The sequence below is a fragment of the Mobula birostris genome, chromosome 9 (genome assembly GCF_030028105.1).
Source record: "Mobula birostris isolate sMobBir1 chromosome 9, sMobBir1.hap1, whole genome shotgun sequence".
In the NCBI taxonomy this organism is placed as follows: domain Eukaryota; kingdom Metazoa; phylum Chordata; class Chondrichthyes; order Myliobatiformes; family Myliobatidae; genus Mobula; species Mobula birostris.
The window spans coordinates 54,796,729-55,062,399 of record NC_092378.1 but is presented as its reverse complement, the minus strand read 5'-3'; the positions used below and the strand labels follow the sequence as shown (position 1 = coordinate 55,062,399).

At 41.3% G+C, this 265,671-nt stretch overlaps 2 protein-coding genes across 5 annotated transcripts in view; one reads left to right on the top strand and one right to left on the bottom strand.

The window, feature by feature from the left end:
* The window catches only part of yaf2 (YY1 associated factor 2), a 144,991-nt gene extending 115,708 nt beyond the window's left edge, over positions 1 to 29,283 (top strand). For all 3 annotated transcript variants that reach the window (XM_072268104.1, XM_072268105.1, XM_072268106.1), the window contains exons 3-4: positions 20,631 to 20,783; positions 28,901 to 29,283. In XM_072268104.1, the coding sequence (XP_072124205.1) occupies positions 20,631 to 20,783; positions 28,901 to 29,144 (397 nt within the window). In that variant the 3' untranslated portion in view covers positions 29,145 to 29,283. The remainder of the gene's footprint in view (positions 1 to 20,630; positions 20,784 to 28,900) is intronic.
* Positions 29,284 to 73,929: 44,646 nt separating this feature from the next.
* kdm5a (lysine demethylase 5A) lies at positions 73,930 to 246,760 on the bottom strand. Of its 2 annotated transcripts, XM_072268102.1 has the most exons (28): positions 246,296 to 246,760; positions 233,101 to 233,178; positions 230,010 to 230,132; positions 216,751 to 216,921; positions 215,632 to 215,688; positions 207,785 to 207,896; positions 198,134 to 198,237; positions 194,012 to 194,170; positions 186,716 to 186,835; positions 181,621 to 181,779; positions 166,267 to 166,448; positions 164,301 to 164,463; positions 162,938 to 163,057; positions 160,745 to 160,939; positions 152,874 to 153,055; positions 151,528 to 151,652; positions 146,364 to 146,514; positions 134,526 to 134,640; positions 118,687 to 119,042; positions 115,950 to 116,088; positions 112,787 to 112,966; positions 106,967 to 107,119; positions 104,739 to 105,290; positions 102,591 to 102,734; positions 95,311 to 95,473; positions 88,151 to 88,371; positions 86,462 to 86,857; positions 73,930 to 75,393 (listed from the first exon to the last, which is right to left on the bottom strand). In XM_072268102.1, the coding sequence occupies exons 1-28, from the start codon at positions 246,440 to 246,442 to the stop codon at positions 75,193 to 75,195; spliced, it is 4,968 nt and encodes a 1,655-aa protein (XP_072124203.1). In that variant the 5' UTR covers positions 246,443 to 246,760; the 3' UTR covers positions 73,930 to 75,192. The 2 variants fall into 2 exon arrangements, with proteins under 2 accessions (XP_072124203.1, XP_072124204.1); XM_072268103.1 differs by lacking the exons at positions 198,134 to 198,237; positions 207,785 to 207,896; positions 215,632 to 215,688; ... (2 more) ...; positions 233,101 to 233,178; positions 246,296 to 246,760 and adding an exon at positions 185,269 to 185,302 and having other exon boundaries at positions 194,012 to 194,122.
* Between the last annotated feature and the right edge of the window lie 18,911 nt (positions 246,761 to 265,671).

Here is a 265,671-nt window from a genome sequence, read left to right as displayed (position 1 = left end):
CAGACTCAGTGAAGATGGGCTGGGTTTGGGAGATTGAGAATTTTTGTGCTGAGAGAGGTCCTTTTTCTCTTTGAATCAGTAGGTCTTCCTTGGTTGCAGTGGATGACTATGACTAGTTCTACACCTTGTCATGCCCCTTACTCTCACAAGGAATTACAGAACCACCTTCCCAGCCTTGGATCTCACTGTTGCTCTGGTTCGCTAGAGCTGACACGCTAGGAAAGGCATGTCCCTATCTCACCTGGGTACGAGGCCCACTGACTACCCTCTCCTGGTTTAGCCCACCTGTCAATGTGGCATTCCGAACCACTCCCGACATACCTTGCCCTCCACACACTCACTGTATGGTTTCTGCAGAGGTCCCTCCCTCTGAGACTCCCTTGTTCATTTATTCCTCCACTCTTGCAAGTGACTGAAATGCTACACCTGCCCATTCACTCTTCTCTCACCTCCATTCAGGGCCCCAAACAGTCCTTCCAGGTGAGGCAACACTTCACCTGCGAACCTGTTGTGAGGGCCGTCTACTGTATCTGGTGCTCCCGATGCAGCCTCCGATGTAAATTGGAGGACTGCTTTTTCGAGCACCTTTGCTTCATGTGTAAGAGTGGAATTTCCTGCTGGCCAACCGTTTTAATTCCTTTCCTCATTCTCATTCCAACATGCTGGCCCATGACCCGCTGTTTTGCCACCCTCAGGGTGGAGGAGCAACACCACATGTTCCGTCTGCATAGCCTCCAACCTGATGGCAGGAATATTGATCTCCCCTTCTGGTAAAAAATATTTTCCCTCCCCCTTCCTACTTCTATTCCCACTCTGGTCTCTTACCACTTCTTCTCACCCACCTATCACCTCCCCCTAGTGCCTTTCTTCCATTTCTCCCACGGTCCACGCTCCTCTCCTATCAGGTTCCTTCCTCCCCAGCGCTTTGCCTTCTCCACCCACTTGGCTTCACCTATCACCTTCGCGCTATCCTCCTCCCCCTCCCCACCATTTTATTCTGGCGCCTTCCCCCTTTCAAGTTCTGAAGAAGGTTCTTGGCCCATAACATTGACTGTTTACTCTTTTCCATAGATGCTGCTTGAACTGAGATTCTCCAGCATTTTGTGTGTGTTGCTCTGGATTTCCAGCATCTGCAGAATTTCTTGAGTGTACAAATAGAATTGCGTCATTATTGTTGTCAAACGCTTTACAAAGAGGTATGTTTGAATGGGAGTGGTCATCATCATGGCTTGTCACACCAGACAGCAGCCGCTCTAGTGTTGTTTGGTTGATGTTGAGCAAGTCAGTGTCAGCTAAATCAGGTGAGAGTGGACAGTTGCGCAGAACGTGTTCAATGTTCTGCACCCTTTCGCCACACTCACAGGATTCGCTGGTCTTTAAACCCCACTTCACCAAATTGTCTCCCGTCCTACAAACTCCCGCTCTCGCTCTGTTGAGAGTGCACCACTCTGCCTGTCAAGCAGTGCCCTGTCTGGCAACATTTCTGTGGGGTCTTGCACTGTATTGTTTGGTGGGATTCTGGCTTCTGTTTGTTGCCAGAGGTCAATCCTGTATGTTTGGGGGGATGTTCCATGCAGTAGTTCCTCTACTGTAGCAAGGTTTTTCTTCGATCTTAGGCGGTTGGAAACTGGCACATGATGATGTAGTGGGTGCTGTGGATCCGAGTTCTGTTTACCTTTTTCAATTTTTGTTGTGTTCTTCGGATCTCTGGGGGAGCAATGCCTGCAAGTCTGTAAATGATGTTAGTGGGTGTGGGGCGCAGTGTGCCCGTGATTATTCGGCAGGGCTCGTTAAGCAACGGGTCTATTTTCTTCGCATGGGCTGATCTGCCCCACTCAGGTGCACAGTATTCTGCAAGTGCCTAGCAGAGTGCTAGGGCAGTTGTTCTAAGTGTGTGAGCATTAGTTCCCCATTTCGTGCCTGCTAATTTTTTCAAGAGAGAATTGCAAGAGCCAACTTTCCCTCAAAGTTTTTGGATGTGGGTGGCAAATGAGAGCGTCCTGTCCAGTGTCACACCCAGGTAAATTGGAGTTGGATGGTGTTCGAGCTCCTTCCCACACCAGAAGATCTTGAGTTTCCGAGCTGCTTCTCGATTCCTCAGGTGGAATGCACACACTTGAATTTTTGATGGATTTGGGTCCAGAGACCATTTTTCATAATACTGCTTCATTGCTTCGAGGACTGCTGTAAGCCGTACTTCAGCTTCTTGGAAGGAATTGGCTTGTGTTGCTATGCATAGGTCGGCTGCATAGATAAACCTGCGTGTGTTAGGAAAGGTTGGTTGGTCGTTTGTGTAAACATTAAATAGAGGTGCCAGGACTGATCGCTGTGGTAGTCTGTTCTTTTGTGGATGCCACCTACTCTTAATTCCATTCATTTCTACATAAAATCTGCGATTTTCTAGGAGGCTTCTTATTACTTTGACTGTGGTTTCATTCTTTTAACATTTTAGATAATTTCAGTAGAAGGCCTCTGTGATTCACAGTGTCGTATGCTGCTGTTAAGTCAACAAATACTGCCCCTGTAATTTATCGCATTTCAAAGCCATCCTCAATATACTGGGTTAAGGTCAGGACTTGACTGCAGCAAGAGCGGCTGGCCTGAACCCAGCTTGGTCTGGTGTTAGAAGATCTTCGACTAAGGGGGATATTCTTTTCAGTATGAGTCTCCCATAGAGTTTATAGAGGGTACAGAGCAAGGAAATCAGTCTGTAGTTTTTAGGAATGTTGGGGTCTTTATTGAGTTTTCGGAGAGCAACAACTTTGCTCTTCTCCACTTTTTAGATACCTTTAATGATCTCAGGCAACAGTTAAAAAGGGACAGAAGCCAGTGGAGTGCTTTAAGTCCAGGATGTTTCAGGAATTCATTAAGAATCCCATCTATGCCAGCAGCTTTGTTGGATGTTAGCTGTGATACTTCATCCTTCAATTCTCCTAGGGTGAGAGGTGGGAAGTTGTTATTCCCGTTTGAGAGAGCTGACTCCATCTCCTGATGTTGCTTTTTCTTTTGCCTCCGTTCTGTGTTATTTGGTCGACCATTTAGTACCAGTTGGTGGGCAACCTGATTGGGTGTTATGGCAGCAATTCTCTGTGGTGGTCTATTGTCTGAGCTGAGTTTCCGAACAGTTGCCCATGTCTTCTTACTGTTCTTGGTCATGTCTGTGTTTTCTATCAGTTCCTGCCAACGCTGTTGTCTCTTGGCTCAGTAGGGACAGAACTGACTCTCCCATTTCAATTGTGTCTTGACCAAATGGGTCTTGGTCGTATAAGTTGACATAGTCATCATAAGTTTGCTTGATATCACTAGTCAATTCCTGAATATATTTTGTTCTGCAGCCTCTAGGTATGTTCTGCTGTGCTACTTTCCAGATTAGTCGGACAAATTCATCATAATGATCAGGTTCTGGTGGTATGGTATCGATAAGTTGATCAAGGGATTCTGCAAAAGCTGTCCAATTTGCTTTTCTCAGGTTAAATCTTGGTAGGTACTTTGATGGTACAGGTCTCAGAACTGGAAGGGATTCTACCTAGACTGGACGGTGTTGGGATTTGGGTGTATGTTGAACGACTGTTCGTGTGAAGAGGTTGGAGCTTGCCGAGGTAACAAAGGCAAGGTCTGGGTTGTATCCTTTTCTCCATCTGGCACTTGTGAAGGTAGGAGTGTCCTTTGACTCGTATAGTAGCTCAAGGCTGTTGTTTAGAACCCATGATACAACTTCTTCTCCATTTGTATTGTCATCTTCATATCCCCAGTTGGTGTTATTGCTATTAAAGTCACCAATAATGAGGTAAATTTTGTCCTGGAGATCTAGGTTAGGTGACCACATGAATGGTTCATTAGAGGGTTTGTAACCGAGATGATATTTAGTTTTGTTTCAACTTTCAGAAGTTCCATTGAGCCAGCTTGGATATTCATTACTATAGATGTATCTTTAACAAAGATTGCACTTCCATAAGTTTGGCTAAGGGTGTCAATAGCCCAGTGCATTCCTGGCACATAGGGCTGGTTGTTCAGCCTATGAGTTTCTTGTATGCTCAAGATGTCCGGTTTTAAGTTTGCCAGGATTTCTGCTTTACTGTGGCTGAAGCCTTTGATGTTGTGGCTAACGGTTTTCATGATTTCCAGTGGGCTGAGGTTTTATCCTTTTACCACCCACTGGACCACTCAGTCTGGCGCGTAATGTCAGGATTGGTCTCCTTTCGGATTAGCAGGGTCATGGCGTGAATGTTCCTGACTCGACCCCATGGGAGTGGTGGATTGGCATCAGGAACCTGAAGAACTGGTGGTAGTGGGCAATGTCTGCAAGCATCTGTAGAGCCTGAGGGCAGAGGGAGTCTCTGTTGTTAGAGGAATTGTTTTAAAAAGAGACAAGAAAAGACATTATTTTTAGTAGTTCACAACCCGCAGGACATTGTTTACAGTTTCAGAGTTTACTTTAAATGTGCAGTGAGGGAGGCAACCAGAAGTGATACAAGGTGATGCTGGTATCTTTGGAACACTCTTCTGGGGCCAGTACGGAGGCAGATTCAGGGGGAGTGGGGTAGGCAAGTGGCTGAAAGGAAAGAGCAGGGGGTCAGGACACACTGTATTGTTCCCAATCTGGCGGCACAGTGATGTAGAACTGGGGGCGTGGTAGCATAGCGATTACCACAACGCTTTACTAGACGAGCTGTAAGTCCGGGGTTCGGTTCTCCCCGTTGTTTATACGCTCTCCCCGTGACTGCACAGGCTTCGTCCAGGTGCTCCAGTTCCTCCCCCATTTCAGTGACGGATGGTTCAGGTTAGTGGGATGCGGGCATGCTGTGTTGGTACCGGAAGCATGCTGCGGTTTGTGGGCTGCGCAGCACAACCCTCGCTGATTTGATTTAATGTAAACCATGCATTTCACTGTGTGCTTCGATTCCCAAGTGACAAATAAAGCTAATCTCTTGCACAGACCAGACAGCGAAATCCTGTAACCATTCTGTGAACCACTCATGAAGGTAATGTGGGGCATGCACTGACCGATATTCGTGCAGAGAGCTGGCCTGAACAAATCCCTTTCAGTGATATTGGCAGAGGAGTCAACATCAGTATTTAATGGCCAGCAATAATCCATAACAGTTATTATTCAAAATACTGTGAAAAATCAAACTCCTAATATCTGGGGCAGTGTGAATTTATGCAGCAGAAGAGATGGGCATGAATAATACATGACACACAGCGGTACGTGAGCGACTTAAAAGCAAGTTATCGTTGAAATCCATATATTTAACTGCAAATGTGGGGCTGTATTGTCCGTTGCTGTTGGCTGTCATTTTTAGTCGAGCAAGTGGTCACTTGGCACAGGCATTTAATCTTCAGAAATGGATAATTCGGTGAGTTTACTTATTGCCTAATGAAACAGAAAGGGCTGGAAACACACAACACGCCAGGCAGCATCTGCGGAGGTAGAAGGAGTGGACACTTCAGTTCAAAGATGCTTTGACTGGCTCACATAAAGAGCATGTTATGCCCTGATACATTCACTGTTCTTCTCTTTCCACAGATATTGCCTGACCTGCCAAGTGCATCCAGCACTTTCTGTTTACTGTCAGATTTGCAGCTTCTGCAGTTCACTGACATATTATATATTGCACTGTTAAGGCGCAAATGTTAACATGGGTGACCTAATTATGAGTTCAGAGCTAAGGTAACTCGGAGGAAAAGCAAAAGATATTCTGTGCCACTTTACCTTAAAAACTCTGAATCTGTTGAGGGCATTCCGCTGTCACTTTGATAAAAGGTTATGCATTTTACTTTCAAAACTACACCAGTCTTGGGGTGAACAGGGCAGCTGGTCTGTACAAGTGGCAGTCAGTTCCCCAGTGTTCAAACAATAGTGCTGTAGGGACAGAATTGTCTGTAGGGGTTTATCAGGATTTTACATCGGACATCTATGATTTAAGAATGTCTTCAGCGGAGGAAGGGTTTCTTAACCCAGGCAAAGTTGCGATTTTTTTTTTGTTTTGTGGCAACAGTACAATGTAAGGCATAAAAAATTATTATAAATTACAGTAATACACACAAACTGCTGGAGGAACTCAGCAAGCCAGGCAGCATCTATGGAAAAGAGTAAACAGTCAACATTTCCCCCCTTGTCAGGACTGCTTAAGTCCTCCAGCAGAGTGTGTGTGTGTGTGTGTGTGTGTGTGTTACTTTGATTTCCCGTACCTGCGCATTTTCTCCTGACTATAAATTACAATAATGAATAGTGCTAAAGAGGAACGGTGAGGTAGTGTTCACGGATTCATGGGCCATTAAGAAATCTGATGGCAGAGGGAAAGAAGCTGTTCCTAAAGCATTGTCTTCAGGCTTCTGTACCTCCTCCCAGACGGTGGTAATGAGAAGAGGGCATGTCCTGGGGGGGTGAGGGTCCTCAGTGATGGATGCTGTTTTGTTGTGACACTGCTTTCTGACGATGTCCTTGATGACAGGAGGCCTGTGCCTGTGATGGATCAGTAAGTACGTATGCAGAAATAGTGAGAAACAGGATACAATTGCTGACACACACAGGGGATTCTCTGCAAAATACTGCTGAATTTCACAAGTCTGCCTGCAAACGTACAAGCACTGTGGTGGAGGGCTAGACTATACTTAACATTCTCCTCCATACGTCCTTTAGATACTGGAAAACCCAGGCATTCTCTGCAGACATTGTATGTAAATATGATCTCCTGCACTTTCTTCCAGGGATCACTGAAAATACTAACACAATCCTATGCTTTCTTTTATATGCAGTGATAACATCTTGTGGTTTCTCCATGCTCACTTACTGAAGGCTGGATAAACTAACCAAGGCAATAAAATACTTTAAGATACAGCAGTAAATAAAAATATTAGTACTTCTCCAGCCCCTGGGATCATACTCCAGACGCTGGTTTCAGTTGCATAAGTCAATGATGATTACATTTTTATAGCTCAGCAAATTTCCCAGGGTTTTGATGCTTTAGGTAGAGAATGCAATCAAAGTTGCAGCCCATTTTTGCAGAGTTGAACTGGAACTTAACAAAGAATTGAAGAATTCTTGCTGCGTTGAGGCTTGCAGCAGCTGATTGGAGGTGCTGTATGTCTGGAGAAGAGTTTGTGGCTCCCTTCTACATCCTCCCAGACAGTCGCAATGTAGGATGGAAGTGGGTCCTTTGGCTCTCCAAGTTCATGTTGGCTTCAACCACCCGTTTACAACAAACCTAATTTAATCTCATTTTTAAAATTTTCACCGCAACTCTTAGATTCTGCCACTCACCTGCGCACATTATCAGTACCGCATCAAGTTTATTATCACTGATGTGTAGTGAACTTTGTTGTTTTGTGGCACACAAAGCAATCACTACATTACATAAATAGCGCAAAAGAGGTACACAAACCTTGGGTCACACTCCATCAGGTTCAGGAACAGTTATTAGCCTTCAACCATCAGGCTCCTGAACCAACACGGATAACTTCACTCAACTCAACTCTGGACTGATTCTATGACCTATAGGCTCACTCACAAGCACTCTTTGCAACTTGTGTTCTCAGTATAATTTTTAATTAAATACTTTGCCTTCCTTTTGCAGATTGCTTGTTTGTCAGTCCTTGTCTGTTTTCGTATAATTTTTCAGAAAAGTTCTATTGAATTTCTTTTTTCCCTGTAACTGAATCTCAAGGTAACGTACATACTTTGATAAATCTGCTTTGAAACTTGAACTGTGTGTTCATGTGTTCAGAAATCTGATGACAGAGGGGAAGAAGCTGTTTCTGAATCGTTGAGCGTGCGTCTTTGGGCTTTGTATCTCCTCCCTGATGGTAGTAATGAGTAGGAGGCATGTTCTGGGGGATGAGGGTTTCCTAATGATGCACTCTGTCTGCCTTTTGAAGATGTTCTCAATGGTGGGAAAGGTTGCGCCCGTGATTGAGCTGGCTGAGTCTGGGGGCAATTTACAGTGGTCAATTAACCCTTTGCTCTTTTGGGATGTGGGAGAAAACTGGAGCACCAGGAGGAAACACGCATGGTGTCAGGGAGAGCGTGCAAACTCCACACAGACATGGTGAGGATTGGACTGGGGCCTCTGGCAGTGCGAGGCGGCTGCGCTTCAGCTCTGCCACTGTGCTGTCCTTTACTTCCTTTTCCCTCTCTTACTCCGTCATCACTCTCGCCTGTCACCCTAGTAACTGGGCTGAGAGGAAGCTATGAACTTTCTCTTTCTTCAAACCCTCCTTCCATCTATTGTTGCTCCTCCTCCGCACTGCTTTCCGAGGAAAGGATTTACCATGCCTGCACCCGTCATCACAGATTACAGCTTGGGGGCAGAAACTCAGTTGATAAACTGGTGGTTGCTGCATCCATCCCTGGTTTTTAGATTGTTGTTGTTCGTCCATCGTTGACATCGATGAGGACCTCGACACCATTATGGTGGTGTCGAGACTAGCGCTGTGATTTGGATTTAAGTGAGGGAGAGTTGCGCAGCTTCATCCTCACTCTCTCTTCCCAATTCCCCTCAGGATCCAGTGGCAAGACAGAGTCTAGACGGCTGGAGATGGGACTAGGCGCAGTGGATGACCAGGACGTCTTCTGTGTCTTGTCCTGCTCTACACGTTCCACGACGCTTGCAGAGACCGCCTTCTTGACCGTTGGACCTTCCATTGGTCTGTCCGCTCAATCCGCCGGAGTCTGTCTTCACATGCTGGGATAGACAACTCCCGATCTCACCGAGGGTTTGAGACCTGTCGGCTACCCTCACCTGGTTTAGCCGGCTTGTCGAAGCTGTTGCCCGGGGTGTGGCCGCTGTCACATGCAAACAGCTACGGGGAGCCACAGGTGAGAGCTGAGTGGCAGGTGGGGACCAAAGGTGGACTAACCGCCCTGAAAAGGACGCGACATGCTCCCCCACCAGAGGTGCTACCCCTCCCTGACACCCCATATACCCCTTAGATTTTTTAGATTAGATTATGAGGACACTCAGCCCTCATTTATTGTCATTTAGAAATGCATGCATTCAGAAATGATACAATGTTCCTCCAGAGTGATATTACAAAAAAAAACAGGACAAACCAAAGGCTAACACTGACAAGACCACATAATTATAACATATAGTTACAACAGTGCAAAGCAATACATAATTTGATAAAGAGCAGACCATGGGAACAGTAAAAAAAAGGTCTCAAAGTTCCGGTCGACTCCCGATAGTCCCAATAGCAGGTGGCAGAAGGGAGAAACTCTCCCAGCCATAAACCTGCAGGTGCCGACAACTGCCGATGCATTGGAAGCACCCGACCACAGCCGACTCTGAATCCATCCGAAAACTCCGAGCCTCTGACCAGCCCTCTGACCCCGAGCACCATCTCTGCTGAGCGCTTTGACTCTGCCCCGGCTACCGAGCAACAAGCAAAGCTGAGGATTCGGGGCCTTCCCCTCTGGAGATTCTGAATCACACAGTAGCAGCAGCAGCGAAGAAGGCATTTCAGAAGTTTCTCCAGATGTTCCTCCGTGTTCTCACGTCTGTCTCCATCAAATCAGGATTGTGCACGGTCCCCTACTTGACAAATAACAGATGTTCATCACCGGAGTGGCCGCTGTGCGCTGCGTCGCGCCATCTTCTCCTCCCCCTGCTATCAGAATGTCCAGCGGTCTGGAGGACAGCTTCTAACTGGAACTCGAGTCCATGCTGTACCGTACATCAGAGACACTAGTCCTGAGTGTGCTGGGTCACTGACACAAACAGCTTTAAAGACTACTCAGTCAGGTTCACAGAACAAACCATCACCCCCTGTCAAATTGGCACGGTAGTGTAGTGGTTAGCACAAGGCTTTACAGTACCAACGACCTGGGCTCATTTCCCACTGCTGCCTGTACATTTCCCCCTGTGACCACGTGGGTTTCCTCCGGGTGCTCCGGTTTCCTCCCACAGTCCAAAGGTGTACTGGTTGGTAGGTTAATTGGTCATTGTAAGTTGTCCCGTGATCAGGCTAGGGTTAAACTGAGGCGTTGCTAGGCGACGCAGCGCAAAGGCTGGAAGGGCCTATTTTGCACTGTCTCTCAAGAAAACATAAAATGCGGTTTCCTTGGGTATTGATTTAAAATAATTGGTTTATCTTGATTAGCCAACGATACAAACCCTATTTACATTGCTTGAATAAGAAGTGAAATCATCCTTTTGCAGAGAACATGAGACTTTGCTTCTCCTAACAAAATCGAAACCAGGTTAATTATTGCTGACATGTGGCATGAAATTTGTTGTTTTGTGGCAGCAGTACAGTGCAAGAAGTAAAAATTACTTTAAGTTATGACAGATTAATAAATAGTGCCAAAGAGGAATAGTGAGTTAGTGTTCATGGGCTGATGGACTATTCAGAAATCTAATGACAGAGGGGAAGAAGCCTTTCCTAAAAAGAATAACTGAGTGTGGGTCTTCTCCCTGATGGTAGTAATGAGAAGAGAGCTTGTCTTGGATGGTTCTCAGTGATGGACGCTGCCTTCTAAAGGCCTCACCTGTTGAAGATGTCCTCGATGGCAGGGAGCATTGTGTCTATGATGGGACTGGCTGAGCTTACAACCCTCTGCGTCCTCCTTCAATCCTGCACCTTGGCGCCTCCACGCCAGACAGTGACACAACCAGTCAGAATGCTCTCCACCGTATGTCTGTCGAAATTTGCGAGACTCTCTGGTGTCATACCAAATCTCCTGAGTCTCCTAATGAAGTATAATCACTGGCATGACTTCGTGGTGATTGCATCAAAATGTTGCGCCCAGGATAGAAGTTTCGAGATGTTGACATTCAGGAACTTGAAGCTGCTCAGCCTTTCCACTGCCAATCCCTTGACGAGGACTGGTGTGAGTTCCCTCGACTTCCCCTCCCTGAAGTCCACCATCAATTCCTTGGTCTCACTGACATTGAGTGCAGGGTTGTTGCTGCGACACCGCTCCCGTACGCCGCCGCCGCCGCCTCCTTATCTGCGATTCTGACAACAGCAGTGGTGTCATCGGTGAATTCATAGATGGCGTTTGAGCTGTGCCCAGCCGTACAGTCATGAGTGTGGATAGACCAGAGGTGTTAGGCCTCTGAGAAAAGCAGAGGTGATACATTTCGATCTTGGTGAAGTCACTCAGCATCTCTACATGGAATGAGGTAGATGGCAGGCACGTAGCATGCCATAAGATTCCATGCACTGCAGTGCAGTGGTGACCAGATCATGTGTCAGTGGTGCTGGGGGGAGAGTGAGCATTTTCTTGAAGTTGTAGTGGGGTCTTTCTTGCCGACCTGAGAGAGACCAGGCTTCAGGGTAACATCGCGCACAGGCGGCAGCCCCGATGAGGGAAATGCTACCCTCGGTTAGATGCTGCAGTCGCAGGAATCTAGCTTCAGCTGGTTTAGAGACACAATGCCATCCGAACTGTAAATGATGTGGAATGAATCAACAGAACCCTTTGGAAGATCGGCGCGGCTACCGGATTAGTGATCCGGGTACGAGCATAGCTTTAAGGGTTGCACACGCACACACAAAGTGCTGGAGGAACTCAGTAGATCAGACAACAGCAATAAACAGTTGATATTTCATGCCGAGACCCTTCACCAGGACTGGAAAGGAAAGAGACAGAAGCCAGAGTAAGTTGGTGGGTGAGAGGAAGGAGTACAAGTTTGCAAGTGTAGGTGAGACCAGTTGAGGTTTCACCTATCGATATCATTCTCAATATGATTATTGATTTCTCTAACTCAGGTTGGAGAAGCAACACCTCATCTGGGCAGCCCCCAAGCTGACAGCATGAACATAGATTTCTCCAACTTCTGGTAATTTCTCCCACTCCCTCTTCTCTATTTTTCCATTCCCTTTTCTGGTTTCCCCCCTCATCCTTCTTCACCTGCCCATCATCTCCCTCTGGTTCCCCACCTCCTTCCCTTTCTCCTTCAGTTCACTCTCCTCCCCTATTCCATCCTTCTTCTTTAGGCCTTTACCTTTTCACCGTATCCCCTCCCAGCTTCTCACTTCATCACCTCTTCCTCACTCCCTCCTCCCCCACCCACCTTCCCCCTCACCTGATCTCACCTTTTACCTGTCAGCTTGTACTCCTTCCCCTCCCCCACCTCCTTATTCTCCTTCCTTTCTCAGTCCTGAAGAAGAGTCTTGGCTGAAATGTCAAATGTTTATTCCCCTCTTGCCTCAACTGCTGAGTTCCTCCATTGTGCGTGTGGCTCTGGATTTTCTGCATCTCCTGCTTTCGTAGATCTTGGGGTTGACATTTTAATGAGCTGGAAATGTGATCTTGCAGTTTCCCAGAGAGCTGCTTGTTGTTTGGTCTCTCACAAACCTGAAATCCTCACTATGTCACCTGTGGCGTGGCGGATTACAGTGGAAAGGAGTGAATGAATTGGACTTCTGTTTTCACATGTTTAGGGATAATATATCGGTTGAATGCCTCTGACATAATGGCTTTCCAATTTCAGTATTATGCTGCCGTTTTCATCATTAGACTTTTGAATATCAGCTACAGACTGAAATTCACAGAATGAAATGACTGTAACACCTCCCAAGCACCATCCAGTACTTGGTCATAGACAACTGCAGCAGAGAAACAGGCCCATCAGTTCCCCTAGTCCATGTCAAATTATTATTCTGCGTCGACCCACCTATCATCACCTGGACCATAGCCCTCCATACGTCTCCCATCCAAGTACTTATCCAAACTTCCTTTAAATGTTGAAATTTAACCCACACCCATCGCTTCTGCTGGCAGCTCGCTCTACATTCGCACCACCCTCTGAGTGAAGAAGTTTCCCTCAAGTTCTCCTTAAACATTTCACCTTTCATCCTAAATGCATGACCTCTAGTTCTAGTCTCGCCCAGCCCGAGGGGGAAAGCCCGCATGCATCCTCCGATCTATACCTCATAATTTTGTATGCCTCTATCAAATCAAATCTCCCCTCAGTCTCCTACACTCCATGGAATAAAGCCCTAACCTATTTAACCTTCCCCTATAACTCAGGTCCTCAAGTCCTAACAACATTTCAATCATCTTTCCTGCAGGTGGGGAACCAAAACTACAATACTACAATTTTTTTTTCTCCAAACATACTTTATTCAGAAATATTGCAAAATAAAGTTATTTACATAAAAAAAAATTGTTGACTCTGAGTCCTTATTCAATAAATGAAGTTATTTACAATAAAATTATGCATTGACTCTCAGTCCATATACAAATGGAGGATGTTTACAATAAATCGTTTACTCTCAACCCTTAGTCAAGAAGTAAGACTTATTTACAATAAAATTATTAACAATAAAAAACAGGCGTTGGCTCTAATTCCTTTTCCAAAGTTACAATTCCAGCCACTGCTGGGGCACCATGTTGATTCATCTGTCCACACCACTGATGAGGGTTAGTCTCCTCCCCACCCAACCCCTCCCACTCCCACGGGTGATGAACCTTAAACTGTGGTCCTTCCCCACCGGGCCTCCGCAGTGGCCGCACCAAGCTTGAGTGCATCCCTCAGCACATACTCCTGCAGGCGAGAATGAGCTAGTCAGCAGCATTTAGTCGCAGACATCTCCATGTGCTGGTAGACCACTAAGTTTCGGGCAGACCAAAGAGCGTCTTTCACCGAGTTGATGATCAAATTAGGCCTCACCAACGTATTGTACAACTTCAACATCTGCAGTCTCCTGCGTTGCTCTCGGTGAGGCTATTGTTTAGCAGGCAGCAGCATCATTGTCACCATTATGTGCCATGCCATATGACATCATCATCATGTGCCATATCGTATGACATAGGTGATCATGGTCCCGTAACCATGATTATTCTTGGCAAATTTTTCTACAGAAGTAGTTTGCCATTGCTTTCTTCTGGGCTGAGTCTTTACAATATGGGCCATTATAAATACTCTTTGGAGATTGCCTGGTGTCAGTGGTTGCATAACCAGGACTTGTGATCTGCACGAGCTGTTCATACGTTCGTCCACCACCTGCTTCCATGCTTCACGTGACCCTGATGAGGGCGGGGGGGGGGGGTGACTAAGCAGGTACTACACCTTGCCCTACAGGCTAGCAGAAGGAAAGAGTGTCTTACACCTCCTTTGGTAGAGACGTATCTCCACCTCGCCACCCAGTTTAATGAGCACAGTGGATAAATATGAAAGAGTTGTCTGTGGTTGTGTGGAAGGCAGGAGATTAAGTGTCAAAAAAAGCAAATGAGTCAAATAGCACTCTTAATGGGTTAAGTTATTGGGGTGTTTATCTGTGGCTATCAAAATTTATTATTTTAGTCATAATAGATCTTCAAACTGCTGGAATTTAAAGGCTGGAAAAAGAGTCTCAGTAATTTCTCCATGCAGCTTTTGGTCGTTTTCTTTCTCTTTTAAATTCCACCTGGAAAATCTTAAATACCACTGGGAGAGAAGCATAATTCCAAACACAAGAGGTGATTTGTTTTGGATGGAAAATTAGCGAAACTGTGCTGGAGCTGTGGGTGTAGAGAAGGAGGCAGCAACCCAGAGAGAAACAGGATGTTTAGTTTCTTACCTGTGCTCTACCTTCTCTGAGGACCGTCACTTACCATGATGGAGTTGCTGTGATCCCGAGAGTGATGCTGCCCAGCGTTTAGCCGTCTGGCGCTTAGCTCCTGGTAGGGTCTCTCACGGTGGTGAGGTTAAGGGGGAGGCTCTGGAAAAAAGAGCAATCCAACCAAGACCTCGACAGTGGGAGCTGACGGGAGATGGTGACACATCACAACAGCAGTGAAAGTGGAGGAAGGCTGCAGCAGAGAAGGGCCGTCCTGTCATCTTGTGTTCCGTGCCACTGGACCCTGACCCCGATCTGTCAATACCCGTGTGGTCACCACACGAGCATCAGCCTCCCCACGTTAAACAAAGTTGTGTACAAGCATTCTCCTTCAAGGGAATTCATCCTAACTTTCCGGATTAAGTCTTGTGGCGAAGTGGGCAGGATTTTGCGTTTTGAACGCCCCCCAGAATATGTGGATCCCCAATCGGCCTCTCCGGCCAGCTGAGGTCTCACCAGTAGACAACCCTGAGGAGAACAACTTACTCAACTCAAGTGATCGCACTCCTGTGACTGTACACTAATGTAGTGGCAGTAAGGTTTACAGCAATGTTAACGGGCTTGGCAATTCAGTAGCCCTGCCACAACGGGATTATGTAGCATTTGCAGAATGTTTGACTGACTGGGCTTGTGTAGCACAGAGGTCATCTCCACACCCGCCCATCAAGGCCTGTCATCTTTCCTTCTGCAACACGCACTAAATGCTGGAGGCACTCAGTTAAGTCAGGCAGCCTTTATGGAGGGGAATGTTTTGAACCAAATCCCTTCAACGGGACTGGGTAGGAAGGGGCCAGAAACCAGAATAAGTAGGTTGGGGGGAGAGGAAGGAGTACAGGCTGGCAGGTGATAGTTGAGACCAGGTGAGCAAGAAGATGGGCTCCTGGGGAGGTGAAGAAAGAAGCTGGCAGGTGATAGTTGAGACCAGGTGAGTGGGAAGATGGGTTGCTGGGGAGGTGAAGAGAGAAGCTGGCAGGTGATGGAAACAAAAGGCTGAAGAAAGAGAATATGATGGGAGAAAAGAGTGGATGTAGGAGGAGGGGTATCAGAGGGAGGTGATGGGCAGATGAGAAGGGGAGAGAGTGGAGCCTGAATGGGGAATGATAAAAGAGAGGAAGGGCGAGGGGATAGAAATTACTAGAAGTTGGAGAAATTGATGTTTATGCCATTAAGTTGGAGGTGTTGCTCCTTCAATCTAAACTGTTTAACCCTCTCCATAGATGCTGCCTGACCTGCTGGGTTCCTCCAGAATTTTGTGAGTTCCCAGCATCTGCAGAATCTCTGGTGTTTGTGTCTCCTTCTTCTCCTTTTCCCGACCTTCCTGATTCTACCTGGATGCACTTTCAGATTCAGATTTATTTATCACATCCAGTGAAATGTGCTGTTCACAATAAAAACCAGCCCCAACAATGTGATGGGCACAGCCCACAAGTGCCGCCACATATTCTGGCACCAACGCAGATCGCCCACGATGCTCGGCACCAACGCAGATTGCCCACGATGCTCGGCACCACACAGATCGCCCACGATGCTCGGCACCAACGCAGGTCGCCCACGATGCTTGGCACCACGCAGATCGCCCACGATGCTCGGCACCATCGCAGATCGCCCACGATGCTCGGCACCACACAGATCGCCCACGATGCTCGGCACCAACGCAGGTCGCCCACGATGCTCGGCACCAACGCAGGTCGCCCACGATGCTCGGCACCACGCAGATCGCCCACGATGCTCGGCACCATCGCAGATCGCCCACGATGCTCGGCACCACACAGATTGCCCACGATGCTCGGCACCAACGCAGGTCGCCCACGATGCTCGGCACCAACGCAGGTCGCCCACGATGCTGGGCACAACACAGATCGCCCACGATGCTCGGCACAACACAGGTCACCCACGATGCTGGGCACCAACACAGATCGCCCACGATGCTGGGCACAACGCAGATCGCCCACGATGCTGGGCACAACACAGATCGCCCACGATGCTGGGCACAACGCAGATCGCCCACGATGCTGGGCAAAACGCAGGTCGCCCACGATGCTGGGCACCAACACAGATCGTCCACGATGCTGGGCACCAACACAGATCGTCCACGATGCTGGGCACAACGCAGATCTCCCACGATGCTGGGCACAACGCAGGTCGCCCACGATGCTGGGCACAACGCAGATCGCCCACGATGCTGGGCACAACACAGGTCGCCCACGATGCTGGGCACAACACAGGTCGTCCACAATGCTGGGCACAACACAGATCGCCCACGATGCTCGGCACCATCGCAGATCACCCACGATGCTCGGCACAACACAGATCACCCACGATGCTCGGCACAACAACACCCAGCACAACCAGGGACAAAACAACTACAGCTAAAGAATCCTTGTTCCTCCCTCCCCACTAACCACCCAGATGCATGGTCCTCTAACCCCAGGATCCAGCCTCCAGCGGAGTTGTGGGTTCACAGGCACGTTGCTGATTTATTCCTTGGTCCAGCAGACCAGAATCTCCTGTGCTTTCCTGGAATTTACGGCATGTAGTACGGTAAATCTTGGTTAAAATCCGGCTGCTCCACGTCATCTGTTGGATGCTTTATTGTTAATACTCCCGCACAACTTTTGAATTCATTTCTAAAAGAGATGTTACGTTACACAGTGATATTTCAGTGACCCCAGTAATTTGAAAAGGGGGCACCAGGTGAGTTTGGAGAGAGCGTGGGGACTGGGATTATTGGAGTGAAAACTGTGGGTGAGCCAGATGCCAAACCATGGAAGATTTCTGAATGGTTGGGGACTAGATGATCAGAGTCTTTCAGTACCCATCTCCCCCAGAAATGGGTATTTTTTTCTTTATCGAACCCCTTTGCAAGTTTAAAGACTTTCATTAGTCACTCCGTTCTCTTCCGGGTAAATAAAAATGATAAACGTCCCTGTCAGTGCTAAGTGCAATCCTCCTGCCATCTTTCCTGCATCTCCATCTTGCTTCCACAATGTGCAGTGCTCTGAGCTTTACCAAGTGTTGTTGTGTTTAAGTTCTCTCCCCAGAGTGTTCAGTCTGCTATTTTTACAGCCCTGTTAAACCTGTACCCACCGGGCTTGCTGAGGAATCCATCCACCTTTCCTTCCCTCCGCGAGGACGCGGCCTCCTTTCTGTCCACCTGGCACTTGCCTTTATTACCGTCCATTTGTCAAAGGCATCACAGACTTTGCTAATATCTCGCAAGAATGCAGGAGCACTAGGTTAGTAATGCAATAATGTAGCAGCCTTCATGATGCATTTGTACAGGGGGATTGGGGCTGTTATGTGTTTGCATTCATTACTATAGTGCTGGTGTTGTTAATGTTGTTTCTTGGTAAATTTGGAGAGGGTTCAGAGGAGGTTAACGAGAACAATTCCAGGAATGAAAGGCTTATCGTATAAGAGGCGATTGATGGCTCTGAGTCTTCACTCACGGGAATTTAGAAGAATGAGGGGTAACCTCACGGAAACCTATTGAAAGGCCTCCATAGAGTGGATGTGGAGAGAACGTTTCCAACGGTAGGGGAGTCGAGGATCAGAGGGCACGCCTTTGGAATAGAGGGACGTCCATTTAGAGTGGAGATGAGGAGGAATTTCTTTTACCAGAGGGTGGTGAATCTATGGAACTTGTTGCTACAAGTGCCAGGTCATAGGGTGTATTCAAGGCAGAGGCTGATGAGTTCTTGAGAGTCAGGGTATGAAAGGTTACAGGAAGAAGGCGAGAGAATGGGGCTGAGAGGGAAATGGATCAGCCACGGTGAAATGGCGGAACAGACTCGGTGGACTGACTGGCATAATTCTGCTCCTATGTCTAATGGTCTTATGGCAACACTGCACAGACCAGCGGTGTACCTTTGTGTGGGTACTGAGAGGTAATGCTTGTTAAAAGCTGCAGAGGGCTGTAAACTCAGGCAGCTCCATCATTGGCACTGACCTCCCCACCATAAAGACGTCCTGTGGTCGGATGCTTCCAGGATGCTGCCTCAGAAAGGTGGCATCCATCACTGGGACCTTCGCCACCCAGGACATGCCCTCTTCTCATTACGACCATCGGAGAGGAGAAACAGCAGCCTGAAGACCCACACTGAATGTCTTAGGAACAGCTTCTTCCTCTCCGCCATCAGATAGACACTAACAGTGAACCCATGAACAAAGGAGGGAGGAGAAGATGGCGGCGCGACGCAGCGTGCGCGGCCGTTCCGAATGAATATCACATGTGTAACTAGGGGGCCGTGCACAATCCGGATTTGATGGAGACAGCCGTGAGAAGCACGGAGGAACACCTGAAGTAACTTCTGAAATGCCTGCTTCGCTGCCGCTGCTACAGTGCGATCAAGAATCTCCGGAGGGAAGGCCCCAAATCCTCGGCTTTGCCTACTGCCTGTTGCCGGGGCCGGGGTTGAAGCACTCGGCAGAGATGGTGCTCGGTGCTCAGTGTCGGAGAGCTGGTCAGAGACACGGAGTCGGACTGTGGTCGGATGCTTCCAGGATGCTGCATCGGCAAGTTTGCGTCGTTAGAGGTTCACCGTCTGCGTGAGATGATGGGACTTTCAAGAGACTTTGAAACTTTTTACCGTGCCCATGGTCTGTTCTTATCAAATTATAGTATTGCTTTGCGCTGTTGTAACTATATGTTATAATTATCTGGTTTTTGTCAGTTTTTCAGTCGGTTTGTCATGTGTTTTCGTGATATCATTCTGGAAAAACCATATCATTTCTTAATGCATGCATTACTAGATGACAATAAAAGAGGACTGAGTGTCCTCGTAATCTAATACCTCTATTTTTTCACTCTTTTTGCGCTGCTTATTTAATTTTTTAATCTATTTCTTATTGTAATTTATAGTATCTATGAAGTACAGCACTGTACCGCTGCTGCAAAACAGCAAATTTCATGATACCACTCAGTGGCCTGAGCACGTGCTCGTTAATGCAAATATCCGATCAGCCAATCATGTGGCAGCAACGCAATGCGCAAAAGCACGCAGACGTGGTCAAGAGGTTCAGTTGTTCAAACCAAACATCAGAATGGTGAAAAAAATGTTATCTAAGTGACTGACTGTGGAATGATTGTTGGTGCTGGGTGGGTTGTTTTGAGTATTGACCTCCCGGAACTTCCATGCACAACAGCTTCTAGAGTGTACAGGGAATGGTGCGACAAACACAAAAGTCCAGTTCTGTGGGCGGAATCATCTTGTTAATGAGAGACGGCAGAGGAGATTGGCCAGACTGATTCAAGCTGACACGAGGGTAACAGCAACTCAAATAACTACATGTTACAACGGTGGTGTGCAGAAGAGTAGCTCTGAATGCAGAACACATCAGGCATTGAAGTGGGTGGGCTACAGCAGCAGAAGACAACCAGCACGTACTCAGTGCCCACTTTATTAAGTACTTGAGGTACCGAATAAAGTGGTCACTGAGTGTTTGTCGGTGATAATAAAGTTGATTCTGATTGCCAGGGTCAGAATCGTGGTGCTCCTGATAACCAGGGGTTAATGGCATGCAGATCAGACCTATGAATTAGAAGCAGCTATTAATAATACCTGTATGTCTATCTGTCTCTTGCTGCTATTATTAATGCCTATATGTCTATTTGTATTTTTGTACCTGTTTGTGTGCTGACTTGTCTGTACATTTCTTTCATGCAAAGAGGGTAAAATTAAATGATGAGATGTTTTGTTGTGGAGTCAGCCCTGATTCATTTTGTTTTTGCAGGCACCAGCACTCGGGCTTGTTGGCGGGGAATTGGGAAAGTGAGGGGTGGGTAGGTGCTGCAAGAGTTGGAACAAGAACAGGTTGGAGACAGATGGCGGGGATGAGTGTTGTTGGGTGAGTGGGATCACAGTGTCCACAGGGAGCAGGGAAGCAGCGAATGGGACAGAGGCAGAGATGTGGGGCAGGGGGATGTTGCTGCCAATTGCCACAAACCTTTGGCCACATCTTGTGTTAAATTATCCTGTGCTTCAGGTCTTAGATATCCAGTTACAGTGTTGCAGAAACAGGTGATCTATTAACACTGACTGCTGGCTATATAATTGTGTAATATCCTGTGTTGACTGTAGGAAGCCTCGCCCAGTGTCTCAGTTGGTTGCCCAGCAAGTAACCCAACAATTTGCATCGCCCACGCAACCAAAGAAAGAGAAAAAGGACAAGGGAGAGAAGGAGAAAACGGAGAAAGAAGTTGTCAGTAAAAAGAAAAGTCACAAGAAAATAAGGTAAAGCTTTCAGATCAATATTGAGCCGGAAACAGGTATTCTTCACTTTAATGAAAGTGGAGTCTCGTTGCACATATGTTAACCATGAGTAATTCTTGTGCTATAGGGCAAGACTCACACAGCACACAAACAGGTCCTTTGTCCCATGTCCACACTGAAATTTCTGGCCATGTACACCACTTCCTAGCTGGCTGCATTGGGTCCGTGTCCTTCTATGCCTCTTAAACCAGGGGTCCCCAACCTTTTTTTGCACTGCAGACCGGTTTAATATTGACAATATTCTTGCAGACTGGCCGATGGGGGGGGGGGGGGGGGGGGGAGTGCGGGGTGGGTGTTAATCACGACCAGAATATAGGTGATAAGTCATTTATAAGTGGTTAATACACTCAATTTCATTTCTAAAGGGGTTCATCAAACAAATTTAATATTAAACACAGCGCATATTTTCCTCGCATGAATATAGTGATAAGTCAATTATAACAATGGTTCCCCTCCGGGCTGTGAAGAGTGCAGCGGTGCAGCGGTACAGCGGTGGCCAGAACGCACCCAGCACATCTTTAAGAAAAAAGCCGAAATAAACAAGCTAATTAATTAGATGCTGCCTGGCACGTAAATGTCAGCCCAGATCGGAGGCAACACAATCAGCAATTGCCTCCGATCTGGGCCGACATTCACATGACGGGCAGCATCTAATCAATTAGCTTGTTTATTTCGGCTTTTTTCTTAAAGATGTGCTGGGTGCGTTCCGGCCACCGCTACATTTTTCGCAGCCCGGAGGTTGGGGACCACTGAGTTATAAGTCACTTATTAGTCAATAGCATCATAACATTTTAAGTAACGTTTGGATATTAAACACACAGCGCATATTTTCCCCGTATGAACATATAAAATCATTGCAACACACCAATATGGCTGAATCAGTGGGAGCCCTGGGCTTGTTTCCCTGCAACAAGACGGTGCCATCGAGGGGTGATGGGAGACAGCGATACTCGAAGGGGGTTCCTTATGTCCAGTCTATTCCACAATTTAGTTTTCGTTGCATTCATTGCAGAAAACTCTGCTTCACAGAAATATGTTGGAAATGGAAGCAACGTTTTCAGTGCTTTCGTGGCTATCTCAGGATATTCAGCCTTGACTTTGATCCAGAATGCTGGCAGAGATGTTATGTCAAACATACTTTTCAGCCCGCCATCATTTGCAAGCTCGAGGAGTTGATCTTTTTCCCGCACTGACATGGATGATTCACCGAGGACATTCACAAATGGGTCACGGACCCATTCCTTTGCACATCCTGGGTCATTTGCGTCTTGGGTCACTGATGACCTCGCGTGCGTTCAAGCTCAACAGTGGGCGTGACAGGGAATGAGGAAAGGTGCAGCTGACTCATATCGCCAAATCATATCGTTTCCTCACTGCCTGGTAGCACATGCTTTGCGGCCCGGTGGTTGGGGACCGCTGTCTTAAACCATATCTGATAACACCACCTCATCAGACAGTGAGTTCCAGGTGCTGTCTCACTCTGTGGAGGTGGGGGCAAGATTTCCCCTGCGATCCCCTTCCCATTGTCTTCCTCTCACCCTTGAACCTACACCCTTGTTTTTGATATCCCAGCCATGAGAGAGAGATTTTGACTATCTGTCTGGGCCTCACGTGCTCTCACAATCCCTTCAGCCTCCTTCACTCCAGAGAGAACAAGCCCAGCCCATCCCATCTTTCCTTTCAAGAGTTAAGTTTATTTCTCGCGTATACGTCAAAAGGGTGTGCTGGGGGCAGAGTCGCAAATTCAGCCTACACATTCTGATGCCAACATAGCATTCTGCAGACCTGCACATAACACAGTAAGTTCAAATTCAACTTTATTGTCATCTGACTGTACATATACACAACCAAATGAAACATCGTTCCTCTGAACCACAGTGCACCCACAGAACATGTATCACACACAGCACATAAAACAAAATGTTACCACAAATAAGTCACGAAAATGTCATTTGAAGTGTATGTGTTGCACAGCACAGATGAACAATAAACAGTACAGTGCGGTAAAAACAGGGCACTGTCCTGCTGATGAGACCTGGGTGGTGGCAGGGTTCATTAGTTCAGAGCCTGATGGAAGAAGCTGTTGCCCAGTCTGGCAATCCTGATGCTCCTGTACCCCATTCCTGATGGTAGTGGGTCAAAGAGATTGTGAGATGGGTGGTAGAGATCCTCTACAATGCTTTGGGCCCTTCATCTGCAACGCTCCTGGTAAACGTCACAAATGGGGGAGGGAGACCCTGGTGATCCTCTTGGTGGTTTTCACTGTCCCCTGTCGGGTCTCGCAGTCCGATGCCTTGCAGCTTCCGTACCACAGCATGATGTAGCCCGACAGGACGCTCCCGATGGGGCTCCTGGAGAAAGGTGTTAGAAAGGGTGCGGGGAGTCTTGCACACCTCAGTCTCCTCAGAAAGTGCAGTTGCTGTGCTATTCCACCTGCTTGATTAATAAGGTGGTGTTGTGGGTCCAGATTAGATCATCTGTTATGTGCACACCAAGGAACTTTGTGCTCTTCACTCTGTCCACGGCAGAGCCATTAATGTGCAATGGAGAGCAGTCAACCTCTGCCTTCCTGAAGATCACACACTGATCTTGTCTACGTTCAGACTCTGGTTTTTGACCTCACACCATTTGACAAGCCTCTCTACCTCCTCTCTGTATACCAACTCATCATTGTCGCTGATGAAGCCAACCATGATGATCATCTACTTCAGCCAGTTGCAGGGAAATCATACATTGAGCCAAACACCACAATGAATGGTCAAAGATTTCACCCAGTGAACAGGTTTACGTATCTTGGCAGCACACCATCCCAGAACATTGTCATTTATGATGAAGTAAATGCCAGGATCGCCAAAGCAAGTGTGGCCTTTGACAGACTTTATAGCAACACCTGCAACAGAAGAAGCAAAAAGTCTAGAGGTGAACCTGAAGCTATATAAGGCCATATAACTTCCCACTCTGTTTTACACCTGCGAAACATGGACTGTGAACCAGTGGCATGCGAAGTAAATAAACCATTTCCACAAAGTCTGCCTCAGAAAACTCCTCAACATGAAGTGGCAAGGCAGAATCCCTGGCACCAAGGTACTTAGCAAGACGGGCCAGCGCACTGTCTACACCATCTGGCCACGTAACTCGGTGCCAGACCATCAGCTGCCTAGGAGACTGCTTTACGGTGAACTACAAAAAGGAAAGCATTCCCGTGGAGGCCAATGAAAGAGCTGTAAAGACACCCTGGAAGCCTTTGGCATCATCTCAGACACATGGGAATATATCGCCCAGAATCGGGTTGAGTAACGCTCCTCCCTCCATAAGGGTACAGTGACACATGAGGCAGAAAGGACAATTGCAGCAGAGAAACATGGGCTGGCCAGGAAAGCCCGAGCCAGCGACCCCAGCCCAATGTGACTGCCGTCTCTTGTCCACGTTTTGAGGGTGAATTGGCCTCTCAGGCCACAGACCAGTCAAGCCTCTGGAAATCACAGATGGCTGGAGTGGTTCTCATCATTGTCTGATGGACAAACAAACGAACAATGATGTTGCTTGAGCTGGTCTGATAGTGCGGTTGTGAGTCAGCAGCATGAATAGAAGCGGGCTGAGAACACAGCCCTGGGGAGATGGGGGGGTGGGGGGAGGCAGTGATGGAGCCTGAGATGTTGCAGCCAACTGGGACTGACTGGGGTCTTTCTGTCCAAGTCCAAGACCCAGCTACGGAGAGGGATGTTGAGTCCCAGTGAGTTTACCCACCATCCTCTGAGGGATCATTGTGTTAAACACCAAGCTGAAGTTGATAAATAACAATTTGGCAAATGAGGCATTATTTTCTAGGCGGGACAGGACCGGGTGGATGGCCAAGGCTATGACATCATCAGTGCACTGGTTTGAGCAGTGGGTGAGCTGGAAGGTGGAATTTTATATGATCCATTACCAGCTGCTCAAAGCACTTCATGATTGTTGAAGTCAGTGCCACTGGCTGTTAAATGTTCAGAGCCGGTGGTGTTCCTGTCACTCTCTTGGGCACTGGAATGATATTGGCTGCCTTGAAGCCCTGCAGTTGCAAAGAGACATTAAAGATGTCCCCCTAAGACCTCTGTTAGCTGATCCATATTGTCCTTCAGCACCTGACCAGGTACATTGTCCAGCCCTGCAGCTTTGCTAGGATCCTCCTCGCTTCAGCTGTGGTCTGTTCCTCAGAGGGAGCAGGGGTTTTCCACGATGTTATGTCATTCTGTGCATCAGATCATGCATAGGCGGCATTCAGCCCATCAGGAAGGGAGTTGTCGCAGGGGAGATTTGGAGTGTGTTATGGTTTGTATACCCTGCTACGTATGGTGCATGTCTCTGGGTTTTCTGTGAGTACTCGCGCTTTGCCTTTCTGATGGCACGTGAAAGCAGGGCTCTTGCTGGCCGTAGTGTCATCCTCTGTATTCTGCCATGATTTCTGGTTTCTGTAGTGTTTAATCACGGTTTCAAAGGTACTTTTAATGTCAGAGGAATGTATACAATATACATCTGAAATGCTTTTTCTTCACAGCCGTCCACCAAAACAGAGGGGTGCCCCAAAGAATGAGTGACAGTTAAATGTTAGAACCCTACAGCTCCCCCCTCCCATGCGTAAGCAGCAGCAAAGCAACGATCCCTCCCCACCAGCAAAAAAAAGCATCGACACCCCCACCGAGCACTCAATTGTGCAGCAAAGCAACAGCGAAGACACAGATTTGCAGTACCCAAAGATTACTCGTTCACCTGGTATTCAGCATACCACAGGCTCTCTTCCTCCCTAATAAGGGAAAAAAGGTGTCTCCATTTCACAGCGAGAGGGGATACATAACAAACAACTCGCTCGTTTACGACGTTAAAAGACCATTGCGTTGCTTTTTCCAAGCTGTGTGCCCGAAGATCTCTGGTCTCTGGGCACACAGCTCAGATCTTCCATCTCCCATGACAGACCGATCTCCTGCCCAGACACCGACCTCCGATTCCTGCCCCCGCACCCCCGTCTCCAGAGCCACGAGGTCTTTGGAACTCCAAAGGTGAGCTAAGCTCTTAGGCCACATCCTTAGCATGTCGAATAACGGCCAGTCTTGAAATCCCGACAGCGGGTCTCATTCCCGCAAAGAACTGAAGTTAGTGTGTGACTCCAGGTCAGGGTCTTTAAAAGAACCCTGAAAGGGAAAAATAAAGATATCAAAGATGGAAATAGAGCTGTTTCCAAAGATGCGAGCAAAGTAGTCGCCGTTTAGCACCATCTTAACTAAGCTTTGCCCTCTTCTTTAACGCCTTCAGTACATTTTCCTGTGTAGCCAGTCACCGATCCCTCATGTTCATCAGTGTTGACGTGACAATCATAGGAAGTCACCTCCCTGAACATGGTCCAGTTGGTTTTTTTTCACAAACCAGTCTTGCCACGCTGCGGTGGCACCTTCTGGCCAGGTCCTGATCTTCTTTTAAGCTGGTTTGACTCGTTTAACCAGTGGTCTGTATGCAGAGATTAGCAAAATGGATGTGTGGTCTGAGGTGAGGATGGGGGCAGCCTTGTAGGCTCCACAAATGTTGTATGGACCAGCTCTAATATATTCTTTCCTGTGGTTGCGAAGTTAACGTGCTGGTAGGAAAAAGAGTAAAACTAGCCCCATTCCTTCCTCTCACCCACACAAATACACACCCCTTTAACACTAGGATAGGCTTCCAGTTTCCAGCGAATTCGAACTCGGGCCTGCAGACACTGACCTTCGACCTTCCCCGCAGATGACAGAGATTCGTGGACTCAGCTCCGGCCAACGGGACTTGACTTCCTGACTTCCAATTCTGAAAGTCCTCCAATCCTGGCAACATCCTGGTGAAACTCCTCTTAAAAAGAGCTGAGTGCTAAGGGGAAGGTTTCTCACAGTCCCAGTGATCCCGTAAAGCCACACTTCCTGAGCCCCTGCCGCCATCGAGCTTTGCGTTGTTCTGGAATTGTTCTGTGTCTCCAGAATCACGGCCTTTTGTCAACCTCTTTAATCCAGATGCAGGTTTTTTAAAAAAATGTTCCTCCTCGAGATGTCAGACCCATTGGTAAAGTCAACATATATTTTCCATCCCAAACTGTGCTTGTAAGTGTTGGTGAGCGGCCTTCCTAAACTGTTTGTGTGAGTGAAGACTGTGACATCCCAGTAATGAAAGGGTTAATGCATGAAGAGTGTTTGATGGCTTTGGGCCTGTACTTGCTGGAGTTTAGAAGAACAAGGGGGGATCTCTTTGAAGCCTATTGAATATTGAAAAGACTAGATAGAGTGGATGTTTCAAGTAGTGGGGGACTACTAGGCCCAGAGAACACAGCTTCAGAATAGAAGGACGTCCCTTTAGAACAGAGATGAGGAGGAATTTCCTTAGCCAGAGGAGTGGTAGATCTGTGGAATTCAATGCCACAAATGCTTTGGAAGCTAGGTCACTGGATATACTAAAATGGAGGTCGATAGGTTCTTGATTAGTGAGGGAGAAGACAGGAGAATGGGGTTGAGAGGGATAATATTTCAGCCATGATGGAATGGCAGATTGGACTCGATGGGCTGAATAGCCTGTCGGCTCCTATGTCTTATGCTCTTATGGAGCAGTACAGTATAGTTGTGACCCTTCAGTACAGACCTATTAACCTGCACTATCAATCTCACCCCACCCTCCCACGTAGCTCAACATTTTTCTTTCATCCATGTGCCTATCTGAACATTTCTTAAATATCCCCAGTGTATCAGCATCTCCCCCCAGCCCTGGTAGGGTGTTCCATTTTTGGTTCCTGCTCTTGTAGTTTCATGTCATTCATTCAGTTTTTTGGTCATTTGGACAAGTTGAAATGGATGAAAAGGGCTTAGACGGATATGAGTGGAACAGAAACAAATGGGGCCAGCTTGGAAGGAAATCTCGGTGAGTTTGGGCAAGTGGCCTCTTTCCAAGCCGCATTCAAAGCTGTTGTCCCAAAATGCAGGATTTCACAATGGTCATGTCTAGGAATGCCAGGGCAGATGGTTAGGCTTTTATCAGAAATGAAATAAATCATTGCCAATCTAACTTCTGAAGCCAGATCTCGTCTGGACTTGTGGGAGCAGAGTGCTACAGTGTGTCAGGAGTTGAGGATCTCGATGAACACTGTGATCATCAGTGAAATTCCAATTTCTCAGAGGTACCTCATCCGCATCTGAAGCAGGATGTTTTTGCTTGGACTATTTCAGTTTGACATTGGGAGTGGCCTGAGGGCTTGAGCATAAACTGCCCAACAGCAGGGATAGGCTGGGTCCTGGGTGGTGAAAGAGCAGTGGGTCTCTAATGATGTGGTGTGTGTTGAGTTTCTGTGAGCCTCATCGTGGGAGCTGCACTGACTGTGTGCAAGGACAGGGATGACATACAGAAGGGAAGTGGAGTTAGTTAACAGATGCATGGGCAATGTCATCTCCTAGTCCAGCCAGTTTGAGTTGCTGAGATGGGGGAGTTGAATGATGTTCCATCTTCTCCTGACTCAGGTTCTTCAGAGAGATTAGAACATTACAATAGGAAATTCCAAGTAAATTTATTGTCAAAGTGCATGTATGTTACCATGTTCTGTCTTGAGATTCATTTTCTCGAAAGCATTTAGAAGGAAATAAAGAAATAGAATAGAATTTACAAAAAAAAAACTATACGTAGATACTGACAAACAACCAATGTGTAAAAGAAGAGAAACTGTGCAAATAAAAATGATCCTTAGAGCTCTCCCCACCCCCCACCCCCAGTATTGGGAACATCTTCCAAAGGTGGTATCCATCATTAATTACCCTCACCACCCGAGACATGCCCTCTTCTCATTCCTACCATCAGCGAGGAGGCTGAAGTCCCACAGTTAACATTTTAGGACTAACTTCTTCCCCTCTGACATCAGAGTTTTGCATTTTTTTTATTGCAACCTGTGGTAATTTGTTATGCCTGCACTGTACTGCTGCCACAAAACAACAAATCTGACGACTTGTGTTAGGTACAATGAACGTGATTCTGACCCACGAGAGGTTGCAGGAGTGTGGGCTGTCTGTTTCTCCCCGTTTCACTTTGCCTCTGCTCCCCTTCCCTAGGCCAAGGTTAAAAAACGTGGACCGGAGCAGTGCACAGCATTTGGAAGTGACTGTGGGCGATCTGACCGTCATTATCACGGACTTTAAGGAGAAAGTGAGGTCGGCGCCGGCGGCCACCGCGACCTCCAGCTCCACGGCCGAGCAGCACAGCCTGAGCAGTTCAAGCTCTGACAACACAGAGAAAGGCTTGTCCCGGTCATCGTCGCCCAGGGGTGACGGATCAGTCAATGGTGAATCCCACTAAAGCACCCGCTGACCTGCTCTTCACCACTCCTGCGCTCAATGGTTCAGTGGACAGCATCTCTACCAGTTCAGTCCTGGGCACTCAGCGTTTCAGTGGGCAAGTCGGCCTGCCTTCAGTTCAGTTTTCAGTGCTTTTTTTTTTAAATAATTCCGCAACCAATCTGGAACTCCTGCACTGTGGCATGTTTTTGAGTGTAATTTTCTATACCTTAGATTGGGCTGCCTATGTGATGTGCTTAAGGACTGAATTCTGAAATACTTGGCTTCTGGCATTCAGAAGCCAATTGACAGTCGACTGTTTCAGCAACTAAACAATGTCTGGAAATGGTTTGCCTGGTTAAGTGCACCTGCTTGTACTTGGTGTGAGCAAATGGGAAAAACATTCTCGAAAACATTTCTATAAATTCTTGCCAACATCTTGCTTTCCAACACTTGTTATTTGGATGGGGGAGAAATCACTTAGCCATTAAAAACCACGGCATTATAAACGCCCTCTGTCATTCATTGCAGTAACTTACAGTTTCACGATGTAGTGCTGGGCTAATTGACCAGGGTTGACTGAGGTTACAGTCCATGCTACTTAAGGGCAGCCACTCAGTTAAAGAATCGAGTTGCTGCCACATTTAAGAGGGCTGTCACTTTGACGCCATGTCCAACTGGGGAGGGGCACAGGTGCGTAACATACGTCACCATGTGCTTCACACAGTTCCTCTCAGCTGGGTGCTCGCTGCCTCACACAGAAGGCAAAGCAAAACAAGAAAAATGCTAATAATTAGATGCTTAGTATGTCTAAAAGTAGTTTTATGAAATGTGTGGGAATAGTTTATGATGATGTTGCCAGTTCTGAAAACTTCAATTAAAGTGTTTTGCTGATGTTTTGAATTTGCGACAGTATTTATACGTATTGTTGTAATAAAAAAATATGCAAGATTACATTCTAGCTTGGGAGCTCGATTACTTCTGCCTTCTGTGGGAACTGCTACTGCCAAAACCAAGGCTCTCTGAGAGCTCTGTGTTGAAACACTCATAAAGGTGGCTGAAAGATTAACTAAAATTTGTTGGATTTGCTCTCTGAAGCTTAATTAGTACTGTTTTTCAACCCAGACCTTTTGTGCATCTCTCCTTATAGAAACGATACAAGGAAAATACCTCACAGTGATCAGAAAAATGAAAATGTTGCAGCAGATAAAAATTTAACTAATTCTTAAGTTTAATCTTAAATTGCATCTCTTTCCAGTAGGCAACTGCCTTTGTTTGAAAAATAAAATTAAATAATAAGAGTTAGTGGGTGATAGAGAAAGGAAGGCCAAGCAGATGATGTGTGATGTCAGACACCTGTCCAATCTGAGAGGCAATGAGTGGCGTAGATTGTATTTTCAGGTGTAGGTCTTTGATACGGATATCAAATTATAGATTGTTTTACATGATGAGATTTTTATATCCTTTCAGGAAAAACTCGGTGTTCATGCTGATATGTGTAGTGTTTGGTATATATTTGATTTTATCGGAAAAGCAACTCACAATTAAAAGATATTTGAATTATACAAGGCCAGTATCTGTTTTTAAAAGTGGAGAATGATGATAATCAGAAAGAATTGAAATACTTTTAACCTCGACAATTAAAGCACTTGTTGCTTACGGTAAGCAGAATGTCAACAGATTGTCACTCCTTTCCCCTGCTCCCCCACCTCTCTTTCCCCTCCCCATACCTATCACCCCTCCTCATCCCTGTCACCCCTCTCCCTCCCCCTCCCCCTCCCCCTCCCCCTCCCCACACCCCTCCCCCATCTCTCTCTCTTGTTCTCGCTCTCTTGTGTTCTCTCTCTCGTTCTTTCTCTGTCTCGTTCTCGCTCGTTCTCTCTCTCTCTCTCTCTCATTCCCTCTCTCATGCTCTCATTGTTGAAGCTCTTTATTCACAGAACAGTACCATTCATTCCATTGAGCTCAAACTGTGTATGACCAACCCAGCGAGCCCCAATAAAGCCCATCTCCCCAGAGCCCTGCAAGTCTCCTTTCAGACACCACAGATGTTACTTCAAGGAGTAATGCAGGTAAGTAACAATGGCCATTTCACTTTTATAATAAAAACTGAATCTGCTGGAAACACTCGACAAGAGTTAACATTCTCCGGAACTGTGCTGCTGGGCTGGAAGCCGTCGTATAGCAGCTTTGGCTGTCTGTGAGAAACCTATCTGTTCCAATGGGATACACTTTGTGAAGCTGGTTGCACCTCCAGTTCCCAGGAGATTCCGAAGTACGTACATAGTAGTTATACAATTCTGTAACTCTGACCGAGTCACCTTCTGGACAGCCACTCTCGAAGTATTGCTGGGTAGCTACCTTTTATTTAACTCAATTTTGCCTCACAGTTTGTGTCAGGACCTGCTTCTTGTTGCACTGGCAACGTAATGGATCCTGTCTGCACTTTGCCAATCACTGCCCACCTTTGCACCGAGCAGAGCCATGAACCGATCATAATTGGTCATGAATGGGACTGTGCCTGGTGAAGATCCACTGTCGTTCTCACATTCTCCATCCTCAGATGATCTGGGGCAGAAGCTGATTCCATTCTTCCATGTGCCTTTGCAGTCTGAGCATTTCAACCAGTGCTTTCTCTTCCCACCTGTCCCTTGCACATTCACTGAACAACCTTGTGAAACTCAAAGTCGTGATTGCTGCTGACCCCATATATCTTGGCAAAGGGGCCGTCCTTCACTTGGACTAGGCTGGATGAGTGCTGATGCCAAAGTAATTTCTGTTATCGAAGTGTATATGTATGTCACCATATACAACCCTCAGATTCTTTTTCTTGTGGGCACACTCAGCAAATCTACAGAATGGTAATGATAATAAGATCAATGAAAGATCAACCAGAGATCGGCAGATATAAATAGATAGCAGTAAGTAACGAGAACATGAAATAACAAGATAGAGAGTTCTTAACAACAGATCATTGGTTGTAGGAACATTTCAGTAGATGGGCAGGTGAGCATAGATATCCCTTTTTGATCAAAAGACTGGATGGTAACTCTTCTTGAACCTGGTGGTGTGAAGACTGAGGGTCTTGTACTTTCTCCTGCTGGCAGCAGTGAGAAGAGAGCATGTCCCGGGTACTGAGAGTCTCTGCTTTCCCACCACAGCTTTTCATGCTCTATGTTGGGAGGGCTTCACCCATGGTGTACTGTCCAAATCCACTACCCTTTGTAGGATTTTCCATTCACAGGCATTGGTGCTTTCATATCAGGCTGTGATGCAGCCAGTCAATACGCTCTCCACTACACATCTGTAGAGGTTTGCCTTCATTGCAAAGATTTGTCTACACCTTGGCATCAGTTCTTCTGCATTGCGACCCTAATCCATCTGTTTCTTGGTAACCTCCTGTTACTCCACCCTCTGTACACTTGGGTTCAGCTAAAGCTCCCCTGCCTTTTGCTTGTGTCAGCGTCAGTCCTCAGTCCTTCTCTCTCCCTGCCTGAATTTAAAAGGGAAAACTCTGTCATCTTCTCTTCCTGAAGGCATGTTGTAGATGAAGCCAGTACCTGGGGCATTCCTCCTGCACTTTCTGCCCAGTGCAGCATCTATAGACTTCAGCTGTCTGTGCTGGCTGAGTACTTGTGTCTAATGTTCCTTCCTCTTCAATCTTTATGACCCAGGCTTTTTACTCTCCATCCACTTACATCCTTGGCCCTTTGTTAAACACTGCGGAGCAATTATCTGTTAAAGTTACTGCGAAATTGCATTCCTGAACTTGGTGAATTTCAAGAACGGTTACAACCCCACAACCATCAGGCTCTTGAACATAAAGGGGATAACGACACTCACTTCCAAGAGAAAATCTGCAGACGCTGGAAATCCAAGCAACACACACACAAAGTGCTGGAGGAACTCAGCAGGCCAGGCACCATCTATGAAAAAGAGTAAACAGTCAACTTTTCAGGACGAGACACTTCAGCAGGACTGGAGAAAAGAAAGATTAGTCAGAGTTAGAAGGGAAGGGAGGAAGAAACACAGGTGATAGGTGAAACTAGGAGGGGGAGGGGTGAAGGAAAAAGCTGTGAAGTTGATTGGTGAAAGAGATACAGGGTGGAGAAGGGGGATCCAATAGGAAAGGACAGAAGGCTGTGGAAGAAAGAAAAAGGGAGGTGAAAAAGTAGAGGGAGGTGACCTTTTGGCGCAGGCGTGACCTGTACAAAAAGGACGGGTTACACTTGAATCCTAGGGGAACCAATATCCTGGCAGGGAGATTAGCAAGGGCTACTGAGGTGACTTTAAACTAGAATGATGTGGGGGTGGGAATCAAATTAAAGAGGCTAGGCGAGAGGAGGTTAGTTCACAACAGGGGGATGGGAACGAGTGCAGAGAGACAGAGGGGTGTAAAGTGTGGGTAGAAGCAAAAAGTAGTAAGGAGAAAAGTAAAAGTGGCAGGTGGACAAATCCAGGGCAAGCATTAAAAAGGGCCACTTTTCAACATAATTGTATAAGGGCTAAGAGAGTTGTAGAAGAGTGTCTGAAGGCTTTGTGTGTCAATGCAAGGAGCATTCGTAACAAGGTGGATGAATTGAAAGTGCAGATTGTTATTAATGATTATGATATAGTTGGGATCACAGAGACATGGCTCCAGGGTGACCAAGGATGGAAGCTCAACGTTCAGGGATATTCAATATTCAGGAGGGATAGACATGAAAGAAAAGGAGGTGGGGTGGCATTGCTGGTTAAAGAAGAGATTAACGCAATAGAAAGGAAGGACATAAGCTGGGAAGATGTGGAATCGATATGGGTAGAGCTGCGTAACACTAAGGGGCAGAAAACGCTGGTGGGAGTTGTGTACAGGCCACCTAACAGTAGTAGTGAGGTCGGCGATGGTATTAAACAGGAAATTAGAAATGTGTGCAATAAAGGAACAGCAGTTATAATGGGTGACTTCAATCTACATGTAGATTGGGTGAACCAAATTGGTAAAGGTGCTGAGGAAGAGGATTTCTTGGAATGTATGCGGGATGGTTTTTTGAACCAACATGTCGAGGAACCAACTAGAGAGCAGGCTATTCTGGACTGGGTTTTGAGCAATGAGGAAGGGTTAATTAGCAATCTTGTCGTGAGAGGCCCCTTGGGTAAGAGTGACCATAATATGGTGGAATTCTTCATTAAGATGGAGAGTGACATAGTTAATTCAGAAACAAAGGTTCTGAACTTAAAGAGGGGTAACTTTGAAGGTATGAGACATGAATTAGCTAAGATAGACTGGCAAATGACACTTAAAGGATTGATGGTGGATATGCAATGGCAAGCATTTAAAGATCGCATGGATGAACTACAACAATTGTTCATCCCAGTTTGGCAAAAGAATAAATCAAGGAAGGTAGTGCACCCGTGGCTGACAAGAGAAATTAGGGATAGTATCAATTCCAAAGAAGAAGCATACAAATTAGCCAGAAAAAGTGGCTCACCTGAGGACTGGGAGAAATTCAGAGTTCAGCAGAGGAGGACAAAGGGCTTAATTAGGAAGGGGAAAAAAGATTATGAGAGAAAACTGGCAGGGAACATAAAAACTGACTGTAAAAGCTTTTATAGATATGTAAAAAGGAAAAGACTGGTAAAGACAAATGTAGGTCCCCTACAGACAGAAACAGGTGAATTGATTATGGGGAGCAAGGACATGGCAGACCAATTGAATAATTACTTTGGTTCTGTCTTCACTAAGGAGGACATAAATAATCTTCCAGAAATAGTAGGTGACAGGGGGTCCAGTGAGATGGAGGAACTGAGCGAAATACATGTTAGTAGGGAAGTGGTGTTAGGTAAATTGAAGGGATTGAAGGCAGATAAATCTCCAGGGCCAGATGGTCTGCATCCCAGAGTGCTTAAGGAAGTAGCCCAAGAAATAGTGGATGCATTCGTGATAATTTTTCAAAACTTGTTAGATTCTGGACTAGTTCCTGAGGATTGGAGGGTGGCTAATGTAACCCCACTTTTTAAAAAAGGAGGGAGAGAGAAACCGGGGAATTATAGACCGGTTAGCCTAACGTCGGTTGTGGGGAAACTGCTGGAGTCAGTTATCAAAGATGCGATAACAACACATTTGGAAAGCGGTGAAATCATCGGACAAAGTCAGCATGGATTTGTGAAAGGAAAATCATGTCTGACGAATCTCATAGAATTTTTTGAGGATGTAACTAGTAGAGTGGATAGGGGAGAACCAGTGGATGTGGTATATTTGGATTTTCAAAAGGCTTTTGACAAGGTCCCACACAGGAGATTAGTGTGCAAACTTAAAGCACATGGTATTGGGGGTAAGGTATTGATGTGGATAGAGAATTGGTTAGCAGACAGGAAGCAAAGAGTGGGAATAAACGGGACCTTTTCAGAATGGCAGGCGGTGACCAGTGGGGTACCACAAGGCTCAGTGCTGGGACCCCAGTTGTTTACAATATATATTAATGACTTGGATGAGGGAATTAAATGCAGCATCTCCAAGTTTGCGGATGACACGAAGCTGGGTGGCAGTGTTAGCTGTGAGGAGGATGCTAAGAGGATGCAGAGTGACTTGGATAGGTTGGGTGAGTGGGCAAATTCATGGCAGATGCAATTTAATGTGGATAAATGTGAAGTTATTCACTTTGGTGGCAAAAATAGGAAAACATTATTATCTGAATGGTGGCCGATTAGGAAAAGGGGAGGTGCAACGAGACCTGGGTGTCATTATTCACCAGTCATTGAAAGTGGGCATGCAGGTACAGCAGGCGGTGAAAAAGGCGAATGGTATGTTGGCACTTATAGCGAGAGGATTCGAGTACAGGAGCAGGGAAGTACTACTGCAGTTGTACAGGGCCTTGGTGAGACCACACCTGGAGTATTGTGTGCAGTTTTGGTCCCCTAATCTGAGGAAAGACATCCTTACCATAGAGGGAGTACAAAGAAGGTTCACCAGATTGATTCCTGGGATGGCAGGACTTTCATATGAAGAAAGACTGGATGAACTGGGCTTGTACTCGTTGGAATTTAGAAGATTGAGGGGGGATCTGATTGAAACGTATAAAATCCTAAAGGGATTGGACAGGCTAGATGCAGGAAGATTGTTCCCGATGTTGGGGAAGTCCAGAACGAGGGGTCACAGTTTGAGGATAAAGGGGAAACCTTTTAGGACCGAGATGAGGAAAAACTTCTTCACACAGAGAGTGGTGAATCTGTGGAATTCTCTGCCACAGGAAACAGTTGAGGCCAGTTCGTTGGCTATATTTAAGAGGGAGTTAGATATGGCCCTTGTGGCTACAGGGAGCAGGGGGTATGAAGGGAAGGCTGGGGCGGGGTTCTGAGTTGGATGATCAGCTATGATCATAATAAATGGCGGTGCAGGCTCGAAGGGCCAAATGGCCTACTCCTGCACCTATTTTCTATGTTTCTATGTTTCTATGTGGTGGGCTGGCAAGGAGATGAGGTGAGAGGGGGAAAGGGGAATAGGTAATTGACAAGGAAGGAGGGTGGGCATTACTGGAAGTTTGAGAAATCGATGTTGCTCCTTCAACTTGAGTGTTGCCTCATCACGACAGTGGAGAAGGCCATGGATTGACATATGGGAATGGGAAGTGGAATTAAACTGAGTCGCCACTGGGAGATCCCGCTTTTCTGGTGTACAGAGTGTAGGTGCTCGGTGAAGCAGTCTCCCAATCTACATCGTATCTCACCAGTATACAAGGGGCCACTCTGGGAGCACTGGATACAATAGGTGACCCCAACAGACTCACAGGTGTCGCCTCACCTAGAAGGACTGTTTAGGGCCCTGAATAGTAGTGGGGAAGGAAGTGTAGGAGCAGGTGTAGCACTTGTTCTGCTTGCAAAGGTAAGTGCCAAGAGGGAGGTCGGTGGGGAAGGACGAATGGACAAGGGAGTCATGTAGGGAGCAATCCCTGTGGAAAGCAGGAAGTGGGGTGGGGAGGAAAGATGTGCTTAGGTGGTGAAATCCTGCTGGAGATGGGGGGAATTATGGAGGGGTGGTAGGTGGGGACAAGAGGACCCTATCCCTAATGGGAGGGCAGGAGGATGGGGTGAGGGCTGACATGCACAAGATGGAAGAGATGTGGTTAAGGGCAGGGTTGATGGTGGAGGAAGGGAAGCCCCTTACTTTGAAGAAGGACAACATCTCCTTCATTCTGGAATGAAAAGCCTCCTCTTGCAAGCAGATGCAGCAGAGATGGAGGAGTTGAGAGAAGGGGATGGCAATTCTGCAAGTAACAGGCTTGGGAAGAGGTATAATCCAGGTAGCTGTGAGAGTCAGTGGGTTTGTAATAGACATCAGTAGATAAGCTCTCTCCAGAGATAGAGCTAGGGAGATCAAGAGAGTGGAGGGAGGTATCAGACAGAAATGGACCAGGTAAATTGAGGGCAAGGTGGAAGTTGGAGGCAAAGTTGATGAAATCAACTAACTAGGCATAGGTGAAGGAAGCAGCACCAATGCAGTCATGGATGTAGCGTAGGAAAACTGGGGAAGTGACATCAGTGTAGGCTTGGAACGTAGACTGTACCACATAGCCAACAAAAAGGCAGGCATAGCTGGGACCCATGCAAGTGCTTGTGGCTACACCTTTTATTTGAAGGAAGCGAGAGGAGCCAAAGGAGAAATTATTGAGAGTAAGGACAAGTTCTTCTAGGCGGAGGAGCATGGTGGTGGAGTGGAACTGCTTGGGTCTAGTGTCCAGTAAAAAAACAGGGAGCATTGAGGCCTTCCTGGTGGGGGATGGAGGTGTATAGGGACTGGACATCCATAGTGAAAATAAAATGCTTGGGGCCAGGGAACTTGAAATCATTGAAAAGATCCAGAGCATGGGAAGGGTCATGGATGTAGGTAGGAAGTTAGAGATCCGGGGGGGATAAAACTGAGTTGAGGTATGCAGGTGTGTAGTCAGGCAGGAACAAGCTGAAACAATGGGTCAACCTGGACAGACAGGTTTGTGGATCTTGGTTTGGAGGTAGCAATGGGAGGTGTGGGGTATGGGAACAATGAGATTGGTGGCAGTGGATGAGAGATCCCCAGATCTGATATGGTCAGCCGTGGTGTGGGAGACAATAACCTGGTACTCCTCAGTTGGATCCTGTTCGAGAAGTAAATAAGAAGAGGTGTCTGAGAGTTGTCGCTGGGCCTCAGTAAGGTGGAGGTCAGTCCTCCAGACTCCTGCTGCAGGTTTGATGGTACAGTATTCACTTGCCCATCCACTCCCACAACCAACTTTAAGGGCTCATTATCTCATGTTCTTGTTCTTCATTTATGTTTGCATTTGCACAGTTTGTCTTCTGCATTCTGGTTGATCTTTCTTCGATCCTGTTATGGTTACTATTCTACAGATTTGCTGAGTATGCCCACCAGGAAACAAATCTCAGAGTTGTATATGGTGACATGTATGTACTCCGATAATAAAACTTACTTTAAACTTTTTTGAATGAGCAGATCCCACTCTACCTCCTCGTCCTAACAGGCACTGGCGATCCATTCTTTGGCACTAAACCAAGTTTAGTTCTGTTTCATTTTAGACAACAGGAAGCCCACTGGTAATCAGAGTATAAATCCAATAACACTTTCAAAAAGATTTGAACAGAATTTGATGTGAATAAAGAATTAAACCTCTTTCTGCAAAAGGGATCACCACAATGAAGAATGTTACTTTTTGATGCATAAAAGTGTTCTCAGTTTAACTTGTGGATGTGGTTCTGATAGCTGGACTTTGCTGTGGTGTTGGTCTATTGGGAGTCTACTTTCACACAGGAGCAATACTTTTAAGTGGAGTCACAGAGTGGGAGCAGGGCAGAGGCAGAGGCAGAAACCGGGTACTCAAAGGCCAGCACTGGAGGGGAGAGGTAATAAAGGAGCAAGAACGCAAGAGTCCAGAGCAAAGTGTCACAGCTGGTAAAGACACTGCCTCACACCTCCATTTGATCCTGTGTGGAGTTCGGTTATTCTCCCCCATGATCATATGGGTTCCCCCCACCCTCCCAAAGGGGTGTAGGTTGTTAGATCAAGTGGTCACCATAGCTACCTGTGGTGTAGGTGAGCAGAAGGATCTGGGTGGAGTTGATGAGAATGGAAGGGTGAATACAATGTGATCAGTGTAATAGCGTGCCTGACACGTGATTCAACAGAGCAGGCAGCCTGCTTCTGAGCTGTGGGACAGATTTGAGGAAGGCCATCACCTTCATCAAAGAGGGAGCCAAGCCTTTTGTAACCAAACAACCAAAGCCCAATCTGCTGCTAACGGCCACATCCTGGGAGATGAGGGTCGATGTGGGAAGGAGGTTGCAGTTCCGGGATGTGGTGCACACAATCCTACGCCCGGACATTGTACTGTCGTCAACTGAAGACAAGAAAATAGTTCTGGTTGAGCTGACTGTGCCGTGGAAGGAGGGATGGGAAGAGGGCCACAAGAGAAAGGCCTTGAAGTACCAGCCTTTAGTGCAGGAGTACAAAGACAAGGGACGGCAGGCATGGTTTTTCCCTGTGGTCTCAGCTGCAGAGGTTTCCCAGCCAAATCAGCATGGCAGTTGTTGTCAGGACTGGACAAAAGGAGCAAAAACCAAGCAGCTCGTAGGATGGGGCAAGAGGCAGGATGAGCCTCTTGTTGGATTTGGAGTAGGCGAGAGGAGGGGAGCTAGAAGCCAGGAGCAGATGGGCAGTGATTTGGCCACCACTGCCGGCCCACCAGCTGGAGAGTGTCATGGTTAAGGGTCGAAACACTCGGTGAAGGTTGGAAACTACTTGATGACATCTGCTCCTGGCTGAAGGCTACGGTTACCTTATAAGGTAACTGGAGAATGCACCCTAACAGGTGTATGTAACAAGCAAAAGGGAAGAGAGTGAGGGGGACTTAAACATTGGACAACCAGGGATTAATTTTAGGAGTACAGAACACATGGAAGTTGTGGTCTAGAATGGGAGTGTGGGTGAAGGTTAGCAGGAAGCAAGGAGAGTCCTCAAGATAAAGAACTAAATATTTATTTTTAAGTTGTGGATTTGATGTCCTGCACAAGGCAGGTTTGTGTTAGAACAAGTTGGGAGAACTCTAAACTCAGGACACACCAAACCCCCGCCCTTCAATCTTCTGCTAGGTGCCATCGACAAGTAAGGCCATGACAGGTGAGTCAGTATTGACAGGTGAGGCAATTTTAGATTGGACAATAAACTTGTATTCTTTTGCAGAATTCATAATGTGATGTAGGGAAGGAGAGGGAGAGAAAAATGAGGTAGAGGAAATGTGGAATGGAATGAATTCCAGGGAAAACTAAATGGAGATGATCCAAATTGAAATATGAATGAAAAAGGCAACGATTAACTCCTCCACTTGCATTTGTTAAGACATAGAAGTAGAATTAGGGCATTTGGCCCATTGAGTCTGCTCCAGTATCAGTCTCGACCCCATCTTCCTGCCTGCTCTTCATAACTGTTGACGCCCTTACTAATCAAGAACTATCAGCTTCTGCTTTAAATATGCCCAGTGACTTGGTCTCCACAGCCACTTATGGCTATGAATTCCACAGATTCACCACCCTCTGGCTAAAGAAACTACTCCACAACTCTGTTCTAAAGACGTTCTTCTAACCTGAGGCTGTGCGCTCTGGTCTTAGACTCCTCCACTACAGGAACATCCTCCCCACACGCACTCTGTCTAGGCCTTACAATTCCTGGTTGCTTCATTTGCTCTGTATTTCTCTCTCACTCTCTGGTGTAACCTGTCTCTCTGTCCATTTCTCTCCCTCCAACTGCAGTGTAACTTTTCCACTCCATGCTTCACTTTGTCTCTTCCCCCTCTCTCAGCCCCTTTCAAAGATCAAAGTAAATTTATTAACAAAGTACATACATGTCACCATATTCAACCTTGAGATTCATTTTCTTGCAGGCATTCACAGTGAATACAAGAAACACAATAGAATCAATACAAGATGACACTCAACAGGACAAACAATGGCCAATATGCAAAAATATACAACAAACTGTGCAAATACAAAAAGAAAGAGGGGAGGGGGGGTAAAAAAAAACATGATAATAAATATCAAGAACACAAGATGAAGAGTCCTTGAAGGTGAGTCCAGAGATTGTGGGAACATTTTAGTGATGGGGGCAAGTGAAGTTCTCCTTACTGTTCAAGAGTCTGTACCACCTTCCTGATGGTAGCAGCAAGAAGAGAGCGTGGTCTAGGTGGTGAGGGTCAGGTCCCTGATGATGGATGCTGCTTTCTTGCAACAATGCTCCATATAGATATCCTTAATGGTGGGGGGGACTTTACCTGTGATGGACTGGGCCGTTTCCACTCCCTTTTTGTAGGCTTTCTCTATATTAAGCCTCAGTGTACATGGTATATCATGATTTTCTCTTTACTTACGTATACAGTCCCTATTACAAGTATTCACCTCCCTTGGAAGTTTTCATGTTTTATTGCTTTACAACATTGAATCACAGTGGATTCAATTCACTTTTTTTTGATACTGATCAACAGAAAAAGACTATCATGTCAAAGTGAAAACAGAGCTCTACAAATAGATCTAAATTAATTATGAATATAAAACTAATTGGCCTAATCTCAAATAATAATGAGGCAGCCTACAGTGAAGAAGTCATCACCCTGACACAGTGGTGTCAAGAAAACAACCTCTCCCTCAATGTCGCAAAAACAAAGGAGCTGGTTGTGAACTACAGGAGGAACGGGGACAGGCTAACCCCTATTGATATCAATGAACCTGGGGTTGAGAGGGTAAACAGCTTTAAATTCCTAGGCATAAACATCACCAAGGATCTCACGTGGTCTGTACATACCAGCTGTGTGGTGAAAAAGGTACAAGAGTGCCTCTTACCCCTCAGACAGTTGAAGAAATTTGGTATGGGCCCCCCAAATCCCAAGAACTTTCTACAGGGGCATAAGTGAGAGCATCCTGACTGGCTGCATCACTGCCTGGTACGGGAACTGTACTTCCCTCAGTCACAGGACTCTGCAGAGAGTGGTGCGGACAGCCCTGCGCATCTGTAGATGTGAACTTCCCACTATTCAGGACATTTACAAAGACAGGTGTGTAAAAAAAAAAGGCCCAAAGGATCATTGGGGACCTGAGTCACCCCAACCACAATCTATTCCAGCTGCTACCATCCGGGAAACGGTACCGCAGCATAAAAGCCAGGACCAACAGGCTCCAGGACAGCTTCTTCCACCAGGCCATCAGACTGATTAATTAATGCTGACACAAGTGTAGTTCTATGTTATTACTGTTGTACATACTATTTATTATAAATTGCACATTTACATGGAGATGTAACGGAAAGATTTTTACTCCATGTATATGAAAGATGTGAATAATGAAGTCAATTCAATTAAATAATTGGTTGCATAAGTATTCACCCACTTTAATATGACACAGCAAGTCATCACTGGTGCTGCCAATTGGTTTTAGAAGTCACATAATAATTAGTTGAATGGAGATCACCTGTGTGCAGTCAAGGTGTTTCAATTGATTGTAGTAAAAATACACCTGTATCTGGAAGGTCCAGCTGCTGGTGAGTCAGTATCCTGGCAAAAACTACATCATGACGACAAAAGAACCATTCTGGGAAAAGGTTATTGAAAAGCACAAGTCAGGAGTACAAGAAAATTCCCAAGTGACTGAATATCCCTTGGAGTTCAGTTAAGTCAATCCTCAAGAAGTGGAAAGAATATAGCACAGCTGTAAATCTGCCTAGAGCAGGCCATCCTCAAAAACTGAGTGACAGTGCAAGAAGGGGACAAGTGAGGGAGGCCACCAACTCTGCAGGAATTACAAGCTTCAGTGGCTGAGACGGCAGAGTGCCAAAGAGAAAGCCTCTGTTTGAAAAAAAAATCACATGAAATCTCAGCTAGCGTTTGCCAGGAGGCATGAGGGAGGCTCTGAAGGCAGCTAGAAGGCATATTGGTCTGAAGAAACCAAAATTGAGCTTTTTGGCCATCAGAGGAAACTCTATGTTTGGTGTAGGTCAAACACAGCACACCACCCCTACCATGAAGCATGGTGGTGGCTGTATCATGCTGTGGGGGTCATCACAGCAGCAGGCCCTGGAAGGCTTGTGAAGGTAGCGGATAACATCAATGCAGCAAAATACAGGGAAATCCTGATACATTCTGCAGGAGAACTGCAAGTTGGGAAAAGATTTGTTTTCCAGCAAGATAATGCCCCCTAGCATAAAGTCAACGCTACACAGGAATAACTTACAAAGAACAAATTTAATGTCCTGGAGTGGCCAAGTCAGAGTCCTGACCTCAATCCAATTGAGCATTTGTGGCTGGACTTGAAAAGGGCTGTTCACTCACGATCCCCATGCAATCTAACAAAGCTTGAGCAGTTTTGTAAAGAAATGGGAAAAATTGCAGTGTCCAGATGTGCAAAGCTGGTAGCCATCCAGGCTCAACAAGAAGCTCAGAGACCTTGGCCTTGACCCTGCCTTGTGCAGCTGGATCCTGGGCTTCTCGTCAGATCGCCGGCAGGTTGTAAGAGTGGGCTCCCTCACTTCCAACCCTCTGTCTCTCAATACAGGAGCCCCTCAGGGCTGTGTACTGAGTCTCTTCCTTTACTCCCTGTATACCCATGACTGTGTCACCGCCCACAGCTCCAATCTGCTAATTAAATTTGCCAACACTACATTGATTGGCCTTATCTCAAACAATAACGAGGTGGCCTACAGGGAAGAAGTCATCTCTCAGACACAGTGGTGTCAAGAAAACAACCTCTCCCTCAATATCGCAAAAACAAAGGAACTGGTTGTGGATTACAGGAGGAATGGAGATGGGCTAACCCCTATTGACATCAATGGATCTGGGGTTGAGAGGGTAAACAGCTTCAAGTTCCTCAGCATAAACATCACCAAGGACCTCACGTGGTCTGTGCACACCAGCACCTCTTTCACCTCAGACGGTCGAGGAAGTTTGGTATGGGCCCCCAAATCCTAAGAACTTTATATAGGGGTACAATTGAGAGCATCCTGACTGGCTGTATCACTGCCTGGTGTGGGAACTGTACTTCCCTCAGTCACAGGACTCTGCAGAGAGTGGTGTGGACAGCCCAGCGCATCTGTTGTTGTGAACTTCCCATGATTCAGGACATTTACAAAGACAGGTGTGTAGAAAGGGCCCAAAGGATCATTGGGGACCTGAGTCATCTCAACCACAATCTATTCCAGCTGCTACCATCTGGAAAACAGTACCGCAGCATAAAAGCCTGGACCAACAGGCTCCAGGACAGCTTCTTCCACCAGGCCATCAGACTGATGAATTCACACTGACTTGAGTGTACTCTATATTACATTGACTGTTCTATTTATTATAAATGATGATAAATTACTATGATTGCACATTGCACATTTAGACAGAGATGTAACGTAAAGATTTTTACTCATCGTGTACGTGAGGGGTGTAAGAAATAAAGTCAATTCAATTCAAGGCTGTAATTGCTGCCAAAGGTGCATCTACTAAATACTGACTTAAAAGGGGGTGAGTAATTATGCAACAATTATTTTGTGTTTAATAACTGTAATAAATTTAGATCAATTTGTAGAAACTTCATTTCACTTTGAGAGTCTTTTCTATTGATCAGTGTCAAAAAGTCGAATTAAATCCAGAGATTAATTATTGTAAAATGATAAAATATGAGAACTTCCAAGGGGGTTGAATATTTTCTATAGGCACTGTATTTGTATTCACTCTCTGTAGCTGAGCACATTTCTTGCTTATTTTATGTATTTTCCTCCTTTTAGCACTATTTCCTCATTATTGCAATATCTTACTCTCTCTAAACCTGTGTACATCCCTGTTAGTGTCTGTTTAATTTCTTCTGTCTGTATCTCCCGCTCTCACAAGCTGGGTACTTGGTTCAGTGTTTGTTTTCCAGATCTTTTGCCCGGTGAATATTTCTAATTTCCATGGCCTCTGTATCTCAATGCACATAAAGTGGCCACTCAGTGTATGTTCACAGTCTACTGCTGCCTTAGCCCATCCACCTCAAGGTTCAATGTGCTCTGCATTCAAGGATGTTCTTCTGCACAGCACTTGTTATAACACGTGGTTGTTTGAGTCACTGTCGCCTTCCTGTCAGCTTGAACCAGTGTAGCCATTTTCCTCTGATCTCTCACATTAACAAGGCATTTCCACCCAAAGACCAGCTGGCACTGGATGTTTATTTTGTTTTTCACACCATTTTCTGTAAACTCCAGAGACCCTTGTGCCTGAAAATTTCCCTGACTGGCACCCAAGTCACTAAGATCACATTTCTTTGCCATTTTAATATTTGGTCTGAATGGACTTCCTGAACACAAGACCAGAAGAAATAGAGGCAGTAGGCCAGAGCTCTGCCATTTCTGATCCATTTCCCTCTCAACCCCCTTCTCCTACCTTCTCCCCATAAACCTTTCATTTCCTCAATAATTCAGAACCGATAAACCCCCACCTTAAGTACGCCCAGTGACCTTGCCTCCACACAGCCGCCTGTGGGAATGAGTTCCACAGATTCACCATCCTCTGGCAAAAGACATTCCACCTCATCTCCGTGCTAAATAGGCATCCTTCTATTGTGATGTTGTGCTGTCTGGTCCTAGATTCTCCCACCATAGCAAACATCCTCTCCACATCCACTCGATCTAGGCTTTTCAGTATTTGATAGGTTTCAATGAGATCACCCCTCCCATTCTTAGAAACTCCAGCAAGTAAAGGCTCAGAATCATCAATCGCTCCTCATACAATAAGCCATTCATTCCCAGAAATGTTCTGATGAATCTCCTCCGAACCCTCTCCCATTCAGTAAATCCTTTCTTAAATAAGGGGCCCAAAACTGCTCTCAATACTCCAAGTGAGGCCTCATCACTGCCTTGTACAGCTTCAGCATTGTGACCTTGTTTTTATATTCTAGTCCTCATGAAATAAATGTTAACATTGCATTTGCCTTCCTCACCACCATCTCAATCTGCAAATTAAGCTTTAGGGAGTCCTGTACGAGGACTCACCAGTCTCTTTACACCTCAGATTTTTTAATTTTCTCTCTATTTAGGAAACAGTCTACACTTGTATTTCTTCCCAACAATGTATTCGATTTGCCACATCTTTGCCCATTCTCCTAATCCAAGTCCTTCTGTAGCCTCCACCTCAAAACTATCTGCCCCTGCACCCATCTTCGTATAATGCACAAAGCCAACAATTCAGTCATCCAAATCATTGATATTCAATATAAAAAGTAGTCCCGACACTGACCCCTGCAGAACACCACTAATTACTGGCAGACAATCAGGAAAGGCTCCCTTTATCACTGCCGTTTGCTTCCTGCCAGTAAGCCAATCTGCTATCTATGCTAGTACTCGTATCTCTCCTGTAATACCAAGGGCCCATGGCTTGTTGAGCACCTTGTCAAAGGCCTTCTGAAAATCCAAGTACACAACACCACTGATTCTCCTTTTTCTATCCTGCTTGTTACTTCCTCAAAGAGTTCCAACAGATTTGTCAGGCAAGATTTTCCTTGGAGACTATGCTGACTTTGAGCTATTTTATCACGTGCCTCCAAGTACCCCGAAAACACTTCCCAACATCTCCCCGACCACTGAGGTCAGACTAACAGACATAGAATTCACTTCCTTCTGCCTCCCTTTCTTCTTGAAGAGTGGAGACATTTGCAATTACAGATGGGGATGAGGGGCCGAAAAGGACTGAGAACACTTGCTGACTCATGGAAAAGACCAGAGCCAAGGCGTGTGGTCATGAAGGTGCAAGGAAGAGTGACGCATCGAAGTGAATGGGGAGACGGCCACCGGGATGACGACAGCCAGCAGATGGATTGGTACATTTGGACCCGGCTTGGTGGTCACTCTTCATGAAAGGACCGCTCTCCTTGTATGCAAACAAAAAATGTTTCTGATATTCTGAGATTTTTGTTATTATTGGACTGTACTTTATATTAGTTTCCTTCAGTTTTTTGGTGTTTTCTTCCTTGTGGTCTATTGCAGTTTTAATGCTATTGTCACTTTTCTTTTCCATGAGTGAGAGGTTCAGGGATTATTATCGTTGCAGTCCTCTTCTAACCCATTCTCTTCTGAGCTACAATGCCAGAGACCCAGTCGCTGTGGCTCACCCAGATCATCAATCCTCTCAACAGTATCCAAAATGGTGCATTTATTATTGACTGGAACAGCCATAGGGGTACTTTACATTGGCTGCCCATTTCCCATCCCTCTCCTAACAGTCACCCATTTACCTGCCTCCTGCAACTTAGGGGTCACTACCTCCCTGTAGCTCCTGTCGTCTTCAGTTTCCTGTATGATCTGAAGGCCATCAAGATGCAGCCCAATTCCTTAACACATTCTCTGAGGAGCTGCAGCTCAGATGTGGTTATCGGGGAGGCTGCAGGTGTTCCAGAATTCCCACATCTCAAACAAAGAACACAACACAACCCCTGGAGCCACTCTCACTGCTGAACTATACACTAACAGATGAAGAATGAAAAAGAAGAAACTCACCAGATACTTACCTCGCTGAAGTCTGAGCCAAAGCCTCATCATTCTAATCCCAGACCACTGAAACAGTGATTCCTCTTGTCCCAGTCTTATTTTTATTTGCCTTTGCTAATGAATCATGACTGTGCAGCCGAAAGAAATCCAAAATCCCACGAAACCTTTTTTTTTAAATCTCTCTCCCTACATGGATGGGAGAAGTCTGGAGGGTAATGGACTGGGTGCAGGTCAATGAGACTAGCAGAATACAGTTTTGGCACAGACTAGAAGGGTCAAATGGCCTGTTTTCTGTGCTGTAGTGTTCTATGGTTCTGATGTATGCAAGGCCTTCACCAGTGATATCAACTGCAGATGTATACCTTTATGCATTGAGTTGCTGCCACAAGTTTGGTTGATTAGATATTTGTATGAACAAGGGGTACAGCTGTACCTAATATAATGGCCACAGACTGTATAACATTATTGTCCTCAGTCTTTCCTTTGCCTGTATTAGACTTATCTTGTCATTTCTATGTTTTTCTCTCAATAGTTCTGTCTCTCTCCACTCTCTCTACCTTTTACATAATGTGATTCTCTTTATTATGGTGCTATAATATTCTGTGCCTCATTGAAATACAGAGTAATGCAAGCAGAGGGGGAACAGGTGTTTATTAACATCCCACTGTGTATCACTGCCTCCCTACCCAAGTACTTCCTTGTACAGAGGCAGTATTTATCCTTCAGTATTTCTGTCTTACTCAGTTTTGTTTTTCCCTCTCACTATTGTAGCTATGTTTTCACAGAACCAACAAGTCCCATCTCCCCACAGTGCTACAAATCCTTCTGAAAATGCAAAATTGAATCTGCTTCCACACACAACCACTTGATGTGGGTGTATCTTTTTCATAGCATCAGATGTCCAATTTGCTTTTCTCAGGTTAAATCTTGGTAGGTACTTTGATGGTACAGGTCTCAGAACTGGAAGGGATTCTACCTAGACTGGACGATGTTGGGATTTGGGTGTATGTTGGAGGACTGTGCATATGAAGAGGTTGGAGCTTGCCGAGGTAACAAAGGCAAGGTCTGGGTTGTATCCTTTTCTCCATCTGGCACTTGTGAAAGTAGGGGTGTCCTTTGGCTCATATAGTAGCTCAAGGCTGTTGTTTAGAGCCCATGATACAACAACTTCTCCATTTGCATCGTCAACTTCGTATTCCCAGTTGGTGCTATGGCTATTAAAGTCACCAATAATGAGGTACATTTTGTCCTGGAGATCTAGGTTAGGTGGCCACATGAATGGGTTATTAGGGGGTTTGTAGACCAAGATGATATTTATGTGTTTTGTTTCAACTTTCAGAAGTTTTGTGCCAGCTTGGATGTTTGCTGTGCTCATTACTATAGATTTGTGTTTGACAGACGGAAGTGGTGCACTCTCAACAGAGCGAGAGCGGGAGTTTGTAGGACGGGAGACAATTTGGTGAAGTGGGGTTTAAAGACCAGCAAATCCTGTGAGTGTGGCGAAAGGGTGCAGAAGATTGAACATGTTTTGCGCAACTGCCCACTCTCGCCTGATTTAGCTGACACTGACTTGCTCAACATCAACCAGACAACACTAGAGTGGCTGGCTGTCTGGTGTGACAAGCTATGAGTGAATAGCATCAGAGAGCACAGAAATGGCATTTGGTCCATCTAGTTCATGCCAAACCATTATTCTATTCAGTACAATTGACCTGCACATGGACCATACCCCTCCCATCTATGTACTTATCTGAACTTCCCCTGGCAGTCTCACCGCCCTCCAAGTGAAGTTCTCCTTAAATGTTTTACTTTTCACCCAAAACCTCCAGTTCTAGTCTCAGTGGAAAAATCCTGCTTGTGTTTAGCTTTTCTATACCCTTTATAAAACAAAAAAGTATATAAAATTATAACAGCAAATCATAACTAGTTAAAAGAAAAAGAGCCAGGAGATAACATGCATGTTTAGTTTTTACTTTAATCGAGGCGCACACATATGGCAGTGGCGTAATGACACATGCCCATGCACGTACTTCTACGTATAACCCATAATGAATTATTTAAATAACAAAGAATGCTTAAACAATACACTTAGAATATTACTCAAATATATGCACACAGTATACTATATAATACTGCTATAAAGACATCCAGAGCAGAATAAATTTTAAAGTGTCCCATTCAGGTCTAAAGATTTAATTACTTGTGGAGGATTTCTTATTCTCGTCAAGAAATACAGTTTTCTTGGCAGTTGAGACTTACAGCTGCGAATCAATCTCAGGTTCTGGGGACTCATTGATGGTTGTAGAGATGACTCTGGAACTGCAGGAAGTGGTTCTGACAGCTCTGGACACCTTTCTTCTGGACATGGCATCCCAAACAGTGCACGCCAAACTTCACTGGATAACGTGGATCATAATGTGCGAGTACAGTGCTGGATGTCACCATTTCCTGTTCCTTTACGAAAGCCACCTCTCACCGCCTTGTCCATTGCCACTTCTTCCTGATTTGTAGTAGTGAGTTCAAGGGGTGGCGCACAGTAGCCAGGTTGGCAGGATCCTGTTGTAGTCATTGACAGATCCTATAAAGGACCACAAATGTGACACATTCTCTGACCTTGGGGCATCCGCCACTGCTCAAATTTTCTCAGGACACTTGTGTAATTCTTGTGTGTCAATAGCGTGACCACAGTAAGTGATGCATGTTTTTAAGACTTCGCACTTATTGCACCACGTTGAGCTCATAATCTTCTAATTTTTTTAGCACTCTCTTCAGATTCTGGAGATATTCCTTATAATCCTTACAATGACAATGATGTCACCCAGTTAACACTAAGTGCCTGGGCAGCCTTGCAGCTCCTGTTCCATTGCTTTCTTCCAGATTACAAGTGAAGATGCTACTACAAAAAAAAGCCTATTATAATGATAAAACCCTTTGAGTGTTTCTGGTGAGAAACACTTTGGACTCTTTTTTTCCATCTCCGTCTGTAGGTAGCCTCAGCTAAGGCCACTTTGCTGAAGTGTTTTATAGAACATAGACCATAGAATAGTACAGCACATTACAGGCCCTTCGGCCCACAATGTTGTGCCAACCTTCAAACCCTGCCTCCCATATAACCCCCCACCTTAAATTCCTCCATATACCTGTCTAGTAGTCTCTTAAACTTCACTAGTGTATCTGCCTCCACCACTGACTCAGGCAGTACATTCCACACACCAACCACTCTCTGAGTAAAAAAACCTTCCTCTAATATCCCCCTTGAACTTCCCACCCCTTACCTTAAAGCCATGTCCTCTTGTATTGAGCAGTGGTGCCCTGGGGAAGAGGTGCTGGCTATCCACTCTATCTATTCCTCTTATTATCTTGTACACCTCTATCATGTCTCCTCTCAACCTCCTTCTCTCCAGAGAGTAAAGCCCTAGCTCCCTTAATCTCTGATCATAATGCATACTCTCTAAACCAGGCAGCATCCTGGTAAATCTCCTCTGTACCCTTTCCAATGCTTCCACATCCTTCCTATAGTGAGGCAACCAGAACTGGACACAATACTCCAAGTGTGGCCTAACCAGAGTTTTATAGAGCTGCATCATTACATCGCGACTCTTAAACTCTATCCCTCGATTTATGAAAGCTAACACCCCATAAGCTTTCTTAACTACCCTATCCACCTGTGAGGCAATTTTCAGAGATCTGTGGACACGTACCCCGAGATCCCTCTGCTCCTCCACACTACCAAGTATCCTGCCATTTACTTTGTACCCTGCCTTGGATTTTGTCCTTCCAAAGTGTACCACCTCACACTTCTCCGGGTTGAACTCCATTTGCCACTTCTCAACCCACTTCTGCATCCTATCAATGTCTCTCTGCAATCTTCAACAATCCTCTACACTATCTACAACACCACCAACCTTTGTGTCGTCTGCAAACTTGCCAACCCCCACATCTAGGTCATTAATAAAAATCACGAAAAGTAGAGGTCCCAGAACAGATCCTTGTGGGACACCACTAGTCACAATCCTCCAATCTGAATGCACTCCCTCCACCACCACCCTCTGTCTTTTGCGGGCAAGCCAATCCTGAATCCATCTGACCAAACTTCCCTGGATCCCATGCCTTCTGACTTTCTGAATAAGCCTACGGTGTGGACCTTGTCAAATGCCTTACTAAAATCCATGTAGATCACATCCACTGTACTACCCTCATCTATATGCCTGGTCACCTCCTCAAAGAACTCTATCAGGCTTGTTAGACACGATTTGCCCTTCACAAAACCATGCTGACTGTCCCTGATCAGACCATGATTCTCTAAATGCCCATAGATCCTATCTCTAAGAATCTTTTCCAACAGCTTTCCCGCCACAGACGTAAGGCTCACTGGTCTAAAATTACCCGGACTATCCCTACTACCTTTTTTGAACAAGAGGACAACATTCGCCTCCCTCCAATCCTCCGGTACCATGCCCATGGACAACGAGGACATAAACGAGGCCAGAGGCTCAGCAATCTCTTCCCTTACCTCATGGTGCAGCCTGGGGAATATTCCGTCAGGCCCCAGGGACTTATCTGTCCTAATGTATTTTAACAACTCCAAAACCTGCTCTCCCTTAATATTAACATGCTCCAGAACATCAACCTCACTCATATTGTCCTCACCATCATCAAGTTCCCTCTCATTGGTGAATACCGAAGAGAAGTATTCATTGAGGACCTCGCTCACTTCCACAGCCTCCAGGTACATCTTCCCACCTTTATCTCTAATCGGTCCTACCTTCACTCCTGTCATCCGTTTCTTCTTCACATAATTGAAGAATACCTTGGGGTTTTCCTTTACCCTACTCGCCAAGGCCTTCTCATACCCCTTTCTTGCTCTTCTCAGCCCCTTCTTAAGCTCCTTTCTTGCTTCCCTATATTCCTCAATAGACCTATCTGATCCTTGCTTCCTAAACCTCATGTATGCTGCCTTCTTCCACCTGACTAGATTTTCCACCTCACTTGTCACCCGTGGTTCCTTTACCCTACCATTCTTTATCTTCCTCACCGGGACAAATTTATCCCTAACATCCTGCAAGAGATCTCTAAACATCGACCACATGTCCGTAGTACATTTCCCTGCAGAAACATCCCAATTCACACCCGCAAGTTCTAGCCTTATAGCCTCATAATTTTCCCTTCCCCAATTAAAAATTTTCCAGTCCTCTCTGATTCTATCCTTTTCCATGATAATGCTAAAGGCCAGGGAGCAGTGGTCACTGTCCCCCAGATGCTCACCCACTGAGAGATCTGTGACCTGACCCAGTTCATTACCTAGTACTAGACCTAGTATGGTATTCCCCCGGTCGGCTTGTCCACGTACTGTGACAGGAATCCGTCCTGGACACACTTAAAATTTTCCTCTAATCTGGGCAGCAGGTATTGATATGCTTTCAGTATTGATTTGATGGTAACCTTAAAATCACCACAGATCCTGACAGACCCAGTCCTCTTGGCTACTGGGACCACTGTTATTGCCCACTCAGCCTTGGAAAGAATTCCTACAGCCTCTATGTAACCTAACTCACTGGATACTTTATCACGGATAGTATAAGGAACTGGACAGGCTTTGCAAAACATTGTGGCATTTTGGTTTACCACCAGTTCATCCTTGATAAATTTTACAATGCCATCCCTTAACATTGTGGTCGGGTGCTTCCAGGAAGCTGCATCAGCAAGTTTGCAACGCTGGAAGCTCATGGCAGGGAGAGTTTCTTCCTTCTACTGTCTGCGTGAGATGTTAGGGCTATCAGGACTTTGAGACTTTTTTTTTTACCGTCCCCATGGTTTGCTCTTATCAAATTACGGTATTGCTTTACACTGTTGTAACTATATGTTATAATTACGTGTTTTTTGTCAGTTTTAGTCTTGGTCTGTCTTGTGTTTCTGTGATATCATACCAGAGGAACATTGTATCATTTTTAATGCATGCATTACTAAATGACAATAAACGAGGACTGAGTGCCCTCATAATCTAATCTAATTCACTCACAATAGACTTTTGCAAGAGATGTGGCATGCAAATTGTGGATGGATTAGCCAATCACATCCACACAATGCTAGCCCTCCTGTTTTTACTACATACAACCCCTATGTGGCTTGTTGGTTGTTGTATTTCTCTGATATTAATTTCATCATGTCGCAACAGTACCACAATTTGCTCAGCAGGCAGGTTTCTATTTGGGTGTTGCAATTTTGCTCACGCTCAGTTTCATTCCTGACTGCAACTCAATTACATCTGTCTACCGTTTACATTGATACAGCTATTTCAACTGTTCTTTCATATGTAAATTATACTTCGGATAAGACTTGTTTTTGAATGCTTTCTTTTAAGATTCCACAATCCAAATGATCTCCCAGTACATTATTAAGCATATCACTGAACTGACAATACTCAATCTCTTCAATTCAGTCTCGGGAGCTGAAATGGATTCCCCTTCCTTTTGAGTTTGCTTATGAAACTTAAGTCATTCTGCAGTCAACAATAATATTGGTTCTAAATGTTCCTACATTACTTTCATAATATCAGTTAGTGTCGTTGGAGTAGTCAAACTTCTAAGTAAACTGCTTTTCCACCCAATGCACTCAACAAAACCGCCACTTGTTTCTCATTGGCTATTTCATTTGCTTCAAAATACAGTTTAATTTGCTCAGTATACATATTCCAGTTGTCTCTTGTGCAATCAAATGTATCTAACTACTGATGTAGCTAGCCATTTCTGCGTTTTTTAATTTATGATTATCACTCAGTACTTACTGCACTTCAACAGATAGGTGGTTGTCTCAGGTTTGTTTAAAACTTCTTCGTCACCACTGTTATGTTTTGTACCTCCAAAACATCAAAACTAATTAAAAGAAAAACACGGAGCTGGGAAATAACTCGGGTACATTTAGCTTTGTTTTTACTTTAAGCAAGGTACACACATGTGACATGGTGGCACTTTGACGTATGCTATGCACATACTTTTACATATAACCTGTAATGAATTATATGAACATAAAATGCTTAAACAATATATTTGTTCTTGAAGGTGGATCTTGGGCAAAATGTCAACTATTCATTTCCATAGATGCTGACTCACCTGCTGAGTTTTCCAGCATTTTGTCTATTGCAATATATTTACAATATTACTCAAATATTACTGATACATTAAATACACAACACCTCTCTCCGATCTCCCCTCATTCTCCTACGCTCTAGGGAAGAAAGCTCTAACCTGTTCAACTTTTCCCTATAACTCAGGTCCTCAAGTCCTAACAACATCCTTTAAATTTCCTCTGTACTCTTTCAGTTTTATTGATCTCTTTCCTAAAGGCAGGTGACCAGAACTGCACATAATACTCCAAATTTGGCCTCATCAACACCTTTTTCAACTTCAATGTCCCAACTTCTTTTCCTTTAATCACTCTGTTTGCTAAAGAATATTCTTCACTCCTTTGCAAATGCCCTTTAAGTTTGATTCTCTCTCTCTCTGCCTATTTCTTAATACATCCTTTATTTTGCCTCCCAGTGAAATTCATAGAGAAATCTGCAATCTGCATGTTTTTGTCTGACTCATTCACAATCTCTGGCATTCTATGCATCACTATCTTACTTCTCTTACTTCACCAGTGACTTAATCATTTTACAATATTTCATTGTTTCTTGGTACTCCACATTTTGAACTTCTTTTCTGAATTTCAGGGCAGACAGGTATGTGTGACCCACTATGTGAGAAAGGTGGGAGAGAGATTAAAGATCAATATAAATTAATTATCCGAGTACAGTGGTGCTAGAAAGTTGGTGAACCCATTCGAATTATCTAATTCTACATAAATGTGACCTAAAATGTGATCAGATCTTCACACAAGTCCTAAAACTAGATAAAGAGAACCCAATTCAACAAATAACACAAAACATTATACTTTTCCCACTTCTTAAACAAGAGAAAATTTGTAGACACAGTGGTACAATTGAGAGCATCCTGACTGGCTGCATCACTGCCTGGTATGGGAACTGTACTTCCCTCAACCGCAGGACTCTGCAGAGAGTGGTGCGGACAGCCCAGCGCATCTGTAGATGTGAAATTCCCACTATTCAGGACATCTATAGAGAACGGTGTGTAAAAAGGGCCCGAAGGATCATTAGGGACCCGAGTCACCCCAACCACAAACTGTTCCAGCTGCTACCATCCAGGAAACAGTAAAAGATTTTTACTTATGTATAGGAAGGATGCAAGTAAAAAGTCAATTCAATTCAAATCAAAGCAATACACACAAAATGCTGGAGGAACTCAACAGGTCAGGCAGCATCTATGGAAAAGTGTAGAGTCAGCATTTCAGGCTGAGACCCTTCAGCAGGACTGGGGAAAAAGAGTAGATTTAAAGGGGTGGTGGGGGGGGAAGAGGAAGAAACACAAGGTGAGAGGTAAAACTGAGAGGAGGAGGGGTGAAGTAAAGAGCTGGGAAGTTGGTGAAAGAGATTACAGGGCTGGAGAAAGGGTAATCTAGTAGGAGAGGACAGAAGGCCATTTGGAGAAAGAAAAAGGGCGGAGGAGCACAAGATGAAGCAGGATCTCCTGGTGGGCGAAAAGCAGATAAGGTGAGAGGGGGAAAAGGAGATGGGGAATGGTGAAAGGGGGTGGCATTGCCAGAAGTTTGAGAAATCAATGTTCATGCCATCATGTTGGAGGCTAACCAGAAGGAATACAAGATGTTCCTCCAACCTGAGTGCGGCCTCATAGTGACAGATGATATATCGTAATGAGATTGGGAAGTGGAATTAAAATGGGTGGCCACTGGGAGATCCCACTCCTTCTGGCGGATGGAGTGTAGGTGCTCGGCAAAGTGGTCTACATGGAACAGCCTGTGTTCCAAACCCTCACTGGTGGCCGTCCTCCACTTTAACTATACTACATCGGTGACTGCATTGGCACTGCCCCCTGCACCCATGCAGAGCTCGTAGACTTCAACTTTGCATCCAACTTCGCCTCCAACTTCCACCCTACCCTCAAATTTACCTGGTCCATTTCCGATACTTCCCTCCCCTTTCTCAATCTCTCTGTCTCTATCTCTGGAGACAGTCTATCTACTGAAGTCTATTACAAACCCATGGACTCTCACAGCTACCTGGACTATACCTCTTCCTACCCTGTTACTTTTAAAAACGCCACCCCCTTCTCTCAATTCCTCCGTCTCCTCTGCATCTGCTCTGAGGGGGAGGCTTTTCATTCTAGAACAAAGGAGACGCCCTCCTCCTTCAAAGAAAGAGGTTTCTGTTCCTCCACCATATCCCTTCCATTTTATGCACATCTACCCTCACCGAATCCTCCTTCCACCCTACTAGGGATAGGGTTCCTCTTGTCCTCTAACTTACCACCCCACCAGTCTCCGTGTCGAGCACATAATTCTCCGTAACTTCTGCCATCTCCAACGGGATCCCACAACCAAGCATGTCTCTCCCTCTCCCCCCCCCCCCCCGTTCTACTTTCTGCAGGAATCACTCCCTACATGATCTGCATATCCAGTTATCCCTCTTAACTTATCTCCCTCCTGGCACTTATCCTCGCAAGTGAAACAAGTGCTACACCTGCCCCTACACCACCTCCCTCACTACCAGTCAGGGCCCCAAACAGCCCTTCTAAGTGAGGTGAGACTTCACCTGTTAATCTGTTGGGATGATATTTTGTGTCTGGTGTGGTCTCCTGTATAATGTATCAGCGAGACCCGATATAGATTGGGAGACTGCTTCGCCGAGCACCTATGCTCCGTACACCAGATGAAGCAGGATCTCCTGGTGGCCACCTATTTTAATTCCATTTCCCATTCTGATATGTCAATCCATGGCATCTGCTACTATCACAATGAGGCCACACTCAGGCTGGAGGAACAACACCTTGTATTCCATCTGGGTTGCTTCTAACCTGATGGCGTGAATGATTTCGCAAACTTCTGGTAATGATCCCCGATTCCCTCTCTTACCTTATCTCCTTGCTGATCCAACACCTCCCTCTGATGCTTCTCCCCCTTTTCCTTCTTCCATGGCCTTCTGTCCGCTCCTATTGGATTCCTCCTTCTCCAGCCCTGTATCTCTTTCGCCAATCAACTTCACAGCTCAACTTCTCTCCTCCCTCTCCTGGTTTCACCTATCACCTTGTGTTTATCCTTCCCTTTCTCCCTCCCACCTTTTATACCTACTCATCTTTTTTTCTCCAGTCCTGCTAAAGGGTCTCGGCCCAAAGTGTCGACTGTACTCTTTTCCATAGACGTTGCTTGGCCTGTTGGGTTCCTCCAGCATTTGTGTGTTGCATACTTTTTAATTTGTTTATTGAGAAAAATGATCCAACGTTACATGCATTTGTTGGAAAAAGTGTGTGAACTTTTGCATTCAGTAACTGGTGTGAACCCCTTATACTGCAATAACTTCAACCAAACATTTCTGGTAACCGTTGATCAGTCTTGCACATTGGCTTGGAGTAATTTTGGACCACTCCTCCTTACAAAACTTCTTCAACTCTGGGATGTTGGTGGGCTTCCTTGCATGAACTGCTTACTCAGGTCCTTCCTCAACATTTCTATAGGATTAAGGTCAGGACTTTGACTTGGCTATTCCAGAATGTGAGGTTTCTTCTGCTTTAACCATTGTTTGGTAGACTGACTTGTGTGCTTAGAGTTGTTGCCTTGCTGCATGACCCACTTTCTCTTGAGCTTCAGTTCACAGACAAATACCCTGACAATATCCTGTAGAATTTGGAGAATTCATAGTTATTCAATAATGGCAAGCTGTCCTGGTTTCAAGGCAGCAAAGCAGGCCCAAACTATGACACTGCTACCATCATGTTTTACAGATGGGATGAAGTTCTTATGCTGGAATGCAGCGTCTTCTCTTTGCCAAACAATGCTTCCCACTTAAGCAGGAAAAAGCTATACTGGACTTATCTGTCTACAGAACATTCTTCCAACAGCCTTCTGGCTTATCCACATGGTCTTTAGCAAACTTGAGATTGACAGTAAAGTTATTCTTGAAGAGTAGTGGCTTTCTCCTTGCAATCCCACCATGCACACCAGTGTTGTTCAGTGTTTGCCTGATAGTAGGCTCATGAACACTGACATTAGCCAATGCAAGAGAGGCTTGTAGCTCCTTAGATGTTACCATGAGGTTCCTTGTGATCTCCTGGAATATTACACACCTTGCTCTTGGAGTGATTTTTGTTGGTCTACCAGTCCTGGGGAGAGTAACAATGGTGTTGAATTTCCTCCATTTGTACACCATCTGCCTGTCTCTGGATTGGTGGATTTGTATCCTTTTCTAGCCCTGTGAGCATCAACAACTTTCTTTCTGAGGTTCTCAGAAATCTCCTTTGATCGAGGCACGGAACACATCCAAAACCCTGTGTGGTGAAGATCAGACTTTGACGGTGAAGATCCAGGTTTACGTTCTTTAACTAGGGCAGGGCCTCCCACAGATACCTGATGAATTTCCCCTTTAAACTGATAGTCCTGGAGTTCACATACTTTTTCCAACAAATACATGTAATATTGGATCATTTTTCTGAAATTAATGAAGTATAATGTTTTTCTGTTATTTATTTAATTGGGTTCTCTTTATCTAGTTTTAGGACTTGTGTGAAGATCTGATCACATTTTAGGTCACATTTATGCAGAAACGGAGGAAATTCTAAAGGGTTCACAATCTTTCTAGCACCACTGTACATATATTGTGACAGATTCATTTTCTTACACACATTCACAGTAAAACAAAGAAATACAATATGAAAATGAAGAACATTCCAAGATTTCAGCCTAACAATATTTTGAAGGAAGGTGCTTATATCAGAACATCTTGAAAAGAAATAATAGGATTGATAATTGATGAAAGGTATATTGGACTTGACAAATTGACTGGATGCTGAAGATGGAACTAGAAGAACAGCTGTGGTGAGCCAAATAAGGATTTTGATAGACTTTTGATAAAGTTCCATATAGGAGGTTGGACAACAGGATGGAACAATTTGGAATCGTGGGTAATGTGCTGTGTTGGGTAGAGAATTAATAACTAGATGGAAAATGCCAATCCTCCTTATACAATTATAATTGTTCAATGGTTTTTTTTTGTTGCAAGTCGTGCCCTGACCAGCACACCACAGCAAATTCCTAATACATGTAAGTGTATACAGCAAATAAAGTTGATCCTTGGGTAAATTCAAAGCCACTGGTTGCAGGACTCAATGCTTGTTCTGATGTATAGCAGTGCTTTGGCTGAGGGGATTAAAGGTTTCATTTCCAAGTCTGCTGCTGATACTAGAGGTGGGATGGAAAGTAGGAGGATATTGAGGGATTTCAAGGAGATGGGGACAAGCAGACTGGGTGAAAAGGCCAGATAGAATATAACGTGGTAAAATGTGAAGTCAGCCATTTTGGTGAATATGTCAGAAGTGTGACATATTATTTAATGAGAGTTGGTAGTGGATTGATGTTCAAAGCCACTGAGGAAGATAAATGGTATATTAGCCTTTGAAAGATTTTGATTACAGTACAGGTTGATATTGCTAATGGCCTTGGCAAGGCTGCAACTGAAGTACAGATCCTTCACAAGTGATGGCAGGTTTCCATCCCTGTGAACTGTTCCTAACCCAACAATGTGACCATGATTCCATGATTCAAGTTCCTAAACAGCAGTCAGGAAATCCATCCCAGTGGTCTCCCAAAAGCTTGTTTGTATCTATGGGCTGTAGGTAAGATGGTTGTCTATAGTTTTTATCTCTTCATCTACAGGACACACACCATAGAGGAAATCCAGCAGAGATCCACTGGCCCTGATGGTGGATGTGCTAGATGAAGAAGGAGTGAGTGAGTAACTAACTAAAGATCAAAGTCCAGAGATTTGCGAGTCCAGAGGTAGAAGCCTAAAGGCTGAAGATCAAAGTTAGCAAGTCCAGAGGCAATAGCCCGAAGGAGGCACGAGGACCAGTGACCCACACCCTCTCCCCACCCAGCTCAACAGGGGTGGAGGTCCATGTGAGTCAAGAAATCAAGGCATGAAGCTCAAACCCATGATCAGCAAATCCCAGGGGTCAGTGAAGTCAAGAGGGCACAGTCAGATTGTAACCCAGAGCTCAGCAAGTTTGCAGATAAAGCCTGAAGGTTGAAGATCAAAGTCTGGAGGTAGAGACAAAGCCCCAGGATTGCATTGTCCAGAGGCTGAGAGGCCTAATGTCTGCGAATCTGAGTATCCGGGACCCAAGATGGGACTTGGGAAAGAATTTGGTGGGAGGGGAGGAAAGGGGCTTGTGTTGCTGCTGCTGCCGGTGCTGTTCTGTGGAATATTGTAAACATGCTGCATTTATGAAACAGGAAGCAAGGTGGCTATTTGGCCTTTCACCTCTGTGCGCCAGTCAAACAAGCTATGCACAATTAACCCAGAGCCATTGATGGCTACAGTTCTTCCAAACATTCACATACGTTTGTTTAAAAAAAGATCAGGAGAGAGAGATCCAGACCCTGACTGTCTTGAGGTGAACAAGTTTCTGCCCTCTAATCTTTCTACCACTGACTTGAAATTGAATCCTTTTGGATTTTAACCATTCACAAGGGGACTGTTTTGTACACCTCAAATTAGAAAACTTTAACAAATGTACAACATATTGCATTACATTCATATGTAGGATCCTAGGGACAACTTGCAATCTTATACCCAACTATGCATCAACAAGTTTTGTATGACAGTTCAGAGCACAGCACAAGGTGGTACGGTATTCAAGTTCACAACCTTAACATCTGATACCAGGTACCAGCTCCAAACTTGTACCTTAGTTTGATCCAAGTTTTGACTTGGCTACAGATTAGAAAGTTTATTGACACAGGAACTGTGCCATTTACCAACATCAGATCTATAGTTCTTTCATCAGCAGCCACATACTTGTTGAAATGTGATGAAAGCACTGCTCTTTCAGGCTGCTGCAAGAGGTTATAGCACTATTAAGGGTCACTGAACGTTATGTAGATGTCTAATTTTTCCTTAACAGAAGGTAACAATATGGTTGCACTGGAGTTTGCAAATTGGAACAAGATGACTATGAATGTTGCCTAGTTTGCTCAGATTCTAGATCTGAAAGTATTCAGGAACAAAATTGGTCCTGTTAGATTTTGTAAACACTCTAAATTTAGCAAGTGTGATGAGACATTGACTTGGAGATTTACAGCCCAAATTCAGCAGACGAGATGCAGGATGCTTAGAGCACAAGTTCATTAGACACAGACAAGCAGCACAAGCCCTGCAGGCAGAGTGATATACAGAGGGGTAATTTATGTTAAGCTCCATAAATGAGGTAAAACTTTATCAAGGAAATATGGTTTGATAGGCCAGGAGAAGCAGTGAGAATGATTGGCAGATGGACACAGAAATTGGGAGACAGATGGTAGGATACCAACACCATCAGTTCAGCAGATTTGTGAGACATACACATACCTCTGAACAGCAGTGTGGCCTTTTCACAAAGACTTACTTGCATTCAGCAGTCACACAGACTGTTCTGGAAAGCAAGTTTTACATAGTGAGTTAACCAAATGCAACCAGACACACGGAAATGGAGATTTACACTCGTGCTCTGCAGGCACATACTGAGACATGTATAGAAATATTTACATCAGCAGGTGCATTGAAACCTTTACCGGGAAAATTTATAGCATGAGGTCAGCCGATGCAGGGAGAGGAAGACATGAGGACAATGCAGGCAGAGACAAAAGGCGGGGATAGTTACCACTTGTATTCAGCAGCCCTAGTGGAATGTGGACAGAGATTTACAACATGTGATCCAGTGACAAGGTAATTTCACCTGTGTATTTACAGAAATGGAGTTCAGCAGACACCATTAAACGTGGACAAGATGACGTACAGCTTCAGCAGTTGCAGGAACAGGACTATTGAGCACGCATTCGGCAGAGAGGAAGAGACATGGATCGCCCTAAACTAAGACCACAGCCCAGACATGCAGCTTGTGGTCTTCACACTCCTGCATCCCTCCCTCTGGCAGGCTCTGAATAGACCTCAGCCAGCAAAATGCTCTGATACTCTTGGTCCAATAGAAGCATCTAAAAGGTTTTCACATTGTGAGGACACAGCACAGGCTATCGGGCTCAGGGGGCACAAAGCACTAGGCTCAGAGAAGACTGAATCTGAAGCCATCATATGAAGAGCACACACATGACATGACCATCAAGTTAAATTGACAGCAATCACCAAGCCCAATGAGCTCAGAGAATCATAGAAAATGCAGAGGGCAGAGGCTGCCATTCAGGCCACTGTGGCCGTGGTGATGAGGTTTTCCAGCCTAACCCCACCTTACAGCACTGGATCCACAGCTCTAGAGGTACACATCTGAACTGGTTTCAATGTGGCCTGGTGTCTGCCTCCTATTCCCTTTCTGGCAGGTTCCTGATCCCACTCTCCACCACTCTGAAAATGTTTTCCTCTCCACCCCCCAATCTATGGATAACAAAAGACCCCGAGAGAAAGAGGCCAAAACCTAACTCTGTGACTCCATGCTTGCCAAAAGAAATACGTTATTCCTCTTTCAGCCCATCAGTTTTATTCATTTAGATCTAAGTCCCTTCTGATCATCTATTCTAAAGAAAACACTAGCTTATCCAATCTTCCTTGAAGTTTCTAGACCTAATTTACATGGCCTATTGCATTATGCTACCTACATTGAAGTCCAATGGATACATTACAGAAAGACAAAGGACTGACTGCAGAGTCTGTGGAACCTGCTTGTTCAGTGTTCTAGTCATAGAAACACCGAACGGTTAATTTTTGCCTTGTGCCATTGAGCCAATTTGGACCAAGTCTGCCATTTCCCCTTAGGCTTTTAACCAGTTAATTGTCTTGTTAAAATCCATGGATGACACCAAACACGTAGCCCTCAATTATTAGACCATGAGAAGCAGGATTAGAACATTTGGTCCACCCAGTCTGCTCCATCATGGCTAATTTATTACCTCTCTCAATACAAGACCAAAGCACTCAAATCTGGCAAATGTAACCTTCCCATAACAATTACATGTTTAATATCCTTGATTAGCCAGCTCTTTCTAAGCAAGTTTCTGCTGTCCCATGGATTCCAGTTCTCAAATTCTCTAAATACAGAATTCGCACAAAGTTAACAGGAATAATGTTCTCGTTGCAGTTTAAATGAATGAGTATGAAATATGGTTAGGATATTAATCTGCAATGGGATGGCACAGTGTCATAGCACTATGACAGTGCCAGTGTCCCAGGTTCAATTCATGCCACCCGCTGTAAGTTTGTACATTCTCCCTGTGACAGCATGGGTTTCCTCCGAATGCGCTTTCCTCCCAGGTTTCAGAAGACTTGCTCATTAGTATGTTTATTGGTCACAGGGGTGTTATTGAGCAGCATGGGCTTATTGGGCCAGAAGTCTTGCAAGAGGTGATCTGACTCAGATATAAGATTGAGGAGTTTGACAGGGTGGATGTGGAGAGGATGTTTCCTCACGTGGGAGAATCTAAAACAAGGGATTTCTGTTGAAAAATGAAGAAGCAACAGTCCTCTCAGAGGGTTATGAATGTTTGGAACTCAAAAGTTAGTGTAAGCACAGACATTAAATGGATGCCTGATAATGCATGCGTTACTAAATGACAATAAACGAGGACTGCGTGTCCTCATAATCTAAATCTAAACCTAATCAAGGGATGGGGGGGTGGGGGGATGTCAAGATTACAGTGAGGTAGGAGCGATACAGCATTAGGGTTATAATCAGATGTTCTCCCAGCTGGTTACCAGGGGTTAAGGGGTTTATCCTTTTGAAAAAAGAAAAATCCCAGGAGTTGAATGAAAAGTATTTTATGACTTGCTGCAGCTTTGGATCTTGTGCAGTAGCATTCCCCCCTCCCCCACATACTAGATGGTGATGCAGCCTGTCAGAATGCTGTCCATGGTACATCTGTAGAAGTTTGAGTGTTTTAGGTGACAAAGCAAATCTCTTCAAACACCTAACAAAAAAATAAATTTTAATGGCAGAGGGGAAGAAACTGTTGCAAAACACTGAGTCTCTCTCTTCAGGCTCCAATTGCATTAAGGAGGAGAGAGGATGTCCTGGGTGATGGGGGTCATGAATGATGGATACCACCTTTATGAGGCATCGCCTTTTGAGGGTTTCCTGGATGCTGAGGAGATTAATGCGCATGGTGCAACCGGCTGAGTTAACAACTTTCTGCAGCTTTTCCCGATCCTGTGCCGACACCCCTCCATACTAGACGGTGATGCAACTGCATAGAATGCTCTCAAGTGTATATCTGCAGAAATTTGCAAGCATCTTTGGTGACATATCAACTCTTCTCAGACTCCTGATGAAATAAAGCCATCATGCCTTCTTTGTAATTGCATCAATATGTTGTGCCCAGGATAGATTCTGAGATATTTACAACCAGGAACTTGTAACTGCTCACTCTTTCCACTTCTGATTCCTTGATGAGGACTGGTGTGTGTTACCTTGACTTACCCTTCCTGAAGTCCACAATCAATTCCTTGGTCTTACTGGTATTGAGTGCAAGGTTATTGCTGCGACACTACTCAATCTGATGATCTACTTCCTCACTCGCACCTCCTCATAACCATCTGAAGTTCTGCCAATAGTTGTGTCGTCAGCAAATTTACAGATGGCATTTGAGCTGTGCCTAGCACCACAGTCATGGATGTAGAAAGAGTAGAGCCGTGGGCGAAGCACACATCCTTCAGGTGTGCCGGTGTTCATGGGGAGCGGACTAGATCAACTTCACTCCTACACTCATCAGTCAATCACTATACTCTTGAAATTTAGATACATATTAAAAACTGCTGGACACCACCTATGCACATTTTCTGGCTATTGTTTTTTCTGCCTTTCAATCTCAATTTTTTCTTGCCACTTTCAGCTGGAGAAAGACCATTCCCTGAAATACACCAGCTGCCGCTCAAGCTCCAACACTAGAGAGACTGAGCTCCTCCAGCTGATGACTTGTCCCAGCCGAGGGCATGGGAATCCTTCTGAACTACCCATATTCCATATGCCTGAGCTGTGGAATAGTTTATACTGAACTGCTGAAATGCTCAAAGTGCAGACACTACGCACTCCACTCTACAGTTGTACTTAGCAAAAGCACAGAGGTTTATCTTTCCTGGTACCACCATTCGCAGTGGGCAAGTTTCAGTTAATCAGTTGTACTAGTTACTGAACTAACTGTGCAACAACCAACTTCTCAAAAACCAGTGGGTGAAAACTAAAAGCTAAGAAAATCTAACACCAGGAATAAACAAGCCCCTCCCTCAAGCAAGTCCCTGAGCTCAATACTAGACCCCAGACTCAGAGCAGCCAGTGTGGACTGCCAGGCCTGGAGAGTGCTACCCAAGCGTACTAAATTCAAAGCACAAGTTGCAAGAATATCACACAATGAGCAATTTGCTTGCTATCAAGTTAAAAGACGACAAAATATTAAAGTAATCATGCTGTCAAGTAATCATGCTGTCAAGTTCAACAAACATAACAAGCACAGGCAAGGATGGGAACAGACAGCCTGGTACCACAGTATCTGGTATCCAATGCACAATTTTATCAGACAGCATGTAACACAGCTAACAACATCCAATTAGAAGCACATAAAACCAAAACTGTTAAATTTGTGGAGTGAGCATCACAGGCTGCCCAGTTCATACTGACAAGTCCATATAACAGACAAATTCTGAGAACATGAGAAGTAATTAGATGATCACATTTGGTGAATTACAGCACAGTCAGGGAAGGTACAACATGGGGCACCAAGATCAAAGGGCGGAATTGTGCACTATATCAAGTGACGGGAATGCAGAAAAGATCACGCTCACAAACTCATTGTATACGGCAGTTGATAATTTCAAGCAATGAACAATACAGTCACTCATGTTCAGAGCATGCACGGAACAGCAGTCATCATCTACACAGAACACATGGTCTGGGTCATCAGGCTCACATTGCATCATTTTGTGGCTGTCAAGACAAGAGAGGAAAAACTGAAAACTGTCCAGTTCAGAGAACACATAACGCAGCTCATGAAGTTCACAGACTGCAAAATTCTGTGGCAACTGAGCTAAGATAACATACAAATGTGGCCGTCACGTAGCAGATGTGCATAATCGCTGTTCGATATCATAGCACATGGTGTGCAGCCTCTGTGCCTTGGCAATTAAAGTGCTCAGAGACCTCAAATGTTGAGTGAGATTCTGCCTCTAACATCACCTCAGGCAGAGTATTCCAGACTGCAACACACCTTGCCCCTCAGATAGCCTCTAACCCCTCACTTTATGGGGAGAGATGGAGAAGTCAGGAGAATCTGGTTGGAAGGGTTAATAAAGTAACCACGATGGAACGGCAGAGCAGAGTCGATGGCCCAAATGGCCTAATTCTGCTATTGTCTTATGGTATTATGGTCATAACCATCCAGTCTTACATGTCTGCGTTATGGGAAAAGGTTTCTCAGTGATCACCTGACAGATTCAAAATTTGACAGAAAAATTGGTCCAGGCTGTTTGGATAACTTTAGGGTTAGGGTCTGAGCCTAATACTGAGGCTCAGAAATTACTTGGCACTGAGATCTGGTGTCAGAGAACCCACTGCACCAAGGCCATCTGCCAGAGCACAGGAATAACAACTTCAAGACCACCTCGTTCAGATTATAAACTGCACTGAGGCTTCCCTGTTCAAAAACTGCAGTGACCACTGATGACATCAAGCTCAGGAAATGCACAGTGCTGAAGCTATACAGTTCAGGGAAAGCAATGATTATCAAGTTCAAAGAATGTTCTGATGAATTCCAACTTCAAAGGCTGTTCTGCGTTCAGCTCAACAATTCAGACTAATCACAGTACCATGATGGTCAAAAATGCATTGAGTACATGGCACTGACACCATACACTTTAAAAGGTGCATAATTCTTACATTATCTAATTCAGATACCTGGTACACAGGGTGCCAGGTTCTGAGAATACCTTGGGCTGAAACAATTCAGTTCAGAGAATACACATGCACGAAGGCAGCAAAAGCTGAATCACAGATCACACACTGCTCTCTGTCAAAAGAGAACATCAAGGTTCCATGATTTAGATAGCATGCTGTGGCCGGCAAACAAGACTACAGAGACTTTTCAATTTAGAGATCACATGGTGCTAACTTTGCCTTGGCTTGTTAGGGATTTAAGGTTCATAAAGTCAGCAGTCACAGCGCAGACCAGAGTCAATAAGAGGGCCCAAACTGCATTGGAGGTTTTATTCTCCAAAACACCAGTGGGGGGGGGGGCAGGGGGAAGAACCTCAACTTTCATATCAACTCAAAGGCTAAGTAACAAAAATCTCCATCAAACCCCAGTTAAAAGTCTTGTGAAATCTTTGTTTAGGTCAACTACTAAAGAGTGAATTTAGAAGGTTTTCCTCAGGGGGTAACAAATTTTTTAGAATTCTATACCCAAGACAGCTATATATTCCAATTCATTAAATATCTCCAAGGCTGGGAATGGTATTTGAACCATAAGGTTATGGGAATCAGGGTGGAAAATGCTAAGGCTGAGATGATATCATTAAAATCTTACTGAAAAGTGGAGCACACCCAAGAGCCAGATGGTCCACTCTTACTTCTGTATTATGTGTTCACATAGTTAAGTGTTTCATGAAAAGCTCATGGAAGATCAAGTTAGAAACAAAGAAAACCTACAGCACAATACAGGCCCTTTGATCCACAGTGCTGTGCCAAACATGTACTTACTTTAGAAATTACCTACGGTTACCCATAGCCCTCCATTTTTCTAAGCTCCATGTACCTATCCAAGAGTCTCTTAAAAGACCCTATTGTATCCGCCTCCACCACTGCCGCCGGCAGTCCATTCCACGCACTCACCACTCTCTGCGTAAAAAACTTACCCGACATCTCCTCTGTACCTATTTCCAAACACCTTAAAACTGTGCCCTCTCATACTAGCCACTTCAGCCCTGGGAAAAACCTTCTGGCTATCCACACAATCAATGCCTCTCATCATTTTATACACCTCTGTCAGGTCACCTCTCGTCCTCCGTCGCTCCAAGGAGAAAAGGCCAAGTTCACTCAACCTATTCTCATAAGGCATGTTCCCCAAACCTGGTAACATCCTTGTAAATCTCCTCTGCACCCTTTCTATGGTTTCCACATCCTTCCTGTAGTGAAGTGGTGTCTGACCAGGGTCCTATATAGGTGTAACATTACCTCTCTGCTCTTAAACTCAATCCCACGGTTGATGAAGGTCATTACACTGTATGCCTTCTCAACCACACAGTCAACCTGCGCAGCTGCTTTGAGTGTCCTATGGACTCAGACCCCAAGATCCCTCTGATCCTCCACACTGCCAAGAGTCTTCCCATTAATACTATATTCTGCCATTATATTTGACGTACCAAAATGAACCACCTCACATTTATCTGGATTGAACTCCACCTGCCATTTCTCAGCCTAGCTTTGCATCCTATCGATGTCCCGCTGTAACCTCCGACAGCCCTCCACACCATCCACAACACCCCCAAATTTTCTGTCATCAGCAAATTTACCAACCCATCACTCCACTTCCTCATCCAGATCATTTATAAAAATGACTGTTGGCTGTTAATTCGTTTTTTTAAAAAGTTGCCTGTTAATTTGTTTAACCATTGTTTCACCACATATCAGGTACAAGGGTGTACTTTGGTAGACAGAAGTTAACCCTGATCTGCCAATCTAACACTCCCTCAATGATACGACTTGGATGAGGTTGAAACCTGAATGTATGCTTTACTCAGCTGTGGTATCTCTGGTCCAAAATAAAGTTGTTACAAACATTCGAAATAAATACTTCATCACAGATCCAATAAATTTGGAGATTCAACCCACCCAGGAAGGAAAATCAGTCAAATCCAAACTGACACTGGTTTATGACATTAAATGTGATCTCACATGTGCATTCTGTTTAGAGATACTGTTGGGGAGAATATATGCAACTCATTTATCTGAAACAGACTTTAAGTAGTTCAGAAGTGAAAGATTAAAGAATATCCCTTGTGTATTTGGACATGTTTAAACAGATTACATGCAAAAGTTCAGAATACTATTTTAGACAATAGATGCAGGAGTAGGCCATTCGGCCCTTCAAGCTAGCACCGCCATTCACTGTGATCATGGCTGATCATCCATGATCAGTATCCAGTTCCTGCCTTATATCCCCATAACCTTTGATTCCGCTATCTTTAAGAGCTCTATCCATCTCTTTCTTGAAAGCATCCAGAGACTTGGCCTCCACTGCCTTCTGGGGCAGAGCATTCCATATATCCACCACTCTCTGGGTGAAAAAGTTTTTCCTCAACTCCGTTCTAAATGGCCTATCCCTTATTCTTAAACTGTGGCCTCTGGTTCTGGACTCACCCATCAGCGGGAACATGCTTCCTGCCTCCAGCGTGTCCAATCCCTTAATGATCTTATATGTTTCAATAAGATCCCCTCTCAGCCTTCTAAATTCCAGAGTATACAAGCCCAGTTGCTCCAATCTTTCAACATATGATAGTCCCGCCATCCCGGAAATTAACCTTGTGAACTTACGCTGCACTCCCTCAATAGCAAGAATGTCCTTCCTCAAATTTGGAGACCAAAACTGCATACAGTATTCCAGGTGTGCTCTCACCAGGGCCCTGTACAACTGCAAAAGGACCTCTTTGCTCTTATACTCAATTCCCCTTGTTATGAAGGCCAGCATGGCATTAGCTTTCTTCACTGCCTGCTGTACAAGAACACCTAGATCTCGTTGTACTTCCCCTTTTCCTAACTTGACTCCATTTAGATAATAATCTGCCTTCATACCACAAAAGTGGATAACCTCACATTTATCCACATTAAACTGCATCTGCCCACTCACCCAGCCTGTCCAAGTCACCCTGCATTCTCATGACATCCTCCTCACATTTCACACTGCCACCCAGCTTTGTTTCATCTGCAAATTTGCTAATGTTACTTTTAATTCCCTCATCTAAATCATTTATATTGTAAGCAGCTGCGGTCCCAGCAACTGAACCCTGCGGTACCTCACTAGTCACCGCCTGCCGTTCCGAAAGGGAGCCGTTAATCGCTACTCTTTGTTTTCTGTCAGCCAGCTAATTTTCAATCCATGTCAGTACTCTGCCCCCAATACCATGTGCCCTAATTTTGCCCACTAATCTCCTATGTGGGACTTTATCAAAGGCTTTCTGGAAGTCCAGGTACACTACATCCCACTGGCTCTCCCTTGTCCATTTTCATAGTTACATCCTCAAAAAATTCCAGAAGATTAGTCAAGCACGATTTCCCCTTCGTAAATCCATGCTGACTCGGACCGATCCTGTTACTGCTATCCAGATGTGTCGTAATTTCATCTTTTATAATTGACTCCAGCATCTTTCCCACCACCGACGTCAGGTTAACCGGTCTATAATTGTCTGTTTTCTCTCTTCCTCCCTTCTTGGAGAGGGACAACATTAGCCACCCTCCAATCCACAGGAACTGATCCTGAATATATAGAACATTGGAAAATGATTACCAATGCCTCCACGATTTCTAAAGCCACCTCCTTAAGTATCCTGGGATGCAGACCATTAGGTCCCGGGGACTTATCAGCCTTCAGACCCAACACCATTTCCTGCCTAATATAAATTTCCTTCAGTTCGTCCATTACCTTAGGTCCTTTGGCCACTATTACATCTGGGAGATTGTTTGTTTCTTCCCTAGTGAAGACAGATCCAAAGTACCTGTTCAACTCGTCTGCCATTTCCTTGTTCCCCATAATAAATTCACCCGTTTCTGTCTTCAAGGGCCCAATTTTGGTCTTAACTATTTTTTTTTTTCCTTTTCACATACCTAAAAAGGCTTTTACTATCCTCCTTTATATTCTTGGCTAGTTTACCTTCGTACCTCATTTTTTCCTCCATGTTTTTAGTTACCTTCTGTTGCTCTTTAAAAGTTTCCCAATCCTCCGGCTTCCCACTCGTCTTTGCTGTGTTATACTTCTTCTCTTTTATTTTTATACTGTCCATTACTTCCCTTGTCAGCCACGGCCTCCCCTTAAGATCTTCCTTCCTCTTTGGAATGAACTGATCTTGCACCTTCTGCATTATTCCCAGAAACACTTGCCATTGCTGTTCCACTGTCATCCCTGCGAGAGAGGCAAGGGAGATGAGGCTGAGTACAGGGCTACGGTAGGAAACTTTGTCACATGGCGTGAGTAGAATTATCTGCAGCTTAATGTGAAAAAGACTAGGAGCTGGTGGTAGACCTGAGGAGAGCTAAGGTACCGGTGACCCCTGTTTCCATCCAGGAGGTCAGTGTGGACATGGTGGAGGATTACAAATACCTGGGGATACGAATTGACAATAAACTGGACTGGTCAAAGAACACTGAGGCTGTCTACAAGACGGGTCAGAGCCGTGTCTATTTCCTGAGGAGACTGAGGTCCTTTAACATCTGCCGGACGATGCTGAGGATGTTCTATGAGTCTGTGGTGGCCAGTGCTATCATATTTGCTGTTGTGTGCTGGGGCAGCAGGCTGAGGGTAGCAGACACCAACAGAATCAAAAAACTCATTAGTAAGGCCAGTGATGTTGTGGGGATGGAACTGGACTCCCTCACGGTGGTGTCTGAAAAGAGGATGCTGTCTAAGTTGCATGCCATCTTGGACAATGTCTCGCATCCACTAAATAATGTACTGGTTGGGCACAGGAGTACATTCAGCCAGAGACTCATTCCACCGAGATGCAACACAGAGCGTCACAGGAAGTCATTCCTGCCTGTGGCCATCATACTTTACAACTCCTCCCTTGGAGTGTCAGACACCCTGAGCCAATAGGCTGGTCCTGAACTTATTTCATAGCATAATTTACTATTTAACTATTTATGGTTTTATTACTATTATTTATGGTGCAACTGTAACGAAAACCAATTTCCCCTGGGATAAATAAAGTATGACTATGACTATGTATTGTTCCATTGAACTTTGGCCAGCTCATCCCTCATAGCACCATAGTTCCCTTTGTTCAACTGTAATACTGACACTTCTGAGTTTCCCTTCTCCCTCTCAAATTGTAGATTAAAAATTATCATATTATGGTCACTACCTCCTAATGGCTCCTTTACCTCGAGGTCCCTGATCAAATCCGGTTCATTGCACAACACTAAATCTAGAATTGCGTTTTCTCTGGTAGGTTCCAGCACAAGCTGTTCTAAGAATCCATCTCGGAGGGACTCCACAAACTCCATTTCTTGGGGTCCAGTACCAACCTGATTCCTCCAGTCTACCTGCATGTTGAAATCCCCCATAACACATTACCTTTGCGACATGCCAATTTTAACTCTTGATTCAACCGACACCCTACATCCAGACTACTGTTTGGGGGCCTGTAGATAACTCCCATTAGGGTCTTTCTACCCTTAGAATTTCTCAGTTCTATCCATACTGACTCTACGTCTCCTGATTCTATGTCCCCCCCTCGCAAGGAACTGAATATCATTCGTCACCAACAGAACCATCCCACCCCCACTGCCCATCAGTCTGTCCTTTCGATAGGACGTATATCCTTGAATATTCATTTCCCAGGCCCTGTCCACTTGAAGCCATGTCTCTGTTATTCCCACAACATCATACTTACCAATTTCCAACTGTGCCTCAAGCTCATCCACTTTATTTCTTATACTCCGTGCATCCATATACAATACTTTTAATTCATTACTCCCCTCACCTCCCATATCAATTCCTATTTCACTTGGCCATACTGTACAATCCCTTCTTGAGCTTTCTGCTCTGTTGATTCTGCTGTCTTTCTTAACTTTTCTTATTCTCACTTTCCCTTTATCTCCCTTATATTTCCAGTTCGTCCCCCCCCACAACTATTTAGTTTAAACACACCCGTGTTGCAGAGGCAAACCTGCCTGTCAGAATGTTGGTGCCCCGCTTATTAAGGTGCAACCCGTCCCTTTTGTACAATTCATCCTTACCGCGAAACATACCCCAGTGGTCCAAGAATGTAAATCCTTGCTTCCTGCACCAGTTCCTCAGCCACACATTCAGATCCATTATCTCCCTGTTCTTGCCCACTCCAGCACGAGGAACTGGAAGCAAACCAGAGATAACCACCCTGCTTTTCAGCCTTCTTCTGAGTTCTCTGAAGTCACGCTGTAGAATTTTGACAGAAACTGAACTGAATTGAATGAGCAGCAACTTAACCATAAGAGTTTCAAGTTATTTTTTGATTTTTACTTCAACAGAAGATAATGTTGTTCTGCTTCCCATGCTTCATGATAAGCAAATAAATGGAGTTGGATATGTTAAATGGGAATGAAGGAGATAAGATGTCAACCAGTATTGTCACAAGCACTCAGTCTAGCATTAAACTGGAACTTGTTAGGTGTACAAAAGCATAAGTCTCCCTTTAATTTGAATAAATGGAGACAAAAAACACATGGAAGAAAATTCTACATTCAAAAGGTTAAACCTCTCAGCAACAATATGGAGGCATCTGGTCAACGTGTTCAAGTATGATGTACATTCTGTTCTTCCCATTTTCAGAAAACAACTTCATAACTAAACATGGAACCGCACCAGTTTTATAGTTGCTGTATTAGTTTTAAATTGCAACAAGTGATTAATCCTCAGACTTGGATAGAGGTTATATCCTGCTACACATTACATCAGCAGAAAAACTGATATTCTCCACCCTGCCAAATAAATTCATATGGAAAAATTGATAAATAAAAACAGGGCAACATTGACACAAAGTTTTACAGCTTAGTATTTTACAGCAAAACAAGCATAAATACTTAAAATCACTGAAATTAGGAAGAATGTGTTTGTCCTCTTTAGTTTAGCTGGGTCAGAAGGCATAATTGGTGCATGTATGCCATTAACTGTGATCTCACCTGTGAACTACTTCGAGGTATTGTTGGTCCCTTGTTCAACAAGGGCTCTCTGTACGTATAATATCTACTTGGTTACCCAATACAAAGCCCAAGATGTACAGAAGAGACATTTACAGTCATTAAGAGCTGCCAACACTAAACTGCGAGACGTCCTACACTTTTAAATAAAGGGCCTGCTTTAAAGCTCAAAGTATGAAAAATTCAAAGTCCAAATATAATTAAAAATAGTTAACAAAGGAGGACTTGAAACTAATTAAATTCTTGTCTTCTTGCTTGAGCTGGAGATGAACTTGTGCATGCCTGATGGGGATGTATTATAGAAGTCTCTGTGGCTCCCCCCACTATTTCAACTCCCCTCTTCTTGCAACTACTCCTCCCCTCATTTCACTCCCTCAGATCCCCCAAATCCAAACAGGCATTTTCCAAGCACTATGTAGTGTACAAGATGTTTCTGACTGCAGTTTTACCACCCCAATCTTAACCACATGTTCTGTTTCCCTCATTAAAAAGGCAGGCTGCGAGGGATTTCTGTTCATGTCAGTTCTGACTGGAGTCTTGTTTCAATCTGAAAGCTTGGAAGTCCTTCCTGTAAAAGGCATGGACTAGCTGCTGTCCTTTGAATCTTCCAAGAACGACGTGCCTGTATACGTTCCAGCCAGCTCAGCTGTTCTGATGCCAGGAGGCACTTGCCTGGCACATGTGGTACAGATGTAATCCTCGTTCTCTGCCATCTCGGATGAGACACCCACACAGACCTGATGGAACCATTCGTCACAGCCTCCATCGCACTGCACCCAGTCAACCTGCAGCACACAAAGACCCAAGAAATGTTACTGTGAAAGCTCGAAGTTTCTGTCACACAATCCGCAAGTGGTGCTGCCAATTAACTTCAACAGGAGCAAAGCCATTAAGGGGTAATTAATTCAGGCAGATGGTTCAAAAATTCTGGACAGGATTGAGACTGATAAAAGCAACTTGCCCACAACAGATAAAACCTATTGCAACAAAAGAGACATTTACAATGCCTAGTACAAATCAGTTTAAAAATAATACAACAGATCTACTACCAAGTGAAAACATTTAATTTACTTGTCACTTTATTAACTGACTGCATTTTAAAAGTGGATGAGAGCTGATTTATGATGTACTTTTAGTGCAGAGGGGGAATAGCAGCAGCCCACTACCTAAATTGGTCTCAAATAAATCAAGTGAATTAATTCAACAAACATGACATTCATTTTATTAAACAATGAGATAAAAATTCATTTATTTGTTTTGGGTTTTAGATACTATTACAAGTCTCAATTATGTCTTTAAAAGCTCGGGAAAAGTTGTGGAATGTGCTAATGTCCTCAGGCTACCTTGTGTAGTATACAGAATAGCAGGCATTCCTGAAAGACCCAGCACTCTCGCATTGCCTTAAAGGCAGAAGCACAGGAAAGCACCTGGACTCAGTGGATGGAGTGGCACTTACTTCACAGCAGCACCTATCATTCGAGAGGACATGAAGCACCCAAAGCTGGGATATTTCTGATCAAGGCAGCCACAGAAACAAGGGTTACCTACCTTGTATTTCAAAAATAAGGGGCAGCTTTCTGAGCAAACCATTTCCCACTTAGTTGTTGAGAAAAAAAATACTAGCTGTACTTTTCTGTATGTGACAGAGAGAAATTCTTGGTGCTGCTCATTTTGGTACAAAGCAGTGAAGAAATTTTGCGAGGTAAGGGACAGACTATTTTCCGTTTGAATATGGGACATTCCTTGGACATTGAATCGTAGGCCAATGTGATGAAGATTCTCCAGGACTAAACTGGGTGTACTTGGTCAGAGCCGTCTCTATTTCCTGAGGAGATTAAGGTCCTTTAACGTCTGCCGGACGATGCTGAGTCTGTGGTGGCCAGTGCGATCATGTTTGCTGTTGTGTGCTGGGGCAGCAGGCTGAGGGTAGCAGACACCAACAGAATCAAAAAACTCATTAGTAAGGCCAGTGATGTTGTGGGGATGGAACTGGACTCTCTCACGGTGGTGTCTGAAAAGAGGATGCTGTCCAAGTTGCATGCCATCTTGGACATTGTTGCCCATCCACTACATAATGCACTGGATGGGCACAGGAGTACATTCAGCCAGAGACTCATTCCACCAAGATGCAACACAGAGCATCATAGGAGGTCATTCCTGCCTGTGGCCATCAAACTTTACAACTCCTCCCTTGGAGGGTCAGACATCCTGAGCCAATAGGCTGGTCCTGGACTTATTTCCTGGCATAATTTACATATTACTATTTAACTGTTTATGGTTTTATTACTATTTAATTATTTATGGTGCAACTGTAACAAAAACCAATTTCCCCCGGGGATCAATAAAGTATGACTATGACAATAAGATTTCAGCCATGTCGCTACAAGGATATAAATTGTTGTCTTTGGATGCCTGCTCTTTGCGGAAGCTACAATGCAGTCAGGTGTCATTTTGGGTCAGCAGCCTGTTGAGTTTTTGCAGCATTTTCTGTTCATATTCACAATTTTCTTTGATTTTATTTGTTGGTATTTACTGCCCATTCTTATGCAGAGATGGTGGTGAACTGCCTTCCTGTTGGGAAGAGAGTTTCGGGATTTTGACTCTGTGACAATGAAGTACCACTGCTACATTTCCAAGCCTAAATGGTGTATGAGTAGGAGGGATGTCTGGTGGAGAAGTAATGAAGTAGAAAATAGAATAAATATACCAAAGACAAAAAAAAGGCCACTAAGTACAAGTCAAACAAAATTGGCAGAAGTAGATCAGGGCTAGTTTCTTGGAATGCATACGGATATTTGGTATTCATAATAAAATAGGGTTAATTAGTAACCTTGCAGCAAGAAATTCTGTGGGAAAAATTTGACCATGTGCTTGTGCAAAGCTAGAACATCAAGCAGACTGAAAAGTGTTAAGTGTGCAGACTGGCTGAGGTATACTAGGAAACTAAAAAGGCATGATACCAGGGAATCATTTAAAGGGATAAAAATTCTCAATAAATAAATTACCCAGTGACAAGTAAAAACTCACTGAAAAGGAGTTAACAGAACTGATGAATCAACAGAAGCAGGCTTCAAAGTTTGCCTGAAACAGTGAAGTTGAGGACTAGGAGGAAGCAAATAGAATGCAAGTAAACCAACAAGTACAAGATCAGATGTGAGCCATTCCATGCAGATAGGAGAGATTAATAAGGATATCTTCCGAGTCAGAAATAAGATAAATCATAGTGGGGAATACAGAAATGGCAGAGACACTGAACAAATATTCAGTGCTTTTCTTCACAATAGGAGACAAATAACAAATTATGGAGGATTAAAGATTGGCAAGGAATACGTACTGGGAAGAATTAGATGGAACTAAAATCTGATATTCCCAGTACTCTATGGTCTAAATCCTACAGATTTAGAATAAAAGATGAAAGGAATAAGAGAAGTATTCCAGCTTTTAGAACTGGTGGGCAGCAAATTCATCCTACTATTCAAACATAATGAAGCATGCAACTAAAGGCCTGCATTATTAAATGGAAAAATGTCAGAAACTACAATAAGGTCTTGGTAGTAGGACAGTTGGGGGGGGGGGGGGGGGAGACACAATATGGCCTTATTACAGAGAAGAGAAACATTGCTGCAATAAAGTATCAAAGCTATCAAGGACTACCAAATCTTGTCAGACACTTCCTTATAGGTCATCTGTTGACTCCCAGCATAAGGGGCTAGAGGTCCCCATCTAAGGACTGTCCTGAAGTCCAAATTAATTGGCACCTGAGAAGCTTTGGTTTATCAACCAAGAACTAGGGATGGATTGAAGAAAATAATCAGTAAATCTAGGAGCTAGTTAACCTCAAACACAGAACATTCCTGAATTGGAAGCTCCATCACATCTCTAAGAAAAACTTTATTAGGCACCAAAAGCTGAGATCCAGCAAAAAAGTCACTATTTAAAGAATAGACTTTGGTGCAAGTAGCACAAGAGACTCAGCAATGCTGGCAGTAAGTGATATCAGCCCTCCCTGCTGTCAAGATCATGTACTGTTCATACAGCCAGGTCCCTACCCTACTGAGGGGCAAGAATAGAAGTAAACTTAAGGCCAGAGGCAATAAACTCCCTTGGAAGGAACAGTTCATTGAAGTTCTCAGCTGTAACTGTCCTTAATGTGCACATGGTTCCATGAAATGCCATCAATCTGGTCCAGCCTCACCACCACTCCTGACTGACCAATCAAAAAGGACACATGCCAACAAAAAAACAAGCCCTCGAGAGTCTATGCTATCCCTTCTGAAGTTCAATGTCAAGGAGCTATGCTTAAAAAGAAAAATCACCAACATCTGGAAGAGGAGGACATGCTAGGAGACCTAAAATATTACAGATACATCATATCTTCAAAGTGGCCTTTTAACCCCACTGAAGTCTAACTGGGAAAAACTGAAGAGCAAATTATAACAGGGAAAACTGAAGATGTTGACAATCTAAAATAAATCAGAAAAGCAGGAGCCATTCAGTAGGACAAGCAGCATCCATAGAAAAAAGTGGAGTTAATGATTAAAGCCAAAGATCATTTATCAGAATTGGAAGAGAAAACAAGTTAGCATCAAATTCCAGGGATGTTGGGTATAGTGGTTAGAACAAAGGGAATATCTCCGACAGGGTGGAACAGGGCTGTTCTGGAGATAAACTGCCATCTAGGTCAATAGGGACAGGTAGGGAGGGAGAACCTGGTTGTTTTGGGGATAAAAGCTATGATGGCACAGAATGAGAATACAAAAGAAATGCAAGGGCTGTGAAATACAAGGCTATGGGATATGCTCAGCAGGTCAGGTTATGCTAATAGAGATAAACTGATCTGATAAATATGACCTGACCAGCTATGAACAGACAGAGAAGGCAAGCTGCCAGAAGCTGCAGAGCTTGATATTGAATCCAGAATGCTACATGTCCAGACTTATTAGAAGGTTCTGTTCCTCAAGTTTACTTTGGGCACAAACACGAGAGAGTGGGAATGGATGAAGAATTAAAATGCCAGGCAACAGAGAAGCCCAGGGATGTCTCTGCAAATTGAACACAACGGCTCTGCAAGGGAGTTATATCTAATCTGTATTCAGTCTCATCAAAGAGACCACATTGTGAGCACAGAATGCAGTACACTAGATTGGGTTGTAATTCCTGAGATTATGCAGTTACCCTCATGGCAATTGAGAACAGTCAATATTCTCTTGAAATGTATAAAACTTTGTAAGGACATGGCTTTGGATGCTGAGTGGCTGTTTCCAACAGAAAGAGTTCAGAGATGGAAGTTGGTCTCAAAACCACTGATCATTTAAAACTAGACTGAGGAGAAACTTCTTCACTTGACTTTGAGTTTCCAATCATTAGATTTTATATACTACTGTATTTGAGATATTGGGAAAGAGTAACAAGGTTGAGCTGACTTAGTTATAAGCATTAAGAGCAGTTCATGTTGAATGGACCATGGCATATTCATACCAATATCTCTTACTTTATTATACATAATAACCACAGGTGTTCCAAAGGTCCGGGTTACGTGTGCAAACATTCATTACCAAAAGACCCACATTCTCCTCATGAGAAGTGATAATGAAGCAATTTCAACAACTTGCACCATGCATTGCTTCCAGTGTCAGAGGGTTTGAAACTTTAAGGAGAGAGTAGCAACGAATAGCAACTCATTGGCTCTTCAAGAGGGAAGAGGGAAAAGGCTGAAACTGGGAACGGTGCTGAGGCAGTGGTAGGAAAAGGATGGCAAGTGAGGGAATGGGAGAGGGAGCAGCGTTAACATGAGTGAATGAGGCAATGGGAGAAAATAATCTTTGGGCAGTACACATACCCATTTCTCAGGATGCAATTTTGCTGGGAAGGCCACATTCCTAACTATCACAGACAAAATGTTCAGAGCTGCCTCTTTGAACCACTATGGTCTTTCTGGTGAAGCTACTCCTACAGAATTTTAGAGGAGCTTCAGGACCTATACCCTTCCAGAATCAATTCTGCAAGCCCAGGTAATTGCTCCCTTTTTTTTTAAAAAAATTCAGAAATGGGTAGGTCATCCATTTGGTTCAGTTCTTCTCTCTTCATTAGCACAGCCCAAACTGCTGGGCATGTCCTGCAGCCCTGCACTTTGCAACACCTGCAACCCTTTGCTTGTATACTCACTCTAGGAGCCACAATAATTTTGTCTGGACAGAGTGCAGCCTGGATGGAAGCCAAAGAGTGGGGGTGGGGTGGGGAAAGATCTTTCTGTTGAGGTTACCGAACTTGAGTCACAGTTATACAACAAAGAAATAGATACAACTCATCTATGCAGATCTGAGAGGTGACATTGGAGTTGCCTAGGCCAGTGGCTTCTGAGCTCTTCGAAGTGTGTCTCTCTCTCTCTCCCCCTCTCTCTGTGACAGTCAAGAGAGGGTGAGAGGAAGAGAGAGAGAATTTATATTTAAAATTACAAAAGCATGTCTTTAAGCTGGCCCAGATGGAAGGGAACATGCTGTGCCTCAAAGACCAACAAATCAGCTGATGATCAGAAATGAGGCTGCTCTCATCTGGCATATTTTAATTAGGAAAGCCACATGCCTTGAAATGCCTTCAGTCATTGAACAGAATTTGTCTTGATTTTTATACACCAAGGAGGTACAATTCAGAAAGGACAACCTGGAAGCTAATAATAATTGTTATTGAGTCAAACAGCACAGAAACAGGCCCTTTGGCCTAGCCCATCTATGCAGACCATTAAGTACCCATAATGTCAATATGTATGCACCAACAGGCTCATTTTGCCATAGTCTCCCTCAGTGCTTTACTGCACATTGAGAATCCACACTCCAGTCTGGATCCCATCACTGCTTCTAGCAGCATCTGTTGTCATGGGTTGTTAGCTTGTGCCCTTAGCTGACGTGATAATGATATATACTTACTTTATTTTTCTTATGACATTTTAAAATGAGGTTCCTTAGTATTATTACCAAACCACATAGATCTCAAATTTTTCACTAGTCCTCATTGGCCAAGTATGATGGATTTTGGAAGACTTCGGACATCCTGCAGCCACAGTGAGATGGTCGTAGAAGGCCTGAATTTTAGTGAGATGGAACAGGTACCAATCAAGTTGGCTGCTTTGCCTTGAATGGTGTAAAGCATCTTTAGCATTGTTGGAGCTTCATGGATACATCGCATTCCTGATTTGTGTTTCTAAATAATGAAAAAATCTTTGGGTGTCAAGAGGGGAGTCACCACAGGATCAACTGGCAGTTGATGGACTCAGTTGAGCTGAAGGGCCTGCTTCTAAACCGCATCTCCCTGACTGTATGACTGAATCTTATTTCACATCATCTCAGAATGGGTACAGCATGGCAGGGGGCCATTTGAACTGTTGATTCTGACCCTGTCTATGTTAAACAATCCAATTGGTCTACAATCCCACCCTCTCCTTTAACTAGTTCCTCAGCTATCTAGCCAGTTTCCTTTTGGAAAAAATAAACTCTCCCAGATCTGTATTTGTGCCTCCTTCAGTTGTGTCTTCACTAAAATGTAACACTTTACAGTCTCAGCGTTAAATTTCATCAGCTACCTACACTCAGTGGTCACTCTAATAGTACAAATATCAGCCAATCATGTGGCAGCAACTCATTGCATAAAAGCATGAAGACATGGTCAAGAGGTTCAGTTGCTGTTCAGACCAAACATCAGAATGGGAAAGAAATGTGATCTAAGTGACTGACTGTGGAATGATTGTTGGTGTCAGACAGGGTGGTTTGAGTACCTCAAAAACTGCTGGTCTGGGATTTTCACATACAATCTCAAGAGTTTTCAGAGAATGGTGCAAAAAACAAGAAAAAACATCCAGTAAGTGACAGTTCTGTAGGCAAAAATGACTTGTTAATGAGGTCAGAGGAGAATGGCCAGACTAGTTCAAGCTGACAGGAAGGCGACAGTAACTCAAATAAATACAATTTACAACAGTTGTGTGCAGAACAGCATCTCTGAATGCACAACACACTGAACCTTGAAGTGGATGGGCTACAACAGCAGAAGACAACACCAGATCCCATTGCTGTACCGAATACACTGAGTGTATGTGCAGATTCTACCAGCTGATCTACTTACTGTCAACTATACTATTAGATTTACCTGTTGTTTTGGAAAATTTGCCCTGGACCCCAAGTTCTGGGGTTTGACAAAATTGCATTGAGGAAGGGAAGTAAGAATTATGCCCACAATTCTGCAATTCAGAGCAGTGCAGCTGTTAGTTCTACTGTCTCGCAGCTGCAGAGATTCAGGTTGGTCCTGACTTCAGCTGACTTGTCGTTGGTTAGGGTTCCTCTAGGTTGATCTGATTTCCACTCGTGTTCTAAAGACTCGTGGGTTGATAAATTAAATGGCTGCTGTTAATTGTATAGTTAGTGGAAATCAAAGCAAAAACGTTGCTGGAGGTGTGACAGGAAAAAGTAGGATGAATTTTTCATTTTAGCACAAAGGTGTGGACGACACAGCCTATTTTCCTGGGTATAATCAAGTTAAATATAATTTGCCTTTAAATAAAAAAGAATGAAACAATCCCCAATTGCCCACATGACTGCTAATTCAGCACATTTGAGGACTTTCCCTATCAGCAAGTTAAACAATCCAGTCAGTAATTATGTGTTTATCTATGCATTCTTTTTTGAATGAAGTGGTAATATTGCAGTTTTCCCATCTTCAACATCATCCCTGAATCTACAAATATTGTGGAGTTCACTGAATGTATGAACATTGTCACTGTAACACTGAAATAATGATTGTTTGTCTCCCATCTCACTGTGGAAGGAGTGATATCTGTCGAGAGACAGACAGACAGAGACACACAGAGAGGTTGAAATGTTGGAGTGAACAGTTAAGTTTTTGATGTACTGGAGACCATCGTCTCTCTTTGGGGACTTTGCTGTTGCTTGCATGGTCGGTGGTAGAAATGCCAATGCACAAGTGAAGGAAGTGGGAGGGGGAGAGTTGATGCTGCTTGTGTGTGGGAGGTGATAGGGGGCTTTGAGGTTCTTACTTTTTTTTTCTGTCATTCATTCTTTGGGTTTTTTCCTTCTGTTTTGAGGATGTCTGTGGAGAGTGAGAATTTCATGTTGTACACTGTATACATTCTCTGATATTAAATGGAACCATTGAACACAGCCATGGCCTCTGCTGTTACTACCCTTACAACCACATCACCCGGACCAGATGATTTATTCAGTTTAAGTGCAACTATCTTTCAGTATAATTTCTAGTGATATTTTGCAAATAGAAATTGTTAACTACATCTTCCTCCGCTGAGACCCCAGCTGCATTCTCTCCCTTGGTAAATATCCAATACATCAGCCATGCTCTGTCCTCACTGGATTTTCTCCTTGGTCTCTCATGGACCACACCTCTCTTATAAACCCTTCCTGCTTTCATGCGTACAAAATAGTTCTGGATTTCTTATATTTGCCACCTTTATTTCCTTTATCTTTCCTCTCCCTGTAATCAGCTAGTTTTCACTTGCATTTGCAACCTTCCACAAACATATACTTCATATATTACTATTAAGTGACTTATTTATATTTAATCTGAACTTACTTTTATGAATTCCCCAGCTCTTTGGTTCAACTAAATGATCAGTAGATTTGTTTTTTGTACTCTTACACTCTCAGGATAGTTTCCAGTACCCTTTTGTTTTTACCACTGATCACACTGTATGCTATCTTCATTTAGATGCATGAAGTACTCCCTTCACTTACATCAGAGCTGCAAAAAAAACTGAATATTGCACAAACATTGCCACTTCTAACCTTAATATGGAAGAAAGTAGCTGAATATGATTCAGCGTAGCAGACCATCCTCAAGTCCTGAGGGTGGGACAGTTGACCAAAAACAACCATAACTACTGTAACCATCACTATGCCAGGGTGCCTTGGATTTCTTTGCCACAAAAGAGGTACTGTAAAGTGAAAAGGAATCCAAGGAGTGAAGTTTGCAGGATTATGAGTAAATAATGAACAAATCCTTACTATATCCCGTCCCTAGTACAGTAATTGTCTGCGAGTCCGCTGCAGAAGTCCAAGCCCAATACCTGCGAATTCAAGTCAGCTGCAGGCTGGAGGCCAAGACAGCCTGCCCCGGGATTGGAGGACTGTATATATGTGTGGGTGGGAGATAGTGGGGAAAACAGGGCTTGTTTTGCTGTGTTGTTCTGCTGAGCACTGAGGGCATGTTATGTTGTCGCTGGAATGTGTGGCGACACTTGCTGATTGTACCCCCCCCCCCAAACATCCCAGGGTGCACTGGTTAACACAAACGATGCACTTCACTGCACATTTCAATGTACGTATGATAAATCAATCTGAATCTTGAAGGTAGGCCTGCCTACAACCATTGGAATGTTTATCCCCTTGATGCCACTAACCAGCTTTCCAAAGAATTCAATGTCTTATTACCACAATTGTTTAACTGCCATGATGATATCACTCTCCTCTGGGATTCAGCTCTCCAGTCTACATTTGGAGCTGAGACACCCTGCTTAAAGCTAAACTGGACATGGGTGAGCAGATTACTAGTGACCAAGTATTACCCAAGTTAACACTGTCCATTCATTTGCTGAAGATAATTAGTTATATTTTGTTATTTTCCTGATTTGTGTGGACAGCACATACTTGGGCAATCCACCATGTTGCCAATGTTTCAGCTTTGTAAGAACAATTTAGCCAAGACAGGGGTCTAGCTCTGGAACACAAAATGTTAGGACTATGGTCGGGATGAGTCCACAGCCATATCCTTTGCTGTATTGAGTTTTTGTTTCTTGACATCACACAGAACGAATTAAATTAGGTGTGGTTCTACACACAAGAGATTCTGTAGATTCTGGAAATCTTGAACATACACAAAATGCTAGAGGAACTTAGCAAGTCAGGCAGCATCTATGTTGGGGAATAAACAGTTGACATTTCAGGCAAAGACCCTTCATCAGGCCCATGAAGGGTCTAGCTCAAACATTGACTGTTTATGCCTCTCCACAAATACTGCCTCACTTGCTGCATTCTTCCAGCATTTTCTGTAAGTCAGCTGAAGGATGGCTTTTGTAATGGGGGAGTCTAAATCATCCTCTCAGCTCTGACTGCTGATTGTGTAAAAGATTCAGCCTTGTCTTCAGCACTGACATTCCAGGCCATGACATTGGTGAGTGTGGGGATGTTTCTGCAGCTACCACCACCTCCTCTCATCTACTGTTAAACTGTCTACCACAATTATGTCAGGACTGTACAGTTCAGGTTGCAAAATCAATTTAGGTTTTATTTCCTGCAGAACTGAAAAGTGAGCATTTCATTAAAGTATGTCTCTGAAACAAGTAGAATTCCTCAGTGGATTGAGGCAAGCTGGTTATATTTAAGAATCTGATGATAATTTATTAATTTAGAGATACAGCACGGAAGAGGCCCTTCTGACCCACCTATTTAACTCTAGCCTAATCACAGTACAATTTACAATGACCAATTAACCTACTAACTAGTACATCATTGGACTGAGGGAGGAAACCCACATGCACACAGGAAGAATGTAAAAAGTTTCTTACAGATGATTCTGGAATTGAACTTCGAGCTGTAATACCATTGCCCCAACTGCAGTGCTACCATTTTGGTAATTTTTACGCAAATTAAAAAATAATTTAAACTCCAAATGACTCAATTTTTCCACTTTGGATTAAAAACTAAGAACAAATCTTACAATTAACTTTACTGGTTCTCTCTTTAAACTATTAATCCATTCAGATACCAGGTTTACTCCATTATGAACAATAAACCTGCTAGTCCTAATCATCACCATTAGTGCAATATGACTGCTAACCTCTTCTCCACAGGGACGCTGACAATTCAAAGCAGCACAAACTGCATTTTCATCCTCCGACTCCTCTGCTGCAGACCAATCCTCTCGAGCTGGTAAAATCAGTTTCTTTTCTTTCTTTTCTAAGGTTTTCTCTGTATTCTCTTTGGACTTCTCTTTTCTCTTCTTCTCTCTGTCTTTTTCTTCTTTGCCCAATTTCTTCACTAGTTTGCTCTGTTCCTTTGTTTTCTCGGGGTTCAGCTTTAGCTTTTTCTTTTTGGGCTTGTCAAACTTTCTAAGCTCCTTTAATTTCTTGCTCTCGCCCAAGATCAGTTCAGTTTTTTCCAGTTTCCGCTTTCGCTTTTTCTCAGAAGAATCCTTGACTTTAATTCGGATGGCTTTTTCCTCTGGGCCATCATCCTGAAATAAAGCAGTAATCATCAGAAGGATCACTGAAAATATTAGCCACAAGAACTAGAAGACAACATTTTCCCTTGCTCAAACTGGAATATTATTTAAATTCTTGAAATAGGCTTGTTTTCCTCATTATTATCAAACATTTTCTATCAGGTTATCTTCAAGTACGCTCTTTGGTGTTGAGACATTAAAGCTGATGATGGTGGACACCTTCTCACTATTTGTATTTTATCCTCAGAGGTTTGAATATCTTTCTCTGATATTGTAAAACAAGATTAACTAACGATTAACTAATGATCATAAAAAAAAGTTGTTGCAGGATTTAGTTCAAACTGTGTTATCAAATTTGCAGATAATACAACAGTGGTCGGCCTCATCAACAATGATGACAAGACCGAGTACAGAGAGGAAGAAGAGGGGCTGCTGAATTGGTGCGAGAAGAACAACCTAAGCCTGAACGTGGAAAAGACCAAGGAAACCATTGTGGACTTCAGGAAGGTACAGATAAACAACCACCCTCTGAAAATACATGGCTCCTCTTTCGAGAGAATTAAGTGCACCAATTTAGAGGGGGTTCAGTCCACCAAGTTCCTGGGAGTTCACATCACGGATGACCTCAACTGATCCCTTAATATCACCTCCCTGAACAAGACAGCACAGTAGTGCCTCCACTTCCTAAGAAGATTGAGGCAACTCAGGCTCCCCACCCCCATCTTAACTGCATTTTACAAAAGCACCATTGAGAGCATCCTGACAAGTTGCATCTCCATCTGGTATGGGAGAGCTCAGCATCAGAACAGAAGTCTCTACAACGGACTGTAAGAACAGCCTAGAGAATCAGAGGGGTCTCCCTACCATCCATAGGAACATTTATCAGGAGCACTGCGAACGCAGGGCCCTTAGTATTTTTAAGGATCCCACCCACCATCCTCTGATTTTCTACCATCAGGCAGGACAATCTGGTGCATAAAAAGAAGAGCAGTAAGGATGGGAAACAGTTTCTTCCCTCAGGCCATTAGGCTTTTGAACTCCTGCTGCATCAGATTTGAAGTGTCACTGATTAATTTGTTCCGTACCTTACAGTATTTAATTTATGCACTTCAGTTTATTATTTATATGTGATTCATCTGTAGATTTTATCCTCACTTTAAGTTATTGTGTGTTATGTGTACTACTGTGCTTTACCCTGGTTCAGAGAAATGTCGCGTTTCTATATACATTACATTATATACATGAGAAATGACAAACTTAACTTGAAGATAATGAAAAGGGAGTCTAGAATGAAATTTGTGATACCTCCACTATCTGCAGAAATCTGTCCTCAGCAGGAAGGTGTGTAGCCTGCAGTATTCTCCAAATATGCTGTGTCTCATCCAGGGACACTTCCAGAAGATCTCCCACCATCATTAACTCCTCGAGCTGAACTTTTGCACTGTGTGATAGCTCCAGCACAGGTGGTTCCAAGCTGCGTGGCACCAGTGGTGTCTTACGGGGCTGCTTCCGGGGAGTTCCAGAACCTGGGAGAATGAGCAGGTTAGAAAGTGGTATCTATCAGCCCTGTAGTTGATAAGCTGCATATGAACTACACTGACTTGATTTTAAACATATCAACAGTAGAGAGCTGCTGCCTGAATCAGAAATATTTGATAATCTGAAAACTGCAGTAACCAACTTCCCTCAAGCTCATACACCACTGCCTGCCACTCCCAAGATCCTGCCCTTTACAACCTTGACACCACACCCATAATCACCTCAATACCCAAAATTTAATCTGTTAATCCCTCATAAAGTGCAATTGACCATGCTTTTATCTTTGACACCCTTACTAATCAAGAACCTATCAACCTCCCTTTAAATACACTCAATGACCTGACTTGGCCTCCGCTGCCATCTATGGCAAAAAATTCCACGAATTTGCTACCCTATAGCTAAACAAGTTCATCTAATCTCTGTTCTAAAGGGACATCCTTCCACAATGAGGCTAGACCCCCTGGTCCTAGACTCTGAACCACCAGTAATAAAAGCAAGGATGTAATGCCCAGGCTTTATAAGACATTGGTCAGATCATATTTGGAGCACTGTGAGAAGTTTTAGGCTTTATCTACAAAAGAATGTACTGGCATTGGACAGTGAGAACTATTCTGCTGCTGAAATTGAAATTAATACTTTAGTGCTTCAGGAATTGTAAGAAAAATGCCAAAGAACCGTGGCACTTGAATATGCCAACCTATAAACAACACTGAAATCCTAATTGTTTTCTGATAGCTATAATTAATCCTTTATCAATGTTAAGCTTCTCTCTTACATTCTACTGAGATCAAACAACTTTCTTCTACTCCATTTTGTTGGTTTTTGTATATCAAACAAGACAATATAGGAACTGTAAATCTATCACAAGTGAGAAAGAAGGTGACTGACAGAATGGGCATGGTGGCTGACTGGTGAAGTGATGTAATCCACAATCATTTACACTGGGTTTCTGCATGCTCCCAACATCTAGATCCGAGTCCATCTGTACCACCTTCAAAGCTCCTCCTTTGCTCTGAGTGGTCATGAGCTCAGGTTTTCCACTGGTCAGTAGAAAATGTTGCCTTTTTCACACCCAAGGATATTTCTGGGACATCCTTGATTCTTTTCCTCCAATCCTTGATGGTTTTAACGAGGCAGCTTGGTATCAACTGCATGAAGAGTCTGGTGTTGGACATGTGAATGACGTGGTCTGCCCAATGGAGCTGACTGCATGTAATCAATACTGGTAAAGTTGACTTATGAGACTGATACCTGTCCATTTGTCTGAGGATGATTTTGTGGAGATGCAATGTGTGGTACCTCTGCTGTGCCTTGAGGTCTAAAGTAGTCCAAGTCATAAGGCATAGTACAGGACAAAAAAAATTGTTGATGGATGTTATGTACCCCGTAACTGGGTTGCCAAACCAGCAGAAATGGATCACTCAGTTGGAGTCCGGATTACTAGAACTAAGAAAGTTTTATTAAAGAAACAAGCAACACAGTAATTGAAAGGATAATAAATGCAACAGTTCAGCAATGATAAACACACGTGCACAGAATTAGGATAACAGCATCAATCAAGCTCTATCGTTGTCTAGGGGTAAATGACCAATTTCAAAGTGACACAAAAGTCCAGTTCGATTTAGTTCAGTTCGCAGTAATCGTTGCCATGGTGATGGACAATGTGGGGGGGAGGGAGAGAGAGAGAGAGAGAGAAAACGGGAACGACTGATCATTCAGAACGGCTTCCACTCACAGACCGGCGATATTGCTCACAAGCAGCTTTCGGGCGGGTCCTTTGTGATGTCACCTGAGGTCACCGACTGTGACCCCTCCTCCAGATGCCGTCGATCCTCTGCAGTGAACCCGGCACCCATGCAAGGGCAGGCACACACCGGGTTCCCGCTGATCGTACCTTTCCACCCTGTGCGTTTAAGGTCCGGTACTTCCCACCGACTCGTGAGAGGCGCACCGATTCCAGGGTCTCGTTACCTCGGGTGTCGTGTGTGTGTCCTGCCTTAGCGAACCTGTCCCTTTTTATCCCCCTGCTGGGGTATCGCCTGTCCATCACTTCAAACAGTTCAGGGTTCAAAGGGGGAGCCGCTCCAGACAGCTCTCTCCCCCGTCCCTTCATTACACATCCCCAAATGCTGCTTCCTTGTTCCTTATCTCTCCTTCCTCTGAGGACAGGTGGCAGACCAACTGCTGATGCCACTGATGCTAACCCAGGCCAGCAAACATCTTAATTTTATGTGTATTCTCGTCACATGGATAACTAGCGTTGTACCAGATTTGAGGTCTTAATTATCAAACATCTTTTCCTTAAACAGTCAAGAATGGTGAGGCACACAAAGGACACTGGCAAGTCTTGTCATCCATAAGGCAACTCCCAAAATATGGGAAATGGCCCATCTTTTCCAAGGTCTCGCTGTCAGCCTTCACTGCAGTAATGTGGTGAAGTAACGCAAGAGCAGACTGGTAAAATAACTTTGTTTTGTGAACACAGACTGCAAGAAACTTCTTTCCATATGCTACTGTCAAATAAGTTGATGATGGCCTGAAACGTCCTTTCCAGTAGTAAGAAATTACAAGCATTGCAGAATGAAACTTGTTTAGTGAGGTCAGAACAACATTATTTCTAGATCTATGGAAATATATTAACCTCAAAATTATGTGCCCTCATCTTTTATCTGACATCCATCATCAAGAATGGCCCACCAACAGCAACACTAACTAATCTGGCCACGCTCCAAACAACACTGTTGACAAACTGGCTTTGATGTGTAGTGAAGGAATCAAGATGAAGGACAACCATCCCGACTTTGTCCCTACCATCTACCCTAGCTTTGTCCTTACTCATCACAAATGTGCCTGTACACGAAGTGTTAAAAGAGAGCCACTTCATTGCCTGTGCAGAGATCAAGTTCCATCTTCATATCATCAACACCATTCATATTATTTTGGAAAATGACTTAAAACAGAACAGATCTCATCATCTTGGGATCCATAATCCACTGGCCATTAGCTGCAGCAGAACTGTACTCCAGCATAATCTGTGATCTTATGGCCCAGCATTTCTCCCACTGTCAATCCAGATTCCAATCATACTCATGAGTGCAGAAGGCATGCCAGGCACAGTGCTAGCAGTAACTAAAAACATACCAATGAGTAAAAGTAGAAAAAGGGGAAACTTGCCTGTAAAAGAGCAGAAGGACAATAATGCACAGAACTAAACAGTCCTATGAACAGCATATCAGATCAAAGTTCTTTGGTTCTGTCACAACTGGTCATGATTAGGGCAGACATTTAAGGACGAGGGTATTCCAAAATGATCTTCCTCAACAACAGCAGAGCTCAGCACACAAGTGCAAAAGGCTCAAGTATTTACACCCATCTTCTATGAGAAAGCCACATGAAGGGTTCACCCTGGCGTCCTCCTAAGGACTCATCACAGAAGCTGGTCTTCAGTTAGTTAATTCACTTGCTGTGCCCTGAAAAAGCTGCACGCACTAGAATTCCAAAGGCTATGGGGTCAAACAATATGACCAATGAAGTGCAGAAATTTTGTATTGCAGAACTCTCTCTACTTCCAACCGTGCTGTTCCATTACTGGAACTTGGCGGGGGGGGGGTAACAGGCCTATTTTGCATATTTAGAGATATTCTCATTGGAACACAAAATTCTTAGTGATGAGACAGATGCAGGTATGAGGTTTCCCTTTGATGCAACCAACACTCTACTTTTAATCTCACCAGCCCTGTATTACTGTCACAAGACACAAGATACTCCAGTTTCAATTCTGAATACAATGTGGGAAATTACCCAAGTATGTTCTGCTTGTTTATTTGACAAGGCAAATCAAATCTGCATCACTACTGCTCCATTTCCTCTTAGAATCCTGGAGGAAAATCTGGTCAGGACATATCTTTACAAATAAGCACTGTGTATTGACCCAAAAACTAAATTTCAATCTGCTGCAGAACATATGGACAAACCCCACGCAGGATGGCAACTATCAGTCAAGCTACCCTGGCGCACAGATGGCACCTTGAAGCTTTGCCTGGCTGCAATTTGTGAAAACCCTGATCCAGCTATGGACACATAACAACATTCAGCCCCATTAACTGTTCCTGGGCAACTTAAGACTATAACACACAGGAACAGAATGAAGCCATATGGTCCACGGAGACTGCTCCGCCATTTGATATGGCTCGAAGGTACATTTACTCTCCAGCAAACACATTGGATTTGCTCGGTATCTTGGTTTAAAAAATGTATGACAGCTTCTGTTTCTAAAGTTACTTGAAAGCAGTAGTCATTCACTCTACTATCAGAGAAGTGGCAGGAACAGCTATGAAACGATTCTTGCTCACCAATATCCAGTTTACTGATGTTCAATTTGGCCAGAGCCAAGCTCAAAATATTGACTCAAGAGCCAAATTCCAAACTGTGGCTGCCCTCCCCTTGATTTTAACTGACTGCATCAGTTCACTGAGTGCCATGCCTTGGTAAACTGGGGCCAATGGACTTCAGACAAAAATCTGTCCACTGGTTTATCATACTGCTCAAGTGGTTGTCTGTTGGAGGTCAATCATGCCAGCTCTACAATATTGGTGCAGATGTTCGTCGGAACAATGTCCTCAGGAGCACATATCAGGCAACATCACCAACAAGATCAATCTAATCAAATATCACTGACATGGCTTAAAAACAACCGAGTTCCCCACTATCACTGTGATTGGAGTTACCATTGACCAGAAGATTTAAGAGATGAAAACAAATGTTCAATGGGTGCATATCAAATGCTCATCAGTAGGAAATAGATATTTTACAGCTTTCTGTCCATTCATTATGTTGGGAGAAAGTCAAAATAGGCAGAGATAGCTCTTTGTCAATTTTATTTTGGGGAAGGGGAAATTTGGGAAAGGGGAAATTAGGGAAAAGAAAGATTAAGAGTCAAGACGAGTGGAGAAAGGAATGGAGATTTGTAAAACGAGAAGTGAGAGCAGATAAATAACTCTGGACAACAAAGATTTTGTTTCCTGAATACTTTTTGGTGGATCTTATCGATTTTGGGGTGCTGATCATGAAAAATTGCCATGAAATTTCCCTATCACACACCATTTCTTTTTAAATTGCTTGCATTTGTTATTTCAATTCATAATTCAAGTCATAATAACTGATGCCAAGATTAGGAAAGGCTTTTTGTTGGTCCACAAATCAAACCAGTCATCGGTAACAGGCAATCTGAAGAACTTCTAGTGGGACTGGAGAAAATCTCATGGAAGGCATTCAAGGATTTTGTTGAAAATGTTCTTGGTAACTACAGAGCATCAAACTACATTCAGCTGGTTGAAAATATGTATCAAGCAGACAAAACCATGAAGTTCAACATGTCATGAGAGGTTCATTTTCTGCGTTCCCATTTGGACTTCTTCCCTGCAAACCTTGGCACTATCAGTGACGAGCATGGTGAAAGGTTTCACCAGGACATTGCAGTCATTAGAAAAACAGTATCAGAGCAATGGGAATCCACCAATGTTGGCAGATTATTGTTGGACACTTAAGTGAGAAGCCTCAGCCTCAAACTCAACTGAAAATCATCAATAGAACATTTTAGCTTAGCTGACCTATTGCAAAGTGCAAGCACCATTCAATCAAATCCATTATATTCAATAAAAGTAAATTTCTTGTTTCTCCAAATTCCTACATGATACAAGTAGCCTGAAATTATGTTTGTGTTCAGCTTCAAGTGGTCTATCATAAACAAAGAAAAACTCTGACGAATCAACACTTTCGGAAAAAAATTGATGTCCGGTGCAATTACTTTCGGTCTTATTAATTATAATACACTATTTTGCACACTTTATAACTGAAAGATACAAGAGTCCAGAAGGATTATAGATAATAATTGGTCACACAGAAATCAACACTACACCTGTTTGAATTGCAGATATATGGTATTTTCTGTTTGGTGAGTTTTAAGAGTAAAATCCAAAGATACATTAGAGAGGCTGCAGAGAGGACACAAAAAATAAAGATTTACTACCATTCTCCCTTGTCATATATCTAGCAACTACTGTGCTCTATTTCACAATTCCATTGTGTCATTTTGTTCTTTCTCTCTTCCATTTACACCTCCTCCAAACGGATAAGCTGCCATTAGGATTTATTAGAATTGTCCCAGAGATGAGGGAATCCAATGCAAGATGATTGTGGAAAAAAAAAACTGCTGCTGTTCCCATTTCACGTACAGGGCACAAAAGTGATGCAAAGAAAACCTTTCATGCAGGTAGTAGTTATGATCTGGAATGTATTACCAGCAAGGGTGGGGTAAGCAGACACAATCAGGGTTATGAAAGGACAGTGACTGGCATTTGAGGGGAAATAATTTACAGGATAGGATAAAAATAACAGTTTAATTGGGAGTGATCAACATTAGAAAACAAAACACAGATTGGGTGACTGCTTTGCAGAAGTTCTCTATTTTTGACAGTAACCTCAGATATCCTTGTCGTCACGCTACTTCAGGTCTTCTTCCCACTTCTACCCTGCTGCCTCTTTAGCCTCTCACAGTGAGGCCCAATGTAAGATTCCAGATCAATGTCCCACCTTCCCTCTCGGCGTGATATAGCTCTCATGGAACATCTTGAAAACCAGTCTCTCCAGTGCGTAAAAATCAGGTCACTTTCTGCTTTTATTCTTTTGTTAAGAGTCCCATTGAGTGGCTTCCTTCTATGGCATAACAACTCAATAACAATTCAAAAATATCTCTGAAAATCAAAAATTATCACTTTAAAAAGGGAAACAAAACAGGTGGGTTAGAGGGAAAGATTAGGGCAGTGGGATATCTTAGACAGAGCCACCAATAGTTGAAGAGATACTACTCCAAACCTACAAGAGAGAAGAGTGAGAAAGAAGACACTGTAGAGAAGTACCAGACTGACCTTGTGAACAGGACTTTGATGCTGAAGAATAAGCATGTTCTGCACAGAAAGAAGGTGCAGCTGGCCATACATGTGACACCACTTCCTCTGCTTTTATCGGAATTTCTTCATCACAGAACAGGTTTGGCTCCATGCTACCAGAGGACACGCTGCTTGCACCATCCTGGCAAACAAAGACAACTTTCACAGTTTGAGACCAATGCAACCTAAATCACATGTTATTCATTGTTTGTTACAAAATGGATCGAAGAACACAATACAAATTCAGCATGAGTAACACATAATGAGGAATTAAAATCATGATACAAAGGAGGGTGTTAAGTAACTTCAAATTGGAAGTGTAGAGTTGCTTTTGTACAGAACTACTAAAATAGCTTGCATAGCAACATTAAATTTCATGAAATGCCAACAGCAGATGCCATCTCTGGCTCTTCACTCAACCATAGAACACCTGGACAGCGAAGATGCATACATCAGGATGCTCTTCATTGATTTCAGTTCAGCATTCAATACCATCAACTCCTTAAAAATTCAATAAGCTCCAAGACCTAGACCTCAATGCCACCTTGTGCAACTGGATCCTATTATTTCTTCACTTGCAGACCCCAGTCAGTTCAGATTGGCAACAGCATTTCCTCCACAATCACCATCAGCACAGGTGCACCTCAAGGCTGTGTTTAGCCTCCTGCTCTACTTGCTTTATACTTATGACTGTGAGGTAAGCACAACTCCAATGCCATTTTTAAGTTTGCTGACACCACTGACGTTGGCCGAAACAGAAGTGGTGACAAATTAGCATATAGGAGGGAGATTGAAAATCTGGCTGAGTGGTGTCACATCAACAAGCTCTCATTCAATGTCAGCAAGACCAAGGGGTTGATGATTAACTTCAGGAGGAAACTAGAAGTCCATGAGACAATTCTCATCGGGGGATTGGAGGTGGAGAGAATCAGCAACTTTAAATTCCTCAGTGTTACTATTTCAGAGGAAATGCACTAGGCCTAGCACGTATGTGCTATTACGAAGAGATCAATACAGCACCTCTACTTTCCTACAAGTTTGCTAAGATTCAGCAGACCATCTAAAACTTTAACAAACTTCTACAGATGTGTGGTGGAGTGTATATTGACTGGTTGCATCATGGCCTGGTATGGAAACACCAATGTTCATGAATGGAAAAAGTCTACAAAAAAACTAGTAGATACAGCCCAGTACATCATGGGTAAAGCCTTTCCCACCACTGAGCACACCCACATGGAGTGCTGTCACAGGAAAGAAGCATCCAACATCAAGGGTCCTCACCACCCGGTTCAGGAACACTTATTATCCCTCAACCATCAGACTCTTGAACCAGAAGGGATTAACTTCACTCACCCAATCACTGAACTGTTACTACAACCTATGGGCTCACTTCCAGGGATTCTTCATCTCATGTCTATTATTATTCTTTTTTCTCACTTTGTATTTGCAGAGTTTGTCTTTTGCATATTGATCATTTGTCCATTTTATTGGGTGTAGTCTTTCAATGATTCTATGATTTTTGTATTTATTGTGAATGCCAGCAGGTGATATATGTACTTAGGTAATAAATTTACTTTGAATTTTTAAATATAGTACAAGGAAGTGAACTCAGCTACAGAACTTTCAGATTAGGACAGTGCAACAATACAGAACAGTCTTTCGAGGATGGCTAGTACAGAATCAGAGTAAATTTTGATTCCAGTGGGTTTGGACAAGATGTAATGAGGGCTAGAACATATAGGAAATTGAAGCTGGGGCAAAAACTGCAGAGGCTTTGCCTTTTACGCCAATCCAAAATTTCAAATCCACTAATCTGTCCAACCTTAGTTTTCTCTACAGAAATTTATCAATCTGAAGTTGAATACAATCAATAATTAGGTACCTACTACAGCCCTCTGAAGACTTACAATCCTATTAAGAAGCAGCTTCTCTGAATATTCCAAAATGGCCAATGTATCACTTCACATCATGCTGACAGAAGGCTGACATTGAAACTAGACAACAGGTTGCTCAAAAGGATGCCGATGTTTCACTACTGCTACAGAGAACCATAGTAAGACTACATCTGAAGTAATGCAATGAATCCTGAGCACAAGATCGTTCAAGGAACCTGTAACTTTTATATACAATTGTGTTAAATTCTAGCATTTTTCAAGTTCCTATATACCATCAACAAATACCTTCAACTTTCCCCATTCCTTCATCACAAAATTTACCTCTATTATTGGCCTTCTTAATTTTACAAATCTATATTTCCAAAATGATATTTTTCTGATTAACGCTAAACAAAAATCTGCATCATTGTTGAATTGTGTGACTATCAAAAGAATCAGTGAAATTTAAAGCTCAGGACACTTCCATATGCATGAAAGCTGTTCAAAATAAAAAACTGACTCATTCCACTTTTCACCTTTTGTTAGTTGTGAACTTCAAATACTTTGTAAATGGGACTGGATTTTCTGCCTTCACCACTCTTTCAAACAGTGAGTTCCAGACCCACAACTAACATTAAGTGAAATAACTTCCCTCAAACTTTTCACTAATCGTTTCACAAACTACCTTAAATCTATGTTTCCTATTTATTAATTATCAAAAAGGGATTAAAAGCACCATCAGGCCACTGTCTCCCACACCATCACTAACCTCATCAAATCTGGAGATCTCCCATCCACTGCCACCAAACTCAGTTCCCTTACCCCGCACTGCTTATTTCTACCTCCTACCCAAGGTCACAAACCTGACTATCTGGGTAGGTCCACTGTCTCTGCCTGATCCTGTCCCACTGAACTGGTGTCCACATACTCTATTCTATCCCATGATTCAGTCCCTTCCCACCTACATCCACGACATTTCACATGCTCTCAATCTCAACGTTCAATTACCTGGCCCTGACCACCTCATTTTCACCATGGATACCCAGTCCCTATACACTTCTATCCCTCATACGAAGGCATTAAAGCTCTCTGCTACTTTCTTGACAAGAGACCCAACCAGTTCCTCTCCAGCACCACTCTCTTTTGTCTGGCAGAAATTGTCCTCACCCTCAACAATTTCTCCTTTGGCTCTTCCCACTTTATCCAAACTCAACAAGTACCCATGGGCACCCCCAAGGGTCCAGCTTTGCCTGCCTTTTTGTTGGGTACGTGAAGCAGTCCATATTCCAAGTCTCCTGTAGTAATGTTCCCCAACTCTTTCTGCACTACACTGACTACATTGGTGCTGCTTTAAGCACCCATGCTGATCTCAATTTTATCAACTTTGCATCCAACCTCCACATTCCCTTTCTCCGAAGGTCCACTTTCCTCCCCCATCAGATTCCTCCTTCTCCAGCCCTTTACCTTTCTCACTCATCTGGCTTCACTTATCACCTTTTAGCTATCCTCCTTCCCCTCTCCCCCTCATGTTTTTATCCTGGTGTCTTCAACTTCCCTTTCCAGTTGTGATGAAGGGTCTTGGCGCAAAACTTCAACTGTTTATTCATTTTCATATACGCTGACCTGCTGAGTTCCTCCAGCACTTTGTGTGTGTTGCTAGGGATAAAAGGTGTTTTCTGTTAAAACTTGCCCAGACCTCTGAAATTACACTCCAATTAAATTTTTGTTAATATTTTTGTTTTCTGTTCATGGAACGTGAAATCATAAAACAAGGCTATCATTATCTATTCTTAAATGTCCTTTCAATTCATCTGCTCATTCAACACAGAAAACAGAGATCACATATAGACAAGGTTTTTTTTAAAAACGGTTTCCTGAATTCCATTACTGAGTCACGATTGTTTTTTTACAACATCCTGTTCACTTCACAACCAACATTACCAAGCTTTTTATTTCAACTTTTTCCTCAAATAGTAAATTTTAACATAATCCAAGTCCATAAGACTATAAGACAAATGAGCAGAAATAGCTATTCAGCCCATTGAGTTTGCTCCACTATTCCATTATGGCTGATTTAATATCACTCTCAAACCCATTCCCCTGCCTTCTCCCCTTCTCCCCATAACCTATGATGCCCTCGTTAATCAAGAACCTATCAACCTCCAGCTTAAATATACCCCATGACTTGGCCTGCACAGCTGTCTGTGGCAAAGAATTCCACACATTCACCACCCTCTGAATAAAACCATTCCTTCTCATCTCTGCAATAAATGAATGTCTCTCACTTCTGAGGCTGATCCCTCTGACCCTAGATTCCCGCACTATAGGTATCATTCTCTCCATTTCCACTCTGCCTAGGCCTTTCAATATTCAACAGGTTTCAATGAGATTCCCCCTGCTGCCCCCCCCCCCATTCTTCTAAACTCAAGTACAGGCCCAGAGTCACTCATCCTGGGGTCATTCCAGTGAACTTCCTCTGAACCTTCTCCCATGCCAGCTCATATTTTCTTAGATTCAGGGGTCCAAAACTGCTCACAATGACTTATAAAGCCTCAGCATTACATCCTGGCTTTTGTATTCTAGTCCTCTCGAAATGAATGCTAACATTGCATTTGCCTTCCTTACCACTGACTCAACCTGTAAGTTTACCTTCAAGGAATCCTACACAAAGACTCCCAAGTCCCTTCGCACCTCAAATTTTTGAATTTTCTCCCCATTAGAAAATAGTCCATGCCTTTATTCCTTCTGCCAAAGAGCATGACCATGCACTTCCCTGCACTATATTCCATCTACCATTTCTTTGCCCATTCTCCCAATGTGCCTCATTCCTCCTGCAGACACCCCACTTCCTCAACACTTCTAGCCCCTCCACCTACCTTCGTATTGTCTGTAAACATGGGCACTAAGCCATCGATCCCTTCATCCAAATCACTGACATATAACATGAAAAGGAGCGGTCCCAATACCAACCCCTTTGGCACACCACTAGTAACCGGCAACCAATCAGAACATGTTCCCTTTATTCCCATTCTCCACCTTCCAGTCAGCCACTCACCTATGTATGCTAGTATCTTTCCTGTAATACCATGGGCTCTTATCTTGTTAAGCAGCCTCATGTGCAACACCTTGACAAATGCCTTCTGAAAATCTATGTAAGCAACATTCACTGACTCTCCTTTGACAATGCTGTCTGTTATTTCCCCAAAGAATTTCAACAGATTTCTCAGGCAAGATTTTCCCTGCTGACTACGACCCATTACATCATGTGCCTCAAGTACCCCAAAACCTCATCCTTAAAAATACACTCCAACATCTTTCCAACCACTTAAGTCAGTCTAACTGGTCTACAATTTCCTTTCTTCTGCCTCCCTCCCTTTTTAAAGAGTGGGATGACATTTGCAAATTTTCATACCACAGTAACCATTCTAGAGTCCAGTGATTCTTGAAAGGTCAATACTAATGTCTCCACAATCTCTTCAGCTATCTCCTTCAGAACCCTGGATTGTCATGTATCTGGTCCAGGTGACTTATCTACCCTTCAGACCTTTCTGCTCCCCAGCAGCAGCTTCTTAGTAATGGCAACTGCATGCACTTCTGCCCCCAACACTCTTGAACATCTGGCATTCTGCTAGTGTCTTTCGTGGTGAAGACTAACACAAAATACTCAAGTTTGTCCACCAGTTCTTTGACCACCCCCCCCTTTACTACCTCTCCAGCGTCATTTCCCAATGGTCCAATATACACATTGGGAAAAAAAATTGCATCCTCCTTCAAACTATTAGCTATCTTACCTCCATATTTCATCTTTTCTCTGCTTAGGGCTTTTTTTTTTTTAAAAACTTGCCTTCTGTTGGTTTTTAAAAAGCTTCCCAATCCTCTACCTTCCCACTATTTTTTGCTATATGTTCCCTCATGCTTTTATGCTCTAAAGTCTCTGGATATCTGTTTACAAACTTATCCCCTACCCTGCTGCCCCAGACATTAATACATCTCCCCAACCCCCCCATGCCATCTGACGTTCTTCAGCCAAGTAACATCTTCATAATCTACCTCTTTACTATCACATGCTTCTTGTAGTGCAGCTGTAAGTCTATCGCCTTATACAATTCCAACACAAATCCTTACTTTTGCATACTATGCCTCAGTCAGTAAATACTTTTTTAAGCTACCTTATCTAACTCTGCTACCCTCAGGGTAATGAGAACATGCGCTCCTTTCAATAACTTGTCTGCCTCCAGTGTGACCTATCTGGAACATCACTTTCTCCCTTATTAAACAAAGGTATTGGTGCTTTAGCTACCAAAAGTGGCCAAACAGGACTTAAATACAAAGATTTCTTTTTTCCATTCTTGCTTCTTATAGCAGACAGATCTTGCCCTACCAACTTATCTACTTCTACAGGTGATGGATATCTTAAAATTCATTTGTTAACTATCAATTTCAATTATTCACACTTTCTCCTCAGCTTTAATTACTGTCCTCCCATTTTGTGAAAACAGAAGACAACGCATCTACTTGGAAGTATTCCAGTATTCTCCACGTCCACAATCCCTTTTACCTTTCTTGGTCACTAACAAATCTGAGGCTTTTGTTTTATTAATGAAGCCTTTATCATATTGAACCAATAACTGCATCATTCTGTGCCTCTCTAATTTTCTTTCAAATTTCACCCCCTTTTGTTTTCGCTGCTGGGAATGTTTTTTAGATAGAGAACACATTTGTTCTGCATATATATTGTTCTCTCCTCACTCACTGCAAACAATTACTTGCTTGTAATTTAGTTTTGCTTCGACTGATCAAAAATGGCCTGACCCCAATTGCAAACTTTGACTCCTGGGTAACTGTACTCTCAACTATGTCCATGCTAAATGCTTACAACCTCCAAAATTTCTCCTACTGCTACTTCTCCCACCAAAGAGTTCCATTCCAAAGCTCCAGTCCTGAATTGTACACTCCTAGGGATTGTTATATATTGATTAATATGTCTTCAGGAGAACACTATCAAAGAGTTCTTCACCCAGTGTATTATCTTGAGTCATCCATGGAGCCCCAGCATCAGTTACCCTTCTTATGGTCAAGTCCAGATTGTCTTCAAATTATCTTTGCAGATCTCCATTGATCACTCAATCATTCAAATCTCTTTATCATTCAATACTCTTTGTAACCATTCCACCCTCATCCCTTTAGAAGTTACAATAAAACTAAATGGAAGTAATACGGATTACCTGTTATTCTCAGGAAGAACAGCGTGAATGAAAGCAGTCAGTAATGTAGTAGAGATTGAAAATGTATAATAAGTGAACAATGTACAAATTCACCCAGGAGAAATATTTTAGACTTAAGACGAATCTCTCTGAAGAGAAGATCTACATAAAAATTACTCACTTTTTTCTCATAGCAATATGCTTCCCTGACATCATCATCAGAATCTGTTTCCTCCTCATCTAAATCAAGAGATTTTCTGGGTGAGGATGCCAGATTCCCCATGGCCCTGCTGAAGGCAGACTGCTGAACACTCTGTAAATGTTCCTGTGAAGAGATTAAATTCAACAGTTTAATCAAATATCACTTTACAGAGAAAATTTGGACTGCCTCTACCATCAGATACTTCCCTGCAAAGTAACCAACTTGATTTGTATATGCCTTTTAACAGAGTAAAATATTCCAAAGTACTTCAAAATATCACTAACCAGATGAGATTTAACAGTGATTGAAATAGCAACTTTGGACTGATGTGAAGGAATTTGCTCAGAGACAGACTCTGGGAATGTCTCAAAGGAACAATGAAAGTAACAATTGAAATACTTCCATGCACACAGCTGCCAACAGAGAGGTAGTATAACTGAACATGAGAGAGTGATGTCGTGTTGTAGGGTTGGCTGGAGGACCGATGGAAGGATGTGAATACTAGGAAAGTAATTTTAAGTTGGAAGTATGCCTGATGGGAGCCAGTGTGGTTCAGCCAGCAAAGTTGAACTAGTTGAAGTTTATGAAGGATGGAGGTTGGAGGACAATTGGAAATGGCACTGAACCATATAATCAAGAGATTCTATAGGTATGATGAAGCAGGGTTTGTAGCAGGCAACATAAGATGAAAGAACATGATGCATGAAGGCAAGCAATGATACATGAAGCTCAGCACGGGGTAAAATATTTCCAACTCTACCAAAGCCAGGAAGCAGAGGGTTAACGTGCAGTTAAAGCAAAAAGCAAATTAGCTTTCACAGGGAGGTGTTTTGAGTAAAAGTCTTATAACCATTATACAGAGCCTTGATGAAACAACTCCTGGAGAGCTGTGTGCAGGTGTTCTCCTTACCCAAAAGATACACTTGTCACAGAGGTAATATAACAAATGTTCATCAGGCTGATTCTGGGAAGGCAGGAAGATCATACATGCAGAAATTGATTAAGCCCGTATTTAGGCTTTAGGTCTCATTGAAACATATAAAATTCTGGCTGAAGCTGGCTGGCTGAAGCAGAAATTTTCCCCTTAACAGAGATCTAGTTGGTCTTTGAAATGAGGAAATCATTTTTTTTATTCGTAGGGAGACAAATCTTGTGAAGAATATCTTGAGGAAAAATATAGATTGCAATGGAACACCCTTTGTTTGCATGAATGAGCATGATTCCAACAACTTTCAGGAAACATGGCAACAACAAAAGCAAAGTAGCTGACTGGACTGGCATCCATCACACAAAATACTCACTCTCTCCTCCAGCAGAACAGCAAGGTGCACCAGCTACGGTGCAGTGCAGTTCACTGAGCAGGCTCCTCAAAGATTAGAAAATATCACTGAAGGTATTATGGGAGAAGAGTTCATTGATAGTCAGAAACTTAGCTTTCAGCCACCACCCATGCTGCTCATCAAACACCCAATTACATTGATCTTGCTTTATTCCCATTCATTCCCAATCATCTCCAGATTTTACCACTCACCCATACATTATGGGTAACTATGTGGCTAATTAATCTATCAGCATGCAAATCTTTCAGCTGCACATCTCAAGATCAGCTGTTCTTTACTACTTTCTGAAGTTGCTGGTGCCTTATCCTTTGAAGACACAGTGTTACTTAATATATTGACCATTTTTTCCTCAATTGAAAAGCAAAAAAGCTGCAGATGCTGGATATCCAAAATAACAACACGAGGTGCTAGAAATACTGAGGAGGTCATGCAGCAATCATGCAGAGGCAATCACTTAATGCTTCAGGGCAACAACCCTTTGTCAGAACACTGATTATCAATTCAGACCTCAACAGCTACAGTTAATACCTCTATAAAAGTCATGAATATTTTCTAGTGACATGATGTAACCAGTGTGAATTGCTGAGATAAATATGAACAATTCTACTTCTTGGTATACAAGCTAACCTTTCAATATATAATAATAATAGATTTGGACATTATGTGCAGGAAAGTTGGGGCCTGGGACCTTGAATATGTCATTCTCTCCTCCTTTTAAGATTAGTTTTCCACTATTGTAGTTATTCTCAACGCACAACTCTTCAGATGCTTTTGATGATGGTCTTACCTGTAAATCTGGATTAGCTGCTGCCTTTTGTAATTCAGCACTAATAATCTTCTCTGTCTTTTCCCTAGCTGCCTGCTCCACCATGCGTTGGCTTAGTACAGACAACTTGGCAAGTGCAGAAGACAGTTCCTCTGTAGCTAGGGCTTGTCTAGCTCGGTCTTGCCAACTCATTGCTCTCTCTGTCAGGCATTGCAAGGCATCTCCTTCTGGCAAACGAACTGAAAGCTTCTGAAGGGAAACAAGGAGCGACAAGATGGTCTCAAGTCTTGGTCGTCGGGATCGCATGCACAATGGACACAAGAACTTCACCTCCTTAGTTTGCCAACCTAGTCCTTTCTTCTGTGTGCCAGTTTTTGGAAGTGTAACGCAAGTGCTGTGAAACCAGTCTTTACAAAGTTCACACTGAAGCATAAACCCACTGGCTATCTTCCGACATACACAGAACTTCACCTCTTCAATACGGTCCACCAATGTCATTTTAGCTAAATTTGCTGCCCTCAAAGAATGCATGGCTTCACATTCTTTCTGTTCCATTACTCGAAAGCTTGCAATCTGAGGATAAATTAACACTATTTAATTATACGTCACTTAAATTGCAAATCAAAACAGTAATGCTTGGGACAAAAACAATGAATGACATTTAAATCTCAATAGGGTATCAATGTGGAATGATCAGTGTGCTCATGAAGACCACACCAACCCTCAATAAAACATCAATTACAGTAAATTGCAGTTGCACAATACCTTCAAAAACAGCAAATAACATTGAGCTGTTACATTCACTAGTCCAATGATTTATTGTGTATAAATGGGAGTTATGTTTTATCTAGTAGTTAAGCAATTTTAAATATTTTAGTCAACTGTAATTTTCTTTTGGCAGTTCACAATGAGCCAAGTGAACATCTTATCATAATGTTTTCATTGAGTATGTTAACAGCCTGCTGAGTATGAACTTGAACTTGGTAGTATTACCAATTTTAAAAACTCAGATGTCAAATCTTCTTCCATGAGTACAGGCAATTTCAATTCTACTTCGTACATAATGATCTCAGTCTTTTTCAACTATATAGGGCTAAAATGACTGCACTGATGAGATACACCATTTGCATCAAGATGATACACTGAAAAATACAGCAGCTGGACAGTGTGTGGACTGAATGGATCTACCTCCATGTAATTTCATTATAATGTGAAACTACTGTTCCACTTAAAGGTATCCAGGATAAATACTGAATTAAAACATTTATTTTCACTTCAAACTATTCTACATTTTGAGTTTCTGGAGACAGTGGAGAACCAGAATAAACTGCAGCTGAAGTGTGACAGTAAAGGAAGCAGCTGCTTCACTGTACATTAATCATTCCATTGAATGATACTCATCTTAAAACATCTTCAATTTTTCTTTTTACTTTTTGGTTTCCTTTTACTGAATAACTCATTCCAAAATTCTTCCAGTCTGTTGAACACAATGGAAAATTGGTAATCAGAATGAATTGTAGAAACCAAAACTGATGGTTGTGAAAATAGATACTGTCTACAAGAAGCGCGATTGTTATTAGGTCAGGTAAAAAAAAAAAGTTATCAGCTATGCTTTCAAATTATTTTTAGGACATCAGCATCATTAACATAGCCAGAACATGTTGCTCACTTCAAATCGCTCTTGAGAAGGCAATGAGCCACTTACTTGAACCAATGCAGTCATTCAGGTGAAAACATTCTCTTAATGTTGTTGGGCAAAGGTTTCCAGGATTTACACCCACCAACAATGTAGGATGAAGGATATATTTCCAAGTCAGGATGATGAGTGACTTGGAAAGAAATATGACACAGTGTTCCATATGACCAATGCTCAGTCCTCCTTGATTAGAGATTGTGAGTTTGAGAGGCATTGTCGGCCTAAGTAATTATGGAGCATTTTGTTAACATTTGAAGCAGCAGATTGGTGGAGGGAATAACTGCTTAAAGTGGTCGATAGTGAAGTCACAAATGTGGCTGCCTTATACTGGTGGTGATGAGCTTCTTCAGTGCTACTGGATTGGACTGAGGTGAAGCTTGTGCATGCGTGCGTGAACAGTCGGGGCTTGTCAAGTTGAATGTCATTTCTCATTCCACTAAAAAGCCTGGTTACTTACAAGATATTAATTATTTGAAACAATTTAATTATTTTAAATATACAATTATTCCAATGAAGGCTGGAAGTTCAGAAAACCAAGATGCTCAATACTTACAACTGCATTTGGATCACTGGATTGTTCAGTCACCTCTTCCAAGTCACTTATGCTTTCCAAATCTAGCTCTCTGTCTTTCACTAATGCTTTCATTTTTTTCCGTTTATTCTTCCCACTACTGTATATTCCGATATTTGTCCTGGGACTCAGCACCTAAAGTGGATTAGCAATCATATTCTGAGATGAAAAAAAATTAATTCCAATTTGTTGTTCCATCATAAGATTGATTTTTAAAAATATTTACATATATTTCCATTATTAATTCTACTATAACCATAGCTTACTTATCTGCCAAATGCTTCCTGAATCCTTTTGACTAATCTGATCTTTACAAATCAGGCTTACATTCTGTTGTCTCGAAAGTGCAGTTAAATTAAGCCAGGAAGAGCACAGAGAGTTGATTATTTGCACAGGGCAAGGAAAGTGGAAACTATTAAAGTGGTTTTTTAAGGCTGTCTCATCCTTTTTTTGTCAGCATTGACATCCAGTGCATTTCAACAACATGCTCCTCCAATGCATTAACCCCTCCTTCTTCCAAGAACAGAGGTCCCCTCAATTAGTTCCCACCATTTCCTGCCTGTCAAGTGAACAGTAACTCTACTCCCTCCAAGGTGTTGCCATGATAATCTATATGCTATTTTTGTGAAATATACAGAATATTCTTTATACCATATCCTCTCTGATACCTTCCTCCACATCTTTTCCAGTACATTGATCAGTCTATGGGTACCGACTTCAGTTCTTGCTTCAAAGTGTAAATTACAACATCCCACTTATCTGAGCACAATGCTAATACTAAACTACCTATCTTCCTTTATATAGGAGAGCATAGTAAAATTACTCCACAGTTCATCCAACTACATAACCACATCCCATAGGAACTGGATTCCATTCACCCAGTTTCTATGTCACCATCACATGGGGCGCAAAGATGGCAACTTCCCTATCAGAACTTACAGCATGCCTAAACACACTGGCTTCTGCAGATACTGGATATTCAGCAGGTCAGACAGAATCAATGGAAAGGAATAAACAATCAATGTTTCAGGGTGAGGCCCTTTATCAGGACTGGGCCAGCATTTTGAAACTGTTACTCTGCATCCATCCACAATAGAGTAGATAACATGTGACCTTCACATATCTGCACTCACCCCTTCTCCATCTACCTGCTGTTACAGAGGAGGGTTCCCCTTCCTCCCCAGAACTCTCCACATACAATGGATTCACACCACACCAAGAATATTTTGTTTGGTCTGAAAGCACAAGTTTCCAGATACCCATTATTTTAAATCTATTTCACTCCCACTCAGATCTCTGGAACGTTTTATGGGGTGATAAAAGTGAAGTTCACCCTATAGGAAACAAATGCCTCATCTTTTAAATTGTGTACTTCATAGCCTTTGAGACAAAGTACAAGTTCAATTTCAGACCTGATTCTTAGCTTTCTCCTTTCAAACAACAACTGTAGTTAATGATTCTGTTTTCCCTTTTATATTCATTCATGTTTTGCCTGCACCATCCTTTCTCCTTCTAATCACCGAGCTTTAGAAAGCACACAAGGGCCCTCAAGTACCTCATTTGCTCATCAACTTTGCAATGGGAATTTTTACGTTCCCAACTGCATTACAGGCCTGGTTTCCAATTACTTCAGTGACCTCCAGATGGGTTTCTTTTTAAGACTTTACAACAGGGTGGCAGCAGCTCGAAGTAGGCATTACAATGGGGCATTCCATCTCTGCCATCCTGTTTGTGGCAGCCTTCGAGATCATCCTTATTGGAGCATGTGGTTCATGGGATAAAGCTAGAATCAGGACAGAAGCTTCCTCTACTGAGAAGCTACACATGGATGCCACAAGCATTCTTCAGGTGGCTGCATACACAAAGCAGCTACTGAAGAGGCTGGATGAAGATCAAGCCACAAAGCAGATGCTTTTGAAATGAGTCAAAAACGACAACATCACCTTTGTTGTAGGAGATAAGGAAATCCCATTGTTGGCCTGACAGTCCATCCAAAGCCTTGGGAGGCAGTATGCCGCAGAGCTCTCTGATAGGCAGATGGGAAAAGTAGCACAGAATCAGCTTACAGAGGCACTGGCCAGGGTTGACCAAAGGCAACTACTCAAAAGTATAAAGTGTGATGTTACTAGTTCACACTGTACCAAAGGGTGATATGGCCCCTGAAAGTGTAAAATTCCTTCAACAACAAATAGGATGGATAGGATAGCCCACACACATCTGGAAATGCCTGGGGCTACCTCAGTGTTTCTTGGTTACCAGCCTCTTTGGAAAGAACATGTTGCAACTGCCATTGAGATCCATTAGGCTGGGGTACAAGCAGCAGAAAACCATAGCCATTGAGCTGAAGGAGTCCACAGCCTGCTGGCGAGGAGTGCCAATGCCCCAATCCATACCTGCCATAAATGGAGAGCACAAGCTGAAGTAGACCAGGCCATCAGCAGGCTGCAACACCAGGAGGTTGTCAGCAGAGTCCAAGCTGAAAATGCACGACTTGACTGGGGGAAGGCAGAATGATTCTGGTCTGAGGCCTCACAGAAAGAGAGGAAAGCCATGGTAATGCAGGTGATAATGACAGAGCAAGAGCACTACAGGGTGAAAGCCATGGCACAGGGCCACCAGTGAAGATGGACAACATGGGAAGGTACCATCAACAAGTCATTCAACTGGTCTGACTTGTGGAAGGTCCTACAAGCTAGACTCAGCTTCCTCATCAGGGCAACCTATGAAACCTGGCCTTGCCCCCAAAACCTCCAACACATCCTGGCAAAATGCAAGACTACAAATAGTGGCATAACCGGGTCCTAAAGAAGCTGATAGATTTCTAGAGACCTGTAGGCAGGATGTGAGAAGCAGCCTTTCCCCAGTGGGACGGCAACTTATTCCATTTAAGGCTGGGAAGCGCACTAAATTCACCTGCTCCTTCAGGACTCCTCTCCATAGGCAAGGAGTGGAACATGAATGCAGAACTCAGCAGACAGCTACAGTTTCCCATAGAATTCACTACCACATCTCTCTGCCCAGACATAGAACTGTGGTCCATGGCCACCAAAACAATCGTCCTCATTGAGTTAACCATCCCATGGGAGGAAGGAGTGGAGGCTGCCCATGAACTGACGAGGCTTAAGTACTCAGACCTGGAAGCTAAGTGTAAGGAAGCAGGCTGGAGGACCATCATCTACCCTGTGTAAGTAGGATGCCGAGGCTTCATTGGCACTCCAACGACAGGGTTACTCCGTGATATGGCAGCGATTGGAGCGATGCTCATGAGGGCCACCACAGAATTGACTGAAGAGGCAGGAAAGGGTAAATTTTGGCTGTGGCTAAGGAGGAAGGACACAAATTGGGGGACCGACTAACTCCACTGAAAGCTACAGGGGTGGCAGGGAGACATCCCTGACGCTGCTCTGCCACCAGATGTACCAATGAAACATCAATGAATGGTGGTCCCTGGCTGATGACCCTGCAGCTGACCCAAGGGCATTGTTGGAGGTGTGGCAGGCAGCTTCCTGTAAATCTCACAGCTGAAGTGGACTATCCAAATCACTTCATAGGAGGCAAGCTCTGCTTCCATGTCTGCTCTACACCTTTCTCTGATTTCTGTTCAAAGGCAGAACAGCGAAGATATTTGGTAACTTACAGAAGCAGAAAAGTAACTGCCTTTAAGAGAATTGTTAAAGGATCAGCTGAGCAGTTGAAAATGCATCAAAACTTAAACACAAATTTCCCTTACAAAACATCTTACACCTACAACTTTTTTCATTGTAACATTATCACTACATTCCCTTTAAGCTCTCCAAGCTTTGCAGCCTGTAAATACTTAAGTCTTGTACCTTATCACTTCATTCCCTCACTGGAGGAATTTATAACATTAAAAATTAACCAAAACAATGTAATCCAACCACAATTACCAGAAAATCTATCTCAATAAGCAAGCATTTAGAATGCATTAATAAAGTTGTAACAAATTCCTATTGTGGTCCCCAAGAAAAATCTATCATGAAGTGTTGACTTGTTATTTCTTACAACTTATCTTACATCTACAGTTTTTTTCATGGCAACATTATCACTACATTCCCTTTAAGCTCTAAGCTTTGCAGGCTGTGAATATTCAAGCCTCTTACTTTGTCACTCCATTCCCTCACTTTCAACTTCCTATCTTGCCACATACATCAACTCCTACATCTGTCTGAACAACTTTCATCACTGCTTGCCTATCTGATTTACATCAAGTCACCAATGACTCAGAACTTTCTCACATCTGCTTGAGCAAGGCCATTCTGCTATACTGAATAAAACTTGTATTTCCACCTGCGCCAAACCAAAAGAAATGTCATTACAAATCTCAAACCAGAAAGCCTACAAATTGGAACCATAACTGTCAACTTTTGTGTTCCTCATCATAAACTTCCACCTCTCATGTTCTGAAGTTTTAACCATGAAGATCTTAGTTGAATGATGGTCACACATGCAGCCTTGGACTTTAACTTCACCAATGATTTTCTCAGACTATTAATTTTCAATTAAGCCAGGATTCAATCTACAGTCTCCATGCATGTTATTGTTCAACTAAAATTTTCACTGGTGCACCAATTTCAAAGTCATCAGCCTTGCGCACAAATTCTACTGTTCGGATTTAGTACATCCAATTTCCCTGATGTTCCCTACCCCATGATTGGGCAAGCACACACAACCTAACTAGCCTCCCAAGTGCAACTCTACCAATCTCCAGTTTTCTTTCTAAATGCATGGGTCACTGATAAACTAAAAGCACACCCTAACTCGGTCTTCCTTTCCTATCAGTGACAACGGGATATCTAAGGTTTTGTATATGGAAGACCATTAATAGGTCAGTGAAAAGGTCTGATGGGCTGGACTTTGTGTACTTGTCAGGCTCTGATCTATTAGTGCATAGAGGCTACCATCAAATGGAACTTTTATACAAAGGGCTTTGTAAACCAAATCACATCTTAACTGATGAGTTTGGGCCTGCATCACCAGCTGAGCAAGCCCATGCACTCTTAATATTCTGTCATTGCTGATCCTACACCAGTACGTTGACAATATCTTCACCCTCCAACTCATCCCATTAATCACCCACCCAACAAGTTCTTCCCTTTCCACTGCCAATCAGTTGCCCAAAGATACTCTCTCCAATCTCCACACCAATTATCCCAATACTCTTCCCAGCTTCCTGATGTTCCCACTCTGATCTCTCCACTCTTCTGGTGACTCACCCTGACTTCCACTCCCATCTGCAACCTTGTCTATAAATGCTGAGTCCTTCCATCTGCAACTTAAATTGAGAATGCCAAGTAGGACAATTTTGATCTTCAGTCCATTGATTATGTACATCTCATTTACAAGCTTCTACAAATGTGCTTAAAGTCATAATTCCTGGGTGCAGGGAAGAATACAGAACACTACAGCTCTTTAGCCAACAGTGTCATGCCAAATTCTACGATCAATCTAACTCCTTCCTCCTACATAACCCTCCATCTTTCTATCTATGTGACTATATTAAGAGTTTCATAAATGTTCCTAACATATCTGTGTCTACTACCAGCTCTGGCAGCATGCTCCATGCATTCACCACTGTCTGATTTCCCTCTATGCTTTCCTCCAATCACATTAAAATTATGCTCTCATATCAGCCATTTGAACCCTGGGAGAAAGTTTCTGGGTGTCTACTCAATTTATGCTTCTTACCATTTTATAAGCCTCTCATCCTCCTTCACTCCTCACAAGACATGCTCTCTAATCCAGGCAGATCCAAGATGATGAAGATTGTTTTCCAAGTTTTACCTGCAATAATGTGTAGGTAGAGTTCTTCTTCAAGAAGGTTCTAGCAGTTCGTTCTCTCCAGGCACGAGCAGCAGTTACTTGGGACTCCACTTGAGGAAGGGGATCAAGCCGTACTGGGATGGGGCGACCTTTTGCTAGCAGACTTTCCAGCTGATCCAGATATGCATTGCAAGATCCCTTCTGCATCAAAAATATAATAGTAAGGCAGCTTTACAAAAAAACACTTCTATGCCTGCAGGACAAGGCTACAGCTATTATAGGAGACTAAAGAGAAGTTGGATAAAGGTTCTATTGTAAAACAACTCAGAGACGAAAGTAATTTTCTTATTAAAGTATTAGGCAACACAGTTTGTACCTTTTAATGTGGTGTTCAATTGGCTTTTATATAGGCGCTTGAATATGTAGAGAACAGAAGGACAAGAACAGGTTAAAGTGATGAATCTAATTTGGCACCACACTCGGCACAGACATTGTGGGCCACAGGGTCTGTTCCTGTATTGTCCAGTTGCACGTTCTAATGTATTTTACAATATCCACAAGGCCTATGTTCTAATATGTTTTATAATATCCAACAGGCATTCCCTTCCATTAACCAGCATAATCAAGTCATTTATCTATCTGAAGGCTTTCAATAAAATGGTTATTGAACACTAAGATATTTGGCATTGAGAGTCAGACTGGCATGTGCAGAGGATTGGATTAGACCAGAAGGATAAATTAGAAGAGGCTGTAGGGCTGTGAGCAGCGGGATCAATGAAAGATCATACTATTAATAATTTCTAATGATCATTTATGCAGAAGGTATCAAGGCAATTAAGGTGTATGGTTTACTGAAGTAAAAGATCTGTCACAATCTGATTGAATAATGGAGCAAGTATTAGGGCCAAGTAGCCTACTCACATTTCTATTTCTTATGTTCATATCCTGCTTATTCTTCCAGTCCCACCTTTAGTTACCTGAAACTCTTTATACACTACTCCAGGTTAAATTTTCCTCTGGAGATCCATTACCTGCTGCATTAAACAAATACTTGCTGATTTCAAACTACAATGCAGTTCACTTTTCTCTATATTAATTTATACACTTTGCTCTAAACTTTCCGTTCACATCAATGTACCCATGTTCAAGATAATCTCTACAATCCTGCGGCCATTCTAATCCTCAAAAATACTGTATTGAATTTTTTGATTTCCGCAATAAAAAACTATTCCCTTTTGCCGTATCATTGCCTCAAGCACAAGGGGTACAAACCTGAGCACATCCTCTACACAGCTGCTTTAATTATTGAGATACAGCGCAGAATAGGCCCTCCTGGTCCTTCGAGCCGTGTCACCCAGCAACTTTCAATTTAATTTTAGTCTAGTCACTGGACAATTTACAACGACCAATTAACCTACCATATGACGGAAATGTACAAATATTGAAAACCAAATGACACAACAGATTAAAATTTTTTTAAACTGCTCTGTTTGTTTCGTTTCCAATATCAATTTAAGGACATGGAAAAGGATTTGTTAAAAAGAAAAAAATATATGTAACAACCTTCAGGTTTTACTAATGCCTCCTTCCAAGTTTCCTTACCTAGAAGTTTTATTGTAATGCTCTATTTCCATCTTTCTCATACTTGTTTAGCCCCCCCCCCCTTAAAATGCATCTATGCTATTCACTTCAGCCATTGCCTAGCTGGTACAAAGGTTATATTCACACTACACACAGATTTTCCTAAATTCCCCAAGTGATTTCTTGATGACTCTCCTATAATAATGGTTTCTAGTTATGTTTTCCTCCATATTGAAACATTTTCTCTGTAAGCAATTGATCAACTTTTTAAAAATCATTTTAATGATCTACATCAGGTCATCCTAATTATTTACCATCAGATCTGGCTGAACAAGCACTTCCCAGCAAACTTCTTTTTCTGCCAAAGCCATTCACTGCTGCTGGTTGCCCCAAGAATGCCAAATGTCTCGACTTCTTTACTTGCTTGTTGACTATTTCCTTAAACACTCTTCCTGCTATAGCTCCAAAATCAAATGTGAGGACCTTCCTCATAACTCAGATTAAAAGCAGCTGCTGCAACTGTTTCCTAAACTTCCCAGTACCTATAATCCCAATTCCCCCTGAGCAGCTTTCTCTACAAGTTCTATTTTGCTTCATGTCCTGTCCATTCTCTTGTGACCCTATATTGCACTGTTTTCCATTGAACTATTGACCCTTCCATATTCACATCAAGCACCATAATAGTTTTCATATCTGAAGTACAAGCCCTTAAGAAAACTTCTGCCTTTCCTATCCACTACAGCATTGCAGTCAGACAATTTTCATGAACATCTATATTGGATTCAATCCACTGAAACACTTGAAATGCTACCATCTCAGTTTCACTACCTGGCAAATATATGCAACATGGTCTTGAAACTAGTTGTTGTCCCCTTTTCAAAGACACTCCCAGATTGAATTAGTCCATTCATGATATCAGTGCCTTATTCCTCCTTAAGCTCTGCAGTCTCCATCACAAAAGCCAAACAGAAAAGTTTATAAAGTTAGCTTGTGTTTTGAGGTACCAATCAGAAAGCTCTTATAATGGAAAAGGTGAGAAGTAGCTTATAAATATTATACCACAGATCCAATTTTCACATTAAAGACACTTAAACTTTAAAAGAATTTGCAAAATAGCTGAAGCTATAATTACATTTCACTAATCCTGCTTACACAATAGAAACATTGATGTCAAAGCAAATGATCAAATCCTGCAGGCATTAGTCAGATTGTAATCTTTTATAAAGAATCAATTTTAACACTGACTGCAGATTCATTTTACCACGGAAAATTATGTGTATTGCAGCTTGGTTGATGAAAATACACCACTTGCTTCCTAACAACTTAAGAAGTCTGTGTATCCTGTGTACATGAAAAGCAGCAGGGGGAGATTAAATACACATTCACAGACAGGCAAAAGAAACAAATTCAAATCAGATAGTCATTCTGGGCTTGATAGGCAATTCATTTGCACAAAACAGATAATTATGGATATGGTGAACTGTCTGCATTCTGGTTAGACCAGGGAACAGGGAACAAGAGAGAAGGAATCTTCTATTAAGGTGGCAAAAGCCTGTACACTTAAAATGGTCAGTTTCTACTAATTCAAATTCTTCAAACCTGCCTGTATAACTTCCACTTTTGCCATCCAGTCTTTAGCTTTCTGGAGAGCTTCCTTAAGAACCAGGACATTCGGCAGATATGCAGGAATATTCTTTGCCTCATTTATAATACCATCCAGCGTTGCCATACCATGTCTCGGCCTACAAACAAAATAAAGTGTTACTACAGCCAGCTTAAAACGGAATTCAGTTTATCCACCAAAGCAAAATATCTCAGAAGTAAAACTGACTTCAATAATCTCAGAAACACAAATGTCACTGTGATTAACAAGATCAAAGTTTTATAACCTTTGCCATTATAGCCTGATATCTTCACCCAGATAGTAGGAGAGCTTTGAAGGAAACATTCACAAAGTCAATTTAAAAGAGAGACCGGTATATTTTAGCTTATCAATAGATTCATGATCATACTGAATGATGATGGAACAAGCACAAACAGCAAAACAGCTTATCACTGTTCCTTTTTTTAAAAAAAATTCTTCAAAGGTTCAATTTAATGTCAGAGAAATGTATACAATATACATCCTGAAATGCTTTTACTTCACAAGCATCCACGAAAACAGGGAAGTCCCCCAAAGAATGAACAGATAAACATAAGAACCCCGAAGTCCCCCAGCTCCCCTCCATCCCGCGCATAAGCCAAAGATGATCGAATGCAAAAAAAATAAAATCAAAACTTAAAACAAGCCGCTGACTTGTGTAACAGTCACAAACATTAAATGTTACAATGCAAATGACTGTCATGTGGCTCACTGCTCCTGTCCTGTATCTTTGAGAGACAAACATTCCCAATCCCTGGCCATTTTGCCATAATCCTGCAAAAGCTCATTACTGTAATTTATTCAATTTCCCCTTTAAATATAATTACTGAATCACCTTCCATCACCACTGAAGGTACTGATTTTTAACTATCAACTGTGTAAAAGTAAAAATATTTCCTTCTCGTGTCTATTTTACTAATTGGCTCGAATCAGAGTCCTTCAGTACTGACTCTTCTGCTACTGCAGTTTCTCCCTGACAAAACCTGGCTCTGCCTAATTGCCCTTCTTTTGGAAGAGCAATCCCATCTTCCTGACTCTGCCTGCAAATGAGGTCTTGTTCTAATACTTAACAGGAAGCAAGAGAATAAGGAAATAGTAGGAACTAAAAAAGTAACTGATGTGCACAGGTAAAGGGTTCAAACAGGGCTTTACATAACCACCTTGCAGGTGGAGGGCGATGCTGATATTGAAAACAATCAAAATAATGAATGTGTAAAATGCAAGAAATATGATCAACATAGCAGAAAGTTTCAAAGGTTTTAGCATGTTTGAAAATGAATAAGTCACCAAGCAGGGTGGAATATCTATTTGGTTATGAAAAAGCATGGAAGAGGCACTGATCATTTTTCAGTCATTCCAAGCTACTGGAGTCGAGCTCAAGAGGACTGAAGCACTTCTACTGTTATATCATAATTTAAAATAGAAGAAGAGATAAAGTGAGTAGTTACAGAGCAGTCAAACCATTCATTTAGAAAGATAGAAGGGAATCAAGTACATGTTTCTTAAGTTACCCTTAACATATTTAATTTTAAATTTTAAGGGTATAACAAAGAGGATAAGTAAAGGCAGTTAGTTTGACTGTCTATGTGGATGTCTGCGAGGCTTTTCACGAGGTCTAGTATGATAGGGCTACCCAAAAAATAAAGGTATATAGAATTGAAGAAAGTGGCAAACTAGATCTAAAATTAGCTCAACGGCAGGACACAGGATAACGAGTGATGAGTGTTTTAAGACTGTTTCCAATGGGGCACCGCAAAGTTCAGAACTCAAGACTTTGGGTTTTGATAAAATGTCATTGACCCTAAATTTTAATTTGGTTTCCCCTCCACAGTTGCTGCCTGACCGGCTGAGTATTTCCATATTTCCTGTTGCAGCTTGATAAAGCAGTTTACAGTTAATGCAGATATGGCAGCTTGTGGCAAGTTTTTGAAATACCTGCAAGAGCTTTGGAATATTGGAAATTTCACCATGGCAGGTGAGGAACAAATTCAAGGAACTGAATAAATACAGAATAAATAAAGATATTAGTTTGACACTATAGTTTGGGAACCATGGCCCAAAGTATATTTTGGGTATTGTAAATTCTATATGATTCTGTAAGATTTCCTCAGCACAGTTTCTTAGCCCATCTCATTCTTCTGGAAGGACAATGCCCACAATCGGACATTGCATTCCAGTTGAGCTTCAATATTTAATAATAGTTAAGGACTGTATAGAATCTTAATCTAAAGATAAGATTCAATATGTATTTGTAGTGAACATCCTACTGATCCAGGAACAAAGAAAGATAAGTTTCTGAACCCCAATTTATGAGGAAGAAATACAGCTCAAGAATGTAATGATCTCAATGAGGTGGAACTATTTTAATATAATCAGAAACACGTGTAGACTTCTTATTGAATTTCAATGCATGTATGGAAGTAACAATGATATTTAATTCTTTTAAAATGCTGGCCTTTCCCAAGCTAAATCAATTGTAAAGGCTTAGGTGGTTATGGACAATTGGCACTAGCATCTAAATCAGCATGGACTAGTTGGGCTGAAAGGCCTGTGTCCCTGCTGTATGACTCTAAATAAATAATGCAACCTATAATCAATTATAACAAGAATGTTCAAATATCCACAGGGAATATGCTCAGCTCTGCAGTATGTTTAAATTTCAAAACTAGATCAATAGCCTGAACATATCATTTCATACCTGGCTTGTAGACAGACCTTGGCCTTCTCTTCCCACCGTTCAGATACTGTCAAGAGCTCCTGTAAATTAGCCATTGCCTTTTCCACTGCAGGATGAGGTGCCAGAGCAATGCCAGAGTCTATAAGCTTCTTCATTGTGTCCAGTGTGACTCTATCAGGGTCTGACAGGGTGACGTTAACTTCATCAAGCCAACGAGCCTGCTGGAGATGTTGTTTCAGCTTGGGTAGTTCTTGCAACTCCACGTCCAATTCAGAACCCAGTTCTATTAACAGTTGCAACTTAGAGGAATCAGGAATTTTATCTGATAAAGCCTCCTTGCCTCGTTCATTGAATTCTTCAACACTGTCCAGCAGTTCCTAACATGAAATAAAAGGATTCATTAATATTTAACTTTTCATTATCCATAATCTTGTTTTCACTGCAAGATTACTAAACCAGAAAGGTGAACAGGTGTCCTGTATGTAAACTGCAGCATGGGCAAGTAAGCATGCTATTTCAACAAGTCTCATCGCAGAAACAACTCTCCCTGCACTGACTGGCAAGTGACAACACTCACTCTGAATTAAGTACGAGGAGGGAAGGTGTTTTATAATTTTTAAAAACCTAAAAACAGAAAATGCTGTAAGTATTTAAGCAAGTCAGACAGAATATGTGGAAACAAGATCACAACCAATGTCTTACATTGTTAACATTTCATTAAAGCTGGATAAACTTAGAAATCAAGCTTATTTTACATTGCAAAGAGGACAGGGTGAAGGAAACAATGACAATGACTGATCGGTGGAAGACCAAGGGAATGTTTCATATACAAAGTCACACTTAATGCACTGCAGCCTGTGAATTTGTTTATTATGCAGCTTTATTTCCTATCTAACATGCTTTGGAGTGTATAAAGACAGGGCAGGGAAAGACTTCAACAAGAGCTTATATACAAAATAAGATTTTTGTAATTTATAGTTTTTTTTACTGTATATTGCACTATACTGCTGTTGCAAAACAACATTTCACAATATATGCCAGTAATATTAAACCTGATTCTGAATTCAAACACATTACCTAATTGATTATTTGACACTTCAGGGGGGACTTCCGGTAGCGCTCATGGAGTGAAGCCGCGTTCTTGACTTGCTCCATTACCTCTGAGTTTTTCTTCTTATGATCAGCTATATTTTAATTAACCATTAAGGCATCAACTTTTACAATACTTTGAAACAAATTGGGCTCTTTGATAATCAGATGTTTTTAAGGTCTGCTATGCCTAAGAATGGAAAATACAGGAAGGACGGCAAACCTCCGGGTAGACCGAAAGGTACCGATTTCCCTCCGACTGAACCACCGGTGACTTTGAAAGCTATATCAGAGCTAATTCGTGAGGAAATTTCAACTAGTTTCCAGAAAATTGCCGATTCAATCGAGAAGATACAAATATCTATTACGGAACATCAGTCGGCTATATCTGATCTTCAAAAATCCACACAACAAAGTGAGCTCGAGATGGAGAAAATCGAAGAAACAATTAATGTAATGAAGAAGAAACTCGACTTTCTGACCTTTAAAAACTCTGACTTAGAATCCAGAATGCGACGGCAGAATCTTCGAATGATTGGGGTGCGTGAAGCTGTTGAATCTGATAACCCTAGGAAGTATTTTTCTCAACTTTTAAAAGATGCATTTCCTACTGTATTTCCTCACCAACCACCGTTATTGGATCGTGTTCACAGAGTTCCATCATACTCGCCTAAGTCAGATAAACCTCGACATGTCATTTTACGTTTTCATTACTTTCAAGACAAGGAGAAACTGTTTCGTTTCGTTCGATCTAAAGGTTACATTGATTTTCTGGATCTTAAGTTCTGATTCGTGGAGGATTTCAGTAAACCAATCCAGGATCAACGGGTTCATTACAGATCTGTGATGTCGGAACTCTACAAGATGGATTTAAAACCAGCGCTGCTTTACCCTGCACGTCTAAGGATTCGTACGTTGGATGGAGCCCTCCGTTTTTTTGAATCTCCATCGGATGCCCAGAATTATCTGGATCAATTTTCACCTTCAACATCTTAATCGTAATTTTTAACTATCTCCGTTGATCGGAGGTTGTGAATTTGTCAGTCTTAATTTTTTTTTGCCCTATATGGGCAGAAAAGTTTATTTTTGATTATTTAATATGGTTGCTAAACTTTCTTTTTAACTGCGTCATTCCTTTCTTTTTCCCAGGGGATTCTGGGTGGTTATTTCCTCACCGTCATTTTACGTATTTCCTTTGTGGCCTTAAATTTTGTAGTTTTTAAATCTATTTTGTTTTGTAGGTTTTCATAACTAGTTTATGTTAATAATCTCATTTTTTTTTGTTTTGTTTACTCATGGGTCTGGGGTTTGTTGCGGTTTTTTTATATTTTCTGGCTTTTAATCTGTTATATTATGTGTTTGTTTTAATTGAGTTATCTTTTTTTTTATTCTTTCACTGTTTTATAATTAGCTGATCTTTTTTATATTTACACTTTTTTTAGGGAGCGTATACCGGAAGTCATGGGGGTAGTTTTAGTGCTTGCTTCTTTCGGGCTGGTCTGCGTTAGATTTAGCCTTGGGGTCATGGGGTGGGGGGTGGTGGGAGGGGCTTCACGTTTTAGTTTCTTTCTTCTTGGGCTATGTACATTATTGAAGTATTGGTTGCGTTCTTCTTCCCGGTATCTCTTGTATGTTCTGTTCCCTTTCCGGGTTCGTGGGTCGAGCCTATCGTCAATCCTCCTTGTTGCGGGTTGACTTTAGGGTTTATGGAGTCTATTATTAATTTTATCTCCTGGAATACTAATGGTCTTAATCATCCTATTAAAAGGAAAAAAAGTTTTTAAAGTGTTCCGGAGACTTAAAGCACAAATTTTATTTTTACAAGAAACCCATGTGCGGAGGGGGGACAGACTACGTTTTTTTAAATTCTGGAAGGAACAACAGTTTCATTCGAACTCCAATGCTAAGATTCGAGGCGTCTCTATTTTTATAGACTCCTCAGTTACTTTTATACAACATGATATTATTTCTGATCCGAATGGTAGATTTCTATTGGTTAGTGGTCTACTATTTAATAAAAAGGTAGCTTTGGTTAATGTTTATGCTCCTAATATGGACTGTCCGGAATTTTATAAATCATTATTCAATCAGTTCCCAAATTTGAATGAGTTTTCATTGATCTGGGGCGGAGATCTTAATACCTGTTTGTCTCCAGCTTTGGACCGTTCGGCTCCTCTACGGACCTTACCTAATAAATCTGCAACTTTGATTAATTCATTCCTTTCTGATTCTGGGTCGACAGACATTTGGCGTTTTTTGCATCCTCAGGAAAAAGATTTTTCTTTTTTTTCCACATGTTCACCATTCCTATTCAAGAATTGATTATTTCTTTATTGATTCTCGTCTTATTCCTTCAGTGATTAAATGTGATTATGACTCTATAACCATTTCGGATCATGCTCCACTTAAGCTTTCTATTAAAATTCTGGTCAATATACAAAATAATAGACAATGGCGTTTTAATTCGCTGTTGCTTCAGGACTCGGACTTTGTTAACTTTTTGAATGAACAGATTGATTTTTTTTTACAATTAACTATACAGAGGATATTTCTGTTAACATTCTTTGGGATACTTTTAAAGCTTATATTCGTGGTCAGATTATCTCGTATTCTGCTGCTTTGAGGAAGAAGCTGAAGCAGGAGGAGTTGGTAATTGTGGACAAGATTAAGGAAATTGATAAGAAATATGTTATAGCTCCTTCTGAGGAGTTATATAAACAAAGAACTGAACTTCAAATGGAACACAGTTTATTAATTTCGTCCTCGATTGTAAACCAATTAAAGAAAACAAGAAGCGAATTTTATGTACACAGTGACAAAATTGGCAAACTGTTGGCTAATCAACTGAAGTCTAATTATGCTAAATCTCAAATTAATCAGATTTATAACCAAAATGACCGACTGATACTTGATCATGCGGGGATTAATCAAACCTGTGATTTTTATTCTTCCTTATATCAATCAGAGTCTCCTCGAGATTCTAAATATATGAATGATTTTTTAGATAATCTAGACTTCCCTGAGATTTCACAGGATATGTCTTCTATGTTAGATACTCCCATTACCACGGATGAGATTAAGAATGTTATTTTCTCTATGAATTTAGGGAAAGCTCCTGGCCCTGATGGGTTTACCGTAGAATTTTATAAATGTTTCGCACCCTCATTAATCCCTTGGTTCTGTAGGGTTTTTGAGGCTTCATTAAAACTTGGTGAACTTCCTGAATCTTTCAATAGAGCGTCAATCTCTCTAATATTAAAGGAGGATAAAGATCCTGCTCAATGTGCATCTTATAGACCAATATCTTTATTAAATGTTGATTCTAAAGTTTTTTCTAAGTTATTAGCAAATAGATTAGAAAAAGTACTTCCTTCTATTATTTCAGAAGACCAAACGGGTTTTATTAAAGGTCGTTACTCTTTTTATAATATTCGCACATTGTTAAATATTGTTTATACTCCCTCACAAAATGTTCCTGAGTGTGTTATCTCTTTAGATGCTGAGAAAGCTTTTGATAGAGTAGAATGGCCTTATTTATTTAAGGTGCTTGAAATGTTTAATTTTAGCTCGAAATTTATATCCTGGATTAAACTGTTATATCATTCTCCTGTGGCCTCGGTCCGTACTAACTCTTTAAGTTCACCTTTTTTCCCTCTTTTTCGAGGTACTCAACAAGGTTGTCCTCTTAGTCCTTTATTATTTGATATTGCATTAGAACCTCTTGCAATTGCCATTCGAGAATCTCCAAATATTACTGGGATAACTCAGGGCTTAAAGTCCCATAAAATATCACTCTATGCTGATGACTTACTTTTATATATTTCTAATCCCCAAAAATCCATCCCGGCTGTTTTAGAGCTATTAGCACAATTTGGTCTTTTTTCAGGTTATAAATTAAATCTTAGTAAGAGTGAACTTTTCCCGATTAATAAACAACTTCCCTTATGTCATAACTTTCCATTTAAATTGATTAATAATTATTTTTCATATCTTGGTATTAAAATTACTTATAAATACAAAGATTTATTTAAGATTAACTTTTTACCATTAATTGACCATATTATTCAACTTTCATCTAAATGGTTTCCTTTATATTTAACTTTGATTGGTCGTATTAATGCAGTTAAGATGTTTTTTTTGCCAAAATTTTTATATATATTTCAGGCATTACCAATCTTTGTTCCAAAATCTTTTTTTGATAAAGTCGACTCCAAAATTTCTTCATTTATTTGGCAAAATAAAAACCCGAGACTGGGTAAAATACATTTACAGAAAGCTAAGAGAGATAGATGCTTAGCATTACCTAACTTTAGATTTTATTATTGGGCAATTAATATTCGACATATGAAATTTTGGTTACTTGACCAGGATATACTATCCATTCCTAAATGGGTAGCATTGGAATTACAATCTGTTCAGGGCTATACACTTGGCTCTATTTTAGGTTCCTCTCTTCCTTTTGATTTGAAACGCCTTAAACAGGTGTCTAACCTGATAGTTAAATATACCTTATGTATTTGGTTTCAATTCAGAAAATTTTTTGATCTTAATCAATTTGGGTTAGCGATTCCTATTTTAGGTAACATATTTTTTCCTCCCTCTTTTACAGATCATGCTTTTCAAATTTGGAAGACTAAGGGTATTTCATGGTTTTTGGATTTATTTTTAGATGGTTCCCTTATGTCTTTTGAACAATTATCTAATAAATATAATTTATCAAGAATACATTTTTTTAGATATCTACAAGTTAGAAATTTCCTAAGTACTATACTTTCTTCCTTTCCAATGCTTCCTCCTACATACATTTTAGATACTATAATTAACCTTAATCCATGTCAGAAAGGTGCATCGGCTATGATTTATAATATTATTATGAAACTTAGGAAAGCTCCATTTGATAAGATTAGGGTAGATTGGGAACAGGAATTGGGGTCTATCATTTCCGTGGATGACTGGGGGCAGATTTTACAATTAGTCAATACTTCCTCTATCTGTGCTAAACATTCCCTAATTCAATTTAAAGTTGTTCATAGAGCACATATGTCCAAAGATAAATTAGCTCGCTTTTATTCTCATATTAATCCTTTTTGTGATAGATGTCCGGGGCAGATAGCCTCTTTAACTCATATGTTTTGGTCTTGCCCTACTCTGGAAACTTTTTGGAGAGACATTTTTAATATTATCTCCAAGGTATTGACTATAGATATCTCTCCTCACCCTATTACTGCTATCTTTGGACTACCTAAAATTTCCAGTAATCTTTCTCCTTCAGCCCGTAGAATGATTGCATTTCTTACTTTAATGGCGAAAAGATGTATTTTACAACATTCGAAAGAGCTTAATGCTCCAACTACCTTTTTTTGGTTTTCTCAGACGATATTATGCTTGAATTTGGAGAAAATTAGAAGCAATCTTTATGACTCCTCATTTAAATTTGAACAGACCTGGAGATCTTTTATTCAATATTTTCATTTAATGTAATATATATCCTTCTTGTATTTTTTACTGTTTTTAATGGAGGTCGGGATTGAGGACGTGATTTTAAGTCTTTTTAACTCTGTTTGGTTTCAAGTTAGCCCATTGCTTTGCTTTTAGTTAGTTGCACTGTGGGTTTTTTTTTCCTTTTCTCTATTGATATATATATATATAAAAATTAGTATACTATTATGTTACCTTGGTATGCTATGTTTAAATTACATTGTATCATTTTTTTTGTATTAATATCTTCTGTAATTTTATTATATTCTAACAGTGTATTAGTGCCTATATGGCTTACCTTTTTGTATACTTATTCAATAAAAAGATTTAAAAAGAAAGAAAGAACGACACTTCCATGTTGAACTTTCACTCTGAACCTGATGAAAATCTCTGAAGTTAAACAAATAAAAATTAAAATGTTAACACCTTCAGTTTCTGCATTCTTCCAAACTAAACTCAAAGTTAAGCTACAGTATGTCAAAGTACTAACTAGCATTGTACTCAACTATGGTTTAACTGCCTTACACGTATTCTACACTTATTAAAGAAGAAATCACTTAAAATTATTTAAGGATTTGCAGACATACATTCAACAGTCCCTTTGTTCTGCCATATGACTTGTTACCCTACTACTTCTCCGTTCTCTTCTCTGGTTGTAATAAAGACCCTACATTATACTTCACTACAATAAAATCTTACACCCTGAGTGATTGTCCTACCTACATTCCCCTGGAGACTACCTATATTGGGGCAGTTTGCTTGGCAAGAAATCCCAAAGCATTGGTTGTTAACACAAACAATACATTTCATTGTATGCTTCAACGTACATGTAATGAATAAATCAAAATCAGAGTCTGAGTCTTTCCATCTCACTATCAGAGACTATAAGGCATAGCAGAAGAATTAGAGTATTCAGCCCATCAAGTCTGCTCTACCATTTGATTACGGCCGATTTATTTTCTGTTGCAACCCCATACAGCTGTCCCCCACTTTTCGAATGTTCGCTTTACAAAACCTCACTGTTACGAAAGACCTACATTAGTACCCTGTTTTCACTTTCAGAAGGTGTTTTCACTGTTACGAAAAAAAAGCAGCGCATGATAAAAAAAATCAGCGCGCAAAAAAAGGCAGCGTGCGCCCCGAGCAGCCGCTCTCCCCCGGATTCGGAATGGCATTGCTTTAACACGTGCCTGTGAGCAGCCGTTTGCAAGATGAGTTCTATGGTATTGGAAAAGCCTAAAAGAGCTCATAAGGGTGTTACACTTAAAGTAAAACTAGACATTAATTAAGCGTTTCGATCGTGGTGAACGAAGGATAAAGTGAGTTTGGCTGTGGAAGCTGACGAAGATGATGTTGAAGAGGTTTTGGCATCCCATGACCAAGAACTGACAGATGAAGAGCTGATGCAATTGGAAGAAAAAAGGGTAACAATCGAAACTGAATGAGTAATGATAAAGTACGGCTTTAATTTTGAACGGGTACGTCGGTTTAGGGGATATTTGCAGGATGGTTTGAGTCTTTACAAAGAACTGTATGATAGAAAAATGCGCGAGGCTCAGCAGTCAGGCAAGCCTTCCATATCAGCCACAGCAGACGACGAACCACGACCTTCGACATCGAGGCGAGCAGTCATAGGAGAAGATGAGCTGCCTGCTCTAATGGAAACAGACGACACCCCAGTGTCCCACCACCCCAACCCCCAGGCCACGGACAGATACCAATTCGCGGAGAATGCAAAGGTAGCCGGGAGGCACACAGCACATCTTTAAGAAAAAATCCGAAATAAACATGCTAATTAATTAGGTGCCGCCCGACACGTAATTGTCAGCCCAGATCAGAGACGACGCAATCGGAAATCACCACTGATCTGGGTCGACAATTACATGCCCAGCAGCACCTAATTAATTAGCATGTTTATTTCAGCTTTTTTCTTAAAGATGTGCTGTGCGCCTCCCGGCTACCGCTGCACCCCTGCATGCTTCGCGGCAATGTATCGGTCGGCGGCCTGGAGGGTGGGGGCCACTGCACCACCCAACCCGCGACGACTCAGTCTAACACACCATCATACGTGTGCTCGGTGCTGTCTTCCCGATTCCAGTAAGTGATACTACACTGTACATACATTATTTCTACTTTATATAGGCTGTGTATTTTTACGTGTTATTTGGTAAGATTTGGCAGCTTTATAGCTTAAAGATTACTGGAGAGCACTTGCGTCGTGTTTTTGCCAACAGCGCTTGCATGAGATTTTCTATCGACAGCGCTTGCGCAAGATTTTCGCTACAGAGAACAGTTCAGTAATGATTGTGGAAAAGTATTTCTACTTTATATAGGCTGTGTATTTATATCATTCCTGCTTTTACTATATGTTACTGTTATTTTAGGTTTTGTATATTATTTGGCATGATTTGGTAGGTTAGTTTTGGGCCTGCGAACTCTCACAGAATTTTCTCATATGAATAAATGGTAATTGCTTCTTCGCTTTACAACATTTCGGCTTACGAACCGTTTCATAGGAATGCTCTACCTTCGGATGGTGGGGGAAACCCGTACTCCTACCTTCTCCCTGTAATATTTCACAACATTACTAATCAAGAAACTGGTGAACTGTGTTCACCAGCAACTTTTTTGTGTGTTGCTTGAATTTCCAGCATCTGCAGAATTCCTGTTGTTTGCGTTTTTAAATAATCAAGAAACTATCAACTTGCTCTTTAAATATACCCATTGACTTAGCCTCCACAGCAAGATTGTAGCAATGAATTCCACAGGCTCCCCATCTTCAAGTTGAAGAATTTTTTTTCCACATCTCTATTCTTAAATAGATGTCCTTCTATTCTAAAGCCGTGTCCTCTGGTCCTAGTCCTAAACATCCTCTGCACATACCTTCTATCTAGGCTTTTCAATATTTGATAGGTTACTGTAAGATTCCCTGTTACTCTTCTAACCTCCAGCAAGGACAAGCATAAAGGCATCAAACACCCCTCATACTGTATATGTCAACACTTTTATTTCCAGGATCATTCTCATAACCTTCTCTGAACCCTCGCCAGCGCCAGCACATCATTTCTTAGATATGGGTCCCAAAACTGGAATATTGCAAATACAGGCTCACCAATGTTTTATGAAGCATCAGCTGAGAATTGCAGAGGTGAAACATGGGTAGATGAGACTAGCTGCGTAGTGTGTGGCTCTACAGCATCACTATAGGTGGTGGGGTCAGAGGGATTTCTCTCAACACCCCTTGCCTCTTTGGGAGGCACTGTTCTGGTCAGGCTGCAGGCCCCTCAGGAAACACCCCCCCCCCCATAAGAATGTGAAGCTCACAACCACAGATAATTAAAGACAAATCCGAGGGAAGGCTGGATAGCATGAGGAGAAATGAAATATAAAATTCGCAAATGAATTTAGATAAAGAGGCTTGGCACACTAACTGAATGGCATGTTTCCGCACTGTAAACATGCAGTACACTTGTTTTGTGGTACCTGAAAGTCACAAGTAGCAAGCTTTTCCTTCTGAATTTGGAGACATTTATGGACTTCAGAGCCTTATATTAGTTGTACAAGTAGTAATCAAAACATATTAAAGTGTCTTTAGAAAAATGCTGATAATATATTATAAACCATATTGTCAGTGGATGCAGGAAGTCACAGCAGCACGAAAGCAATGGAGATACTCCTTGTTAATTTTCCTGCTTTGAATGAATGAATGAATGAAATTTATTTCCGTCAGTACAAACATAACGAAAGGTATCATTTTCAACGATGATTTCATAACCATGATTTCATAGGACAAAATTACAACAAAAAAACATAGATATTCTTTAAAACAGACTGCAAGGGTGTAGGCTGAAGCTACAGCTTATTACGCCTACCCCTCTTACTTATACAACAACATATTTGGCATTAACTACCACATCAAAACAAAAAATTTCATAATCTTTTAACACAAAATCCAATTCCAAGTATCATTTACATTACTCCCATTCGTCTTAAGTCATGTATTTTATATTTATTCATTAAATTATTTTTAAATAATTTTTTAAACTTAAGTGTGGTGCATGTTTTTAAATTCTCACTTCAACTGTTCCATAGATTCACCCCGACTGAAATACAATGATTTTTTACATTTGTTCTTATCCTTTGTTTCTGAAATGTACATGTTCCTCTCAAATCATGTTGACTTTCTCTCATTTTAAAAACCTTGGGTACTTTGTGGTAGCTGTCCATATTTTACTCATACATAATTTGTATTATTTAAAAATCTACAAAATCTCTGAATTTTAAAGTGTTTAGTTGAATAGGTAGTGGATTGGTTGGCTTATAATAATTTGTCTTATTTACAATTCGAATAACTTTCTTTTGGAGTAGAAAAATTAAGTTTGTATTTGTTTTGTACGTATTTTCCCATACCTCTACACAGGAAGTCACGAATGGGACTATAAATAACCAGTATAATGTATACAAAGATTCCTGATTTAAGAAATCCTTGAGATATTAGTTTGAAAAGTTTGCCAGTAGATAGGCAAAGACAGATATTGAAACATTTCACATAATTATCTTAAAGACTGAGGACAAATAGATTAAGAACAAATTTGCAGTATTAAAAATCATATTTACTCACTGATATTAAAAATAAAAAGGGATTGTGACATACAATCTGAGAATTTACAGAAAAAATTAACAATTCAGAAGGAGGACAGTTAAATCATACTCATTGTGCCGAACCCAATATGACATAGCAACCGTAACTATCGGAATTTTTTATTTAGATGGTGAATTACAATATTCTCATCAAGTATACAAGTCAAGAAAGTGTTAAACCATAGCTTATAAGGAAATTAAAGACTGTATTAAATAGAATGAGGAGACAAAAAGAATTGCTAGACAAAGTACCAAGATTGAAGATCAGGAGCAGTTCAGAAATCAGCAAAGAGGGACAAAGATTAATTAATGGGAGTGAAGTTGGAATTGAGAATAAGGTTGCAGGAAGCAAAATCTGACAGTAAAAACATCTATAAATATGAAAAGACAAAGGTTAGTATAAGCAAGTGTGACCTCTACTATCAGAAATTGGGGCAGTTATGATGAGAACAAAGAAATGGCAGACAAACTTTGGTTCAAACTTAAGAAAACACAACAACCTCCCAGCCATGTTAAAAAACCGAAATTTCAGAGTGATGAAGGGACTGAAGGAAATAAGCATTAGTAAAGAAATAGTGCTACAGAGAACAATGGGGCTAACAGACATCCCACCCTGCAAAAACTCATTTCAGGGAGGTAGCATCCCCTCCCTGGTCGAGCTCCAAGGGTGTATGTAATACTTTGTTTAGTGATTTTGTCTAATCTTTAAACCAAGTTGGGTATATGCAGAAAATGTGACATTAAATATGTACTTATATTATATTATATCATGGAGTCGTTTTTTATTCTATTAGTAAGTCTACAGGGAGTTTGGCCTCATCACGTAGGATAGTGGTCACCAACCTTTTTAAGTCCAAGGTCCCCTCCCTCGACCTCCGTGAAAAGCAAAATCCACCTACTAAATCATTTAGAGAAAAAACAGCTCAGATTGTACTTCCAATTTGAGGCCTTTTATTTGGGCGAATTGTATTTGAATTACACAAAATACTTTTGTCAAACTTTCAAATTAATTCAAACAAGAAAACACTAACCAGCATATCAAACAGGCCATAGCTGTCTTGCTTTAAGAATATTACAACACTTCACACCTTTAATTCTAAGTTTCATTATTTAATTTTATTTCAACACGAAAAATAAATGAATAAATATTGACTGTTGCACTCAGTGTGATGACTGGGGCTGAATACTTTCTGCTAGTTCTGTGAAATTTGGCTCATAACTACAGACAGCCAGTCTGAGACAGTCTGTGAGGTGTAGGGTTGCCAAATGTCACGTATTCCCCCGGCTAAGGTAGAGCGTGCCTATTAAACTGTTCATGCTGAAATGCTTTACGCCAAAGAAGCAATTTATATGGAAAAAAAATTTTGAGCGTTCCTAGACCCAAAAAAAAATAACCTACCAAATAACCAAATAACACATGAAACCTAAAATAACACTAACATATAGTAAAAGCAGGAATGATATGATAAATACACAGCCTATATAAAGTAGAAATAATGATGAAAACCAAGCCAAAACCGATTCGTGGGGTAAAAAAAAAAAAATCGGCACGTACACACATGTGCACACAGGTGCCCACGCAAAGCTTCATGGTCATGGTAGTCTTTCTCGGAGTAAACACAAATGTCCCAGGATTTGACTGCTACTTCTGCCCCTTATTTGGGAGTGAGACAGTTGGCAACCCAAGTGAGGTGTCTGTCAATAAGTCAGCTCCTGTACTTAGATTTAATAATTTTCATCTGTGAAAATGCAATTTCACATAGATAAGTTGACCCGAAGTAGGCACTGACTTTTAGTGCAATAAAACTAACGCACACACTGCGCATTGCTCGGCCCCATAAGTAGTAATTGCCACCAGTTTATGAATGGGGATGTCATTTTCACGGACATATTTTTTTAAACTCATTGTAAATATCCTCACCTCTCGTTCTTTCCTTTAATTGCAGAAGAGTGAGGAAGTCCTCTTTTGCTGTAAAGTCCTGGAAAGCCATTCTGACAAATACAACAAGCTGAGCTGCTTGCATTACATCCAGGGATTCATCGAACTGTAGTGAAAAATATTCACGTCCTCTGACGGTGACTCTACCCTCCTTGTCACTGTTGCAGGACTAAGCGGTATGTTATGTACTGCAGTTGTGATGCTGTTTTTGTTTTTAAAGTCATTAAAAACCATCTCTGCGGTAATGACCATTGCTTCCTTCAATAAATCGCCATCTGTAAAAGGCTTCTTTGTGTTTAGCCAAAAGGTGACTTACACGAAATGATGCTTCAACAGCAGCCTTATTTTGAGCAGCATGTTTTGTGGAAAACGTTTGCTGGGCCTTCAACCCAATTTCAGCTCAACTTTCCAGGCATGAATTGCGCTCTTTGGGGGGTAGGTGTCTACATTTCTGGTGGTTGGTGTTGCAGTGCCGCTCCAGATTCCCTCTTTTAGTCAGTGCTTGTGTTGGTGGCACAACATACATACACACTTGTCTTTCACCAAGGTAAACAGAAATTCCTCTTCCCATTCTGAATGGAATTTGTATGTTTTCACCTTCCTTCATGGAGCCTCAACAATGCTATCAGGATATCATGAACGATTGCCAATTGTGTCGCCTCTGATCTGGGCCGACATTCACGTGCCGCACCTAATTAATTAGCTGGTTTATTTCGGCTTTTTTTTTTCTTAAAGATGTGCTGGGTGCATCCCGACTACCGCTGCACCCCTGCATGCTTCGCGGCTCAGAGGTTGGGGACACTGCCGCATTTTGATATTTGCGACAGTCTGTACTCTTACCTAATCTGATTGGTCACTTTGATGCAGCACGGGCTACGCTGAAAATGTGGTGCATGGCAGGGGAACTACACATATGCGTACTGGGCAGAAAGAACGGAACTAAACCCCCGCAACCTGGAAACAATCTCTCTTTACAACCAGCTTTTAATTACTATTACTTATTAGTATCCTAATTAGTATTACTTACTTTTATAATGCTCACATTACAACAGTATTTGTGTATTTATTTTTGATTTTTCTTCGGGATCTACTGGGAAAGTCTCAAAGATCGACCAGTCGATCGCGATCGACGGGTTGACGACCCCTAATGTAGGACATCAACACGGTAGCTCCTTAGCAGCTAGCCAGCTAGTTTAAATAACACTAGCTATGCTAATGAACGAATGACACCTGTTAAACTCACCTCAACATGTCTTTTACATTTTAACCCACTATGGGCAATAGAAATGTCACTGTTGCAAACAGTGCAGCCAGCAACACTGTCATTATTTTTGAGGTCGACTGTAAAGCCCGCCCACAGAGAAAATTGATAGGTCTACTGAGCACAAAGAGAGTCCAATCTCCCTCTCCTTCTCAAAAAAAAAAAAAAAAAAAAAATTGATTTTCGGGATATTGTATATAATTTGCAGGCGTCAGGGAGCCGCTATCACTATGTGGGAGACTCCCAGAACTTCCGGGGGAGGTGGGATGTCTAGGCTAAAGACTGACAAATCTCTACCAACCTCTCCTTACAGTGAATTCTCTAATCCAAAACCTCCACATCCTTCCTGTAAACTGCAAACTGCAAACACTCCAAATACGGTCCAACCTAAGTTTAATACAACTGCAACATAACTTCCTGACTTACTGATCTTAGCTAATTGTGATTTATTTGGCTCTGCAATTGTTATTTGTCATTCATCACCCTAGGGGAACTTGGCTATGTTGAAACTACTGTATCATGTGCTGCTGAGGAATAGACAAGCTCAGTTACACAACAAGTAGGCTTAGAGACACAAAGGGGAGCCAAGAGCTGGGGAACAGCAAAAAGTGAAGAATAATTAACGTTTCAGTGGAATCAGAGACCACTGAGAAAAAGCTAAGAATGAATCTGTGGCTGTAGGGAAATCAGTAAGAAATTAACCAAGAAACATGAGAAATTTCAAGTAACAGAGTCATGCAAAGAAGAGAAGCAGGATGAGCTTGTTTGCTTACACAAGGGGGAAGAGAATATTGAAGAGTGGATCTGTCAAAGATAGATTTTTTAACCACAAGGCAGAAATAAGATCTGGTTGGTACAAATTTCCTTCCAAGTGCCATCAAGATTGACCCTCTCCAATATCTTTATTGTTCAATTTAATGATAACCCCCAAAATATGAAGTTCAAACCACAAGATCCGCACTGCTGTTTGAAGCACCAATTGCAGATGCATACTGCTGGACTGTTCATTTGCCCATCACACAAGTGGTACAAAGCTAACAACTCAAGCTAGGTAAAAGCACTGCAGAGAATTACCCTAGTAATCTGAATTCTCAACACATCTCAAACCATGAATTAGCTGTGAACTCTTTCAGTATCCTCTCTTCTAATTCTGAATGGAAACAGCTGAAACAGGTTTAAATACAATTCGCTTGAAAGCACACTGAAACTTGCAGAAAAACTCAGGTGATTAATTTCAAAAATACTTTTGGCTAGGCTTGCACACTTTGTTGCTTCTTGTCCTGTGAATTTTAAGATCCGAAAAGATATTAAAATACACTCTATCTAAAGTGAAGCTTGGCAGATTGGGGTTGGATTAGTATGTTGTTCCAAATTATTCATAAATAAATTGCAAGATTATTATACCTGGAGTCAGATATGACATAGGGACACTTGCCTTCATTAAATGCTTACCTTAACCAGTCGAGTTTGGCTGATGACACAAGGCAGGCTGTACAACTGGTGCACAAATGCTTTCAACTCATGAACAGTAAGCTTTGTTCGAGTTTTTCCACCTTCTGGTTTAGGTCTAAACCACAACAACAGAAGAAGAAAAAAAAAGATATTACCAAAAGTTTATATTATATTATGATTTATTTGAAAGGTTTGTAGCTTGTAAATATTTCACACAAAACTCATATTTTGACCTTTAAGCTTTTGAACCCCAAATTATTGTTACATGTCAAAGCTCTTATCTACAGGTTGCACTGGTAAGAACAGTAATGACATCAGGCAGCAAGACAAGTTGGGACTGACAGGACTCAGAACAAGCTGAGAAATGTAACATGTGCTAACATCATATATTAAATGAATCTGAATATCTCTCGAAGGTTCATAAAACTTGAACAAACTGTCTATATGACTTGGACAGGTTTAAAGAATGGGTAAAGTGTCAGATAGAATTTAGTGCAAGGAAGAGTGGAGTTCTGCCTTTTGGGAGAAAGAATAAAGGTGTATACAGTCAGCCCTCCTTATCCGCGAGGGATTGGTTCCGGGACCCCTCGCGGATACCAAAAAATGCGGATGCTCAAGTCCCTTATTCAACCTGTCTCAATACGGTGGACCTTAGGACCCAGCGGAACCCCAGACCTTATTTAACCTGCCTCAGTGTGGTGGACATTAGGACCCGGCGGCGGAGCTCTGAATCCACAGAATTTCTGTTCACGAAAATAATCATGATCGCGATTTAAAATAAAGTGCAAACAATAAAGCGATCAGAAAGAGATGAAACGTCATCGGTCATTGGAAAAGCGTTAGGCTACAGTCGGTCAACGATCGGTACAATTTTAAAGGATAAAATGAGAAAGGCCCTGCCCAATTAAAGCTACAATTATTACTAAGCAACGCAATGGTTTAATTATTGGGTTTTGGATTTTTGATTCTTTACATCAACCCGGCAGGGATGGTCAGCACGCTCGGGAGCGATCTGTCACTGGATCGATCTCGGGAACGATCTGTCACTGGATCGAACTCAGTAACTTCCGTTCCCGAGCCCGGCACTGAAACATACATTTCTTAAGTATTTTATATGCACAGAAAGGTAAAATATATACTATATACTAAGACAAACGTTTGACTGACGCTAAATAATACCGGATGTACCTGTTCCGACTTACTTAGTAAGAGAACTTCCAGTTTTTTTTCGATCCCAATCCACGATAACCTACGCACATCCTCCCATATACTTCAAATCATCTCTAGATTACTTATAATACCTAATACAATGTAAATGCTATGTTATAAATAGTTGTTATACTGCATTGTTTAGAGAATAATGACAAGAAAAAAAAGTCTGTAATGCTCGAACAGCGAGTGCTGGAAGAGCACTTCCGGGTTTTCTTGATTCGTGGTTGGTTGAATTCACGCATGCAGAACTCGCGGATGAGGAGGGCCGACTGTACTATTTACTAAATAGGGAGAGAATGCAGAAATCAGAAGTGCAACAGGATTTTGAAGTCCTGGTTCAGCATTCCCTTAAGATTAACTTGCAGGTTAAGTCAGTAGCAAAGAAAGCAAATGCAATGTCAACATTTATTTTGAGAGGGCTACAAATAAAAGCAAAGATCTACCTGGACTGAGTTCTGCAGACCATATATGGAATACTGCCTCAGTGCCTGTTCTCAATAGAGTTCAGAAGGATGGGGAAAGACTTCACTGAAATACTGAAAACCCTAAATAGAGTGGACTTAGGAGGGAACGTTCCCACAAGGAGTGTCTTGGATCCAAGGACACGTCCTCAGAATAAAGTGATCATCATCATTATGTGCCATATCATATGGCGTGGGCAACTATGATCTTCGACCACAATTGTTCTCGACAATTTACAGTATTTATTTATAACCAGAAGTGGTTTGCCATTGCCTTCTTCTGGGCAGTGCCTTTACGGCAGACTTTCTGCCTGGTGTCAGTGGTTGCATAACCAGGACTTGTGATATGCACCAGCTGCTCATATGGCCATCCACCATCTGCTCCCATGGCTTCACGTGACCTTGATCCAGGGGGTAAGGAGTGGGTGGCAGTGGCTAAGCAGGCATTACATCTTGCCCAAGGATGGCCTGCAGCCTAGCGGAGGGAAGGAATGCCTTACACCTCCTTTGGTAGAGACACATCTCCATCCCACCCCCAGAATAAAAGAAAATAAGATGAGGAGGAATTTTTTTCAGCTACAGAGTGGAGAATCTGTGGAATTCATTGCCATAGAGGGCTATGGAGGACAAGTCATTGGGTAAACTTAAGCCAAAGATTGATAGGTTCTTTATTAGTAAGAGGGCTAAGGGGAAATGGTAAGAGAATGGGGTTAGAAATATCAGTCACGATTGAATGGTGGAGCATGCTTATGGAGGTGATGATGGCAACGTTGAAGAGGAAGTTAGATAGGCACATGAGCATGTAGGGAGTGGAGGGATATACACAATATACAGACATGTGGTTTTACTTTAATTTGGTACTATGGTTGGCACTGACACTATGGGCAGAAGGCCCTGCTCCTGTACTGTACTCTTCTATACTTTATAGGCCATTACTCTGAAATTCCTCGTGTTTGCTCTGAAACGTTGGTTGATTTTTTTTTTCTTTCCACATGCTGATTCATTGGCTGAATTCTCCCAGCAATTGTTCTATTTTCATATTTCAGCATCTTCAATTTTATTTGTTTTCCATTCTTTCATGCCTCACTTAGTCAAATACTGCCCTGATGTCAGGAACAGTCATTCTCAATTTATCTCCAAAACTCAGATCTTTGATTCCTGTTTGGTAATGACATACAAGAGTTAAATGGTCCAGGAGAAAACAAACTGGGCATGAGCTAGCAGGATGTTGCTGGTAATTCTGATGAATCTTTAATTATTTTACAGGTGGCACACAGTAGACTAACTGGCAATAATTTGTGTATTTGCTTTTTGTAGATAAGATATATTGGCAGTTTTTCACATTATTGTGTTAATGTCACTGTTGGAACTGTAATGGAATAGCTTGGATTGAGACACAGCTAACTGAGCAGAACACTTTACTATAGCTGGATGTTGTCAGTTTTCATAGGCTTTGCTGTGTTCAGTGCTCCTGGCTGTTTATTTATGTCACATAGAGAGTACTTGTCTGACTGAAAACATTGTGGCTAGCTCAGGCAGAAATCAAGGTAAATTACCCACTTAGAACTTCTGGCTGGAAGTTCAATTTCTTCCTTGAGGAAAGTCAGTGCTGCCTCTGACATTTTTACATTCCTCATTCAAGCAAGTTTGTTCCCTTTGCTTAACATTGCTGGCAAAGTGAGAAATAACATGCAGGATCATACAGTAATACAATTCTGCTGAAGCTGATGCCCTACAGCACAAAATGGATACTTAGGTAGATGTCCAATCAACTCGTCATCTAATGGGAAAGAAAAAATACTGCAGATGATGGAAACTTGAAAAGAAAACAGAAGATGCTTTACGCAGGCCTGGCCACAATAGTTGCAGGCACTGCTAAGTTCAAGTTTCAGATTGTTGACCATTTTTCAGTTGACCAAGTTTCAGATTGTTGACCATTGTTCACAGTGGTGTTGCCTGACATGCATTTGTGTTTATAGCAACACACAAAATATTGGGAGGAAATATTGCAAGTCAAGCTGCACATATGGAGGGAAATAAATAGTTGACATTTCAGGCTGTGATAGATTGTTTATTCTCCTCCATAGATGATGCCAGTCTTGCTGAGTTCACCCAGCATTTTGCGTGTGTTGCTGAAATTTTCCAGCATCTGCAGAATCTCGTACACTTATGATTGTGTTTTTATTCTATCCTATTTGGTACAGCATTTGTGCCACCAAATATGGAGGAATGTGTCCTCAGAATGAAGACGTGACTTCTCTTCAAGGAGTGTCAAGTGTTCACGCCAATTAATACTATCATAAAGTAAAGAATGCCCATCAGTAGATTAGGGAGTTCTGTGCTATTACTAATCCCCACCAGTACCCTGCAGTTATCAGTTGAAAGTCACACCCTCTTTTGGAATGTTTATTCTAGCTTATGCACGGAAGTCATCAAGGAACAATGCCAGGATGACTTAAAAATTACAACTCATGTAGTAACTATTATATCCTCAGCAACATAGAATGGGATTTGAATTAGACAGTCACAAAGAAATGATTTTCAGATGAACATTTTCTGAACCAATCCCTAGCACTTGTAACTGTTTATTTTTGACCAATCCCAAAAATCATCTCAGACTTTGACCCTGGATTCAGGACCTAATTATAACAAAACATTCATCAGATCTAATCAACAACCTAAATCACAGTCCTCTAAAAGTCATTTGTACTTTAACAGGCTTGTTTTTAGAAATCACCTTTCTTCTTGTGACCAGATCTTCTTAAAGCTGTCACATAGAAAACAGAAAAGTACAACACAAGAACAGGCCCTTCAGCCCATTATGTCTGCGCTGACCATGAAGTCTCTAAAAAAAATAGCTATAGTTGCTATCACATTCTAACAAATTCATTTAACTCTCTATAATCTCCACAAAACACGCTCCCTCTCACCTAAAACCTATGCTTCTTGTATTTGATATTTCTACCCTAGTGAAAAAAACTCTTCACCATCTAACTTCCCTATGCCTCAAACCAACCCTCAACTTCCAGTGCTCCAGAGAAAACAATCCAAATTGTCTAACCTTTCCTTGTAGCTAATACACCCCAATCTAGCCAAGTTCATGGTGATCCTCTTCTGCATCTATTCCAAGGCCTCCAAATCTGTCCCATGTGGCAATCAGAACTGCACACAATAATCCAGCTGTGGCCTAACCAAAGTTTTATACATCTGCAACATAGCTTTTATTCTCAATACCCCAACAAGTGAAGGAAGACAAGCCATATACCTTCTTTACAAATCTATCCACTTGTGTTGATTCTTTCAGAGAAGCTAAGGATTTGCCTCTCAAAATCCCTCTGTACATCTCTTAAGGACCATGACACCTGCAGCACACTCTTGCATTTGACCTCCCAAAATGTACCACCTCACACTTGCACATACACACACAATACATAAATAAATGAGAAGTCCCAGCACCGATTCTTGCAGAACATCACTGGTCAAAATCAGAATCAGGTTTATTATCACCAGCATGTTTCCTGACATTTGCTTACTTAGCAGCAACTATTCAATGCAATCCATAATATAGAAGGAAAAATACTAATAAGTAGTAAATCAATTACAATATACATATATTGAATAGATTAAAAATCATGCAAAAAAAAAAAACAAGTAACATATTTAAAAAGTGGGGTAGCATTCACAGGTTCAATGCCCATTTTAGAATTAGATGGCAGACGGGAAGAAGCTATTCCTGAATCGCTGAGTGTGTGCCTTCAGGCTTTTGTACCTTCTACCTGATGGTAACAGTGAGAAAAGGGCATGCCCTGGATTTTGGAGGTCCTTAATAATGGTCGCTACCTTTCTAAGACACAGCTCCTTGAAGATACCTTAGATACTTTGTAGGCTAGTACCCAAGATGATGCCAACTAAATTTACAACCCTCTGCAGCTTCTTTCAATCCTGTGCAGTAGCCACTACTTCCCCCCGCCATACCAGACAGTGATGCAGCCTGTCAGAATGCTCTCCACGATACATCTATAGAAGTTCTTGAATGAATTTAGACCATAAGACCATAAGACAAAGGAGCAGAAATCAGCCATTTGGCCCATCGAGTCTGCTCCGCCATTTTATCATGAGCTGATCCATTCTCCCATCTAGTCCCACTCCCCCACATTCTCACCATAACCTTTGATGCCCTGGTTACTCAAATACCTATCAATCTCTGCCTTAAATACACCCAATGACTTGGCCTCCACTGCTGCCCGTGGCAACAAATTCCATAGATTCACCACCCTCTGACTAAAAAAGTTTCTTCGCATTTCTGTTCTGAATGGACGCCCTTCAATCCTTAAGTCATGCCCTCTCGTACTAGACTCCCCCATCATGGGAAACAACTTTGCCACATCCACTCTGTCCATGCCTTTCAAATACAAAATGTTTCTATGAGGTCACCCCTCATTCTTCTAAACTCCAAGGAATACAGTCTAAGAGCAGACAAACGTTCCTCATAATGTTAACCCTCTCATTCCCAGAGTCATTCTAGTGAACTTTCTCTGTACCCTCTCCAACGTCAGCACATCCTTTCTTAAATAAGGAGACCAAAACTGCCCACAGTACTCCAAGTGAGGTCTCACCAGCGCCTTATAGAGCCTCATCATCACATCCCTGCTCCTATATTCTATTCCGCTAGAAATGAATGCCAACATTGCATTCGCCTTCTTCACTACTGACTCAACCTGGAGGTTAACTTTAAGGGTATCCTGTACGAGGACTCCCAAGTCCCGTTGCATCTCAGAACTTTGAATTCTTTCCCCATTTAAATAATAGTCTGCCCGTTTATTTCTTCAGCCGAAGTGCATAACCATACACTGTCCAACATTGTACTTCATTTGCCACTTCTCTACCCATTCTTCCAATCTATCCAAGTCTCTCTGCAGACTCTGTTTCCTCAGCACGACCAGCCCCTCCACCTATCTTCGTAGTGTCAGCAAACTTAGCCACAAAGCCATCTATTCCATAATCCAAATCGTTGATGTACAATGTAAAAAGCAGCCCCAACACAGACCCCTGTGGAATACCACTGGTAACTGACAGCCAACCAGAATAGGATCCCTTTATTCCCACTGTTTCCTGCCAATCAGCCAATGCTCTATCCACGTATGTAACTTTCTTGTAATTCCATGGGTCCTTATCTTGTTAAGTAGCCTCATGTGTGGCACCTTGTCAAAGGCCTTCTGAAAATCCAAATATACAACATCCACTGCATCTTTCTTGTCTAGCCTACTGGTAATTTCCTCAAAAAATTGCAATAGGTTTGTTAGGCAGGATTTTCCTTTAAAGGAATCCATGCTGAGTTCTGCCTATCTTGTCATATGCCTCCAGGTACTCTGTAACCTCATCCTTGACAATCGACTCCAACAACTTCCCAACCATCGATGTCAAGCTAACAGGTCTATAATTTCCTTTTTGCTTCCTTGCCCCCTTCTTAAATAGCGGAGTGACATTTGCAATCTTCCAGTCCTCCGGAACCATGCCAGAATCTATCAACTTTTGAAAGATCATCGCTAATGCCTCCGCAATCTCCACAGCTACTTCCTTCAGAACACGCGGGTGCATTCCATCTGGTCCAGGAGATTTATCTACCTTTAGACTATTCAGCTTCCTGAGTACTTTCTCTGTCGTAATTGTGACTGTGCACACTTCTCTTCCCTGCCACCCTTGAGTGTCCAGTATACTGCTGATGTCTTCCTCAGTGAAGACTGATGCAAAATACTCGTTCAGTTCCTCTGCCATCTCCCTATCTCCCATTACAATTTCTCCAGCATCATTTTCTATTGGTCCTATATCTACTCCCACCTGTCTTTTACTCTTTATATACTTGAAAAAGCTTTTAGTATCCTCTTTGATATTATTTGCTAGCTTCCTTTCATAGTTAATCTTTTCCTTCTTAATAACCTTCTTGGTTTCCTTTTGTAAGGTTTTAAAAACTTCCCAATCTTCTGTCTTTCCACTAATTTTTGCTTTCTTGTATGCCCTCTCCTTTGCGACTTACCCTTAAACTGTTGACTTCAATCTACTTTTCCCAATCCCTGTCTAACACGCTTGTTATTCACCTTTCCACAATTTTGTATTTTCTCTTGAGAAATAGTCTTATCCTTATCCAGTAACATAAGCTTATGGAATTACAGTTAAGGTTCCCAAGAGGCACCCTCACTGAAATTTTGACCACTTGGTCAGGCTTGTTTCCCAACACAACAAAATCCACATACTATTTTAAGAAATCCTCCCAGATACACCAAATTCTATCCCATCCAAGACTCCAGCAATAAGGAAGTACCAGTCACTTCTCCCCATTTTCCCATTGTAGTTAATTGTTTTGTGAAAAAGTCTGTGGTCTCTTTACATCATGTAAAGCAATCCAGAGGGGTTGTCCATTTGTCAACAGTGGGTTAATTAAGTTTTGTTATAAATTTCCACCCATTTGCTCTCATCTATAGTTCAGTTTAATTAGAGAAACCAGCTGTGACCTGTTTCATAGGACAGATTCATTTGCTCTATTCAACATTCGTCACCAGTTGCATCAACATCCCATGTGCCCAAAACATTTGCCTTATCCTCAGTCTAAGCGCACAAGGGAGTTTATACCCATCATTTACAGAAGACTCAGCCTGTGATTTATTAATTTTGGACTCACTAACTTTGTCTGCAGTGACAATGAACTGAAGTCTTTTGCCCTTGTCAATCTAACAACCTCATCTGAGGATTATTCAAGGAATCACATGGCCCTTTGGCCTACTGAATCCTTGCCAATCATAAGTATCCATTTCCATCAATCCTATTTTATTTTCCCCACATACCTACCAACTCCACTCAGATTCTATCTACCACCTACACACTCAAGATCATTTACAGTGACCATTTAACCTGCCAAACTGGGATGTAGGAGGAAACTGAAGCTCTCCAAAGAAACCCATGCTATCATTGCAAACTTCAAGCAACAGCACTACAGGTTTTATTTATTTAGCCAAACAGCATGGAGTAGGCTCTTCCAACCCTTCGAGCCACACCGCTCCAGCAACCCCCCAATTAACCCAAACCTTATCACAGGACAAATTACAATGACCAATTAACCTACCCAGTACATCCTTGGACTGTGGGAGGAAAATGGAACTCTTGGGAAAAAACCTCGCATTCTACAGGGAGGACACGCAGCTTCTTTAAAGATGATGGCGGAATTGAACTCCAAGCTCCAAAACGTACCAAGCCCCTAATAGCGTCAGACTAACTGCTACGCTACTGTGGCAGTTAGAGCTGCATGGCAGCATAGCAGTTAGCATAACATTTTACAGCACCAGTGATCACAACATGGGGGTTCAATTCAAATCACTGTCTGTAAGGAGCTTATACATTCTCCCTATGACTGTATGGGTTTCTTCCCACATTCTAAAGATGCATGGGTTACAGTTAGTATGTTGACATTTGGGGGCTGTCCTCAGTACATCCTTGGACTGTGTTAGTCATTGACACACACAACGCAATTCACTGCACGTTTCGACGTACATAGACAAATAAGCTAATCTTCATCTTCAGAAATGAAACTAGGTCTGTGGAACTGAGGCAGAAGGTCTGCAACTTGTTCTACCATTTCCTTGTAATTCCTCCTGCCTCTATCATGGGTTCCAACATTTGCTTTCACTGGTCATTTCCACTTTATGCACTTATAATAACTATTAGTCTGTTTTTCAGTTTCTCACCAATCTACACTCATACTCTGACTTGCATCTTTTTGCAGCAAATTTGATTTGTCCAGTCTAAATGAGTATTGAAGAGTCACATAATTACTACATTACTATCTTTCATTCACATTCCGATATGCCAGTTCATGGCCTCTTGGCCACGATGAGGCAACTCTCAGGTTAGAGGACCAACATCTCATATTCCATCTGGATGGACTCCAACTTGACAGCACGAACATCTACTTCTCCATCATAGGGTAAGTCCTCCCCTTTCCACTTCTCTTTTTCAATTCCTCACTCTTGATCCCCTTTTACCCCTTCTTTCCCTTACCTGCCCATCACCTTCCTCTGGTATCACTCCTCCTTCCCTTTTTTTCCATGGTTTACTCATCTCCTATCAGATTCCTCCTTTAGCCCTTTACTTCTTCCACCCATCACCTCCCAGTTTCTCACTTCACCTCCCTCCTCCACCCACCTACCTTCCCCCTCACTTGGATTTACCCAACATCTTTCACCTTCCCCTCCCTCCACCTTCTTATTGAGGCTTCTTCTCTCTTCCTTTCCAGTCCTGATTGAGAGTCAGCCCAAAACATTGACTACTGGTTCCCTTCCATGGATTTATTTTATTTGTGCTGCCTGATGTGCTGAGCTCTGCCAGCATTTTGTGCACATCAGTATATTACCTGTGTTACACACACCGATTTCCTCATTTATGCAGCACTCAATATTATAACTATTATCTAGTGGTCCATATGCAACAACCACCAGTGTTTTCTTTGCTATTTCTTAGATCAATCTAAATTGGTTCCAATTCTACATCATAATTTATTGGTGCCAAGATTATATTTTCACGACTGCATGGTTCTTCCCATGACTGCGCGTTTCCTCCAGGTTCTCCGGTTTCCTCCCAAGTCCAAAGGCACACTATTTGGTAGGTTAATTACTCATTGTCCCGTGATTAGGCAAGGGTTAAATCGGGGGATTGCCGAGTGGTGAGAAGGGCCTATTCTGCATTGTATCTCAATAAATAAAATTAACAGTGCCACATCATTTCCTTTTTGTCTATTCTTCCCAAATATTAAATACTGTGCTGTTATACCCATCTCTTGGCTTTGGTTTTCCTACAGCAGTATTTCCAGGAAGGCAATGACATTATATCAGCATGCATACCTTGGCGTCATTAATTTATTTGCCACTGCAAAAGCTGCAGTGATACAAATAAAGCATCACTAATTTGCCATTTTCTGTACTGACCCTCTGCCCACCATTGGTCCACTTTACTTTTGCTGTTCCTTTATTTCATTTACACTGTTTTTATCCCTTCACATTTTGTTTACCTTGTTCCAGGATTCCCTTTGAGGTTCCATCCCCTGACCAAGCTGGTTTAAATCCTCCCCAGCAGTAATGGTAAAGCCTTCTATAAGCCTGCTGGAGATGCAACATGCCAATTTATACAGGTCCCACATGCCTCAAATTCGTTCATCAGTGCTGTCTTTCATTGATTCTATTATGGTTATTGGATTTACTGAATATGCCCACAAGAAAATGAATCTCAGCGTTGTATGTGGTGACAAACATGTACTCTGATAATAAATTTACTTTGAACTTTGAGAATTGGTTCAAATATCTCAGTAATCTAAAGTCCTCTCTCCTGAATCACCAGTCTAGCCATACACTCATCTGTTTTAACTTCCTGTTTCCCTTGATGGCAATGAAGCAATATCCTATGATAAACACATCTGAGGTTCAGTTCTTTAACCTTCCCTAGCTCCATAATCTCTGCCTGCAGAAATGCATCACTTTCTAGGCTTATGTCATTGGTACTGATTGAACCACAAACCTCTTGACTGTTCACTATGCTCTTTAAGGACAATCGAAAGCTGTTTAGTGATATACTTGTCCATGGCACCAATGGAGCAACACACCCACCTGTCTGTCTCTCTACTGAATCCCTGATCAGCATTGCTCATTTACTCTTTTCCCTCCCTTCCCATGCTGCAAAATCACTTGATTAGCCATTCTCCTACCACTATCTGTACCTCACCACCTCACTGGAGAGTGCAATTGGATCAGAGAACTCCTGCACTATCTTGCCTGCTCACATTTGAACCAAGTATGATGAAAGGTCACCAAACCAGAATAGAAATTCCCTCTCTCCTAGCATCCTTGCTATTCACAGTATGTTGTGTTTCATCTCCAATGGAATTGGCTGGTAAGTATTCAGAATATCCTTGTTTACTATTTCTAATACTTGTGTCCCTCTGCCGTATCCAAAATCGAATTCAAGTAATTACTTGCTCTGTGCAACATTAGACTACCAAGTTAAACATCATGTTCTCAAATCAGCACTACAATGGAGCTTCAGTGTGTTCATTAAATATTGCCATTTGTTAAAACTTCTATTACCTGGCCCAATTAATAGCTCCTCTTAGTTTCAGGCTACTTACCTGCTGCGCTGCTTTCTGCTGACGAGTAATTGGGCGATAGAAGCACAAGTTTCTGCTTCTTTGACAGCAGCCCGGAGCTGTCGCAGCAGGTCATTCTCAGGGAATTTCTTCTCTTCTGCTTCTTCCAGCCGAGCTTTCAGTTCAGAAAGATCTGGTCAGGAGCAAGATTACATGTTAGGATTTCAACTCCACAGAAAATGCTAGTCACCAACTGCTGGTGAAACCACAAGAGCCTTGGTTATGCTTGAGGCAGTCAGACATCTTCCATAATGATATTCAGAACTGTGACAAGTCTCACAAGCATACTTAACCAATTTCTAAATTGTAACAATATAAACCTCATTTATACACTAGCAACCCATGAATTATTGGCTTGGGTAGTGGGAGGGTTGATTGCACTCCAGGTAGAAGGGTTATATTATAATATTCTGTAATGTGAGTGCATCACCTGAGCACATCTCAAGAAATGAAAGTTGAAAGAAAATTGTGCTGAATTGTTTACTTTTCTCTCCCCCAAAATAAATTCTGATAATGAATTTTCATTTCTATCTCAAGTAGTGATTTGTAACCTGAATGACCAACACAGATGTCATCTATAGTTACGTTCAACTCTACCACATTGCCTTAAACATTTCTATCTCATGGGAATTAGGAAACAAAATTGTATTGCAATAAGTGAGGCACAATCAGCTGCACTTGATAAATTCATGGATCTCAACATTAACAGTGTTAAGATAGGATAAGTGCAAGCAGGCTTTTTCCACTGAAGTTGGATGACGCAAGTAGAGGTCATGGGTTAAGGGTGAAAGGTGCAAGTTTAAGGAGAAAATGAGGGAAAACTTCTCAGAGGGTAGTGAGAGTGCAGAACAAGCTGCCAACACAAGTGGTGATGTGGGATCGATTTCATTATAAGAGAAATTTGGATAGGTACATGGATGTGAGGGATATGGAGGGCTATGGTCTAGGTGGAACTAGGTAGATTAATGGTTCCGCTGAAGAGCCTGCTTCTGTCCTATTGTGTTCTATGACCATGTCAGTGGCATTTACAGTCTGTTTGCCCGAGGGTTAGTGGTATTTGTCAGGGTGGTGCAGAAATCTGAGGAGAATGTTTGCAACTTTTTCAAGATACTGGCATTGGCAGTTCAAAATCCTCATTAAAATTGCTTACATAATTATTTTTAAAGGTCTTAATGCCTTTCATGACAAAGAAATCCAGACTGCAGAAGAGATTTACCACAATGGTGCTGCAGGGCGGGGGGGGGGGGGGGGGGGGGAGGAGAAGAACCTGTTATGGGGAGAAATGACTGTTCCCTTCAGATAATTCTATAGTTTCCTAACAAACACTGCTGAGATAATGGCAAACAGACTGTAAGTACCACTGACTTCGGAATATTATAAATGCTCCCCTACCCATGAGGATACACTCATTTCAGTGTCACTAACTGCATCACTCTACTGTCTCCCTCTATATCAGGGGTGCCAAACTTCTGGCCCGCGGGATGATTTGGGGAAAAAAAAGTATATTCACGACCATTTATTATGTATCTGTACGGCAGCCGCTCTCTCTCCCACCGCTGTCTGTGCCGCCTGCTGTACCGGCAACTTGTTGTGTGCACTTAGAAAACAATAGGCGGCAGTTAACCACCCGCTGTGCATAAGCACCTACCACCCTGCACTGAAGACTACTAGGGCCCCACTTACATCGTCACAGTATAAAAACAGAGTACTCAGGTAAGTAACACCTGTAGCAAGGGTGAGACTGTTTGCTGCTGTGGTTCAAAATGTTTTCCAAGAAAAGAAAAGTTGACATCGAAGGTCGGATATTCAATAATTGGAAAGATAGTTTTTTTCTTCTGTGAGGTCAACGGCAAACCTGTGTGTCTGATATGCTCACAACAAGTGGCTATGGCAAAAGAGTACAATATCAAACGACACTATGAGACGTCACACAGAGAAAAATATGACAAGTACGCAGGACGACACAGAATGCAAAAGGTAAACGAGCTTGAAGCAGCTCTGAAAAAACAGCAGTGTTCACCAAAAGTCGAGAGACTCATGATGGAGCTGTCAAGGCCAGCTATATTATTGCCAACAAAATAGCTGCTGTGTCGAAGCCATATTCAGAGGGGGAATTCATCAAAGCATGCATGCTGAAGGCGGCTGAGTTGGTGTGCCCTGAGAAGAGACAGGCTTTTGGTGATATCAGCTTGTCAAGAAACACTGTGGCAGAGAATCAGGGACCTTGCAGGACATTTGAACAGTCAATTAAAAGACAAAGTGAAGTCATTTATTGCCTTCTCTATTGCAATTGATGAGAGCACCAAAGTGACTGACGTAGCTCAATTGGGAATATTTATTCATGGTGTTGATGCATTTTTGACCGTCACCGAGAAGTTTGTGGAGATGGTGCCCATGACAAACACAACAGCGAACAACGTTTTCTCCAGCCTCGTCGAGACCTTGGACAGACCGGGGTTGACTGGAGTCACGCTGTCAGCGTGGCAACAGATGGTGCACCGTCTATGGTCAGGGTAAAAGGCAGATATTGTTGAGAAACTCAGAAAGTTCAGACAGAGAATCCGGAGCAGGAATTCTGGAATTTTCATTGTATTATACACCAAGAGGCATTATGTAGCAGTAGCATGGACAATGTCATGGATGTAGTCATCAAAACGGTTAATTTTGTTAGAGCCAAGGGACTCAACCATCGGCAATTTGACACTCTTTTGTCTGAAAGTAATACTGGACATGGCCTACCGTACCACACTGAAATCTGCTGGTTGAGCAGACGGGTTGTGCTCAAACATTTTTTTTCAATTACGTGTGGAAATTGGACTATTCATGAACAAGAAAGGGAAGCCAGTGGCAGAGTTGGATGACCCAGACTGGCTTCATGATTTTTGGTGGATATAACAGAGCACTCAAATGTGCTTAATGTCAACATGCAAGGCCACAACAAACCTGTACAGAATACTATGACAGCATTCATACCTCTCAAATTAAATTAGGCTGTGGGAGATGCAACCATCCCGGATCAACCCAGCTCATTTCCCCTCTTTGCAGTCTGTGTGTGCCGCTGATGGGAATAAATGACAACATGGACAGGTACAAGGACAAAATATCACGGCTGAAAAGTGAGTTTCAGAATCTTTTCCAAGTTTTCACTCAGCTCAAGAAGGAATTCTCACTATTTTGCTCGCTGTTAGTTGTCAACGCAGCATCAGATGTGCTGAGGAACTCCAAATGGAATTAACTGAAATTCAGCGTAACTTGGCTTTGAAATATAAATTTGAGACTGTGGGTCTGGACTCATTCTATCAACACCTGGGACTGATGTACCCCAAGATGACAGACTTTGCCTCAAAGATCCATTGCATGTTTGGGACAACATAGGCGTTCTCCATAATGAACATTAACAAATCCAAACTGCGCTCACAGCTGACACACTGACACCTAAATGACATTATGAAAACCACAACTGTCCAGAAACAGGCTGGTTAAAGCCAAGAGATGTCAGGTGTCTGGAAGCAGCAAGTGAAAAATGAGTGACACTGTTCGATGCACTGCGACATGTAAGCAAAATGCATTATGAAATACTGAGTACCATAATATTGTGATTCATTTTCTGACTTCTATTATTGTAAATGTGATCACTTCAATAAAAATTAGAGGCTAACTGTGTTCATTGTCTTTTCGATTGCTGGAAGCAGGCTAATAAAAATTAGGTGCAGTTGTATAGCCTACATTTACAATTTGTTTTGTTAGGTCTACATTTCTGTCTGCTAATTTTCGACTTCAAATGGTTTATTAATGGAAAGGGTGTGGCTCTCAAAACAATCTTAGCCAAAATAGCATCGTTTTTTCTCTCCCTCATCACAACTTTCTTGTAGCCTACAACTGTAAGTTACTACCAATCATAAAAATAATGCTTGCTAGGCAATCTTTTTCGTAAGAAACTAAATTCGTAAAGTGAAACACTTTGTAGTTATAGCAGAGACTAAGACGCATGACAGCAGGTTGAAAAAACGAAGGCAACGAAAGCTGTGGGAGCAGCACGCATGCACAATTGATCTGGCCCACATGAAGTCGCACTTTGCCCAACCCAGCCCGTGACCTACAATGAGTTTGACACCCCGCTCTATATATTACTATAACGACTGAACAATATTCCCTGAGCTATTTATAACCAAGCCCCAGTCCCAGCAATCACACAGTATAAAAATAAGGGTCCCAAGTTCATTAGTTGTATTCCATTCTTACAACAGCATAGAGTAAAGCAGCACAGAATTCTGTTCTGTTAAGTACATTGCAAGTCCAATTTCTCATGGATCCTTGCTCATCATAGAGATGTACGGGACTTGTAGGAGTCAAGTCATTATTAATGTGACTCAAGTTGAATAAAGATATGCCATCAACTGATATCAGTGGGAGTAATTAGTTTTCTGGACTTTAATGATTTCCCTTCTCAGAAAAAAGTGACGTGGCCTTTTAGGTACATGGATTTCATTGAGAATGTTTTTAAAGCCGATTATGCACGTGGGAGGAAAACTTCATGGAAGCACCTTATCCTTTACAATGCCTCCGTAAAATGTCCATTCGGTACAAGCTGGTCCCCTTCGTGGATCTTGTAAGGTGAGCTCAGGCATTTAACAGCAAAGCTTCTTGATGTTAACAAATTCTGTGTAATCATACAGACTATTTCATCTCATTGTACCATCTTCCATGGGGTTTCTGTTCTGAGGTATGGTCAGCATCCATTTCCCTAGCAGTATATGTGCTGGCTTTACCAATCCTTGTTGATTTTAACATATTTGAAGCATTCCTAACCCAATGGCGTATTCCTACCGGTCCAGTTACTACCATGTAGCTGCTGTCAAGTGTTCCATAATCATCAGATGTTTCATAAATATCCTTCCTCATCAAGGATAACAGCATTTACCTTGAAAATTTATTAATTTTGATCACTTTAGACTATCATAGATTTTTAATTGCCTGGTTTTTTTTTGCTAAAGACTATCCATATTTGAGAAAGCCATGTTGGTCAGATTTCATGAATTTGAATTTCACCAGAAAAATGCAGCATAACAATTCGTCAAGGGACAATATATGTGTGGAGGTGGGAAAGGTGGCAAGATGAAGGAAAAAACTAGTTAAAAGTACACACCTTTCTTGTGATTAAGTTCCGCTTCCAAGGCTTCTCTCACTTTACTCACCCAGGTATCATAAGACTGGGCTCGCTCTTTCACACCATAAAGCATAGAAGGTAGCTCATCCAGTGTGTAACGGTACCTAGTTTTGATGAGAGGTAAAACCTTCAGCATCAGTAGCTGTGTGTAAATTCTCACTCAGCTTTATTCCTGAAATTTATCATCTCACATATTTCGACATTGAACTACTTCTATCAGTTATCATGCTGGTACATGTGAAATATCTGTGTCTTCAAGACTTGTACCCCACCTTATTTTCATCAAACCTCCTTTAATGCAATCAAAAAATATTCCTACAACCTAAATTCAACTTATGTATTTTAATCCAAAACCAATGTGGACAAAGTACGTAGATTACACCAACTCCAACACTCGATTGCTAGAAACCAATTCACTGGTCTTGCTGACAATGAGTGCAAGGCTGCTGTTGCAACAGCACTCAACCAGCCTGATAAGCCACTCATCATCTGAGATTCTACCAACAATTGGCAAATTTGTTGCTGGCCTTTCAGCTGTGCTTACTCACACAGATGTGAGTGTAGAGAGAGTACGACAGTGGGCTAAATCGTCCAAGGTGTGCATGTGTAATTAACTAGCAAGGGGATGCTACTACTTATCTACACTGATTGACAAGTATGATTTTAAAACTGGGAGCAGCTGGCTACATATCCAAATTATCTGCATCAAGGGATGAATGCTTACAGTAAAACCTACCTCCTTCCAATGAACTGTCTGTATTTAGCTCCAGAAATATATTTGTTGTACACAAAGCCAACAAGATGGCATCCATATAAAAGGACAGAAAAATTACACCTTCAGTGAGGACTCCTGAACTGCATCTATGATTAGCCTTTTATCTTTAGGACAAAAGCTAGTTTAAGATTGTGAACAAAGTAAAATGCTTACATAGCAATGAAATTTCTTTCTTTTGAGATTATTTTCTAACATCACAGCCAAGTCAATTGGGAACTTCAAGCTTTAAATAAAACTTTCTGAAGCTACCAATTATTGAGTTCTATAACCCTTGGGAGTCTTTTTAATTCAGGTAAAAACATTTTTTCTGAAATTAATCCATCTCCAAACTACAATTTTTTTCCTAATCAATAAATATATTACTGTACACAAATCCAATATTGGTTTTGTGCCACTTATCATACAACCTTACAGCCACTAAAGATTCTTTATAATTAAAGTGCGTATAACTTACAAGAGGAAATTTTCTGAAAAAAATTCAGTAGTTGATAAAATGTGCCAGAAGCTTTCTTGGTATATTTATTAGTTATGTTAAAATTATCCATCTTACCTGAGACAGCGTTTTTTCATTGGGCAGTTGCAAAGATCTTTAACATGATAAAGGCACACGAGCCTACTGGGGTCACAGACGCACGTAACAGCAGACAAGAAACAGGTTGTCTTACATGTCTCGCACTGCCGTTCATCATCAGGCAACAACTCAAATGCCTCCTGTTCAGAATCAACTACACCCTGTAATTACACAAAAACATTATTTATTAAATGTTGCAGCTCTAATCACAAGAAAGTGAGAACAAGACCACAAACTTTTTGGGACCATGATAATCAAATCTTTGTGGACGGCACACATAAAAACATCAAATACTATGACAGCAATAGAATTCAATTATCCACAGGTGAAGGCCATTTGGCACATTACACTCTTTGAATAAGGTTCCCAGTCTCATTATCCTACTCTTGTCCCCATAGCCCTGCAGTTTTCTACCTTCACAGGTTTTTAATCAAATTTCCTTGCAAAACCTGATGAACAAATTTCCACAACTCTTTCAAGCAATATATTTCAGGGATTACTATACAAGACACAAATTCCCTCCAGCACTTCTTCGATTCTTTTATCAGTTGCCAAAAGCTCCTTAATATAATTTACATCTAATATCTTATTAAACTCTTAATTTTCATTTTAAGGGACAAGATTGCCAGCTTCTAATATCTCAGTAACTTTAGCCCTGGGGTCATTCTTGACATGCCTTGTCATCTGAATTAGACAAAATTCTTCAGCTGTGATGAAACAAATGCATTATGAAGATTCAGCAAAGCTTTTTGCTTTCCACACACTACATATTTATTACATCAAGCCAAGAATCAGTTCGAGTTTCCTTCATGTCAAGGTTGCCCAGTGCCTTCATGAACTTGTGCACATACAACCTCAGATCTCTGATGTTACACTTCCTTTAAATGCATCATTTATAATGGCATTATTTATTTCAAAAAATTCATTCCACACTGTGTTAATATACTACCTTGATGTACATGTGTAGGGAATGATCACTGGATGGCATGCAAACAAAAGCTTTTCATCGTATATCGATGAAAGTGCCAATAATAAACTAATTTAGTCCGAATATTCTTGATCTCTTACCAGCTTTGATTTGTATACCTCTTATTTTTAAAGTATAATTGCCACCTTTAGGAGCACATTCATGTGGCTTGATTACTTACAGTTGAGTTCTAATAAAAAATCATTGATCTTGAACTATTAAATGTTTCCCTGTCCACATATGCCTGACACACAGTGCTTCCAGCATTCCTGTTTTCATTTAATATATTCAGGATATAATATTAATGGCAAGACTCTCGGCAGAGTGGAGGACCTGAGAGATCTTGGAATCTGTGTCCAAAAGACCCTCAAAGTTGCTGTGCAGGTTGACTGTTGTTAAGAAGGCCTATGGTGTGTTGGCATTCATCAACCATGGGATTCAGTTCAAGAGCCGTGAGGTAATGTTAGAGCTATACAAGACCTTGGTCAGACCCCACTTGGAGTACTGTGATCAGTTCTGGTCACCTCAGAACAGGAAGGATGTGGATACTATAGAGTGCAGAGGAGATTTACAAGGATGTTGCCTGGATTGGAAGGCATATCTTACGAGAATAGGTTGAGTAAACTTTGTCTTTTCTTCTTGGAGCGACGGCGGATGAAAGGTGACCTGATAGACCTATACAAGATGATGAGGAACATTGACCTTGTGGATAGACAGAGGCTTTTTCCCAGGGCTGAAATGGCTAACACAAGGGGGCATAGCTTTAAGGTGCTTGGAAATAAGTACCAAGGGGATGCCAGGAGTAAATTTTTCACAGAGAGTGGTGGGTGCGTGGAATGCACTGCCAGTAGTGGTGGTGGAAGCGGATACATCTTTTTAAGAGCCTCTTAGATAGGTACATGTAACTTACAAAAATAGAGGGCTATGTGCTAGGGAAATTCTAGGCAGTTTCTAGAATAGGTTACATGGTCGGCACAACATCGTGGGCCAAAGGGCCTGTAATGTGCTGTAGATTTCTATGTTCTATTTCCCATTTCCACTGTCTACAATCTTTATTTCACTTAATACTTCACTATACTTAAATTCACCTCCCACTGGTTTAATTATTTTGTCAGAATATCAATATCCTCTTGCAGCCCAATCCTACACTTGGTACAGTTCACCAGATTTTTGTTTCACCCGGAATTTTGGAATTTTTTTTTACCCTATACAGCTGTGTACAAGTCACATTATAAAAGTAGTTATCTCAATTCCAATCCCTGAGAAGAACGATCAATTACCATCCTCCAGTCTGAAAAACAGACTGCAAGCCAAGTTCTATCCCACACCACTAATAGCCTATTTATCCTAGGAGCTTCAATTTTGCTCACCAATAAAATGTATTGCGAAATACATTCTCTTTGTTAACCTCACAAGTTACATAATCCAAAAACATTATCAGCTTTGATAAATGCTATTTGGGTTTAATAAATCTATTACATTGTTTTTCATCAATCCAAATTTTCCCTAACATTACTTCAAATATTACCCAAGAGTTGTTGAGAAAGTAATTGGTCTATCCAGATCTATCTTTGTAATTTTATTGAAACAGGATGTGTAGTCTCTGTTTTCACTCTTCTGGCAACACCTACCCCTCACCCTGTGCCACCCCCATCCCAAATTTGGTATAAGAAGATACGCAAATCTTAAAAAATAAATGCCGAAATTGCTGGAAACTCAGCAGATCAAGCACAGCTGTGGAGGGAGAAAATCAACGAAGTGAGGAACAAGGTTACTTTAAATTCCAAAGGTAGTGGTAATAGGATGGATACAAAGAAAGGATGAATGATTGCAATGGTGCCAGCTAGAAAGGGTGGTTAAGGCTTGTTAACTGCACATCATCTGTCTGGAGGAGATTTAAATGGAAGAGATAAGAGGGAACAGAATAAAGAAAGAAAAGGCCGGATCAAATTTATCACTCTCCATTGGATTCTACATTTTGTTTTCCACATGGACCTTGACAAAGGCTTTACTGAAATCCATGCAGTTAACATTAAATACATTGCACTCAGTGACCCCATAAAGAAAATTCAACTGATTTAATTAGAGATGACATTAAAATAAATCCAACATGCTAGCCTTATCAATAAATTTTCTAAATAAAGATATACACTATCCTCAGAATTGATTCTCATCATTTTTACATCCCTGACACTAAATTAACTGGCCTGTAATTATTCAGTTTAACACTTCTCCCATTTAAAAAGAGCAGTATAATGTCATCAGTCTTCCAGCTCCACTCCTACAGAAGGACTGATAAAAAATTGATTAAATGAGGCTCTCCATTTCCTGTCTTGGTTTTTTTTTTAAAACAGCCATGCATATATATTATCAGGTCCTGGTGATTTATACACTTTCAGAGCATTTAACCCTTTTAATCATCTCTTTTACTATTTTTATCCCATCAAGTGAAACACAACCATTTACAGATACAAAATATTAAGAACTCTACCCAAATTTTCTGCCTCAGCTAACTTCCAGGTCTTGTAAGACTCGTCCCTTACCTCAGTTACCTCTTGCTCATTATAGACTTCCGATTTTGATTTTGCTTGCCTGCATTTTACATAACCTTTTCCGCTTTCCAATTGCTTTCAATTTTGCTTTTACATTTTTGATAATCTCCTTACCTTTCAGCAGCATTGAGTTTTCGGTATTTGAAATCCTGTCTCACTAATTTAATTATAATTTTTAAGATGGCAATATGGAAGACTAGTGAAGGCAGGACAGGAGAGGTTTCTCCTCCATTGGCGCTGCACAGTAGAACAATGGCCATAGAATTGACTTCAACGACACAAACCACTGTGCTACTCCAATAGCTTTTGAGATCACCTGGTGAAGGAAGCCATTGAAGTCAAACTGGAGAAAAAGAATTAACACAGACGAAGGTCTCGCTCTGAGTAAGAACTGGAATTTGATTGGAAACAAGGTGGGACATGGATACCTGATTGGGTGAAGACTAACCAATCAGGAGGGATGGACGACGGTGATATATACCACCGGACTAGACATGCTTAGGCATCATCCTTGATGAAGATAGCAAAGTCTGTTATTGAAATGTTGGTTAAAATTGATATCAGCACCCGGCAGGAAGCCCAAGAAGAGTCTATTCATCATATATGTCCGGAAAGCACTGGATCCATTTGGGAATTACTGTATTTAGATAGGAAAGATTTAGAGGCCAAAGGTCTGTTGCATGCAAATAATATATCACGATCATGATCAGTATGGACAAGTTAGACCAAAAGACCATTTCAGTGCTCTGCTATTCCAGAATTCTTAATTGCCCTTGAGAAACTGGTGATGAGCTATAGCTGCAAGAAAAAATTAGAGAACCCTTTGCAATTACCTAGTTTTCTGCATTAATTACTCAAAATGTGGTCTGATTTTCATCCACGTCACGATAATAGACAAACACAATGTGCCTAAACTAATAACACACAAACAATTTTTACTTCTTGTCATTAATAAGTACACTATTACTAGACTTTGAACAGTCCAGATTCAAGGTAGTATTTGCACCTCTGGGGAAATGCCTTCTACAAAAGCTATTTGGAGTCAGGTGTTCCAATCAATAAGATGAGATTGGAGGGGTGGGTTGTGGAGGTACCCTACCCTATAAAAAGACACACAAAGTCAGGTTACTAACAGAGCCTGCTCTTCTCAAGATCGATCTGTTTATGTGCTCCATGTCTCAATCAAAACAACTTTCAGGAGGACCTTAGAAGAAATGTAGAGATTCATCAAGCTGGAAAAAGCTACATTCTAAAGACCTGAGTGTTCATCAGTCCACAGTAAGAGAAACTGTCTACAAATGAAGGAATTCAATACTGCTGCTACTCTCCCTGGAGTGAGCATCCTGCAAAGATCACACCAAGAGCACAACATGCAATGCTGAAGGAGGTGGAAAAAAAAACTAAGGGTAACAGCAGAAGATCTGCAGAAATGTCTAGAACTTGCTAAAGTTTCTGTTCATGTGTCCACTATAAGAAAAACACTGAAGAATGGTATACATGGAAATACACCACAGAGGAAACTACTGCTGTCCAAAAAAATACTGTTGCATGTCTCATGTTTTCAAAAGATCACCTGGATGTTCCACAATGTTTCTGGGACAATGTTACGTAGATAGATGAGACAAAAGTTGAACTTTTTGGCAGAAATCCACATCACTATATTTGGAGGGAAAGGGACACTACACACCAACACCTCAACCTAATTTCAGCATGGTGGAAGAAGCATCATGATCGGGGCTACTTTGCTGCCTTGGGGCTTACAAAGCTTGTAATTGTTGAGGAAACAATGAGTTCAAAATTGTATCAAGACATTTTACAGCAGAATGTCACGTTAGTGGTCTGTCACCTGAGCTTAATAGAAGTTGAATGATGCAACAAGGTGGTTGTCTCTCGGGGTCCGGGGAAGACTAAACTTTGTGCGGTCATCTGTGGATACACATGTGGCTTCGGAGGCCGAAGGCCAAAACACACATGCGGTTGCAGGTTGGACATGGAATGGCGGTTGTTAGAACAGGTGCATACACAGCTTTGTGGCGTCGGTCTCGTGCTGCTGCACGGCGCTGATTTCGGTCATGTCTCAAAGTCAGATGCAGCTTTTCCGGTCGGGGCGCGCCACACAGCCCTGTCAGCTGCAGACTCCTCAAGTTGTCGAGGCTGGAGGTCTGCCCATTTGATGTACGATTTCAGATTGTCTTTGAATCTTTTTTTGGGGCAGCCCTGATTGCGACTGCCATGCTGAAGCTCACCGTACAGCAGCTGCCTGGGGACCCTTGTTTCACCCATCCGGATTACATGACCAGTCCAGCGTAGCTGGGCCTGGAGGATCCTCGCCTCAATGTTTGTGCTGTTGGCTGTCAAGGACTTCCTGGTTGGTGATTCGGTCCTGCCATCGAATCCTCATGATCCACCGCAGAGAGCGCATGTGAAACTGCTCCAGCTGTTTGATGTGCCTGCGGTACAGGGTCCAGGTTTCGCAGCCGTACAGGAGAGAGGTGAGGACCACAGCCTTGTACACCTTGAGCTTAGATGAAAGCTGAATGTCCTTGTGCTCCAGAACTTTGACACGGAGTTTCCCAAGTGCCAGGCTGGCTTTCTGAATCCTTGCTACGATCTCTTTGTCAAGGGATCTGTCACTGGAGATGGTGCTTCCTAGATACTTGAAGCTCTCCACATTCTTCAGGACAGTGCCGTCGGTGATGCATGGCTGAGGAGGGTGACTGTTTGGTGCAGGTTGTAGGAGAACTTCTATCTTACCGAGGCTGATTGTCAGGCCAAACAGCTTTGAGGCTGTGGAGAACTTGTCGACAATCGTCTGCAGGTGGCTCTCCTGGTGGGCCATGAGGACACAGTCTGCAGCAAACAGGGCTTCAGTGATGAGCCTCAATGTTTTGGTCTTTGCAGCAAGGCGTCTCAGGTCAAAAATCGATCCATCTAGGCAATATCTTATGTAAATACCCAGATCTAGGTCCTTAACAGCATGCTTCAGCATTTGGGTGAAGAAGAGGTTGAAGAACACTGGTGCTAGAACGCACCCTTGCTTCACACCATTTGAGATGTTGAAAGTCTCAGATGGGGAACCATCTGAGAACACTTCTACTGTCATGCCATCGTGGAGCAGGCGGATGAGCGTACTGAATTTCTGCGGGCAGCCAAGCTTTCTAAAGATGATCCACAGCGCGTTTCTGTTGACTGTGTCAAACACCTTCATCAGATCAATGAAGACAGAGTATAATGTCATGTTCTGTTCCAGGCACTTCTCCTGTATCTGCCTCACTGCGAAGATCGTGTCGACAGTGCTGCGTTTGGGACGAAAGTCGCATTGCAACTCGGGAAGGTTCTCTTCTGACACTGTTGGAATCAGTCTGTTGAGGATGATGCATGCAAGGATTTTTCAAAGCATGTGCGTAAATCAACACAATGGTTTAAAAATAAGAAATGTATCCCAGAAATATTGCTTCAGTTCATCAGTTTTGCATGGAGAAATGGTCTAAAATTCCTCCTTGCTGTTGTGCAAGTCTGATCAGCAACTACAGAAAACATTTTGGTGCAGGTTATTGCTGCTTAAGGAGGTTCTACCAGTTGTTTAGTACAAGGGTTCACACATATTTTCCAGCCTGGACTGTGAATGATTAAACAATTTGTTCAATAAAGACATGAAAAATGCAATTGTTTGTGTATTATTAGTTTAGGCAGATTGTGTTTGTCTATTATTTTGACTTTGAAGATCAGACCACACTTTGAGTAATTAATGTAGAAAACCAGGTAATTGCAAGGGGGTCACAAACCTTTTCTTGCAACAATACATTTGTGAACCAATGTAACAATTATGCCAAAGGAAATGAGGGGATATGAACAGAATTCAAAGCCAGACAAGAGAAGTCAATGCTTTATAAACCAACGATTATAGCTCTAAATGATGTATTATGTACAATTTAAACAGGATGTCAAGGCTTTTGATAAATGGTCCTGTGTGGGGACAGGGGGAAATTTAGGAAGGCCTTCCTCTGAGCAGAAGCAGCTAAGTAGAGATTTTAAGGCATTTGATGGCTTTGATTTGGATAAGTTGTTTCGATCTGCAACACGACCAGAAGACAAAGATTTGACGTGAGCAAAAAGTGAAATGTTTGGATTTCCATGATTGAAATGAATCCAAAGGAATACAAGTAAATAATTCAGGGAAAAATCATCTGTAACATTATGGGGAAAGATGGGGGCAGCAAGGGGAACTGGAGAAAATTATAACTAATTAGACACTATTTTCAAAGAGCCAGAACAAGCACAATTGCCAAACAGGTCACCACTACAGCTTTATTCTACAAATGCATGCATACCACTTGGAAGACGGTCTTCCTCAGTTGTCTCTCTTCCTCAATCATGGTCAGCATCTCTTTGTAGACAGCAGCAGCCAGCTCAACATCCAAACCCTCTGGATCAGCTGCCATCTTGCAGATCAGTTCTTCATGTGAAAACACACAGTAACGGTGCAGGCGCCGATAATGGCTGACACATTGCCGACCCATGGGGAGCTAAAAATCAATTAAACTGAGGAATAAATTCCAGAAAGTGACAGTCCACCAATCAATAATGTGCTCCCAGTTCTACTATTTATGACTTCAAAGACAGCACCATTTACAGGCATAAGATGGTATCCCTTACAATACAGCAAAGCAACCTTCTCAGAAGATGCCCAGTTCCAAAACACAATTTGGAAATGTTATTAGACCACAGACCATTTATGGAGGAGCGATGATTAGTGATAATGGAACAAATTCACTGATTCTAGAAATGTGCACTACATCCGTCAAGGTGAAGTGTGCAGCACCTCTCCCATTCCTTCACTGATGCACCTCACTTTCTGCATGATTCAGCTGGAGATTTCCATTACCCAAGGCAGTGACAGGAACGGGTCAAGAGGTAAAGAAGGGCATGCGCCCTTTGAACAATGAGGTATTAAGAGTATGTTGTTATACCCATGTTTGTTTAGGGTCAGATGAACTGGGATTGGGGTTGGTATTGTGCAGTTATACGGCAAACTACATTATGCTCTGAGTTATTACGATAAGAGTGGATGGTGTGTGTTTTGATGATGTTGTAAAGTGAACCAGCAGATTAAAGCATGTAATTAAGCTGGATACGGTAGATAAAGTGACCTTTCAGTGAATTCCTTCCACAACCTAATCCAAACACAGATGTTCTGCTGCCCAACCTGACCCTTCTCCAGCTTGGTGTCCTGAGCAGTATTCCACTGGAAGCCCAGTTCTCAGCACTCCACCACGGGACTGGTTGAAGCACTTTGACAATTGGAGACTTTCCACTCCCTCGGACTCATGGGCTGCCAAAAATATCAGTATCTTTGACATTTAAAAGCACTGACTAATACTTAGATAAGTTCAAAAGATAAAAACAAACATTTTTTACTTTTAATACAATAAGCCATACATTAACAGAAAATCAATGTAATAAATGAAGTAATTTAAATGTATAAAAATAACCACTTAACTTTCCCTCAAGAACTTGTCATCTCCCATTCACCTGAAAGGCACTGTTGCGCTAGCACTTGGCTTAACCATTCACAGGCTCAGCAGGCAGCCTTTGCAGGTTAATGTTGCAGAAGAATGCATGTGAAAGATCCATTGCAGCAATAAAAACAATTACAGCAACATGGAATTTGCTGCTGCAACACTGGACATCAGACCAAACTTAGGTACACCTAACTACCTATCATAATGTGCTGGCTCCTAGTGGGAGCTCTGCCTTATTACTCTGCAGTTTTTGTTCCTGATTTCTGGTCAATTTGGGAACTCATCTGTGGAGAAAGGGTGCCTGCAACCCAACATACTCAGATATGCCATCAGGCAACAATCGACCTGGCAATTCACTCATTACTGCTGCTTGGCGACCTGGTTCAATGAGGAATGTAAAACAGCACACAGGAATAGTGGATTCAGCAAAAGAAAGAGGCCATACCATACAGAGCTACATACAGACATCAAAACTCCTTGCAATGGAGCTAAGCAATTTCACAAACAATGTATCATGTCAATCCCCTGCCAACCACCTAACAACAGCAGGTCCAAAGCTAGAAATCCTCTAATTCGTTATTTCATTCTCCAACACATTTTCTGTCATCTGGATGAAAATGGCTCCAACAATGTTCAAGATAATAATCAGGAGCAAGAAGTCTGCTTTACTGCCATCCAAATAAAATCATCTACTCCTTTCACTACGCTAGTGTGCACAGCATCTACAAAGTACTCAGCCTAAACCACTTGGACACCATCTTCCCAATCATGACCACAAATAAAAACAATGACAGCAGTTGCCTTAGAAAAATCTGCAGGCTATCCTCCAAAATCACACATCATTGGGTTCTACATCCTGCAACTGTGAATTTTACAGAACTATGGCATCTTGGAAAATTCTACTCAACACACATCTTTATTTCCACTACTACAAAATGTGGAAAATATCACACAAATACCTGAAATTCTGATTCACTGGAAGTTTTTAGTGGCAAGACATACCCAGTCTGCAGTACAGAAATTCACTGCTTCTGCAAAGTTGTATCCCTGGTTGAATCCACTGTGATAAGCTCTTGGGAAAGTAACCACAAACTCACCAGCACATTGATTTGTTCGGAACACCTGAGAATGAGGAAACAACAAAAATGATTGAAGATGTAATCAAAACTTTGGTCTACTCCTGTCAACTAGAGGTCAACAAAGTGAATATTAATAAGTCACTGAGCACCGGCATGCAACAAGTGATTAGAAAATGAAATGGTATGCTGACCTTTATAATGACAGGATTTGCAAATAGGAACAAAGATGTCTTAATGCAATTATGTAAAACCTTGGTAAGTTTGCACTTTGAGTACTGTGTTAAGCGCTTTGGTTCCTTTTTAAAAATAGATATACTTACCTTTTGGGGGGGGAGGGGGAGGGGGGAGGGGAAAGAGGAGAGAAAGAGAGAAAACGAAGAATCACCAGACCAGTTTAGGAAATACTGATTTGCTTTTAAACAGGATAGTTTGTATTCTCAAACAAAAGAAAGAAAATGATCTCACTGTGACCTATGATATTCTGATTGGGCTCAACAGGGTCTGCAGAGAAGATGCTTCCCCTAGCTGAGCAAACCAGGTTACAGTCTCAGACAGAGGGGTAGGGCATGTAGGACTGATGCAAGGAGAATTTTCTTATTATAGAAAGGGATGAACCTTCAAAATTCTCTACCACAAAGGGTTCTGGAGTTTCAGCCTTTGAGTTGTTCACAAAAAATTCCTGAAAATTAAGGGATTAGAAGGAAACCAGGAGGGTCAAAAGACCAGAAGTCTTTCTCCTGCTCTTATTCCTTGTGTTCTTATGTAACAGACCATCAATTCTACATAATTTGGTTACAAAAAAATGATGCTGCCAACTCTGCCATTAAGGAAGAATTTCTAAGAACTCTCCAATGGCTCTATCTAAGCAGTCTGCGCTTACATTTGGACGGTCAAGGCAGGAACAGACAAGACAAATGGATAAGATTACTATGCACCCAAGTTTCACAGTCTATGTTCACACTGGTTAAATGCCCAACAGGTTCTGAAAACTCACAAGATACTGTGGGCGAAAAATTACATGTATAAAAATCATTATACAGCATCATGCATTTATAATTTAAGCTACGGATCATTTTCTGTTTTCATTTACAAATATTTGGAGAATTTCATTACTATAAGCTATTTAGTTTTAAAGAATAAAATTGACAAGTTGGTTACTTGCTATTGACAGCAACTTTTCCATGCTGCAGAGCTTAACAAGAAATGCAGAACAACTTCTAATTTCTTGCAGCAAAAACTCAATTTCAGCAGCTGAGTGAATTGGAAAGAGATGAGGAAAAACATACTGGAACGCCGTGCTCCATCAAAATATTAGGATTCATGATGGTCACTAGCTGATGCAGTAGATCTGGCTGAGAATGGAAGAGCTCTGGAGCCAGCTTCCTCATGACAAGCTCAAGTTGTTCAGCAGCATATCCAGGTACCCCATACCATGTCTTTGGTTCACCCCTGTGAAATAGTCACAAAATGTACATTCTTTTCAGCTTCATATCATAAAAAAACTTAACTATCTCAGCTTACACAGTTTTAGCAATAACCACAAACCCCTCTACAAAAACACAATGCTTCAAAAAAATAGAAACAGCACGTGGTTCAATGAAAAAGCAGGGTAAATGCACCAAACAGATAATGTAACATTCCACATAACAAGTTTCAAAACTTCACTGTTTCCACCATAGGGCTGGGAGATAATGGGATCAGAAATGAGAGGACACAGATTTAAGTTCAAGGCCGAAAGATCAGAGGTACGATAAGAATATTCTTTGTGCCATGATCAGAGATCTGGAATGCAACTCAGAGTACCTTGAAGAGGAAATTAGATAAATACTTGGGAGGGAGGAACTTGCATGGCAATAACCAGAGAGTAAGAGTGAAAGAAACTGCATCACTCTTTCAAACAGCTGACTGAGGCACCTTTCTTATGCCATACGATCCTACCACAATCATTCTGTGTAAATATTACAATGCAACACACAAGAAAATAGAAACAAGGATTTCTTTGATAGGTACAAAATGCATGAACATCTGATGTTAATTCTTGAGACATCATAATTAAACTGCTATGATTCTAGCTCTTTGTGAGTTCATCCCATCCCTCAGATAATTTACCTATCCTTGATATCCAATCTATTCAAGCTCTCACACATCATGGCTCTCATAGGTTAATGACTGTCACTGACTCAATCCATGAACTCAATTGTTCCTTGGACCTATTCTTGGATAGAATGCCTGGCGGAAATGCACTTCTTCATGTTGGAAAAGATTACATCTACATAGTTGAAGCAGGCACATTTTTTTCCCAAAATATATTGCTCCATGTAATTATTAGGCAAGAGAATTACACTACTAATTTGGTTCAAGTACAAGGATGCTGGAATTCTCTCCACTTGGACTGGTGTGGTCACAACAATACAAGCCAGTGCAGTTTCTCTTATCAGCACCACTGCTACTCTGTAAAGTATCAAATCCCATATTAGTACTGCAGACTGGTTTGCCACACAAGAAAAAGCCTGTATAGCAGTGATTAAATGGCTTACTAAAAGATATTAAAAAGATATCAGGGAAAAAAAATGCCAAAAGCAAAATAAACAGTACATGTGGCACCATATTCTAGTTCAATGCATTGTGTAATGATTTAATCTGCATGAACAGTATGCAAGACAAGCTTTTCACTGTATCTCAGTACATGTGACAGTAATAAACCAATACCAACATATGGCCTCTCTCACAGGATAAGAAGATGGCCTTATCTCCACTTTCCAAGCCATACCCTTAACATTTGATTCCACTCCAATTCTAAAATAGGTGTTGGATATTTTTAGTGAAGAGTTCCACAACTCTGTGAAATAGAGAATTCCAGACAAGCATTACCTTCATAAAGAAATTCCTCATCACCTGTGACACAAGTTGGCAATCCTTTATTCTGAAACTATGGGTCAATGCACATAGACTTTTCTCCAGGGTTGGGAATTAAAAACTAACTTAGACAGGCATGAACAACTACAGCTGAAGGACGTTACTTAGTATGATCCAACAGCAAAACTTGCACACAAGTTAATTTGTGTACAATGAATGCATCACTCAAGTGTCTATCAGAACATGACAATAACAAATATCTTTGGGATGCTAACTCTGGCCGGTATAATATCCGATGTTACATTTTTAATGCCTGCACTTAAACTTATTAAATTATGGACTGATTTGAAGAAAAATCATACAATCCAATAGACCATAACCAAAATATTTACAAACCAGTGCAGAAAGTTAATAGAGTAGCTCCAGTGGTCTTCGATATGCCAGCAGAATGAAGAGAAGCACATCCCCACGTAGAGCCAAGGGACCTTCATTCCAGAGATGTCAGCGTTGATGTGTGTCAATACGGACTGCTCCAAGACCGGCATGTTGTTCAAGTTCCAACCAGAATTAGCATATTCCTTAGATAGCAAGCATTATAAAATCAAAGGGTTAGATGGAGAAGGGGTAGGTGCAGAGAGAATGTGGAGAGGTCAGAAGGAAGGAATAGGAAGAGAAGTGGAGGGTAAAAGAGAAGTGGGTTGGTTATAGTGGCGGGCAGAAAAAGGGCGAATAAATGGGGGACAAAAAGTAAAAATTGTTAATCCTTTTCTAGCTGCCATGTGGTTGTGGTTAAATACAATCTGCAAAGTTATTTTATCACTATCAAGTTATAACATGAATATAGCAGGAAAAAAAAAGCAGAACGCATTGATGTAGGAGCACAAGTTAAAACTATTTATCTGGGTTACTCTCCATTACCCAAGCAAGGCTCTTTTCGGGATTTTAATTTCCAATGAATGCTGCAGTAGACATCTCCCAGTGACATCTTCAACCAGCTACGCAAATAAAACTGTAATCCTTGTCTGTGAAGCAGCAAGGAACTTAAAAAAAAAGTTTGAATCCAAACCACCTGTCAGCACCAACAGCTGTAAAGTGCCAGCAAACCTTCATGTAGGTCACGAGAGGACAGAGGGACAAAGCCAATATTATCGACAATTCAGCTAGGTACCAGCCATTTGCGCCAGTTTCTCACTGTGCAATCATTGGGAGTTAATGGCCTGCATCTTTATTCTTCCTACCAAAGCTCATGACTATACACTTCCCTATGCTGTATTCTATCTGTCATTTCTTTGCCCATTCTCCCAACCTATTTGTCTTCCTACAGACCTTTTCCTCAAAATTATCTGCACCTCCTTGTATCATTCACCAACTTGGCCACAAAGCCATCAATTCCACCATGCAGATGATTAACATGTAACATGGAAAGAAGTGGTCCCAATAGTGATGCCAATACCACTAACCAGAAAAGGCCCCACTTATTCCCACTCTTTGCCATCTGTCAATCAATCAACCTTCTACCCAAGCCAGTACCTTTCCTGAATTAACATGGGCTCGTATCTTGTTAAGCAGACTCATTTGCAGCAGCTTGTCAAAGGCCTTCTGAAAATCCAAGTAAACAACATCCACTGACTCTCCTTTGCCTATCCTGTCTATTTCCTCAGAATTCCAACAGCTTCATCAAGCAAGATCTTTTCTTAAAGAAACCATGTTGACTTGGGCCTATTTTATCATGTGCTTCCAAATACAATGGGTATCGGTTAATTAGGACACATTGCGACTAGTACATTTTGGCCCAATACAGCAGCTGCCTCATTAGCCGAAGTTTTTTGGAAATAGTTAAAAAGGTAAAAAGAGACAAACTGAGCAACAAACTATGTACTTAAATGTAATACAGAACAAATTAGAACACTACCAATAGCACTATAATCCTATAAAACTTGTATTATTTCCTAATAGCTAGAGGAATTCATGCAGTGTATAGAGTGAACAAAATCAGCGCAGACGCCTAGTAGAAATAACCTTCATACACTATCAACAACTGCGTCCTCCAAATCTTCATTTTCATGATTCAAGATGATTGTTGATACTTTAAATTCTTCATGGCTCCTAAATTGATGTTGTGAAATCATTTCATTTTCATTCCCGGCCACTTGTGGCATCTTCAAGCCTGAATGCTTGAAACCACAGTGAGCAAATCAGTTCTGAATTGTCTTGGTGCTTACTTCCCACCAGTGACAAAAATCACTTCACTACTTATAAAAAACGCACAACTGTTCACTCTCACCATAGTGTAGTGGGTAACAGCCATACAACTGCACACGACTGTCACCAGTTAGAAGCTGTTCACCAACAGTCTCTTGCCCAAATTAAGCAGCATGGTGTCCCGAATAAACAAAGGGAAATCTAGCTATTTTATCAATTTGTCGCTCTGTAAGAGTTGTCCCGATTAGCCGATGGTCCAATTAACTGGAATATACTGCATCCCAAAACTTTAGGATGGACTCAGGATCTGAAACAGGATCTCTGGTGCAGTCTGTGATTCATGGTGAAAGGGAAGTAGAAGCCGCAAGTCTATCTTTAAAGTTAATGCTTCAATTCTGGGTTGATTTCGTATATACAGTTGCAAGAAGTAGTTTGTGAACCCTTTGTAATTACCTAGTTTTCTGCATTAATTATTCATAAAATGTGGTCTGATCTTCACCCAAGTCACAATAATAGACAAACACAATCTGACTAATCTAGTAACACACAAACAATTGTACTTCTTGTCAATACCGAGTACACCATTTAAACAATCACAGTCTTGGTTCAAAGAAGTACGTGAACCTCTGGGGTAATGCCTGTGACAATAGCTATTTGGAGTCAGGTGTTCCAATCAATGATACAAGATTGCAGGGGTGGGTTGGAGAGGTGCCCTGCCCTTTCGAGACACTAATTCAGGTTACTGACAGAGCCTGCTCTTCTTAAGAAAATTGTTTATGTGCACTTAGCCTTGATCAAAACAACTTTCAGGGACTTAGAAGAATTGTAGATGCATAAAGCTGGAAAAGGCTACAAGAGTATTTCTAACGACCTGAGTGCTTCGTCAGTCCACAGGAAGAGACACTGTCTACAAACGGAGGAAATTCAGAACTGTTGCTACTCTCACTAGAAGTGGGTATTCTGCAAAGATCACACAAAGAGCACAACATACAATGCTGAAGGAGGTGAAAAAGAACCCAAGGGTAACATCAGACCTGTAGAAAACTCTAGAACTTGCTAATGTCTCTGTACATGTGTCCACTATAAGAAAAACACTAAACAAGAATTGTGTTCATGGAAAGACACCATGGAAGAAACCATTGCTCTCCAAAACAAACATTGCCGAACGTCTCAAGTTTGCAAAAGACCGCCTGGATATTCCTCAATGCTTCTGGGACAATGTTTTGTGGATAGTTGAGACAAAAGTTGAATGTTTTGACAGAAATGCACACCACTATGTTTGGAGCAAAGAGGGAACTGCACACCAACACCAAAACCTCATCCCAACCATGAAGCATAGTGGAAGAAGCATCATGGTTTGGGACTGCTTTGCTACCTCAGGGCCTGGACAGCTTGCAATCATTGAGGGAACATTGAATTCAAAATTGTATCAAGACATTTTACAAGAGTAGATCAACTGAATGGTTTTAAAAGAAGAAAATTAGTGTTTTGGAATGGCCAAGTCAGAATCCAGCCCTTAGCCCAATTGAGAACATGTGGCATTCCCTGAAGAGGCTGTTCGTGCAAGACATCCCAGAAATAATGATGAACTGAAACAGTTTAGTATGGAGGAATGGTCTAAAATTCCTCCTAACCATTGTGCAAGTGTGATCAGCAGCTACAGGAAAAGTTTGGTGGAGGTTATTGCTGCTAAAGGAGGTTATACCAGTTATTAAATACATGGAATTATATACTTTTTCCAGCCTGGAATGTGAATGATTGAACAATATGTTCAGGAAAGAATTGAAAAGTACAATTGTCTGTGTGTTATTCAGCTAGGCAGATCGTGTTTCTCTATTATTGTGATTCAGATGAAGACCAGATCACATTTTATGAGTAATTAATGCAGAAAACTAGGTTCATAAACTTTCTCTTGCAACTATATTTACTTAAATTAAAATGCAAAGTAAAAGTGACTAGCATAGAGCTGTGGCTAACTCCACTTTTTACTTATTAAATTTTAATATGCAGAGCTAGTGGGCAATTTTTTTTTAAAAAATTGATGAAAAAGATACAAATACAGTTACAAATTTCAATTTCTTCATACTTAAAAAAAATCAAAACAATTCCTGCCAACAATAGAAAACAGGTTTTTCCAAAGTTACGGCTAAACTGACTGCCTAACACAACAGCAAAAAGTCTAATTTCAGATTTGTTCGAAGAAATTTCTTGATAATGTACATAAAGAGATTTTCTCTAACATCTTGAAAACTATGGGACAGGAGTAAAATACTTGCCCAGAAATTTGCAACATTTTATAGTTTGAGAAAGTTAAGATAGCCTTGATTAAACCATGCTCACCACTGAGAATGTGGACTCATTATTAAACTACCGTAAATTCTGGTGTATAAGCTGAGAATTTGGCCCTAAATTTTGGTCCTAAAATTAGGGGGTCGGCTTATACAGAGGGTACCAAGTTTGGAAAAACGAATACACAGAAGGCAGGTCGTATTTATTGGCTGTTTGAGTCAGATACAAAAGAAAATACAAATGCTTATGAAATCTACACAAAAGAAAAAGATACAAAACATTCTGTTTCTCAATTTACTTGTACACACTGTTGTCGTCAAACGTTCAGAGCTTGAAACTCTCACATCCTTCATTATCTGACTCTCCGAAAATCGCGTCCCATTCTTCAGCGCATGAATTCTTTGAATGGTTTATTTAAAATCACATCTAGTGGCTACAGCACAGACATCAAACCACCGGGGATGACTGCAATGTCCGTATTTTCAGCTTTCAGTGCTGCTTTTATCTCACCTGACAAGTGCGCTTTAAATATGTCCCAGACTTTTCCTTCCTGAAACCTTCGGGACATCGATGCCACACCTCTTTAACCCACTTCAAGCAACCTGCTTCGTCCATCCAGCCACGTTCTTGAATGTAAACAACAATACCCAGTGGGAATTTTTCTTTCTTTGAGAATGTTTTCCTCTAACCATCGGTGGTAGTTTGGTCCCATCAGCCATACACATTAACACGATAGTAAAATGTTGCTTCTCGTGTCCAGTTGTTTTGACAAGGTCTGTTTTCTCCTCCTTCTGATTGACAGTGCGGTTGCCAGCAAAATCAAAGAACGTTGGCGTCTCGTCCAAGTTACCAATCAGTGAGAGTGGGTAAGAATGTGCCTTTCGATACTTGATTACAAATGATTGGAAGGCCGTAATCTTATTCTCAAGGCCGCTCGGCAACTTCTGAGCAACCTTTGTTTTTTGTCTCAACACAAGATCACGTCTACTCATAAATTGGGTGCACCGACTTTGCATAGCTTTGAAATTTTCGCTGACCTCACGGTGTTTTTCGGCCCATTTCAACGCTTGAACTCGAATCATTTCTCTGGTAACAATACATCCAGATGATCGCTGGTGATTCACCCAATCTAAAACCTTTTCCTTCCAGTTCTGGCCACTGGCAATGTTTTCCTGTGGTTTAAACATTTTGATTTGGCACTGCCCTCAGCATGTCCTCTGCCTTTCTCCACTATCTCTAGCTTCTCGTTTACACTAAACTTTTTAGCAGCTGCAGAATTATTCGTTCCTTTAGCAAAATCAACAACCTTCAGCTTGAAGGCAGCATCATATCGCATTCATTTTAATCTTTTGTACATGGTGGTCGCAAACTCAATACTGAGTACACGTACTGATCCCACCACCCGGTGTTACGTTTTAACAAGATTACGATGGGCGCTAAATGGTTTCACGGGGGTTACATTCCAGAGGATTCTTTACCATTGGGAACCTAATCCAAAACTTCCCTCCCTGATCCAAAACCTCTACAAAAGGGGTCGGCTTATACAAAGGTAACATGAAAAAGTCACTTTTTTAACCTTGAAAATGGGGGGGGGGGGGGCCACTTATACACCAGAACTTACTGTAATATCATACATAAAACATAAAAGTATAATGTCATATCTTCAGACTCTTCTTGTACCTTGTGAATTGATTTTTTTTTAAAGGAGGAAAGTTACAACTAATTGAAAAGTTTATTTTTGGACAAGTGGCGGACACCTTTAAGACTATCATCAGAATATGCAAACACTGGGCACATGACCTCCTGCATGCACCAGTGGGAGTCAGCAACCAGATGTGACACTCTGTGACTACATCTTGGAGACAAGACTAACTAAGCAAGTGACTACCTTGAATGTTAACTATTAACTTACTCAGCTATCCTTTACATCCTGCACTCTCCTACACAATTGCTTAAAAACTCTAGAACAAATTCTCTTGATGCTGATCGCCTACTTGGAAAGAGATCACAATAAAGATCCATGCAGATACATTGGTTTAACATCAAGTGCTTTAAATTTAATCATATCCTTATAGGTCACTGAAGTATTAGTCAAAAGCCCTTGCATTTACTCTAATTGGTTTTCCATTAAATTTAAATAACAATGTCTGCTTCTTCAGTATGGGGCCATAGATTCTTGATTTAGACTTGTATCTAAATTTTTAAAAATTGAAGTTTAACACTAATTCAGTAATCGTACTGAGCAATATAGGAGAATATGAACCACCAGCATATAATATTGTTATCGTACCAGCCAAAAATGGACTACTTAGGTCAATTCCACTGCCTCACCTTTTGTCTATGGTTTTGTCAGATGGTTTTAGAAGGTTGTGATTGCACTAGGGAGGAATTTCAGCAGGATGGTGCACTGGCTGAGTGGTTCAATGATGAATAGAGAATGGTTTGTGGAAGAGGCTGAAGATGATTGAGACATTCAAAGTTGAGGAGCATAATTAGGATGGATAACAAGAAACTCTTCCCTATAGCATGTGTCCAAAACAAGAGTCAACAAGGGTTAAGTGGTTTAGAGCAGATCTGAGGATAGTGGTTAAGATCTTGAACACAAGCTTGCGGAGGCACACACTCACATTTAAGAAATATCTAGAATACTTAATTGCCATGACAGAGAAAACTACAGGCCAACTGCTTAAAATGGGATGAATACAAAAGAGTAGTTGATGGTTAGCATGAATTGAGTAAGATCCAGGTTCTTTTCTAGCACTCTTTTGATCTACCATCTAACCAGATTTTTGCAGGTCCCACTTTTCCCAGAATCAGTCCCAGGCGTCTGAAACCTTCCCCCTCCCTGGAAGGAACTGGGATCCATTTGACCATGTTAATTTGCACTAGCTTTCTACTTTTATACTTAGTGGTACATGGAAGGCAGTAATCTGGAAATTATCATAGAGGCCCTGCTTTCAATCTCTCTAGCTCTGCCTGTAGGACCTCATCCTTCTTTCCACCTGCATCATTGATACTGATAATGACAAACAAACTTCGTGGAGTGATGGTTATATGGTTATTTATGTGGCCAGCTAGAACTAGTTATCTGAGACTCAAATCATTAATACAGCAGAGCTTAATTCATGTATGGCTTCCTCCACAAGATTTTAGCAAGCTAGAGAAAGAATGCTAACTTATTATTAGGGAAAATGGATCAATACAAGCCAAATGGTTTGTAGCTCAGAAAGGTTAAAGGTTAAAAATTAAAAATCAGCTTGACTGGGGATGAAAAGCTGAATAAAGAACTCAAACAGGATGAAAACAGAAATGGATATAGAATACTGCTTGCTCAGAGTCCATCAAATATTTGGGCATCATTATGCTAAAAGATTTGGCAAAATTATCAGAATGTAACTATCAGCCTATATATAAAAAAATTAAGGAAGATATAACAAGATGGAATCCAATTCCTTTTCTTGGTCTCAGTTCAAGGATTGAATCTATTAAAATGAATATACTGCCCAGACTACTATATCTCTTTCAGACCCTACCAACAGAGATTAACCAAAATCAATTCAATGAAAGGAACAAGATGCTATCAAAATATATATGGTATGGTAAAAAGCCTAGGGTTCATCTCAAAACTTTGCAATTAGCCAAGGAAAAGGGGGATGGGGTCTACCTTCTCTTAGAGATTACTATTTTGCAGCACAGTTGAGAGCCGTGATATGCTGGTGCAACCCATCACATGACACTCAATGGAAAAACATTGAGGAGAGGATACTTTCCACCCCCATACAGGCAATTTTGGCTGATAACAACCTACAAAGTTACATAAATAATACTGACAACACATGGGTGAAATGGACTCTTAAAATATGGAAAACTATTATAAAAGAATATAAACTAGAGAGACATTGCAATTCTTAAATGGTGTGCATATGACTTGGATTTTACGCCAAATAAACTGGATGCTAGATTTAAGGACCGGACAGCTAAAGGAATAACAGCTATTTGCAATATAATGAAAGAAGGAACATTGTTCAGTTTTGAAATGCTCAAAGAGAAACAAATAGAAAAACAAGACTTTTACCAGTATTTACTGATGCGACAGTATGTTAATAGGACAGTTAAAAATGTAACCAAGGCAAGTACATGTTTGATAGAACTATTTAGAAAAGCATATAATTCAGACAGCAATAGTAGAATAATTTCAAGTGTGTATAAGGGTTTGTCAAATCTTAAGACACATTCGACTTCATACATTAAAACAAAATGAGAGAAGGAAGGAGGGATAATAACATCTGAGGAAGACTGGACAATAATATACAGGTATCAATGGAAGTGTACCAGTTCACAGAAATGGAAGGAGTTCGGGTGGAAAAACTTGATAAGGTATTTTATTACACACTCTCAGAAACTCCATTATGATAGTAACCCCCCTGCTTGCTGGAGAAATTGTGGAAATCAAAATGCAAACTATCATATTTTCTGGGAATGCCCCATTATCAAAGACTATTGGAGTGGGATACATAATGTCCTACAAGACATCTTTAAATATGAAATACCCTTAGAGAGTAAGACCATATATTTTGGGTATATACCTCAAGAATGGTTGAAAAGAAATAAATATTGATGGCTGGTAAAAAGACCCTTACCAGGAAATGGTTATCACAGGAGAGCCCAACTTTAAGTGTATGGATGGAAATTACAATGGACATTTACAAAATGGAGAAGATAACAGCATCTGTTAATCATAAGTTGGAACAATTTTATTCATACTGGAAAAAATGGTTTAACTACATAACACCTCATAGACCTGATTTTATTCTCACAAGTCAATGAATATGTTGTTTAAAAAAAAAGATCACTCCCTACTCTGTACATAGTTTTCTTCTTTCGATTATTCTTTCTTTCCTCTCCTTTCTATATGTGTATACCTCAGATATTATATGACATATATGTACAGTATCTGAAATACATCTTATGGAAATGTTAGATGATGAAATTCAATAAAAAATTGCTGTTTGCTCTTTGAAACTTACTAGTTTTCAAAAGCTGGTAAACAAGACAAAATGGTCTGGGTATATTTAGTGGTATGCAAGCAGTTTACTAAGTACAGCAGTTGAGCTGAGACAATTGTGGGTATAATATTTCAGCTGTTTCTAAAACATGGGTTAAAGAGGGGCAAGCTCCATATTCTGCTTATAATGTTTTTAGACAAGATGGATAAAGGAATTAAAAAGGAGGGGGGATGACAATTAGTTCAAGAAACACTGGTGTGAAAGGGGATGTTATTTCATGAGGCTACATGGTTGACTGAACAACAAAAACAGCAATCATGCTGCTGGGTGACAGAAAAAGCACATTGGTTTGCAAAGTTCTGTTAAATGCAAAAATACAAGAGTAGCTTGAGTTATTTCAATTGCTATTAATGGGCAACAGCTAGTAAAAAGCATTGAGGGCACATGAATCTTCAATTGCATTCCAGAAAAACTTTATAGTGTGTGTGGTAAAAGGGAAAGGGGACTCTGGATTTGGCTGAATTGGAGTGGAAACAGTCACCTGAAAGCAAGTCAACCTCAGAGAACTGGGAGACATTCAAGATGACAAATTAAGGGGCTCAAGTTACCTGTTCTCAGGAAGTAAAGGGATGGGACTGGCTAAGATACAGCCCACTGGAAAACAAACATATTAGCAAGTTTAATGGTCCTTAGTACTTTGAAAGCTAATAAATATCCAAACCCAGACCACCAAGAGCAGCAAGGGAGGAAACAAAGGGGCTCTGCCTGACATTTTTTAATCCTCTCTGAATAGAGGAATGTAGTGAAAGGTGTGGAGGACTGCCAACATTGCACCGTCCTTCAAAATAGGTCGCAAGAATAAAGCAAAACTTATGAGCCAGCTAATTTAACTTCCATCACAAGAAAATTTTTGAAAATTTTTGCTAGGAACAGTATAATTCATATACCTCAATTCATAAAGGCACTTGCTAGTCAGGGACAGCCAAGGATTGACTTTTGTAAATCAAAGATCATGCCTAATGATTGAATTGTTTGATTAGGAAGACTGACAAAAATCAATTAAAAATGGACTAAAGACTTTTGACACACAATGTGGCTGTCTGGTTAAAAAAGTGATCCAATGGGATCCAAGAAAGTGGCAAATTGGATTCAAAACTAAACTAATGGCAGGAAGCTAATAGTAATGGCTATGCATGTTTTGTCACTGAATAGCTGTGATCATGGAGCTCAAAGGGGTCAGGACTTGACCCAATGTTTGTTCCATGTCTTCTACCTTATGGGCAAAACTGACTTATGGAAGTCTGTAAAAATGAAACGTATCCATTACCTGGGGGAAGAGCCTATATATACATAAGCAGATTTTTAAATGCAGCCAGAAAGGTGAATAAGGTGGTTAAAAAGGCAAGCAGATATTTTCCTTCTGATCAATGGCAATGGTCATTAATATCACCGTACATTGTTGTCTGACTAGCATTGCATATTGTTTCAGAACAAACCTCTACTCTCACAATAGCAGAGGCGCTGTTCTGGAATAATATACAATGCTAGTTAGACAACTATTAAAACCCAGCATTTATTTCTGGTTGCTGAACTGAAGGGTGAATGTAATAGAATTGGAGAGGATCAAGTAGCAAGGAACTGCAAATAATGGAAACCCAAAATAAAAATAGAAATGTTGGAGATAGTAGGCCAGGCAGAGTCTTACACACAGAAAAAGATTTAATCTTTTAGTTCTGACAATAGATAATCAATCTGCTTCTCTCACCATAAAAGCTGCCAGACCTGCTGAGATTTATAGAGGGCAGGCAAGATTGGAAAACTGCAGCTGTCAGAGAAAGTCAGTGCCTGGTGCAAGGTCATCGACATTTATGTTAACTCAAAAGGTTCACTTTCCATAGATGCTGCCCAGCCTGCGAATATTTCAGATTTACAGCAGATCCTGTTATCGCAAATTCCAGCATCATTTCTATCCACTTCCCCTATCATCCATTTTCCTCAATTTACATTTCCTCCAAGACAGGGCAGTAATCATTAGAGTCGTACAGCGCTGATCTGGGCCCTTTGGCCCAACTGGTCCATGACAACCAATATTCCCATTTAAACTAGTCTCATTTTCCTGTGTTTGGTTCACATCCCTTTCAACCTTTCCTATCCACATACCTGTCCAAAGACGACTTAAATATCGTTAATATGCCTACCTTGATCACTTCCTCTGGCAGCTCATTCTATACACTGTCCACTTTCTTTGGTGAAAAAGTTGTCCAAAGTTCCTATTAAATCTCTCCCCTTTCACATTAAACCTATGCCCTCTAGTTCTGGATTCACCAACCCTGGGAAAAAGCTGCACATTTTTCCTATCTACACCTCTCATAAATTTATGCACCTTTTCAGCTCACCCCTCATGCCAATCAATAAAGTCCCAACCTGCTCAACCTCTCTCCATAACTCAGTCCCTAGAATCCCAGCAGCTTCCTCTTAAATCTCGACACTCCTTTCAGTTTAAGAGCATCTTTCTGAAAGCAGGGTGACCAAAACTAAACACAATATTCCAAATGTGGCCATACCGATGCTTTGTACATCTGCAACATAATCTCCCAACTTCAATACTCAATACCCTGACTGAAGGCCAGCATGCTAAAGATGGACTTCAACACACTACACCACCATTTTCAAGGAAAAGTACTTCAAGCGCCCTGTCCTGCAACACTCTTTTAGGACCCATCATTCACTGTGAAAATTATACACTTAGCTGTCATCTAAAAATGAAATACCTCCCACTTACCTAAATTTGTCATTCCTCAGCACACTTACCCAGATGATCAAGATCCCACTGCAAATTCTGATAACTATCTTCACTGTCAGTAACCCCAACATATTTTTGTGGCACCTGCAAACCTTACTAACAACGACACTAACACTTTTGGCCAGGATCTGCAGATTTTCTCGTTTGTCAATATAATCCCCTTTCCGTGGACTCCCGCATCCACAGACAATACCTTTATTCCCTCCATTCCTCCTCCTGTTCCACAAAGTAAGGTACGCTAACTTTCAAACTTTTCCTTATTCTGATAAGTCATTGATCTCTTTTTTTTCTCCCCTCTTCACAGATGCTGCTTGACCTATTGAGAACCATAAAATCTTAGTCACCCAGCCCTACAGGCTCTTCAGCATACATTTCCTTACTGACCATCGCGTATCCATCAGTATTCATCCTAATAAACAGCAATTGGCTTGTAGCTTTCATATCTTGCTGTTCAATAGATTCCACTATTTTCTGCTTCAGGTATCTAGAGTCTGCAGCTTTAGCTGTGACAGCAAGTTAGAAATAATGGGAATGCTTTCTTTGGAACAGAGAAAGGAGACAATGGAGGTGCATAAAATTATGAAGCACACAAATGGACTAAATAGGAGACTTTTATTTCCCTTAAAATAGGTCAAAATTCAGGGGAACATTTAAATTAATAGATGCAGTAGAAAGATGGAAAAGGTCGGGGGGATCTTGAACTCACAGCCTTAAAGACAGTAGTGGCATATTTTAAAAATACTAGAGTATACACAGTACTGGGAGGGGGAGAGGGGGAGAGGGGCAGAGGGGCGGGGGAGGGGCGGAGGGGCGGAGGGGCGGAGGGGGGGGAGGGGGGGGGAGGGGGGGGAGGGGGGAGGGGGGGAGGGGGGAGGGGGGAGGGGGAGGGGGGAGGGGGGGGAGGGTGGGAGGGGGGGGAGGGGGGGAGGGGGGAGGGGGGAGGGGGGAGGGGGGAGGGGGGGAGGGGGGGGAGGGGGGGGAGGGGGGGGAGGGGGGGAGGGGGGGGAGGGGGGGGGAGGGGGGGGGAGGGGGGGGGAGGGGGGGGAGGGGGGGGAGGGGGGGGGAGGGGGGGGAGGGGGGGGAGGGGGGGAGGGGGAGGGGGGAGGGGGAGGGGGGAGGGGGAGGGGGGAGGGGGAGGGGGGAGGGGGAGGGGGGAGGGGGGAGGGGGGAGGGGGGAGGGGGAGGGGGGAGGGGGGAGGGGGGAGGGGGGAGGGGGGAGGGGGGAGGGGGGAGGGGGGAGGGGAGGGGGGGAGGGGGGAGGGGGGGAGGGCGGAGGGGTGAGAGAGAGAGAGTGAGAGAGAGAGAGAGAGAGAGAGAGAGAGAGAGAGAGAGAGAGAGAGAGAGAGAGAGAGATGAGAGAGAGAGAGAGAGAGAAGAGAGAGTGAGAGTGAGAGAGAGCGCGCGCTGCGCGCGCTAGGGTGCCCAAGACTTTTGTACAGTACTGTAACTTTATGCATTGCACTGTATTGTTGCCACAAAAAAAATTCATGACATATGTAAGTGATTATAAACTTGCTTCTGAAATGGCTCCATTGTGGACTGAGAGTGGGAAGAAGGCAGGGGAAAGGGAAATCATGTGTTGTGAAAAGGGAAGGGAGAGTGGAGAGAGTGGGAAGCACCAGAGAAACATTCTGTAATGATCAATAAACCAATTGCTTGGAATCAAATAACATTGCCTGGCATCTCAGGGCTGGGTGTGTCTACACCCATGCCACCCCCCCCCCACCCCCACCCCACACTCCTCTGCCACAGGAAACCCAAGACTTTTGCACAGTACTGGACCTGAAGGGCCATGACATATAGGTCTATAGATAAACTGCTGGAAGATGGGCTTGGTAGTTGTCCAACCATTAGGGTTCACTGAACAACTTACCTGTGTTATAAATGTTGTCTGATTTTGAGATACAAAAAGATGAACACTGGCTAGTAATCTTCAGAGTTCTCTGCAAGCATGGACAATATACCATCCTGGAGTTGTAATATGGTTTACCAGAAATATTAAGCCTTATATTGCAAAAGGAAACTCAAAAGGAAAAATAGTCCAGCTATGACTTACAGGAATTAGGACAGTATTCAAATGAAGGAACAAACTCTTACATTGCCAAAACAGTATGCCTATGAATATGGAAAAAATTCTGAATTCAGCAAAGAACCTCCAAGGCATTGATAAGGAAATAGACACTAAATACAATATCAAGGCAGCAAATAAGAGCTTACATAGACCTGTACAAAAAACAGAACAAACAAGAGTTGATTTGGATCCCTTACAGGCATACAGGAGAAATTATATTGGGAATAGAGAAATGACAGAAAAGTTAAACAACCACCTTGTTCCTGTCTGTATGGGAAACCCTCCCAAAAATGTCAGCACTAAGGTGTGGGGTAAAGATGGTGCTTAAAGAAATTAGAAATAGTGAAAACTGGTATTGGTGAAATTAATAGTACTGAACTTGCAATGAATCCCCTGGGCCTGATAATCTGTACCTTACAGCTTTGAAGTATGTGACAACGGAGTGAACAGAAGTTTATCAACTTCCAAATTTCTGATTTAAGGAATGGGAACGAAAGACTTGATAGTATCAAATGAAATGGAAATTAAATTTCCATAAAGTCTGACAAATCTATTTAAATGCTTTCTGAGATTTTAATTAGGAGAGTAGATAGCATTCCTATCTAGATATTCAGAAGATCTCTGATACGATGTTGCACAGATTATTCAACACAAAGGCACATAACTGTTGGTAACATATAGAGATGGATTGAAGATTAGTTAATGGATATAGAGAAAAATAGAAAAATTATTTTCTTGGGTTGGAAGGCTATGACAACCAAGTGCTGCATAGATGAATCCTGGGTCACCAATTGTTAACATTCTATATCAATGGTTCAGATGACCTGAACAGATATTAATATCTCCAAGTCTGCTGAAGATACAAAGCTAGATAGCAATGTGGGTTTGAGAAAGACATAGAAAGGCTTCAGGGAGATTTAAACAGCCTCAGTTACTGGGGAAGGACAGGATAAATGGAATATTACTGTGATCAAGCATATCAAAACAAAAGAAAGCAAAGTATTTTCAAAATGGTAAGAGATCCCCGCAAGATGCTAATGTTCAAAGGAATTTTGGGTAGCCTTGTGCATAATGCACTAAAAGTTGTTACATAATGGAGACGGGAGCTTTGATTTATGTTGACAATGTACGCAAACTGAATTATACCATGTGTGCTTCTGCAACAAATGGCAAATGCTCAGAACATTTCACAATTGGTGAGGTGCAATTTGGAGACAGTAGCAACTGAAAGGTACTCCAGGTTGAATTGTTTCTCCAACACAGCACTGAAGAAATCAGCACAATTCAATCTTGTTCTGGAGGTGCATTTTTTCTTTTGGGAAGTTGATATTTGTTAATGTGATGCAAATGGAGAAAGTGGAAGAACAACGAAGTCTCACCTCCTCTTCAGGAAGCAGCCTCCTTTTGGTCTCCTTGACTGGGAATCCACTGCCAAATTCCTTTGATGTGATGTCAGCACCATACTCCACAATAACATCCTCCTCAATGCTACTGACAAGTCGCCAGAATTCCTTCTCCACTAGCTCTGTTGGGACCATCTGCATAAGAAGGGAGAAAGACAAGCATAAGGCCAGAGTGAAGGAGCACAACAGGGTCAGAGCAAGACAGTGCCTGGATCAGAGTGAGCGGGCAGTGGGTCAGAAGCAAGAGCAAACCAAGCTGTGCGACACACATTCCGGGTGACAAAGAAAGGAGAAATGATGAGAATGAGAGAAATAATGGAGGGAACAACACAAAACATTGTGGGTAGGGAAAGGACAGAATAATGACATTAGTAAGAGTAACGCGTTTCAGGGTTTGCAAGTACAAAATGCTGAGGAGAACTGGGAAGGAAAGGAAAGGCCTACTTGGTGGCTGCAGGAAGACATCTATGCTCAAAGATGATGAGGTGCATGGTCTCAGTGTAGATGGGAGGCGAATCTAGGAGTGACTGACTGACTCAAAGACTGCACAGGGAGGGTATGTACCTATCAGGGAGTTAAGAGGACTAGGTACAACACACACACATGAGAGAGGCTATTGTAAGAGAAAAGATGAAGATCAAGCAAAGGAGATGTGATAAGGGATGGAGTAACATATGCTGAGATGGATTGCTGGGAGGGACAGTCAGCAGAGATGGACAGGATGCACATGTGGTTCTGAGGATGTCTGACATCAAGAAGGTAAAGGTGCATGTGATAGATATTAGTGAAGCACAGCTTCTTGGTGGTGAGAGAAAGAACGGTCAGATTAATAAATCATACTCTTCGTTACCAGGTATTGATACATCTAGCCATGTAAATCAAGTAGAGGTGTTCAAGAATAACGACACTCAGATGGATACCAAACAGTAAGCCAATTAAACTGCAGAGAACCTACTTGTGGATTTGTGTTTGACAGCAGAATTTGTTTGAAAATGCTCTTTGACTTCATTAGTCCAAGTGATTTGACAGCAATGATGATTTAATAGACTCAAATCCCTATACAAAACCTTTAAAATATCCTGTACTTTGCACAGAGTAATACAGCACAGAAACAAGTCTTTTGGCCCATCAGTCCACGCTGACCACAGTATCCTCCTAGTTAGACCACAGACTGTAAGACATAGGAGCAGAATTAGGCCATTAGGCCAATTGAAATTCAATCATGGCTGATCCTTTTCTTCCCCTCCTCAGCCCCACTCCCCGGACTTCTCTCCATAACCTTTGATGCCATGTCCAATCAAGAACCATCAATCTCAGACTTAAATACAACCAAAGACCAGGCCTCCACAGCTGCCTGTAGTAACAAATTCCATAAATTCACCACCCTCTGGCTGAAGAAATTTCTCCGCATCCCTGTTTTAAATAGACACCCCTCTACCCTGAGGCTGTGCCCTCTTGTCCTAGACTCTCCCATCCTTTCCATATCTACTCTGTCTACGTCTTTAAACATTCCAAAGGTTTCAATGAAATACCCCCTCATCCTTCTAAATTCAGTTGTCTGCAAGCCTCTGCCCTCCAAATACCTCTTAAATGCTGTAACTGTATCAACTACATCCTCTGGCAGTTCATTCCAGGTACTCAATACCATCTGTGTAAAGAAGTTACCTCCCGGGTCCCTTTTACATCTCTTCCCCCTTATCTTGCCCAAGTTTTGAACTCTGCCAAACTAAATGTGAACTTAATTGTAACTGAAATTGAATTTGAATTATTACAAATATACCGAAGCACTTCTCCACTAGCCAAGACTCAACCCCTTTCTGACCATGGAAAATGTTCTGTTTTAATGCTCTCCAAATCATGTCAGTGAAAAGACTGAACATGTAGTTTCTTTTTGCCTTGTACATCATATTTTTGCCTTGCCATACATGTTATCTTTACCAACCCCGCACCCTCACCACCACCACCTTAGAGACCAAGTTTTCTAAACTTAACCTAGGAAGTTTACAAATAGATTAACAAAAAGATTAAAGATCTCTTCTGAAATAGAGCCACAAAGTGCCAAAAACAAATATTCCACCCACCAGTGCATTTAGAAATTTATAGATCCAAATGACAAAGCAATTACTTTGAACTGACAGAGTTCCATTTCAAAGATACAGACCAGAATTTTTCCATTATTTCTCCTCAGAAACACCATACAATGATATTTCTGCGGTTACTACAGATACTGAATGGGAGAACTCTCCCATCCTTCACAATTTCTCTTTCCAACCCCACAGAAATTCCCAACATCAACACCGTGGCGGAAGAATTAGAACAGCACAACACATGGCTCCAAACCTACATGACCACAAACATCCTTGTATTTGTTCTTGACACGGAGCCAAATGGCAACTTGCTTTGAATCTCTGTTGGTTCCCAGAGTAATCACATCAGTCCCTGTTCTCCACTTGTTTCATTATAATCTAGTCTCTCACACACACCCTTCAACTTCACCTTGACTCTCCATCTCCGCCTGCACGTTAGGGACAATTTAGAATATCCAATTAATGTACCAACCAGCATGTCCTTGGGATGCACTCAGAGAAAAAACCCAGGTGCTCACACAGAGAATGTGAAATCTCCATAAGGCAGGAAGCTTGGAGTGATAAAGTGCAGCATCCTTTGGTTGGGGGGGGGGGGGGGGATGTAATCATCTACTCAGTCTCCGTTGCCACGACAAAGGCTTCAGGGTATCAAAGTCATATTATTCTGCCTAGTCCCATCAACCTGCACCTGAACAATAGTCCTCCAAACACCTCCAATCCCATGGTGGATTGAAATAGGAAGATCTCAATTACTACATGTGGCCACAGGCATACAATGATTGATATAGTGGGGGGGGGGGGACAATGGGAGGTACAGTGTGCTTGAGAATATCAAAGGTAAAGGGCCATGTTTGTACATTGTACTTATGATGGGTTGAAGTTTTGGAGGCATACAGGTAAGGCAGAGTGACTAAACAGTGTTCACAAGGGGCAAAAAGATAGATGGGCACAATATGTACCGAGGGCACAGAGGGATGATGAGGAGAGAATTTACAAAAAGAGAGCGATAAACGCAGCTGCAAAGAAGCCTGGCAGTGACACTGTGTTATGGACATCTCAGCAAAGACTGCAACAAATTTACCACCTGGAGGAGTACTTGAAGCAGAATTTTGAAATATTAAGATCTACAAACTTGTTTAGATAATTAAAAGTCCCATGGAATACTTTGTTTGATAAGCTGACATTCTTCTCCAATTAAAAATAATCAGAAAGCATTTATAAAATATCCTATCATGGATCATACATTATCGTTGGCTTTTTGTACTGAAGGGTCATTAACCCAAACCATTGATTGTTTATTTCCCCATTTTCTATTTCTATGATAAAATCGATCTTTACTGCACACTTGAATTATACAGCTTAAAACTATAGTGTAGGTTTAACTAGCAAATACAAGAATCAGAAAGTCTCTACAAAAACATTATTGCCATTCAGAACACACATAGCTTGAACACATGACTGAAAAAATAAGGCCACTTTAGACATACTCAGTTACTATTTACTGGTTTAATTAAATCTAAACCAACCTCATGCCTACCTCCTTCCATTCCCCATGGGAAATGTCATCATTTCTGCAATGAAGATCAGAATTCGGGAAAATCTGAGACAGTAACACTACAATTACTGGAAACAGGGTTAGAACAGAAACTGTGAGAAATATCCAGCAGATTCACAGATGCTGTAGAGAGCAAAACAGTTCATATTTCAGAGGCATGACCTTTCATCAGAAATGATTAAACATCAGCTCTCCACAGATACTGCTTAATTTGCTCAGTCTTATATTAGAGAACTTGCACTTTGAGCCATTTTCTACCTGGTGTCGAGTCAACCCTTCCATTTCTCAATAGCTGCAGTACATACAAACATGCATTTACTTTCTGCACCATCAATCCTGACACAATCTGTTTCTATGAAGGTGCTCCTACTGGCTGCACAGAGACATATAAAGTGGTGCGAGGAGTGAAGCTTTGCAAAAGCCAAAGAAATTTGAAAAGCTTTTGCTCTGAATTGAAAATCCCTTTTACTAATAATTTCAATTATTTTTCAGCATCTTTAACTGTGCCCATGTTAGTAGTGCTTTTAAACCCAAGACTTCAAGGTCATACTGTTTCCACACGGAATTTTGTAGATTTGGGAATTAAGGGAGGGGAAGAATGAATTAATTATATACAAAACAAATAACTAAAATTGAAAGAGTGTAGATTAAATTCACAAGGATGTTGGCAGGAATTGAGAACCTGAGTTATAGCTAAAGGTTGAATAGGTTAGGCGAGTGTTGAAGAATGAAGGGAAATCTCAGAAATTATGAGGCACACAGACAGGGTGTATACTTGCAGGTTTTCCCCCCTTAGGCTGGGGGGGGCCAGACCAAGATGTCATAGGTTTAAAGTGAAAGGTGAAATATTTAAGGGGAACCCAAGGGGGAACTTCTTTACCCAGAGGATGGTGCAAGTGTAGAATGAGCTGCTAGCAGAGGTGCTGGATGTGGTTTTAATAACATTTAAGTTTAGAATAGATGAGAGGCATATGGAGGGCTATAATCTAGGTACAGGTAGATGGGACTGGGCAGAAAAATAGGTCAGCACAGACTAGATCAGCCGAAGAGCCTATTTCTGTGGTGTAGTGCTCCTTGGCTCTATAAATTAATTCAGTGGTTCCTTTCCTAAATTCATTGCTCAAGCACAGTGGTATTGGCCTAGAAGTACTAATACAGCCTATGCTCAACAAGAGAATGAGGAGGAAATAGTTCATTTGTCCATAATAGGGACTTGGTCTATATATCAGCATTAAATTTTTTATTTCTAATCTATATGCTAGTTTGCACTTAGTTAAGTATTAATAAATCATAATTATCTTATTCTACTAAGAATAACAGCAATGTGCTGTGGGAAGATTTTGAATTTGCTTATAACACACAAAACAATCCTGATCTGATTGAACTGATTCCACACCAGAAGCAGTTAAGCGTTAGCAAACATACTTACATGTACTGGCATGTTGAAGTAATCTGACTTGAAGTTATCTGCCATCTCACCAAAGCTCTGGAGAGTGTACTCCCTGACTGCCTGCTCAAATCCAAATGCCTCTGGTGGCTTACTGCATGCCTGTGATTGCAGAGAAGAGAGATGTGCAGGTGGGGGGTGGAAGGGGGGGGGTAGTAGGGAGAGAGGAGTGGAGAAAAGAAATCCAGTAAAACTTCAAAAGACAGTTTATATTCACTTCAGATACTTTTACCCCTTACGTCCAAATATATATATCTGAAGACAATTCTTTATAAAGTTGCACTATATCTGACCATAAAATGACGAGCAGCAGAGATCCAAACTCAAGACAATATCTTGGGATCATAGAGTATATCTAATGTCCTGGGATCTTAGAAGATAAAATCTAATGACATTAACCTTATTTCTAAAGATAAGCACATTTTTGACATTTTTATTGTGATCTATAACTATATGTTGAAACATATGTTTGAATAAGGCACAAGAGAAGGGCCTCAGAAACAACCTGTTCTCAAAAGAGTTAGCAATGAGGAATGATTGCTTAAAAAGATCAAGGATAATCAGAAGCAGTAAATGCAGCCTGTCAACTAACTAAGGTTGGCTTGTGCAAGTCAACAATGTGCAGCGAAAGCACAAAGTATTGTGCTCTGCATCCTTGTGCAGCAAGGGTAATTTTTACATAACGATATAATTCCAAGGTTAACATCAACAAAAGATAGTCAACCGTACACGACCAACATAGAAACCTAATAATTTGCTGGGGACCATTACCCACTGATGAGACACTCACTGCTTGTGTTTAATTGAGTGTTATTATTTGTCTGTCTGATCGATATAAAGATAATTACCTTGAAATAGTTTGTATGCAATTCATTTCAAAAATTATGCAAAGGATCAATGTACATGAGCAAAAAAAAGCACATCAAGATAAGTCATGATCACTTAATATTTAACATCTATTTCAAAATAATAGGGTTATCTATAACCTTAATCAGCACCAGCAAACTCAATCTACAAGTTAACAATACTGAGAGATTTATACAAGAGATTGCTTGTCTTTTTGTGTCATATTTCAATCTGGACAACTTCCCTTCATATTTATCATTAAACAAGAGACCAAACTGTTCATAAACGATTAATCAAAGCTGCCAAGCATCAAAATCTCAATCAAACCACAAAAGGGTACTGTGTAATTCTCAGGAACCCCAATCAGTGAAAAGGCTGAGAGCCTAATAACCTATTTGGTAGCATGCGCTGACCAATTACAACTCCAAATGGTCAGGTTTCACCTGGATGACACTTGATGCCCAACTCTGCTAACTCAGTATTAAAGCTTGAAGAGCAAGCCCAAATCACCATACTAAGTAACAGAAAGTTGGGAGGAAATAGGATCATGAAGTGGTGGTGGGGGGGGGAGGTTTCTTTTGTTCTGTTCATGTTTTTCAGATTAAGGGTGTGGAGAAGGAAATAAGAACTTATTAACTGCATGAAAAATGATCTCCAAAATGCAAACCAGCACAGCCTCTTTACCACATGGCATGCTTCCATAGAGATCAAAATTGAAATGACTGACTCTAGGACTACTGCCAGAATTGAAAGAAAAAACTGTACTGCTACCAAATAAATGAGATAAACTTTCTGAAGGATGAAAGGAGAAGCTCAAGTGACAGAATCCATAAAGACTATGGCTCAATTCAGCATGAGAGAATGAAAGGTAGTATGTGGGGCACAAGCATTTTGATTTTTATGACATTTAAGACAATCCACACTCTCTCCCACAAGCTCTATTTTGGGACAATGAAAGCCAAAATCTATGAAGGTCACTAAGCCTTGAGATAGCAATTACAAACATCAGTGCCTAGACTGTACAAATATCAAGTACATTTGAACCCCAAAAGTTAACAGGCTCAAAGATTGCCAAAAATACTTCATGTTAGTAACACTGCCCATAAAGGCTTCTGTGGTAAAGCTAGCAAGCATTTGCTGCAAGTAGTTAGTTGCCTCTGCTGAGTCTGTTATACATTTGGCAGACTTGGGATTCTTGATGTTCAAAATTTCAGGATTCCCCAGCCCTGCCAAGGCAGGGAGCCTGAAATTATAATAAAAAATGTGCATAAACTCTCACATAAATTGCAACAAAGAAAAGGCAGCAGGATCTATTGTTGAAGAAGCAATTGATATTCACAAAATAAACCATAATTTTCCCTCCCCCAGGGTTAGCAATTGTACCCTCTCACCGGGACTCGTACACCAACGTAGCTCATAAGCGAACTCCGTTAACAGCCATATGACTCAGCGGTGAGGCGACCATCTTCCATAAGCAATAAACATTTAGGGCTGGTATGAATTGGGATTCAATCAAACAGGAATGATGGGATGGTCGGATTAAAGGAACTTCGATTTGAGTGAGCGATTGCTGTGTAAATACTGGCCAAACACAGTTATCAGTAGCCCAAAAACTACAAATCGTACACCAGCATAAAGTTATGAAAGTATATTTACCAATTTTCAACTTTATCAGTTAACAGAGAAAGAAAAATTTCAGAAGGGCCAATTACAGTTAAACCAGTCTAAATGTGCACAAACGTTGGAGCTCATTTCAGCAGTAGCTGGGTGTATCACTTTACTCATGGTGTGAACTCTCATCACCAGCCACGTGTAGAATTTCCCTTCTAGGAATCCTTCATCTCACGAAGTACTCCTTGAAATAGGGTCTCTCCTTCGGATGGGATCCTCTAGGCGTCTTCGCCGGTGCTCTTCTCCCCGCAACTCCTGCCAGAAAGCTCCAAACTAAACCACTGTCCTTCAGAAATCCCTTCCCGCCCAGCTCTCTAGAACCTTCTCACCCATCCCACAAGCCTAATTGGCTGACACAACATTCCTAAATTGGACAACATAGCTCCTTAACTTTGGCGGAACCAAAACACTCTCGCCAGCAGGACACACTGCTTTTACAGAAACTGCTTAAAGAAAATACCTCACAACACAGCAGTAGAAATCTTAACCAGGGCACTACACAACGATATGGCAAAACATTGTCCTTGTGTGTATTTGTATTAATCCTTCAAGTGTGTATCCAGATAACCATCTCAAAGTAACACACACAACTAAGATGCACAGATTACTACATACAGAACAGCAAGACCTATTCACAGTTATCTTTTTATATGGAAGCTTTCTGCAACCTTAAATCTCACCCTACCTCCACCTCCAAAAGAAATGTGCCAATTATTTTAATCTTTTTTTAATTTGGGGAGGGGGGAGTAGGGGAGTGGGAGAGTGAGGAAGGATGTTTGCATGGACTCAAAGGGACAATATCAAAAACTCCTAAGCCCAAAAAAAGATTTGCCTTATGTCTTAGGCAGCCCCTTATTTTAACAATTACATTTTGTTCTAGATTTCAAGAGGAAAGAATTTCTGCATGACCCCTCAGAATCTCATGTTTCAATCAATCCTCTCCATCTTCTAAACTCCAGCAATACAGGGTCAACCTTTCCTCATAAGATAACTCGGCCATTCTAGGCATCATCCTTCCCAAAACAGCTCCTAATGCATGAATATCATTCATAAATCTTGCTTCAAAGCACTGCAGATGAGGCAACAAGGAAAACTGATGGATCAAAGGAAGTGGGGGGGGTAGGCTGCAGGTAGCAGTAGAGCAATTATGAGAGTTGGAACAACATAAAGAAGAAAAACAGAAGGGGGAAACCAGCATATAACACTGGATAGAGAAAGACTGAAGGGCAGGCAGCATGAAGGTAAAGTGAGAGAAAGGATAGAAAAAGTGAGTGGGAAATGACTGAGAAAACAGTGAGAGTAAGCAGAAGAGGCATAAACCCTCAGAGATCCTGTGGAGGTTGACAGTTATATGGAAATTATTTCCTGGAGCTGTGTATTTCAGACAGTAAATGGGGCATAGTTGATGGGAACAGCATTGAAGAACCAACAGGGAATGAGTTGCCTGGAACCAAATGTGGGAAAGACAGTGAGGGAGAGCAAGTGTAACAGTGAAGGAAGCCAACTGGCAGGAACAGTGTTGTCAGATAGCTCACTGGAGCCAAAAGACTATAGCAGTGTTGCATTCAACAGTTTCTTCGTACAAATAATTGTTTTTCCAGAATGGAGAGGTGCAGGAGTGTCCTCCAGAGGTTGATGCATGTATCAGCAGTCTTTCTGATAAAATAACAACCTGGACTTGAATATACAAATAATATTAAACTACTAATTAAATAACAACTACACCTAGGAACCTCAGAGAAATAAAGTCAAGTAGACAGATGAATGACATTTTTTAAGCTGTCATTGTGTTCAATGATACATTTTAGCAGGAAAGATGAAAAGCAACAGACAAAATGGGGTAAAGTTCGTACTGGTTCAGAATTAAAGAAACTCAAGTATTAAACAACTGTTAAGACAGTTGAGCCACATAATAAACAAAATGTACATGATTACGTTGAGAGATTGTACCAGACACACAAGGCTTCTGCCACTCTTAAGGATGGTTTGGAGAGGAAGAAACAGGGTGCTGAGAAAAGTTTTAACTAATTAGCAAGGATAAAGCATAGGTATGTAGGTAGCACTGATTTGAGGAAAAGGACGCAAAACTGTTTTGGATGGATAAATAAAACCAGTATTTTGAGGATCGTGATCATAATTCTTCAAGTTTCCAGATTGCTATAGATGGTTCAGAAATTAAGGTCCTAAATACAAGGAAGGCTGATTACAATAATTAAAACAGAACCTGGCAAAATTATTTTAGTTATTTAGAGATACAGCATGGAAGAGGCCCTTCTGGCCCATTGAGCTGCGCCAACCACTAACCCTTTTTCACCCTAGCATAATCACAGGATAATTTACAATGACCAATTAATCTACTAACCCTCAGACTTTGGGAGGAAACTCACATGCATACAGGAAGAACATACTAACTTTTTTTTAAAAAAGAGGACCTGGAATTAAACTTTGAACACTGATGCCTGAACTGTAATAGCATCATGTTAACCATGTGGCTCCCCAAATCACTGGGTTGCCATGTTAGTTGTGTATAGTTTAATACCTTTTATCTGATGTTAGCCTTGGAATTACAGTCCATTTTATGCATAAACTACTCCTACCACACAAGGGCCCAGAACGCAATACAGTTATTCTCTGAGTTACAAACATCCAACTTACGAACAACTCGTACTTACGAATGGCCTGCCATAAAGCCTATTATATTAAAAATTCGTCAGCTCGAGGAAGGAGAACGCCGTCCGCCATTTTAAGTCCAATCAAGTTGCCATTAACACTATGTTGAGTGTGTAACTTTGTATTTGGCTGAAATTTTTCTTAGCAAGATTCACCCTGACCCCCCCCCCCAGTTTTCCAATCAGCACCACCCCCACTTGTCCCATTTAATCTGCCTCAGTGCAGGTGGACCTCAGGACCCGCCACCCGCGGCTGCCGCAGTGTTATTGTTCAGTTGACAGAAAACAATCACGATTGAAAACAAAGTGGAAAAAATAAAGCGATTGGAAAGAGGTGAAATGCCATTGGTCATTGGAAAAGCGTTAGGCTACAGTTGGTCAATGATCGGAACAATTCTGAAGGATAAGGTGAGAATAACAGAGCACGTGAAAGGCCCTGCCCCGATGAAAGCTACAATTATTACTAAGCAACACAGTGGTTTAATTATTGAAATACATACGTTTCTTAAGTGTTTTATATGCATAGAAAGGTAAAATATATACTATATACTAAGACAAACATTTGACGAAAATGACGAAACATCTGACGCTAAATAATACCAGATGTACTTGTTCTGACTTGCATACAAATCAGACTTAAAGGCGGACTTAGGAACAGAACTCTTTCATAACCTGGGAACTGCCTGTAATTCCAATTTTTGCTGAATATTACTGACTTTCATCAGCTAAACTTATTTAGTTGACAGGCAGTGTTTACATCTTATGACTACCTGGATCTTTCTCAGCAATCATTCCGCATAGGTAAGTCTTTCCAGAACTGGTTGTTGCCGAGGCCCAGTTCTTGTTCTCAGTGCTGACGCGTCTTATTAAAACACCAGAACAGACTACTTGAATGTTGCAACCATTCTGAGACACTGCAAAATTAGGCTTCATTTTGCATTCTATACCAATTACAATTGAGTTAGGAGCATTATTCTTGCACTCTGTTGTGATCTGTGACAGAAGAGAATTGAAGAGGTGACAAAAGAGAAGTAGATCAATGCGATTTACATTGTTATATTGAAAGATCACAGCAGTGGGACTCATTACAAAGCATCCCTGGAGATGGCATGGTGCAGTGAGGCAATGCATTCTGTTCTTTACAAACATGAATTTTCTTTGGAAAGTTTTGACATCTCCATATCCAATTACATTTTCTACATTAGATGCACTATTGCTAAAACAAAGGAAGCTGTCAGACTATCAATGCACAGGGCTGCAATGGCATGAAGTATAATTTCTCCATTATCTGATGTGAATATTACCCATGTCACTCCAAATGTTATCAACCCATGTGATAGCTCTTCATGCTGCTCCATCAAGTACAACTACTCCTGAATAAGATTCCCACATTGCTCCAATAAATGCATATCCAACCATACATAAAACTCCCTTTGTGTTGTGCAACAAAGTTCAGGTTTGTCATGAGTGAAGTTCCATGTTGCTTGATCAAGATCTCATTTGTCAATATTAAGTTCTTCCCTCTGCTGCTCAGTCACATCTTGGCTAAAGTTCAGAGAAAACATCCATTCATACTTAACCCAAATTTAACTCAGGTTAACAGAATTAAATTAAATTGAAACTAGAATGTTAAGTTCCAACTCCACTTTCACTGGCAATCTAGAAGTTGGTTAAAAGGTCCGGCACAACAATGTGCTGTAGATACTGTACTGTATATCCTAAAATCTTAGGTTTAGATTAAGAAGTCACCAAGTTTATTCCATGCAAACAGGAGCAGTCTTCACTGTCCATGCTCTGCCTTAACCTTAAACCCAGTGGCATCTTTGAAACCAGACAACATTAAGAGCTGGCAACTTCAGAGTAGGTAAACAGAGGTTGGGGGGGGGGGGGTGCGAGGAATAATAGAAAAATATCCTGCAGTAACTGCTAGACCTAATCCATATACGAAAGAAAATTCAATATCGATCTTAGAGCCAAAATCTAATCTTTGACCCGATATTAAATTCCAACCCCCATTCAACAAAAGCTGCATCTTTCAAACAAGTTGCAAAAAGAATATTTAAGAAAATATTAAACTACATTAGTTCCTTACCTCAGCCACACACTTGGGACATCTCCAATCTCCCTTCGGCACATCCATGAGGGGGGGAATGAGACAAAAAGTGTGGTAACTGTCATCACATCCATCACATAAAAGCAAACGGTCTTCATCATCGCCACGTGCACATACAAGGCAAACATACAAGTCAATCTGCAAGAGATGGATAGGTACTAGTGAATGTGAATACTTATAAGCTAACCACATTCTGAAGAAACATTTAGATAACTTTTGCATTTTTGTATCTTTAGAAAACGAATTAATTGACCCAACCTGGCAACGTGAAAAAATGGAAGAACCAGCACTAAAATTAGGAAAATAGCTTCATTCCACTTGTAAATATCCAGAAACAACAAGTGAATAGAATTATTGAAATGTACACAAGCCAGCTACTTCAAGCAACATATTGATCAGCCTGTAAGTAAGACAAGTAGCTGGTCTTCATATGATCAATAAAACACATCAGATAAGTGTGGTAAAAATGCAATGATCCTCCTCAAAACTCAAGATCCAAATAGAAACATCAATGCCTTAACATTAAAAGGCCTTAGAAAATTGAGAACTATAATTGAGCAGAAAGGCTGCATCAAACATTTACTTTTTCAGCCAATCCCCTGTACTTTTTTCCATCAAGTATCAGTGTAGATTAAATTAGCACACTTAAATGGCACCCACGGTCAAAACACCAGCTTAAGCTTTATTCTTAATATAAAGTCCTTAAGGGTCTGCTTATTGCAATCCTATTGATACTTGCTTGGGTGTGACGTCCATGTTTTTGCTTATTGGTTTTTTAACTGGGAAAAGGTCTGAATCCCACCACTTTCATACTCTGGCTTAGAATATACTGAACATGACAATGATAACTTTCAGCGACAAACAGATTCATTATAAACTTTCTCATGGCCACCTGCAACTGTATTTTCATTTAGGTGGCACGGTAGAGTAGCGATTAGCACAATGCTATCATGATCCAGGTTCAATTCTACCACGGTCAGTAAGGAGTTTGTATATTCTCCTCATAACTGCATGGGTTTCCTCCAGGTGCTGCAGTTTCCTCCCACATTCTGAAGATGTATGGGTCAGTAAGCTAACTGGTCACATTGGAGCAATTGGGCAGCATGGGCTCATTGGACCACAAGAGCCTGTTGCTACCTCTCTCAATAAATGTTTCATCCAGTCATCAACCTGAGGAATTAATTATTTCTCTCCACAGATGATGCTTGATCCACTGAGTATTTCTAGCATGTTGAGATTTTATTTCAGCTTTCCAACATTTGCAGTCTTTTCTATATCACTAATCTCATTTCTCTCAAAATAAATTTGTTTTGAATGACTTACAATTTAAGTACTTTACAAAACAGTAAAAACCTACGACAAACATCAGAAGTATAATTGGGTGTTATTGAGTAACTACAACAGAATTCAGTGATGCTAAACGAAGTCCAAATTAAGAGCAAAAAATTGCACAAATGATGGAAATCTGAGGTAAAAATAAAAACTGCTTGAAACATCAAGTCAGGCAACATCCGAGTTTAGACAAAACATAACAGTACAATCAATTGACCTGAGAGACAGGGTAAGGCAGGGCTAGAAAGACAAGGTGGGGAAGGGGACAGGGGCAGGGTCAGGCAGATGGGTCAGACATGCATCCGAAGTAAGGATCTAGATACAAGAATTATAAATATTATTAAAGGTCATTACAGCAAAGTATTTTACTGAACCATTCAAAATTAAAGACAGGCATATAGCTGTGGACTAAGAATACTGGTGTTCTATAATCTAATAGTGCAATTAAAACCCAGATTTAACTGCTTTTAGTCATGCAATTGCCTGGCAGCCTCTTAAAATTATTCTGCAGCACTTATTTCAGGAACTGCAACTGGAATAGACAAAAAGGAAAATGGCAAAGGACAAAGTTTGAAAATAAAAAACTGCACATACTGCAGAGCTGAAATAAAAACACAAAACTCTGGAAAGTCAGCAGGTCAGGCAGCATAAACAATACTTCCTTCCACTCTGCCTTGGACAAGGACTCCATTTCACTTTATCAATTACATGATGGAGATGTATCTCCGCCACATCCACCAGATTGTTAAGACTTTCTACACACATGCCTTTGAGCTATCTTCTTTCTTCACGAACCATGACACCCCTTCTAGCATAGTTAGAAGAGCCCTTGATCATAAATCATCTACGTCCCCCATTTCTGGTCTCATCTATTTCGCTCTGAACAGAGGGAGAAACGAATTCAAGGTTCTCACCATCCACTACACCAGCCTCTTCACTCAACAGATCCCTTCCAATTTCCACTACATTCAACAAGATTCCATCACCAGACAATGTTCCCCTGGTATCTCCACCCAACATTTCAAAGGGACCAATCCGTGACCCTTCTGTCTCCACCAAACACCGTTTATTCTAGCATTTTCCCATGCAACCACTGTCCTTTTCCTATTTTTCTACCATCCAGGGAACTAAACAGTCCTTACAGGCAATACAGCTTTTCACTTCTAAATTAGTCTAACGCATTCAGTGTTAACAATGTAGTCTCTCCTACACTTGAGAAATCAAATGCAATTGTACAACTGCAAGACAGAGCATCTGCATTCAGTACACAAGGGGCAACCTTGACTATCCTGTTGCCTACCACTTCAAGTCTGTACTCCACTCATGCTCTGATTTACCTGTAAGTGGCCTTCTGCAGATATAACAAGGTTTACAGGCTTAAGATACAACTCCATCTTGTCTCGGACAAACATTCAGATAACTTGCTTTGTGTCTTTGGCCAGTTATTCTGTAGCAGAAGTTCCCAGCCCTTTTTATGCCATGGACCCCTACCATTAACCAAGGGGTCCGTAGACATGGGAACCCCTATTCTATAAGTTGTCTGTCTGTAATATTGGCTTAGTTTATCTTTCTCCATTCATGGTATCCCATCCTCCTGTTCTGCTGAGCATTTCTTTAGATCATTTTATAGCTTATGTTCTTTTATTGTATTCTCTTGATCTCTTTAACTAGCCTCAATAACCTGCAAACCAAATTGCTTCATTAATAGCTCATCTCTACAGCAACACTGATCTCATGCAAAAAGACAATTTTATCCAATCCATTCCTACCCCATCCCCTGCAACTTAAGACTAAACTGTTTTCTCTCTTTCCTAGTGCAGCTGAAACCCTCCAGATGGCATTCAGTGGACTAACAACTCCAGTGGTCCAGCTAGTTTTGGATCTGTAGTACAGACATATATTAACTAACTAATACTAAGATTCAAGTAATATCTAAGACAGTGGTCCCCAACCACCGGGCCACGGACTGGTACGGGACCGCAAAGCATGTGCTATCGGGTCATGAGGAAATGATATAATTTGGCGATATGAAATGATATGAGTCAGCTGCACCTGTCCTCATTCCCTGTTACGCACCGTTGAACATGAACATAGGGTTGCCAATTGTCCCGTACTAGCCAGGACATCCCATATATTGGGCTAAATTGGTTTGTCCCATACGAGACCGCCCTTGTCCCATATTTCCCCCACTAAGGTAGAGCGTTCCTATGAAACCGTTTGTAAGCCGAAATGGCGCAAAGCGAAGAAGCAATTGCCGTTAATTTATATGGGAAAACTTCTTGAGCATTCCCAGACCCAAAAAATAACCTACCAAATCATACCAAATGACACAAAAAACCTAAAATAACACTAACATATAGTAAAAACAGGAATGATATGATAAATACACAGCCTATATAAAGTAGAAATAATGTATGTACAGTGTAGTTTCACTTAACAGAATCGGAAAGATTAAGCCAAAACCGACTTGTAGGGGGGAAAAAATTGGCATGTAGACACATGCGCACACAGGTGCCCGCGCAAGGCTTCATGGTCATGGTAGTCTTTCTCGGGGTAAACACAACTGCCCCGTATTTGACTGCTACTTTTGTCCCTTATTTGGGAGTGAGAAAATTGGCTTACATTCTGTACTCCCAGCCGATAATCCAGATGAATGAACAAGCCAGTTTCCAAACCACCATGTTTTCTAAACAACTAAATGCAGGATCAGTTTTACTGTAGTAATAAGTTTTAAAACACTGCAAAAGGACAGCATCTGTAAAAACTTACAAAGTTTACAGCCAATGCTCCTTTCCGCTGTCTCATCTGCATGCGAGGCAATTGTGATTCTGCACTCTTCTTATGTCCCATTGATTTCACTGAGAACTCTTCATCTGAAATGAAAATCCACCCAATAAGAAAATTAAAATAAAATCTTCATTTCTGTAGCTATGTTTAAATGCAGACAAAATCTTTATGTCTGTATCTGTTGAACATCATCTTGGGCAAAGGCTATGGATAATTAGGTTTAATATATTTGAATCTGGGTGGTGGGGTGCAGATGCTCCTCTAGCAAAGGAGGTACAAGGTGCTCCTTCCCTCTGCAAGCCTACAACTCACCCTTGGGCAAGGTACAGTACCTGCTTAACCCCACCTCACCAATCAGGGTCATGAAAAGCCATGGGAAGAGATGGTGGATGGTCATATGTTCTGCAACTACTGATGCCAGGCAGGCAGACAGTCTCTTGTAAAGGTATTGCCCAGAAGATGGCAATGGCAAACCATTTCTGTAGAAAAATTTGTCAAGAACAATCATGGTCAAAGACCATTATCACCCACATCACAGGACATAGCACTTAATGGTTAGCATGGAAACAGTGGGCCAAAGAGACTAGTTTAGCAATACATGTCTGTCTGTAAAGAAACTCCACTGACAGATCACTCTGTAGAAACCTGTACTTGCACTTGAATGTATGTACATCAGGCAAGAATGAGCTTGGTCTGGGATTCGGTTCAAAGGTATTCAAGTTTGGCTGTTACAAAGAACTGGAAGTATTTAGCAGGCCAGTCCATAATCTATTATGAGAAACAAAACTAATGTTTCCGCTCTTGACATACTGACCACTTGATTACTGTTAAAAGTAGCAATTTCAAAAACTAATTATGAGTGGAAGTAGCTCCAAGGTAAATATAGCAAATTTAACAGTATAATATCCTGCAGTTGATATAGGAACAGGATTATTTATCAATTACATAACGTATATAAAATTAAGCTGCCATACTACATCACTGATGAACGTAGATGTAGAACAAGCTCAGAGTTGAAACATTCCGCGGAAATTGTTAACATAATTAGTAAATAGAAAGAAAATTAACAATGCTTCCAAAACTGAAGTTAGCCATCTTTCCACCACCCAAGCCCACAAATACCTGTGAATAACCTGAAAATTTCAGTGAACCTGTTTCTAAGAGTCAGGGCTCACACATCGACACTTGACAGGCTGAAAACAAATTACCATACAGTATCAAAAGTGGATGATAAGCAAACAAGTAACTGCTAAGATCCAGAGGCAACAGGAGGCAGCAACCAGTAAATGTCATTCATCAATTAAAATAGCACACTGAGTTTTTAATGTGTACTCTGCTGCTCAAAAATATCAAGGAGAGTTGAAGATGCAGTCAGAGGTCATGTCCATCCAAAGGACAGAACAACCTATACTAACAGATTCAATTACTAAAAATAAGATACAAGCTTAAATAGAAATGGCTCGATTTCCTGGTGGTGGCTGATGAAATAACAGCAATTGTCATTGCTCCAACTCTAATTATCTTACTATTTCCAACCTGCCTTGAAACTTCTTTTTTAAGTGTGATATTCTTTCGTTATGGCTGGAAGGAGTGCCAGAGGTACTAAGGATGATTTTTCTGCCTCTTTGGATTCTGTTATGGATTTGCTGTAAAGTCATACATGAGAAGCCTCCATGAAGTTTCAACAATTCAGCACTGAATTTAAGCAAGTACAGGGTAAATTGGATTCTGTTCAGCAAACTCTTAATGAACATAATAAACGTATTAAAAATAATGAGGAAATGTTGTTGGCTCTGGAAACGAAAGTGGATGAATTGCAGAAACTTTGTGAAAAACAATCAAAGTTCAACGAAAAGTTAAGACAGAAGACTATCAACCTAGAAAACGGAAGTAGAAGAAACAACCTACGGGTTCTGGGTCTCAAAGAATTAATCGAAGGTAATCACCCTATGGAGTTTTTTGCAAGAATTATTTCTGGAGATTTTGACCTCTGTGCCTATGATCGATCGAGTTCACAGATCTCCTGCGTTTAGACCTTCTGAAAGTCAGAGACCACGATCAGTAACAATCTGTTTTCAGGAATTTAAAACAAAGGAACTCTTAATTCGCGAATCTCGTCAAAAAGGCATGATTGACTATAATGGTCGCAAGGTTAGAGTTGTCGAAGATTATTCACCTGAGGTTATGCAGGAATGTGTCAAATTCAAAGATGTTATGTCCGAACTTTTTAATAAGGGTTTCAAGCCTTCTCTTCGCTACCCAGCCCAACTCAGAATCACACTTAAAATAGTTCTTTCGAATAGTTCCGCTCAACTGTTGAAGCACAAAAGTTTTTAAAATCCGAAGGCTGGCTGTTTAGTTTCTCCTTACATGAAGACACAAGATGAAATGAGAAACTTTTAATTCACAAATCCTGTCAAAGGGGCATGATTGATTATAGGGTGGAATATTAAGATTCTTAAGATTTTTCGCTTGAGGTTATGGAAGAACGTGCTAAGTTTAAACAAGCTCTGTTGGAATTTTTTTTTAAATAAGGGTTTTAACCTGTCCCTTCGCTACCCAGTTTGACTGAGAATCTCATTAAAGATGGATCCTTCCAATTGTTCTGTTTGAATGGGGAAGCACAAAGATTTTTTAAATTTGAAGGCTAACTGCTTAGTCTGTTTTTCCACGAAGATTAATGTTTAATGTCTATCTGTATGAATAATTGTATCTTCTACTTTTGGTAAACCTTTGTAACTAATTTCCTTTCATATTTTTTTAATACTGTACTTTTGATAATACAAGAATTGAATCTCTTGTTTGGGTATTGTTTAGTCTAGGTTGGAATATAACTAACCTTGAAACTAATTGGAGCAATCACCAGGATTTTTGGGGGGGGGGGGGGGTTGTCCGTAGTTGTAGATGCCAACTTTCTATTGGTCGGCTTTCTTTCTTTGGGAGGTGGGCGGGGGTATGGTTTTTTTTTTTTTTTTTTTTTACCCCAGAAGCTGTATTCGGATTTTTAGCCAACTTGTTGCTTGGTTACCATTTCTCAAGGTTTATGGCTTGGTTTTTAACTTACATTTTAACCCTTCCTTAAAATAATATTAAAAATGGATTAACCTATTAATTTACTCAGTTTTAACGTAAAATGGTTAAATCACCCTGTTAAACGTAATAAGATTTTTGCTTATATTAAGAAATTTAAGGTCCCTATTATTTTTTTTTTAAACAAGAAACTCACAAACACAAATGTGATAATCTATGTTTTTTAAGCTGTTGGAATGGACTTTGCTTTCATTCTTCTTTTCAGGCCAAATCTAGAGGAGTTTCGATTCTTATAGATAATACACTCTCCTTTGTCCAACATAAAGTAGTGCCTGATACTAATGGACGTTTTGTTACAGTTTCAGGAAAACTAGATAATAAATTAATAGTAGTTGCCAATGTGTATGCCCCAAATGTACGTGTAGATGATCCAAGATTCTTTGAGCGTTTTTCCCCCCGTTTTTACCAGATCTGAATTTTTATTCCTTGGTGATGGGAGGAGATTTTAACTGTTGGCTAGACCCAATTTTAGACTGATCATCTTCTAAACCAGCGTCTCTTAATAAATCAGCTTTGTTTATTCAATCCTTTTTATTGAAGTGTGGTATAGTTGATGTTTAGCGGTTTTTTTTACATCCTTTAGATAGGGAGTATTCGTTTTTTCCAAAGTTCATCATATATATTCCAGGATTGATTTTTTTTTTTAAATCAATAGTCAAATGATTTCATCAGTTTGTTCCTGTGAATATAAAGAGATTGCTATTTCAGATCATGCTCCTGTATTTCTATCTGTAAACTCTCTGGTCTTCCTCAAACCAACAGATTTTGCCGTTTTAATACAACTTTGCTATCTGATAAGGAATTTTTTAAATTTTTAGAAAAGCATATTATTTTGTTTTTTTGAAGAGAATAAGAAGGAAGAGACTTCTAATCTTATTGCATGGGATACTTTCAATGCCTATATTAGAGGACAAATTATTTCTTATACTGTGAGTGTTAAGAATAAAGCTAATAAAGAAAAAATTGAATTAGCCAATCAATTGAAACAATTAAATCAAAAATATGCTATAGCTCCAGATCCTGTTTTATATAAAAGATGTGTTGAAGTTAAAACTAAATATGATCTTCTGTTAACATATTCAATTGAAACACAACTTCTTAAAGATAAAACTCAATTTTACATTTACGGTGATAAATCAGGCGAAGTATTGGCCAACCAATTAAAAACTTCTGTAGTTAAATTACAAATTAAAGAAATATGCAAAACTAATAGTGACAGGACAACTGATTACTCTGAAATACACCCTATCCTCTTTATATGCGTCTTCAGACAATGCGGTTTCACAGTTATGTGAGGAACCGATTTTTACCTACGTCTCCTTATATGCGCCCAAAACCCAGTTATGTGAGGAGCACTACTTTCCCACCAATACAAGTCAGGTGCGCCTGCCTCACAGTCTCACTCCCGCCAGTCTCGCATTGGTTTTGGCAAGGTGTGGATGTGCGATCTTGCGCTCTTAAACTTTTATTGGTTTTACCTACATGCAGTGATTTTGTGCTTGAAATATTTAACTATTCCTCCTAAGCATCCGATGTCATGTACTGGGCCATCAGCCAAGCGGCAGAGAACCGCTTTAACACTTGGGAAAAAAAAGTTGGAAATTATAAACAGCGCGGCATCAGCTGAAGGTAACACAGTTCTGGGACATTACTGTCGGGAACAGAATCTTGCCTTTAAAGTTCTTTTGTTGCTTGACTATGCGCCAGCCCATCCTAAGCATTTGGACAGCATTCATCCTAACATAACAGTGCATTTCCTGCCGCCTAACACAACATCGCTGATTCAACCACTCGACCAAGGTGTGATCCACATTCAAGGCATTTTTTTTTTTTTTTAAACGGCGAACTATCTCTCAGATGCTGCAAGCGACAGATGATTTTGAAAATCCCGGGAGTTTACCAACCAATGGTGGAAGTCGGAACACTTGGAACAAATGTCGATGGACACGGACCCAAGTTTAGAACGGAGTCAGCATTTCAGTCGTTCCCTGCCATCAACCCTTCTTCCCTACAAGCAAACTTATGCTGAAAAACAAAATGCTGCCAAGCAAACAACCCTCACCACTTTCTTCAAACCTGTGTCATCTCCTGCTGCCAGCAGTTCTGAGAGTTCTGAAAGTCTTCCTTCACCCCTTGCTGTGCTTGATATGATCCTGACGACCACAACCATCCACCTTATCCATGTAAAGCTGCCTGACACCACAACAACCACTCGTCTCCCAGAGCGAACACACCTGCCACTGTTGGAGAGTACTGTACACCCTAGTATGTTAACTTTCTATGATATATTACATTGAATATTACCTGAAATTGATGAAATATAATATGAATGTTGCCTTGTGGTACTGCTTTTATGTCGTATTGGTATGAAAATGTGAATAAATTACAGATAGAACATATTTAGGAAGCCCTCTGGAACGCATCTCCATTTAAATAATTATTCACATTATGCGTTTTCACATTATGCGTCGACTGCGAGGAATGTATCCCCCGCATATAACGAGGATAGGGTGTAAATGATACCTTTAGAGAATTCTACTCTAAACTTTATAGTTCTGATTCCCCTAAAGATAATACTGTAATGAATAATTTTCTAGATCAATTAAATATGCCTGCACTTTCTGCAGATAATTGCAAACAGATGGATCAACCCATTTCTTATGAGGAAATCGCCGAGGCTATACGTTCATTACACTCGGAAAAGGCTCCAGGTCCAGATGGATTTTCTGGAGAATTTTATAAGGCTTTTTCTTCATTAATTATACCGTGGTTACACTTAGTCTTTTTGGATTCTTTCAAATTGGGTAGTTTGCCTCAATCTTTTTATGAAGCTTCTACTTCGCTTATCCTAAGAAAGAACAAGGATCCAACTGAATGCTCTTCATATACGCCAATTTCATTACTCAATGTTGATACTAAAATTCTTTCTAAAGTTCTGGTTCATAGGATTGAAAATATTTTACCTTCTATCACTTCTGATAACTAGACTGGATTTATAAAAAACTGACATTCCCATTTTAATATACGCCGTGTATTAAATGTTACTTACTCTCCTTCTCAGGAGATATCGGAATGTGTGATATCCTTAAATGCTGAGAAGGCCTTTGATCAGATTGAATGGAATTATTTATTTAAAACCTTAGAAAAATTTAATTTTGGACCAGATTTTATTCAATGGATTAAATTACTTTATCTATCTCCTTCTGCTCGGGTTCTTACTAATTTTCAAAATTCCAAACCCTTTAAACTTCACCGCGGAACTAGACAAGGATGTCCGTTGAGTCCTTTTCGATCTAACTTTAGAACCCCTTGCCATTGCTTTTCAAGAATCTAATGATATCCGTGGTATTTTAGGGAGAGGTATCACCCACAAAATATCGCTTTACGCTGATGATATATTGCTTTTTATCTGTAATGTTGAGACCTCGTTACCTTGCGTACTTCCTTTATTCTCCCGTTTTAACCAGTTTTCAGGATATAAATTGAAGCCTACATAAGAGTGAATTATTTCCTTTAAATAGTTTGGTATCAATTAATACTAATCTCCCTTTTAAAATTGTAAGGAATCAATTTACTTATTTGGGTGTAACAATCACTAAGAATTACAAACACCTGTTTAAAGAAAACTTTCTTACTTTATTGAACCATGTAAAAAAGATTATTAAATTGGTCATCTCTTTCAATATCGTTGATTGGACGAATTAATTCTATGAAAATGAATATACTACCTAAATTTATATCTTTTTCAGGCTTTACCAGTTTTTATTCCTAAATCCTTTTTTGACTCTCTTGAATCTATTTTATCCTCCTATATATGGAAAAATAAACATCCTCGTTTAAATAAAGTTCATCTTCAAAAACCTAAAAAGTCTGGAGGTTTAGCCTTACCTAATTTTAGGTTTTATTACTGGGCAGTTAATATACGATATCTTACATTTTGGCTATATTGTATTAATCGTGTAGACTGTCCAGTATGGGTTTCTTTAGAAGCTAACTCTGTTAATAAATTTTCTATTATTTCTCTTCTTGGATCCTCACTTCCTTTATTTGTAAGTAAACTAACTGATAATTTAATAGTTAAACATACCTTGAGGAGCTGGATACAATTTAGAAAACAATTTGGTTTATTGAGATTTTCCCTTTCTAGTCCCATTTATTCTAATTTTTTTTAAACCCTCCATGACTGATTTAGTTTTTAAAGAATGGGACAGGTTGGGTATTAAATGTTTTTGGGATCTGTTTGTTGGAGGAAATCTTTTTTCATTTGAGCAATTGTCAACTAAATATAGCTTACCCAAAACTTACTTTTTTAGATATCTACAAATCAGAGACTTTCTAAGATCTCAATTATGCACATTTCCTATAAACTCAGATTAAAAACTTACTAGACGTAATTTTTAATTTGACACCTTTTCATAATGGGTCAATATCTAATATTTATGGTATGTTACTGGAGACAAGGATTTAGGAATGTTCACTTAGACAAAATTAAGAATCTCTGGGAATAAGATTTACAGACATCAATATCTGAGGAAATTTGGAATGAAATTTTTAAACTGGTTCATACTTCATCGCTATATGCTCACCATTCCCTCATACAATTTAAGGTGGTACATAGAGCCCATATGACTAAAGATAAGCTATCTCGTTTTTATTCTGATATATCTCCCTACGGTGACAGATGTAATAATGGAGAAGCTTCATTAATTCATATATTTTGGACTTGTCCATGTCTTGAAAAATATTGGAAGGAAGGTTTTCAAACTTTTTCTTTACTTTTCAAAGTCAATTTTAAGCTTAATCCTCTGACGTCCCTATTCGGTATTGTTGCAGGACAAGATATCAAGCTGAAGACATCTGATTTACAAATTTTGGCCTTTAGTTCTCTTATAGCTAGGAGGGCGCTTTTGTTTAAATGGAAAGACGTTTCTCCTCCTACTCATGCTCAATGGTTATGCGATGTTATGTCATGCTTAGATTTAGAGAAGATTCGTTGTTCAATTTCTGAATCTCACCAAGACTTTCAAACATTGTGGAGACCTTTCTGAATTTTTTTCAAAACTTTCAAAACTCTCAATTCGTTGTTTAAATTTAGATGTCGGCTATTATTAATTTTTATTATATGAGAAGGTATTTTACCTTTTTTTCTCATTAATAAACAGCTTCGGTCTTGGTAGGGGTTAGACTCTTTTGTAATAAAAAAACTGTATTTCAATATAACTTTGACTGATGTACATGAATACAGGGTAATGAGATTGTTATCATGAATAGGTATAATGTAATTGGTAGTTTTTTTTGACCTTTTATATATACTTTCTTGTACTCTGTATTCTTCTATGTAGGAACTAATAAAAATATTGGAAGAAAAATGTTTGGCTTTAATGAGTCACAACAAAGTAAAAAGATCACTAGGGGGATTTCTTTTGCATAAAAGGACACAGTGGCAAGAATATTAGGGTAAAACAGATAGATAGATCTAATAGGCCTTCTCAAATTTTTACTTGTTGCAAATCAAGTGCATCATCAGACAACCAAAACTGAACTTCAGGAGTACAGCAGTAAACAAACCCTCATGCTTAGACGATTTGGGTTTCTCCGCAACAGGGTTCCAGTTATTCATTCCACCAAACACAAGGACACATCGACCACACTTATCAGCCATGCCGTCAATAATGTTGCATTCTTGTACTGGAATGGCACGTAGATCCATCCATACACAATGTACTGAACAACACTTAATATAAAATAAACAACTGAACATTAAAAGCATAGCCTTTAAATATGTAAGAATTATCTATCAAGCTTCCTAATCACTAGCCAAACCAAACATAATGCATTATGATATACACTCAATGTATATCAACAATGCAAATTTCTAATTATCCAATCATGTGGCAGCAACTCAATGCATAGAAGCATGCAGATATGGCCAAGAAGTTCAATTGGTGTTTAGACCAAACATCAGATTGAGGAAAAAATGATCCAAGTGACTTTGACCATGTAATGATTGCTGTGGCAGACAGGGTGGTTTGAGCATCTCAGAAACTGCCGATCTCCTGGGATTTCTTTGCACAATAGACTCAAGTGTTTATAGAGAATAGTGCGAAAGATAAAAACAAAATCTAGTGAGTGGTAGTTCTGTGGGCAAAAATGCCTTGTTAATGTGAGAGGACAGAGGAGAATGGCCAGACTGATTTAAGCTGACAGGAAGGAGACAGTAACTCAAATAACACAACAGTGTTGTGCAGAAGAGCATTTCTGAAAGCACAAAACATTGAACCTTGAAGTGGATTGCCTACAGCAGAAGGCCACGAATACACACTTAGTGGCCACTTTATTAAAAGCAGGCAGTACCTAACAAAGGGGCCAGAGGGTATAATACTCCACGGCAACACATGTAACATTGCTGCTCAACTTCCAAAAGCTGCTCAAATGAAAGTACTGTATTCAAAACATAATCCATTAAGCCATACTTTTGAAATGATGCAGCTAGAGAACACTATTTTAAGGCCCAGCATATCATTTCCACCTTATTTCTCTTACCCTCTCTATCCTTCATCCTGAGTCCGAGGCCCAACATTTTGGGACCAGCACCAAAGATCTGAAGCTTCCTCAGCTCTGGGTTTTTGGCAAAATCATCTTCAGAAGAATCACCCTGTAAGAAAAGATATTGCTGATTTTTTTGAACCAAAGAAAGAAAAATATCAATAGTGAGCTGCAGTTACCAATGCAGATATGTTTATTACGTAGATATCTTTACAGTATTTGATAATTAAAAGCCATGGAATTATCAAATTACTTGCAGTTGATGAGGCATCAGATAAGGTAGAAAGAAAACAAAAATTACACTGGACAACAATTTTTTCCTGAAAGTGTTGCTTACTCAGAAATTTTTTTTGTTTATGATAGACCGTTTGAAGCTGAACACAAATATAACTTCAGACTATATGTATCACTTAGGAATTTGGAGAAAGAAGAAATATACTTTTACTGAATATAATGCATTTTATTGCATAATGATCCTGATGCTTTGCAATAGCTCAACTGAGCTAAAAATGTACTGTTGATGATTTTCATTTGTACCCAGGGTCTGAGACTTCTCGCTTAAGTGTCCAACAATAATCATAAAAGCGCAAGAAATCTACAGCACATTACAGGCCCTTCGGCCACAATGTTGTGCCGACCATGTAACCTATTCTAGAAACTGCCTAGAATTTTCCTACCACATAGTCCTCTACTTTCAATGGATTCCAGTTCCCTGATACTGCATTTCCATGAGTTCAATTCCTGATGAAACCTTTCACCACGCTCATCACTGACAGTGCCGACATTTGCAGGAAAGAAGTCTATATGGGAATGCAGATAATGAATGCTTAGTGACATGTTGTAGTTTGGTGCCCTGTAGTTCCCAAGAAAAATTTCAACATCCTTCAATGCCTTCCATGCAATTTTTTTCTGGTCCTACTAGAAGTTCTTCGAATTGCCTGTTGATATTCTGTTCGATTTGTAGACCAACAAAAAATGCCTTACTTAATCTTGGTATCAGTTATTCCTGACTTGAATTATGAATTGAAATAACAAATATAGGCAATTTCAAATAAATGGTACGTGTAAGGGAAATTTCATGGCGATTTTCATGATCTGCAGCCCAAAATCCTTAAGATACACGCAAAGGTATTCAGGAAACAACATCTGTTATCTAGTGCTGCCAGCTGTAATAACTGAACAGTCAAATAAATAATTAGTATGCTGACTACATACAGATCTATGAGGACAAAAGGCAATCCAGTCAAAAGAGGTCACTGAATGAGAATAGGTAATTTATATTAAAAAGAAATTGAGCAGGAGAGGAGGATCTAGATAAATAATTACATCACAATACAAAAGAAAACAAGGAAAATGCAAATGCAGAGAAAAAACTGGGCAGTAAAACTGAATTGTGAGAATGATGCAAAAACAGGCCAACTGAGTGGGTGACAGAATGGAACATATTGCTAAAAATGAGAAATGATCCAAGAAAAGAAATTATAGGCCTGTTAGCCTGACTAGTGGTTGGGAAGATGGGAGTCCATTTTTTAAGGATGAGGTTTCGGGGTACTTGGAGGCACATGATAAAATAGGCCAAATTCAGTATGGTTTCCTTAAGGGAAAAATCTTGCCTGGCAGATCTGTTGGAATTCTTTGGAGAAATAACAAATAGGATAGACAAAGAGTCAGTGGATGTTGTTTACTTCGATTTTCAGTAGGCCTTTGATAAGGTTCCGCACATGGGGCTGCTTAACAAGATTAAGAGACCATGGTATTACAGGAAAGATAATAGCATGGACAGAATATTGGCCAACCGGCAGGAGGCAAATGGTGGGAATAAAGGGGGCCTTTTCCTGATTGGCTGTTGATGACTAGTGGTGTTCAGCAGGGGTCACTGTTGGGACTGCTGCTTTTCATGTTATATGTCAATGATTTAGGCATCAGAATGGATGTCTTTGTAGTCTAGTTTGTGGACAAAACTAAGATAGGTGAAGGGGTAGGTAGTGTTGAGGAAGCTGCAGGTCGGCAGAAAGAGTTAGACAGATTGGACGAATGGACAAAGTGGTAAATTGGAGGTGTATCGCCATGCACTTTGGTAGAAGGAATAAAAGCTGAGATTATTTCTAAACATGGAGAAAATTCAAAAATCAGAATTGTAAAGGGAATCTGGAGTCTGCGCAGAATTCTTTGGGTGTTAATTTGCAGGTTGAGTCAGTGGTAAGGAAGACAAATGCAATGTCAGCATTCGTTTTGAGAGGACTAGAATATGAAAGGATGTAATGCTAATAAAGTTCTATAAAGTATTGATGAGACCTCAGAGTATTGAGAGCATTTTTGGGCCTCTTATCGAAAAGATGTGCTGGCATTAGAGAGGTCTAGAAAAGGTTCATGAGAATTATTCCAGAAATGAATAAGTTAACCTATGCAGAGCACTTGATAGCTCTGGGTCTGTACTTGCTGGAGTTTAGAAGCATGAGGGGGTTGAGGATCTCACTGACACCTATCAACTATTAAAACGCCTAGATAGAGTGGATGCGGAGAGGATGTTTCCTATAGTGGGGGAACGCAGGACCAGAGGGCACAACCTCAGAATAGAAGGATGTCCATTTAGGATGCAAATGAGGAGGAACTTCTTTAGCCAGAGGGTAATGAATTTATGGAATTCATTGCAGACTGCTGTGGAATCTTTAAAGCTATCTTTAAAGCAGAGGTTGAAAGGTTCTTGATTAGCCAGAGCATCAAAGGTTACAGGGAAAAGGCAGGAGAACAGGACTGACAAGAATAATAAATCAGCAATGGCGCAGCAGACTCACTGGCCAAATGGCCTAAATCTGCTCCTGGTCTTATAGTGTTGGTGTTTACAGTGCCTTTTACATTAATTACAAGGATAATACGCTTCTGCAGCAGTTAGAATAACAAATGGCAAAAGAATGCATGTGCAAGAGTAAAGTCATCTCTCCTGAAATATTAATCAGAGTTCAGTGTGACCATAACTGGAATATTGTAAGGAATGATACATTTATGATGGAGAGAGTGCACAAAGGAGCACCAGACCGATTCCAGAGTTGTAGCTGGGAGACAGAAATTGTTTCAAGACCAGATTAAGCAAACTGACCATATACTCTTCAGAACTGATGTAGGCAATGAGATTGGTGTAGACAGGCATGACTGGATCAGCTAGGCTTATACTCTCTGGAATTTAGAAGATTGAGGGGGGATCTTATTGAAACGTATAAGATTCTAAAGGGATTGGACAGGCTAGATATAGGAAGATTGCTCCTGATGTTGGGGAAGTCCAGAACGAGGGGTCACAATTTGAGGATAAAGGGGAAGCCCTTTAGGACCGAGATGAGGAAAAACTTCTTCACACAGAGTGGTGAATCTGTGGAATTCTCTGCCAAAGGAAACAGCTGAGGCCAGTTCATTGGCTATATTTAAGAGGGAGTTAGATATGGCCCGTGTGGCTAAAGGGATCGGGGGTATGGAGAGAAGGCAGGTACAGGGTTCTGAGTTGGATGATCAGCCGTGATCGTACTGAATGGTGGTGCAGGCTCGAAGGGCCGAATGGCCTATTCCTGCACCTATTTTCTATGATGACTGGGATGAGAACGGAGGTAAGGGACATGCGATGAGGAGGAAGAGGACACGGAGAGCGACAATACTATCAATTTGTCCCAAATGCCATCAAGTGAAAGCAGATTTCTCAAAAATATACGAGCATTTTTTGGGAATATATGTAAACAAAAAAAAAAAAATTGGGGAAAAAACTGAAGTATTTCAGCTGCAGATAGCATGGGAGCATATAACACACAGGCTGTTGAACAAAGTTTATTTTGAGATTTGGAGCTGCAAGCAAAAATAAAATCTAGCAAGCTGAGCACCAGCAACAAGCTATGAGGCCCAGCAGAAAAAGTCACAGGAAGTTTAAACAAGCACTGGATTTAAATGAAGAGATGGATTTTCTTTAAAGAACCTTGGAAAAAGCAAAATGTTATACATCTTCTGATAAGATTGGTATGATCTTGATGAAAACCAGAGTAGAATTGGAACACAGCCTGAACAATTTGATGTAATTTTTTTCAAACTCTTAACAAAATATATTGGTGATAATAGTGTGATTGATGTTGTTTACACGGACTGCCATAAGGCTTTTGACCAGGACTCAGATGGGAAACTGATCCAAATGGTTAGAGCCTATTTGATCCAAAGTTTGTTGGCAAAGTTGGTTCAAAATTGGCTTGATAATAGGAGGCAAAGTTTTCTTATTATGCAACAACGCTACTTCATATTCTGCACTGGTAACCTATAACCGAGGTTTGACATTAAATTTTTCCATTTCAGACTAACCTTGTGTTCTTTCACCCTTTTGTTTACTCTGTCCCCAATACCCAAGTTGTTACTCTTCCCCACTTGATTCCATCTGCCCATTGCCTTCACACTTACCCCCTTGAATTTCTTCTCCATTGGCCTACCCCTTCCCCCACCTAGTTCTATCAGCTCAACATCCATCCGTAATAACCTTCCAGCTTCTGTCTCTGCCTTCTCCCTCTCCCACCTCACTTGATTCCACCCATCATCTAACAGCCTGTCTCAAGACTCCCTCTCATCTTTTTATACCATCAATCTTCCATCTACATCCTCAGTCCCAACACAGTTTCTCATCGCGAAACACTGGATGTCCCTCTGCCTCCATAGATACTGCTTAGCTTGCTGAGTAGCTCCAGCAGTGCCTTCTGAATATAATTACTCTCCTGTAGGTCATAACTAGTAGAAATGATAGAGGAGAAAATCTATAGGAAATTGCTAAGAAATGCTAAAAATAGAATATTGGTTAGAGGGAAGTAAATACAGAATGGAATAATGGTATAAGAGGAAAAGAGGCAGAGGCATTTCTGAAGAGTGCTCAGAGATTCATTGGTTACAGCAATTCTGGTCCAAAAAATGTGACAGCCTTCCTAGATTGGGTTTTGGGAAATGAGTCAGGCCATCTAAGATGAACTGTAATTGAACAAATGAAACCATTTGGGTGGAGATGTTTTAACCACAGGACCCCAATTCAGAGATGATCAAAGGAAAAGAGGGACTCTCTCAATGATGAGGCTAAATGAAATACAGAGGGAGGGACAAGGCATAACCAGATTTCTAATGAATCCAAAAGTAGAGATCCAAATCTTGAAATGACGTCAATTTATCCAAGGTAATGCAAGTTCATCAACAAAGACAAACAATGAGCATTTAGTCACTGACATTTTGGTTACTTAGAATAAAGGGGAGCAGCACTGAAATAGTCATGTCTAGAAGTAATTAAGGATGGGCAAGAGCACCAGCAGCAGATAAACTGAATCATGGACAAAATAGGACAACGTATAAAAACAGGAAGCCTTTGTTGATGCTGATTTGTGATTATTCCTAACTCAGGTGTCAGAGTAGTGCACTAATAGAGTCAATGCTTCACAGTTCCAATGACTTTGCTTCAATCATGATCTCCAGTACAGTCTGTGTGGAGTAACCATGTGGGCTTCCTTTGGATTCTCCACTCACATCTCCCAAGGCAACAGGTTGTTGGCCACTATATATACTCCACTGCAGCTGGGTTATAAAATTGTTGGCAGGTGAGTTGAAGAGAAAATTGAGGTAGCTAATGGGAATGCAAGAGAAAATATGTTACAGAAATTAAAAGAGGGGGGACCAGGCTGATGGGAATGCACCAGGAGCTGGTATCAACTCAAAGGACCAAATAGTCAATTTTGAAAAAAAATGAGTAATAATGCCAAAATAGTGGAGTCAGATTCAGTTCAGCTCATTTGTGACAGGAGAAAAGTAGGTTGGTAAGTAGGCTAGTTAAATCAATGGGTTCAGCATTTTTAATATTCAGCTGGAAAAAGATTTTGCTCATCTAATACTGAATGTCATGTTAAAGATTGTATACCACTGGTTTCCCACCTCTCATGATCTACCTTTCCAGTGGGACTAGACATAAGCAGCAATGATGTTTGGAAGAGTTTAAAACATCAGCTGTAAGGCACATGGTTCTGAGTATGTCTGGCTGTTTAATAGGTTTCTGGGATGTATCCCCAAGGTTTCCAAGCTCAAGATACACGCATGATAAACTTGTAAAATTAGCCAAGTAATGAGCCCGAGTTACTGACAGATTAGATAAATTATATTTATTGTAGTTGAAGTGAATAAAATCTTTTCTGAAGGCAGTTCAGAAGATTGTTATGAAACATTGTTTTCTACAGTTCTTGTATCCAAAATGAAGTCAAAGTTCCTTCCCTAAACCCCATTTCATTTTCTACATTCATATAATAGCACTATTTTAAAACCAGCTCTTCCTGACAAGGGAATAGATAAAACTTTGAAATAGAGCCTTGCAGCATGGTAATTGAGACTGCTTCGACCTTCACATACCCTTTACAGTCATCCCATTTCATTCTACTTCATTTCCATCAACTCTCCCAGATTCTAGCACTTGCCTACACACCAAGGACAACTCACAGTGACCAATCAGGACTAGTGACCTGCACATCTTTGAGATATGGGAGGAAATCAGAGCACCTGAAGGAAACCCACTTGGTCAGAGAGAACATGCAAACTTCAGACATACCAGAGGTCAAGAGTGAACACGGGTCATTGAAATCATCAGGCAAGAGAACTTCCCAGTTATGTCACTGCGCCATCAAGAATAATTCAACCTATCTGTAGTCACCTCCTTCACCACAACAAAAATTAGTTTAATATTTTCCACAATGACAGGCATTACAGAAAGACAAAACTAAAACATAGCCTGTATCAACAGCTTTCAGAGAATTTAAGCTAGAAATCTGGACAATAATCAGTAAATGGTTCAGATATTAAAAATGTATAATTAAACAGGGGTGCAAAGCAGGGGTTAATAAGGCTGAGGAAAAGATACATTGGTTTGTCACCTAGTGCACAGGATGCATTATCAGGAATGAGAGCGCAACTAGAATCAGCTCTGAAAGGAGTAACTATTAATATTATTTACTTTAACTAAGAAGTGCACAACTAATAGCAATGGTGAAAACTGCATGCAAATTCTTGCCCTCCCCGATGCTCTGGTAGGAACCTGGGATGAATTCCCATCTTGTCCAGAAACCTGGGGAGAATCACCCCACAGCCTGGTGTAGAAAGGCTGTCTGTGAAGACAGGGGAAAGTGGTGCAGTCATACAGCACCAGGACAAAGGGCCTGAGGCTGGGGACCACCTTCAAGGACCTGCTACCTGTTGATTGACTACCCAAACCATATGGTCTCCTTCATCGCCGACCGTTGGACAAGAAAGCTATTGTCATCCCATTGCTTCATTTGGCAGCACAGCTCTCCCTAGCTCAAAGATTTCTCTTCGGTTCATATTCAATGGGCAACAACCACTGTTGAGCTCATTTCTATTGGGAAATCTGAAGTCTGGTTGACAGGAGGTATTGAGACTGTGGAATCCCTGCAGCACATCAACATAGAGATCAAATGCTGCCAGTTTCCAACAATGGCTTACATTCAACCAACTGGGTTAAACCCTAAACCCCATATCTCAGCACAACCCAGTCAACACCAACCTTCAAGCCGCATTGCCCCAGTGCTGTGGGCAACTCTCTGCTGTGAGGGCACCAGCAGCTTACTTACTACCACTGGGATAGTGATTGGAGTGGCCCCTCGCAAGTGTGACATAAAAATGCACAAAGGGTTTAAATAAAAGCCAAGGACAGGGATTCATGCTACTTAGCCCTAGCAGCCACTTTAGAATTAACGTACAGCTGTGAATGTTTGGATTGGAGGACCAAGAGTGCTTTAACAATTCAGCACTCAACAGGGACAGACCATGCACTGAAGCAGCTTACTAACCTGATTCAAGGTTTTCACAGAGTCAGGGAAGATTCGCACAGACGCATTTCCAGGAGTCTAAAGGCGACAAATAATAGCAGAGCTAATTAAATATAAACAAAGCACGAGATACTCAATATCATGGTACCAACACATTTGGAAATGATTGCAGAATTGTTCAGGATCTTAAACAATTAGGTAGCTGCACTGTTTTTTTAAGTGAACATATTTGAATACACTTATCTGCTGGGAATGTACTGCATGTTGCAGGAGAAGCAGCTGACATGCCTACCACTTCCAGGATAATAACCAGAAACTATATTGTCAGAACAATGACCTCACCACCTATTTACTCAACCACAAGAATGATAGCACTGAGGCTAGTGGAACACACCCTCACTACATTCAATCACGCCATCACCCATCTCTTCTTCTATCCAAGCACAGCCTTAACTTGTCACTTCTCTAAACCTTGCTCCCTCCCTTTCCCTCATCACTTGCTCTAACTTTCTCATCTCCCTGACATCTCACCCTTTTTGTTAACCTCTGATCCTTCTTGCTCCTGTCTCCCCCTCCCCCACCAAGAATTCCCCTCATTATATCCCTCACCCCACAATGACACTCATTTGACTCAATCAGGATCATCAACAAAAGACCGCATACTAGCTAACATGCCTGCCTCCTCATTCCTATTCCCAGAAGCCTTGCTTCCCCCTTATCCTGCACTATATCATCCAAAAGGAAAGCCATTCTTATTTTACAAACTGAACAGTCAGTGTACAAAAGCCATTAGATTTTGGGACTTAAGTCATTTACGGAAGAACAAAGAATATAGCAATAAGTAAAAAACAGAATTGCAGAGATCTAAAAAGAACAAAAGGATAATGGCAAATTCACAATAGAAACTGGTTTGATGAGAATATTAAATTCTAAAATTGGAGGCTGAGAAAATATTTTCTATTGAACCTTCAATGCCTAAGTACTATCCATTCAAGAACAGAGTTGAAAATCTCACTATTAACTGCAATTTAATAAAGATTTGATAGCCTCCAATAAAAACATCCACATCACAAGCTCTGGAGAAACATCTTACTAGTATTGTGTAATTAAGTCAGCAAATTTTATGTTGATTGATCTTACCAGTAGACTGGCACCTGACTGAAACAATTCGTATGGATATAAAATCCTCTCATAGTGGGATCGTAAAAGTGAGCCGATGCCCTTTCCTTGGGGGTAGTTCATCCGGTTGGCCACTTTAGCCCATTTTTTTTCTTTACACACCAGGTCAAATCCACCCTCACTTGCAACAACCTAGAGGAGGAAATTACAGCCTTTGTTAATATATTAATGCAAAAACAAAATCAATCAAGATGAATCCAGGAATGAAAGGGTTACCACATGAGGAACGCCTGGCAGCTCTTGGGCTGTATTCTCTGGAGTTGAGGAGAATGAGGAAGGATCTCATAGAAACATTCCAAATGTTAAAAGGCCTGAATAGATTAGATATGGCAAAGTTATTTCCCATGGTAGAGGATTCTAGAACAAGAGGGCACAACATCAGGATTGAAGGACGCCCGTTTAGAACTGAGATGCGGAGAAATTACTTTAGTTTAGAGGGTGGTAAATCTGTGGAATTTGTTGCCATGAGCGGCTGTGGAGAAGTCATTGGGTGTATTTAAGGCAAAGATAGATAGGTTCTTGATTAGCCAGGGCATGAAAGGGTATGGGGTGAAGGCAGGAGAGTGAGGATAACTGGAAGAATTGGATCAGCCCACGATTGAATGGTGGAGCAGACTCGATGGGCCAAATGGCCTACTTCTGCTCCTAAATCTTATGGTCTAAATTAAACAAAGTCCATTTCCATCATGCATCAGTAATGAGGTTCCTAAGTCACAAGACGACTGCAAATTAGACCCAAGTTCTGTGCTCAGAAAACCTAGGTTTCAGCACCTGCTCACAATGCAGTGCCAGTTAATATGGCAATTTATTGCAGATCTCATTAATTGCATAAAACATTCAATGCTATCTGAATATTTTAACTGTAGCTCCAATCTACAAGGACTAGTTTTTCCACCTATAGAGTTATGTGGCCTTGCAGATCATTACTTAAGAGGTGCAGTCAGAAGGACTCATAACCCCCAAGTTTGTCCATCCTGATTCTACTTTCAGTTATCATACTTACAACCTATGATTTTTTTATTATTCATGGAATCATTGAAACTTACCACACAGAAAGCAGCCATTTGGCCAAATTATCTTACGTATATTTATTTTACCTACTCTTACCAGAGTTGAACAAACTTGGCCAAGCGCGAAATACATGCCAATAATTCAATACACTTTAACTTTCTTAATCCTTTGTATTGCAAGAGCAGAGCAGACAGAATATACAATACAGCACAGAAACAAGCTCTTCGGCCCACAATGTTGTGTCAAACCAATTTGTAATCAAATGGCCAACTAAATTAAACCCTTCTGCCTACACAATGTCCAGATCCTTCCACTCTCCTCACATGCACGTGCCTATCTAAATATCTCTTAAAAAACCCTAATGTATCTGCTTCTACCACCATCCCGAGCAGCGCATTCCAGGCACCCACAACGTGCAAAAAGAAACTTGCCCCTCACATACCTTCTGAATTTTGAAGCTTCAATCTATTGCTATACTCCCATAGATTCTATTAGCTTGGTCTCCAATTACTTGAACTTCTTCCAACATATAAAGCAATACATGTAAAGCAATAATTGGACAAGGCCATCTTGTGCACCTCTTTGGAAAACATATTCCCAAGTGACTCCTTACTTTTCCCCTCCTTAATTAGGTGGATTTCTTATCAAGTACTGTACAACTCCCTTTCACAATTATGTATTGAATCAGTTCCCACCTAACAATTCATTTCAGGATGGGAGACCATCATTAATAGAGTACAATAGGGATCAATACTTAAGGCCCCAGCTATTCATAATCTGTATCAACCATTTGGCAGAGGGGATTTATTTTAAGATACAGTGTGGTAATAGGCTTTTCTGGCCCAAAGAGCCTGCGTTCCCAATTACACCCACATGACAAATTATCTACTAGCCATCATATGCCCAACTTTGATAACCACACTAAGTGGGATTTACAGTGTGGAGAAGGATATAAAGAGAATTCAGGCAGCTATGGACAAGTGAGGCGTGTGAGGGAGAACAATGTCAGATGAAATAAATTATAATGTAAGATCATTCATTTTGATGTACAAAACAAAAAAAGAGCACAGTATTCACTGCATGCTGAGATATTGGAGAGTGTTGATGTTCTTGGTGTGCTTGTGCACAAGATATTGAAGGCCAACATTCAGATAATAAAGTTAAATGTTTTGATAGCTCATATTACAAGAGGATTAGACAGCAGGAGTAAGAAAGACACTGATTTAAGGGCCTTGGCAAAACAACACTTGGACGCATGTTTAGCTTTGGCCCCGTATTAAACTTCCCATTGAGGGAATACAGCAATGATTTACTCATCAAATCCCACAGATGGTCAGTTTGCCATATGAGGAAAAACAAGGTAAAAATAGGCCTGCATTCTCAAGTGCTGAAGAATGACACCTCATTGAACTTAAAAGTCTCAGAGCCTAATGAGGCAGCTGCAGGATGTTTTCCTGGCAGATCGGCCAAAGATCAGAAGAAACGGTTTGATCACAAGTAGCAGACAGTTAGTTTCATCATTCAGTGAGTGGTGACCCTTTTGAATTCACTAACAGGACATTAAGGGCAATATGGGATAACCCTGGAAAATGGCACAAGCACATAAATCAATCCTTATGGTAATAAATAGAAAGAGAGGGCTTAAAAAGCTGGATGGCCTATTTTTCTACAGAAATCCGATTAAAGAGATCTGTTCTCAACTTCCCTCCTAAACTATTTTTAATCAGTCTGGATTTATAATGTTAATAACACACTCATTTTCCAGCACGTGGCAGCACAGTGGCTAAGTGATCACACCGGTAACCCACAGATGCAGGCATAGTTAAAGATTGTCAGATATGACCGGTGGCTAAAAGATGATCATCATTGGGAGCTTAGCATCCAATGATACACATTGTATCAAAAGAACAGGCAGGTAGGCATGGGGGGGCGGGTGGCTCTGTTGGTAAAAATGAAATCAAATCTTTAGAAAGAGGTGACTTAGGATCTGAAGTCATAGAATCCTTGAGGGTAGAATTAAGAAACTGCAAGGGTAAAAGGATCCTGATGGGTGTTATATACAAGCCCCTGAACAACAGCCAGGATGTGGGTTATAAATTACAACGGGAGATAGAAAAGACATGTAATAAGAGCAATATTATGATAGTCATGGGCAATTTCAATATGCAGGTAGAGTTGGAAAATAGGTTGCTGCTGGATTCCAAGAGGGGGAATTTGTAGAATGCCTATGAGATGGCTTTTTACAGCAGCTTGTGGTTGAGTCCACTAGGGGAAAGGCAATTCTGGATTGTGTAATGAACCAGATTTGATTAAGCTTAAGGTAAAGGAACCTCTGGGAAGCAGTGATCATAATCAGAAAGAATTCACCCTGCAGTTTGAGGGGGAGAAGATAAAGACAGATGTATCAGTATTACAGAAGAGTAGAGGGAATTACAGAGGCATGAGAGAGAGTTGGCCAAAGTTGTTCAGAAGGGGACACTAGCAGGGATGACAGCAGAACAGCAATGACCAGAGTTTCTGGGGGCAATTCAGAAGGTGCAAGATAAATGCATCCCAAAGACAAGTAAGCATTCAAAAGGGAGGTGAAGCAACTGTGGGTAAAAACAGCATAAAAGCGAAAGAGGTGGCATATAATATAGTAAAAATTAGTGGGAACATTAGAGGATAGGGAAGCTTTTAAAAATCAGAAGGCAAATAATAAAAAAACTATTAAGGAGAGAAAAGATAAAATATGAAGGTAAGCTAGCCAACAATATCAAAGAGGATACCAAAAGAATTTTTTCAGATATATAAAGAGTAAAAGAAAGGCGAGAATGAATATTGAACCTCTAGAAAATAATTCTCAAGAGGTGGGGGGCGGGGGAATGGCAAACAAACAGAACAAGTATGTTATGTCAGTCTTTACTGTGGAAGACACTAGCAGCGTGCCAGATGTTCGAGACTGTCAGGGGGAAGGAGTTAGTGTAGTTGCTATTACTAAGGAGAAGGTGCTTAGGAAGCTGAAAGGTTTGAAAGCAGGTGAGTTACCTGATAAGATTCTGAAAGAGGTAGCTGAAGAGATTGTGGAGGCATCGGTAATGATCTTTCAATGATCACTAGATTCCAGAATGGTTCCAGAGGAGTGGAAAATTACAAACATCACTCCACTCTAGGAATGCAGGAATACAGAAGATAGGAAATTATAGGCCAATTACAGACTTCATTTGTTGGGAAGATATTGGAGTCCATTATTTAGAATGAAGTTTCAGTGTACTTGAGAGATGCATGTTAAAAAAAAAAGCCAAAGCCAGAATGGTTTCCTTAAGGGGCAATCTTGTCTGACAAAACTATTAGAATTATTTGAGAAAATAAAAGGCATGATAGACAAAGGAGAGTCAGTGAATGTTGTTTTCTTGGATTTCTAGAAGGCCTTTGACCAGGTGAGGCAGCTAAACAACAGCCCATGGAATTACAGGAAAGATAATAGCATGGATAGAAGATTGGCTGATTGGCAGGAGGCAAAGTGTGGGAATAAAGGAGACCTCTTCTGATTGGCTGCTGGTGACTAGTGCTGCTCCGAGGAGGATTGGAATTGAGCCCATTTCTTTTCACATTACCCAGTACCTTCAGAAACTATTCAGCCCCCACAACTACCTTTACACTTTCTAAATTTTAAATATAGAAGTAGGATTTTTGAGCTAATCTACAAAATACTGTGCATCATATCAAATCAAAAGAAACATTCCAAAAACCTGTGAACAGTTTACTAAAAATTAAAAACCAAAATTGTGACACTGAAAAAGTATTCATCCCCTTTGTAAATATTACACCAACTTTCCTCAGGTGCAATACTGTATATTATCCTACCAACTCACCCAATTTGTTGATGTAGAAAACTGGGGGATCATCTATTGTCAATGAATTCATAAAAATAAGTACCTACTCTCTATAAAGTCCAACAATATGATAGATTTTCAACAAACCAAACCAAAACAAAAATCCATTCAAGACAAGTCAGTGAAATGATAATAGGGAAGCACAAATCTGGGAAGAGTGCAAGGCCATCTCAAAGGCACTGAACATACCACGGAGCTCAGTGCGGTCCATCATAAAAAGTGGAAAAAATTTGAAACCACAGCCACTCTGCCAAGGTCAGACCACCCCTCTAAATCTAATTTCCAAAGAAGATTGTTACCTACTAAGAGAAGCTACTGTGAAGCCAACAGTCATTCTGAGTGACCTGCAGAAGTCAGTGGCTGCAACTGGAGATGAAGTTCATGGCTCCACAATCTCCAAGGCCTTGCACAAAAAGGGTATTTATGAAAAAGTGGCAAGGAAGAAGCCCTGGTTAAAAGCATATACTTGCCCATAAAGACTCTGCAAAGCATCACTTAGAAGATTCTGTAAAGATGTGGAAGAAGGTCTTGTAGTTAGATAAGACTAAAGTGGAACATTTTGGCCTCAGCACTAAGCGGTATATGTGGCATATATCTGATACTGTACATCGCCAGGTAATACCATCCCTCCTGTAAAATATGGTGGAGGTAGCATCATGCTATGGGGGGGATGCTTTACAGCAACAAATCTGGACAAGATTGATGGAAGGAAAAATGATGCTAAATACAGAGAGACCCTGGATAATAACTTGTTAGCCTCTGCTAGGAAGCTTAAGATGGAGAGGCAATTAATCTTTCAACAGAACAACTACCCAAAGCACACTGCCAGAGCGGAGTAGCTTGAAAAGAAGAAAATTAATGTCCTTGAGTGTCCCAGTCAGAGTCCTGACCTTAACCTGATCAAGCATCTCTGGCAAGACCTCAACATTGCTTCCCACTACTTGCTACCCTACTAACCTGGTACAGCTTGAGAAATTTAGCAAGGAGGAATGGGAAAATCTTGCTCCTTCAGGTTGTGCAAAGCTAATGGAGATTTATCCGAAAAGACTACTGGGTGTAATAGCTGCGTGAGGTGGTTCAACTAAGTACTGAATGAGATGAATATTTTGAACTGATGTTTCAGTTTTTGAATTTTTAAGTTTTTCATGCTTTACAATTTCTTGTTTTTGGGTTTACTGTGGGGGAAAAAGGTGCATGTGATTCACAAATAAAAATTCTCAGTTAAATTGATCAAAATCTTTGGTTGTAATATTAATTTACGTGAACAAAGGACTGGGACTGAATACTTTTATGTCACTGTATGTCAATGATTTGGACAACTGAATTGATGATTTTGAGGCCAATTTTGCAGAGGATACAAAGATAGGTAGTGTTAGGAAGCAGGGAGTTTGCAGAAGTACTTGGACAGATTGGGAGAATGGGTAAAGAATTGGGAGAATGGGTAAAGAAATGGCAGATGGAACATAGTGGAAGGCAATGTACGGTCATGCATTTTGTTAGATGGAATAAGAGTGTAGACTATTTTCTAAACTGAGAGAATTTCAAAAATCAGAGGTACAAAGGAGTCCCATGCAGATTTCCTCAAGATTAACTTGCAGGATGAGTTGTTGATAGGGAAGGCAAATGCAATGTTAGCATTTATTTCAAGAGGGCTGGAATATAAAAGCAATGATGTGATGCTGAGGCTTTATAAGGCAATGGTCAGACCGCACAAAGTATTGTGAGCAGCTTTGGGCCCCTTACCTGAAAGATGTGCTGGCATTGGAGAGGATCCACAGGTGGTTCACAAAAATTACTCCAGGAATTAAAGAATTAAACACACGAGAAGCATTTGATGGCTCTGGGTCTGTACTCGCCGGAGTTTAGATGAATGAGGGAAGAATCTCATTGAAGCTTATTGGATGCTAAAAGGCCAAGACAAAGTGAATGTGGAGAGGATGCTTCCAATAGTGGGTGAGTCTAGGACCAGATGGCACAGCGTCAAAATAGAGAGATAATCATTTGGAACAGAGATGAGAATTAATTTCTTTAGCCAGAGGGTGGTGAATCTGTTGAATTCATTGCCATGGATGGCTGTGGAGGCCAAGTCAGTAAGTACATTTAAAGCAGATTGATAGTTCTTTGTTAGTTAGGGGAGAAGGCAAGGGAATGCTGTTAAGAATGATAATGATCAGCCATGATAGAATGGCAGAAGAGACTCAATGGGCTGAACGGCCAAATTCTGCTCCCAAGTCTTATGATCTAAATTCAGCTGATTCACTGATGCCCATCAGGGAGGAAATCTGCTACTGTGTCCCAAAGGTGGCTTGAGGCAAACAAAGTTAGTCTCAGCCCAACCTGCACTGTATAATTTATACAGACCCAGAAGCCACTTTATTAGGTACAGGAGTGGTACCCGGTGTAGTCGTCGGCTGCTATAGCCTATTCACTTCAAGGTTCGGCATGTTGTGCATTCACAAATGCTGTTCTGTAATGTAAGGTTATTTGAGCTAGTCACCTTCCAGTCAGCTTAAACCAGTCTGGCCATTCTCCTCTGACTCCTCTCATTGACAAGGCGTTTTCACCCACAGAACTGCTGCTCACTGGATGTTTTTCTTTTTGTTTTTGCAGCGTTCTCTGCAAACTCTAGAGATGTGCATGAAAATCCCAGGAGATCAGCAGTTTCCGACATACTCAAACTACCCCACCTGGCACCATCAATCATTCTATGCTCAACGTCACTTAGATCACATTTCTCCATTCTGATGTTTGGTCTGAACAGCTACCGAACACTAACTGAACTGGTGAGTCCAGATGAAGGGTCTCGGCCTGAAACATTGACTGTACTCTTTTGTTTAGATGCAGACTGGCCTACTGAGTTTCTTCAGCATTTTGTGTGTTGATTGGCAGCATTATTTGGCTAATTTTTGGGTTAAGAAAGTTGTCTGTCACAAACACGTGCTAGTACAGCACAGGAACAGGCCCTTCAGCCTATGCTGTTATGCAGAACTAATTAAACTGGTAATTAAACTTGTCCCTTTTGTTTGAACAACGTCTACATCCCTCTATTCCATGCACATTAACGTGCCTAATTAAGAGCCTTTTCATGCTTCTATCGCATTTTCCTCCTCCACCATCCCTAGAAGAGCATTCCTGGCACCCACCGCTCTGTGTCAAAAAACTTGACCCAGAAGTCTCCTTTAAACTTAACCTCTCTTGCCTTAAATGCATACCCTCGAGTATTAGATATCTTGACCCTGAGAAAAATGTGATACTTCTTATAATGTTATAAACTTCTATCAGGTCTCCATCAGCCTCTCCCATTCCAGAGAAAACAACCCAACTGCTCCTTACAGAACATGCTCTCTAATCCAGGCACATTCTGGTAAACCCCTTCTACACCCTCTGCAAAGCCTCCACATCCTTCATGAGGCAACCAGAACTGGATACAATACTCCAGATACAGCCTGGAGTTTCATAAAGCTGAAAATTCCTGACTCTCAAACAGCTAAAGAAAAAAATTACATCAGTGTTCTTTGGAGTTCAGAAGAATCTTATTGAAACAGAAAATCTTCAGGGAGGAAATGTTGAGAAGTTTCCACTTGTAGGATAATCTCAAGCAAGGGGACATTTAAAACTGAAGTATATAGGGATGTCTTCCTGTGGAGAACAGGGCATTATAGCAATTTAAGAAAGAGATACATTAGTTCCTGAGGTATTAAGGGCACAGAAAGCAGTGGTAACAGATCAGCCACAATATTGAATGGTAGGGCGGTCTTGAGGGATAGGACAGCCTATCTTTTCTTCTGATCTTTTGCTCCAAACCTCATTACCCTAGGCATCTTGATCGAAATATGCTACCAGTGAAAGCAATTGCCTTAAATTTACAATATCATTTGCCTGAGTACGGCATATTCTGGGAATGGGCAAAAGGAAACATTTTAAGCAACACACAAAACGCTGGAGGAACTCAGCAGGTCAGGGAGCATCTTTGGAGGGAAATAAATAGTTGACATTTCCGTACTCTAAATATGAATCCACAACGAATCCCCTTGTTTCTCCTTATCACTCAATATTTATTTTGCATTACTTTCCTCTGGGCCACTCTTAATGCATAATCCCAGACTTCTCTGATCAAATTCCATTTGTCATTTTTCTGCCCAAGTGACAATCTTGTATGTGTCTACAATCTCACAATTGTCCTCAATGCCAAAAACAGCTTATTTTTACAATATCATTTCATTTTAAAATCTTTTTTATTATTAATTATTACTGAAGATAAACAAAAAAAATGCATTAAAGTAATCAGGTCAACATGTCAATATGTACAACGAGGAATTAATTTACCAAATAACCAATTAATATCTCAATAAGAAGAAAAAATAAAGTGTTAAAACTAATTTTTTGGGGGGGAAAAAAGGAGGAAAAAAAGAACTCCTACTAACTAAAAACAAAAAAAAACCCTGCTAACAAAAAAACCGAAAAAAAAACCCCCACTGGGAGCACAACCCCGGAGTTATACGCCATACAAGCTTCCATAAAAGAAAAACATCAATCCACCAACTCAAATCCATTTAAACAAGAATCAGAATGGAACCATCTTAATTAACTCAAATCAGATGATAGTAGCGGGCAAAAGAACCCCGCCTTTTCTCAAAGTCAAATCTAGGATCAAAAGTTTGACTTCTGATTTTCCCAAACTAAGACATAGCATCACCTGAGAGAACCATTGTATCAAAGTGGGAGCAAAGGCATCTTTCCATTTCGATAAAATAGCCCTTCTGGCCAATAATGTAACAAATGCAATTACATGTTGGTCTGATATAGAAATACCATGAATATGTTGAGGGATTATACCAAACAAAACTGTCAATTTATTAGGTTGTAAATTAATTTTTAAAGCTTTAGAAATTGTAGAGAAAATAGATTTCCAAAACTGTTTCAATACAGAACAAGACCAAAACATACGTGTCAATGTAGCCATCTCAGTTTTACATCTATCACGCTGACTACCAACATTAGGAAATATTTTAGACAGTCTCTCCTTTGTCAAGTAGTAACGATGTACAATTTTAAATTGAATTAAAGAGTGACTGGCACAGATCGAAGAAGAGTTAACCAACTTCAAAATTCGCAACCAATCCTCTGTTATCAAGGTCATGTTAAGCTCTCTTTCCCAATCTTGCTTAATCTTAAGTGAAGGATAATTGTACTGTTGTAATAGTAAATTATAAATTTTCCCAATAAAACCTTTTTACAATATTTTTACAATATCAGCAACTTTTTTAAAAATCATAGCCTCTCCAATTCAGATTTTTTTTGTCATTAACAAGGATTAGAATATTCAAGGAATAGTGCACTGAGCTCTGTGGAACTCTTCTGGAAGCATCTTCCAATCACTAAAGCAATTGTGAACTACTATCTTCTGTCACTCAACACTAAATGAGTTTTGGACCCCATCTACCACTCTCCTTTAGATACCATGCTATTTCCATATTTTAAAAAAAAACAAACTTGTAAGACATGTCAAAAGCTTTGCTCAAATCCAAATACTCGTTACCAGAAAGTTAATAAGATGTGACCTTCTTTAATGGAATTATGCTGACATTCCTGATTTAATTCTTGCTTTTCTTCATGGTTCATACTGCTCCTTGGAATGGAACCCAGTAACTTTCAACCACTAGTTAAACCCACAAGCTTTGAAGTTCCAAGTTTATCAGTCCTTTCTTTCTTTTTAAACAGTGTTCAGCCTTCCTATCCTGGCACCATTCCTACCATTTGGCTAGATTAAAAAATTGTAGTCAGACCCAGCGGAATTTTCACCTGTCCTCTTTTGTAAAACAACCCGAGCCAGTTTTTTTTTTCTTTTTAAACACATACTTCCAATAATGCTAAGCTTTCTTAATACTTCCTTCTTTGACTACATTTATCCCATCCAGCTATTCACATGAATTCCTTAACCAGAACATGAGCACCATATCCCATTATTGGGAATATGCAGCAAGAGCCTTACCTTCAAACTCTATGCACTAGCTTCCTTTTTTGTCTCCACCCAGCCCTACTCTTTTAGTTATCCTCTCGCTTTTTGTGTACTCATGAACCAACACTGGTTTTCCCTTCAGTTTTATTTGGCCAATCACTCACTCATTTTCTTAGCTATCATAATCACTATTTTAATTTCATGCTTCTCGAGGTCACAGCTCTTTATAGTGCTCTCAAGTTTTCACGTTTCCTTTTCTGCTTCTGTGCATTGCGTCCCACAAGGAGTTCTAGAATGAGCTGTCACACAATCTTTTTTTTCCTCTTTTTGGAAAACGTTTCTACTGAACTGTAGTAGTCAGAGGATTAAAACAACCATCACAGAATTAAAGAATGGAAGGTGACCACATAGAAGTGAGTAATGGTCTCTGAACCTCTGAGGATAATGAAAAATAAGCAAAATGAAGGAGTAACTAAAGGAATCAATATACAGGATTGACTGATACCATAAAATAAACACATCAGCTTCTAGAACTACATACTACAAAATGCTGGAGGAACTCAGCAGGTCAGGCAGCATTTATGGAAATGAATAAACAGTCAACATCTTGAGTCAAAACCCTTCATCAGGACCGGAAAATAAGGGGGAAGACATCTGAATAAAAAGGGGAAGGGGAAGGAGGACAAGTAGAAGGTGACAGGTAAGACCACGTGGATGTGAAAGGAAAAGTGCTGGAGAAGATGGTATCGGATAGGAGAGGAGAGTGGGCCATGGGAAAAAGGGAAGGAAAAGTGGCAGGTGAAGAGTCCCCTAGCACTCCCATTATTGCTGAGAGGGGAAAAGCAAAACAGAATTTGAGGCATGTTTTTATTTTTTTTTAAATGTAGAAGGTAAGTGTAGAAAGCACTGTCAGGAGAGGTGGTACAAGTGGATACAATAGCAATGCTTAAGAGGCTGGGAATGGAAAAGTATGGACTATGTGCAAGTAGATGGGATAATTTAAATTTGCATCATGGTTGGCACAGGCATCATGAGACGAATGGCTTATTCCAGTGCTATTCTATGTATCTAGACCATGGGGTATTGGAGATCATCTTCTCAGCTTCACTACTAATATGCATAATTTGAGAACAAGTACAGAAAATGCTGGAAGAATAACTAGTCATGCAACATCTGTGAAAAAGGGAATGGATCAAGGATCCTTCCTTGGGAAGGGAATCTAAGTTTGCTTTTCTAAGAGCCAAGGTCTCAACAAAAATAAAATTACAATTGACAGACAAGCTGAGATAAGGAGGAATGGGTCCACCCCAAGACATCTCCAACAGCAACTTGGCTCAGCATGCACAGAAAATGATTGTTACCATAAAATTAAGAGTATTGGTTTTAGAGAGAGAAAAACCTCATTGATTAGCCCACAGATCCCATGTAGGGACTGAAGTTCTTCTATGAATGAATGGGACCAATCAATTCCACTCTCCTCTGTACCCAAGTGAGCTAATTACTGAGTACGAACATGCCACACACATAGTGAAGTAGAAAACAGATGATACAGTGGCAACCAATAGTCCAGCAGCAACAGGTTAGAGGATGAAAAGAACTGGACCTGGACTGGATGATCAATGTGGCACCGTTTCATTAAAGAACAGTTGAAATAGAAGAGAGATGTCCTAGAAACAGGATTTAACTCCTTACCTAACTCTAGACCAGCATATTTCTAACAGACCATCCCTTCTGACAGCTATGGATTTATTTATTTAATTTTTACTGCCACTCACCACTGTTTTTATCCTCAAGCTCATCTGAAAATTCTGTAACTAGGCACGTTAAGCAACAAGGGCTGCCTCTCTAAGACATGTTTCAATACTGGCCAAAAATCTACTTCCACATTTAATTCTGCCTTCAATTCATCTGCCTCGCACACCATCTTGCATTTATGTGAGGACCCCTCAATTTGACTGACATTTGAGATCGCAGCTGAACTTGCAGGAATTTCAATGCTGCCTACCCTTCTAGTCATGGTAAACTTCTACCTCCTTGCTCATCAATGATGGATTTGTAATGGGGTGGGGAGCGAGCCAAATAGTCAAGTGGAAACAGCTTATTGTTAAAAAAAAAAATAGCATGAGGGTGCCAAGGAAAACTTAGTTTGTCAGCAGTCACACTGGAATAGGACTGAAACTGGAAGGAAATAAGAATGAGTTGCAAAGGTGGCCAAATGAGAATTAAGGGAAATAGCCTACCTTATGTGGATAAATAAGGCCATGGGTGGGTTGGAACAAGGTACTAAACTTCAGTGTTTTAATTTTGCTGTAATCATATAGACAGTTCAGAGAAAAAATACAAACTATTTCTTTGAAGTGGGATGAATGCCTGACCTTACTGAGTGTGTACAAATCCAACATTTTCCTCTCAACATGTGGGATTTTCAGAGTGGATCCCTGCAGTTCCCAGAATTTTGAAATATGATCTAGAAAGTTCAACTTCACCCGGGTCTGTGCCTGAAAGCATACAACATAATATTGTTCAGTAAAGAATATAACTGAAAATCTAAATACCATGTCATTCCTTAAAATGTTACATTAATTTCCAGAAAACATTTTTGTTATGAAGTCATGAGCATACAGCATAATCTAAAATTGACAAAAACACAAAAGAAATCATTACGTTGAAGAATTGAAACAAGATTATTCATTTTTGTCTATTATTTTGGACATTAAAGTCAGTTGGTTCATAACATAACACAAAGCAAGATCCAACACTCAGCTATTATATGACAGATCAATTCCTACCAACATTACTTTTAATATTGTATTTTCTACATACAACTTACATGAAGGATATTAAACCACTGAAAAGTTAGTCAATTTTACTTTAATCAGCATTTAATTACTGCAATATTCACTCATTTTCGGGTGGAAAATGTTTTTTTTCTTTTTATAACAGCATTCCATGTGCTTTTCAACCCCAATCTTCAATTTCAACCAGACATACAACTCTGATTTCTAGTGTTCCCATTCCAACCTCTTGCATACACTAAATTTCCTTTACCCCACCACTGGCAACTGTGTGCACAAAATATTTTTCTTCAGATGCAATACAAAAGCAGTGAGGGGGTCTGGGCTTTGCCATTTCTTACTCTCCACCTGTTCCTGGTGCTGTTGCTGACTTATTATGAGTCAGTTTTAGAGCACTGCAAATGAAATAGTTCAAATGATTCAGGCAGAGCTGCAGATCTAGAGTAGAATCATTTACCACCAATCCTTCTGCCAGTGGAACTACTCAAAGCTTGTATTACCAGAAGCCAGAGGAACACATTGGAACAGAGGATCAAGCCACTCTTTGGATTTCAGTGAAGGGAGCAAAGTCCTGGTGCCTGATTCAATCTCCATAGGCCTCACTACATATCACCATCCCCTTTGACTCCCACTCTACCTCAATATTGACTTTGGCACCCTACAGAAACCCCAGCTGAACATGTTGGATGCGAGGCCAAATATTCAAGTCTACTGATGTTTCAGTTGTGAAACTGAATATACTGTAATTTCTATCCTAAATTCCTTCACTGAGCTGAACTTAATCATAGGAGCAGGCCACTAAGACACACTCAAACTGACACGGTTAGAAGTAGTTAAGAAGAGCAAACATGAACAGGACCACTCTCTTCATAAGCTTTTCTCAATGACCCAACATACAAGAACCTGTCACCTTGACTGTAAAAGTACTAACCATCCACAAAGCAACGTATTCATTAATGTCCTTATAAGCAATGAGCATAATTAACTCATTTATTAATTTGCAATACCCCCATAAGCATCAATTGTGTTTTAATGACTGCTGAGTTTTACATAACAAATCAGATTTTAAACACATTCAATAGAGTAAACTTCAGGATCACAAGATTAAATCCAGTTTGAAACAGTGGATTTTAAAACCAAGTCAGAACACTGCCTGCAAAATCCAATGCACGTTGGACTTTCTTTCGTTAAAGAAAATGTGCTTAGATATGAACAAGCACGATTACTGTATTATAAGAAGTATTCTTCATACATTTTAGCTAAAGTTATTCAACAACCCTACATCTTTACTCCACAACTAGACAGTCCTACATCTTTACCCGGAAGATCTTCATGCCACAATTTTCTCTTATCATCTTTGGCATTAAGATACATACTTCACAGGAATGTTATAAAAACAAAAAAAAATGCTTCCAAGCCACACATTAAGAAAAATACAGAAAATTGGAAAGGTCCCTGGCAGAAACATTTTAGAGAATACTTTAATGAGGGAAGTGCCAGAGATGAAGTTAAGGAAAGGAATTCCAAAGCTTATGGCACTGGCAGTTCAAGGGTAACTGCCAATGGTGAAACAGTAAATTTGGCGATGTACAGGAGAACAAAACTGGAAGAGTGAAGATATTCTGACAAACTACATGTGGAACATGCTACACCTTGGATCAAAGAAGTTAAATGATTTGATCAAGATGCAGAGCAAAACTGAAGCTAAGAGAAACTTTCTCTATTAGCAGATGGACTTCGGTGGTTCAAGAAGTTGGTTCGCTGTCACCTTAATGACAGAAAAGGATGGGAACAAAAAGCCTGAGAAATCAATAAAAAGCACTGGATGATACCAAGAGTTAGGGACATTTAAGAAGGTTGGACAAGAGATACAAAGTGATGCAAAGAACTTATTTTATATAGTGATGATCCGGAACTTGCTGCTCACAAGTGGTGAAAGGAAATACTTACGTACTCAAGGGAATTAATTATGCAGGGCCATGGGAAAAGATTAGGCAAATGGAACTGAGTGGTCTGCTACCTATACAAACCACAGCCAGCATCAGATGGGTAAATATCCTGCAACCATGCTATATAATTCAATGACATTACTGGTAAGAATGTGAGCCACAGCTATGAAGAATATTGATCTAACTTGTATAATTATATTTCAGGTTAAGCTAGATTAGCATGGGAAAGGAAGATGAGCACAAGAGAACATATTGGGATGTTTCAGTGCAAGGAGGAAATAGGAGGCTGTGTGAGCATAGATACCAGCATAAAACACCTAGGCTAAATAGCCCATTTCTGTATTTTCACTCCTTGGCCACTGTGGCAAACTTACAAGTTCTTCACAGCTGTAGTCCCAAACTTTAGTTCTCTTCTGTCTTGCTCCCAAACTCTCTACAAATGCATCTTCTCCAAGAGACCCCCTACTCCCACTGAACTACTTACTGACCATTCAACTTTGTTACAAGAGTTAATGCTGTTAACTATTCTCTCTCCTCTTTGAACCAGTCTACCTTACCAGCATCCATCCCCACCCCTCTCTGAAAGAGGTTCCTAATAATGGAGCTGACTTACAAGAAGCAGATGAAGAAAAGGAACAGGCAACATACACATTTAAGTGAAGGAAAAAATTATACGACAACAATCTGTTCAGGCTTCCCCAGAAATGCAAATTCCCTCTCACCTCCAGCTCATTGAGTCGTTGAATTCTTGGTGTGAAGTGAAAATTTTTCACCTCACAAGCAAAAGGCGGTTGCCAGTCCTGAAAAACAAGAATTGAAACTTCAATCTTGAGCAAAAATTACCACATATCTTCAAATGCTAAACAGAAAATTTAATAATATTCAATTCTCAGCATTTATCAATTGTCAAGTTCACTGTATATTATTTCAGAATCAGACTTATCACTGACATCTAGTTTAAGTTTAATTGTCATTCAACCATATAGGGCTATCCATGAATACAGCCAAATGAAAAAGCATTACTCCAAGGCCATGGTACACAAAACAGTACTAACAGTCATACATAGCAAAAGGCACATATAAGATAGTTGCAAAATTCAGTCACTCACACAAAAAACTAGTCCAAGTCCCCGAGTCCATGAATATTGTAGCTGTCTGCAATTCAACATAATAAAGCTCATCTATGCCAAGCAAATACTGGAGGGCAGCACGACACCACCACTATTGATGCCATGCCACAACACCTCCAGCACCAACTCTGATGCCTCTCTCCAGGGCAGCTGCAAACAGGTGATACCACAGCTTGAGGCCAAGACCTCACTACAACCAAGGGCACGCAACTCCCCCACCATTGACCCCGCCAATAAACAAGTGAAACAAACTTGTAGCATTCCACAATACCAATGTCCAACAGGTCCTCGCAATCACAAGAAAAGCAACCAAGACAATCACTCACTGCTAGACTGCACACCACTCCACACACTGACTCTAACACCCTCTGTAGCATGCAGCAACATAGTCCGCACCATGTCCAACTCCTTCAGTTTCTCCAAAGAGCAGCTCATTGATTGGTAAACCTACAGTACTGTAAGTTCTTAATGCACAGCAGGGACTTGCAATCCTAACTAATTACATTTAAAACAGACAATAACACCTTTGGTTGGACCTGTTGAAGTCACTGTGTCTGAGCGCACCGGCATATGTCAGGAAAGTTGTTGTTTTATGGCAGCTATACAGTGCAATACATAAAATATACAATAAATTACAGTAAATATATTAATATGTATTAAATGTTTTGAATCAGTAGTGCAAAAAGAGAGCAAAAATAGTGGATGGATTCATCGTGCATTCAGAAATCTGATGTCAGAGGTGAAGAAGCTGTTACTGGAACATTGAGTGTGGATCTTCAGGTTCCTGTAGCTTCCCTCTAATAGCAGTAAAGAGCAGACAGCATGACCTGGGTGGTGGGAATCCTTAATGATGGACGCCACCTTCTTTAGGCAAGCCTTTTGAAGGCATCCTTGATGGAAGGGGGACATGCACATGCTGGAGCCCCAAGTTCCTTAAACTTAACTCCGCAATTCAATCAATAACACAGCATTCCATATTAAGTTGTCAGTTGCTACTTAGTGGCACACTCTTTTCTAAATCAGACAGCTTAAGTTTGAATCCCAATGCAGAGTAGATAATCTTGACTGACAGATCAGTGCTTGTTGAATGAATGGTGTGACGTGAGATGCTTCTTTCTGAGATGGCATCATCCTTTGACACAAATGCTGAAAAGAGTTAGCTCTGCAGTTCTGGTTAATATTTATACATCAAAACTAACACCTTAAATTGTTATTTTCTCATTACTTTGTATAGAGCTTATTATGTATATATTGTCATGCTCTACATATCACAATATAAATAAAAACTTCATGGTTTCTAGAGCTTTGTGGTGCAAAAAGGTCTTTAAAATTGCACACCCACTTCCAACACCTTCCATAATACTTCCCTAACCTCAGTGGTATGTTATCTGAATATTTTTAAAATATGTGTGATCCAAAATCAGTAATGGTTTAAGATAAACTGTACTGAGGCCATATGATATTATTTAACTTGTCCTATAGCATCTTAAATATAGTCCAAGATCCCAAAGCACTCCACTGCCACATTATTAACGCTACTGCAAACTAAAAATAAGGTCACAGGACCACAATACTTATTAGTTAAATCCTTCAATGACAGTCTCGAAAAAGATAGAAATATTTTTTTAAAATCCATCGGAGCGAATCACTGAACTCTTCAAAACTGCTTTTCTCAACATGGTCACATGAAGGGAGGGGGCTTTAATGAGAACATTGCAGAGAAAATGCCAAGTCCCCTATGGCACACTCAAACAGACGGACAAATGTACTAGAGCTTATAATTGGAAGAATGTCGAGTTCTGGAAACAATAAAGGGCTGAACTTTAGCTAAGAAGTTGGGGGGGGGGTGGGCACACAGGTAATTGCATGCTGATAATTATTGTAATTTGGCATTATATATAAACAAAATTCTGTCTCTGGTAGATACTGGTGGACAATAGACAATATAATTAGTGTGCAGGACAACACTATTTGTCACCTCACCACAATGCCAAAGGTGGTGAAATCCTCAGTGCCCCAGACTAATAGCTCTATCGCACAGTTGAACACGTTTGTAATCACTCTCCATTTATCTTGCACGCTTTGTATGAATTTGTGTTGTGTAAATTGTATGCAACATTCACAGGCAAAACAGTCACAATAAGTAACTCATTTAATGTGACAGCACACTATAAATAAAGCAAACCCCACTCAATCAAATAATACCATTATTTGAAATTATTTTTAACTATATTAAATATCAACTGTAAAATATCCATGTATTTTAACTTAAGTTACAAAGCTATTAGATAATAAACTAAACATTTCTGGAAGGAAATCCATATTTGTTCTTTATAATTTATAGGTGATTTCAAGTCTGCAGTAACACAGCTCATCTTACAGTGACTATCAAAATAGCCCACCAAGCCATTAAACAACAAAGGCTGTCTGTACCTTTCCCCCATAAATGGGATTTCTGAAACCCAGTATCAACCATTGATGCTGCCTGACCTGCTGAGTTCTTCCAGCATTTTATGAGTGTTGCTCCAGATTTCCAGAATCTGCAGAATATCTTGTGTTTTAAGAAATTCAATGTATAGGCAAAAAGCCTTAGTGCTCACAGCAATACAAACAGAAGCAGGCAAATTTATTCTCAAACCACCAACAAATTCCAGACGTATTAGATCTCCAGTTCAAAAGAAAGCAGCCAGCCTCCAAGTTGTATGAACATGCAATCCTAATGGAAGATTTTGTCTGTGCTAATTGATCCAATGAACACAGAGGATACAACAGAAATACTAAATATTAAACTGAGATAACATACCAGTATCTGCCTAATGCCCAGTTTCATTTTTAAAGCAGAAAAAGGATAACACAAGGCCAGTAGCCAACATGCTTGACAACAAAACTCAACCGTACACTCAAGCTTACTAGTGTTCTGCTGCTCCAATGATGTACATGTCTTATTACTGAAGGAGAGGACTCATGCTGACTTAAGCAGAATACCTGGGCTGTGAAAAAAATAAGCAGATGGAATTCATCAATAACAAAAAGTGATCAAAATGTGAGATTACAACATGAGATTATTAACATGATTCAACTCAAAACCGTTGTGTTCTTTGGTTAAAGCATACTGCCTTGCACCTCAATCTAAATACCTGAAAAGAATCTAGAAATGTCACCTTTGAAAATGCTGAGTGATTCAGGTGTCCTAGATTTTCATCTTTTTATAATGACAGCTTCCTGATTTCACTTCCAAGTTTTATTCTCCTTTGTTCAGGATTCTGTTAGTTTCATTAGTATTTTAGTTTACCTTTTTACAACACCTCTCCTTACTTGTTAACTGTCAGCAGCGCTTGTTCACTTGCCTGTTGCAATAAACAACTTATAGTATACAAGACTAGAACAGCTTTGCACATGAAACATCAACCACATGCAGACTACATACTTCCCATTCCAAGGGAATGTGTTTTTTTCTACTGTTCTTCAAAAGTACATTCTCACCAAATTTTGCCTTTGCAACAAAACAAAAGCATATTTTAGGTGACCTACTGACTTATGACTGATCACCTAGCCCAATGAAACAAAGGTCACAATAGAATAAACATCAATTGTTCATTTGCTAACACTTGTCACTGCCCCATTTCATCAGCTGAAAAATTGTTTTGCACTGTTCCCTCGCAAAGGAGCACAAAATACAGCAAACCACAAACACCATCCACTGTACAACCTGTACCTGAAAAACCAGGTAATGTTCATTGAGCTCCCTGAAAATGGCCACAATGTTGAAAGCATGGTAAAAATAAAGTGTATGACATGCTTGTCTATATTAATCAAGACAGTTTAAAAAGTCATGGAATTACATTGCAACTTCATAGAACTCTAGTTAGGTCATTACAGTATTGCTATCAATCCTGGCTCCAGTTCCCATTCTCTCTTTCAGTATAAATGGTTCAGTAGGAAATTTATTATAATAGTGTGATAGCTAAGAAAAGTGAATTAAAATATTATAAAGTACATCAATGTGAACATCAAATAGTCCACAAAATTAGCAAATCCAGTACCCAAATACGAAGGTTTATCAGATTTCTTCCATAATTTGTCTTACTTGAACTCAAAGTGAAAGCATACTTAAAGAAATTCTCACATTATTCAGTTTCAAAAACAGTATCACATAGAAAAGCAATGCCTTAAATAACATGCCAGAGCCTTTTTGGTCTAAATTAAGTTCAAGCACAAGACATAGGAGCAAAATTAAGCCATTCAATCCATCAAGTCTACTCCACCATTTTATCATGGCTGATCCATTTCCCTCTTAACCCCATTCTCCTGACTTCTCTCCATAACCTTTCGCGATGCCTTAAATACACCTAAATGACCAGGCTTCCACAGCTGCCTGTTGCAACAAATTCAACAGATTTACCACCCTCTGGCTAAATAAACATAAAAAGGGGATTGGAAGCGATGTGGCCCTAACCAAGAAGGAATTAAAACTAAGTTTGAGTTGTAGGCATAAGTTGACATGTGGAATACAAGTGTGGCAAGAACAGATTCCCATCCCAACAGAAGATTGTTCAGTTATGATTCTTGGCTCCAAGAAACAGTCAACCTCTGCATTATGACCACTTGGGTTACAGAATTTCACCCTTATATATTTTGCATATCACTACCCAAAATTTGAAATATGAATTTTTGTGGGGAGAATAAAAAACGTCAATAAAATTCCTCCAACACATTTCTTGACGTGCAGATGACACAGGATATCTTATTATTCAAATAAGGACAGTGACGGAAAATGAGCAGTGGGGGAATAGGGATGGGGTATGAAAGTTGATAGCATTCATTCACAAGAATTGGATCGGATTTAAATTTAGTTTATAAAATTCTGATGTCTGCTGGGTGTACAAAGCAAAAGGAAGCATAGCAAGCAACTCAGAGCTATGGAATGCAAGGTCCTATGCTACATGTGAAAGCCAACTCATTTCCTATATCTTGGACAACCACAGGTGCAATGTCTTCAATGGAGAGACCCAAGCAACAGCTGGTGACAGTGCATTTCATCCACAAGGCCAAGTATTGCATTATAACATTTCAGCTGTTCAAGAGTGCAGCAAGAACAATAGGCAACTGGTAGAGTAATAAAAAGCAGGGCAGTTTATTTCAGATGTCCCAAGAGCATCTCACTGAAATCAGCTTTTTTGGTTCTGAATAGAGTGTTTCCTTGGAGTGTGCAGCAAGAGTACAGTTTACTGGGAGGGAGCAGAAAAGCCAGAGACCAAAAGTTACTGAGAATTTTATTGTTGGACAGAAGCAAACATCTCTATGATAGAAATCTAGAATGGTTTGCTGCCTCCCTGGTGGCAAGGTTAAAGGTATCATCACTGGGCAACAGATGAACAGTCAAATGAAGTGGTCCATATCAATACTAATATAGCTTTTTAAATAAAAAAAAAACAGGATTAACCCAGTTGGGAAATAATTACAAAACACAACCTCAGACCAGTAATATCCAGATTACTCCCAGTGCCATACACCCATGAGAATAAAAATCTAAGTGAATGCATAGCTGGATATGGAGGAGGGAGTGTTTTAGTTTCCTGGTGTATTGGATCTACTCTAAATAGTGGGATTTGCATAGGGGAAAAAAGGCTCCGTGGGGCCAGGACCAACTTACTCAGAGGTAATTTCCTGTAGGGGAGGATTTAAACTGGCAAAGAGCTAGAACATTGAGCATAGATTCATTAAGGAAAGTAAAACTGGGAAGTCAAAATAAGTAATTAGATCTGGAAAAAAAATGACTAGAAAATATAGAAAAAGGTCTGGCTATTTTTTGTAATGGCATATACCATAATGTCAGTATAGAATGAAATGAAAGATAGCCGCAAAGTATCATTGGAAAATAAAGTTAGAGATGAAAAAGGATCTAGTGTTTTCCCAGCGAATATGATGCATAAACTTTTCTTGGTCGAGGTGGAATACTTGGACCCAGCTGAATGCCAAAGGAGAGATTATAAAGTTAGAAATAATCCCAAAGCAGTTTATAAGATAACCAGGCAAAGAGTGAGACTTGTTGGGGACAAAAGGGATAATCTATTTACACAGCTGAAAAACATGGGTTAAAACTTTAATACTTTCAATTTGTATTCACTCACAGTTGCTGATATTCAAGAGTATAGCATCATTAAAAAGGGTGATGTTTATGTTTTGTTGGGTATAAAGGAGAAATTAACCAGGACTAAAGAGATATTACTCACACTAACGGGGAGGGGGTGGGGGGAAGGGAGGAGATCACCAGGGCCCTGACAGGTGAGATGCCTGATGACCAGAGGACAGCAAATGTAATATCTTTATTCAAAAAAGGAAGCAGGGACAATCCAGATAATTAAACACTGTTGAGTCAAACCTCAGTGCCAGCAAAGTCATTAGATAATATCGTTGCTCCTTTCTGAGCCTTGCGGCACTTCGGGGGGCAACTGAGCCATTTCTTCTAGCAATGTATTTTTTTTTTAAATGAGATAGAGTTGCTAGCTTGATGCTCAATCTAGCACAGATAGAAAGCATGCCCAGAGCCAGCCCGATTCAAACCCAGGACCACTGCCTCGAAGTCCAGTGCAGATACCACTACACCACTAATTCAATAATACTCCAATGCTAAGAATTAATGTACACTTGAAAATACATCAATTCATCACACATAATCCGCAGAGCTTTGTTGATGGGATATCTGGTTGTATTTGATCACATTGTTTGTTGAAAGAGTAACAAAATATATTGTAGAAGGTGGTGTAGTTCATATACAAATTTCATTCAGGCCTTTGACAAATTCCAACATGGGAAATTGGGACAGAACGTTGCAGTCCACAGAATCAACAGCCAGCTGACAAATTGGTTTGGTGACGGGGGGTGGGGGGAGATGAGAATGGAGGGTTGTTTTTGTAATTGGAAGCCTGTGACCAACGATGTACCAGACTCCTGCAGCCATATAGCATGGCAGCATGCCGTTGGCCAGTCCTAGCCATGCCAACCAGGGTGCCTGACTGGACTAGTCCCACTTGCACATGCATTTGTTTCTAAACCTTCCCTATAAACTTCTGTTATGTCTTTTAAGCATTCTAATTACAACTACCTCTAACAATTCCTCTGTCAGCTTGTTACACATGCCTCCACCTTCTGTGCAAGAAAATTACCATTTCTCTTAATTTAGCCATATTCCTCTACAGTATGGCAACCAGAAGGACAAAATGTTCCAGGTGAAGTCTCACCAACATCTTGTACAGCTGTAACATGTTGTCCCAATTCTTGTACTTAGTGCCTGACTGATGAAAGCAAGCATGTCATCAGCCTTCTTCGCCATTTTGTCTGTGTCACCACTCTCTGGTAATTATGTACTTCTACCCTCAAATCCCTGCTTTACAACACCTCCCAGGTGTCCTGGCATGGTTTAACTTCTTAAAATGCATCACTTTGCACTTCTCAGGATAAAATTTACATTAATATGGCTCATTAATGTAAAGACTCATACGGCCAGATTTGGGAACAGCTTCTTTCCAACTGTGATAAGACTGCTGACTGATCCTGACCCAGATCTGGGCCGTACCCTCCAAATATCCGGACCTGCCTCTCGGGTTTGTTTGCACTACCTTACTTTCCATTTTCTATTTATAATTTATAATTCAAATTTTTAATATTTACTATTGATTTGTAATCCAGGGAGCGGGAAGCGCAAAATCAAATATCGCTGTGATGATTGTACATTCTAGTATCAATTGTTTGGTGACAATAAAGTATACATAATTAATAAGGTTGTAGATCAGACAAAAATTGGTGTTGCTGTTTATGGCAGGACTCCGGGAAGTACCACAGAAAAGCCTTAGTAAAAGTACAAAAGCCAGAGTACGAGCCCAGAGATCCCCAAAGATAGCAGCACAGGAAGACAAGCCAGTGATAAAAGCAATTGGGATACAGACCTTCATCTGTCAGAGCATGAATATAAAGTTGGACTATAAAATCCAAGCACTAAAGCTCTGACTAGTCATAGCTAGAGTATTGTAATTTTGATCACCATATTACACAGAGACAAAATTTACCAGGTTCCAGTAATGAGAGACTGGATGAAAAACATGTGTGTTTTTCCTTTGAGCAAGGGGCTATGAGAGGACCTAATTGAAAAACAAAATTGAATGACATGAAATTATAAGCTTTGGTAAAAAGAGCAAAGAGAAACTGAAGATTACTGAGCAAAGGCAATACCAGCACACCAACCTCCTCAGAAGGCCAAGAAAATTGGCGTGTCTGCAATGGTCTTCACCTATCCAGTATCTACGGCGACTACTTTACCCAACTCAGCAAGAAATTGTAAAGTTATGTACACAGCCCATTCTATCAAGGAAAACAGCCTCCCCTCCATTGACTGTCTACACTTTCAGCCGCCTGGGGAAAGCATAACCAAATAACCCCTTCCACTCCAGTAAATTTTACTTCTCCAACCTTCCATCAAGGAGAAGCTATGAAATCTTGAAAGAGAGAGACCAGGCTTCTAACCCACAGTTACAAGACTCTTGAATGGACCTCATGATAAAGATGAGCAACTTATCTCTCAATTGACCACATCATAGTCTTGCAACTTTGTCTACTGCATTTTCTGTAACTATAACACTATAATCCACATTATTCTTATCCCTCAATGTACTTACATATTGAGCAATCTGTATGGATGGTATGCCAACATAGTTTTTCCAATATGAGTGACATTAATAAACTAATTACTAATTACAAAATTATACCAGGTCAGCCAACAGTAACATGCAATTACAAGCATAAATCTTTGGAGAAACCTTCTGTACTGAGCAAAAAAAAAGTTATATTGAAATTTAAGATATGTTTTAGTCACTTGGCCCAATTAGGAAATATGTGAAATATCCTTACGACATTGAAAATGGTTGCAGTGACAACAGATATCAGTTTTGACAACTGAAGCCGAGTTTGTTGTCTTCACAGAGAATAAGAATTTCAGAGTTGTATACTTTAATAAATCAATCTTTGAACTTTCTCATCCAAGCTTTTAAAAATCTGACGAGCCAGAGGGTACAGATGAGATTTACCAGGATACAGTTATGAAAGTTGAATAGACATTTACAAGATGTACAATCTATGACCAATTTAGGACAGGAAAAACAGAAAAGTCTTTTCACAGATCAAACAGCTCAAAAGTCAAAGATTCACATGAGAAGAAAAAAAAACACATTTGTAGAGTGGATATATTCCAAGCTACTCGAAGGAGTGGTGAAAATGGTCACTGTGAGCTTGAGGGGAAACCTCAAATCTAGATGAGCCGAAATGCCCACTTCAGCCTTAATTCTTTGATACTAAAACATACCAGAATGATATTTAAACACATGAACAAGAACTTTACACGAAAAGACACAAGGGGCTTTCAGGAATTATGACAGGAGTTTGGAAATGCAAAAATCAGCTTGTTACTTGGCTTTGTGTGGTCTAATGGTTTGTGATTCATTTAAGCACTTAAAAAAGGGATGTCTGTTTTAGAAATAAAGTTTAAAAAGATAAAATATTTTAGCCTAACGCTCCCTGCCATCTGAATGGTGGAACAGATTCCAAATGTTTTTCAATGCTGTCAGCAAAATGTCAGAAAAGGCACAAATGCACACCTATCTAATACAGTATCTAATGTTATACTTGTCATAGGCCACACAACCGTTTCAACACATTTATTATGTTATTGTCATAACTGCATAAACTCTAAAGATAATCTCAAATTAGTCTGAGTTACTAATTTATAGTCTAACCTATTCACACCCTTCCTAAACATCAGAACAATGTCGGAGAACTGTTCAAAGGCATGAACTCTGACAGAATACCCAGTGCAGAGAAAACTTGAGATCTCACAATGATAATTGCTTAGAATTAAAAGGCAAATTCCATTTTACAAACTTGACTGAAGCAGTGACAATAAAAGGCATTTAATAATACACAAAACTTGGCAGAAAATTTGGGGGGGGGGGGGGAGATTGACAATGGCTATGAGAATAAAAACTGTCTTGAGGCACAATGGAGAAAATTCCATTCCAGGCTGGGCAGAAGCATCCCCAAAATGTTCTTGGGTATAAAAAAACCAAATATTAAATTCTGCAGATGACACAAAGATTTAAAAATATAATAAATGAAAAACATAGTAACAGATCAGGAGTGTTAATAAGTTCACAAAATGGTTACAGATTGATGTTCTCTTATGCAGTAAAAATATCTTTCAGCAGGAAAAAGAGGGATAATAAACTAAATGGCACTTAGTGGGTTGCAAGGAAAATGGACACGGGGGATGATAAAATATTTCCAGGTGCCAGATGTTGCAGAGTTAGAAAAATAAACTTGTGCATGTTTGGGTTCATTAATAGGGACAGTTGAAAAACAAAGAAAATTGAGCTAAACCTTGGTAAATTATTGGTATGGCTTCATCTGGGCTACTGCATCCTATTCAAAACAGAGCGAATGCTGGAAATACTTTGTAGGCTGGACAAAATCTGAGTTATCATTTTGACCTTTCCAGAGATGCCATCTGACCTTCTGAGCACTTGCAACATTTTCTGTTTATGCTGATTTCTAGCATGGGGGGAGTTTTTTTAAATTTCCTTTACCATTGTTTCCAATTTTTGACTTAGAATATCAATGCCTTTGAGTGTTTTCAAACAAGATTTAGCAAAGTAATACCAGGAATTGTGGCGTGCCCCAAGTAGTTTGGTTAGCTAAGGGCATATAATAGAAAGCAAATGCCAGGACATAAACTCAAGAGCAGAGGAAAAGGAATCTTCAACAATTTTCAATGGGGGAATTTGATCTGAGCAGAAATAATTTTGAGAGCTTTTTGGAAAAGAGCAATAGAATGAAACAGTATTATTTGATTGTGACTCAGACCAAATGATCACAACAATTTTATGATTCAAAATACCCAAGCAGAAATTACTTCCACTACAAAAGTAACTAACGGATTTATTCAAATTAAAACAGAACAATGGAAATGTCAGGTACAATTTTCCCCAGGAATGAAATCATAGATTATTCTGAGCTGGAGGCATGAGAGAATTTGTTTCAAAGCAATGAATCAAGTCCATCAGAATATTTGCAAGACCCTGAGGAAAGGCAGAGGATGGTACAGATCGAATAGTTCATTGGAAAGAGCTAGCATCAGCTTAATAATCCTAATAAACTATTTTCATGCCACTGTGTGATGCTGCTGCCCAGTAAATCAAGCTCTCACCCAAGTCAGAACCTTAAACATTCAAGCCCAACTCCATAAAATAAAGCACACAAAAAAAAAATCAAAACCACACAAAGATGTCATGTTTTAATTACTCTGAAGGACAGTGTTAAAGCATTTTTTGAATGTTGTTAAAATCTCTCCTTGGTGTCCTCACATGAACCAACACATAAGGAGACTTAGGAGGCAAGGAAGATAATTTTATTTGTTGAGAGCTCATATCAAAAATACACAGTTCAATCTTGGCAATAGAACCATTTCTGGATGTGACAACAGAGACACTCCAGAGAACATCTTTGAGAATGCTGCCAGGCAGGAGGACCTTGAGCTGAAAAGCACTTGCCAAACTAATTTTCCTTCAGCAACCTAAGGGAAGAATGCCAACTCCTCCTTTAATGGTAAAAGAATATTAGTAAAGACTGATCAGCAACACACTCATAAAACAGCAGAGCAATATCACCAGTACCCATGACAATCATCGCCAAAACAATACCAAGTTATCACATTACACTTCTATTCAAACTTAGCCATAGAAGTGTAACCCTCAAAACCATAAAGCTGCACTGGGAGCTGAAGCTTTTTACACAATAGAAAATGATAGAAATCATAAGCAGCTCAGGCAGCATCTCATGATGAGAGGTCATCAATGTGAAACATCAGCTGTTTTTCTCTCCACAGAAGATGCACAATTTGCTGAGTATTTCCAGCATGGAATATGGTTCTTTGCTTTTCTGATTTGCTCAACTTTTCGGAACCCATAGCATGGACTGTATCTAAACTGCATTTATCACCGTGCAGATTTGATGCTCACACTGGTTAAAACATGATTTTGACCATGGAGTCCAGGACACTGACATCGGAGGCAACTTCCACAGCTCTTTGTCAAGACTTAGATAGGTAACACATCTACCCTTCAAATACTCTCCTCCATTTGCCTTCCCACAATGCATTCCCCAGAATGACCTACAGGCTATTGATAGAGCGAGCAGTGAAAATACACCCGTTTCTCAGGATAGTAAATCAGCCTCACGAAGGAAGATTGAAATAGCCCGGGCCTGTATTCCCCAGAAGTTTTGAAAAATAAGGGGTGATTTCATTGAGCAGACAATTTTTTTCAAGGACTGAACAGGATGGAGACATGGAGGCTAATTCTCCAGTCTAAAGTTAGGGGTCAGTCGCAGAATACGGGGTAAAGGACTGAAATGGGGGTTGTGAACCCTTTGAATTCTCTAACCACGGCAGTGGAGAATTAAGACACCGACTGCATTCAAAACAGCGACTGACGAAGTTGAAGGGATGGTTCACAAAAACGGTGCCGCAGTAGGCGATGAACCATGATCTAGCAGAATGGCGAAGCAGGCTCCGGGCCGAATGGCCTAGTGCTGTTCGTGCTCTGTAGCACAGGGCCAACTGGCCAGCTCCTGCTGCCTACCGAAGGGGACCGTGAGCAGGAGGCCAGGCCCGACCACATCAACCCAGCACTTGTACCCAACTTCGGGGGTGGGGGGGAGGGGAGGGGGAGGGAGCGAGGCTCACCTTAGGCGGGCGTATTTTGCAGATACCGCTCCTCTGGGCGATGGGCCTGATCTTGTTGATGTAGGCGAGCGGCTCGTTGAATTCCTCCCAGCTGGGCTCGAACACCGGACACTCGGGCGGCGGGATGAACTCAGAGAAGACCCACATGACTGCGGCCTGACAGGGGCCAGCGAGCGAGCAATCCGGACACAAAGAGTGGGCCGGGAGGGGGGTTAGGGGTCTGGGGAGGGGGAGGGGGGCCGGGGCAATCCCAGCGTCGGCCGCCGCTATCGCCACCGCCCCTCAGCACGGCCAGGCCTCCGACAGCCGCGCACACGCACACTGGAGCAGGGATGAGTAGGAGGCGGGCCGACCGCTCCTCCGTCCCTCCCTCCGGACTGCCCTCCAGCCCAGTCTGAAGACGGCGGCGGACAAGGAACGAGCGGACCCGAGCTCCACCGAGCCTCGCGCCGCCTCACCAACACAAAGCCAGCCGCGTGAAAATTAGTCCCACCGACGCCTCGCCTCCCTCCCAGCGCGCCAGCCCCCCAACCCCACCGCCGCAACACACACTCCTGTTAGACGTGTGGATGAACCCACGGGGGGGATGGCGGTTACGGTACATGCACTGAGGCACCAGAGTTCATGTTTTCAAAACGGCGGAAGGATCGGGCGTTGTGCTCCCGTGTGCGGTTTAAAGATCTCGTTATTGCGCCGATTGGCCGACTCCGCAAAGGTGCAATGCTATTGGCTGTACCTGCTCGATGCCTATTGGACTCGCTGGCAAAAACAAAGCCCTTCATTGATTGGGAATGTGTCTTCCCATTGGTACCTTCAGAGCCCATCCACGAAATGCACCACTTGATTGGTCACGGCCACCCACTGAAGGGGTGGTCCAGGTAGTTACACACGCAGAGGAACACACATAAAATCTTGGAGGAACTCAGTGGGTCAGGTAGCATCAATGGAGAGGAATAAACATTCGACGTTTCAGGGTGAGATCGTTCTTAAATCCACCCTTCGCCACCTCCAATTTAAATTCCATGCGGAATATTTTGGAGGATCAAGAATCAAGACTCCGCCTAATTGTTAGCAGTTTTTCAATGTTTTTTTCAAATTCTCTTTGGAACCTCAACCTTTTCAACTGCATATTCTAAATCAAAACAAATTGCGGTAAAACATTCCTATTAATCCCCTCTGACTCTTTGTCAATACTAGTGGATGCAGTTTTTTTCCTAATTTATTCCTTTGAAATCATATGTAATGCTAAACATGGGGAGGCTTGGTTGCAGGAAGGGATTTTGTGACAGTCACTTGAATAACAAGGACCCAGGTTGTTTTGATCTCAATTTGCTTGTTCTGCAAATAGACGGTGTTGGATTTTCAGGAATCCACAGAAACATATCACACATCTCTCAAACTTCTTCAGTGCCTTTTGGCCTCAGAAGAAATAACTATATTATGAAATACAAACAAAAACGTTGGAGATACTCATTGTGTTATTTATACGTACGGTGGGTTACTAAGAACAAACCATATTCTGTAAGAAGAACTAGAACTTATATTGACAACAGCAAACAGCAACCACATTTCTTACAGCCATGCTTTCTAGATCATTCTGTCATTTCTGCCATACTCCCGACTCTCCAATCACGTTCTTACATGTGACACGTGATATCACCACATCTTCCTTTCCTTAAAAAGAAAAACAATTAGCAACATTGATCAAAAGAAATACATAATTTAACATGTCTCTGTCAGTCTCTCTGGGGGTTTACGAACACAAGTAGACCTTCTAAGTGGTTCACACAGTTCTTGTGTTTCGTTGTTATTTTCATGTTTTATCTGGTCTGCATCAGTTAACTGAAACTCTGAAGTCGGCTATTTCTTCAGGTCTTTGCAATTCCTTAACACTGCTCCTTCTGCTGTTTGGACCATGTATGATCTGGGTTGTACTTCTTCAAGTACTGCAGCTTTCTTAATTCCTTCCACTTCCATTTGTAATGAAATATGAATCTTCTTCATCTAATTCATTCATTAACTGTGTAATCTCTTTTTTATGCTGAGACTTCATCATTTCAATAAAACTTCTCAATTCCTTTACTTGTGCTTTCACTTCTTCAATTGGATCCTGATTCTTGTCACTCTTTGGCTTCAGATCAGTATTGTACTGTGCTGGCAGGTTTGGTCTCTGTATGACTTCATACTCTTTCATCAAGTCACTGTATTCTAACTCTGTGTCACTGTCCAGGACTAAGATTCTTTTCACCAAATTCAGTCTCTCACAAGCAGATAAACCCAGTATTGACTGTACATTCTTTGGCACCGCCACAAATGAAAGCATATGCATTATATTTTTGTGTGATACTTTTGCCACACATGTTCCTTTAACTGGAATGTTTGCACCTGAATACCCAGTCACTTCTATATTTGTCTGATGTAACTTTGGTCTTGGCTTTAATGCATTAAACTAAGATTCTGCAAGAACATTTACTTGTGCTCCAGTATCCAATTTAAACAGAATAATGTTTTGGTTCACTTGAAATGGCATAGTCCAGTCATTCTTACTTTGTTTGTTTTCACAAAGCACATCTATATAAAACTCCTCGCGTTCATTTTCAAACACTGCATTTACGTGTTTTATTTCCTTTCTACTTCTGCAACAGCATGAAAAATGATTACTCTTACCACAGTTGTTGCACATTGTGGCTACGGGGGTCAGGGGGTATGGAGGGAAGGCTGGGGCGGGGTTCTGAGTTGGATGATCAGCCATGATCATAATAAATGGCGGTGCAGGGTCGAAGGGCCGAATGGCCTACTCCTGCACCTATTTTCTATGTATGTTTCTATGTATTTTCCAATATGCTGGACACTTTTTTAGATGATGTTGCCACCCACAGCAATCACAAAGTTTTCTTCTTTCAGATGTCGTCTTGCTCTCCGTCGGTTTAGTTGCCACTGCATTATTTTTTCTAATATGTTCACGCTTTACAGCATCTACACAGCTGTTCTCGATAAAAAGCTCTTTTGCCTGTGATGTCAAGGTCTCAGAAGCTTTGCAGAGTGCCACAGCTTTTTCCAAATTCAAATCTTGTTCTTACAGTCTTTCTCTCAGACCATAATACCGCAAGTAATTTTGTCTTTAATAAGAGAGTCTGTAAGCTCTGCAAACTTGCATTTTTTACTGTGGTTTCTCAACTCCGTAACAAATTGATCAATCATTTGACCAGGTCTATGTCGACATTTGAAAAAATTGTACCATTCATACGTCACATTGCGCTTCGGTATACAAAATGCGTCAAATTTGTCCATTATCGCTTTTCGATTCAAATTATCTCCATTTTCAAAAGTAAAATGGTTATATACCTCAATTGCATAGTCCCCTATCACATGGAGTAGAATTGCAGCTTTTGTTTTCTCCGTTTTATTATCTGCTCCGATTGCCAACAAATAAATTTCAAAACGCTGTTTAAATTTTTTCCAATTTTCAGCTACGTTTCCAGTCAGCTGAAGCGTCGATGGGGGTTGCAAACTTCCATTTTTAAAGCTGTTAGCAAACAATGAAAAAGTTTACTGTCTTTTTTTTCGATTATCTTCGCTTCTCCTGTGTTAGGGAAACGTATTATCCTTCCAGACCGACTTCTGACACCATGTTATGTTCTTTACACGTACCATGGGTTACTAAGAACAAACCATATTCTGTAAGAAGAAGAACTAGGACTTTTATTTACAACAGCAAACAGCAACCCCATTTCTTACAGCCATGCTTTCTAGATCATTGTCATTTCTGCCATGCTCCTGACTCTGTCCAATCACGTTCTTACACTTGACACATGATACCACCGCAATACTCAGCACAGCAGACGTTGTAAGAGAAGGGAGAAGGGGTAAACACTTCAGATAATATTTTCAGCTGATTTCAACATCTGCAATTTTTTTTTGCTTTTTTGTTACTATCAGATAACTTAAGCTCCTCATTCCGAATTCCAGACTACCTCACATGCATCTCAGGCCTCTGGATATTTTCAAAACGTGTTGCACAGAACCGGGCATATTACTGCAGGTTAAATCTGACCTCCGAAGTATTTAACATAAACATTTGCAACTTGCTCTCAACTCTTTTTTCAGTTATTCTTCCAGAACCTATGACCCTTTCAAGGCCGGAATGACAATATTTCAAGAAGGGAGCTCACCAGCTACTTCTCAAGGGCCACCAAGGTTGGGCTGCTAAATGATAGCTCAGCCTGTGAAGCCCACATCCCTTGTGTGAATGTCCAAACAGAAGCTCACCAGCTTGAGTATGTTAACTGAAGCACTCAAACAATAGCCCCAAACATGAGTCTCCAAACAATGAAGCCAAATCTGGAGTGGTCAAAGAGAGGAGCACCCAGGTGCCTTCCCTATCATTGCAGGGGAATTCAACCAGGCCAGCTGGAAGAAGCCTCTGAACAATTATGACCAACATATCACTTGTGCAACTAGAGGAGCCAACATACTTGACCACTGTTACACCACCATCAAGAATGCTTACCTTGCCATCCCACACCCACACTTTGGAAAGTCCAAATCACTTGGCTGTACTTCTACATCCAATGTATAGGCAGAGACTAAAGACCACTGCTCCAGTGGTGAGGACCAAGAAGGTATGGTCAAGGGAGGTAGAGGAGTACTTACAATACTGCTTTGAGTCAGTGAACTATGAATAGAAACATAGAAAAACCTACAGCACAGTACAGGCCCTCCGGCCTACAAAGCTGTGCCGAACATGTCCTTACCTTAGAAATTACCTAGGGTTACCCATAGCCCTCTATTTTTCTGAGCTCCATGTACCTATCTCGGAGTCTCTTAAAAGACCCTATCATATCCGCCTCCACCACCGTCGCTGGCAGCCCACTCCACGCACTCGCCACTCTCTGCGTTAAAAAAAAAACTTACCCCTGACATCTCCTCTATACCTACTTTCAAGCACCTTAACACTGTGCCCTCTTGTGCTAGTCATTTCAGCCCTGGGGAAAAAGCCTCTGACTATCCACACGATCAATGCCTCTCATCATCTTATACGCCTCTATCAGGTCACCGCTCATCCTCCGTCGCTCCAAGGAAAAGAGGCCGAGTTCACTCAACCTATTCTATTAAGGCATGCTCCCCAATCCAGGCAACATCCTTTTAGTATTCGGGGAATATTCAGGGATTTTTTTTTTGAGTCTGAATGAAAGTGCCACATTTGTCACCGACCTTATCAAAACCTGTGTGGATGAGTGTGTGACTTTGAGAACACATCGGACATATCAAATCAGGTCATAGATGAACCAGATTTGTAGTCTGCTGAGGGCTAGATCTATGGCATTCAAGACCAGTGATCAAGAACTGTACTAGAAGTCCAGGTAACCTTCAGAAGACTGTCTTAAGAGCAAACAAACAATTCTTATTGAAGTTAGAGATGGAATCAGATGCATATCAGCTGTGCCAGCGTTTGCAGGCCATTCCTTCCTACAAAGCAAAGCCTAACATCATGAATGGCTGTGATGCTTCACTCCCAGATGAGCCCAACACCTTTGAAAGGAAGAATAAAACTAAATCTCTGCAAATCCCAGCAGCATTCAGTGACCCTGTCTCAGAAACTGAACTCAGAACATCTTTCAAGAGGGTCAGCCCTCGCTAGGCGTCAGGCCCTGGCAGTGTAGCTGGTAAGGCTCCGAAAACCTGTGCCAACCAATTAACTGGCACGTTCAAGGACATCTTCAATCTCTCACTGCTGCAGTCAGAGGTTCTCACCTGCTTCAGCACACATCAGTCCACTTCGACGGATCAGAAGTGAAAGGGGTGAGCAGCTTCAAATTCCTGGGTGTCAACATCTCAAAGATCTATCCTGGACCCAACATACCAGAGCAATTACAAATAAGGAACAACAACGGCTATATTTCGTTAGGAGTTTGAGGAGCATTGGTATGTCACCAAAGACACTCACGAGTTTCTACAGACATACCATGGAGAGCAGTCCAGCTGCTTGCATGGTCACCTGGTGTGGAGGGGCCACTGCACAGGACTGGAAAAAGCTGCAGAAACTTGTAAACTCAGCCAGCTCCCTCAGGGACACTAGCCTCCCCAGCATCTCGGACACCGTCAGAGAGCGATGCCTCAAAAAGGCGGCATCCACCACTCAGGACCTCCATCACCCTCTTCTCAATCCTGCCATCAAGGAGGAGGTACAGGACCCTGAAGACACACCCTCAAAGTTTCAGTAACAGTTTTTCCCCTACGCCATTAGACTTCTAAATGGACAATGAACCCATGAACACTTGCTCAGTGTTTTTTCATCCTTTTTGCAATATTTAAATAATTTATTTTTATGTATTCTTCTTACTGTCATGTACCCTGTAATGGGTTAAAGAACCAGCAGAGGTATTGCTATTAACTAATGGTATTTCTTAGTAACTATGCAACACAGTAATATAAAATCAGATGTATCAAGCAGGTTAGCAATGATTAGTTATGTATAAGTGTGGAAATATATGAAAACCAAGCTTCTTCAAATCTAGGGGTAAATGAATACAGTCTTACAATGATGGGTAAAGTTCAGTTCAGTTCGTGGTATTTAGTTGAGTAGTGATGGAGAGAGAGAGAGGGAGAGATTTGAGTCTTCAGGTGAGCTGACGCTGTCGATCTTCCCATTGTCCTCCAAAATCCTTTAGAAGTCACCAACTATGACCACAACAAAGGGGACCATTCTTCTGGGGTGGAATTATCAACCCAGGCGAGGGTTGGACACACAAATAACTCCCCACCGGTCACACCCTCTTCACACTGCGAGAGCCACTGATCGATCCTCCAAAAACCCACTTTTTCTGTGGGCACAAAAATGCTCCTTCAGTGTCCAAAACCATGTGTCTGTAGGTCTAACAGCTGACCTTCTATTTATCTCACCGTACTGAATACCAGCTGTCCATCAAGCAGCTCCTCCCTTCTCTCTCTGTAAGAACTTGGAAGCTGCTAGTGTACTTGCAAAAGTGTAAACAAACTGTGAGCAGTCTTCGCCTCTCTCTCTCTTTCTTTCTCTCTCTTTTTAACAAGGTGTCTGGTGTTAAATAACTCTCTCTCTCTCTCTCTCTCTTCAAAACCACAGTTCATAGGGGTAATTCAGGACCCCGTCACATTACTGTAATTTATGGTTTTTATTACTATGTATTGCAATGTACTGCTGCTGGAAAACAACATATTTCTTGACATATCCCTGTGATATTTAACCTGATTCTGATGTTTGAAAGCAGAAGAGACCAAGCGGGAATGCTCAGACTAGTGTTCCCTAATCTGTGTGCCAAAGCAGTAGTGCCAATACTTCAGCATTCAAAACAGTTTCCTAAAAGTGAGAGCCCAAACACATGCTCTCCGATAGGAGAAACAACATGGAAATGCTGCTTTGCTGAAGAAGCATGATCTATACTCAGCTTTGATGAAGACATTCAAAATCTGCTGTGAAGGTTCTTTTTACTTAGAATCATTGAATACTACAGCACAGAATCAGGACCCTTGACCCACCTAGTCCGGACCAGCCTGATCTTCTGCCTAGTCCTAACTATGTGCACACGAACAACAGCCTTCCATAACCCTCTCGTTCATGTAGCTATCCAAATCTTTCTTAAACATAACAACTAAACCACTTCCACTGGTAGCTCTTACCATACCCACACCACCCTTCGAGTAAAGATGTTCCCCCTCATGTTCCCGTTAAACATTTCACCTTTCACCCTTAACGCATGTCACCTGGTTCTAGTCTCACACACCTCAATGGAAAAAACCTATATGTGTTTACCGTACCTTCATAATTGTGTATACCTCTGTAAGATCTCCCCTCATTCTCTTGCACTCCAGGGAATACAATCCTCACTTATTCAAAGTTCCAATGCAAATCAGGTCCTTAAATCCATCAAAATAAGTGTAGAATTTCTCTTGTGGACTTTGGGTAAAATATTGCTTATTATCACCACAAAGCTTCTTCACAGTGTACAAACAGACTTTCTCAAGTAAACCACAACCTGCTCTTTTTCTTGAGGAAGCAATAGTTTTAACATTTTGTTATAATGCAGGGTATTGCGTTGGTCCAGAAAGTGAAAATGGTGGCTTAAATAAGGAGCATTATATTTTTAATTGTAAGTTTAATTTAAGATGTACCTGATGTGTCTCAGTATTCTAATTTGTAACCTCAAAGGAACAATGTTGTGAAGGTTATTACAACACAGTGCAAGGTTGAGAAACAAAGCTTGTTGCTGTAGTCACAAACACATCTCCTGAGACAGTAAATGATGGTAACTGAAAATAATACAGTATGCTGAAAAGGAACTGTGCATAATGCAGTGTCGATGGAAATGAATAAGCAGGTAATGTTTTCAGCTGACACCCTTCTTCAGGACTGAAAAGGAGGGGGGAAGATGCCAGAATGAAAAGATGGGTGGAGGGGAAAGAGAATAGTTAGGAGCTGATAGGTGAAGGCATGTGGGTAGGAAAGGTAAAGAGCTGGAGAGGAAGGAATCTGATAGGAGAGGAGAGTGAACCAAGGAAGAAAGGGAAGGGGGAGGGGACCGAGGGGCAGGTGAGAAATCAGACTGGGGAATAGAAGAAAAGGGGAAAGAGAGATGTTTTTACCAGAAGGAGAAATCCATATTTGGCCACTGAGAAGTTCCACTTTCGGCAGATGGAGCGGAGGCGCTCAATAAAGCAGTCCCCCCAATTTATGGTGGGTCTCACCAATGTAGAGGGGGGCCCACCGGGAGCACCGGACACAACAGACTACCCCAGCAGATTCACAGTTGAAATGTTACCTCACCTGGAGGGACTGTTTAGGGCCCTAAATGGAGGTGTGGGAGGAGGTGAAGAGACAGGAGGGCGATTAGAGAGGAGGGACAAATGGATAAGGGAATCACAGAGGGAGCGATCCCTGTGAAAAGCAGAAAGGTGTGGGGGGGGAGATAAAGATGTGTTTTGTGGTAGGTAAATACGAGAAAATCTGCAGATGCTGGAATTTTAAGCAACACACACAAAATGCTGGTGGAATGCAGCAGGCCAGGCAACATCTATAGGAAGAAGTACAGTCGATATTTTGGGTCGAGACCCTTCGTCAGGACTTTTGTGGTAGGATCCTTTTGGAGATGGCAGAGGTTCGGAGAATGATGTGGTGGAGTGACAGGAAAGCTGCACCCTGGGAACAGCTTCCACTCCGCCCTTAAATTCACCGTGCATTTCTGACACCTCCCTGCCCTTTCTCGATCTCTCTGGAGACTAACTGTCACCCAACATAAACCTACTGACTCACATGGCTATCTTGACTATACTTCCCACTATGTCTCCTGTAAAAATGCTATTCCCTTTTCTCAGTTCCTTTGTCCCTGCCGCATCTGTTCCCAGGATGAGGCTTTCCTTTCCAGGACATCAGAGATGTCCTCCTCTTTCAAAGAACGGGGTTTCCCTTCTTCCACCACTGATGCTGCCCTCACCCGCATCTACCCCCCCCCACATTTCCCGAACATCCAAGCTCAACCCATCTTCCTGCCACCTTATCCGTGATAGAGTTCCTCTTGTCCTTACCTCCCACCCCAAGAGCCTCTGCATTAAATACATCATTCTCCACAGCTTCCACCATCTGCAAATGGACCCCACCACCAAACGTATCTTTACCTACACCCTTCTCTCTGCTTTCCGCAAGGATCGCTCCCTTCATGATTCCCTTGTCCATTCATCCCTCCCCACTCACCTCTCTCCCGGCTCTCTTCCCTGCAAGTGGCCAAAGTTCTACACCTGTACATTCACTTTTTCCCAGTGGCCAAATATTTTAATTTCGATTCCCATTCCCTTTCCAGCATGTCAGTCCGTGGCCTCCTCTTGTGCCACGATGAGGTCACCCTCAGGGAAGAGGAGCAACACCTTATATTCTGTCTGGGTCGCCTCCAACCTGATGGCATAAATATCGATTTCTCCTTCCAGCAAATAAAAATTCCTCCCACTCCTCTCTTTTTCTATTCCCCACTCTGGGTCTTACCTCTTCTCACCTGACTATCACCTATCCCTGGATCCCCTCCTCCTCTCCTATCTCCTCTGGACCACTCTCCTCTTCTGTTAAATACTTTCCTCTCTAGCGCTTCCTAGCCTGAAACTTTGACTGTTTAGTTATTTCCATAGATGCTGCCAGACCTTCTGAGTTCCTCTGGCATTTTGTGTGTTTTGTTGTGGATTTCCAGCATCTGCAGAATTTCTTGTGTCTATGTAGGACTATAGTATTGTCCTCACAATGCAGGCAACGCTCTCTTCTCCCTGCTGCCATCAAGAAGGAGAAACAGGAACCTTAGATCCCACATCTCCAGGTTCAGGAACAGTTATTACCCTTCAAATATCAGGCTCCTGAGCTAGTGTGGATAATGTCACTCACTGCAACACAGAACTGATTCCACAACTGACAGACTTGTCAGTGCCTCCGCAACTCATTTTCTCCGTATTATTTACTTATTTATAGTATTTGCACAGTTTGTCTTCTTTTGCACATAGGTTGTTTGAAAATCTTGTCTGTATATAGTTTTTTCAATCGATTTTATTGTATTTTTTTATTCTATTGTGAATGCCTGCAAGAAAATGAATCTTGACAAATACATATTTTGACAATAAATTTACTTTGAATGTACTTGAAACAGACACCCTGAGACAGAAGGGCTGCGCCTTTAATCTACCAGCAACATGCTAACTGAGAAACAGGAAACAGAGACAGAAACACAGCTAAGAGATAATGAAAACAAAGGAGGGGTTGAAATATTCAAAGGGCCTGTTTACTGATACAAGCAACCCGCGCCACAGAATTCTCAACCATAGTATAAGGGTACCTTCCATTCAAGGAGCAACTGAATTAGCAGGAAAGAAAACAGAGATGATGAGAAACACAATAATAACTGAAGAATGAGATATATCTTTGAAAAGAACAGTGATACCGCTGGAAAATAAATGTAGCTAATAGTTAAGATCAATTAGAAGTGATGTGGGGGGGGGAGGGGGAGAGGGGAGAGAAGAGAGAGAGAGAGAGAGAGAGAGAGAGGAGAGAGAGAGAGAGAGGAGGAGAGGGAGGGGGAGATGGGGGGAAGAGGGGAGGGGGTTTTTTAGGAAGAGTGATAAATACTGATTTTTTCATCTCTTCTGGTATTATTCCAGTCTCATAAATGTCATTGATTAAATCAGTAAGTTTTTCAATTCCATAATCTTCAAGGGCGATAATTTGTTCTATTACTAATTCATCAGGACCTGCTGCCTTTCCTTTCTTCATCTTATTTATTGCATTACGAACTTCAGATTTTAAAATGCTTGGACCTTCAATGTTCTTCTTAATTTCTGGTTTTTCGCCTCGATCGTCTTCAAACAGTTCCTGAATATACTCAGTCCATATATTCATAATTTCATCTTTTTCCATGATAATGACACCGTCCTTTGCTTTCAAACATCCACCTGAAGAACAGAGGTGCTTTTTACCAATGATAATCTTGATTTGTTGATGTAACCTTTTTGATCAGTAATAGGGATTCCTTCTATTTGCTCACGTTCCTGGTTTAACCATTCTTCTTTGGCTTTTTGACATAAGCTTTTAACTTTTTTATCTATGGACTTATATTCTATATGATTTTCTTTCTTCCATCTCCTTTCTTCCATTAGATTTTAGATTTCATCTGTCATCCATTTATTCTTTGTGCTTTTTTCTTTATAGGAATCACTGACTTTGCTGATTCTACCAAGTCATCCTTTAGAGAGTTAAGCTTCATTTCTACATGATTGTTATCATCTTCAACAGATTCTATTTCTAGACTTTGAAATCTATTCCTTACTTCAATTGTAAATTTTTGTCTTAAGTTTTCTTCTTTAATTAATTGCAAGTAGTCAAGGGATTGTTCAGGTTTTCATTTCTTTAGTTTTTTAAGTTTTACTTTGACATGATATATTACTAGGTTATGGTCACTATTACAGTCTGCACCTGGATATGTTTTGCATTGAGTCACTGAGTTTCTAAATCTTTGGTTTATAGTAATAAAGTCAATTTGATTTCTGGTGTTATCACCTGGACTCTTCCAGGTCCACAAGTATCTTGAATGGTTCTTAAAGTAGGTATTCATAGTGACCTGATTATTCAACTTGCACCATTCTACCCATTTCTCACCTCTTTCATTTCTTTCCCCTCGTCCAAATTTTCCTATGGTATTTCCATCAGCACCTTGTCCTACTTTAGCATTTAGATCTCCCATGACAATAACAATATCTTGAGATTTGCATCCATTCTTTGCTTGTTCAAGCTCTTCATAGAATTTATCTATATCCTCATTTGTTCCATCTATTGTTGGTGCATATACCTGTATAATTGCTAAATCAAATGGTTGTCCTCTGAATCTAATAAGGAGCACTCTTTCTGATATTGCCCAATGTCCTAAAACACTTTTTGCATGTTTTCATCAATAAGAATTCCTACTCCATTAGTATGGGATGTTCCACAAGAATAAACTAGTGTTTTATTTCTATTCTGACATGTTCCAGCACCTGTTCAACGAACTTTGCTAATTCCCATGATGTTAATTTTTAGCCTTTCCATTTCATTTATCACATTGTCCAATCTTCCTGCTCGATATAGGGCTCTTATGTTCCAAGCGGCAATGAATGACTAAGGGATAACTCCACTTTCCCCAAAGCTCTGAAAGTCCCCAATCAGAGCCTCATCACCGGTTGCAGTTTAGAGTCATACCCAGGACTAATCACTGACATAATGACGTTGAAATTTGTTGTTTTCCAGCAGCAAGACATTTTTTAAAAATCAATCACAAAAATAAATAAATAAACTGCATGAAAGAAATGAATAACAAAACTGTGTTCATGAACTGCTCAGAGATCTGATGGCAGAGGGGACGAAGCTGATCCTGAATCATTGAGTGTGGGTCTTCAGGCTCCTGTACCCCTCCCTGACGGCAGTAATAAGAAGCGAGCATGTCCTTGATGCCCCAACATTTGTACTCATTGAAGGCCAGCATGCCAAAAGCCTTCTTCACCGCTTTCAGCGAACTGTGTATCTGTGTTTATAGGTACTACAAAGCTTCCCAGTGCTACTGCTAACTATGCAAGTCCTGCCCTCGTTTGTCTTACCAAATGCAATATCTCATGTTTATCTGAGCTAAACTCCTTCTGTCTCTGGCGAGAGCAGAGGAAAGTACCTGGATGGTGGAGAGCTGAGGCTAAGCTGGTCCTCTCGAGAGGGACATGTCACAGTCACACAGAGGGGGAGCCTCTCAGTTTTGGGCATTATCATCTTTGTTCAATATAGCTTCCAGGTACTGGATGCAACTGGATAATAATTGGCTCTAGCCAATATCTATAGCAATTTGTTCTTGTCCAAACAAGTATTTTGAATTAAGTTAAATTAATGACAAATTGGCAATGACAAATCTTACAGACTCAAACATTCTGGAGTGAAAATTTCTCAAGATATCAGCTACTTTTCATCCAATGGAGGGAACTGTGATATGTACAAGCTACTTGGATTGAACAAGATACTGCTGTGATTGAAGCACTTTATGCTGTGTTGATAATAATGCCAAGCCTGATATGTAGGACACAAACATAAATAAATGCCTCGAGATGTAATAAAAGTAAAGAATGTTGGAACACTCAGTATCTACAGGGAGAGAAGCAGACCCAACATTTCATGTGGAGGACTCCTCATCGGAGATGGAGAAACAAGAAAACAATCATGCTGACCTGGTAGGGTTGGGGACGAGGGTGAGAGAAGCAATGTACGCGGTGGGGTGTAAATCAACGTGGACAAGGCAATTGAAAACAGTTCAAACATAAAACAATGAAAATGGAAGGTATAGCCACAAGTGTAAAGATAGGGGAGCCTACCTTTTCTTCTGATCAGATAAAACATTTCACGTTCTAAGCAGCATTTAACCTACCAGTCCTTTGCAGCATTTCTGTTCTGCCGTGATCCAGCAGCAGTCTGGATAAGGAATCTCATCTGCAAAATAGATGTACTGGAGTCCCTCATTGTCCAATGAGATGCTGCCTTTTGTGTTTACATTAATCCCATCATCTCCTCACTTTCTCATCAACTCTGCACAGATCCTACCACTGACACTCGGGGGAGTTTATAGTGGCTGACTGGCCAACAGCCCCCACAGTGGGGATGTCAGAGGAAACGGGCCACCCAGGTGTTCACAGGAGGAATCTGCAGACCCCGGCATGGACTGTACTGAGGTCAGGCTTGAACCCAGGTCCCTGGCACCGTGAGACAACAACTCCAATAACTGTAGCACTGAGCTGCCCCAAAATCTTTTCCTGAGATCCAATAAGTTAACTGTGTACCACTCCTCCAAACTGGACAAAGCATTTAGTCATCGAGGATCCAGCACCTCATCTCCAAATTAAGAATGGGATCTCACTCTCACACCACAAGCAGCATCTCCTCTGCTGATCAGAAACTAACTTGTTTACTGACTAGTGATTGTACTTCAACGTCCATCCAGCTGCCAGATACCATCTTTGGAATAGGTGCAGTCCCTCATCCTCCACACAGGTACAGCAACTCTCTCTCTAGTGATGCTGCATCTGACCTCCCGAGTTAAAATGTCATGGAATGTTCCAATCACATGCAGCAGTTGCCTTCCAAAAGGATGCAAAGCCTGATCCACTCATGATAAGATACTGCACCTTATCCTTCAACAAGGTGCAGCCCCTCAGCTCCTAAAGTTCAAAGATCAAAGTAAATTTATTATCCATGTTCAGACACTACCTTCAGATACATTTTCTTGCAGGAACTTACAGGTAAAAAAGACAATAGAATTCCATGAAGAACTTTACATAAACAGAAAAACTGACACACAACCAATGTGCAAAAGAAGAGAAACTGCGCGGATACAAATAATACTGAGAACATGAGTTGCTAAGAAACCTTGAAGAGAATCTGTAAGTCAGAGAGTTGGTTCAGAATTGTGGTGAATGTCGTTATCTATGCTGGTTCAGGAGCCTGATACTTGAAGGGGGTAATAAAACTTCCTGAACCTGCTGGTGTGGGACCAAAGGTATAGGAGTAAGCTACAGTACATGATCTTTCAACCGGAGGCAGGATTCTTCAAATATAATTCCTCATCTCCCAAGGAGGCAGAACACCTCTTTGCCTACCTAGGAGTGCAGAGCCTACTTACAGCTGCTGTACCTCTGACTAGACCATATACGTTATCCTCCATAGAGATTCAGCAATCTCTTCTGACCACATACAGAACCTTATGTTCACAGCAAACACAGAATCTCAGCTCCTGGATAAATAGGACATGAATTTATGTATTAATAAATACACAGTGACCACCCATTTTACCTCCCATTCCCACTCCACAATGTCAGTCCATGGCCTCCCCTACAGCCACCATGAAGTCACTCTCAGGTTGAAGGATTAATACCTCATATTCCGTCTGGGTTGCCCCCAACCTGATGGCATGACCATTGATTTCTCTGATTTCTGGTAACTATTCCCTCTTTCCCCTTCTCTCTTTTTCAATTTCCCATCTGGCACTCCTCTTATCCCTTCTCTTTTTCTCTTCTGTCCATCACTTCCCTCTGGTGCCCCTCCTCCTTCCCTTTTCTCATGGTCTACTCTCCTCTCCTATCAGATTCCTTCTTCAGCCATTTACTTCTTCCACCAATCACCTTCCAGCTTCTTACACCATATCCCTCACCCCACCCACCCACCTTCCGCCTCATCTGGTCTCACCTGTTACCTACCACTTGTACGCCTTCCTCTCCCCCACCTTCTTATTCCGGCTTCTTCCCCTTTTCCTTCCAGTCCTGATGAAAGGTCAGCTGGAAACATCGAGTGTTTATTCCCCCCCCCCAGATGCTGGCTGATCTACTGAGTTCCTCCAGCATTGTGTGTGTTGCTATGTATTTTATGATCAGACTCATTACCTATTTCTCTGATCAGATGCGGTGCCTCATCATCCGACAAGAATCTGAACCTCAGTTTCCAATTGGAGAAAGAATACTTTCTTCCAACTTCATTCAGCAGGTGACAGGATAAAAGGCATCTTTTGATGAGATGCAGTAGCTCTCATTTCAATGAAGTATAATATTAATGTCTTTAATAAAACATTGCACTTCATCATCCAATTGGATGCTGCTCCTAAATTGGATGCTTCATCTTCCCACTGGATATGGAACCTCTTCTTCAAAGTGGCTGCAGCTTTGCTTCATCTGACAAAGTAAATGCAATCCGTCTTCCAACAGCTACCAAACCTCTTTATCCAACTAGATATCAAGCATAATTACAGCACTTCATCATGTGAATTGATGAATCTGCTCAGAAGGTTCTGTATTTCCTTATCTTCTGATGAAATCCAATGTCTCATTGCCGATTAAGTTGGAGTCATAAAGCACCAAAGCACAGAATCAGACCCTTCAAATTGTAATAAATCCTACAGTAGTTGAGCAACTTAGCTATTTTGTTTCAGATTTCCTCCTTTTCCAGGTTTTGTTTTACTTCAGTTGTATATTATTCTTTCTTAGAGATATTTGAATTCATTGTCTGGGACCTGGAATGGTTGGAGTCACTAAGTTCAGGAGAGAGTCAGAGCAGGGACTAACATGAGTAAGGACTGAGTTTGTAACTCAAAGTGTGGCAGTGCTTTTGACACGTTTTGAAATCAGGTGTGTTAGTTTAACTGCCATCAAGCAAAATGGCTCTCCTCAGCTCCACCAGAGGACAGGGTAAGCCTAAAGCAGTGGAAACTGCAAGCGGTTTCAAACTCCTGGGAGTGCACATCACACACAACTGCTCATGGTCCTGAACACATCCCCCAAAGCTCAGCAATGCCTCTGCTTTCTGTGGAGGCTGAAGAGAGCTGGTCTATGCACATTAATACTCATGACCTTCTCCATATGCACGGTTGTGAGCATCCCAACATGCTGCATCACTGTGTGGTACGCAATGCAGCGGACAAGTGGGTCCTACAATGCCCAATGCATCGCCGGCACCAGCCTACCTGCCATCAAGGACACATTTTCAGAAAGGTGCCGGAAAAAGGCGTGCTGTATCAACAAAATTCCAGCCCAATCTGCTCATGGGCTGTTTGTCTCACTCCCATCAGGGAAGAGCATCCACGCCAGAGCTGCTGGGCTCAAAAGTCAAGTCAAGTCACTTTTTATTGTCATTTCAACCGTAACTGCTGGTACAGAACAGAGTAAAAATGAGACAATGTTTTCCAGGACCATGGTGCTACATGAAACAATACAAAAACTACAATAACCTACATAAGAAAAAACACAAAAACTACACTAGACTACAGACCTATCCAGGACTCCATAAAGTGCACAAAACAGTACAGGCACTACAATAAATAATAAACAAGACAGTAGGCACAGTAGAGGGAAGTAAAATAGTTACTTCCCCCAAGCCGTAAGGCTGATCAACACCTCCACCCACTAACCCATCCCACCACCACTACATACATCAGCCACTCCTCTCCACAGCCCCTCGGCACTATTCTCCCCCCACCCCAGCCCTGCACACCTCATACCTACACTGACATTGGACAGGTGCCAATATGGAGTCATATTCATTTACAGCACAGATGGAGGTCATTTGGCCCACTGAATCTGTGCCGGCTCAGAGGATAATAAAACCATTAGTCTCATCTTCTTCTCTTTCCTGGTAGCATTGCAAGTTAGTCTCTCCAGCGTCATATTAATTTCTTTCCGAAGTCAGATTGTTTCCACTGCCCTTAAAGGTGGTGAATTCCAGATAACCACCTCTGCTATTTTATTTCCTCACATTTCCCTTCTAACCTTTGCCCCCAAATTGATCAATGAACTATTGTCTAACCCATCTACAGTAACTCACTTGTAATCTTCTATATCTCCATCAAATCTACCATTTTATTTGCTTCAGTAAGAATGAGCAGCCTAACCTCGCACTGAAATCCTTCATCCCGATACAGTACATGTTCTGGTCAATCTTTCTGTACTGTCTACACATCGTTCAAAAGCATGGCCAAAATCTGTCTCTCCACCTACCTCTTCCTGACCGATCTCCAGTGTCCTTCTCCAAGATGAAAGCTCCACCTTGCCTAATGTATGCAAATCCCATCTGTTAGGATTTTTCCAATCATTTCCTTACCACTGACATGAAGTTCACCTGCTTATGGTTATCTGGTTTATACCTGCCCTTTCTCAATTAAAGTAACACCAGGGTCCTGAACCAGTGTGGGTAACTTCACACAGCACAACTCTGAACTGATTCTACAACTGGCACTTCAAGGACTTTTCATAACTCGTATGCTCAGTATTTTTTCATATTTGGATAGTTTGTCTTCTTTTGCACAACGGTTGTTTGTCAGTCTTTGTGTATAGTTTTTCATAAATTCCATTGTATTTCTTTGTTTTCCAGTAAAGGCCTACAAGAAAATGAATCAAGAAAAAGTATATGGTAACATATATGTACTTTGATAGCTAAGTTTACCCTGAGCTTTGAACATTAGCTATCACTTAGTATTCTGCTATTTCACCTGTGTCTAATGAAAATTTAAAAATCTATGTCAAGCCTCAGCTGTCTCCTGCTTTGCTCCCATAACAACCTGGCATAGATTTCACTCAGGTCTGGGAGTGAGATCTATGAACCCCTATGCATACCACATCATCTAATACCTTCTCCTCCTTAATATTGATTTGCTTCAGATTAAATATATACCCCTCCTTGAACTATCCCCAGTGTCCTTCTCCTTGGTGAATACAGTTGAAAAGCATTCATTTAGGACCCCATGTATTAACAGAGAAGTAGAAAAGTTCAGCTAAGCGAACAGTTAACAAGTAGAAATTAAATTATAATGAAGGACAATTGAGCTGATCACGAATCTGTGTCAAGCATAAACAATCTGTTTTCAAAGATGATCAACAACACCAGGTCGATTGTTAGGAACACATCCGCTTTTAGTCAGCTGCCGCTAGCCCAACCACATTTTCACATCCTCCAAAAAAAAAACGAAAACATCTCAGAAGCAAAAGAGATTCTGCAGATAACAGCACACACAAAATGCTGGAGGACCTAGCAGGCCAGGCAGTATCTATGGTAAATAGTACAAACGACGTTTCGGACCAAGAATAAAAGATGAGGCGTCAGGTGGGGGAGAGGGAGAAACACAGCGTGATAAGTGAAATCTGGAGGAGGGGGGTTGTGCTGAAGTAAAGAACTGGGAAGTTAATTGGTGAAAGAGATACAGGGCCGGAGAAGGGGAAATCTAATAGGAGAGAACAGAAGGCCATGGAAGAAAGAAAAGGGAATGTAACACCGGAGAGAGGCGACGGGCAAGCATGCCTGTAACGCAGTGCAACACACACAAAATGCTGGA

Excerpts from the sequence above, each read along its gene's own strand:
- kdm5a (XM_072268102.1), bottom strand. The coding sequence starts at position 246,442 with ATGTGGGTCTTCTCTGAGTTCATCCCGCCGCCCGAGTGTCCGGTGTTC. Across the intron at positions 153,056-160,744 it reads GGAAGACCGTCTTCCAAGTG|GGTGTAGTTGATTCTGAACA; the intron begins GTATGCATGCAT and ends GTGTAATTACAG. Across the intron at positions 146,515-151,527 it reads GGAACTTAATCACAAGAAAG|ATCTTTCTGAACTGAAAGCT; the intron begins GTGTGTACTTTT and ends GCTCCTGACCAG.